This window comes from Ostrinia nubilalis, chromosome 12, assembly GCF_963855985.1.
Source record: "Ostrinia nubilalis chromosome 12, ilOstNubi1.1, whole genome shotgun sequence".
Classification (NCBI taxonomy): Eukaryota; Metazoa; Arthropoda; class Insecta; order Lepidoptera; family Crambidae; genus Ostrinia; species Ostrinia nubilalis.
In genome coordinates this window covers 45,105-333,462 of record NC_087099.1, presented here as the reverse complement: position 1 = coordinate 333,462, position 288,358 = coordinate 45,105, and the positions used below count along the sequence as shown (strand labels likewise).

The 288,358-nt window shown below is 37.8% G+C and overlaps 3 protein-coding genes and 1 long non-coding RNA gene across 4 annotated transcripts; all 4 read left to right on the top strand.

The window, feature by feature from the left end:
* Window positions 1-26,677: 26,677 nt before the first annotated feature.
* On the top strand, window positions 26,678-31,747 carry LOC135076740 (uncharacterized). The gene is made up of 3 exons (XM_063971161.1): window positions 26,678-26,733; window positions 27,038-27,223; window positions 27,771-31,747. Coding segments are annotated over exons 1-3 (543 nt in total). The 5' UTR covers window positions 26,678-26,731; the 3' UTR covers window positions 28,126-31,747.
* An 18,717-nt stretch (window positions 31,748-50,464) lies between these two features.
* LOC135076632 (collagen alpha chain CG42342) lies at window positions 50,465-263,764 on the top strand. The gene is made up of 21 exons (XM_063971055.1): window positions 50,465-51,153; window positions 251,165-251,235; window positions 251,696-251,731; window positions 252,923-252,958; window positions 253,041-253,112; window positions 253,277-253,345; window positions 254,638-254,817; window positions 254,967-255,072; window positions 255,440-255,537; window positions 256,295-256,414; window positions 256,553-256,687; window positions 257,041-257,067; window positions 257,202-257,249; window positions 257,798-257,902; window positions 258,116-258,160; window positions 258,588-258,641; window positions 262,138-262,164; window positions 262,557-262,610; window positions 263,122-263,148; window positions 263,229-263,264; window positions 263,576-263,764. Exons 1-21 carry the CDS (start codon window positions 50,775-50,777, stop codon window positions 263,762-263,764), a joined length of 1,914 nt encoding a protein of 637 aa, XP_063827125.1. The 5' UTR covers window positions 50,465-50,774.
* A 4,526-nt stretch (window positions 263,765-268,290) lies between these two features.
* LOC135076438 (uncharacterized) lies at window positions 268,291-269,199 on the top strand. Its single transcript, XR_010258257.1, has 2 exons — window positions 268,291-268,518; window positions 269,037-269,199. It is a non-coding gene; the product is annotated as an uncharacterized LOC135076438 (long non-coding RNA).
* Window positions 269,200-273,092: 3,893 nt separating this feature from the next.
* On the top strand, window positions 273,093-276,354 carry LOC135076630 (leucine-rich repeat and transmembrane domain-containing protein 2-like). Its single transcript, XM_063971054.1, has 4 exons — window positions 273,093-273,176; window positions 273,409-273,569; window positions 273,797-273,972; window positions 276,200-276,354. Exons 1-4 carry the CDS (start codon window positions 273,093-273,095, stop codon window positions 276,352-276,354), a joined length of 576 nt encoding a protein of 191 aa, XP_063827124.1.
* Window positions 276,355-288,358: the final 12,004 nt, after the last annotated feature.

Here is a 288,358-nt window from a genome sequence, read left to right as displayed (position 1 = left end):
TTCTGAATCTTAGATCTTTAGACCTCTTCATTCAGGAGGAAGCGCAAGCAGCCGCTCTAAGACTTAAAGGTCAAGGACATATTTTATAAGAAGCAAAACAAGGAGACAGGACATTCCACGTTCCTGCACAAAACCCTAATAAAAGAAATACCTCTCACCGAGGCACCCATCGACAGAATTTCCTGTGTTCAAATCTTCGACTGAAGATATAATATCCAGCTTACAGCGGAAACGCAAGATTGCTCTGGAATCAATGAACTTAGGATATACACTGATGGCTCCAAAACCCAAAAAGGTACAGGAGCTGGTGTCTTCTCGAATTACCTAAATATACTAAGAATATCTACAACACTAGATAAACACAATACAATTTTCCAAGTAGAATGCAATCAGAGCAACACAGGCGGTTGCAACCATAGACATCCGAGGTCTGAATATAAAAATAATCTCAGATAGTGCAAGCAATACAAAGCAACTTAATATACTACATTATAATACTTATATTGGAATGCCATGACGCGCTCCTAAGTCATTGCAGACGCAAATGGCGTTACCCTGCACTCCTGAAGTAGATCAAAGGGCACAGTAACTCCTTGGGCAACGACGCAGCAGATGAACTGGCCAGAAAGGGATCGTACACGACGGTATTTGGTCCGGAACAATTATAATGCCGATACCATAAGCACAGATCAAGACCTGGCTGCGCTCCAAAATAGAAAAATAACACCACACAGAATGGAAAGATTGTGAAAGATGCAGGCAAACAAAAGATGCAGTTGTGGATATATCGAAAAAGTTCTCCCGCAGCCTCATAAGACTAAACAGGGACAACATCCACAAGGTCCTAAGTGTAATAACAGGTATGTTAAACAAACACCTACACAATATAGCTGTTACAGACAGCCTACTGTGTAGAAGATGCATGGAGGCAGAAGAAAAACCGCAGCACGTGCACAAGGAGTGCACAAGCGTAGCAAATCAACAGGCTCAAATTCTCCAATCACCAGGGTCGCTGCAGAAGGCCTGTAGCGATTGGAATAGGAAGATAAACTACAAATAGCACACAATGGTCTAATCAAGAGGCTAAGTGCAATATTCGATTGCCCTGAGAAACTATATACGAAAGTCCTTATGAATGGATACTATGTATAAAGTAAATAATTATGTAAATGGCATGTGTTGCTGGACTTTATCTGCTTAGCTCGCAAGTATAACATGTCTTGTTAATTCATGTCTCCAATGATTTAAGAAGATTCCCGCTCTAGGCAGTTCGATTTTTTCAAGTTATTTATGATTTAAGAAGAGTCTGACAAGGGTGGCTAAATTTATTGCGCTGCTTCTTCTCAGCACTGGTCCATTTATGTCCCAAAATTATTGTAGGGTTCAAGTAATACTAGGACGTGTTATAGGGCTGTTTAAAAGCCTCTTTGTTGAAAACAAATGCATTTTATGAATTTACTTTTATATTATCCTTCTGTAGCCAAAAGGCAATCAATATACCTTGACATCACCATCTCTGGTCCAGGGTTTGATTCCTAAAAGGGTAATTGTAGAAAACAAACTTTTCTCTGTCTCCTGTCTAATTAGTTCATGTGAAACCATTGTTGTTTCTGGTCTTTACTACACAATTGCTTCAGCTATACTTTCTTTAAAATAGGAGATAATGTATGTGATTTAGGCCGATATCATTCATGGTATATGGTGTAATAATTAATAAAATAGTAGTTTCAGATCAGAATAAACATTTAAGGAGTAAATAATTAGAATTCAGTCTCAAATTCTAGCCTTATTCCTATACAATCGCCACTTATATCACTTTACACATAATTATTTGGATACTTAGATCGCTGTTATGTTAGTTAGATCAGTTTACACGTTTTTTTTCTCATTAAAAAATTGGTGTATATTGATATAAGTAACAATTTTTGGACGATTTACCCTAAATAACCTGAAATAATGATTCCTCATAGTGTAATTACTTATGTTTGTTTTACAACTTTTTCTAAAATTGAAGAAACAAAAAATTATCAACGGAAATGGCGGAAAACGTATCACTTTACACTTGATAGCGTGTGGTCAATTCAGTGTGGTGTAAAATGATTTATGTCCCATTACATCACTTTACACGAATGTAAAGTTGTCGTGCATGGTGATATAACTAGGTTTTTATTTAATTACGAAAAAACCACAAGCTATATTTCCCAAACCGGCACACTGCCTAATTATATCTAACATTACCTTTCACCTAAAAAATATTTCATCAAGTTATCTCTAATAGCGACGAAGCAGGATTTTTTTTAACTTCAAATGCGATTTCCCAAAAATCACCATTTTCGACTTAACTCCCTTTTCACTGGGGGTACAGATATGTCGACGCGCAATAATAATGTTGTTCAACTGCAAAATGTGAAGTGCTTTACACCCTCGCAAAGTCAATTTATTTTTATATGTTTATCATTGGGTACTTTTGACTTGGAGAAACAACACTATTATCCAAGGTAATATTTGGAGATTATTTTATGTCTAGGTAATACGAGTTACCAGAGACCATGTGTATTTTCATAACGTCTGCAAATGCTTCCGTTGAGAGTAATATCGCACCCAATTTGTATTTTTAGTTTTAAAAACTGCCGTTAAGACTTTACGGTACCTACAAATGAATAGCCCCATTGCGTTGAGAAATGTTAGTTAACTAATTTCGCGTGAAGTTTATATTTTTGTAAGAATAATAGCCATAAGCTGCTCACTGCTGACGAGTGTACATCAGCCTTAACAACATTACTCAGATATACATCAGCCGCGTCACACATTTGCGTATGATATGATCCGGCCCGGGTGCGCGAGACGCGATTAGTCGCTGTCGCTGCAGGTTCTAAACTTATGCAACAGATTATGTCTGTTTTGATAGTTAAACGGGCACAGAAGGAAAGATACGATGACGGCTGCTTGATGAATCGTATTTACAAATCAAGACGCGGTGCTTGCTTTGTTTGAACCTAAGTAAGTACTCGTATAATGATGTTTCATTGTTGTTTTGTGCTATGAATAGTCTAGGTAGGTCTAGGTGTTGAAATTATCGCTTTTCAAGTCGTCTGAATTCATGATAATAAATGGATTCATAACAACGATCTAGTGTTTTTTGTTTACGTAAATATTTGGACGAAGTTAGTGGAAAATATTTCATCATCTCTAATATTTTCCTAACTTAAAAGTTCCATTTCCCATTACGATTTTCGGGATTGAGGGACAAAAAGGAGAAGGAAGCATATAAATTATAGGGAAATAGGCGTGCACACATGTCAGCCGAGGACAACGCAATCACGAGGGTTCCATAGAGCCGCGGGCCATCGCCGGGGAGCGGGGTGCCGTGCGACCCGCGCCTTATGATTAATGCACTGGGCACCCCGAGGCCCATCAGGTCGCGAATCTACAACTAGCTATGTTTATACATTTATATTACTAAGAATCATTTAAAGGATATCATCTATATCCCGCTTCAAGCAATTCCCATTTTTATTTGAAATAAGATACGTCAAGTAATTTTACAAGCGAGCTTCAATTACCTCAAAGAAGATTGTACGCCTACTCAAAGTTAACTTCTCGTAACTGATGGAAACAAATCCGAATAAGACGAAACAATTACAGAAATCCTTTTAGATGTTTATAGTTTCCTATTACATGATTATATTATGTTTGTAATTAAATAAACGACATACAATTAATCATACCATTTCTTAAGCCTATATCTTTTAATTAATGTCTTCATTAGACTACCCAAAACATTAAAAGCTCTCGTAGATTACCGTTTCAGTTTAAATAACATTCAAGATACAAGAATAATTAACACGGTATGAAATTAATCAAAATAATAACTTCTTCCTATTGAATTGAAAAGCACAGATACTTCATCATGTATCAATTATTTGAAGATACATAGGTGATATGCAAAATAGGGGTAGTGGGAGGTGACCCATTCTATCCGCCAAGTCGTTTTGGCGCGCGGTGCGCCAAACACCCTGTATAAACGCATGCAGTGTTTACCTACTATAATATATTGTACTCTTAGAACATAGTATTAATGGATTTTTTTGTTATATTGTATGTATTATTGTACAATTGTTGGTAAACCAATAAATAAAAATAAAATAAAATAAAAATAGCAAATCTCAAATGTTGGACATATTTTATGAAAGTAGAAATGTATTTTTGTTGTGATTTGTTTTCTATATTCTTCTTCTTCTTCTTTCTTTTCAGCCAAATGACGTCCACTGCTGGACAAAGGCCTCCCCCAAGGTTTTCCACAATGAACGGTCCTGCGCTGCCCGCATCCAGGCTCTTCCCGCGACCTTTACCAGATCGTCGGTCCACCTAGTAGGAGGCCTGCCCACGCTACGTCTTCCAGCCCGTGGTCGCCACTCGAGAACTTTCCTGCCCCAACGGCCATCGTCTCTACGAGCTATGTGCCCCGCCCACTGCCACTTGATTTTAGCAATTCTGCGAGCTATGTCGGTTACTTTGGTTCTCCTGCGGATCTCCTCATTTCTGATTCGATCACGCAGGGAAACTCCGAGCATAGCCCGCTCCATCGCCCTTTGGGTGACCTTGAGCCTTCTTATGAGGCCCATAGTAAGCGACCACGTCTCAGATCCGTATACCATCACTGGCAACACGCATTGGTCAAATACTTTCGACTTAAGACACTGCGGTATTTCGGACGTGAGTATATGGCGAAGCTTCCCGAACGCTGCCCATCCGAGTTGGATTCGACGATTGACCTCTTTCTCGAAGTTGGACCTACCTAACTGGACTGTTTGTCCCAGGTATACATAATTGTCAACAACTTCGAGTGTAGAGTCTCCAACCTTCAGAGGAGTGGGTGCAACACGGACATTAGACATGATTTTTGTCTTGTCCATGTTCATTCTGAGGCCCACTTGTTGAGAGGCTCTACTGAGGCCATCGAGCATTGTGCCTAGATCCTCCAAGGTCTCAGCCATGACTACGATATCGTCCGCGAATCGAAGGTGGGTGATGTACTCGCCGTTGATATTTATGCCAAATCCGTTCCAGTCCAGAAGCTTGAAGACATCTTCCAGGGCGGTGGTAAACAGTTTTGGAGATATGACGTCTCCCTGTCTTACCCCTCGCTGCAACTGGATAGGTTTCGAGTCCCGATCCTGGAGGCGGACCGACATTGTGGCGTTTTTGTACAAACCCCTCAACACTTCGATATATCGATAGTCAATTTGGCACCTTTGGAGAGACTGTAGCACTGCCCAGGTCTCGACCGAATCGAAGGCTTTTTCATAATCCACAAACGCCAGGCAAAGTGGTTGATTATACTCCTCGGTCTTCTGTATAATCTGCCTTAGCGTATGTATGTGGTCTATGGTACTAAAGCCTTTTCGGAAACCGGCTTGTTCGGGAGGCTGGAAGTCGTCGAGCCTGCGAGCGAGACGATTCGTAATGACTCTCGAAAACAGCTTGTAGACATGGCTCAGAAGTGAGATGGGTCTATAATTCTTCAACAAGGTTTTGTCACCTTTTTTGAAGAAGAGTACCACCACACTTCTGTGCCATGTCGTAGGCGTTTTTCCTTCGAGGATGACGGAATTGAACAGCTTCTGAAGAGCCCTTAGTACCGGCGTTCCGCCGGTTGGTTTTCTATATTAGGTATTTATAATACTAGTAGGAAAATGACTGTTGTTACGAATCCGTGTCATTGTGGAAAACCTTGGAGGAGGCCTTTGTCCAGCAGTGGACGTCATTTGGCTGAAACGAACGAACAATGTTACAATTTAATAGTCTTAACTTTCTTAAAAATAATAAATACAAATTCGAATCATGTTTTATTAACTTAATATGTTATACTTTTACGTTTTTTCGTTTACCGCATCTCTCCGATTACACGCTCGTATAATGATATCTTAATACACAAATGCTTGTAATATATCTTTGATTATTTCCATATTATGGTAATATTATGATGTGAATGTCGTAACGATCGCCAAAGGTTAAGGGTCAGACCATGTCTCTGTTTGTAAACCCTAGAGCTATCTCGGAAATGGGAATTATGGCTATGTTTAGAGATAACGTGATAAAATCTGAAGCTTGATTTAAAGGTGCGCGAACTGGAAAATTTACGCAATTCGGGTAATTTTATCGTTAGAAAGGTTAGTAAGAAAATTTCGTAAATGCAAGCTGTGGATAATTGCTGTAATTAAAAGAATTGCAGTGGCTCTATTAAATATTACAAATATCATAAAGTTTGGCAGAATGCCTTTCTCAAAATTAGCTCAGGTGTTTATTTATCCTATAACCAGGTGGTGGTTCTCTTTATTTTCTAAAATCTTACAAAATATTATAGTGTACGACGTGGAACTATATTTTTTTTATTTTATTGTTAGCAAAACAAACAGTATTCTATAACACATATACGAGTAGGTTTACCAATTAAACTTCACATGTTATTTATTTTTACTTTAAATAAAGTTAAGTATTTAGACAAATCAAGCCTTGAATCAGTTCGTGTCTTTCTTCTTCTGATACTGGCATTAAACTTATGACGCTTACGACTCTGTCAGAGACTCACAATCACTATCTATGTATAAATCGAGATTCAATTATACTAAACCTTAATCTCCTAATGAGATAAAGCCCAAAACAATTCTAACAATTCCGATTAACCTCCCATTCGAAATAAATACCCCAATAAACTTCACCTTAAGGGCCGATGGCGGCGGACGTTAAATTAAAATATTGAGCCAAAGTTACTGTTAGATGAGCCATAATGAAGACATAAACCATGCCCGCACTGCCTGATATGGGATGATTAAAAATTGAATATTTTTGTTAGTCGTTCTTTATTAGCGAAACAAAGACAAATGAAATGCATTTGACTAGCTTTTGTAAGTTAAATTCGAAGATGATGATTCTGTATTGTGCTCTAACCGCGTATCGCGTTAATATCGGTTATAAATAATTAAATTAATGATGTTTCTTTATTTAAAAAATATATATAATTTATTTACCATTATTAAATGGCGTCTCATAAAAAATCCTTCATCGCCCTGAATTTCCCAGATGCTTTCTAGTATATGGACTTTTCACAAGCTACCTAACTACATATATTAAGGTGTTATTTCTATATTAAGTCGCCAGTTGTTAGACGCTAGTTTAAGTTAAAAGCCATAAAAAGTAACAACCTGTGTGCATTCGATTGGAAGTTGTAATGAGAAACTATAAATGTGCTAATGAGCGTCACTGATTATGTAAATGCAGCTTACGGCAGTAGAAACAACATAAACCACGCAATGTATGGGTTTAAGATCTGATCAGAGCTAAAGTTTTTATGAAAATTGTGTGTTATAACTTATAAACTAACTTAGCTCTGCTAATCACGAACGTATTTATTATTCTGCATATTTGTGCTAAATATTACTATCCTTTATTCGTCAATATTTATTATTTATTTTACTGACGTAGTGAGTGACATTTTAAACGACAATAGCATGAAAATACACATTAAACTTCACTTATTTAAAATTTCCACGTACTCTCCACTTTTATGGCCAAAAAAATATCGCAAGCGCAGTTTAATAGCGCATAAATAAAAACGTTCATATCCGAGGGAGGAGCGTCTTAGACTTCTTTGAAGGAATCTGATATTCATACGTATGTGAAACGGTTTACGTCCTCACTACACACAGAATCTATAGAACAGCCAGTCTGCCAGACTGACTGACTTGGTAACGTGCATTTGTGACAAGAAGTTATAACAATCAGAACCTTTATTAGTATTGGAATTCCGTTCCGTATTTGGAATATTTCAAATACCTATAGCTTGCCCTACCACCACTTCGTGTTATCAGGAAATACATTTTACAAGTTATGTATTAAGTTCGAGCTGGGGCTAAATATGCCATGCTAATCGGGACCATTAAATTAATATGACGGGAAAATGCGTTACACTTACAGTGGAAAGTAGAACTAGGACGGTTTTATTTAATTAAGTATTAATTCAAGAGCGTTAAAGACATGGAATCAGGCTTTAGTTGACTCTTGAGTTGTTTCTCGCTATGCTATGTGGATAAGGTGTAAAGGAATAATTAACACAATACGGGCTCTTTATTACGAAAATAGCTTCAGATCAAAAATATGAAAATAGATTTAAAACATTTCACATGCATTATTTATCGATATGAAAGTTTATTTACAGTACCAAATTCCTATTTTCAGACAGTGGACTTTGTGTTCAATTTGTCCTGCGACTGTACCGCGACTCGTAAACAAGTTTTATAATCTTATGGGAAGAAAACATTCGGTTTTATCTTCAGCGAGTCTTTTATACGGTTTCTTTCTTTTCTCGACACGTCTTTGGCGTGATTTGTGGAAGCGGAATCGTCTTAAATTTCTCATTTCTATTGAAAGTCATGATAACTTTTGATCGTGTTATAAATTACTTTGACAGTGAAAAAAGTTTATTTTCTTCAATCACTTATATTTTGCGAACATAAAACGACCAAAACAGATAGCTTAGGGCTACCAGTGAACGTAGTTTGCAGGCAAATACTGAAGCAAATTATTTAATTGATTCATCACATTCTTCATTTAAATAAAATGATGACAACAAATGAGTAAAGATTCCTCTTATTAGTAGTTGCACCTTGTATAGAATCAAAAGTACAACAGTAGTACTTCTCAGCAGCAGCTGCCTATGTTATCTCGAAGTGGTGGTAGAACAAGCTATGTTTGGGACGTGTATAAATTTGATTTCGAATTAAAACACTTATATTCACGTTACCAAATGACTACAGCAACGCAATGCCGGCGTCACAGGCGCTTTTTGACGGTCAGTCCCGTCGCCAATCCGCTGAGCGGTTTAACGCGCGAAATAGAGTGCAATGGGCCCGCCGATAGCGCGCGAATAAAACGGATTACAAGCTTTCAACTATTTATGCAATCCTCTGCATCGAGGAAACTGAATTGGTTTTATGGATTTTTATTATGTTAAGCTTAAGTGAAGTTGATTGGATTTTCATACATAAACTATTTAAATTGATAGCAGTTGGAAGCAAATCAAATCAGAACTTTTACTTAATCCTGTACGTGGATTACTCGCCAGACGGGCTACTGTCCTGTGTATCAGTTAACTTGACGAGCAGTCATCCGTACATAATGTATAGTTATGACACTGAGTCGTTTTAGACTTTTACGATAGGTAAAGCAGAATGCAGTTTAAACGAAGCCGGACCTAATAAAACTTCACTCGACACTACGCAGTCAGTCATGTTCCTAGGGAAATATAAATTGTTGCCATCGCAAAACTGATTCTGGGGTTCACCCATCCTTGGACTTGTAGTGAACTTTAGTGAACCTACTTTTAACACTCGTAAGTTTATACATATTTAGCTTAACTAAGTAAAATGACGTGGGGTATCAATCAAGCTATGAAACTTGGAAAAGATCATGTCATAATAGGCTAGATTTCATATATCTAGGGTGGCATTATGTATAAATGGTAGATAATACGGGAAATTTTACGAAACGACTTTAACGAGTACAATCAATACAAACCCAGAACGAGTAGTAGCTACTTATATGCCTGTTTAAAAACAGATAGTTGGCACGGAGTATTCAAAGTTTCCGAATATTTCAACTGGAGCCCGAAACTTTCAGTAATGGACTTATTTCAGAAACGCGGGCACGTACGGGGAACCAACTCACAAAGACGACGAATAAAGTATTAATGATTTGGCAGAACCCCTGGACAGTTTAAAAGTTGAAAGTGCTCCGAGCACTAATTCTAAAACTGAGGACATGTTCCGCGGTGCTCGGAGAGTATACGTTAGTGGCGCTGTTAAATTCACGAGAATGAACGCAGCGAGAGAGTACATTTTAAAAGTTGGAAGATCTAAAATGGTCCACGATATAGTTTGTTCAGAATGTATAGATATCAGATTTCTGGAAAACTTTTATAAAATTATTAGCGTCAATATATTTTTCAAAGATATTGAAGTAAACAGTTGTTATATTAGTTACGTAAATGCAAGATGCTAATAACATTGGTTGACAAATGGTATGATCAGTAATGTAGGGAGATATTGGAGAAAAAAAGATTACACATAAAACTTACCCAATTTGCTCGAATCAAAAACATACAAATTATAACATAGTAATATTATGTACGAGAATGGACGTACAGGTTTGCAAATACCTTTTGTAATGCATTTATTAGTATTTTTATAATACTATTTAAGCTTAAATCTTATAAAAAATAGGTTACATAATTCAATTACAATTCCAATTCAAACTTAATAATGAAATAATTTTTAACAGAGACAACCCAACATTTCTCGAATCAAATAGACCTCGAAACAGTGCAAAGCAACTTGGATGGGCCTCTATAATTACATTCATCAGACTCAATGACGTCACAGTTTTCGCCAACCCTTGCCAAGGTCCGGCACCCCAGCACACAGAGCATAGAGATCAGTATTCATAGAGAATTTTATCAATCCTGTTCAAAGTTCACTTACTACCTATGTTTTAATTAAAGGATTGCAAGCTGATAACAAAACTAAGTTACCTTCTACATAACTTTAAGTCCGTAGAAATGACGTTCAAAAATATAAAAAACTCAAGCGTCGTCGACAAACGTGGTGTAGGATACTGTGTGCCTACCATGAGTTTACGTTAGGTGAGCTCGCTAGCGAATACGTCAAAAAATTCTATGAAGATTTTATTTCTTGAAAGTAGCCACTAGGGGCGCTGCACAATATGTCATACATTTAAATGTCATTTTTTTACGCAGTCGCTAGCGAGCACACCTAACGTAAACTCATGGTAGGCATACTGATATACAATAGTCGTAAATCGTAATCCTCAAAAATGTATGTTTATTTTTTACTAATTAAAACTTCTTTTTAAATTCTATGCTGTCAAAAGTGTCTGAATCTGCCTTTCCTTCCTTAATTTACAAAATAGCACTTTCTTCTGAATTGTCCTGGCTTAATTCGCTAGTCCATGCACAAACTGTCCTTTGACAAAGTTCTATTAGCGTAAGGACTTTATCTTTTTGCCGTGACTTTGGCAAATTAAGCTCATTAAAGAGACCGGGCCTTATCAACTCGCTCTGCATTCTTCAACAACTTATTTCCTAGTTAGTAGACTGCAAAGGAGAAAGTTTCATTATTTCGCGGACTTGCGTTTTCTTTAAGGTCGCGTAACTACCCCTTTGGTATCGTAAATAGGGTAAATGTTGTTAACAACAATTTAAACTTTATAATTACGGATCTTGAAGAAACAGTTTCGAGCTTTCGAAGGCTAATGATGCCCGTTATCCAGTTCATCGCTTATGGTATATTTACTTTTAGTACTTGCGTATTGTTTTTCTTTGTGTATGTTCCCCTAACCTTCCACAGATTAAGTGTAATGTTTAATTAAAAGGTCTAAAATTATAATTGAACCAATGTTTAAATCGAACCAACCCCTAACAACTCAACTATTGTGTATTTATAAGCGATATAATAGAGTTGTTTCACAAAACTCCCCTCTTTTCAAAAGTTACATTAATGACCGAATCGCAATCACAGAACACAACACTAGGCACTTACATCAATGGCAATGCATTCCGAACGTTGCTAACGAACCTTTGGCACGCCGCATCTCATGCGCACAAATTACATACAATTACAGCCTCACTAGATCTCTGACCACCGCACCTGAACTGCCTCTCGTCCCCGATTACGATACTGAACGGACAAACAAGGGGAAAATGCTATCGACGCAAGAGTTCAAGTTATTTTGGGCATTTTCCATCCCCATCCACCGGTTTATACTGACTTTAGACAGCAACCGTGCACTTCACATCGCAAATCCGACTGTACCCTCAAGACGTAAAGTTGCGATTCGCTTGCAGATGAAGGGTAGAGGTTTTAAACGGAAGGCAATACAAATTGATCTCATCAGGAGTCAGGATCGCTGTTTAAGAAGCGGCCGTGCGATGGCGTCTGTAAGCGCACTATTTGTCTAAGCACCGGCTTTGACTGGTGTTCGGTAAGCTGCAGTCATGAATGAGCTATCAAGATACAAATAAGTCTATATTTATGTTGAATCAGCTGAGTATTGGGTAGTTCGAACACGTATAGAACAATTTATTAGACGGTAGCGTCTTAAACTTACTTGACCAAAAAATTGGCATATTTTACAATGTTAGGTGAAATGAACGTGTAATAAGGATTCTCAAAGGACAATGACCAAAAATGTATGGAGTGTGGTCCAAATGAACCACTAACGAGACCTATGTAGTAAAATAGTCTACTAAATACTGATTCATTATAACCAAACCGCAATCAAAAGTATGCTGTCAGTAAAAAGTTATGACTGAATGAAAAGTCATGTTTTTTACCTTTTCATCTGAAAAATGTTCTTGATATCATTCTATCCATCGCACATTTTGGATTAATCTATGCATGTTATGTCATGTCGCTTAGTGTACCGTGTTAGATTCTCGCTAAAATAAAAAAAAACTCAGAAGAAAGATAACAATATTGGAATTATGGTCGGGTGGTCGCTGCTCCGCCCCTATTGGTTGTAGGGTGATGTTATATAACCTAAAACCATCCTTGATAAATGGGCTATCTATAACAAAAATAATTTTTCAAATCGGACCAGTAGGTTCTGAGATTAGCGCGTAAACTACTACAATTTTTCGTCATAACTTTTTACTGACAGTTTATTTTTTTTTCGTCCCATACTGAAAGTTAATATCTATTTAATGGACCATAAGCCAATATAGGTCTCATTGGTGGTGGACATTTGGACCACTTTTGGTCATTGTCCTTTCTCAATATCTAGAATTGTGACAAAAATCTACTTGCGGTTAATTTATTTATATAAGCCTGAACGTTTATAAAAGCAAAACGACTTTCCTACCCGCGTCATAAGTGATGTGACATGAAAATCTCGTTTTCAAATCTCATATAGTAACAGCTCTAGAACAATGCACGTGGTATCGGACGTTAACTAACTTCTAGCTCGCAATACAGACAAAGCCGCGGGTCAAACTATGAGTTACGGCCCATAACGCGCGCCCGGTGCCAAAACGCAGCAATAACGCCGCAGAGCGATTAAACGCCACTGCGTTTGCCAAATTCATGGGTATAGGTTCCTATGGTGTATTTGGACCGTAATTTGAGTTCTGACAACCGACGGCTTTTATTTTAGATTGTAGACATCAAAGTGACTATGATATTATTACTGTGAAGTGACTTCGATTCTCTAATTTTTTAACTGTCATGATTATGCTATCGCAGATAAATACCTATCTATGAGTATACGAATTATGTTCATTCATATAGTGCCTAGTATAAAAATATCTCATTCTCACACCACTCAAAAATATCATTAAATGAAATTTTCTGTTCATAGGCGATATTGCTTGAAAAGGTGCGTTACCGATTGTGATAGAACTTCTGAATATTTATTCACATGGTTATGAAGTGTTGCAAGGCTAAGTCTGAATAAGTTTTCGCCACGCCTCAAATAATGCCCAATTACGCATGCAGCGCGCCGATTAAAACTTTTGCTTCCACAACATAATTCCATTGTGTCAGTAATCTATTGTGTTTTGTCACTCGAATTCGACAAACTCGATAACGATCGGAGTCGTGATCGAGTTCCCATCGACAGCTCGATGCGGGTGTCACCGTCTCGATTATCTCGACTCGAATAAATTTGTTTACAATCGCTCGATCGCCGATAAGCGAGTGTCTCGTTGTTGGACACAATTTGTCGATTCGACTGTTGGTTATAAATTGTCCCGTTCCAGGAATCGACGTTTGTAATTTTGTACACAATTAGTTTCAATTACTGGGCGCGTGACTATTTCCAACTGTCAATTTGGGAGTTCCATTTATTTTTGATCAATTTGAACGATAGGCAAATAGCAACGAGATATGCGTAAAAAAGCCTCATTGATTCCAGCATATAAAACATAAACATCACTGTGCTTAGGAATACCTACCTACTTACCTTATTTAAATATAAAACTTTTAGAAAAAGGACTTTTTCTGTTTGAAGTTAAGTTATTTAAAACTCCCTAAAAACTTCTAACTACTTCGCCTAGTTTATATTACCTACCTACATTCGGCTTAGTTATTTTTGTTTTGTGTCAGTTTGACAAATGTATTTCGATCTTTGTATGCCACCTCATTTGGAAACTGACATGTGATGAAATGAAAAATGTAAGTGAAAACAACGTGGAACAAAAACAACACAATTTTTCCCCAAGTTTTTCCAACATTTGATGTACACTAACACGTTTTCGTACCCACGAATACTTATTTATGGATGTTTTCATTCCATTTCTTAGACAAAACACTCTTTTAAACAGTTTTTACTTTTATTAGGAGTGTGTTTGTTTTGAAAGTGGGGTTCTTATTTCAAATACACACGTGAAGGACAAAGATCATGTATGTATAGTAGCACCAGCGTTGCCAGACGTCCCGATTTTGGCGGGACGTCCCGATTTTTAAATCAAATTTAAATGTCCCGCGCGGGACAGGCTCTGTCCCGCTTTTCGGAGAGAGAAACTCACTTCACCAGACTATTGTTTGAAACGCCATATTATTCTGAAGAATATTTTTTTTATTTCGCTTTTTGCTTTTTTTTATTCTAAAGACGAATTTAATGATAGAGTAAATCTGATTTAAAATATTATTTTTTGTTAAAATACATTTTCTATGGCTACTTTTGCTATCTTTTGTCACGTAAGTGTAATTTTAAGTCAAATAAAACGATAAATATTTGAAAACCTTTGTAAATTTTAAGACCTCAAGTTAATAAATATTTATTTTTGTAGGCACTTACCTATAACATTAATAGGTAACGCCTGATAGACCACAAAAACTATGTGGGCCGCGCTGTTCTGCACTGCTCCTACATGAATGCTGAATACAATTTATTCTATAAAGTACTGTTCTTCACTGAAACTACACGAGTGCTGATTACCCAGTTTTCATACAAAAACCTTACCTACCTTATGTGTCCATATCTCATTTACACACACAGTGTCAGCATATTCAACAAACATGAAATTGGTCTCAAGTTACCCCAAAATATCTGAAGCCGTTTGACGTCTCGAGTTAACCGAATCCCCTCAAGCTGGAAGTATCCGAGCTCCGAACACAAACGTCTCAATTTACCCCTTATGCTTTTGCGTCTGGTTAACGACGATATCAAAGATAAAGGATTTTTTCATAATATCATTTTTCAAATAAATGAATTCTCATACCAACCAGCAATGGCTTAGTCGTTTAATTCTACAGATGACGTGGGTCGTAACAGGCTCATAATAGTAATAAATAGTATGTTTCCTAGAATATCTACACTACACCCCACGCGTCATAACTGTTTTATTTTTGTAAAACATTTTACCTGTGTTTCATAAATAAAGGTTTTGTATTTGCAAAAGTTAAGAGTACCTACTGATGTTTCTTACATTTACAGCTATAGCAGCTGTTTTGTTAAAATCAATCTATTAAAATATAATGGTTGAAATGTTTAATCTTGTTACTATTTCTTCTTGCTATTATTCCTATTGGACTGGGGGGGCTTAATTTTCTATATGACTCTACATACAAATTGTTTGTGTTTCTTATGTGCCCGTCTTACAGATAAATAAAAAATTGCATTTGTAAGCCAATAATAAGTGTCATTAAAAAAAGACAAAAATTAAAAATAGGTAGGTACTAATTACCAAAAAAACTTAAAATAAATAATTAATGAATTTTTGTTTTTGTCAAAAAAAATAGTTTTGACGGGCACGTTTTTGGGGGCATTTTTGTCGATAAAAGTGACATAAAAACATCGCCTTAAATTATCGCTAGCCCTATCCCAAACACACTGTATATCTCATCAAAATTAATGTCCGTTGTAAATGGTTCTCCAGTCGATGAAGCCACCCTAAGATCTCCCATGTTTGTTGTAACGCAGATCGGAAGACAAACGTCTCAATTTCCCCACTCTGTTTGTAAGTCGTTGTGTTGTTTGACGAGGATACGGGGACCCATTGCCCCTATTATGCGATCCCATCGCGACTGCTCTTACTGAACCACGCTACAGTCTCTTTCAACGTACAAGAAAGGACATTGTCAGAAACGGCCTCAGATTCCTGGGCACAGCAGTAAAGTATCAAAATTGATTTCTTACTTTTTGAATACATTAATATTAATTAGATTGTAATGGACACTTGAGGATTAGAAAATGAAATAATAAAAGTCTTTTATATGTATTCCATAATACTATGACGACATCCGGACATTTTAGGGCGTGGCCTGCTCCATATCCTATGAAGTTCCATAATTTGTGTCGATAAAATCTATGTAAAATCGGCACAAGGCAATGCCGTACTTCATTGTTAGGAATCCACGTAATAGTGATGTTGATTGCGGTCATCATAGACAATAAGATACCGATCTTGTAAATAAAATAAATCGTCCAAATTGCTACAGTATGACTAGATTTTAATTAAAAGTTAAAAATATATTGCACGATACTACAAGAAGCTATCTAATGTGTCCAACTGGTCTAAAAGGTCATGAATAAAATAAAAAGAATTGTGATCATAATACTGATATTGACAATGACATAAATATGGGATCATCTTTAATATATCTGTAACAGTTTCAAAATCCGATGAAAAATCCAATGCCGCTTAAAGTGAGAGAAATGTCTAAAGTTCTAATAGAATTGAAAGTTTTATTCACTCAAAATGCTTATAACAATAATTGGTAATACATTTCAAATATTAAGTACCTACCTTTATAATGTATCGATAGAACCAAAATGATGTCCTCTCAGTTTGGAAAGGGAAAACCCAGGATTGGGGGAGCGCTCCAGGCAATTTTCAGAACATTTCATAGGTGGTAGTAAATAATATTTATTTTATTATTAAAATTGAATATTTTGATATTGATAAAATTGAATATACCTTTCGATTCAAATACCGAATATTTTTCAATCGATAAAAATTATCGAGAATTGTTAATAATATTCAATTAAAAGTTGTTCAATCCCTAGTCATGCATAGACTAAGACGGTAACCATGGAGATAGTTAGTTTGGTAAGTCACGTGTTAAATGTCAAGAGTGGAAAGTAAACATAGGATTCATGTTATTTATTTACGTGCAAAATGTAAGTAAGTAAATGATAAAAGTGGAACGCCGAGCTATTTCCAAAACCCGTCCAATATTATAATACAATTTGGCTGCGACAACTACAATACAGAACATCTCCCAAATCGATGTGCATACAATATTATAATACAATACTAGTAAGTAAGAGGTTATGATAACAATATTGCTATCAATAAGTTTATAGAATTGGTCCGCCAGGAATAATTGTTCTTACATAAAGATTTGTGTCATTTAGAACCTAGAAAGTATTTTTTCGGCACTGTTGATCTAACGGCGAACAATGTATGGAGAACGAACATTGTCCTTTGAGCGACGATGGCATTGCTAGAAAGCAATTGCTAATAACGCCGCAACTGAATAGCCCTGAATAGTCCCGCGGATTGGTTACCTACATGTTATGCTGAGATAATGGCTCCAGTGCCCCACCGAGCGTTACTTTGATGAGTTTCCAACCCTTCGGATTGGAACTGTTTTTCATTTGCATGTTAAGACTTGTGGGGTTACGCGAAAACAATGATGTCATTGTATTTTCGCTAAAAGACTGCACATCATTAATTCTTGGAGCGCGGTCGCCTCAGTCGCAGATGAAATATTTTATGAAAAGCATGACAATGGGAGCGATTTTCGGACACAATGTGTGATTTTTGATGCAAAAAATTTAAAATGTATGACTTAATCAACTCTAACAGTCTGCTAAATTATTTTTGAACAGTGGAAAAGGCCTACAAGGAAAACGAGACCAATGTAAAAAGTAGGAAGAAAAATTTCTTAATCAGATTTTAGGGAAAGAATGAAAATTCTTAGATGTTCATGAATTTAAAGAAGGGATCAGACCAATGCGGCAAAAAAAAGAAAAAAAATCTAGTAATTTAGTATTTGTAAGTACTATGTGAAAAGAAAAAAGAACAACATTTCCGAGTAAAAGTATAGTGAAATAGGTCCCCAGACGCCGGCGTCGAGCTCGCCGTCCGATAACTCAGCGATTCTTTCGCAGCTGACTCAATACGCGTTAATGTGCCTCTCACTCAATTTGCATTCGGGAACTCATTTACTTGCGATTCTGTTTCTCCGGCTTTTGTACTTCCATCCACTTATGCACTCCCGTGGATTGAATTCGTTGAAATGCTAAGTGAAACAGCTTTTGGTTGATTTCTTTTGAATTCAGTTGACCTCTTTACGGAAAGTAAAACGCGAATTTTCCGTATTTACTTGATAGAGAAAATACTAGACAAATAATTATTATGTATGTAAATAAGTAGGTACTATTTAAAATTTTTAAGATAAAATTAAACAGCAGAAATAGAACGAAGTTAAATTCCAATGTCAATCGAAATAGGACTAGCAAGATCCAACCCAATTCTTTCCTTTCCCAAAACAAATATAAGTAGATACTATTGTTGCTTTGTTGACACTTTAAAAAATGCACCCTCCTCACTGGGCAACGTCTGGAATCTCATACAATATGCACAGGTTTCGGGAGCTGAGTGTTATGCATCCAGAGAATTCTAATATCAACACAAGTGTGTGTTACGTGATGAAGGAAGCCGCGTCCAGTAGCGCCGACGAGTAAACTTAGGCCTTAACAAATGAACAAAGCGTATCAACATCTACCTTTTCCTGAGCCTTGTGTAGTTTTTGTCGCTCCAAAGAAATCTAACTTGTGTTTGAACATTTTTCGGGCAGAAATTCACATATCACGGCATTCCTCAACCCGACATTAGGGAGGGACGCGCCGGCCACGCAAATGTTTGCCCAAATATTACCGGCCCGGCCTCGCACATGCTAAAGGCCTGTCCCACTGAATTATTGAGATACATCCCGCTTGTTTTAACACCAGATGCTATTTAGATGTTCTCAAGTTTATTAGTTGGTCCCTAGTAATTTGTCATAGGATGTGTTGATGGGCGTTATTTAGTAAGGGACAAACCCTCTTGATAGATTTATGAGCGAGATACACATGAGAAATGGGTGGGGTGCATTAAAATTCAAACATCATGGACTTAACAGAGAAGTTAGTATCAGAACAAAAGCTTTGCTCGTTAGGAAACATCTGAAATGAAAACTGCTATGATAGCAATGAAAGAACGCCCGTCGATTTCCAATGAGTTGCACCATCAATAAAACTGTTCGAATCATCTTTTTGCGGCATTTAGTTTTAAAGTTCATAATAAATTGCGGAGCGAACCGCGTGAAGAATGGCGAGAGAGCCGCAGCCTCACATGAATGAGGGAAGCTGATAAAAGAAATTCCTCAAGAGATCAAACGGAGGGAAATAAATGGTCCAGAGCTGCGCCCCCGGCGTGCGGCAAGAAATGGTTTGCAAAATCCGATCTTCCACTATCCGCTCCGCTCCGGCTTGCCATCTTCACATGACATTTGCTATTTGCCACCTTTGCTTTATCTATCACTGTCGCATTCCCATTTCACGGATGTTTCAAAACGATGCACTTCTGATTGGTGACTTGAGTTTTTACAATACCAATTTGAAATAAAAATATTGTACATGTACAAACAGAAAATCTTTATTAAAACAAAGTTCTTTATTACTTAACAATAATACCTACTTATTATGAGAATCAGCAATGATTCGGCAATTTAGTAATTTTATTACTGTAATATTTTGACTGTTGAACGGACAAACGTGACAATCGAATTATCATAACTCATTGTAATTACTAAGAGTATTTACTGCTCGTGTCTCTTAGAATTTGTGAGAATGTAACCTTTAGTGAATTTCACGCTTGTCTTTGTTACGAATAAATTGGATTCGACTCTCGAAATTGTATGAGAAACTACGATTGCCCATTTAATTGGTAACTAAAAAGGATCAAACGATTTTATATGAAATATTTTACCTACTGCTAACAACATCTTCAGACTTGATTTCATGGGACAAAGGTCGCGTTTATCGAATCACAGTATTTATTGCATTCCAATTTTCAAAAGTCATTCTACTCGTCTAAATTAGATTTTCTTAAATAGAGACTGAATTTTCTGAACAACAAAAGCGATACCTACTTAAAAACGTATAAAATGAGATTACTTACACTTCAAAACAGTTTTCCAAGATATTTTTTTAAAAGCGTGAATAATCACTGCAGAGTGTAGATCAAAGTGAAAAGAAAATGGCTCCCCAAATGAAGCCAATTTATGGAGCTGGTATAAACAAGTGAATGGGCCGGGGGTCGTGTGGATGTATCCTGTATCTTTCAGCCGAGCGCGCGCGGACAAAGCCTGGCCGGCGCGATACGGCGCCCTCTGCCGGCGGTATCGCGATTAGTTTTGTAATAAATTTTTAGCGGACGCCTCTCTCGCTGACGGAGCCCACAGTAATTAGAGTAATGAGGTGTGTGACATGCCCGAGCTGATCTCTTAAACTTGATAAATTTCGTAAAAAGCCGCCTTGGTTTCCTAATGTACAGAACTTATTTGGGTTGACCTAAAACTTTGAGTGCACTCAGGTTATTCATTTTTGTAAGAACGCTATCAATATCTGAATATCGGTACTAAAAATAAAGTTGGTTAATAGCAGGTATCTAAGTAGCGCATAACAGCGAAAGGGCGGCAGAACCGTCACAAAGACAAAGTATTGGAAATTAAACTTGTCTCCGTGTGGAATACGCGTCGCGCCGCCCCAGCAGCCGGCCTACAAAGCTGCTGATGGTATTGCTTACCCCAGTCAGCACTCAGTAGTCTGCAGGATAGCTGCCACAACCACGGCGGGAACAGAGAGACTGAAATATCCAAACTAACGAAATTAATTAACCCCTTTTCCAATTTAATTTGGCTTTATTTTATCGCTATAATACAGAAATAATAATACTTCTATTGTCCTTTATACCGACTTGTACAACTTGTAAGTGATCAAGTCATACTGTTTTGTCAACCGACTTCAAAAAAGGAGGAGGTTCTCAATTCGACCCGTATGTTTTTAGTATTCTTATTCTTATTCTTATCTCTATCTTTTCTATTTTACAGCAAGTACAAGTAGTACAAGCACATACTTCGAAGCTAACGACAATCTAAATCAAAATGCTAATTATAATTAGTTCTAAAATTTAATGGAGAATCCAGTTTAAGGTCCATTATAATTAAGAGCCTCGTGTTTCTGTAAAAGTTACAGCTTTAGTCAGTGTAAATTATGTTTATTACAACAACGATATTGCGACGAACAATAATAGTCCTATGAGTATGTTGTGGAATAAAACATTACTTATTTGATAAAATCTCACTTTCACTGTAAGTAAACCCACGATGCAAATAGAAATATTTGTCATTTGATGTAAATAAAATGTGATGGAAGAATGATAAATATTAGTGTTTTTGTGTGAAAAGTATCAATTATTTAAATTTTCATAGTATTTATTTATTGACGTGAAGCCTAACGTGTTTTTCTACACTAATATTATAAAGAGGAAAACTTTGTTTGTTTATTTGGTTGTAATGAATAGGCTCAAAAACTACTGGACCGTTTTTAAAAATTCTTTCACCATTCGAAACCTACATTATCCACGAGTAACATAGGCTAAATTTTATTTTGAAAAAAATAGGGTTCCGTAAAATATGTAGATAATGTAGTTCACGCGCGCGAAGCCGCGGGCGGAAAGCTAGTCTTTGATATAGATGAAGGACTATGACTAATACCTATGAGTCTCTACACACAAGAACTAGTTCCAAACATCGGTATTTGTGATTTATGGTTGTTGTCTCTGGCCGCGGCGTGTCCTCGGGCTGATATCTTTATAGCCTCGATCTCAATACCATCATTGTTCCTCCCCTATTCAGATACATTAACAATAATTATAATTGTCTCAAATAGGCACTCTCTCCGAGATCGTATCTCGTCAGGATTCCTCGAATTTTCGTTTTATAGCCAACCTCTACAGATTCTTGTTTAATTGGAGAATCAGAGAGATATTTTTATATCCTAGTAGTTAATATTTAATTTTATTGCTTAGCAGTCTAGGAAATATTTTTATGTCTCATTTATTATTAAGATGTTTGTTACTACTGTGAGCTTCGATAGCCATTAAATAGAAGAATTACTGTTTTTCTTACTTTTTCGTAGCTCTTTTTAAGCAAAAAAGTTAGTAGAAGCAACCATTTGAAAACTAAATCATCACTTTTGGGACAGCTAAAATAGTATACAATCAAAAGACTGAGTTTGTGATTCAAGATGGCTCAGTCTTCCTGATCGAATTTCGTACTTTATACACATACCTACATATTTGTAGTTTCTGAAACAAACTTTAAAGTGAATAAACAAAACAAATGATCCACGTCTGTAACAAATGGGAAGACAACGGAAGTCGTGAGATAAACTGATAAGAAAGCGCCGCGAAAGTTACGCGCGACAAGACAAGTCGTCGGGGGTTGGGACCGGCGGCCGGCTGTAGGAATCTCGTAGTGGAACTATGATCGATCATTAATCATGCTGCGAGTATTTAGTAAAGTCTGTGAAAACAATTAAGTATTTCTATTCAGATTAGTCTTATTTGATTTCTGTCTAGAAATGACGATGTTAAAGTGTCATACAAATAACAATGTGAACATAATAAAATAATACCTAAGTAAGTCACAATGTAGATTTTAAAAGCAGAACTCCAGAGCGTTATTCAAATTTCATAATAATTATATTATTTTAAAGTTTATATTCAACAACACATTGCGCAAATTGTATAAATTCTAACGCACTCAATAAATTTAATTCTTAGCATAATTAATACACCTTGAAATGCTTAATCAAAGTATTTCGCTAAACGCAACAGTCCACACAATGACTAAGTAATGCTAATAACTTCGCTCCTTTGAGTGATTGTACAGACCAACTGCGATGGTAGATACTGCCTAAACATCAAAGTTAATACTGCTTGATCCAAACAGTCGATCCGTCGAACCCAGAATCACCAAGATACTGCTACTTAGACAAAAACATTTAGTAGCAAGCACTTGAAAGAAGTGCCTTAGAAAAACCACTACTGACTATTGGCCAAAGAAAATATTTTCTAATTTGCTGTAATTATTTGCAATTATTTGAATTAAGCACTTATGATGATATCTTACTAGTAGTGTATTATTGGGCATTCTGTCCCCCAGTCGTCCGCTTCGCTTCCGACCGTTCGCTGCGCTCACTCTGGTTTGACAGAATGCCCAATAATACACTACGAACGGAGTGTTGAAAACATTCGGTTGAAGCCCCGTGGTAAGTAACTTCAGAGAGACCCGTGGTAAGATTCTCTCACCGAACGTTCTGCCTAATATGATACAGACAACTCAGGACCCATGGTAAGATTCCTTTGTTGAATTTATCGCCTAACACATTCAGCTTAATACCCATGGTAAGATTATCTTACTGAATGTCCTTCCTAACACAAACGGCTGAAGACCCGAGGTAAGTATCTTCAGAGAGACCCGTGGTAAGATTCTCTCACCGAACGTTCTGCCTAATATGACACAGACAACTCAGGACCCATGGTAAGATTCCTTTGTTGAATGTATCGCCTAACACATTCAGCTTAATACCCATGGTAAGATTATCTTACTGAATGTCCTTCCTAACACAAACGGCTGAAGACCCGAGGTAAGTATCTTCAGAGAGACCCGTGGTAAGATTCTCTCACCGAACGTTCTGCCTAATATGACACAGACAACTCAGGACCCATGGTAAGATTCCTTTGTTGAATGTATCGCCTAACACATTCAGCTTAATACCCATGGTAAGATTATGTTACTGAATGTCCTTCCTAACACAAACGGCTGAAGACCCGAGGTAAGTATCTTCAGAGAGACCCGTGGTAAGATTCTCTCACCGAACGTTCTGCCTAATATGACACAGACAACTCAGGACCCATGGTAAGATTCCTTTGTTGAATGTAATCGCCTAACACATTCAGCTTAATACCCATGGTAAGATTATCTTACTGAATGTCCTTCCTAACACAAACGGCTGAAGACCGAGGTAAGTATCTTCAGAGAGACCCGTGGTAAGATTCTCTCACCGAACGTTCTGCCTAATATGACACAGACAACTCAGGACCCATGGTAAGATTCCTTTGTTGAATGTATCGCCTAACACATTCAGCTTAATACCCATGGTAAGATTATCTTACTGAATGTCCTTCCTAACACAAACGGCTGAAGACCCGAGGTAAGTATCTTCAGAGAGACCCGTGGTAAGATTCTCTCACCGAACGTCCTGCCTAATATGACACAGACAACTCAGGACCCATGGTAAGATTCCTTTGTTGAATGTATCGCCTAACACATTCAGCTTAATACCCATGGTAAGATTATCTTACTGAATGTCCTTCCTAACACAAACGGTTGAAGACCCGAGGTAAGTATCTTCAGAGACCCATGGTAAGATTCTCTTACCGTTTGTTCTGCCTAACACATTCAGCTCAAGACCCATGGTAAGATTCTCTCACTGAATGTCCTCCTACCTAACATACACAGCTGAAGAGCTATGTCAAGATTCTATCTCTGAATGTTCTTTCTTAGGTACCTGATTACTATTACCTTTTATTACCGTTTACCATTACTTACCCTTTTACCTTTACCGTTTTTAGCACAACCATACCATCACCTTTATGTAACACCATACCTTGAGATTTTTTTTTAATCAAATAAAACAACCACAACCATAATTTATTATAAATTGAAATAAATTAAGACCTTTTTTACTACGATTATTGATGATATAAATCAATTCTTCTTCTCGTCGAAGTTTCTTATCCACGATTTAATTAGTTTATTAATTAAATCATGTCACTGGGGATCTGAAAAAATAAATAAAGCTTTAAATAAATTGTGAACAGTTTAAATACAGAACCGAAACTTCTAACAATATTGCAAAGTTATTAATAAATAAAAAGGTTACCTGTTTTAACCAAGATCTATAACGACGTTTTCTGCTTATTATTGTAGATATTTAATTGTCTTGCTGAGCAGTAGGTACTCCTGAAATAAAGAGAACTTTTTTTAATCGTCAATAAAATCTGTAATAAATATTAGCAAACAATTATCTATTGATTTTAGTATTTAAAGATTTTTATTTGTGATATAAATTAAATATTTTGAGTAACACTATAATCAAAGCGAAGAAAGTTTTCTTTATAAATCAATGAAAAAATGGTTTATTATTCATAATTTAACCACGTATAGAAAAGAAAAAATTCTGCACTGACCCCAGATAGCTTGGGAACAGCAAGCGAGTGATGATCTTAAAGAGGTATCAAAAAAATGGTAATCTCTCTCACAAGTTAAACGAAAATCATGATCCGAAAGTTATCCTATAAACTTAAAAGTATATGAAATATATAATTTCACTTACATTTTAGGAAATACTGCACTGGTTTCACAGAGTTTTTAAAATGTGCACTTATACTTTTTAATTATTACGTACATGACGAACTTGCACTCGATGAAATCTAATGTCACACTGTACGTTGCATCGCGTGGATCGTGGGAATGTACGAGCTGCAATTTATAGTCCAAGAGTAAGAGTTTTATATATTTATCTGTAAACCTGTTCATTTTAAAATGGTTTTAAAGTTTTGTTAAGAATTTTTGACATTTTGCATTATTGTAGGTACATTTATGACTAACTACTATACTACTATAAGTACTTACCTCTTTCTAATATTGCAAAAATAAAATAATCTTAATCATTTATTTCATATTTAATGAAAATGTATATCAATATTTAACCAATCTGAAAATAAAATACATTTTATTCAAATGTTCAATAAAACATCGATTTAAACATCTCAGCTCCTGGTCTCACACAGCTTACTTGCAGATTCAGCATTAAATGCTTTGAATGTGTGTGCACGACATGTAACTTTAGATTTTTATTGTTTACTTCGTGTTGCATTGCAAGTTGAAACTAATAATTCTTTTTATCTTTCTATGTGACTCAATGGTGACTGATACATAATGCTTCTACCGTTAAATCTACCTTTATAAAGTAAGTCAATTTTTTTTCTAAATGCCAATGCATTGTAAAAAAGATGTTAACATTGTGAGGAAAAATAAAATCGAATAAAATCGTGAGTAAAATTAGTTGGTTTATTAGTTTTCTGTTGGAAGCAGACTCAAATCAATGTAGCTTATCACAATTTAACTCTTTACAAATAGAATGATGGAAATTCGGTACTTGGAATACTACATAATTAGTATTTGACTAGCCATTTAAGAAATTAACCTACATACTTTAGATTCTGATTTCACTTTTACTGCAACATAGTGTAACACAATCATATTTCCTTTAAACGTAACATCAAAGTATGGGTAATATTTTAATTCAAAAGGTAATACCTACTTGCTAGTGATTTTTTTTCTGTGCTTATCGAACATAAAAATACGGTCCAAATTTGTATATCATTTTATTGTTACTTTAGTTTTAATTAATTAGCTTAATTTTTGCTGACAATTTATTATTGATCACATAAATACAGAATTTCAACGCAAAAAATTAATTACTTTGTGAGATTCTTTGTGAATAGCAAGAAACAAGCTCCCGATTGTGCAAAATGTGAGTAAGTACTGTTATAAATTTATTTTATACTTAGTTTGTTCTGACAAATAATTTTCAAGTAATGTTTTCTTTACTGAGTATTTCTTTACATGTTTTCTTTACTTTAGTATTTGTGTAGAGAACCGCGATGTGTTTTGTTAAGCTAATTGGTCGCGGGTTCGAATCCCGCAACCATCAATATATCTAGCTAGCATAGTATGTATCTTTGTATTTGGTAGTGTACTTAAATGTGTCATTACCGTAATTAGACAGTGGTCATGATTATTAGGAAGATAGACTAATGATGATTAATATTTTATAGGTCGGATTCTGAGTACGCATCCAGCATTGAAGACGTGGCCCCATTAGAGGTGGTGCCACCACCGCGCTCGAGCAAGAGCAAGTCCAAAACCAGCGCGTCGACCTCAACCGCTTCTACGCCTGCGCCTAAGCCGAGGAAGCGAAAGCCTGCCGCCCATTCCGTTGCGAACGTTGAAGCCCTAACTAGGTAAATTTCCACCTTTATAATCTAACTAGCTTTTGGCTGCGGCTTCACCCGCGTAAAATTTAGTATATCACAGATCGTCATAAATTATAGCCTATATGTTATTCTGGGTTATAAACAATAATACTGTAAAGTTTCATCAAAATCTGTTCAGTGGTTTTTGCGTGAAAGAGTAACAAACATCCTCACAGCCAGACATCCACACAAACTTTGCATTAATAATATTAGTAATAGTAAGATTTTAGTAATAATATTACCAAACTCCCTCATAATTATTCTACAAGCACTTAATTTTAATATTCCCTAAAAGGTAAATTTTTAATTTACAATGAGTTTACGAGTACTTACATAAAAATCTAAGCGAATTAAAGTAAAATAGTACCTAATTGTTTAAAGTACAACAGCTGATCTTTTGACAACTTTTTTGTACAGAGCATTCTTATGTGTGTTTGTGTGTGTGCAATAAAACCTTTAAATAAATAAAACTAACAAAAAATATATTCTATTGATAAAAATAATCATTACTTAAATAAATGTCTATTGTTCACAGACCAAAGAAAACGAAGAGTTTGTTTTCAATCATTAATAAGGACGAGCGGGCAAGTGCGAAGGAGACAACTCGTAGCATCGCATCGAGCTTTACATCGCGGGTGTCTTCGGGCCAGTGTCGTCGGACTGCAGTCACCAGCGGCGAGTTCTACATAGATTTGAAAGTCTACAACACCGACGATGTTAAGAACGTTCCACCCGAGGAGCGTTACAAGAAAGCGCTTGCAGCGGTAAAACTCCAATGCGGTGAACAATCCCAGGAGTGGGAGGCTCTACAAAGGTTTATAAGTAGCGCTTACGTAATTTTTGAAGAGTGCGAACCGACTTATTACAGTAATAAAATAAACATTAAATAATTTTTACTTGTAAATAAACATACTTATTACACAGTTTTAATATTATTTTTTACATTCGAATTATTCAACATTATTTCTAGTAGGTAGGTATAGAGACTTTATTGTTTATTAACTAATTCTTGGTTCTAAAATGCCTTTCTGTACTATTTGTAACGTGTCCATAGGTTCAACCTCTTGGGTAGGACACTTGCGGAGTCGCTTGCACAAGCAAAAGAACTCCACCCAACCACACAGTGATGGTGTGGAAATCGTAGGTTCTGCATTTCGCTCTCGAATCATTTCTTACCGATTAGTTGCAAGTGAACTTGACCAAACTTCTATAGATATTTTCTTTAATTCTATTCATAACAAAATAAAATCACTTTTAGATGATGCTTTAAGAGTACATACTTGCATCAAAGTGAATTTTGAATTATTTAGCATTTTCCTGTTATTCAAAAATAATATGCAGGAAATGAAATCTTTTGTTACAAAGAATTTTATACTTTACCACAACTATGATTTTGATAGTTTATTTTCTAAACTAGTGAGTATATTGAAAAAGAAAATGGAAGAGTTTGAGGAAAGCGATAGTGGTTGGGCTTTTTTAAGTAATTCACATTTAGAAATAAATGTCAATAAGTACCAACCATTAGGTGGGTCATCTTATTTAAAATTACCTAAATTTATTCAAAATAAGAAAGCATGTATAAATATTCAAAATAAAGACCAGTGTTGCTTTTTATGGAGCGTAACAGCAGCTCTTTACCCTGCTCGAAATCATCCTGAACGAGTCTCGTCTTATCCCAATTTTAAAGATGTTCTAAATATCAATGGGATATCTTATCCCGTCACATTCTCAGATATTAGGATTTTTGAGAAAAACAATCCTAAGTTAAGTTTTATCATTTATGGTCTAAAAAATTCTAAAACCATTATTGGCCCCGTATATAAATCTGAAAATACCAAAAACAAAAAAACTATTCATTTGCTAATGTTAGAAAATGACGCGACGTCACATTATTGTCTTATCAAGGACTTGTCGCGGCTTGTCAGAAATCAAATAACAGCTCATCATGGTAAAATTTATTTCTGTGATACATGCTTAGTGTTTTTTACTACTTTTGATGAACTAGAAAATCATTTATGTAGCGGGATCGTCACTGTATTACCTGAAAAGGGGACCGTCATAAAATTTAATAATTATGACCGTAAACAAAATGTTCCATTCGTCATTTATGCAGATTTTGAGACAATTTTAGAAGTGCACAAAGACAAATCTGATACGCAAAATACAAAAACGCTGCAGCACCATATACCCTCAGCGTTTGCGTACAATATAGTCTGTACTGTAAACACTAGCTATAATCGGTATGTATCATATCTCGGTTCTGACTGTGTTTCAAAATTTATAGAATCTCTTTACCGTGATGTTCGTGAAATTCATGCAATCTTATCTAAAAATTTGCCTATGATTTTTACCGAAAAAGATGCATCCGAATTTTTGCAAGCCACTCGCTGTCATATATGTGATAACTTTTTATTTTCAGACAAAGTGCGCGATCACTGCCACATAACAGGATTATATCGTGGTGCAGCCCACAGATATTGTAATTTACAATACAAAATACCTAAGTTTATTCCTGTATTTTTCCACAACTTGGCAGGTTATGACTGTCATTTGTTCATAAAACAATTAGGTGAAATGCCTGGAAATATTAAGATTATACCTAAAACTAAAGAAAATTATGTGTCATTTACGAAATTTGTTCCGATTTCTGATCAAGAATTTATACAATTGCGCTTCGTAGATTCATTTAAATTTCTTGGCACTAGCTTAGATAAATTAGCAAAAACTATTAAAAAAGAAGAGTTTGATCATTTACGCACGCATTTTCCAATACCTACCCAATTTAATTTACTTACTCGCAAAGGTATATATCCCTACGAATACATGGATAACTGGGATCGGTTTAAAGAGCGATGTTTACCAGAAAAAAAAGAGTTTTACAGCTCCCTTACAAATGAGCATATTACTGATGAAGATTATGAACATGCTCAATCAGTTTGGTCACAATTTAACATCAAAAATCTGGGTCAATACACTAAATTGTATTTGAAAACAGACGTTCTCTTGTTAACTGATATTTTTGAAAAGTTTAGAAAAACTTGCAAATTTCATTATCAATTAGATCCTGCTTTCTATGTAACCGCTCCTAGTTTATCATTCGATGCAATGCTTTACAAAACTGGAGTCGAGTTGGAGCTCATAGATGACCTTGCCATAGTGCGTATGATTCAATCAGGCATCAGAGGAGGAGTATGCATGTGTTCGCACAGGCATGCCAACGCCAATAACAAATACATGAACGAATACGATCCCTTAAAACCAGATACCTTTGTAGTTTACATAGATTGCAATAACTTATACGGATTCAGTATGTGTCAATCTCTACCGCTGTCGAATTTTAGATTTTTAAACCAGACAGAAATTGAATGTCTTGATATTGTTAATGTTCCTGCTGATGCAGAGTATGGTTTCATTCTTGAGGTTGACTTAAGCTATCCGAAAGAGTTACATGACAGGCACAATGATTTACCATTTTGCCCTGAGAAATGCATTCCACCGGGGGGTAAGACTTTTAAGCTCGTGCCTAATCTTTACGACAAGTACTTCTACGTCATCCACTATGTTCACTTGAAAACATGTTTGAAACATGGGCTGATATTAAAAAAAATACATCGAGTCATAACGTTTCAACAAAGTCCTTACTTAAAACAATATATCGATCTAAATACGAGTTTAAGACAACAGGCTCAATCTACATTTGAACAAGACTTTTTTAAGTTGCTCAATAACAGCATTTTTGGTAAAACCTTAGAAAACAGCGAAAAAAGAGTTAATGTACATTTAGTTAACGAATGGAGTGACCACAATAATGTAACAAAAAAGAAAATAACTGCCAATAAATTAATTGCAAGCTCTAGTTTTCACAGTGCTTCAATTTTCACTGAAAATTTAGTCGCAATACAAACAAAACCTGAACGGGTGATTTTGGATAAGCCAATATACATAGGGTTTACGGTGTTAGAGTTATCTAAAAGCCACATGTATGACTTTCATTATTCAGTTTTTGAACCATCGTATAAAAACAAATTACAAATGTGTTACACGGATACGGATAGTTTCGTTTACCAAATTGAAACCGAAAACTTTTACAAAGATTTAAAAGAAACCTTCTTACATTATTTCGACACAAGCAATTTTTTCAAAGAAAATGTATATGGCTTACCGCTTCTAAATAAAAAGATTCCTGGACTTTTCAAAGACGAAATGGGAGGAAACATTATAACAGAGTTTGTTGGATTACGTTCAAAGTTGTATTGTGTAAAGACCATTAATACTACAATTAAAAAAGCAAAGGGAGTAAAGAAGAGTGTTGTTCGCGATATACAAATATCAGACTATAAAAAAACTTTGTATCACGGCAATATAGTGCGGAAAACAAATATTTTATTTAAGTCAATCAAACACAACATTTTTACTCGCAGTCTCAACAAAGTAGCGCTATCCAGTAATGATGATAAACGTTTTGTTTCGGCTGACAAGGTGTCAACAAGAGCTTGGGGGCATACATCCATTCTAAACATTTAGCTAAGCATAACATTGAACCAAGAATTAGGTAATTAAAATTAAATAATAATACTTTCCTTAGTTGTACGATTTTCTTTATTATAATAGATAACCTAAGCTAATTAAGATAATATTAAGTTTCAAATAAATGTAATTAATTAATAAGGTACCTACCTATAAATAAATGATGACAAATTATTTACTTGGGTTTTATTTCTTATACGTAAAGACATTGGTTCACATTAACTCAATAAGATCATGTTTAGACATGTTTTAAAGTGTGATATTAATCATCGCATAGAAACGGTGAGATCGTAATATGACATCGATCACACGTTAGGAATCAATTTACTACATTTATTTTGCAACGCTGAGGAAACTTTTACAGGTTTGGACATGAAGTTAATTAATAGCACGTGGCATAGCCGGTGCGTCTCATGTTACCTATTTGATATAAGCAACCAATAGATTTTATTTAGTTATCAATTCGACTTTGATGCGTTCAAACTTGTTTGGGTTAAAAGTTAAAATGGCTCAACGTAGTCACAGTCATCTTACCTCACCACAAGCCAGCTACGTTCTTTCAATCGATAGTAGAGTCCCCAAGCACGTAATTAAAATTGAAATTATGGAAGCAGTGAAAGTGTCAAACGATGAAGTGGACATTCAAAGTCGTGCAAAAACTCAATACATTGTGTACGAAAATTGTGATGATGTATATTTTAGCGCGCTGCAACTGATGTCACACATCAGTTCCAAACTGCGAGACCGCAACGAAAGACCTACCTTGTGAGTGGGAAATAATTAATTATCAATCAGGTATGTAGTATTTTAGTATTTTTAAGTGTTTTATTGTGTGGTTAACTATTTACCTAATTATTAGTTAAAGCAACTTTATTACAATTTATTCTCTTTATTCTTTACAGAAAATGACTGACGTATATGATGATTTTCCTCAATACGCTCAAGACCCGTTACAACAGTTCACTCAGCAATACAAAGATTTATTTGGGGTGGAATCGACGCAAATTGATCAAAAACGTAAAAAACGAGTTTCTCCAAAAAATAATAAGCGGATAACTCCAAAATCTTTTGTGGTGTGTAACGAACAGAAAGGCTTCAAAATGATCCAGATAAAGGTGGTGGACCTGGTCTGCGAGCGTGACCGAGCAAATTCGAACTCATCATCATCTACGTCAGATGCTGACAGCGAGTGCGTGTTACTTAGTGCCCAATACGTAGTCCATGACGCAGTGGACGAAATAATGGATATGACAGAATGTGTAATTAAGAAGATATCAAAAAAGTTAACTGGTTCTAACTTTTAATTATGTTTTTTAATATAGTTGTAAATGTAATGAAATAAATTATTATGCAAAAACGATGTTTTTACTCAGTTCCCTAGGAATACATTTTTAGGTATAAAAATAAACACAAAGTTTAATTCCATATTTCAATTATTTATTACAGTAAAGTGAATATTTATTAATTAAACACATTGTTATCTACACACCATTTCTTTAAACTTAAAACATTTCGTAACGCACAATACTTGTCATGATAAAAACAATTAAATAAAATTTTATCTTTACAATATAGTTCATTAAGACTATTCAAATTAGGAGTACCCTTACGAGTTATATCAATAACACTATTATTATTATTACACAACTCTTGCATCCATTTTACTTTTTCTTCCCCTTTGACTATAATTTTTTTATTTTTCAAAAAACCAGTCATCATTCTATGAAATTCTCTGTAGTCTATGTAGCCCTCACTCCATAAATAGCCTCTATTTCTTTCGATCCAACGAACACATTTCTTTTCTTCATCACTCAGTGCAGAAAACGGATACGGGGGCTTTATTAAAAACACATAGGTATACTCTACATTAGCTACTGCCATTTCTTTAACCAAGAATTTATTATTGCTGTCCTTAAACCCTTGCAAATCAACGATTACTGTATTATAATTATTCATGATAGTTTCTTTACAATGTTACTCAAAGGCTTATATTCGTATAAACAATCGTTTAAAATCAGGCAGTATGCAGCTGTTTTATCTGGAATTTCTTGGTCTGTCTCAATTTCGACTCTCACATCAATAGATCCTTTCAGTGTTTCGTGTTGTCGTGAACAGTCAATAACGAATAAAGGGGCAACGTCTCTAAATTCTTTTAAACTCAGCAACGGCTCTGAACGACGTCCGTGATACGACTGCTGAAATCTTGTATATTGTTCGTATAATAAAGTGAACTTGTCATCTGAGAAACTGATGTTCAACCCTTCATAGGGATAATACGACGAATTTAAAAAGACTCTTACATCACGTACATGACAATGATCAAACTCTGCCATTGACAATTGACTGTTGTGTTTGCGGTTGGTTTGTAAGGCTATTACAACAAATCGCGGTTTCTCTGTTTGGGATGCAGTTTTGATAGACCAAGTATGCTTACGTGTTTGAGGAAGTAATGGGTATTCATACAGATCCCAATTACGAAATGCTAGAGGAATAGCACGATCTTTCTCTAAATGCTTTAATAAATTTATTCTTTCTCGATCTGACACTTTGATATGTGGCACTCTCCAAATAATTTTACTAATTATAATGTCATCTACAACTTCTCCTGTATTTAATTTGATAGAATTAAGATTCGTATTGCTTCTAAGTAACACTAACTCGTGTTTACAGTTCATGATTATTTTTTCATAGTCTTCTGCGAATCCTAATATCTTGTTTAGCGGAATGGATAAGGAAAACGCCCCACCTCCAGTATTATTGGTTCCCATAGTTGACCAACCCCAAACTCGTGCATATTTTGATTCATTTTCATTTAGCGATAGATAAGATTTTATTGTTGTAGTTATACCTGCATTTTTTATTTTATCTATTTCTACTCCATTCAATTCATACCGAATATCTTGAAATAGGAACAATGCCGGATTATTAATGAAATGTACCTCAGATATTTTTGCTTTAGTTATGGTGTTATAAACATTCACTTTCCCCTCGATATACAAACTACTAAGTGAAGGCAATACGTATAGATCTTGTTGATTAATAGGAATTCTTATTTCATCATTCTTGTTGAAACTTGTCACGTACGGTTTGTATGAATGATATTCGAAACTTTCAATGCTGTTGTCGTATGATGTTTGTTGAGATATATTTAGAATATTCATTTTATCAACCCGATTAGCCTTAGAAATTCTTTATTGGTCTTGGTAAGCTTCTTTTTTAGTTGAAACGGTGTGCTTTTGCGAGATGATCTTCGAGGAATGGCTTGGGTATACGACTGAGGGGGGTTTTTATTGAAATTTATCATTTTTTCTGAAATGTAAATACAGCTGGACTTCTTCACCTCGTAAATTTATCTCTTTATTGTCAGCGTCCAACAACCGTATATTGATAGCACTTATAGAATTTTGATTAACAGGAAAATAAATTAAGTTCTTAGGTATCTCAATTATTCGATAACCAGGTGGAACATTAGGCACAAATTCATAAATAATGTGACTGGCTTTCCCGTTTACAAAGGAACCACTAACTACGTCGCATTCGATTCTCACAATGGTTGTTGATAGAATGCTAACAGGGTACTGTGAATCAGTACTTATATTAGCATGTATTGTCTCCATTCCAAAACCTAGTATTTTACCAATTGATTCACTTTTATTAAAATGAACATCTTTGGAGCAAAAAAGGTTTGTCTTCAATGTATTGTTATTGCAAGTTAGTTTTAATACAGTGTTCTTCATATTGTCTTTTAAATAATCACAAATATCCTGAAGCTCATAAGATCCTTCAGGAATTTCGATGATTTCATTTTCACCATAATGAAACTTATTGTTTCGTTTATCGATATTAGGAATAGAGTTAAAAGTTGAGAAATACAAAAGACCGCATTCATATTCTCCTCGAAGTTCCAAACTTGGTGAATAATTTGTTGTTAAAGAGGCTCCACTTCCAGTTAAAGATACAGTGAAAGACATTTTTATACTAACACATTTATTTATTTCGTTTGCTATTTAAATGCTTTTTCCAATAATTTCTTAAAAATTTTAGACACAAATGACCACAATTAGTAGTGCCATAAGCTTGATGTCTTACATAATTGTAGTTTATAGGCAAGGCATACATATATTTCATTAATTCTAACGGTGGTTTTAAATTACCAAAACTATCATAATATTCTACGTAATTGTTTTGCTTTACGAAGGCCACCCAATGCGTACCTGGATTTATGTTGCTATCCAAATTTAATATTCCACATTCTATTTTTCTAGGTTTCAAAGGTAACGTATCTCTCATGTAAACACCGCGAAAGTAAGGAATGTCATTAGCATGTTCCAAAATATCGAGGTTAGTGAGCGCACGTCTAGGTAGCCGCTTAATCAGTTTTTTGATGGGTTAAGATATAACCCTGCTCCTTTTTTATGAGGTTTAATATATAATCCTTTTCCAAGAGCCACCGCTTCCATCATTCTGTTATGTCTTTCAGATTCTTGAAGACTCTTCTGTGCAGCTTTAGAATCATTCACAGCTTTTGCTATACCTGCTGCTCCTCCAGCTAGTGAACCTAAAGCTGACAATCCCGCAAATATGGGAATAAGTGGTAAAAGTCCTCCACACTTTGGAAGAGGAATGATACGTGGCAAACGTATTCCTTTCTTTTTACTAAACAGTTTCTTTGCAACTGCATAAGCATATTTTATAACAGAGTTTTGATCCTTGGATTTCATTTTTTTCAATAGGGACTGTATTTTTTTCACACCTTTCTTAAATGATTTCATGCCACTGCCTGTTCTGATTTTTGCCTTCATAGCATTTTTTACTATCCATGATGCAATTTTTTCTCCTTTTCCAGCATCTTTCGATTTCAATCTCCTTTGAGCCATATTCAAAAGTTCCAAGTCGGCTTTGCGTCGAGCTCCAGGATCTTTATTATTGTAAGAAATATCGTGGTGCATGCAAGCGTTATCTAATTTGTTAACCCCTCGATCGCCTTTTAGAATCCGTTTTTGAAGTTTCGTACCGGGACCACAAAATTGATACCCAGGTATATGTAACTCGAACGGCAAATGATCTACCAAGCTATTGATTACACCACTGCCTTCCTTCATCGATAATCATCTAGTGTCCCAAAGAGAGATCCTGTGTTATTTATATACTTATCTAAATCACTAATTCACGTTTGTCTACCCAACTGTTCTCTTTATCACTTAGTCCTAACCATTTTACAAAAAGTTTGTTTTCTTTTTTCTTTATAACTTTTTCAATAAGGTAGATGTCTGGAAATTTAGTTTTTTGTAACTCGTATCCATAAAAAGAGCCTAGAATATTTTGGTAGTATTTGTCTTTTATTTGATACGTTTGAGGATAGGTATCATTAATTTTTACGATTTGAAATATTTCCGTAGACCAATTAGGGGTATAACCTTTATAGAAATCTCCTTTGTATTTACTTATACGAACAAAATCGTTAACTTTAAAAGTGGATCCTTGACGTACTGTCTTTGGCTTTCGGGTTTTAATGATATTAGATTTAACTAAAGCCTGATTCGCATGATTAACATCAATCGGTTTGAACTTTGTAATGCGGTGCAAAGTGTTGTTATAGCGATGCACCACGGAATCTAAATTACATTGAAACCATTGATATCGTCCGCACAGACTGAATGTTTTGTAAAGATGTGATTTTATAGTTCTTATAACTCGTTCTACTATAGAGGCTTTTTTAACAGAATATGTGGAATAATGGTTTATGTTGTAATTTTTCATTAACTTTTCAAAGGAATTATTATAAAACTCTGTACCCAGATCTGTTTGTAAATTGTTTGGCTTCCGTGTTGATTCAGATAATATACTTTGCATTGCATTTGTAACATATTGTTTAGATTTTGCTTTCAACGGTCTTACCCATACAAATTTTGATAAAGTATCAATTACTACTAGTACATATTTATATCCTTTATTATACGATGAATATTTTTGAAAATCCATAAGATCCGCTTGCCATAAATCATCTATTCCTTTAATGTTAGTATGACGGCGACAGAAATTTCTTCTTGCTGGCTTGTGGAGCTCGTTAACTATGTCTTGTTTACTCATTCTTATCAAGTTTTGAAGGTAACATAAGATCGATTTCTTTTTTTGTGTAATATAATTTACTGAAATTGACACTAGTTAATTTTTCTAAATTATTTAAATATTTTTTAATGTTGGTTTGAATTGATTTCATTTCATTTTTTAGATCTTGAACATATTTATCGACATACTCTTTATTTACAGCCTCGTCATCCTTTTCAGGAGTTGGTAGTCCTTTTAATCTCGATGATTTTAAATCAAAGTCGCCTGCATCTGACTTTACTAATGTGTTGGTAGGAATGTTATTAGAAAATTCAGATAGTCGTAAACGCTTATGAACGTGATGACCAAATTTATCTATATTCATTGCCGTCTGCTCGGCTTCTGTAGTTTAATGGTACTGTTGAATCCTCCAGATGGTAGCTTTATATATTTTATGTCTTTTATAATACCAGCTTCATGCAGTTCTTCTATTATTGCATAAATTTCATTATTAACTCCAGTGTTACCAGCTGCCCATGACCCGAGTAGTAATTTTAGCCTTTCTACTAATTCATTCGGATCATCCCAATAAACTAAATCAGTATCCTTCTTAACTTCTTTCAATATATCGATGCCTTCACCTCGCGGGAGACTTTCTACACTACTTGCGTGACTTCTAGAGAACTTAAATAAAGGTTTAATCACGTTCATATATTTAAATCCTTTATTACTGTTTATTGGTTTAAATGGATCGAAGTTACGTTTGTGTGCATTGGTATCTATAAGTACTAATTTATAATTTTGTAAATCCTCGTTTGTAATTATTTTTAAATTTGGTGCCTTTTGGTATAATAATTCTTTCAAGCCTGGAGTTTTTTTTAGGCTACGGCTTCCAATTTTCAAAATGCGTCCATCGTCATAAACACGTGTATTACCGAGCATCAATTTTCCATTAACATTTCTAACACCAAAAGGAATATTTTGCATTACTTCAGATGACACAGACCATGATAAAGAATCATTAGCAATACTTGGTGATGACTGAATAGATTTAAATGAGTTGTCATGGACATCGTGTTCATGAGTGGGTGATGTGGTGAGGGTTTTGTTAGGTGTTTTACAATCATCATTTTCTAAAATATCTTCATAATCATTTAAATTTTCCTCGTTGTCAACATCCGTTTTGTAGTAATCAAAGTCTTCATCTGAATTATTGGATGACTGGCTTTCGATATGTTTAGTTCTTTTAACTGATTGGATTGGTTCTGTTTCTTCTTCGTTGTAGCGTTTGCCATCAGGTCTACTACTTAATAGTTTAAGAGGGTTCACAATAGGTTTAAATATTGTTTCCAGTGTCATATCATTTTTCATTTTTGAATCTTTTAACATTTCTACTTTTCTTTTCACAGCTGACGCTGACTTTAAAATTTGTTCCTTAAGGTTCCGCTCCATTGTTACGAGTTCCACTCTGTTTGACTTCTCAATTCAAACTAGTTTGTTGGAACGTAAGTAACAGTTACTTATATAAGAAATAAATAGTTTAATCTACTTTAATGAATGTATCAAATTTCATTCTATAACAACCTTTGTTTCGTTCACAATCCTTATTTATGACCACATAACTGTATGGCTTACCCCACACAGTTGAACACATTTCACGGAACTGAGTCCAGGTCATGTCAGACCCTACATGCTCATCGTAAATATGCCTTAGATTAATGTTGTCTTGTTTAAATAATATGATAAGGTTAGCATTATCTCTTACTAATTGCTTAGGTATTCTTGAGTAGGTTTGATTAATATAAAAACAGTCAATGTTTTTATGTCGTCCCATAGCAAAATAATCACGTATATTGTTTTGATTTTCACATGCAACATCATCAAATACGAAAATGGATTCAGACAAAGCGTCATGTGGACTTAAAATGTCTTTATTATCACTATATTTGAAGTAAGATATGTCTGCAACTTTTTCCAATACTTTTTCCAAAAACTGGTACTTAGGTTGATACAAGGACTTTGAATAAACATATAAGTTGCGAAAACGTGGTCCATCACGGTGTAGCAACAGACTAATTACAAAATTGGTCTTTCCACAATTTGATGGGCCACAAACAATGCTGCGAATAGTATTTGGTAATAAATTACCATGACGTTTAAACTCTTTCGAGGATACTGGACAAATACATTGTAATTTAAGAGATTCTTTTTGTTTCAGAAATCTCATTACAGTTTTTGGTTTAAACTCAACCGTTCTGATTGATAGGTTTTAATGGAATGATAAAAACTTTGTTGAGTTTATAATTTTTATAGGAATTTTGGAAGATAAAACTACTTTCAACACTCCGTTCGTAGTGTATTATTGGGCATTCTGTCAAACCAGAGTGAGCGCAGCGAACGGTCGGAAGCGAAGCGGACGACTGGGGGACAGAATGCCCAATAATACACTACTCTTACTGTGGGCGACGCGACACAACGCAACTGTGAGTACCAACTAGTTTTTTTTTTATTTCGCGGATATTATGGCTATAAAGGCGTCTGAAGATTAGTTTAAATCGCCCACCAATAATTCGCTCGATTCCACCCATTTAAGGTTCGGCGACTGGAGAGCCAATTTGTCTGCAGCTGATTGCAAACGTTTGGCAAATTGATATAACGGTTTGTTGCTATCTTTCCGCCGATCCCCCAGATTGCATCCATCACGGCTGTTTATTATCTCCGATACGATTGTATTTAAGCGCTATTTAATCTTATTGCCGATTGAATTAATGGCTGCGTACAATGCGTACATTCAGAATATGGAAAGGAAACGTGGTGTTGTTGGGCAACTCCTTCGTCATTCAGAATGAATTTGAGAAATTGGGAATTTTACATTAGATTGATATCGTCAAGCCTAAAGGTTAGGCTATGTTCTGCAAGAAACATACTTAACAAATAGATGCGAACATAAAAATATTTAACTTTTGAGTTCTTCCTACGAGCTTGAAAAGTTTATTTGGATTGAATTTTAGCAGATAAATAAAATTTATTAAATTCCCTGAATAAAGCAGTGTGTAGGTCTGATTGCAAATATACAATACGTAATTATGTAAATCATCTCTAATTTTAATAACGACATCCAAAATTAAACATTCGAAACATATGCCTCCACATAGAAAATAGATTAAATTAGCCTTTCCGGAATAACAATCAGTACCTAAAGATTCTTACACAGTAGGCCCATAACAAAGTACTGTGGCGATGGTATTTCATAAAGTTTTCACCTCCACAAGATAATTAAACCACAAATATTTATAGCATATGATATGAATTGTATCCTATAATCCTAGTGGAAGCCTAAACGAAAAAAATGTCGTCTCTACGTCTTCTTTAAAGTGGTTCACAAAAGGAAAATCACACTCCAACAATAAATGCCTGGGAAACGCAAAGAGAAAATAAATCCTCTGTCCGATCGAAGCTTGAAACATCCAAAATGTTCCTGGTCTATTTGGGCTTGTTTAATCTTTCTTTATCAACCTACGTTATATCGTGAGCTATCCCAAACTTATCATTTCCGTTAATCTTTGATCGGGACGCACAAACAATTAGGCCGCAATTAAAACAAGATGCTTCTAAGGACCAACCCATATCGGGCTTTTAATGTTAGCCAAATCGTAATAGCAACTTATAATCCAATTTCAAATTTAAATAATGTTTGTTTAGAATGAAAGTAATAAAAGTAAAAATGTTAACAATAACTCTCATTGGTTTACATTAATTCTCATCTACATTGTAAATAGGGGAAGGGGGGGCATAGTGGAGTACTTAACTTCAATCGAAAAAATAAAAAGAACCAGATAAGTTACGAAGACTAGTTTTAATCGAAATGATACTACAAGTATTATATTATAGATAACTCTAAAAAAAAATTACGAATTATTAACTATTTTGGCATAAAATAAGTTTTTTTTATAGTCTATAATTTTCCGCTTTGCCCTTATCACAAGGGTAAAGTGGAATTGCACATTGGGCAAAGTGAAAAAGGCACTTATTAAGCGTTTATCAACTGTATTTGAGCATTTTGCTAATGAGGTCAATTAAATGAAATAACATAAACAACTTATTTAGTAATTAGGAACTGTTTTAGGCCATAAAAAACCTTGTCCCTTACTACTGCAAGATCATATATTTTTTGCTCCAGTTTTTTTGAAAAATACTGGACGAAACCCATCAATCTTCTTCGATGCATCACCAGATTTCAAATGACAATGAAGAGTTCCAATTAGGATACCATATTTTGTGATGCCGAACTAATCGTAGTAAGACTCGCTTCCTCCATCGCTCTTCTCATTTGATCTTCTCTCCATGAGCCTTGGTTCGTTTTACTTTTGTAATAATTATGAACCATCTGAAAAAACAAATTAAATATTTCTATGTGGGAATCATTCCACTTTGCCCCCTTGTAATATTTTCCACTTTGCCTTTTTGATAATAATTACAGTTTTCAATTGATAACTAAGAAAGTATTAAAATTTGTTTAATCTACAAAATGTCAAAGGAATCTATGATAAACAGATATTAGATTTAAATAATAAAAATACCATCACTACTCACTTTTCACAATAATATCCAGTTTCCAAAATCCTTGAATTTCGTAAGAAACTCACTCGATCTACATCGCGCAGTCATGTAGCCTGCTCGGTGGCGCTAGCCGGACTGATTTTGGTCAATGACCTTGGTCGGCCCTGTGCTTGGCTTACGTGAAGCACGAGTGCCGTTGGGTGAAAGAGTGTTGGTAAAATCAAATTTTTCGCTTTGCCCACCCCTTCCACTATGCCCCCCTCTCCCCTACTGATTATATGTTCTCAACAATAAAATCGCACAGGTACGGTTAAATTCTTGTAAATAAAAAAAGTTTTGAAACGATAAACTCTATCGACACCGGAAGTCTCCATTAGCTTCTGTATTACAGCACTAAGGGATTACGATCAGCCATTTGAGATTCTGATCACATCAGATTGTGCTCTAATTGCTCTGATTTGCACTTAGGCTATTAAAATTATGGTAATTACTTCTTTTATTGCATATTTACGTAATACAGAACCTAATTTCATTATAATTTTACTTGTAAAATAATATCAAATGAAACTGGTTACGTATAATAATTAATTAAATTAATATTGATAATCAGCTAAGCCACTAGCAGTAGGATTAATTAAATCGGGATTAAAATCATGTCTCGTTTTATTATTCCATGTAATCGTATAGATCCCAATCTTATTAATTCTTATAGAAAAGACTAAATTACTTCAGGTAACATTATGAGAACGGCATGTATTGTTAGTGTTAACTCATTAAAACTTCTATTATTATCGTTTTGCTTCATATCCATTGTGATATCCATTGTGAAATCCATGCAAAAGGAGTATTAAAAAGTTGAGGACATAAAGAACATTGCACCCATAAATCGCAGAAGCTTCAAAATTTTCTGCAAGCTTCTCGAAATTTACAAGCACTTCTCGATGGAGGTAATATTCTGCGACGACGCACTCAACCGTCTGCCTCGGTGCTATCGGGAACAAATAAATTCTATTATGCACCTAATATTTAGAGATTCTACACTCTTATGCTCTATGGAAAAGTAGTTTAAATAGAAGATAGCTTCAACCAATATTCGCAAAGAACAGGCATCCAGTTAGGGGCGTAGGTAGATTAGAAGTTATTACCGGCAGTGCTATGTGCAGAAGCGCAAAGTGGTCATAATTTGCAGTGCGAATTCAAAATAAAGTGTTCCTGGCGTGTAGGTAGGAATAGGTAGATGGTATGTGTGTCGTATCACCTTACTTGAATCCGACACCCACCCACGTGCTCTTTAAATTATAAATGCCAAACAATGCAGAGCATGGCAAATATTATGTACCACTGACAGCTCCAAAGTGGGGAAGCTTGCTCCCCACGGCTGGGAGTGCCGCTGCCGCTGAACGACTCGGATCGGTGGCGGCGATGCAGCGGCGTTACTTGCGCCTCGGTTAGTTTGACAACGGTAGTTTATAGCTGTTGGAATGCAGAGGGAAACTGGGGGAGTAATAAGGATTAGCCCATGAATGTGAATTTAATTAAAAATAACAACCATTAGGTACTGTAACATTTCTGGTTCTGAGGTTCATAAAATACTGATTGATACTCATAATCTACATGCACTGCATTAAGTACCTTAGCAGACTAATGATATGGAAGGACTTATCTCCTGAAAAGAAAAACAGAGCAAATCAAATAAATCAATTGGGTTCAATTAATTAATATCCAATATGTACATCAATACAAAGTTCAATTTTATTAAGTCTTCCAGCAATACTCTATACAATACTAATCAAAGTGGAAAAAACCGACAGAGATCTCTTTGATCTTAATATTATTTTTTTATCGGGCGTACACAAGAATGAACACGACTTGTGAGGGTTCATCTTTATAATGCTCCGAAAAGGGAAAACTTCAACGTTAACTCGCAACTGGAACAAGCTTATAACGTTAATTCTTAGATTTCCCCTGGCAACCTTCACTTGTAATCATTGCCCAAACTTTTACTTGTTCCCGGGAATTTTCTATGAACTGTTCGCGACCCGGCTCCTCAATTATTCAAAAGACTGCAGATTAAAAAAACTGAACTGTCATCGGAGGGGGTCTTGAACTACGTGTTTCATGAAGCACAAAAGTTTAGATTAAAGGACAATGTTCGTTCTCCATACATTGTTCGCCTAAGAACCAACAATTTTGACATATTACTACCCGAAAGCGAAATAATACGATTCTGTGTGTAAGAACAATGATTCCTGATGGACACTTGCCATAAAATTAATGATTAAGAATATTAAATCACAGCGATTTTATAATATGTCGTTTATGACAACATGGCGTCTAATGTATTGTGTGAATGTATGAACACCGATTCGCGAAAAATGTTTTGTATTGTCGTCACGCCGAGTCGCAGCCAAATAGTATAAAATAATAGAACAAGTTTTAGAAATACAACTCGGCATTCCACTTTTATAATATGCCCACATATTGCACGTAAATAAACAACATGAATCGTAGGTTGTTTCCACCCTTGTCATCTGACACATGAAATAAACTCCTATTGTATTATAGATATCGAAGCCGAATCGTATATAATAATAGAATGGGTTTTGGAGATCACTCGGGGTTCCACTTTTATAAAATACCTACATATTGCATAAAAATAACACGAATCATGAGTTTTCTTTTCACCATTTACATCTGACACGAGATAACAAACTCCTATCTCCATGACTACCGTCGTAGTCTATGCCAAAGACTACAATATTTTAAGCAAGAAGTTTCAAACCTTAGCGGCTACGGTAACCCCTGGGCCACATACATCGTGATAACATTCGGTCGACACTGGAACGAAGTCTTGCGATTATGCAAAAAAGCATCGTATTCTAGTGCGGCTATATCACGTTCAACCGGGGATTTAATTCGACTAAAGTCCTGACTAAAGACTGGAAGAAAATACGCCGCATTGTATGAGCACTTCGTGTTCGTTAAAGCGGCTTCAGATCTAGAGCCCACATAGTTTTCTTTCCAATAATATCCGCAAGTAGCGCTGCATGATCTTTACAACAAAAACGGCAATAGTTATTAAGGTGCCAAAATTATATGATTACTTTGGCACGGTATTATACACGTTCGAAGATTTGTCATTTTCATTCATTTCATCATCATCATCATCATTTCAGCCACAGGACGTCCACTACTGAACATAGGCCTCCCCCAATGACTTCCACATCGCACGGTTGGTAGCGGCCTGCATCCAGCGCCTTCCCGCTACCTTTATCAGGTCGTCGGTCCACCTTGTGGTGGGTTGACATTGCAGAATATGACTTTTGATAGGTTCATCATAGAATTCGGCGGGGATATCCTCACGGAGGAAGTTCGTAAAAGGGCGGAACAAGATCTTATAATAATGCAAGGCCGAAGCTGTAACGCGCGTGCTCCTACGTGTAATCCGGCGAGTATGCAATAAATAGTAATGTCTGGTAAATAGTGGTAATACGTATCGTTCGTTCGTTCGTTTCAGCCGAAAAGACGTCCACTGCTGGACAAAGGCCTCCCCCAAGGATTTCCACGAAGACCGATCCATACAGGCACCTCCCGCGACCTTCACCAGATCGTCGGTCCACCTAGTGGGAGGCCTGCCCACGCTACGTCTTTCGGCTCGTGGTTGCCACTCAAGAACTTTCCTGCCCCAGCGGCCATCAGCTCTACGAGCTATGTGCCCCGCCCTGTCTATGTCTATATGCGCTACGATTACAGGGTATCATTTTGCATAGTCGCAAGACTTCACTCCGCTGCTGTCGCATAATGTTATCGCAATGTGTGTGGCCCTTGGCCAAATCACAGAAGCCTATGCGAAGAAAGAGCACTCGAATGACAATGAAAATCAGGGTTACCATTTTATAAGATCTCCTCACTATTGAGGGTAACAAAGTAACATTAATAATCTAGCCATTAATTACATTTATTACCTATACGAGAAAGTAAAACAACATGCGGTTTTATTTTAATTTGTAAAATATTTGTAACAGTTTGTTCCAAGTTTAGTTTTACAACAGTATTGCTGTTTCAGCTGTCACTGTGAAGCTTTGGGAAAATAAATAAATACAAAAAATATTAACATAAATATTTATTTAAGTTTTTTCTGTTCATTATCATAATATGCCAATTTAAGTTACACTGTGTGACAGTCTTTGACACTAAACTAACTCTTCAGCTTAATAATACCTACCTACAGGGCGTTTTTATAGTTACTCTTGCTGATGAAACAGATTCTACTACTGAAATACAACTACTTTTCTTACAGGACCAATATCAAATTCTCAAAAAAATTCACATCCTCGTGATGGTGATAATTTCTATGGAGAGGTTCTTTTTTTATATTCGGTCTCTTGGGATAAGTTATTCCATTTGAGCAGTAGAATTAATCCTTTTTATTTGATCACATATAAAAATAACACAAGTGTGTGTGTTTAGGAAAACTTCTTCTTTGGTATGGTATCACTACGGAGTTATAATGTCGGCAACTCTGTATCACTGACTTGTAACTTTCAAACAGTATGAATAATAAGGGCACCACATTGGTTTTCTTTCTGAAAAAAGGCTTTCACTTTTAGTACTAACCCTTTAGCACTATTTCATTGAAATAAAAATACAATAAACGCACAGAAGACTGAAATTGAGTCAATTGACGTGACATTTATAATTTGTTGACATTATGACAGTTTGACAAGACTAGGGATTGAAAAAGTTTTAATTGAAAAAGTAAAATGACAATTTATTAAAACGATTCACAAGGATATAATCGATTAAAAATATTTATAAAATGTTCTGATACTTGCCTGTAGCGATTATCCAATCCTGGTTTCTACTGAAAAACTACTTCGTGGCAAGATTTTAATAAAATAATAAAATCTTTATCTTCTCTTTCACAATCTATAAAAGTTCATTTGGTCTATTATTAATGTGCTATGAATGAGGGTTTTCGCGATTGAAAAATCCGCGAGATGGCAATACGTAGACGCGAGGTCCAAATGCTGCATGATTGGTGGATATCTGTCAATGTCATGTCAAAAATAACCAATCATGCAGCATTTGGACCTCACGTCTACGTATTGCCATCTGGCGGATTTTTCAATCGCGAAAACCCTCATTGGCATAGATTATGAGAGACTGGCAACTATACTAGGTTGATATATGTTCCTCACACTTCAACTGGCATTGGATTCAACATCGGATTCTGACACTTTTACAGTTATGATACCATGAATATCAGTTTATGGTCCTAATTATTTTTATTTTATTTACGACCTTCGACCAGTTGGACACTTTAGATAGCTTCTTGTAATAGTGTCAATATCTTTTTAGCTTTTAACGCAAATCTAGTCTTCAAAGCAGTTTAATCGATTTATTTTATTTTCAAAATCGATATTTTATTGTCTATGATGGCCGCAGGAACATCACTATACATGGACTCCCAGCAATAAAGTACGGTAATGCCTCGTACAGATTTTATCGGCAAAAATTATGGAACTTGATAGGTTTTAGACCATGCCACGCACCAAAACGTCCGGAAGTTGTAATAGTATTATAGAATAAACGTTAAAAGACTTATTTATTTAATTTTTCAATGCTTAAGTGTCCATTAGAACGAAAGGGTGCTTAATGTATTAAAAAAAATAGAAAATAATTATGATGGGTTAATGTTTTTGGGCGGTTTTTTAGGCGGTTTCTGACAATGTCCTTTCAAGATAATATATGGCGTTTAAGTCATAAAAGTTATTTTCATGTGAGTAAAAACAAAAATCTTATGAAAAGTAGTTCAATTGCTATTTTGTATTTGCACTACAGCATCCAGTAAATTAATATTATACTGACAAGGCAAAGCTTTTTATAGTGATTGCTTCTATGAGGATGTTAAAATTTAACAAAATGGAGCTCCTCCAAGGGGTGATAGCTGAATCCGCGTTAATATTTCAGTATTTATTGTCGTCAAACTTTATAAAAGCCAATTAAGCGGTCGTAACAGGCGCAATGGCGTCGTAAATAACGTCGATAAAGAATGTAATGGCTGTTTAGATGCAGTGCGCATTGATAGCGAGTGCTGCGTTACATCGGTATGCGTCTGTATCGGAGTCATCTTCCAACCGTGTGCTTGCTGTGTCATAATACAAACTAACATGACTGCGTTGATCAAGTTGTACTTATTTGTATAATTTATAGATTATAGTATCATAGGCCTATGTTCAAAAGAGTTCAGCAGAGGGACATCCTATTGTTAGAATTACTATGATTTATCTATTTTTATTTATATTATGTTTAAGGATAGCACATTTTTTTTAAGTTATATGTAAAAAGAAACATTGCACTAACCTATTTCATTTCGAAGTTTTGATCATCCGATTCGCAGTATTTCTTTACATTTAACATTACTTATAACAAAAACTCCAGACATCGGATGTTAATATATTAGTAACATAGGAATAAGAATAATCTTGAATAGATTTATTGGTATCATAGTTCGACGACCGCACCACCCGCTCAAGGTTACCAATATTATGACAGTTATCACAAAAAACTTTCTTATTGCGTTTGCTCCGTCATAAAACTCCATTACAACATTTTTAACGCTTTGGTCTTAAAGACCACCATTTTGTGGGAGGGTTAATTTTATTATGAGTAGTTTATTACAAAGACCCAAATGCACCGACTGGAGTGTTTCATTTTTTGTGGCGCTTGCGGCCGCCACTCCGTTTTTAATGACTCTATTAAAGAGATTAATAGGGTCTATCGTTTAAAAAATATTCATGTTTTTTCTAAGTACAAATTTAATTAATGTCGATTGGGATCTTGGATGTTTTGTATGTAGGGTAGTATTATTTGTTAGAATTATCATAAAGGAACATTTTTTATAAGGTTATTGTATTTTGATTTACCTGCTACTGTACTGGATAATCATTCACGCTCGGTTTGGGTGCCTACCTACGTAGGCAAACAAAGTGTCACCTACGTTAAAATTGCTTAGTAAAAGAATTTAAAGGGTTTTAGTTAAAAATTAACTATATAGATAGTGGTTAGAGAAAATCACTTTGTGTTTTGAGTTTGTTTAAGTCATTGCATGCTTTAAATCATCTAATTATCTGTTCCGTTTTCCGAAGAGCACGTTAAGCCGAATAAAGGTAATTCAGTCGGCTATGGCGGCTCATAAAGTTTAACATCAGGGTCGTATCCTCAGTTGTTGAAACCAAACTACAAAAGTTACTCCGTATCTCATAGGATCTTGTGTTTTAGAAATAAAAAATAAGAGTAAGAATAAAAGTAAGAGAATAAATTCAAAGTTTGATTTATTTCAGTCATAGAAGTTACGTCTCACTATTTACATGATTAAGTAAAGGCTCAAGACTCCCTATATCAAATTCAATTTAATAATCTCATTGCCTCTACAGAGTAACAGTTCAACTTATTTAAATCATTTATATCTGCTGTTGTGAGTCACCTACTTAAATATTCTAACTAGAATTTAAACGTTAAAATTATCCCACTCACTGTCCGCGAAACACGAGTAGAACAATTTGATTATGTCTCAGTTTACACGACCCATAAACGTGACAATGTAAACACACCCAACTACCGGCAAAAGGCAGCTCCCAACGTAAACTGTCTTATGTGTTTACATAGCTATAATCCAGTGTAAATCAATTAAGCCCAAGTACCATCCAATTTGTCCCTTCAGCCATATCATCAAAGCATGTGCGTTTGTTCGTTTAGTCGAATCACTCAGTTTATCGACCGACTCATCACCGACCCGTCCCAGCTAACTGGATTCGCTACCCCCGGCCTTCCGCGCGAGTTGTCAATTCCACGAAACAGCTTTTTGCGTCCCCTCGATGCCTTCCATCAATAAGACTCATAAAGCACATTCCACCATCATACCATACCGTTTAAGACAACACTTGAATACACAAGTTTTTCTTCAAACGTTTCGAATCGCTAACCCCAATAAAGAAAGGACACGCGTGGAAGTGTATCCTTAAACGAGAATTCCCAAATGTTCCCCATATCAAAGTTAACGTTGCAGCGCGAGCCGCCGCCAGTGGCACGCTGCCTGTCGACCCGAGAGGACGCCTTTACGTCGCTCGCGCGCGAAAGCTACGAACTCCAATACGATTCCTCGACACCCTACCCCGGAATCCCCAAAACCCTCTATTATTTTTCAGTTCCTTACACCGATTTATTTGTTTGGTTGAATGTGCTTTTGGTTTTGTGTTACGAATCCGATTTTTTGACAATAAGGTTGTTAACGTGAAAAGCGTCGTACTGGACGCGCTATTGTGACGATGTACCGGTCCATTTACACTTGGACTTAATGAAAACAAAGATGTCCCTCAATATACCGTAAAGTTCGATCAAAATGATTTTGAAAATAAAGCCGCCTCAGGGCGTGAAGCCTCAAGTGCAGGAGCGAGTGAAGGAAGAAAAAAATGGGAAGAAGACATTCACCCCTTGCGAGGACAGATGTCCCGGGGACCCGTGGGCGTATTGTATAGTGCTGTGGTGTGCTTGTGCTATGAGCCTGATCTCGAGCGGCTACAGCTTGTACAAGCAGCAAGGCTTGCAAGACAGACTGTCATTGCTTGAGGAGCAGCATTTAGCCTTGAGGAGTGCAGTCTTGGAGCCGCAGCAGCCCCTGGTGGAGAGACTGCGGCGGGAGGTGCTCGCGAGACCTCCGCCTAGTTACTGGAGGCCGAGGAGGAGCATCAGAGACTACGGAGACTGCGTCTGTCCATCAGGTCAGTCGATTTATTAAACTATTTTGTGTTTTGAATTTTTGTTGTGCCACTAAAGGGAATCACCGTCAAAGTTCAAAGAGAGGGCAACAATGCAAACAATGTAAAACCTTAAAACAGTAGCTTTTGCCATGTAAACAGAGAAGTAAACAAAGGTGATTGTTTGTTTAATGACGATTATAAAATTTTTCTTGGAGCTCTACAATTATTTCAAAGTTAAATAGACTTATTATGGATATTAGATAAACGGTGCGTGGCGCAGCGTTTAATATTTTTAATAGTAGGTATAGTTTATAAAGTCAGAACCCCAGTTCACAAGGGTAGATGAAATATCAAATCCAAACAAAAAGTGTTGAATGAGCTGCCTACTTGAAAATTTACAAGATAATTTCAATTTAATGGCTGCCCGTCGAACTAACAAATTCAATTGTAATGTAAATAGTCCGTGAGCCGTATTTATTTGCTTCATTTGTGCGGCAGTCAACATTAAACCGATGGACTTTATCAATATTTGCTCGAACGAAACGTTTCGGTTTTATATTTCAGGCCATTCTTTCGCTTCCATTGTCTTTTGGTAGCTAAAGTGCTGAATTTATGTTTAATTAAATATTTATGTTCATTTAAGGTTGTAAATTCCACAATAGAATTAAGAATTTATTGAAATAAATAAAGGTTTACTTAGAACTGTCTGATATACTACTGGAATACTCGTAATATGCATTATCAAGAGAAAGTTTTATTGCAATGTTTTAGATAATCTATAACTGAAAAAAATTGTGTCCATATTGATCCTAAGTTGCCAAAAAATAAATGAAGCATTGGATCAGTGGCATTTCTTCTTGTGGCTTTAAAAAAATTAAGGATAAATAATCTATTCTTTCTACTTCATTTAAAGAACTTAGTATTTCACTGATTGACAAATTTTTATATTTTTCAATCTAGAATGACAAGTTAAACTCATAAATATTTGATGATAGCGCATCAGTATTCACGGCGTTTGACGCCATTATTGTCGAAACATTGTTTGTTGTTCTTCGGTTATTAATGGCGGGATGAAAGCACCACGGGCCGATCACAATCCGCGGCTACAATAAATTATTCTATTTGTGACAGGGAAACAAGGGTATTTGATTTTAAAATGTTTCATAAAAAATTACACGAATCCGCCTAACCCAGTATGTAGTGTTGTCCGGAAGATCACTTAGAATTCGCCGATTCTTTTCCTCATTAGGCACTATACATATACCATCTTGGTTAATGGTTCTAGTAGTGGTCGTTCCATTAGCCGTATCATCTGCATGTAGCGTCTCATAAACCACCATTGGGCAAGGCACATTGTAGTTAGAAGAACAATTTAATCTTAATAGCAATCACAGATAGCTGCCCACTCATTCTGCTAAGGAAGTACTCTGTGTCATTCTTCATAAGGAACTATTTACATTCCTGACATAAGCTCAATTAATAGAGAGATTGTCATTCCGTTATCATCGCAGTAGTATAATTGCATTGTTGTATTTGGACAATTTTAAACGGTCTCGGTTTATGATGTTGGGTTCGGGGCCCAAACACAATTCGCACTAGTCATGTTCGCGCAGTGATCGAGGTCCGCAGGCAGCCTATATCAAAACGGTCCCAGGGGACAATCTCCTCAAAAAAGCTATTAAATTTTTTCTCGCTCCACCGCAGTACGGAGTTAATCCCGACTTGAAAGCTGTCAACTAACCCCATAGATATCCTTCAATAGGGCTGGCAACACGACTGCTGCTTGAAAACCAAGGTAAAAGATTGAATGTTAAGAAATTCATTTTAAAATATAGAAAGTTGTCATCCTGGAGTTCTTTTAAGTAGGTACTCAATTACGCCTCATACTTAAAAGTATAACTAAAACTGGATAAAAGGATTATAAAGAGTGTAAAAGTATTTGTTCCTAGTCATAACTGCGGCATGAATCAACCAGCCGTGTGGTGACGGCAGAGTAGAATACATTTGTCACCAACCCCTACTCTTCCCGCGGGTGTCGTAAGAGGCGACTTAGGGACTACACATCAAACAGAGAATGGGCAGCAGCGCTCTCTGAAAAACATCAATCTTTTAAACTGCGATCTCCAACCCGCCTGCCAAGCGTGGAGATTATGGCAAAACCCTCCACTATATAGTCCAGCAGTGGACTGTAAACATAGTCCAGCAGTGGACTGTAAAGGGCTGTTGATGATGATGATGAATCAACCTGATTGCCCAAAAAATAAAAATTATATATTACGTCATCATCAGATTAATATGGCTTATGAAGATGACACTAGGGTTATTTTCTTACTCGTAGTTGTTAAATTGGAGTAAAGGAATAACTTGATTAAAGTCATCATACCTCCCTTCATTTATAAATTATTTGAGCATATTTAATGGTATCTAATTTCGACGCATCAATTATATAAATTCACAAAGAGTTCTCACGCTACAGGATACTTTTTTGTCGGTAAAATCTTGTTCTCAATAATAAATCTTTCACATGCTTTGATAACCGTTTCCTGTTGTTCCTCTTTGCATTCGTATAGTCCGCAGTGGGAACCCTAGCATTACCCCAGCTAGAAACTGATCGAAAAAATGATAAACGCGGGCTGGTGCGACCGTGTCGCAACACTACGGGTGCGAGAAGTAGATTCACTGCGTCATTTTGCAGAATGGTTGATAAACGAAGAAGAACACGAGTACGCTTCTAATGCTCATTTAATTTAATTTATGACTCGTTCCGAGCACTCTTTACACGTGAAGTATCACGCGGTATTAATTTCCGAGTTGTAATACTTAAAAATACGTCTAGTAGGTAGATGTTGTCCAAGTTCTTATAGGTATACCAATCACCAATCACCAATAAAAGTAATGAAAAAAGCTTAAAATAAATCGTTTGTTAGTCGTATACCTCGAAATCAAAAAATCCTTGTAGCTTTTCACCTATTCGCATTTCACCGTGATAGCGTTTTTTGTTGTAGCGTGTAATATCGGTAGTATATTTTGTTACTAGCATATATTTTTAACAGATTTTTACAACAGTAGCAAATCTTAATGTAGCATGTATTATCAATAGCCTATTTACAGTGAAGACAGACAGGAAAGTAAATCTACTATGAATTTTTTAGACAATTGTAATTAGCGATCAAAAATTATACTACAAGAATAAAAATCTATTCAGAAATTTTGATATCGCGGCGAAATGCGAATAGGTGAAAAGCTACGAGGATTTTTTGATTACGAGGTATACGACTAACAAACGAAATAAACTGCGTTGTTGTTACCTACATAATGGTTACTTGTGTATCATGTATTTCATGTTCAGTGCAACAAACCTGCTGCATTTCAGTTACATTATGCAGTTTATCTCTGAGGGTGACACTTTTATTTAAGGCTCAAATAATTCTCAGTAATGAGTAAAGCTCTCTTTCATCGGCTTTTAGTTCAAGCTAAGACTTTAATTCAGGTTTAAATGTAGTTTGGAGAAGTAATTAATTGAAACTTTTTTATGACGCCTCCGTGGGTGGGAGCTGGGAACTTTTTGCTTTACTATTTGATCTGCTAATAATAAGAAACATGTCTATTAATGAAAATCCTCCATATCAAAGCATCGGCGCAGCTCTTGCTTGCTCTTGCTCTTTTTACCCGAATTTATTTTTATTACATTTGTATGCATGGTTTAATTCAAACAAAAAATTGTAATTCTTGTCAAAATAAGTTTGCTCGACAGGGTACAATGTACCACATCATGTTTCTACATCACTCGTTCGCCCTATTGCCTATTATTGTTCAACCAGTGCATTAACACTATATCCATGAATTGGATGATTACACCATGAGAACGGAACATACAATCATCAAAATAAACGGTCCGAGTTTGAAAGCGATAAAAGAGACGCGTGCACATGACGCGGTCACCCTCCAATGTTTACCCGAATTAAAGAGCGCTTAACCGCTCACAATCGCCATCAGCGACCTTGCTACCATCACAATAAGAGTGGCTGGCACTGTGGGAGCGCCGACTATTGTTGAACACGGTTAACACCAACTATTGATGCGTTTCAATAGATGCACTCATTATGACGTCGTTTCGGAAATACGCTATTTATTTTTACCCTAGTTTGAGGTGTAATGCGCTATAGCGTGTTAAAAATACGGGGAAAGCGTTACAATGAAAAATTCTTTACAAGCTCCATTACACATCTGAGAGACTCACAATTCCTGAGGGCCAGATCTACTAGTATCTTGAAATAAATCCATAATCTATCCATGATTTTAACAAATTTCTCAGAAAATACTATCAGAATTATTAAATAATTCCAAGAATGATCGTCGGACCGCAGCAATGCCGCGGGGCAGGGCTAGCTGTGCGTAAGAAGCCCTAAGCAACTATTTGCAAAGTAAAATTAATGTTTGGCGAAGCTTATTCCTCCTTTATCTGAGCGGACACGATGCCTCAAACTAAGAACTTGAGGTAGGAAGGAGAATCCGAAGTATTTAAAGGGGATAATTATGTATAAAATAATAAACATTGCTATGGAGAATATTTTATCTTAAATATTTCAATGAATACTTGATGAAAAATATTTGAAGATGATGTAGGTAATTGTATATTACTTATTCTGTTCGTGCGGGACGCTAGTAAGTAAGTGTTTTAAATCAGTTTGACTGAACAGTAATACGTATGCTTAATAAATTAGGATGCATTTACGTTGATAATAAAAACTTTAAATGTAGAATCGTACAATAGAAGCAAATAAATACACCTAAATAAAAATTGGCGTCGACACCATTCAAGGTTGAAACTGATTTGTTTTAAAGTAGAAATGTTCTTAAGCTAAAGCTCGATATGTTTGGCTTTAGTGGTCTCTCCTAGCAACCCTTAATGAGGCAATTTCAATCAAAACTATGCGAAAGCCACAGGAGTGCGTAGGGCCGAAAATTCACAATCGAACGCTAAGAACGGGCCGAGGGCAATGAAACCCGGTAACGGAGGGTTACACACAATAATAGAATGAGTTATTAATAAAAAAATAAAAATAATGTCCATATTTTAAAAAACAAATTAACTAGGTACTTACTTTTTAATACAGATTAAGTTTCATAGTCAGCAACATAATCAGAATAACAATTAGGCTTTTTCTTAAATTCCTAAGCTTTATTGTAGTAACTCTGTCACTGTAATAATTACCCAAAAAAACTTCTAGATTTAAGTGGATTGCATTGTTTTAATCTCGTTTAAACACGAACACGGGATGATAGATACCTAATACTAATGAAGTCTAGTCTATTTAAAAGATAAAAACGAGCAGATTAAACATCTTTATGTTGAGTTCATATGTTGAAAACACATAGGTAAGCAATATATTATTTTTATCTTTTTCTACATTTGCAGCCTGTATACTTTTATATTTTGGTTTTGTAGTCTGTACCCGAATAGTAAGAAAGATGGACTCTAAACATACTAGTTTTAAGGTTCAGTTTACAAAGAGGGCAGATAATTCTGTAATTAAATCATTTTCAATTTTCCCCAGTTTGTTTAGGACGGAACAGGTTTGGTTTATCGTAGAAAAAACTCAGGCACGGTTATGCTGGCCATTGATATAATTATGTATGTACCTATTACTCTAGGTCTATAGGCACAGAAAAATAATGTACAGGCTTTTAGATAGAATGTACTTAATTCCTGACACGGCTTAAATGCCTAGTTCATGCTCGAACGGTCCTGCTGGAGAAAATATTGTGATATGCTTCAGAGAGCACGTACTCGCAATTTCATTAGAATTGGTTATTGTTTTTTTTTACTCTTAACATAACATGAGCACTATCAGACAAAATAATTATGATGCCTGATTGTTTACCTATTGCCTGATAAATACTAAAATACTTATACAGCGCGATCAAAAGAAATATCGACCCGAGCGCCGTAATTTCGTCCGACCTTTAACTAACTAAAACTTAAAGTTCGGGCGCTGGTTAGCCTTACATACTGAAAATTGTTACTCAAAACTAGAAACGTTGGAGCGTACGTACAAACTGTTATGGAATGTTTCACTTTGAACATGTAGGTACGAGTTTAAAACTCATTTTCTGTTTGAAAACTGGTGCGCTTAAGGAACATTCTGGCAGGGACAAAAAGCAAATTATATCTTTAAGCTTTTATAGTAAAAGGAGAAAACTTTAATGTTATTTGGTGTTTGATAGTAAGCAAGCACAAAACTGACTGACACCCACTATGTGAACTTTTGTTTTTATTTAGTTTTTTAAAAATGAGCCGGTTTAGGACCCCTACAATTTATCTTACATATGGAAAGTAAAACATTTGAATTCATTTAATGACCAGCATTGTCATCAAGCACTGGGAAATACTATTTTCATTCTTAAAGGAAAAGTCCAGATGAAATGTAAAGAAAATAACCTGTCTCTGTCTATACCTCTCGACTTCAGTTTGTTTTCCAATTTCCCAATCTCCAGCCATGTTCATCAGAGGGCTTATTAGTGGTATTTGTCTTCCCGCGAGCTTTTTAAGCTCGAGGCTAATTGAGTGTTTGCCCGCAGCCGCCTACGTTACACAAACGTTTGCCGAGGCGATCAGTTACGGAATCAATTGACTTTTTCTGGAGACGATGATCGACTTTTATTTGAACTAAGCAATTCAGGTATTAACGTTTCCTGGCATAGTGTATTGATCTCATTCTACGGTTTGTACAAGGGTTACCACTACCACCACTAAACATCTGAGTAGTTCTTTAATTTAAAATAAGAATGATAATGAGATGATCAGTTTATTCATATGGCATTCATTCAAATCTCTTATAGTTTACTAGCTTTCCGCCCGCGGCTTCGCCCGCGTGGAATTTTGTCTGTCACAGAAAAACTTTATCGCGCGCGTCCCTGTTTCAAAAACCGGGATAAAAACTATCCTATGTTCTTTCCCGGGACTCAAACTATCTCTATGCCAAATTTCATCAAAATCGGTTGCGAGGTTTAAGCGGGAAAGCGTAACAGACAGACAGACAGACAGACAGACAGACAGACAGAGTTACTTTCGCATTTATAATATTAGTTGGGATAGCGCTGTTTTGCCCCAAAAAGGTGTAATTTGTGTAATCTGAAATGCTATTCAGTGTAAAATCACCACCTTCCCTAAATTATACTTTTCTAGAAAGGTCTGTTTGGATGACAAGATCGATCATTAATCGATATTATAAATGAGATTAATCGATCATCTTTATGGGACAAAATCACTATCATCATCTCTTCAAAGTACAGTTTACCTAGTTTATTAATGTAAACATATTATCGGTAATGACACTTGCACTCTCGGTAACAGTTATAAGTTAATCTCTCTTTGATGACAGCCGCGTTGCGTAAATTACCAGGGAACGTTAAGAACATATCAGGCGGTGACAGGGCTACCACACGGGAGGATTACATTACTTAACAATGATACTATTCCCAAAATAGAATAATTGCCATATATTTGAGACATTTATCGGTGCTCTAAGAATAAAGAATTTGAATCCCATAAACGTAGTAGGTATAAAAATGTAATAAACAAACTTTAATCGACCGATTTGTCATCAGTCAAATCGTTCTCTCAGTTAATTTGACCGGAAACCGTTTAAAAAGCTATTTTCGTTTGGATCCGGATGCGTGGCAGCCCTACTTTGAGTATTCGCGCTAGAGGCGCACACGTTGACACAACAAATGAAGAACATCAATCAGCGGGCGGGATCGAAGTGGTTCCCCGAGGAGTCCTCGCTAGCTCAGGTTACGCTTCGGTGACACGTGTTTTAACAAAAAGGGGGTTCGATTCAAGAGTTAAGATATTTGGTTTATTCCTTGGTTATTAAAAAAAATACTAAGAATTTACGGTTCTTCTTTTGTTTGCCACCCTGTAAACTGTTTTTTATATAGATTCAACTCACCAATCTCATGTGACTACAAGTCATTTTCACTCACTAGTTATTACGTATCATTGTTGCCTAACTTACTTTATAATTGACACAGCAATTGTCTAAATACCACCAATGCCACCTGGCAAACCAAACTTTCTAAAGACCAATATAACTAAATTGAATCACCGTCTAAATAAAGACGCAAGTCATACTGTTGACTAATAAAGATGTCAACGGGCACTCAAGTGAGGTGTTTTTAAAACAAACACTTGGCCCGCGCTGACAGTCGGATGCTCCGGGAATGTATACGACCAAGGCTCGATACCGCGGTCACCCGAAAGGAATCAATTAACAAGGGCAGACGAAAAATGCTTACTATAAGTAGCAAGTTTAATTTAGTTTCCTAGTCCTCGTTGTGATCGTGACTTATGTCATAGAGTACCGCTCTATCTTGTTTTTACTACATGATACATTTTTATTGTAATCATCAAAATCTAATTCATTTTCAGCGTTCAAATGTAAAGAGGTTTTCAAGGTATTCATTAAGTGTAAGTGTTATCTTAGAACACTGTCGTGAAATACCGACCGATTGAGTGATCTTGGCACGTGTCACATGATCTCCAGTTTTAAGAAATCACTTGTTTTATTTTGTTTGCCGAGCTTTGCGCCAATTAATTCTTTCTATCCTTAATTAATTAACGTAACGCCAAACAATCTCACTAAACAAGAAGATTTTTCAACTTAGTCATCTCGATGGATTACCGGATGGCTTTCTCGTATAAGTTCACGAACTGGTCAGCTATCTAGTATTTAGTATGAGCATCAGGAGCAATAATATTGACCCAATCAATTCGAGAGGTGGTTGGTTAGATCACTTGGATTGCGAGACACGTGGGTTCCTCTAATTGGTTGCTTATCCCGAATATCCAGCGGAATGTGTTAATTACCAGCTTCTTCGGATGTTGTGGTCGTAATGTATTAACGAACATGTTTATTTATCGTGTTATGAGGCTGTTAACATCGCATACTTGGGACCACTGCCTTAATTAAGACAACTTTAAAGATCGTGTTTAGAATGTGTCGTTCCGATTCCGATCACTAATCGTGTCATCTAATACAATATTATTCGCTTTCTAATGAATTCAATTTTTTTTTTAATATAGTGTGATTTGTATAATATCTCCCTACCAGAAGGACATAAACATAAATTGTTGTTATCATCACAAACTAAAACATAAAAGTTCAAAATCCATTGGGAACATTATTGTGAGTTGACCTGCTGGCGGGTCGTACATTACCATCAAATTAATGATAATTACCTAAAGCTTCAATAAGTGTGAAACGCGATGATGTCGTTACCGGCTACTTATTTACATTAACACTTCGGCCGCGTTGCTTACGGTAGTCTTAACTCGAAAGTTGTTGATAATGCTCATTATTGGATGAACGTTTCTAAAAGGGTCAGTCAACAGACTTAAGTTTTCTCTTTGATTAGCATTGGATAAAAGGTTTAGAAAGAAATTAAGAAGCCTTTGTTGTTACTCTCTACTAAGTAGCCTAGGTAACTACCTACAGCTTTAATGTCATTCTTTGGGTAAATTGGACATGCTCATTAAATAGATTCAATTATTCCAGCTCAATTTTCGTTGTTCTTCTATGAAACTATTATTAACACCCCGTCGTTTTTCCGTCGGGGATTAAAAAAATCCTCAATACGCATGAAATCAAACACATAACTGTGCAATAACAATAACTGCATGAGAGATACCTATATGAAGCAATATCGCTAAATTTCATCGAAGCAATTGAGCTACAATTTTATTTCTGGCTTCGTTATTCCGCGACATAACCGTAACAGTTTGTGTCGTCCATTTGCATACACTCTGAGTGACACCTATAAAATCGACGCGACGCACCGACAAACGTTGCCAATCACTGTCCAAAAACAAAACAAAGCCGACGGTTGTTAACGATATAGCCCAAAAAGACCACCAAATTGGAGCGAAAATTAAAAGCTGCGGCCTGCGCCAGAAGTGTAGGTACTTCACCTAAAAACCGAAAGCTTTGTTTTTTCACAAAAGTTAACATTTATTGGCATTTTTATAGAATGAAATGTTATAATCCCAACACACCAAGTGTTTGCCTGGCTTTTCTGTTGTCGCTGGACGAGGGCCCACGCCTGCACGGACCCTTCCAACGGCGCTAGCTTTCATTTTTATTGCCGCTTCATAGCGAAGGGATTTGCTCCTAAGTAAACGCACTAATTGAATCATTGAGCACAAAAGATTGGATGGCTACTAATATTTGGGGTAACTCCCAATTCTGCCTCAAAAGGTCCGGTTTACTGAGCTAAATAAGAAGCTTTGAAAAATCCTATTCAATGAATTTCGGTATCGTTTTAAGGCCGGGTAGCAGAGAAAATGGCGAAAATGAGGTTTTCATTTTTCATTTTTGAGGTACTAAACAGTAAAATTAAAGGCTAAGATTTTTATTGGGCATAGTTGAGGATATTTTCTAGGGCTATTAACGGATGGAAACACGATTTGATGAAGTTGACTCGATAGAATAAATTCCCAAAGTTACCTCTATTCGTTTTCTAATTATGGTTTTATTTTTAAAATAAGCGATTTGAGATTCTAAATCTTTTACTAAACTAAAGTTCAGAAATAACTTGAGGGCTTTTAACGGATGGAATTTTTATATTGCGTCTTATTTAGTTACTATGTTAAAAAATGTGGAAAAAATCGTCCATGACGGCTTGGACAATCTCAATCAGTCGCGCGGTGGCGCTTACGGAGGACGGACGCGTGTCAGTTTTTTGGACGTGACAGTTCGCGATTTGTCAATATTTTTGACAATGATGACTTTGATGAGTCACAGTATAATAATATCAGTGTTACTGGAGAAAGCTAAAATATTTGATAATTAACAATTATCAATTTTGTCTACCTATTGAAATTTAAATCGTTCGCATCCTTTTAAACGAATACTCTACTCATGATACATAGTAAATTCCTTAAATATGAGACAAAACCAATGAGTTAAAATTACATATTAATAGTACCTACATACAATCGTCTTACACTTATTAGAAGAGCACACTGATACAAATAAATAATAAAAAATTAGGTCAGAGGGTCAAATATAGGGGCAGCTGCACGTCACTGAAAGACGATTCTGTTTACTCGGCATCTGGGCTGGAGAACATGAACCCTTGTTTACAGATGCAGATGTAAATGGAGTTATAACTGGACAAATTTTACATGAAATGTTTAACAGAAATCAGTTAAAAGACACATACATGGAATACCAATAAGGTTGCGGAGGGAAAGCTACCTATTATAAACTAGCGGCCGCCCGCGACTTCGTTCGCGTGGACCTCGTTTTACCCCCGTTAGATATCATGTTGATAGATGGCGTTTCACGGCTTCCCCCGAATGAATATTTACGAACGTCATACAGTAGTTTGTCCAGCGCTGTAGATTTTAACCAATGACGATAGGTAGAGTTCGCTTTTTAGACACGTCTTATTTATTTAATGAAATGTCTCAATTTCAATGAGGAGGCTCTGCATTTATTCCTAGAATTCCCCTAACACCGTCAAATTACCCTTTCGAATTCAAGACAGTGCAGTTTCCCATCAAAATCTGCTTCGTAATGACTATAAACAAAGCTCAAAGTCAAACTCTAGCGACCTCTGCATAAACTCCCATGAGTGCTCAGAGCGGGTGCCTGCGGCAGGTAACCGCGTGTGATGCTCATAGTGATTTTCAATACAGAGCCCCGTACATACGTTATACATAAATTATGGAAAGAAAACACCCAGACCAATACAAAAAAATATGTATGCAATTTTAGTATGATATTTTTATTTATTAATAAACAAAAAGACTGAACAAAATTGATGCGTGTACTGATTAATGTAATTAACCACATGCAAAGTTTCGTGAATTGCAACAACTATAATTTATTATCCAAGCTCTAAATAATCGCTACTAAGAGTAACTGATCATAAAATGTTTTTCCAATCGCTCAAGCTCCCGAGGACCTAACGATAGGTCGGGTGACGTAATCTTGAAAATTCCGGAAGGTCGGGTCCGGACGCCTCTTTGAACCGTGTTTACTTTGGCAGTTATATTTTATATTTATTCGATTCTAAAATATATTCCCAAAAAATCTGAAAGTTGTTTTAATTTGTATCACTTGGATATGATTTGTATTAGAAAGTGCTGTGAGTGTGACGCTTGAACGGAAGGAAGTCAACCTAACCTAACCAACTGGTATTTCTATACTGTGTAGCCGCGAGAGCTCTTTGGCGCGCTGTCTTCGGCGAAGTATTGCGCGCGCAGATTTTGACAGCGCGAAATACCTACTTTAGCAGAAATACCAAGCCTTAAGCTTGATTGATCTTACAGAGTTTTATAAATTAACGTCTAGTTTATTGGAAATACGTCAGTATCAGTGAATGCTTAGTAAGGCTTTTTGATGTTTGCTAGCATATCTTCGCGAAACTCGTGTCATTAAAATACATTAGCAAGCTATTTTATCGTTAACTCCTGATAAAATCCCTATTTCTTTCTGGCAACGTTTGAAGCATCAAAAGTGATAGGTGGGTTTCCAAAAATTACAACAATTAAGATACGTTTAAAAATGAGAGAGCATTGTTTGTATGACTCAATATGTCCACTTTGAGAAACATTTGTCATCGTTTCACTCGACAATATTGTAGGTAGTGAACTTAAAGTCCTGTTCTATCTAATAAGTTGCCTCATTAACTGACTCTACCAAAATTATTGATACTCACTTCAGTTTCCACGAGAAAACAAAATCGTATCGCATCGGATGGGGTCGGTTGATCCGCGAGTGTGTGTTTGGTCAGCACACGCGGCATTGTGAGGGGACGATGACCCCGCAGGGGCGCGGATAGCCCTTCGCATTCGATTATAAAATCGTCATCGGCACAGATTCGGGCAACCCTTTGCTATCCAACACGATTATAAAATAGTTGTTGCATTATTGCTTTTGTGAGAGAGGTGCGGCATGCGCCAGTGTAGATAGAGAGGCCTAAAAGCTTTATTACTTATTGCGGATAGAGCAACAGCAATAATATTTTAAATCGGTTTGCAAACTTGTTTGCGATACTGCTATTTATAAAGATTATTATTATTATTGTTTCTCTTATAGCATATTAGTTCCTTACTTCCAGACTCGAGTGTGTTCTTCTGACGCATCTCTACTTTGTACTACAGAAAGTATATGAGTATGAGAGAGACGATTGCAACCATAAATCTTGTGATCGAGTTTCACAAAGAATTCGACTTTTATTCTAGTCGTATTTTATTTTGTTATTACTTTGAAGGTGAATTTAATTCAGAATAAACCCGTTTAAATACATATCAAAAAGTGATATTGTGTTATTTATATGCTAAACTTTATTTCCCTTTGAAGTATAAAAATAGCTGTTTTGTAAACCGTTGTGTTTGTCCGCTTTGCGGCTCATTGCCCAACGCGCAGCTGCATTAGTGCATCTTTTCAATTTGCATAACAAAAAGTCCAATATTTGTACACAAAACAGCCAGCTCTCTCTCTTTCAAACCCTATTTGAATTCGTGCTCGCCACTTGACGTAGTGATGTGCCTGCACCGACGCTAATTTGAAACGCAGAGTATGAATGTAGCTGGGCAGGATTTAAAATGCAAACCAATTGATGGATTCAATGAAATCGGAAATGGACAACAGTTTGTGTGGCAATTTATTGCCTCTTTTCAATCAGCATCAACTCACTATCATTTACTTTACTAGAAAGGCTTATCCTTATGCACGCCACTGAGTTCGATCAATGGATGTTTCGACCAGAATATTTTTGAATATAAAATATTTGAAAGGAGGTAAATGCATTAATTAGCAAAATGGTTCATCATTTACCATTTTCCAAAATGAGTTCAAGTAGGTACCTATTACGAGTAGGTATAGTACTAATTTTATGATATTCGACTTTCAGGAGACAATGTCAGCTTTAATTTTCGCATTGTTTCACATCTCTAGTTTGCTCGCGTACCCGAAAAAAAAATAACACAGTCCAAACCTACATTTTTGTAATGGTTGAAAATACTTTGAAATCCTGAAAATACTCGAGCATAAATACTTCCAGTCCGAACGAGCGCAGCACAGCCTTGTTTGCGCAGCTTCTGCTCCGTTTTTTGTTACTCCTGAAATACTTTGAGCTGGGGTGTTGACTTTATTGTAGTCTGTTTGCAATGCGGATTAGTTTTCTTTGCGCATCGTATGTTGGTTTTAGTTTGTATTAAAAAGAGAAAATATATTGGTTAATTTGGCGATGCTTCCTTTAGAGCTATTTAATTAAACTTATGCAAATCAGTCACAATAATAATAGCATTGGACTTCTTTCGTAGATTTAAGACATTTAATATCTACAAAAGACATATGCATTAGCTACATCAACACCGTATTAGCGTTATCTGCTAAATACACAGTTAGAAATGATTGATCTCTTTTCATTTCTTGTAAATACACACATTACAAGTTTCGACTAATCAAGACAAATCATCGCGTTATTAAATTTGGCGCCTCTTCACTAACTCGAGTTTTATAGTTTAATAACGGTAATGGCATGTCTTCATTACATAGTTCGTTGTGGGTGCCAACGACTCGTAGTCGAACGACTACAGCCAGACAACTTGCTTGTGAATTCAACAAAATTATGAACTTTTGCAAAAACTCTCAAGTAGGCATATGGCTAGAAATATTTTACAAAGTTTTACATTTTAAGAATTTTTCAAACATTCATTTTGTAAACTTTTTAATGGCTCTATCATTTATGTCAATTTTAATTAGCTTCGCTATATGTATAATTTTTATTTTATTATTATAATAATTGGTGCGATTCAATGTAAATTTGTTGTTACCTATACCTATACGACTATACTATACCTATACGACTGATATTTTGTGAACATTTTGCGGGTTTGTTTGGAAAGGTTTGATCGTTCTTTTTATGCTGTAACAAGCCCTAACTGGCAGTTAGAGTGTGTGACTAAAACGGATTCGTTTCACAACTGTGGCTAATGGCCCGACTAATATCAAAACAGGGTTGATAATACACAACTAAAACATTAGGGATTTGTTTGTACACTTTTTAATAAAAAAACTTCGGTCAGTTTTACTTTGTTGTTATTTTCCATTGTGATTGTTGGCCTGATGATGCGAAAACGACCGCATTCTTGGCAACGACACCTGCTCGCAAAGTTCGTTGATAGGTTTGTAAATTAGGCGGAGGAGTTGACAAATGTACTCGAATTATGTGTTTGAATCGTGCTCTTTGAAGTGAAGAAGTGCTGAAATTCAGTGTGCTTAATTAATGTCTACACGCGCAGTCAAGCGTAGCAAAAGAAATGAAATGACAACCCTCATCTGGGTAAGATTACATAATGACACCTGAAAACGCACCAATTTTCATGAGAAAGTCTGTTGTTCAGTCATTCGGATGATACTCGAAAACCTGAATTCTTCATACGAGTACCTTCACCTACACATGTCATACCATATTGAATTAATCCGACATTCAATAGCTTTATAACAATAAAATGCCAATAAAATGTTGTGAACAGCTTGACTTTCACCAACAAGGAATAATAAAACCTCTCATTAGAAAAAACGCTGTAATTTTTATACAAACATTGCTCAAAAACCTTATGCTACAAATATGCCAAGAATGTCAGCTTACGTAAACATGGCTTTAACATAATTCCGATTGTACACGGTAACCCTACATTACGCACAGCTCCACGGTTCGTTCTTCTAACGCGCCGAACCAAACGCTATGAGTTTTAATTTTTGGTACAGTCAGGCTACAATGTTTTTACAGTAGTTTAGTACTATAAAGTAATCCATCAAGTGATCCGTCTGCTCGTTTGCCTCCTGTCACATAAAAAAAAAATCAAAATCTTTATTCAGATGAAAAGATTTTCACCGAAGCCAGTTTGCAAAATGTGTATTATGATTTTTTTTTTGCTTTTTTTGTATTATGATTTTCATAGTCCTGTGTAAAGATTCATTCAGAGCATTAAAAATTCAAGTAAGTAGGTAGGTTGCTGCGAACTATTTTTGTAGTAATCAGTAAAATGGTACTGAGGAAGTACATTATTGGGCAATCAAAAAACCCAGATATATTTATCCGAGTGTACATTGTGTATTAAGCCGCAGCACGACACCGGCGCTAATTGTTTGCGTTTCATCAAATTTACTTCGTTCACTCCGCGCGGCCGCCTTCGTGACGAATCTGTTTGTTTTTACTTCGACTTAACTCTAGTTCTCGATGACGATGAACCGTAGACACGCTATGCTTACAAAATTTTATATTTTCTTACACGTGAAAGTAACTTGAGATCTCTAGACCCCCTATTAAGGATTTTTATTCGGAGATAATTATATCGTAGGTTTAAATTTATGATCATAATTACCTTAACAGGTAGACTTACGAAACAGTTATCCACCTACAAAACCAGCCCACTGGTTACTTAAATTACTAATATTATAACTTTATCTTCAAAATTACTGCGCACAATTTCACAAGTAATTTAAATTTTATTATATTATCCATCAGTATAACAAATAAATTCGAAACCGTCATGGGATGAGTGACTTGATTTCATTGTTAAAAGCATTAGTTCTAATTCAGATAGTAATACTCACATTAAACATCATCCATTTTCATAACAACTATCTGAAATAACTTTATCTAGATTTGCGGTTTTGATTAAACCTACCATCCAAATAAATGATGTTCCGTAAGCTTACAATTAATTGAGTCCATAAACCTATTCGTAACTAGATTTAACTTAGATAGAGCTTGGGGGAGGCCTTTGTCCAGCAGTGGACGTCATTTGGCTAAAACGACGACGAACTAGATTTAAATCATAATATAACTAATATTTTGGTTAAATATTTACAATTCACATTTTTCTGTGGTTTTGACACTTTTTTCTATTTGATAGTATTTGGAGGTGCAATGGCAAAATTGATATGTAACATCACAAAAGAACGTCCACTACTGGACAAAGGCCTCCCCCAAGGATTTCCATAGGAATTCTTGCTAGACTTTATCATAATGCGGTACAACAAATAATGGATTTACTTACATCGTACTGAATGATTGACTGATTTCAAGAACGTGGCTATCTCTTGAAGTTAAAGAACCCACTATGCGTGTCTTAGTTGTGCCTAAAACCCAAAGTTGGTCGTCAAACAATGGTAATTAATTCCAGTAACGAACAATCAGAGCTGTTTATTCAACGCACTTAATTTTACGGCTCAAAACCTAATTTACGAGTGTTTGAGAACAAAACTCGGCGCTGAAAATGCATTAAATTAGCTTTCAAGAGACAGTCACACTTTAGAACACTTTAGTTTGTAAAGGTGACGATCTGAAGATCGCATAGGTTTAGATTATACAATGAAATTAAATTCTAATTCAATTTCATGCGAACAATTTAGGCTAAAACAATATTGATGTGATTATTGTTAACTTAGTTATAAAATGTAATCTAATTTTAAATTCTATACCTAGTTTATTGAACAAAAAATATTAATATGCAAAGGCTTATGTTCCTTTCCTCGAAAAAGGTTTCAGTTCATATTATTTTTAAACTAACTTTATTTGATGTTTATTATTTTTCTAAAAATGTATCAAATAAAAGTCGGATTTTGATTGAATAGACTTTTCAGAATACTCAGATAAAATATCGTTTCAAACCCCGTCTGTATATACGAATAGCCGGAATTGTGGGATTGTATTGTTGGTGCACAATACCGCAGCTTTTTGCGGCGAGCGGGATCAACGGCGGATTTCCTTGCGTCTCTTATTACTTACTTGGTATTTCGCTCAAGAACCGTCCTTTCACTTTTGTCCAGAGCATTGTCTGCTGTATCGAGTTTAGGGTGTGTCCTTAAGCGCAGCGGATAATATTTAATAGTGCAGTTACACTAATAAAGCTCATTTGTTTTTCTTTATGAATATACTTCATGGTTTACAAGCATTTTTCACAATAAAAACTAAACAGTGTCACACAGAGGTTCAGTCAATGGGCCACCACTTGCTAATGATATCTATTTGTATTTGTCTTTTGAAGTAGCGAATCCGTAAATTAGATGGGTTTCTTACCTTCTTAATAGGAATCATCATCATCATCATTTCAGCCACAGGACGTCCACTGCTGAACATAGGCCTCCCCCAATGACTTCCACATCGCACGGTTGGTAGCGGCCTGCATCCAGCGCCTTCCCGCTACCTTTATCAGGTCGTCGGTCCACCTTGTGGGTGGACGTCCCACGCTGCGTTTTCCGGTACGTGGCCTCCATTCCAGAACCTTGCTGCCCCATCGGCCGTCAGTTCTGCGTACTATGTGCCCTGCCCACTGCCACTTCAGCTTGCTGATCCGTCGGGCTATGTCAGCGACTTTAGTTCGTTTACGGATCTCCTCATTTCTGATTCGATCTCGTAAAGAAACACCGAGCATAGCCCTCTCCATAGCAATATAGTACTAGGAATAACGTTGTGTAAACTAAAACCTTGTCAACGTTATTAACGCTGGAAGTGAGGCCACGCGCTTAATACAGTAGAAACATTACTTTTGTGTACCAGATGGTGGGACGATTAAGTGCGACAGATGTCTTTTTAATTTACACTTAATTTTTTTAAAGCTATGGTATTGTCATTAACTGTGATTCAAAAATATTTAACTTTCCCCTAGGGTCGAAGTGGGGCGGGAATGCATACGTATACGAATTACTGAAGCTTAACGAGTTTTATTTTTTACAAATGTAATAACTAAACTAGCAGCTTATTAGATAGGGTTTTGTTATTTTGTCGCTGACAGTACATTAGTAGGTAAACTGACCCCCCGCCTCTCATATTGTTCATTATTCAAAAGGATCGCGAAGGCTCAGACACCACTAAAATGGGCCGTGTCAATTTTCACCCCATCTGATAGTGTCAAAATCTCACCTAATCCATAGGGTGTGTTTTAACTGTTGAAAGAAGGTCGGACACAGATAATGTTTTTTGATAAGTTTGCTGAGTGACGTTTGGGTAGCAGCGTTATTATTATTTTTAATTGCTTGCCATGATATAATGTTAATTAATATTGTATGAGCAACCTAGAGTTCTCTCCGGTACCCTTAAGCGTGCCCTAGCATAAGCTACAAGTTTCTGACTTACTTCTAAGTTACTAAACAGCTCTACTCTTTTCATGCTCATATTTGTAATTTTAACCATGCGGGACACGTCCAGCCATGTAAACTCGCCCTAAAGGGACAACAGCGTCCCATTACGACAATAAGTCGTACTAGTGACGTCTAAAATTTCATCTCGCAGCGACAGATGTTCCTCCCAATAATGTTGCTTGTCGCTGTTTGTCGCTGTTATTGCAAGTTTTTGTCGTTTCCTTTGCCGAGAATATCTAACTAGAATTAAGTCTCGTAAGCTCATATCGGGGACGGCAGTTTATTGGTAACAGCAAGATCGCCTAGAAAAAAATGCCATTCTCATAACTGAACGTTTATTAAAGAAAATACACACACAAAATAATTTCTAAAACAGCTACAGAGTAAATAGACGTATAATTTAGGACAAAATAACGTGTCGTCGACATAACGTTATAACGTAAAGGACTTTCATATATTAGGGCAAGCGAATTTTAATTCCGGCGCGAATGTTTACGCGCGCGTATCTCACGCGGACGGTTATTGCGCCCTTTGTTGGAGCCCTGAGATGCGAGATATACTGAGATAACAACGCTTGTTTCCGAACTTATGATGTTTTGCTGTGGTGCGGTTGACTGGATATGGATTTGGTATTAAAAAAGCTGCTACGAGTATCAGTCAAGCCTAAGGTCAAGCATAAATAGACAGGTTGACTCGAATTAAATCTTTAACCCTTACACGCTTATAACTAATCCAAACCATAAAATTATTTTTTCTTTAGTTATATCTATTTATTTTAGTCTAATTTAACATAAAAGTAGTACAGAAAATATAAGTGCTATGTATTTCAGTGTTTTTCAGCAGGGGACACATATGTCCCTATATGCGTTAAGGTACACATTGCTTCATATAATGGGAATAAAATACTTTTAAGCTTTTGTTGCAAAATAAATACAACCCACACTATAAATACAAATGAAATTTAATCAATAAGCATAATATTAATATTTATAATAAGAAATTTAAAATAGATAGCGTCTTATCTTACGTATTTTGATGTTTGATCCTCATCTCATCATAGACCTCTTTCTTGAAGTTAGACCTACCTACCTAACTTGACTGTTTGTTCCAAGAACAACTTTGAGTGTAGAGTCCAAACCTTCAAAGGAGTGCTGTAACACGGATATTTGACATCATTTTTTCGTCCTGTCCATTATGTCCATATTTATTTTGAATCCCATTTATTGAGAGCCTCTACTGAGGTCATAAAGCATTGATTCTAGGTCTTCCAAGGTCTCAGCCGTGACTACAATCGTTGAATCTTACTCGGGGGGATAACATCCGAGAAGCTTCGCGACATCTTCTTATCAAAAATACCGCGGTGTCTCAAGACCTTTGATAGAAAGTCTTTGACCAATGTGTGTTGGCAGTGATGGCGCACGGAACGGAGACGTGTTCCTTCACTATGGGCCACATGAGAAGGCTCAAAGTCACCCAAAGTCTGATGAGGAGATCCTCAGGAGAGACAAAGTTACAGACATAGCCCGCAGAACTGTCCAACTTTCGCGGCAGTGGGTAGGGCACATAGCTCGCGGAAGTGAGGGTAGAAAATTTCTCAAGTGGCGCGCACGGATAGGAAGACGCAGTGTGGCAGGCCTCATGTTCTTATGCTTCTCGTATACATTTATGTAACGAGCAGCACAGAAACGATCGTTGTGGAAGTCCTCAGGGGAGGCCTCTGTCCAGCAGTAGACGCCCTTTTATCCTGGAGGAAATCATCCTCATTGTCACTATCATCAGTCATCATGACTTCATGACTTCCAAAATTTCGTCTATCCTGAGCGAAGTTTCTTTTGTCGATTTGAAGACAAATGATTTACAAAAAATGTATGAATGTTATAATAAAACATCGATATAAACATACAAATTATAACGACGCAAACAATACCCCTAGTAAGAACCAAGTTTCCCTTGACGCATATAGGGACACCCGTGTCCCAATTAGATTTTTACATAATATTCCTAACTTTTACGAAGATAAATGAAAATATGCAATAAAACGATAATTATACTTACCATTGAATGTAAAATTGTAAGAAACACAGTGGCAGAAAGCCGATAAGTAATAAAAAAATAATTTTCAATTTTGACGTCTAACGAATTTTTTTTTCACATGTTGTGCCAGTATTTTTTTACACATGTAATCGAGTTTTTTATTATTTCTAGCGCATAATCATAAAAGGTAATAATAAAATTTAAGAATATTAAACTACAAATGGTTTAACTTAACCAGTATTACTGTAAATCGTGAAAACTATGTGGGGACAAATGTGTCCCATATGCGTGAAAGGGTTAATACATATCGTAAGCACCCACCTAAGTATATCACAATATTATCATTATCTGCTGTTGTATTTTAAAATTTAAATTAGAGTTGGTGGACAAATTCGGATGAAAGAAACCGTAAATTTTCTAAACAAATAACATCGGTCTAATGGAAAGAGGCCTTTAAACTTCTAACCTCACGTCACATTCAAAGCCGATTCCGATATAATAAAAAGCTCGCCTTGAAAAATGTCTGTCACAATACAAAAACGTGTCCGAAATAAACAAAAGTAGGAGTTTAAAAATAAGACTTTCAAAGAGCTCGTAAAATTTCAATATCCGTTAAGACGTCTTTAATCTCGGGCGGGGACCTAAATTTGTCTCCCCGAGGATGGCGGTTGCAATAGATGAGATGCCGGTTTAATTTTATTTACGACTCTTCCTTTGAGTGACAAAAACTGCGAACTTTCTGCTATTTTCCTTAACAGCTCCCGATGAAACTGACATTCGATTTCAACGCCAGAAGTTCTCTGATGAAATTATTCGTCTCAGGGATCGAAATGCTGCAGGAAGGATCGCCTGAGTAAGTGGTATTGCTAATGAACAGTAGAGAGTACATCAGATTATACATTTTTGCTCTAAAATCGTTCTTACTTACTTCTTCTTCTTCTTCTACGTTCTTACTACAACTACATGAGTGCTTTGCTTGATGTGCCGTCCTTTCTATTTTTTGTTTGTTTTTATTTTTATAAATCTCTTATTAAACGAGTGGAGTGGTTATTTGATAAAAATCAATGCTGAGAGAACTAGAAATGCGCCCAAATGATTTTGACATGTTCCCAGCAGGAAATGAGCCGTACATTTGATAATGACGTCACCGCCCCGACAGGTGACTGGTAACGGAAATTAACGAGGCCTTATCGTGTGCCGAATTAGCGGGAAATGAACCCGGGAACGGGGGCCGCGTAATTGGACGACTGTTGCTTTAGTTTTATTGTTATTGATCAGATCTAGGTTTGGGATTGAGATGAGTTTGGGAAGGATATCAAAACATACGTAATTTGGAAGCGTGATTAGTAATATAAGTTAAGTATACAGCCGTGTGACTCGTAAATACTTTACGTTAAAGATGTTCATCCCAGCTGCTACAAAAGTAGTAACGGAAATAGATCCTTTTGCTGGGAAATTAAACTTTACATTACAATGGATACCTATACATATAAGCACTCAATTAAGTATCCAGTTACTGTTAGTGTGTATACTTTACACTTCAGCACCAAAAGGAAATGAGACTGTTGTTGAAATTTAAACTTTGATCGATGTCAACAGAATATCTTAAGGACAACTCCAAAGTGGTAGACTTTCGAAATAGGTAGCTAAAGTAACTTTTATCCACCTAAGTTTAAAAGTGACTGTTACGTCCGTGCCAGTGGAGACTACTCGAGCGATTCGAGCGAGCTCAAGAACGAATTAAGTCGAGCGAGCACGAACGCTCGCCCAAGCAGCCGGCAGCTGCTACTGAAACTGCTTACACACGTTTTGGGCTTTACTTTGTTTATGAAAAAACTGTTATGCTTTTCCCTGTGAAAACAAGTAAAGTAAAGTAAAGTAATGTTTATTTCTCACCAACATAACAGATAATACATATTATGTAACAAACAATCAGAAAAAACAAAGTAAGAATGTTGGTGGGTTGATACCTGAACTAGGAAGATTCCTGTGTCTCAGGTTACCAACCCTCCACCCCATACAATGGTCTATGTTATAAATAGATAGATTATATTAACATTTAAGAAAATAACAATTATAATAGTATGAAAATTTTTAAGGTAGGAAAAAAACAAAATTTCGACACATTATTAAAAGTATTAAAAATATTATGCGGGTAGTATGCAAAAACTTACACATGTATGGCAGCAGCTACTTCGCCCGAGTAAAAAAGTATTGCTTGTGGTACGAGTTATGAGCTGTTGGCTTAATCTAAAATTAATGGCGGAGCTGTGTTTACAATACAATAACTATTGCAATATTGCGTGAATAAGTAGGTATTACAGAATAGAGGTGTTATTACTATAAAAATGAAACTTAATCTTAAGTACACTATTGAATTACAAGTAGGTATAAGTGAGGTTTATTCGTGCGTGTGTGTGTATGTGTGCGACTGTCTGGATGTCTACATGCTTGTCACTCTTTCTCGCAAAAACTACTGAACGGATTTCGATGAAGCTTTACAGTATTATTTTTCATAACCAAGTATAACATAGGTATAGACTACAATTTATGACGATCTGTGACAAAATAAATTTCACGCGGGTGAAGCCGCGGGCAAAAGCTAGTAAATGCCTATTTGTATAATTTTATTTTATGAATAGATATGAGTTTAATGGTCTGCAAATTATTTAATTTTAAAGATATTCTCTGTTTGGGTATAATTAAGTGCTAGCAAAATTTTTTTCATTGTAGTTTTGAGTCGTTCTTTATTTAATTGAACAATTTGATTTTGATCATTGAAATATCTATATAAGTACGGGCCCATGTAGAATAATTGACGCCTACCAAACACAGTGTTTATAGTTGGAACTGGAGTTCGAACCCGTCTTTTACCTTGAGGTAGCTGGGCTAGGTCTATATTTGGGTGGTGGCGGAGTACAGAGTTAAATATGTACAATTGTCGGACCGTTAAAAGTTGAGTCTCCGCAAAAAGTTTTTCAGTGGAATATTTTCTGGGCTTATGGGTCATAACTTTAATAACTGATCGTTGGGCTCGTTCCAACTCCAAGAGATGGCAGGGTGCGGCCCCACCCCACACCGTGACACAGTACGTCAACAGTGATTGACAAAGAGCGAGATATATATTTTTAATAAGGTTCAGATCTGCAGAATCTCGAAGATTCCTAAAAATAGGCAGAAGTTTCCGAATTCGTTTGCTCAATGCTGTAATTTGTGGACGCCAGTTTAGGTTCTTGTCTACTATTATTCCTAGGTACTTATGGTTGTCTGTTTGCAGTAGGGGAGCGCAATCACAGTCAACGTCCGAGCCACAAACGGAAGAGTGGGCCTTAATAGTGAAGTCGGTAGGTGGATTCGTAGCACCGGATATTCTAAAGCAAATATATTTTGTTTTAGGTATATTTATGGTTAATAAGTTACCGTCCAACCACTTTATCACCGTTCTAAGACCTTTTTCTGCAAACCTTTCAACCACCGGCCATGTTGCCCCTTTAAATATTAGTGCAGTGTCATCCGCAAAAGCAAGAATCTTACCATTATCAGTTTTTATGTTGCACAAGTCATTTACGTAGGCTAAGAAGAGCGTAGGTCCGAGAGTGCTTCCCTGTGGTATTCCATAGGTGATGACTGAACTAGAGCTGCAGATACCCTCCACCCTCACCACTTGACTTCTGGCTGTCAGATAGTCTCTGAGCCATTCCAGCGGTAGGCCACGTATGCCCAAGTTCTCTAGCTTCGACAATAATAGCGGTATCGAAACGGTGTCGAATGCTTTCTTTAGGTCCAAAAAGATAGCCACACATCTTTGACCAGCATCAAGGGATTGTGATACTAGTTCCGAGAGTTTGGACACTGCATCCTCAGTGCTTTTAGCTGCTCGGAAGCCATATTGGGAACTTGATAAAATGTTTTGGCTTTCTAGGAAGTTGGTTAGTCTAATGTTAAATGCTTTTTCGACGATTTTACTAATAGTGCTAAGTAATGATATAGGCCTGTAATTCGACACAGAGTCTACACCGCCACCCTTGTAGATCGGGATCACAACAGCCTTTTTTAATATATCCGGGAATGTACCTTTCGAGAAGCTCAGATTGCACAGTTGTGCAATCATGCTGCATAATATGGCATGTGAGTTCTTTAAAATTGTAGTGGATATGGTGTCTATACCAGGAGCACTATTGCTTTTTAGATTAAGAATAATTTTGTCTATTTCCCTAAAATCTGTTGGCGTCAAGCTCATAGAGTTGGCTTTCTGAGATGGTGGTATTCTATGTAGAAGTTGTGATTCACTGGTTCCGGTCCTAGATAAAATGTCGTGAGCCAATTTTTCGCCAATTGATGTGAAGAATTGGTTCACAAGGTTCAGAGACGATGTTGGGGAAGCTGTAAGATTGAGCAGAGAGGAAGCATGAGATTGAGCATTTTTTATGTTGCATAATTCCTTAACAGTCTCCCAAGTACCTTTTAAGTTTTTATGATATTTATAGAATTTTTCTTTATAATAGTTAATTTTTAAATTTTTTGCCGTCAAATTATATGTATTTCGGTATCTTATATATTGATCTTTTATGATTTCATTGCCTGGATACTTTTTAACAAGTTTGTGCATCCTGTCTCTGGTCTTAAAACATTTGATGATACTAGGAGTAATCTAAGGCTTTAGAGGACGTTTTCTTTTGGTAAAGGTAACCTTTGATGTATGTTGTGCCATGAGATCATGGAGCGTTTCAGTTAATGTTTCGGCGGCAATATTTGGGTCTTCGATAGCTAAGAAAGGTTTCCAGTCTTTATCCGAAATCGCTTTTTTCAGAGCCTCATAGGCTATTTTAGTCCTAGTTATCGGGTTAGAAGGATTGGTTGTCATTTTAGCTGAACTTGAAATACTCAGTAGTATAGGATAATGATCAGTAATATCTGTTTCAAGAACGAAGGATTGATGATCTGCAACTAGTTTGCACATAAAATGGTCTAAACAAGTGCGGCCGTGTGTCGGGATATTAATGGCTTTATTCATTCCGTGGGATCCTATTATCTCTAAATAGTCTCTAACGCTGCTACTACCAGTGTCTAAAGTGTCAATATTTATATCACCAGTGAGTATTATGTTTCGAGTTTTAGTGTTTGTTAAAAGTGTATCCAATGAATCTAGAAAAGCGCTTAAATTTTTAAAGCAATAGGGGCGATATATTCCAAAAATGGTCATATTACTTATGTTAGCTGCAAGACAGTTAGGGGGCGTCCATAAATTACGTGAGACAATTTTGGCCATTTTTCAACCCCCCCGCCCCCCTTGGTGAGATTTGGTGAGATTTTGCCTGACCCCCTCCCCCACCCCCTAATCTCACGTGATATTTAATAAAATGCCTATTTTGCATTGTCTATGCTTCGAATATATTAGATTTATATGAAAAAATCAGTAACCCAGTGTCGTGCTACGCGCAATGCAGGGTTCCGTAGCTTCCCGTCGTTTAGTAAGACAAGCAATTGCTTCAACCTAGGACCAGTTTTTTGATTCACAGTTAAAATAACTAATTGTTAAATTTTGCTACTAATGGTTAAATATTAATAAAAATGTAAACTAATAGTTAAAAAATGTACTAAAAGTCAAGTTAAACATTGTTAAAAAAACATTTTTTTCTGTTATTTAACCACTTGTCATTTGACATCTGTCAAATTTGACTATTGCTTACTTTAACTACGAATACATAATATTTTCATACTTATGTTATGTCATTTTTTAGGGTTCCGTAGTCCTGACAAGGAACCCTTATAGTTTCGATATGTATGTCTGTCTGTCCGAGGTTTCGCTTGGAAACTATTGGCACTGGGGAGCTGTAATTTTGTGAAGGTATGTATATTAATCACGCCGACAAAACGGTAAAATAAAATTTCTAGGGTAGCTCCCCTGCATGTAAAGTGGGGATGAATTTTTGAAGATGAAGGAAAACTATAACGGTTAAGATACATTACTTAGTTTAAGAGTAATAGCAGTCATTTGACTCATGTATTATACAATTTCTTAGCCAGTAAAAATTCCTTAGAAGAAAATATGAAAAGTTACTTTAGATGAAGTAATTGCTTGCTTCTGAAATATATTGTGGTAACGACAGACAACTACGGAACCCTACACTGCGCGTGGCACGACACGCACTTGGCCAATTTATTACGCAATAGCGATGCTGACGACGTTTTTTTTTTTAATTTCGAATTTTCTTAATTTCGACATTTATTCTGCATCTTTAGTGTTCACAAATGCAGATGGAGGCATTTTTAGTTTAATTTGATTAGACGGTTTGGAATAAATTGTCATTAAAATCATAAAAAAATTATTTTTTTTACTTCAATAACCCAGTTTTCTGGCAATTTTACTCTATTTCTTGCGGGAAAAATTACGTGATATTTTCCGAGACCCCCCCTCTCCCCCACGTGAGATTTAGTGAGATTTTCGTTGACCCCCTCCCCCCCCTAAAAGCCTCACGTAATTTATGGACGCCCCCTTAGCTTCATCGAGTTCTAGTTCTTGTACTGTGGCATTTATACTATTGTGGATGTACATGATAACCCCATCATTTTGATTGAAGCTTCGTTGAGTAAATGACATTGTAAATCCTTCAATCAAAGGCGGCACTGACTCTGCATTACACCAACATTCTGAGAGAATAATAATATCTACACTTATTTTTAGCCTAGTTATGTATATAAAAAAATTGTCTAAATTTTTGTTCACGCTTCTAATGTTGAATGATAGTATATTTAATTTTAGCTGATGAGAATTATATTTTTCAAGTTCAGATTCAAGAAACCTTATTAACCTCAGATTAAGAACAAAACTTATTTTGCTCTTAGCTCGTTATTAATTTGAGAAAAATATTGTATGTTGGCTAAGTAGTTATTTTTCATTCACTCTTTGCTTTAAGTGCCGAGGTGCTTTGCAAGACAGAATACATAAATAGAGAACACTGTGTATTTTATAATAGTTTATTCGTTCTTCCTTTTTGTATGATCAAAACATTTTCATCATATACCGTATCAATTGTGGGAATTAATGACTGGCGTTAGATAACACTTCAATTTGATTAATTAAAAGTATATTACAAGTGATTCATCCATCGCTTACGTCACCGCCTTTATCAGGAGGGCCGCCCTCCGCAAACAACTGTCGCGATCCGCGCTAACGCGGACCGACAGGACCTCTGTTTCGCGAATGACTGAATTCAACTTCGTAATCTGGCGTAATATTGTTATACGGAGTTTGTGAGTAAATAATATAGATCCATATTTTCATTTTGTTATGGTTTATTTTAAATCCATTATTGAAAAGTTCTGTCCTTACTTACAGCTTTAAATGCTACATGCATTTATAATTTTCAAAATATTGATTTGTCTTTCTAATTTAAGTAAATAATCAATATCAATTAAAATCCGTAACTTCTCATCTTTGGAACAGCCCCGCCGTTATCTAGTTAAGTTACGCAAGATCGTCTGAAATCAATTACTCCGAAAGTCAGGGTACACAAACGCCGTGTTATTCCACCGCGGAGGTCGCAGCAGTATAGCGCGCAAATTAAGGCCGCGCTCTATTGCGCCGCACACACGGCGCGCCAGTGCGACCAGCGAATAAATTGGCCGAAAGAATCGATGTCTGTTTCGCATTGCGGAGCCTACGCATGGCTCGGTAGAGTTGCAAACTAAAAACAAAAAACTCATCTCCTATCGAGACTTATTTGAAATGTAACATTATTTAGATTTCAATACATATTTGGTTATGATTAATCATAGATTATATTTTTTTTGTTTTGTTACAGGTACGTAATCAAAAAGCGTTATTACGAAGGACTGGTATAAATAAGTTATAGCCTGACCAGGAACATAAAAACCCTAGCCATGTTGCGGAAAACTAATGGTACTAATTTCTTTTAATGGCAACAGTAACTGAAAACTTCATTGACATGTCACCTTGCATGTCAGTCTATTGCTGTCAAAGTGTAAAGAAACTTTATTTTAAATGTGCGCAATTGGTTTTATGAATTAAATTGCTAAAATATTTTTATAGTCGTGAAAGAAAACTGGTTCACAATGTGTTAAAGTATTTGTCGAAGAGAAATACTAAGGGTTTGGACAATATTTTCATTGAATAATGTTTCCGACAAAGGTTGTCAAATTGACTGACATGTTTATCGTATAGTACAGTCAACTATGAAAATTAGCTGTGGTTTGTTTCAACTACCTATTTTAAAATTTTTTGTCACTTTCTAAGTGTTGAATTTTATGGGAATTGATTGGGAAAGAAGTACCGAGTTTCAAGCGTTCATGAGCAGACATTGCAGTTGAATATTCAAGTTTTGAATTTGATTATTGATGAATAATAAAATAAATTCTACTAGCTCGATTGATGGTTTCATTTAATTTATTTAAATCAGGTTACCTATAATAATATTTTTTCGTTAATTTATGAAAATATCAAATTAGCCCGTAATCCTGAATCCTGATACATAAAGTTAGCCTATTAATTTAACACAGGTACGACTGTACTCAGTGTTGCACTATCAAATGCAATTGACGCGCCTCTATGCCAGGGTTTTTATGTTCCTGGTCAGGCTATAGGTATGTTTTTGATTCTTGACGCAAAAAATACTAAGGTCTTGTTACTTTTTATGAGATACATATTATAAAGTTTGTCAAACTCAACAGACTGTGTGTCTCCAACTATGTTAGCATAGATTAAATAAGTTTGCACGAGATTAATTTGTGTTTATGCTAACCAACCGAACAGCTGTATTATCAACCGGGAGTTTATTTGTGTTATTAAGACAAATATAGAGCAAGCTACAAGTTTTACTTTTGCTAGTAATTGCAAAATTGGGGAGTATTTTGAAATAGCGAAGTTAGTCAAGGTGTGAGGTCGGAGCCAGCCACAAACCGCAACCGCGGTGACGCCCACTCACAGCTTATTTACTTTACCTTTTAACTGCCTAGCTTAGTGGTTCACGCTGGACTGCGACATAAGCTGCGGTCGCAGGTTCGAACACTGCCAAAGGCAGACGCTAGAGCGATGGTGACCATTTAAACTCTACATTGATCCCATTTAAAAAATGCGAATTTTCCGGATTTATAGATATTTTCCGAACAGTATTTTTTAAGCTAAAAAAATATTAATAATTTAATTTTAAGCTAATAGCATCACATAGATTTGGTCAATCTCAATCTTACGACATGGTCAATACTGGTGATAATATATTATAATTTTCCCTAAAACCTTAACAGTTGATACCCTGAAATGTCTACAAAGAAATAACATTGACGGCCCTGAAATCCAACACGCCTATCACCTCCGTCCGAGCACAATATTTCCGCCGCGAGGTGCGGACGAGTGGCTGGCGCGCGGCCAGCGCCACGCCAGGTGCCGCTGGCCACGCCGGAATATAAGCCTAAATATTAAGAAAAGTCATATTCAGAGTTCAGAAAAATAAAGAAACGCTCAAACAATTTCTGTGATAGAGTATTTATTCTGAGGTGATAGTCTAAACTATGTAAACGAAGCTTCGTAAAAGTTACCGAGTTTCAATCGAAAAGCTACAAACATTGCTTTCGTGCTGCATTGTGCTAATGCAAGATTTTTACCATGCAGTATTTTTTAACATTTGGACCATATTATTGGTTACCTACTAGCTTTCCGCCCGCGGCTTCGCCCACGTGGAATTTTGTCTGTCACAGAAAAACTTTATCGCGCGCTTCCCAGTTTCAAAAACCGGGATAAAAACTATCCCATGTTCTTTCCCGGGACTCTAACTCTATGCCAAATTTCATCAAAATCGGTTCAGTGGTTTGAACGGCGTGAAAGCGAGATAGACAGACAGCCAGCCAGACAGACAGACATGCAGAGTTACTTTCGCATTTATAATATTAGTATAGATTTTTAATTATTCTTTACTGAATTTTGTACTTTCAGTCTCCAATCATTTCGCTTGTTAAATATTTCTCAACGTTTTTGTATTAGTGCGTTTTCGGCGTGGAGCGGCAAGTGCGCGGCGCACCTGCTTTGGGCTGGCGCCGCGCCAGCTTTATCATAAAATCACGTCCCAGATCCACAGCGACATTGACGTAGCACGTTGCTAGAAACGATTTCATTTTTCAAGGAATTTGGGTGGAATATGATTCGCTCTAAATTCAAATACCTACATTAGATATTCCGAGGCGGTCCAGTTTAAATAATAGAAGTCGAGGCCTGTCCAATTCTTGCGTCTAGACGGGCGGCAGACGGCCTACGCGCGCCGCATGCGGACGGGCCATTACCGGCCGACACCGCGACCGGCCTGCTGTAATGACATGTGCTGCGGAATATGAACACTATCATTTGTAAACAATCAAGGTGGAAATAAACATACATCGAAGTATGGGGCGCATAATTAACGCTTTTGTTTATAGTAAGTAACAAGTGTGAAGCGTGATGGTTGTCTATGAAGGCTCTACATTAGGAAATATTCAGGTAGGTAAATATTTTTAGATATTATATAATTTTAAAGTTTTCTGATTATAGTTACTCGTAGGTACCAAAGATATCACGAATCGTACAGTGAAAATGCATTCGAACTTCATCGCGCGGTCTTTCTGACACTTTATATGAATAAAATATCGAATCATAGAGTCGGTTGATATTACAATAAGCCCCAGTATGATTTATTGATTAGTTAAATCCTCGTACATTTGATATTATACCTAGTGATTAACTTGTCTGCAACTGGAAATTTGTCAGAAATTAATTGTTTCAACCGATCTGAACAAATAGACGCTGTAATTTGTACTTTGAATAGGCAAATAAAGTCTTTGACTCTATGAAGTGCGTATTTATTCTGTGGTAGTGCTGTAGATGCCATTACAGTTTATTGATCAGTAGAGTTGAGTTTTTTAAAATTAATTAAGCGTTTTAATGGTTATTGAACATTAACGCCCTTTATTAAACAAAACATAATCCTATTTTATACCTAATACACTAGTAAAACACACACGAACTTTTGAATTTCTTTTGTTAGAACAAAGAATACATTATATTGGAAGAACTCCAAATTTTCGTTGTCTACTTTTTATCGAGTGAAGTGTGTTGCAGAAGTTTCCGCTGTTGTTTTTCATCAGCGCATTTCCCCCAAGAAATCCACTAGTGTAACGTTATTTATGGACAAATTTCCAAATATGAAGACGAAATTGTAGAAATATTTTTTTTGCGGTGGCAAATATTGTCGCGGCGCGCCCGGGGAATCGAACCCGCCGCGGGCGGTCGCTGCTGCGGAAGGGTGTGCAAACAGTGTTTTTTGTGAATATTTGGAGTTTATCGCGAACCATGTTATTGTGTCGCAGGAAGCCTGTCTTCAAGGATACGTAAATTTGTCCTTTACTATTGTTTAATAGTTGTTTAACCTCAATTTTTAATTTGACATTTTTCGTGGTTACGCACCTACCTCTATCTACGCGAAACTCATTTGGTTCAACATAAACATTAGTTCCCTTTCGCCAATAGGTTTAACTACTCTCAAACTCAAAAATCTTTCTGTATAAACCTATATGTGATGTTTACCTTCGTGTTTTAGTCACTACCCCGACTCAGTAATCCGCTGTTAAGATTTCGCGGCGGATCAGCGAGAGCAGCCATAAGTCATGTCGGCCGCCCGAGACGCTCCGCCAATATTATCGCAACAACGCGCGCCATAAAATAATTACGCGATCGCTAAATATTCATAAGGCGCCATCGGGAACTATTAACATTTTCATTAACTCGACTCCACGAGGAGCGCGACTCAGGCTACACAGTTTGCGGTACAATTCCCTTCTTTATTACTTTCTTTGCATCTATGACAATGTGTATTATGAATGCGAATGTAATCTATTTCTTTGCTATGATTTCACGCGTAAACCTCTGAAATCTGAAATCTGAACCCTTGAAAAGGTTTGAAATGAGAGTTTGCATGGGAAACTCATCTTTCTCAAGTAACTTGAGCTGAAACACCCTCAAATTCAAGCTATTGACTCAACTACCGGCACATACACTATTATAATTAAAACTTATCGTGCAAATGTAGGTAAATTAAATCTTATCGTGAAAGACTAAATCTTATACGAGTACCTATTAGACGAGGTAGAAAGCGACGGCATACTTAATGCAAATATGTATGTGCAGCCTGCAGATGCGGGGCTCATTAGATCCAGAATCTGAACCATCTCCCTAGGAATGTCAATCTCGCCTGTGAACTTGTAAGGCTGGGTGTACAATATTTTCATGGACTCAAACAAAAAAGTTTTGTATCCTTCATAATATGGGCTACTAATGACACATTATCACATTCATATAATTAGTGAATAGTGGAACGTATTAAGCATAAAGGTAGCGTAACGTATCTAAATCAGAAAAATAGGTATTGTTTCTCCTAGCAACTGCCTTCACATGTTTTTGGGTTTGCTTCACTTCAATAGTGGTTCTTTACCATTTCCTATGTTTCAATTAAACACCACGTCCAAGTGAGGAGTGTAGCCTCTAAACTAGATCGCCACGACATTAATATGCAGTGTCCACTCCGCCTAATTAGTGCACAACGTCACAACCTGCGCCGCGCCCCGTCGCGTTCCCACGGATCACTATGCCCGACCGCAAACTATCTATGGATAGTGCTTGTGATTGGCACAATAGCATTGCGAATGGTGGAAGATGTACATAGTATTTTACATGACTGATCGCCGTTACAAATGCCTATGTAAGTAGTGACTGTTTGATATACCTAGTTATGTATCAAACAGTCGAAAGCTACCTTTTGATTTGGGGATAACTCTTTCTGTCTCGGGCCAGACCTTTGGGCGTTCATTTTGATTCACATTTTCTATTAAGGAATTCCCCAACGTGTCCCACCAAAACAACAAATCACCTTATCTAAATATTCCAGCCCACTGCGTGCCGTCACATCGTGCTGTGATGTGATCGTCCATTGTCCGTCGCTGGCATCAGATGTTGGCTCTAAAAGCCTCTGACTCCGACTACTTTAACCGGACTCGATAGAGATCGGAACTCGATTCGATTTGAGCGATCGAACTCGATTCGATTTGAGCGATCGAACTTTGTGCTCCAAGCCAATGTATTTATGGTTGCCGTGCAAGTGCATTTTATTTTGAGTATTACTATTTGAAGGAAAGGCTAATAATTTAGGCTTATAGGCTCGTATATTTCTTTATGATATCTAGTAATTTATTTCTTAGACTTCGATATTACAATTTGACCCTACTGCGTGTAAATATGCCTTTACCTTATTTTTATTACAATAAGGTAGCAAACCATTAGAAAATTTTCTGTTGGTTCGAGAAACTAGCGAGTTTGAAAGTTATGAACATTTATGGCCTTTGCAAGAATCACGGTTCCAACCGCAAGGCTTAATAGTTGAGGGAGTCACTTTTATGAGGTGGCAACCCTGTCCCGGAGCGATTCTATCTTCCCGGTGGCTCGTATGAAATTGTATTAGATTTAATTACAAAGATCCTGCAGGATAGCGCGATTAATCTTCATTCGCGTTCGCTCGGAGATGCTGCGTTTAGTCGCGCTAATGGAACAACTTGTGTTATCGATTACATCAGTCGCGGCTCGCGAGCGGCGTGGATTTGTGGCGGTGAATATTATTTAGAAAATGATGGGCCGAAATAATATCCGATCCGTCTTATTGTCATACATTTAACTTTAGTTAGGGCTGAAGCTGATGCAATCTGGTCTGTAGTTTCCTGATGTCAGGCATTTACGAGTATAATAATGATTTTGATTAATAAGGTTAACCCGTACCTGTGATAAAAAAAAATGATTTTTTTTTAAATTTAAGTAGGTTAAGTTTTATTTTGCTTGATCTGAATGGAATCTTTAAAATTAATTTAACAAAGATATTTTTCCAGGTATATTACTCATAGTCTTCGTATGTCAAAAAGGGTTATTGAATTTAATTTGAATTATATAGTACCTAACCACAGAATCGGGACCATTGTAGATCAACCACAATAATAAGAGTAATAATATCTTAGTTAATGAACACATAATAAACGAGTAACACAATGTTCCCGAGACGACAAACCGTGTAAGTACGGCATTCACAAAAACAAAACCCGTTGGAACATCGGGATTTATTATTAGCCCAAAGATAATACAGTTGTCGTCCCGTAATGATTTACTGCTCTTCTGACAACCGGCCTCCATTTATCACGAGAGGATAAAAGGCCAAATTAAGTACCATAAGGAAAATAAAAAGTAATGGAATAAAACTTTAAGAGTACCTAACCGTCTTATTTGTAAAAAAAGTAACAAAACAGTGTTGAAACACGGTTTTAGCTATCGAAAAGCTGTCATTGCCGGCCATATTAATAATATAAAATTTCTATAATTATGTCGAACAAAGACGAAAGGCTTTAGAATGTTTTAATTTACAAAGAAAAAAATCATTCAAATTGCAAAAAACTTAAATAGCATAAAAGTGTTCAAGTTAGATTATCTGATTTCACTGTGACACATCTCTTGGCGTCGTTTTAAATTTAATATATATTTTCTAAGTAAACACAGGTTTTTATTGTGAACTTTAACAGTTGAATACTGTCATATTATATCATCAGCGTAAACAAAGTGAAATATCACGCTAAACAAAAATAAAAACACAACTAAACGGTATTCGACTAAGCCAATGAAACGATAAAAATATCTGTTCTCTGATCTTTATTAGAGACCCTCAAAATGACAAGGGTCTTTAATAAAAACAAAGGATGGATCGAAATAACAAATCACTTTTTTACATGTTATCGACTTCAAGGCAAACACAGTTTCGCTTTCGGACCCGATATGTATCTCGATATTATGGTCGTGTTTGTAATAAAAGTCGATAAAAGGATTTATCGGTAAATTTATCGAGTAATTTATGTGCTCGATTCGAGGTGGTATCTAAATTGAATAGATTCGGAATAGCGTGAAGAATCGAAAGCAGTTGGATAAATTGTATTATCCCTTCACACTTTTCTCTTTATGCTCATATTCTTATCAAATCTTTGATTTCACATCTTTTTATTCTTTTAGGATTTGATTCTTTTATAACATGTCTACTCGGCATGGCGCGCCAGATCAATCAAAGTTAGTACTAAGTTTTATTAGTTTTCATATAGGTACGTTTGTTGTTATATTAACGAGTATACAACAGACTAGGATGTGTCATAAAATATTCATTATTTATTTATTACTGCAGTGCTATCAATCATATTATAAACTTCGGGCACGCTCCAGCAATAACCCTAACTTTTAAATTGACTGTGTTTAACGACCCAACAATCGTGTTGCATCAAACACCAACCCGATTGTATGCAAACGTGTGAAGGCGACAAAAAACCAATCACAATGACGTTTTTGTTGCACCCCTGTCACAATAACGCGGGGGCTAATAAAAACACAACGCCTCCCGGAAATTCTGCAAAAAAGCGAATAAATCAATCCGTTTGCTTCGAGAGGGTTCCGACCCGTTCATAGAACGTGCATTTTTTATTTGTGTTATAATAAGATGCGAGGTTATGATAGCCGTAACTCGATTGAGGCTTTGACCGGGCAAAAGTTTGCGGTTAAGTATATTTATTATTTTTATTGCTTAATCAACGAAACCTCTTTAATTGCGTTAGCCATAAATCAAAATATTTTTTTCCATTTAGCTTGGGTTCAATTTTGAACTTTTGTAGACATGCATGGATTTTTTTATGTAAGAAATATGCCCTGTGACATGACACAATTCTTGCTTTAACAGTGCACTAACAAGATTGTGTTTCATTCTTCTAAGTCAAATCATATCAGGATAACTGCGGATCCAAAGCTTTACTCTGTATCTCCCATGTGCTATGTGTGATTTTGTACGTAGGATGTTTGCTATTAAACATAAGCAATGCTTTTATTCAGTTTTATCGTCGTCTTTAATAGCTGCACACAAAGCCATCAAGTTGCCATCGGAATTCTTATGAATGTCAATATCGGAAGGTCAGCTGACGGCAACAAAAGACAGGTGCCCAGCTATGCGCGCGGCCCCCCGCGGACGGACCACCGACGTGGTCCTATCAGGCAGAGGTAGCCAAATTACATGGATATTAGCGGATAATTCCCTCTATCTTACCTTATTTACTACACGTTTTAGTACTCAGTAGGTAAATATTAAATTACTCATTGAATTTATTCTCTGTATTTCAGGGGTTTATGAAATTATAAATTATGTAAAGATTACCTGAAACTAGATATCCTGAGAAGACTACGAGTATACTAATTATTGAATATCTAAATTAGCGAGTTATCTCCTTCTCATTTAATCAAATGTATTTATACACCGTTGTAATCTGCTGCTTAAATATTATAAATTTTACGTGATTTCTTATGTTTTGATAGTCACCCTGCAGGTAAGAATATTAATCTGTCATTCATTATAAAAATAATAGAGCAATAGTTCATGGTCACCTCGCCGACCGCTCGCTGGGCGCGTAACTGCCCTAAGACGGGGAACACTCTCATTTTTCACGTAATGGAAAGAATAAATAACGCGAATGCGGGGGTCGTGATGAAAACGTGATTTCGCAGCAATAAATAGAGCCCGAGCAAGTTGGCCCGTCGTTGGCCAAATTATTTGCTTTATTTGGGTTCTCATAATTCTATATTCTTCGCCTTTATGGAGTTATGAGCATCATTATCAAAGGATATTTATTTTCGTTGATTTGGATATCATTTTATTAATATCAGCAAGAAGAAACGCAAATAATGTTCTAATAATTATAATTATTATTTCTTTATTCATTTTTCTTTCTTATTTTTATTCTTTTCTTTTTACAATGTAATTATCAAAAAATAAAAATACATTATAAAAACAAAAATCTATAGTCAGTCATACATTAGAACATTATTTGCGTTTCTTCTTCTCAGGATCAGTCGATCCTGATATATTTTCCAACGCAACTGCTTTCCTCATAGAACACGGAAGATTGACTGACATAAATGTTAATAATAAATGCTATCCAGAGGCTAGATTTTATCCTAAAATTTGAAGCATAGCCGGCACGCAGTACCAGCACCACACAATGCGTTTCCACTCGCGCGCAGATAGCATCGCATTGTCCGATCCAATAGCGCGATAGCTTGAATGCAGCCTGCAGCGGGCCGAGTTTGAGCACGTGGAATTTTATTGAAAATCAAAATTAATAATGGACGTTTACAAAGGGTTATAGAAATTTGGTACGCTGAGACGCCTGAGACTTGTGCGATGAAATCATTGGAATCACTTAACTTTCAAGAAAATGCCCTAAAACCGGAATTCGGGAGGTAGAGTCCAGCAGACTATCATAGCTTTTAAACAAACTTTCAGGTAATTTGAAAAACAAATCACGAAAACGTTGAATATAGCAAATATAATTATGCAGATGTTAAGTTAACTACAGCAGACAAAAACGTTCCGAGCTTGTTAACTGGACTGAATTTCCTGAAATTTTCAGGCGACACACCAAATCCTGTGAATCCCCGAACAATTACAGCGTGTCCCGATCCAAATCCGCTGCTTTTGTTTTGTCTTGCCGCGGCGGCTCCCGCGCGAATTGTTTGGCACCGAACCTGCATACGGGATGAGCTATTTATATTCTAGAAGGAGAAAATATTCATATGGAAAGAATAACTAGAAGTCAAGCTGCCACTGCCGTTTGCTGGAATGAAATTGTTGAAAAGAATAAAGATAATAGAGTTGAATTTTCAAATGAAGATGTTGAAGTTATTTCCTGAGAAGATTCCCGTTTCGAGAGATTCGAGAGAATTAATGCTCTAAAGCAACCGTTAAATCAATAATATTTCTGAAATTAGGTTCTGGTATAGATAGACATCTTGTTTGGTTTGAAGTTAACTCTTCTCTAACAAAACACGAGTAACGTGTGCGCGAGACACATATCTCGACACACGTTTGTACTAATTGATCAGTGTTAATAAAAGCACAGAGCGACCTATTGTTGATCATAATGACTCTATTAGCTACATCGCTAAGCCGGCATTCCTGTTAATTGACCTCAGAAACTTTATCAGGATCATCTTACCATTATCGCCTCTATGCCGAAGGTCTTTAGGCCGGCAATCAATTAGCAATATTAGAGTGATGACATAGTTCCAGTCATAGTTCAGATGTCAGTAATTAACTCGTTCGTGTAACTATTGTGTCATCGGTTCCTAATTATTGTTCAGCTGTTTCTACAAAAATCTTATTGAAAATGAGCTTTATTACTTGCGTTGCTATGTCAAAATACGTTATACTCACTCGTAAGTAATAAATTTTCTAGATTTATTTTTATAAAATGTGCCATAAAGATTGTAGGTACCTACAAAACGAAATTCAATTAAGTGTCAATAAATCAAAGTATTGTCAAGTGTAAATGAACAATGAATAATTACCGATAGCGCCTAACGGTTTGTGGGAACTCATTCCGGTTTATAGTCCCTAAACAACAATAAGTTGTCAGTAGATTGCGGCGTTATGTTCTTGATTTCCGATATTGTGTATAATAGGTTTTAGAGTCGGAGCAGTTCGCTTTACATGCATATTTGATGAGCAGTAGGTGCAATCGGAAGATCGCTATGTATTTCAGTGAATTCAAATCTATTAACGCTTTAATTTGTTGATAAAAGTTGATAACAAACTTTCTACTATAATTAAATAGTGCTAGCGTGGGTTAGTATAGAGCAGACATTGTAAAGTCGTCGACCTGCTGGTACAACTAAGTGCAGGTATTTTTATCAATTCACAAACGTCATCATCATTTGTGGTCTTTTGTTATTTTTATTAACCTTTCTAATATTTTGTGCTTAATTTACTGACTTCAGCAAACTTCCTTATATTAATGCACTTGAATAATTGAATCCTCAATTTGGTTTTCAGGTTAAGCATCAGTTTCCTTTCCCAAATTGTTTACTAAGGAATCTGGCACAAATTCGTCAAAAACATATCTATACCACTTTACCAAAAGATGTGTTATGAAACTATACTTTTATGAGATAAACCGTCTTTAACGCCGTCCTTCCTCAGGTTACAATGCAAATGAATGCAGTGGGTCACCATGTGAAACGGGAGACGTAGTTTGTCACTTGAAATAGTCATTGTGAGTCAAAAAATATTTCAGCGAAGCATGGGCATACAAGCATTTTGAGACAGTCACAATTATGGCGCAGTGTATACTACCATAAACTCATTCACTCGGCCGGCTTAATTTCTTTAAGCAACTTTTCTCGTACTCCCTAAGTAGGTACAATTCGTGAGTTTTTCTGATGTTGTTACCATTTTCACTGGAACACTGAGTAACGGAGAGTCCCACTTCATGTAGTTTTGTTATGGTCAGACGAGCAAGTGAATAACGACACGTAACGAGTAGCCGCGCAATTGCGCAGTCGGCTCGAGCGCTCGAATAGACACAATTAGTTAATTGGTGGCCGCAGACCGCCTCGGCTATTCTCGGATGTTTTCCTTTGACGACGCATCATGCAGAGTACGGAAGCTTCATACAAGTGACTGGTGCGCACGCACACACGATTACGTTAGCTTACAAAAATAACCGCTGAATATATTGAAAACATCAATGAGTTGGTTGTATTGACTACCAAGTGTATATGAGTGCAGTGCTTATGGAAATTCACTTGTTTATTCTTACTGGGTTGAAGAGTTGTTTATTAATATCTGAAATTAGATGATTTCCCCACCAGAAAAATTGTACCTACTTACATAAACTCACTGCATTTGAAAATACAAAGAGAGCAATCATACTCAAATAATTACTTACAAATTACTTATTACTGAAATCGTACAAGCGAAGTCCTATTATAGATATCAAAGAATTTTGCCAAGTAAACCAAAATGCCTATAATAATAGAAGCCTACGCAATGCGAAAGAGTAAATGTAATTGCCCCAACCCAGTTCGGGATAAAATGGAGCTGTTAAGGTACACGTAACCTTTTCAAAAGGTTAAGTTTGTTTGTTCAAAGATATTTCAGTAGTTATGAATGTCGTGTTATACTGGTTATTAGTGTTTCGCTACACACACATTTGATGTTAGTTCCAACTACGCATTACACTTTTAGGTTTACCGGAACATAAATAGACTGATTCTACATTCGCGCATAGCCTCTTATTAAGTGCCTAGAAAGTGTCCGCACACAATACATCAATCAAGCGGGATCATCGCTGTGACAGCTCCATATTTATTTATTTTATTCCGCCGGGACGAGCCGCATAATGTCTTCGGCGACGAAACTCCCAAACCGCATAATGTCATCAACGACAGGGCTGTCAAACAACGGGCTGTAATTAAAAGTTGGATAAACAATTTCAGAGTTCTGAATTAGGTCTTGACCCGAACGTAAAAGGTCATCGGTCGTGGAACTTGGCTAGTGGATCAAGAAATTAAACTTCATAAATGACGAAGATTATTTTGAAATGTAATAGGGGTCTACTGAATAAATATATCTATAAAGAACCATGACTATGGCCAAGCTCACATTGGTAAAATCGGAATATCCCGGCTGGATTGTATAAACAACATTCTCTTACTGAACTGTCTCATTGTTCTCAAATACTACTTTTATCGCTTTTCAGCTTAAAGATATTATTATTACATATCTGCACATATCTTGCAAATCACTAGGAGCTCAGACGATTTGTTTTCAAAGTCGGTTAATATTTGGTCGCAAGATTTGTAATGCCTGTTGACGTGAACTAAAGTGATAAAAACGCGCTTGGCGGAATTGAATCCCATTTGAAATATCGCCAAAATGTAGACAGGCGGACACGTAGCCCTGAATCGGTTTATCCGCAAAGCGGTTAGAATGATAGAACGATGAGATAGATTGTGTCGCCTCCGCATGAATAATTCCGCGACGTCGCCGCGACATCAATCTTGCGTCGCGTGACGAAGCTACGAGAAAACAGTTAACACAGTCGATAGTTGCATTACTATGTTCTTTATCCAAAACCCACGAGACACTTGCAGTGCAAACCTAGTTGTCTAAGGTAGGTAGGTAGGTATTTATTTTAACTGAAGCATTCAGTCATTGCTGCTGTATGTATGAGTATGAGTAGAATGATTCGTAGTTGCAATAGACCCGATGCGTCTAACTTTTCACTAAGTCTGTGAAACCAGATCTGCCCAAAAAATAGAAAACAGGCCCATGCATAGATACCATGGGATGGGATAAAGCCCAAAAGTGTGAGTACTTAGCTACTTTCGCTGTTAAGGTTCCGTTGTAATTTCTCATTTTGTTCTGGCTGTTCAGCCGTCCCCCGGTGCACGTCGCGTGCTTCTTTCAAAAGGTTATTTTCGAGATTAGCCGCTGATGAAATATGCTCAGGATAATCTGTTACTCGTTCATTATGGCCGCGACAGCGAGGGCGATATTCGCGGGATAACGTACGATCTTGTCAAAGGCGACCTTTTGATTGATTTATGCCTTGTCCGTATGCTACCTATATGGGTAGAAAGTTACTCTGTTTAGAAAAATGTTGCCTACGCTACTTATAAGCCGAGCTAACGCTAAACGCTGGCCACCTGTTTTAATAGCAAGTTGTCAAATGATTTTGCAAATATGCTTTTCCGGTAACAGGTTTACGTAGGTACTTACTACAATTTTTCCATAAGATCAAGAACAGATTCAAGTCAAATGTAAGTATGTTAAGAAATTTTACTCTATTATAGCTGGAATTCTGGTATTGTGGATTTAAATATAAATGCTGATCACAAATTATTCAAAACTTTCACAATTTTAGCATTAGTAAAAACCTAAACTTCTAGGTAGCATTATAGTAAAATACTTTACAGATCAATAATTGTAGCTTTAAGCAACCCAGCCCTTTTGACGTGGTAAACACACCCTATCTTGCAATAAAGCAAATACTAAGCCTATTTGATTGGCTACAATCTCGGCCCTACAATATTGTGCACTAAACTCTCAAAGGCCCGCAATCAGTGCTGTAATTAACTAAGTCAACTGCAATTAAAAACCACAACACGTCTGGATCTAGATACATACAAATTACCTAGACCTAAGCGAGCTAACTGTACCGCGGGTTGCGATAGGAATGCAAATTCATTCATAAATTCATTGCAATTCATTTGAGAAAATTGATATGTGTTGCGTTTGAGTTGTCACTTTCTCTGGTTCCTGGTGTTTATTGCTTGAAAATATGAGCCTCTTAAAGGCTCTGTGTGTCTGCGAGGACACATTAATTTGCTCAATAAGTGCAGTGCAAGATAACAGAATGTGAATGGAAAATGGACTACACACACATTCCACGGTTTGATCTTAACCTCTTTTAACTCTGATAAGGGTCAAGTGGTGATTTAAACATCATCATCATCTTTTGAATGAAATTGTGATAGTACCAAAATGAAGTGTGCAAGTTTTCCACAACTTTATTTCATAAAATGAACGACACAGTTACCCAGCTACGGGTTAGCTACGCTTTAGATCTTGATGAAGGCAAGTACAGCTTTTACCGTCATTGTTGCGTTTACAGGCGCGTTTTCCGGACAGGCCAATTTCGCACTTTATCTGGTGTCTCCGCGAAGGCAGCGGCCGCGTGAATAATTCAGCAGCGCGGGAGCTGCCTCAATCTCGGGAGTGTCGCGCGCGACGGCTGACGGAGCGATGGACTGGACTCTCGTTCACGACAGGCCTTCTCAACCTGTTCACATTTAGAACCACTTCTTTCATGATTTTATTACATCTGCATTTTATCGTCACTTTTCACTCGTTTTAAATTCTGTTTTCTTGACGACACTAAGTCTGAGTTGCACCATATTTTTTTAACTTTAACAAACGTCAAAAGTCTGTCAAATTTCATACAAAAAACACCAGATATAGTTGTAATCACGAATAAAATATGGGGATGCAACTCCTCCTCCTCCGAGGGGAGCCTCAACGGATCTCTGTGTGTAAAGATATCCAAAAATCATTTATTTGAATTTTTTTAACAAATTCCAATCAATACATACCAGATAAAAACGGACCGAACGGATACGGAGTTAAAAATGTTGAGAACTCCTGCCTGCTGCAGTGATCTCATTCATTATTGTCGCTATACACTTGTACTTGCTCCTGATTGATTGGAATATGTAGTACCTCTAACCAACGTTAACGGGATTCTCTTTAAAAAATTGAAAATATGTCTTAATTAATATTATGTCTTAATCCAATACTTGTGCGGTTATTTGGATATTTTGTGAAATGCATCATTATTACTTGACTTGTAAATAATAATTTATCTTCCTTGTTCCAGGTATGTGATTCCAATCTTACACCATCTGCGTCCTACATCTTCCCAGGTATTGTTTTGATCCCACGCAGGCAGATAATAAACTTTTGGTGTTACCCACGGCACGGTTACATGACAGCCATTTAAATGAGCCGAAACAAAATACATTTATCTTCATATACTTCATTTTGAACCTTATCTCGTATTGCGTAGGCAATCGTTAGGGAATGATGTTGCTTTGTCGATAATTTGGGCACCAGTAATGCTCAATCGAACATGTTTTGTATCAGCCGTGTGACAAATCGAACATGTCACGGTCTTGTTCGACATCACGCGATAATAGACGACATGTTTGTTAAGTTTTGAGACACGATGTGTTATTTATTAGGATTTCGGTTTTAAAATCTTCAGAGAAAAGTATTAACATTTGAAGTAGCATTTTTAGAATGATTATTAGGTTGCGTGTCATTCACGACTGAGCTATAGAACTCGAGCGCAAAATTTCCCCAAATACCTACCATTTAGTATTGGCAACATACAATCACCTAACAAAGTGTCAAGTGCTAAGTATCATATTCACTTGCTCAAGAGTCAGGCAAAAACCCTTGGGTCAACTGCAAGGTTGCCCGACCCCCGGGGAGCGCACCTCGTACCTGGCGTGGGCGTCCACGGCCAGGATTCCTTCACGCGAGGAGGCGCTGCGGCGTGATGGAGCACCCCGTACAGCAAGTGGGTTTTAATTCCCGCCCGGTTATAAGTTAAGTTAATTAAAACCATCAACGAGGCTGTAAAGCATGCGCTCGCGTGATTGCAGCCATGTTTACCAGTGATTTTACACTTGCAATATAATTCTGAAGTATCTTGTAGGTGTCTGGTATTGCATCATTAAAATTAATTAGTGATATCGAATTTCTCATTCTAAGGAATTGTACTTGAATGTTTTAAATATTTTTAGAAGCAATAACCCTCGTGTTTCGAAGTTTAGTAGTTAAGTAGCGCCTCTGATATTGGAGACACCCTTGCCAATCTCTTGCCACATTGACCGAAGACAACACGTGTATAGCCGTGGCCAGCCACTAATAGGCTGATTAGATCAGTTAACATCAATCAGCTTGCCCCTATAACTTAAAAAATAATTTCTTGTAAAAGAAGCAAACTGATATGTATTGTATTGGCTACATAAGTTAGGTGGACGGAACGAAGTGATTGGAAGGATTTTTGAACGTCTAAGAAACTGTGCTGTTAGTCATTAACTGGTTAGTTCGATAAGAATATTGATAAGCTTCCAGCTGAGACAGTCAATTCTCTAATAGTTGAGTAATTACTTTCTCAGCTGCAAGTTTTGCAGCAATCACGATAAAATCTAAGTGTTTTAGATTAAAAAGATATTTGCAAAGAAGAGAATTATTAGTTATGGATGGTTCAAACATTAAAGCGTTATAGTAGCATTCCCACAAACAATGTGCAAATTTGTTATCGGTTTGTAAGGAAAGTTTTCAGATGACCTGCAATGTAGGTTACTTAAAATCGTTTATGTTCCAGCACTAAGTGATTTTTTAATCAGTTTCACAGTAAAACCAAGTAACTTGTTCTTAAAATTTAACCACAATTTTCAGAGAACCCAGTACAGACTGAGTTATACTTATCAATGGACTCGCTTACGAGGCCATACACCCGACGCAGAAGCCATCACTAGTTTACCCATTGTTCTAGCCGCAGCAACCGAACTCTTGACGTTTATTCCTTTCATATAAAGTCCAAAATGGCGCCTTTTTACCGACGTGCCGGTCGTTAACGGCTGCTTTTACGCGGACCCGCACAAAGAAGCATTAAAGTAAGCACCAACAACCTGTTGTAAAACTTTACTTCAGTGCCGCTACCGTGATGTGCATGACTCGTCCAATCCGAGCTGTAGTTTTCAAATCTAACGAGGATCCTGTTTGACATAATGGCCAGTGGATTACGATTTTACTCCATTATTATTCTAATCTTCATCCCGTTTTATCCCTTTTGTTTGTCAAATTCAAAATATGATCAAAGCCTTCTTAAGTCTTCGAGGTTCTTTAAATTACACTTAGACAGTTTTATACATTCCTGACCTTAAACTTTTGGGGGTTGGGAAAGGGACAGTAAATAGAATAAGGGCTGTTTGTGCGTCCGGGGACGTGTTCTAAAGTTACGCCAAGAGCTCAGTTGCTCCACGAATCCACACAAATACTCTTAACGTATGCTTATGAATATCGGAGATATAACTTTTCTTATTACTCATGAGAAAATCTATTTGTGATACCCTGAGCTCGATCAATTTAGTTATTATGAAATCTGTCTGAGCATTCTTAGTTAAATTCACCTGAAATAAATAATGAAATTATGTTATCTACTTATTTTCTACTTAGCTACTAATTCAATTTCCATATGAATTTAGAGTTGGATGGACCGTTTCCATTTTTAATACGCTTGTGCAGTAAATAGGTACCTAGATGAAGTATTTTAGGCATTACGATAACACGATAAAAAGTAATGTGAGAAGATAATCATCTTGATAGAGCCACAAACCGTAAGTAAATATAAAAGTATCAAAGATCTATAAAGATAACACACCAGCTCTTTACACAACATTTGAAATGAGATATTAATAATAAACTGCCATCAAAGCTCCCATTCAAGGAGCCAGTTCCGTCGAAACATTTCTTTTGACCGACAAAAATTCAACACAATTGCTAATAAAACCCGGCGTTTCTCATAAGGAATACCTCCAGTTTCCACAGCCATATAAGTCGGTTGTTCCTCATAAGCAGTATTCGTGTTACAGACGGATAGTGTTTTTATTCGAGCGAGCCTATTCCCGCTGCCCTTATACAGAGCTCTCCAAAGGTACGACTCCGGTAACATGGCCATACGTCGGGTGAGACACTCCAATTTGGAGGTCCAAAAGTGTGAAATTGTAAACTGACCACTTTGTTGAAAAGGTTCGCTTCTTGTTATCCTTTACTATGTACTTTGTAGAGACTAGAAAGTTGACTTATTTCGTAGATCCTTAATATTAGTTAATATTGAATCAATATTATGTAATAGGAGAAACATTACTTATTAAGATATTACTTTAATGTTGAGTGATGTATTTACCTAATTTTCATTTTATTCTAGCCTTACTATGATAATCGACGTATATCTTTTGTTGTTATACTCCTTAATGGATGATTATGGACAACCTATTATCTAAAATTATCATTTCGAGTAGCTCTCCTGAGTATCCTATTTTCAGCGTTAAACTTGGTGTCGCTATCCTTCAGCCTAATTGGTAAGGTTTTGTCAGCCGCCGGCGGCCGCGGCGTTGTACCTACACAGTACAGCCGCCCACGCGCGCCTACGCAGCGGTAATGGCGTTTCGTTTTTTAACAACCTTCTTGAACTTGTTCCATGTCCGTTAATTAGGACAATAACACTGTTGTGCTCTAAAAAGATTGCATTTAAAAAGTTGTTAATTTTATGCCATTAGACGTTTTGGAACTTGTTAACTTGAATAAAAACTGCCTAACATTAATAATGAACACATTTTGAAATGATAAATTAATTTATATTATTCTTGTTCGTAACATTGTAATTAAATTAAAGTAGGTGGACGATGATGTTGAGCTAAGTTTGCAAAGTGCTGAATTTCGTAGCAGTCAAAGCCTACTCGTGCAATGCAATATTTTTGAATATGTAGTATCGCTATAACCTAATCTAATAAGCTTTGTTGTAGCGAAAGGCGCACAAAAATATTATAACAAAAAAATTGAGACAAGACAAAAGAGCCTCCAGATTTGGTACATCAAAAAATATTCCGTTTCTCTTCACGCAGAAATTGTGGCACCACGTGCGTTATATCGCATTTTTAGACGTTTTCACGCAGAATGTACGAGGTACAAAACCAGTAATTTATCATATGAGTCACGTAGTGGCTTTATCGTCTACTTAAACGTAAGAACAGCAGTCATGCGCTCTCCATATATCCCGCTATACGACGCGCATTAAAAACGAATAGGGAATATGTTCTTGCTCCCGCAACACGTTTGAGTCCTTTTTAAATCTGCTTATACAGGCTGCTTCGAAACCGACATAATTCTTTAAAAACGTGACAGAAGTTTTTGATACTTGTAACTGGTATTCAGTAAGTCTCTACGTAGATAAAATTGATTACTTAATCAAAACCTCAAAACAATTGTGTATTAGGTCCGATATGATAATAATAATGCAGTATTTCAAGAATAGGTTATGTTTGACTACAAAAATGTTCTTGCATTGAGACATAATGATTCCTGGAAAAATTTAGCCACTTATTTGCTCAAAAAATACTGAGGAGCAAATCAGCCTGTATTTCAAATAGACACAGGTGACGTCCCAGAAATAGTTGATCTAATCTCATCATTATTCACTGCAGCAGATCGCTATTTCGTCGAAATAAGGTTTAAATAAAACAGCGAAATCGGGGACGCTCAGCGTGAATGTGTAAGAGAAAATACGCCGATTTTTGCCCTCACGCCATTCCGATGTTAAAATGTATCAGAGTTGAGGCAAAATAATTGAATTAAAGTACACGGGAGGAGGTGCGAACACGCGATCCCCGTACTTAAATTTCGCTTATCTACACGCGACCATAATAACTTAATACCAAAAAGGGCTCATTATTCCTATGCGCCAGGTAATTATTAGGTTGCCTAAAATAATTTAAAGCAACACCATTTTTATCGTACAATTAGCAATTCATGTCTTAGGTCGAACAGTGTGTTTTATAGCGATACTTACCTACTGATAAATTATGTCTACTCTGTAAACTGTGTTATATCGACGAAATAAAATTAACTGACCATAATCTGTCTTTGCTTTTAAAAAAGTCCCGTTTTCATAATAGAAAAAAGATTAGTAAGTCTAAATGTGCTTACGAAATGACTTGAAATTTCAAACCGTTGAAAAGCGTAATTGCGCTCTTGAAAGTTTAAACTGGCAGTGATTAGGACTTTAGACAAATAGGCCTCGCGTGCCGCGGCGGAAAGAGAAAGCTCCTGTGCTGGCCAGGATACGGCGCGTGTCAGTTACCTGTCATTTTTCATTGTTGAGCAGTTGACATGACAGAAGTGATTATTAACGTTCACATTTTAAAATTACTCACTGCCCTGTGTTTGTATGGCATATGACGTAGTTTTCATTTAATATTTAAGTTGTTATGACAGGTATTCTATGCAGTTAAATAAAAATACATTTATTTCCAATTAGAGTAGGATTTGTTGTATTAATTATGCAATTGAAGACCTCTACGCGGCCATGATAAGATAATCCGCAATCCCTAAAGGATTACGTAATTTTATAGACGTACATTATGTGAATGATTTTCATGTTGAATAGTAAAAGTAGTTTTATGAAAATACCAGAGATACATAGTTGCAATGACGAATAGACTTTATGACTTCAGCTGTCTTTAACATTATCGTCGTTTTCACATATTACTAAGTATATTGAACATTACATCTCCAAGTAACCCGGTACAACACACAATAAAATCAATATCGCGCACAAGTCTGCCGCGAGCACGCGATCCGAACTTCGTCTATAAACGCCTCAACCTCACTTCACTTTTTCCTCACAAAAGAAACTTTTGCTACAGCCGTTGCTGTTTCCTCCGTGTTGTGTACACCGGCGGCCACGGAAACATATTTAACTATACAGGGTGTTAGGTAAATGGGTATATGAGCCGACACTAGCCCATGTTAACATGGTCATATAAATGGTATGGTGAAGTCAGAAAATTGATATCTTCATTTTAATTATTTTAATTTTCATACAAATCGGATTTTATAAAATTTATTTTGTATGAAAATTAAAAAAAATAAAATGATGATATCTAATTTCTGACTTCACCATACCATTTATATGACCATGTTAACATGGGCTAGTGCCGGCTCATATACCCATTTACCTAACACCCTGTATACATAGTTGTGTTCTGTTTCCACGACATTTTACTTGATAGTATTTATTAATAATGCGCAAGAATTTATCTATTATGGTTTGTCAGATGAATTTTATTAGATATTATGTCCGGTGATTTTACTTTACCTATTTCATATTATTTTACTGTGGCGTGTGGTTTCCGTTGTTTAATCTTATGATTTTCTTATAGTTATATTAAATATTTAATACATTTATAAAAATTTAATTTGTTATTTGTGTTATATACCTACTTATACCCACTTCTACTATGACTCAGTATCAAAACGAAAAAGACTTTTTATCAAACCTACTGGATATTTTCATGAATCGTCATGCTCGTATGTGTATGAAGATTATTATTCTTGTAATGTAGACCGGTTAACCTACCGAACTTAAGTTTATATACGATTCAGAATAAGTGAACGTGCCCACACAAATGAGTATTGCCTTCGACTTCCACAGACGACTAAATTGGAAAAGGTCTATGAATGGTTTTCTTTAAAATGCTCGTTGAATAGCCAGAAAGATTTTCATAAACATATATCATGAATAAATACTTGTGAATAATTAGATTATTTCAATGTTAGACTCTAATATTCTCATTGTTTATCATAATACATTTAGGCCTCTGGTATTTAGGAACTATGCAATATTGCATTTTTATGAGCACTAACCATAAGTAAGTATTATGAATATTATAACGAGAGTGGGAAGTTTACAACTCATAAATATTAAAATTAATTCCGAGATAATTTAAAAAGTTGGAATATAATGCGATCTTTTAGATTGTATCTGGTTTGAGGCAACTCGATATACTTTTACCAGGTAATAAAGTTTTATTTGGGAGCACCAAAGATGGCTGTTGATGAGACAGTTATGGACGACACGGCTTTATGGCGGCACATAAAGTTATGGGCCGAGTTCGCTCCCCTGAGGCACTCCGGTCTTCCAGGCTTTAGTGCGAGGTTTATTTCACACTTAAATTATGGAAGTGTTAACTGTCATATAGTATGATTGCCCGCATCCGATAACTAGGTGAATAGTAGCTCTCTCTTGGATATGTTCCAAGTAAAAGGACCGTTATAATACCAAAGGCGTTAGTTTTAGTACGGGCTAAAATTCAGAATTTTAAACGTTTAGTGGGCTATAAAGACTTGGATGTAACGTTTTAAGGCCAAATTTTTAAAATTTTTTGTAAGCTGTTTTTGCTATTTGAGAGAAAAATCCAGTCAGTTGCTAAAGAAGTTTATGAAAACAAAGAAAAGTAGCAGTCAAACGTGCCGTCCGCTCGAACAGATCACCCGGGGCGACTTTTGTTGGGCTGTTGTCCGCCGCTCGATCGCCATCGATCGCAGAGGGCCGCAACTCCCTTCAGGCCGTACAAATATCACGTGTGAGGACTGCCGTGTGTGGCGACTTTGCCTCTGTTTGTTGCCGATAAATTAGCCAATGTAACAAAATAGTATTGGACAATCGGAGATTTAAGTAAATAAATAAGTTATTTTTTCTGATTTGGAATAAGTCCAATAAGGTAATTATCTAACTAATATAATAAAAACGTTAGGCGCTTAAAGCGTATTTAATACTTGTTATATTTGATTTTACTTTCACTGTTTCAGTACTTTCAAAATTATATTTCTATGTACAACCAGTGATTTTTCGTAAATAAACACATAAGTTAATCTACATTAAGTTATGTACCTTAAAATTCAGTAGAACAATAAGAACAATATTTTATATTGATTTTACGAGGTTCTTAGCGTTTGTGGTGCACGCGTTTGTCCACGCGGCCAGAGCGGCCCGCGCCAGCGTTTATTGACGATAAATTACGCGAACGCTTTTTATCTGGATACAATCGTCCGGAGCCGCGCACCGCGACCCGACCCCAGCAGCGAGACGCGCCCTTGCCAAAGGACCAGCAACTTCCCAATAGGGACGTAAAATATTGCACAGATATGGGAGGATTTCGGCAATAATTTTGTTGTATTGCCGTTTTATTGCAATTCGAAAATTGGTTAGACAATCCCACGAATGGTTTATTGCCCTGCGTATTAAGATACATTTGGCCAATAAACGCTAAAAATTTTTACAACCAATTTTCTGTAATAAAAAGTGAGGATTCGTTTACTCCTAAATACATGTTTTGGTTACCAAGGTTTACAGTGAAGCGTATGGTTTAAGTTTATTACTTGGAAGTTAGTAGTAAAGTTATTGTAGACTAGAATATACTTCTCTGATTTTAGAAATTGTACGTATACCTGTGGAGTAAGTGTAAATATTCTTAGTATGTAAATGCTAAGAGTATTACTCTTGATATGTGCCAAAATCATTACATTTGAAAATATTTATCAATATATTACGATACAAGGAGTGCCCCACGTACTAAAACGAGTTGTGCCAATGACAGTAGCCGAGCACATCGCAGCCCTACGCGGCCAGCGCTGTGGCGCGGAACTGATTTCACGGGCGCGACACATAAATTAGCCGGCCCCCGCTTATTAATCCGCCGAACCTCCCGCTGCCTTTTTGAATATTTTCATACATTTTTATGTGAAACGTCTCTATTTGCGAGCGTAGTTTGCGATGAAGTGCTCTTTGTGTCGGGGAAAATATGTGACGGGCATTGTTGGTAAATATGGGTAGTGGGTACCCTCCGTAACGTGGATATTTTAAAATAACATTGAACTCTCTCGTGGTTACAAAATGTGAAAGTTGAGTCTGCTTTTTGCTTATAAAGTGGCTAAAATTGAGTTTCAGGCGTATTATTTAGCACACTTACGCTAAAGCCTGGGCGTGATTCCACGTTTGATTAGAATTTGGGTAACCCTAAAGGCCTTTCCACTGTCTCATATAAATATTTCACTTCCTGCTCAGCCGACACAAAAGTCTAAGAATGGAATTCAACGTTAACTAGTTATGAAAGTTTGGGCTGAAGTAAAACAAAAACATCATTATTTTTAACTGTTAAGTAAAGTCATGTACCCAATAAGTGTATTACTTTAAAGCCCGTAGTTTCCTCACAACAATCTTTTCTCTTCCAATTCGGGATCATATCCCGTGAGAGATCAAACCATTCCCCTTCGCGGCGCAGACGTTACGATGAAACTTTTGCTTTCCACGAACCAAATAATTTCAACTTTATGTAAGAACAAACCTTGGCGACAATGCAGGATAATAGAAATATTTATTGTGAACCATTCTGTGATTGTATGTTGGAGTTATACGAGTAGAACTTATGAATATGAAAGTACATAAATTTTAAAAATCATCTTCTTAAAGGAACACATTGAAACAAAAGCCTTGCTTACATTACCACCCACCACTGTTTTCTGAGTAGGTATATGAAGAATGCGACTCTAAACAGCATCAGCAAATAATATTACTATCGGTTGCTTTAATGGTATCTTTTGTGTACACAGCGGACCTTATTGGCACGGGCAGCGGTTAACGGCTCAATATATCTTGCGACAAGCCGGCACGGAGACACGTTAACAAGCTCTAAGAGAATCCAATGAGCAGACTTGCTCGTATGCAGATTTTATTAGCATTCACGCGTCAACCATTTACGACTAGCGCTAAGTAGTAATTCAAGCATTAAGAGACAGTGAGCAGTAAATTATAAAAAGGAGAAGTTCTCCGTAACGCCATTAAATCAATTCCAGTTGGGAGCTTTCAAGGCCCTTAAACGAGCGACGTAAGGCATACTTTGAGACGAACCACTACTGCTGATGAAACAAATAAACCTGACACTAACGTTTATGGTGGCAGTGATGAACGTCCATCGCACAGTCTTTTATTTTGCCTTAGAAGCGGACATCCCTGTTTTATTAATTCAATCGTTAGATATTACTATTATGTATAAAATTGATGAAGGAACTAGTAGTTGTATTTGCTTAGTTTCGAAGAAATATTCGATATTGTGATTTAAAAAAAAATCAGTTTTAGAAGCATATTTTCTAAAAAAATTACATTAAGTCAGAATTTTGTAAATAAATTTACCTATCACTATAACGTCTACCTTTATGCAAAAATAAATGGTTATTGCTGCAGTAATTTAGGAATTATTTAATAATTTATGATTTTCAGAAAACATTTTTTTCTCCGTTGTCCTAGAAAATTGGCAGCTATATTTACTTTATATTGATGCATGGTATAATTATCTATAATACCTGAAAATATTACTTGCCTATCCCTTGGAAGTTCGATGATACGACTAGAAAAATTTGTCAAAAGTAATATTGACTAAGGCCATCGGTCAAAACCACTATTAACTGAAATTTGCAGTCAAAAGTGGTTTTGATCGATTATGAGTTTTGACTGCAACATATATATCGATGTTTCGAAAACGATAGGATTTCCAATAAGCCGCCACAGGGCCAACTCTATAATTATCAAACTCGACCAGACAAATTAATAATGGTAAAAGCAATGAATTTCAATAGTTATCTAACAAAGGCATTAAAACCGTATTGTTACGGACGGCATTTAAAAAACTAAAAAATATTTAGATGACAACCCTATTTACATATAAATCTTCTAAACTCATAGAAATTAAAATATCTTCGAACTTCCACGGGATAGGCAAGTAATATTTTCAGGTATTATAGATAATTATATCATCCATCAATATAAAGTAAATATAGCTGCCAATTTTCTAGGACAACGGAGAAAAAAATGTTTTCTGAAAATCATAAATTATTAAATAATTCCTAAATTACTGCAGCAATAACCATTTATTTTTGCATAAAGGTAGACGTTATAGTGATAGGTAAATGTATTTACAAAATTCTGACTTAATGTAATTTTTTTAGAAAATATGCTTCTAAAACTGTTTTTTTTATAAAATCACAAAATCGAATATTTCTTCGAAACTAAACAAATACAACTACTAGTTCCTTCATCAATTGTATACATAATAGTAATATCTAACGATTGAATTAATAAAACAGGGATGTCCGCTTCTAAGCCAAAATAAAACACTGTGCATCGCAAAGTCGTGATTGGAAAATACCAGCATTACCAGTAGCTGGGGATAGTTAAAGTCGAAACCACATAACAGTAAAAGTGGAGCCAAGTTCTTAAATCTTCTCTGAAATTTATGTGGCTGTTAACGATGACGTGGAATCCAATGTTTTTGTAATGGTTCATCCCATTAAAATATCAAAGAATCACTGGTCAATAATATTGAACCCACGAAAGGCTTATTTTTTCATCTGTAACCCCAGACTAAATACAATTTTAAATTGTTATATCGATGCCTCCTAAGTAAATAATCGTAAGCCACAAAATATCAATTTTGATTTTATAAGCTTTTTATAATTACTAAAATACGTATTATCGAACCCGCGAACAAAAATTGCAATATCATTTAAAATAAAAGATTTTTCACACGTATTCAATCGTATGTAATCCACGATCGCAACGTATACTATCGTAATGTCCTGTGCGATCGTCTACAGGGGAGAAGCGGTTTGGTTCACCGCTAGCGAGCGCATACTATTAGGTAAGTAGTAATTACAGTTTTCCTTTTGGCGTTGAAAATTGCCTTATATTTTGTTATTAGCTATTCAAAACTATAGTAATTAACACATACGATTCTTTACGTTCCTTTTTTAAGCTAACAAAGTATCGTATGTTTTACATACCATGATAAACGTTGTCAATTAAATTTATTTTTTATCGTATGTAATACATACGATTGTTAACGTGGTTTGTTTTCGTACGTTTGATATTGTATGTGCAATTTAATATTGTTTACGTTGGTAAATTGAGTATTAATTCCTATTGTAACGTTTAATTACGATTTTTTCGTCTTCGTTGTGAAGTTAAATTATATTTTATGTTTGTGTTTTTTTAATATTTTCAGATTCGCCATTGCCTGCAGGAGCTGATTTAATAGAAATCCAAGCATTTTCTAATTTGATCTCCAGTGATTTACTTAGTGATGAAGGTACTTCGATCCTACTAATATTATAAATGCGAAAGTTAGGATGTCTGGATATCAGGATGTCTGGAAATTTGTAACTCTTTCGCGCAAAAACTACCGAACAGATTTTGATGAAACTTTACAGTATTTTTGTTTATAACCCAGAATAACATAACATATAGGCTACAATTTATGACGATCTGTGACAAACTAAATTTCTTTAATTAGTGTCATTTTTATGTATTTTTATAAGTAATCAATAATAGGTAAAAAGCTTTATAACTAAAAAAAGTAAATCTGAATCACTCTCAGCATTATGATTAAAAGAATCTACAAGAAGATTGTGATAGAATTGGTGATGCACCGCTGGAATGACACCACTAGTACAAAGGCTTACCAAGTATTTTTTTTAACTTTGGTTATAGGTAGCATATTTTATGGTTAAAAAGGAAGCAAACATCAGAGTAATCTTGCTGTCGTCGTCTCGTGTTAGTTTTAGTAACAACAGTCATATATTGAGACTCATCCAAATGATATTTATAATGGAGTTTATTTGAACACAACATCACCGTTCAAGTTCTTAGTTCAATTTTTACAGCCTAAGATTGACTCAAAATCCAAAAATTTGGTATGATGCAACTCGATTACAGTATATGGTTTCCCATCTTGTTTAGCCCAATCGTACCAATGAAAACCATTCTAAAGGAGTATAAATACATTTATTTTTGGCACATCTTTCAATCAAAGCATGAAACTACAACCATGTACTGTAATCGAGTTGGATCATACCAAATTTTTGGATTTTAAGTCAACCTTAGGCTGTAAAAATTGGACCAAGAACTTGAACGCTGTTGTGCAATGGATGAAAATAAAAGAAGTCAAGGTGCTTCCTTCTGAGCCAAATAAACTCCATTATAAATATCATTTGGATGAGTCTCAATATATGACTGTTGTTACTAAAACTAACACGAGACGACGACAGCAAGATTACTCTGATGTTTGCCCCCTTTTTAACCATGTGCTACTATAACCAAAGTTAAAAAAAATACTTGGTAAGCCTTTGTACTAGTGGTGTCATTCCAGCGGTGCATCACCAATTCTATCACAATCTTCTTGTAGATTCTTCTAATCATAATGCTGAGACTGATTCAGATTAACTTTTTTTAGTTATAAAGTTTTTTACCTATTATTGATTACTTATAAAAAATTTACTGAATTATCATTAATTATAATTATTAGGTAACATGAATAATAATTATTATTCATGTTACCTAATATATAGATTCCTTATGTGCTATTTTTGAATAATATTAGAGGCTTTAATAAGATTAAATACCTACTATTTTTTAAAAGTAAGAGCAATAACGATGTAACTTTGTTAATTGATTTTATCAATTTTGCTTATTTTAAGGTTAATAAAGAAGATAAATATTCCTTTTATCACTTTATAAATAAAACTTTTTAATTTAGTCGTAATTGCTATGTTTCAAAAATAATCAATGTTTATTAGAAAACAATTTTTTTTTTATTTGATCTCGTCAGTTAATTACTTTTGATTTAATTATTTGTAATAACTTCACATTCTATGTTAATTTAAAATTATTTTAATTATATTTTCATAAGAAAGAAAGACTGTTATAACGTGATTCTTTGGTACAAATTAATAAATAAGGTATTTAAAACAGAGGTTTCATTTCAAGACTTTCATTGTGTTCAAATTGATTTTGTGAATCCTTTTGTCCAAAATAGATGAATACCCAATTGAATAATTTAGTTTTAGCATGAATTTACAATGAAAAATTAATAAATATGTAACATACCTTCGACAGTATAAATGATTATGTTCCCGTACAATGGAGTATGTGGCTCTTACTATATATTTTACCTACAGCTAGACAAAGTAAATAATTGTATAGTTATGTTACGATTTCTATGACTAATTTTATCCGCCGTAAAACACCGTAACAACAATATCTCCAAAACTACAATATATTTACAAATAACCGTTATTGTATGAGAATACACCTTATATCGACTATATGTTTTGAAAAAATCGTACCCCTAGCTCAAAAGATGGGAAAACTGCACACATAAATATCTTTAAATGGCTCTACTGTAAAGTTTGATTTTAAGACATACGATAGTTTACTTAGGAGGCATCGATATGTCTTGTCATGCTATGCTATTGCAATAGTAGGTACACATTTTGCCACGAGTGAGCTCTACGCGCGTCTATGAGGAAGCGTCGTCCAGAGCACATGCATACAAACTTCAAAAGAAAATGTGAAGATTTTTGTTAAAAAGTGGTAACCCTTTATTCTCTCGTTCTAAACATGGTTGGTGGCTACCACGTCAATAAAACCGATAGAGCCCTTCACCATCAATCGCACGCTGCAGTTACCGCCAGCGCGGCGGGCGCTCGCGTGCGGCAGCGAGAAATTAAACTACCAGCTGACTGTCCCTCATTTTCGCCAGTAGCAATGGCCTCGACAGGTGCGACTGAAAAGGTCAGAATTGAATACACTGAAGACACAAACATGGTAAATTTTGTAACATCAAAAATACCTATTTGCATTATGATTGTACTGTGATTACAGGGTGGAGTTATTATATTTTTTTGTCGGCCGTTTGGTGTAGTGGTTCGAAACGGACTACTATTCCGGAGGTAGCGGGTTCGAGTCCCGCACAGTACAAACATTTGTGTGCATGAACATATTTGTTTGTATTGGACTGGGTGTTTTCTATGTATAATAAGTATGTATTTACAAAAAAAAAAGTATTTAAGTATGTTTATATCCGTTGTCTAGTACCCATAGTACAAGCTTTGCTTAGTTTGGGACTAGAAGCGCAGTGTAAAATGTCTAAGGATATTTATTTATTATTATTTCATCATCATCATCATCATCATTTCAGCCATAGGACGTCCACTGCTGAACATAGGCCTCCCCCAATGCTTTCCATGTTGATCGATTGGTAGCGGCCTGCGTCCAGCGCTTCCCTGTTATCGCGATTATTATTTATTATTTATTTATTTCAAAGTAAGTACTCAATGTACGAGTATTATTGTTTATTGGATTTATGAATTTAATAGACATAATGAAATGAATTAATACCGGCTTGAAATTAACCGACACTTTTACACATTGGAACATGATTGACAAATCTAAAACTTAATATGGCGACATAAATGCTTGACACTTTCCGTCGACGCACAAAAAGCCTGATTGATGGCTACAGTAGTCGGAATTTGACATGTTTGTATTACATAAAACGCTTGACTACTTAATAAGCATTGCGTGACTACACTCAGGCCCCACTTGATTCATAATTCACCGAATAATTTGTTCTTTCGGAAACGTTTGGCGCCGGAATTCCGTAACTAAAGCCAAAATCTACATTGACCCGAACAACTTGGACTTCAATTAGTTTTCTCCACGCACAGTTCACGCACGATCGACCAATTAGGTTGAACAATGTTGATCCAAATGGTATTTTTACTAAGTAGGTAGGTATACGGTATACCTACTTGCCGATGATAATACAAAAAACAACCTTCTTTTGATGTTTTTTTGTGAATTCTTTGATCAATAACTGGAAGTCAATTGCTGTGCAGTTACTGTCATACTTAATAGACCATTAGTCACAGTTAGTGACGTTTGACAGCCAACTACATACGTGCAGGGTGCAACAATTGCTTTACTTAGGCGCAACCTGTCGATGCAAGCCTTGGGTTAGTAGTAGTCGGTTTCCTTGCTCGTGAGTGTGCAGCTATTTCTAAAGTATATCTCGGGCATAAATAGACGGCGCCACGCATTCGCCGCACTGACAGACAGACCAATTTCCGAGCCGTCAAACGCGGTATAAAATTGTATAATGGCTACCGGAAGGATTTTAAAAATGTAAAGGAAATAGTCAATGTAGGGGTGCACTTTCTTATTTTTATGACAAAGCATAGCGAACAATTTGTATTCAGGAATAAGTAGGTATTAGTGGAATTTTCAGAATCCGTTTAGTACGGAGCTATGTAAGTTTAATTATGTCGTACAGTGATATAACACAGAATATCCAAGAGCTTCCCGTCCGACAAAAGCAGACGAACCCCGATAAATACTGCCCCACAAATCTTACAAGTCCTCTATTCATTGGCCAACAGAGAATCGAGAACAAATGGCTTATGACAGTAACATCATCAACGGCTCTGCACGCGGCGACATATAAATACTATCGGAAAACGATTTGCGCTCCAGACGGCTACAGCCCAGAGCGAATAAAACAAAGAAAACTTTTTATAACACCCCGGTTGCCGCTATCAAAGTACCCCAAATAAACTAACCCCTATTTTGACACATATAAGGTCCAAAATATCTAGTGACGCTGTACAGTCACGGAATGAAAAGGTTCGTCAGTTTTCAAATTGATTCCTTCAACGAATCGCGAGCACATATTACCTTTTGAAACTATGTTACAGAATAATCACGAGTTAGAGAAAATAATCTTTAACTGTTCGTCAGTAAAGTTCAAAATTATTCAGTTCAAAGTTGTTTGACGATTTATCTTGTCAAGAAGATTATTATGATTGATAAACTAAAACCTTCTTGTTGGTTCAACCTGCCATTATTATTTCTATTAAACAAAAAAAACTATTGTCAATTGGTCAATGTCATCATTGCATTGCACTGATGGGATAGAAAAATAAACAAGCAAAACCTTATTCGTTAGCAAACGTCATATTTATTTAAATGTTAGCAGCACTGTTATTTGCACTGTTATGTTGGCAGGTTTGACTCTTACAGTACAAGCGAAAACCGACACTAAGGTGACGAACCTTTTCATTCCGCGACTGTACATTACTCGTACGTACTCCGTAAGGGGATGTTATTCCCTTTCAAGATAAAACTATTATATTTTCTTTTCAGGCTTAATATGTTAAGGAAATTGGTTGTGGAAATATTCGCGTGCGGTGAACCTTTTATCGTTATTTACGTATTTACAAACAATGTTTTCGTTTTGTTCCCCTGAATGGTTAAACTCGAATTGTTTTGGAATAAACGACCACTCGGTGCTGATTGTTCTGTTTTCTTCGCGGTAATGTAAGCTGAATAACTACATAATAATGAAGTGTTTGTTTCGTTATTGATTGGATAAAAATATTTCAAGTAAATTAACACTAAATACAGATTATAGTTGCGAATCACTTAAAAGGAGATAATATTTTAAATAGCACAATTTCTAGTTAACTTGTTTTTCAGTTAGGTATCCTTCAAGTGGAGGTAATATACTGAGTATTTTTGTTGTAATTTGAAAATAGTTATTTCGAGCAGCGACTCTTGCATTCATAATTATGTCTGATTAACTATTAATCTACTCACAAAAGTGATCGTATTTTTTTTTTCATATTAACCGTGTGTATTAAATAAAACCAAGTATTATATGCCATCGTAAAACTAACCGTAGGAAAGTCGCACTCAAAGCTTTTCCCTCTAAAACCACAATAATTTCCATCAATTCGTATTTTACTTGAGCGAGCACAACTACTGCAATTTAGCTAACGCTACTTTAAATGTTCCATTTTCACAAATGGAATCAGACTTTCACATTTTGCTGCAAATATACAGCTGTCGCAAATAATACTCAGGTACACACACAAAGCGCTGTAGCGACACTCACTGTCTGCTTTACGAACGGTAACTTTGTCGGAGCTGTCATTGTAGGAATAACTAAAGCAGTTTACTGGTTATTCATTTAAAATGTTCTTAGAACTCTTAGAGTTTCCAATGTAGGTAATGATTAACAGTACAAAGCAGAAGCTGTGGATCGGCTAGGACTGCACTTGCTGCGGTGGCAGCTTCGAATCGTAATCGAAGCTTTACGCTAATGTCATGAAGACTTGGTAAGATAAGTAGGTATCATAACAACAATTTATCTATACTTCCGATATTGCAATGAACACCGTGAAATATCAAAGTTACTTACTTATGTATCATTATTAATTTTGATCTCTTTGTACGATTGTGCTTGCTACCAGTTACACTTCAGTTAAGTTCTCTGACATTTAATATTCTGCGTCTGTCATAAAAAGTTGTTGTACTTGTATTTAATGAGATTCATAAGTTCTGATCAAAATTGTCTTCACGACAAACCAATATCCTTCTGGATAATATGTACTCTCATATCATAATAACATGCTGCATGAAATTATTTGCAGTCAACCGTGCACTAAGCGGGGTCCTCGTCCTCAGGTCATTATATTCAAAAGGAAAATTTACGTTTTCGTACATGACATGAACCGAATTTTAATAAAGGCGCCTTCTACTCCAGTAGATGTCGATCTACGTAGTATGATTAGTATATGAAATTGTTGTTAATCCAATTTAAATCATTATAGATTTAAACAAGTTATTTTAAGAAGCCATATGTTCCGTGTCACATTATTATTCACATGAAAGATTCAACAGTAACGCCCGGGTGTTTATATCTAAAAAACAACCCGGGTTGAAACAATGCGACAGATTATAAATTACTGTGAGTGATACCCCGAGATCGAATGAATTATTTATACAATTGTACGTCTTCTTACAATAGGAAAAAATGTGTAGACACTCGAACGCGAATGCACAATGCTCTCTAAGAAGTAAGATAGTTAAAGTTCGTATTAACTAGCGAGTGAGTGGTATCGCTTTGTATAGTATTCGTCGGAAGTAACAGAACATTAACTGCATAATATTTTTATACATATATTCAAATTCATTTATTGCATTTTGTTGTACATTAAGTGTTAAAAGTTTATTGTAATGTTTTAAACGATGTGCCTATTATAATTTGATTTAAATGAGTTATTATAAGACTAGAAAATACATCAACTAGGTATTATGCCGTAAATTTCGAAACGCCTAACCCTTTGCCGTATCATTATGCACCGCGGCAGAGTTTGAGCGCACCCTGCCTGCACCTGCACTCACCGTTTCGTTGCGCGCGAGTCGATGCGAGCTAACTATCACCTTCGAGCGCGAACAGCCGGGTGCGGGAGCCGGAATGTTAATCGAAGGTTAGAGTGGCAAACAATGTAATGTAGATGCACTTTACTTTATTGATATCACCTACATTAAGAATTTTATGATGTTTTTAAGCTCTTCAATAATATGATTTAAGAAACTTCATGTTTTTTGTTAATTAAAAAAAATGTTATAAATGCATCTCCATTCGCTCTTACTCATCTATTTATTGCTGTTCATGTTTCGTACTCTATCGAGCTATAATTAGAAAATCTTAATAAGTTTCCAAACAGTAATCGTTGACAGATAATTTACTTAAGAAAATGGTAACAAATTAAGAGAAAGTTAAAGTGATCAGGTTCCTAACACGATGTAAGTACAAGTCAAAGTGCGCTCGTCAAAATGCCTAACGACCTATAAAGACGTCGCAAATTCAGGCTAACTATTCATACGGAACCACCATGAAACTGCGGTAAACCAGTTTGGCGTTTGCACATTTTACTTTGTTTATCAAATAGAAATAATCGAGGAATTCCTCGTAATATTTATTATTTGCTTCTGGCAGGAGTCGCGGGCATATTATTGATTGATATTATTATTTTATGATATACCTTCTATGTTGTAAAATTTTTATTAATTTACTTGAAACTTTATGAGTTTCTTCATACAAAACGTGTGGTTTACGTATAAACAGCCTACTGTGTTTTATGCCTCATTGGGTTGGTGAATGCTACTTGCTTTTATAGAGCAGTTTACATGCAAATGTACAACATACGGCTCATTGAATGCTACGTGTAGTTACATTTTGTTCCTGAGAATGTCATATTTCAGCGGACGCAGGGCCAGTGAACAAAGGTAACATGTAATCATAAAACTGCCATTTGAAGTGAAGATGAACAAGTATTGAATGCAAATAATGTCCTACATCGCATCCTAACTTTATTTTTACGACATTTATTTATGATTTGAATAAAAGTTTATCTTAGCGTTGGAAAAAGGAATTCAGTCTCGCTACAAGAGAACTGTAGCAAGATTATTACTGCGCACAAAATTAATAAAATTAGTTCCAGCAGTCGATTAATAGATAAGTAACTTGCTTTCAATTCAATTATGAATGTCCTCTAGTTTACTGTTTACTATGCAACATGGATAGGGTGTTCCTCTCAGTGGTAAATAATCCTTGCTTCAGTAATAAAGGAGTCAATTTAAATGCACCTCATGTACCGCCTCTTAAAGTGCCTCGCAACTTTTAAAAGGTGGCATTCTTTTAATAAGTTACGAGATGAATCGCGATCTTCGCTTCTGAATTCATTATTATATTTTTTAAGTACGCAAGCATGTTGTTATGAAGGTCTTGGTGCTGATAAAATAATAATAATATGACTTGTCTTAAAAGAAAGTTAAAACTATTGCAATGAGGGTTATCGTTTTAGCGCTCACCAGTTAGCGCCACTGTAGAGTAAGGTCCTGTCACTTGCTAGTAGCGAAGACAGTGGCACCAACTGGTGAGCGCGAAAATGGTAGGAGGACTATCGTATTTGCACTCATCAAGATGGCGCCACTGTAGAGTAAGGTCCTGTCAATCGCCAGGGGTGCCAACTGTTAAGTATAAAAACGATAGCCCTCATTGCCATGTGAGTTTGATGGCGACTGCTAAGCAATTGCGCCCCGTCGCGGTCTTAATGACCTCAGCAACAAATCCCGACAAGTAAAGGACACATGACAAAGGAACAAAACACCCGCCGATCGGCTGTCGCGTCGCAAGCGCTCGTAAATTAGCGCGACGGAGTGACGCGACCGCGACGCTGTCCGATACCACCGCGACAGGTTTTATTTTCGTTTCGACACCGAAGTAGTAATAGTACCAAATGTTACTAGACGACGCTATTTTTATTACAGAATGAAAGTCGGTGGTTGGATAGCGATTTATTTGATGCTCTGTTGACAAGCTCAAGAGATATCGTATACCAAAGCGTGAAGACTGGGATTAATAAAATGGCATAATATTCCACTCAGTGCTACGCTATTGATGCCCTCGTTTAAAGAATAACGGGAACACATTAAAGATCTTCCAAGCTGAAAATTATAATCCTGAGACACCTTTATCCATCGTCGACCCATATTTTTTGCAGCTGTCACTAAGCCCAGCAATTAGAGAGGGATCACTAAGTGTTTTCGCAGGTTATTGGCATTCTAAATCTGTCAAGGTCTCCAAGAATAGCTCGCACACGTGGTGATGCTTTTAGACGCCCCATCGCGCGCGTCGACGTATGAAATTTCAGATTCTTTACAAATAAGAGAGAACCGTCATCGACGCGGCTTGTTTGCTGTCTCACCTTTGAATGTATGAACTCATAGGGTGATGTTATCTAACGCTTTTTAGAGATATTGTCAATAATGGTGTTTCAAGGGGTGGGCTGAGAGCGTTGTGAGTACTGTAGTGTGTTAAGGGTGTGTATTTAGGCGTAGATTTAATCGATGTTCTATTGAATTTTATGAATGCGTTTTGCGCTGCTATATGATTAGGTGTATTACATTAATAATAGCATAGATACACGTTTGAAGTTCACATTCACAAGTATAAATTGCTACTTTGTAGTGTGAATAATATACCCGTCTTATCCTTATCTGTCGTGTACTTTACAAGGGCTGGTTTAATATTGCACTTCCTCTTGTTTCCCCTTTTTATAGCCTCGACGCTATGTAACGTCACATATTTCTCGGTCTGCAAGAGGGCCTAGTCTCCATAACTGTTTAACTACGCGCATTCTTCATTCCTCATCCGCTCATTGATTGACGTTTGTTTATTTGTGTTTCTTAGTTTTTGTTGAACTTTCTAACTGGCTGTTTTGATCAGCAGCACTTGTTTATCTGGATATTTATCTCATAATGTACTAACCAATCTAGTTTTATATCCTTGATGTTCCTTCTTTTCCATATGTGAATTCTTATTACATATATATTTCAACGAACCGTCCTTCAACACAGCTATTTTCTTTGCCTACTAACGTCGCAGTCACAGTTCAGACACATTCTACTCCAGAACGAAAATCACTTTCCAAATGTCTTGTAACGTCACATTTTTCCCGATCCTCGTCGCCACAGAATCCACTTTCCATAACTGCTTTAGCTTGACGCGTTCTCGGCTCGGTTCCTCTGATTGACGTATATTTGTTTGTCCCCTCCGTCCTCGTTGCGTTCAGCCGAAACACCGGCACCATAAAATTTTAACTGTCTTTGTTACAAACTGGTTACTGCTGTGACAAAATTTTACAACATTACACGTGATTAAAGGCATTGGCTTTGTTGTGTGATCGTGCCAAAGTAATGATTTATTTGATCCGTTTTAATGATTTTCAACCTTGCAGTTGGTTGCAGTTTAAAAAAGTTTATAATCAACGTACTTGCATTTCATTTTATTTTATTTTTTATTCATCATTTTATACGTTTACTCTCCCGACACTTCGAGATTTTGTAAGTACTGAGAAGAAGCTCGGCAACATAGTCACGGTCTATTCAAGTCTGCTGGCTAAAATAAATAAATAGTAAGAAATACAAGCAGTCGAAACAAAGGAGTGAGATAGGGAATCTGAAGGCAGACAGTAATAGACTAGCTAGATACGCCGCCAGTTGCGATCCTTCGCACAATCCTCCGGAGCTAGTTACACGGCCGGCTGCCCCGCGCGGGAGCTCCTGGACCAACAGATAACGTTCGTGAGAATCAAGTCATTTGTTCAGTTTCTATGCTCGATCAAATACTTCATGTCTATCTTGCCCCAAATCACATACATACCGAATTCATTGATGTTCTGGTGCAAGTAAATCAATGTTATAACATTTCTAAGTACCTACCTATTATTCTGTATCGAATCGAAATAATATTAATGCCTGTTCCTGACTGAAAACTTTTTTTCGTCTATTGGCAAGTTATGAAAAACTCATTTTCCTGCTGCAATTTTGCGTTAAACTTCGTATCAATAGAACTCGTTGGCAAAGATTTCTCAATTGATGAATATGTATAGGAGAAAAACGGAGCTGTGAAATAACGACTTGTACAGTTACGGTACAAGGAAAGAAGTTCTCAGATCGTGCCAAATCTTTAAAGTTAAAGCTTTCTACTTTTAGCGATTTGGCACGAGGAGCAGGATACATTTTGAATAGAAAACGTTCCAAATAAAAAACAGATAACTGCTTATTTTAGGACCGACGAAGGTTCGCGGATATCTTAATAGGAAAATCCGAGTACCTGTTCGAGTCAAGAAGGGTTTTCCGTAGTAAATCGTTTGATGGCTGTTCGAGCCTGCTTACAAAGCAATTTAGTTCCGTATGTAAAAATATGACTTGGGTATGGGGCAATAACTCGGGGATTAGTCCTAAAATGTTTACCGGCTCTCCGGCCATTGTGGGGACCGTTGAGCCACTCGCCTCTAGTGCCATCACTTTGATAACGTGATTCATTTTGGGAACGTAAAGGGTGTCGAGTTTACGTTGTTATTATAAAAGCTTTAATGTGTATCTATTACATTACTGAAACACAATTTTGATCTTCGTATTTTCAATATAAATCAATAAAATTAAATATCTGTGTCAAGATAATAAAGAAAACGATTTCAAGCAAACTTCCGTTGAGCTAGGTAATTATTTTATGGAAGAAACAAAAATCCAAGTCAGGATTCCTTGATTCAACATGCAAACGTTAGTTCGCTATAAAATGGCTGATCGAATTGTGGATTTATCGTTATGTTGATACATTCTAGTATTGAACATACAAGAAGTCACCCCAAAACAAACGTTTACCCTCGCCCTAGAAGGCAAGTTCGCACGTATTTTTAGTCTAATAGCTGTTTATAAGAGCGGCGCGAAGGGCCCTGCAAGTGGCGAGCGCCGTCAGCGCTTCAGAGCCTCGTAAAATTTTATCGGCGTCCACACATCTGCCGGCGACAAGGATGCCGAGATTCGGGTTTATTGATCAAGGTTCAGCGAAAGACGTGTAATGTGACTTTTTTGGGACTATTAACGTTCGGATTTGACGCGCTCCCTCGAACGCTCGGAGCTAATAACTGTTGGAGATGCTGACTGTGGGTTTGTTTTGGCCGGTTTTTGTGGCATTTCTTTCTTGTTCAGTTTCAGCTTTTACCGCTGCTATATTTTCACATTGAAGTCTTGATTCTGATGGCTAAGTGGTGTCGAAATATCATTTACTTTTTTTAGGGATTATTCATTGTCACACGTGTTTTTATGTATGTAGGGTAGTTTTAAATCACACGACGAAAGAACTCATTTAATCAGAATTTTAATTGAAATTTAATAGCAACTACGAGTATTGCCAAAACCTCTGATATGATATTCTAAGGGAAGTGCACTTCCTCCACACTTACTGCGGGGTTTCATTTCACGCCATGCGCCGCGCGCGCACAAACAATGGGAGTAAACAAGCGCGCGCGGCGTGTGTCCGCGAAGCCGAGCGTTTGTTGTGCAAACACACGGACGCGCGACTTGCGACAGTCAATGCTCATGTATTTGTTTATTTGTTAGCGAATATACCCATGGCCTTTGTCGCACACTTTTACAAATCAAATGCACTATTCGGTGTGCAATGTCAGATTTGCAATATTGACAATACAAACAAATGATTGTCTATGAAGATAATTAAAATACATAGGTAGTAAAAACTAAACAAAGATGTCCAGTATAAATTAAGACTTATCGACTAGACTACATTAGCCACAAATATTTTTTAGCATAACTCAATGCATATTTGGTTTTCATTTAGCTTTGAGCGCTGCTTTCGCAATTTATATGCAAAAATTTCATAGTTATTGGTAACCCCTAACCCCGTTGTGCGTTGAAAACTAAACAAAAGTGTTCATTTTGCCAATATTTTTTGCTGTTACTAGCTTTTTTGTCTGCTACTTTATAACTTTAGAATTAAATACTGGAAATTCGAAGTACGTAGGTATTACATAATTTTATTTACCTTAAAGCGCAGCGCGTAAATTGATTAAATAATGCAAAGCGTCATAATTGCGTTTTTAAAAGAAACATCAGTCTAAACAAAGTTGCAATACTTAGGCTGGGTTGCACCATCTTACGTTAACTTTGCCAAACGTTAAAAATCTGTCAAACTCCATACAAAAAACACCGGTTATCGTCAAAGTTACGGTCAAAGCTAGGTGGTGCAACTCAGCCTTAGCCTCCATTAAAAATGTTATTTGTACAAAAACTGATTTACCCGACTTCCTTAGCTGTTTGAAATGAGATGCTATCTCCCCTAACGTCACAATTTCACATTTCCTCCCATCGTCACCGACCGTCCATGATTCGAGTCCCGGATACTCGATGTCACTCTCGGCTACAACATGACATGACAATGTGAAAAAAAGTCTTATGAAGTCAAAAACTTATACCAAAATAATGATAGAGAATAACGTTATCTTTGTGCTACATATACCTATACATACATAGAAGAATTTGAAGGCAACTAGTGGTAATACGGTTGGTTTGAATTTCTGAAACTTTTACAAAAGAATGTTCACATACAAGATACTTCATTATACAAAAAGAAATCGTATCTATTTCATACTTTATTTCAGCATTCTCCGACCTCCGCTGTGCCAGCACGTATCCCTTTCATTAGCGAGTCCTACATAATATCCCGCAGTAATGGTTTAATCGCCTCGCCTTTGAGCGGAATTAAAACCCTTTGACGGAGTCTTGAGAGCGAGGTCAGGCTCGCAGCACTTTGATCTCTAATGATGGAAATCTGTATCGGTTATAGCCGCTATGCATTTCACTGGCTGCGTACTTACTAACAGACCATTTTATTTATTTTGTATTCAATACAGTAAGTTATCATTGTAATTGTATATTTTGTAGTTGTGCCTTTAAATAAATAAATATCTTAGGTATTAAAAGACAAGTGCCGACTTCAAGCCCGAAAACGCCGTATGATGAGTGGAAAATGAAGGATGATTATTGGGACATCCCTGGAATAGCAACTAAATAATTTACTAACTTATTGCCCGATTAAGTTACTACGCCCGTTATAAATGTGTATAGACACAAAGTAACCCAAATATAACTATGAGAAATTACAGATTGAAACTAATATTAAAGTTCATAAACTTACTTCACCTTATCAACCATTACCCACACTGTCTCCCGGGATCAAAATCTATTTTCAATAAACTCACTAAACTGTACGCGAATCCGGCGCGTCCCGGCGGGACACATAGCAAAACCGCTACAGTCGGTGCTTCGCCCCGGCGTATTAACGCTCGTTAGGAATGATCAATTATTCAGCCTGCCAGAATTTTGTTTAGCAGGTTAAGGCAGCCCTTAAGAAACATGGGAGGGTCTATGGCTGTAGCGTTTGCTTCCTCTTTGTTGTATCCTTCAATTATCTATGCCAACGATTTTGATAAATCGACTTTATCCTTTTACTGGTACGTTAATACTAGTGTCCAGTAGCTAATTTAAAATTAATACCTAAACCATTCATAGGTTTATTGCGAAAGTACTACTACTATACTACGTAAACATCTAAACGTTTTTCTTGTGATTATAGTCTTATAGGATGTACAATATACTATTTTATTTATCTATCTAGATAAAGTGCAAAATAAGGCGGTAAAAATTGAGTCTCCACGACTCCGAGTCCCGCTGGCAGTGCCTTTAGGTCCGATCAAGGGCTTAATCGCCAAATACCTGTTTGAATTCCAATTCAAATTTCAAGAATACCTTAAGTACTTACGTTACGAATATTTGATGAGCATTGTCAAGCTCAAGATTTTAAATGTTTCAACTTAGCAATAGACACGGGTTCAAAAAGTGAAATCTTGAAACAAATAGTACTACAAGTAAATAGTTTGACGTTATTCCATACAGATACAGGTAGATTTTTCACTACACTTGAGACAATTTACTTAACATTTCCAAGACTCCAAGCATTTTTCTCACAAGGCTATCAAGAGAATACCCATTTTTAACCACCACTTAAAATTAAAGAGCAATGTGGACAAGTTGCGGTAATTGCCAACATGAAAATTAAACAGCAACGATAAAACACTTGAAGCTTAAAAATGCCTGTGAAATATCAAGATTTTTATTACATATATCCAAGAAGACGCCTTAATTAGATGCAAGAAGCATCACTTAAATGTGAAAACATGCGTCTCGTCAACTGCTTGAATAAGTAATGCAGCGTGCTACAGACAGTTGTCATGGCGTTTGACATTGGACTTTAGTGGCTGGAAATAAAGTTGGAAGCATTCGCTTCGAGCCGATGCTGACTATCCAGGCTGCGCGTAATCATGCTAATGTTCGGACTAACCACATTATCGCTGTAATGAATACGGACCTCGAGCGGAGTGTCTCCCGATCTGTTCTACTTAGTGCAAATAAACTTGGATATGATACTTGCGAATACTTAGTATTTGAAGTGACTTTTAAGATTGTAGCGCGGTTTCTAATACGGGAAACTGCAGTTTGATACTACAAAGATAACTGGAGCTTTTATATCGCCACCACCGGAAGCTGATGTAACTGTTTCAATTATAATTTTTAACAAAAAATTTAAAATACGACATTTTTGCGAACTGGCCCCTTAGTAAAATTAACCATGATTTTTATGAATCATAAAATTAACTTTGTAATGAAATCGCTAATCAATATTGACTTGGAGTAGCTCCGGCTCCTTCATTTTTTCGCGTACACCTAAACAGTAGTAAATTAGATGAGGGTTTTTAATTAAAAGGGCTCGCGTAAAGTAAATGAGATTACGCTTCTTGTCTCCCGAGCAACCTTGGCTTTAGGTATTGCCTCGTGGCACGTGGGTGGACTCACAGGTGAATATAGCACTTTGGGACATTATCGGCTGATGAAAAGGAGTGGCCCAAGAAAACAGTCAAATCTTTCTTAAGCAAGTAAATAAATAGATCTGTCTAGCTATTCTCTATTGTCTGTTTACGTCAAAGATGCTTCTAATGTCAGTAGCCGATCCTCATAGCATAGCCCTGAAAACTTCAAAATGCATATTACTAACTACTGTTTTTCTACTTTGCAGGTAAGCACATTAGCTCTACAAATTATGCAAATGACATCAAAACGTGAGTACTGCAAAAAATACTAATTCCATCATTTTCTCGAATTTGCCGATTGTGGCGACTTACCTAATAGTCATTTTCTGGTTTAGATGCTGACCCACTGATATACCTTTTAATTATTTAACTAGTCATTGGTCAACTGCCCAATAAAAACTGCGATTTTTATGATGATTTTCACTGAAAAGTTAAAATATATGACAGATAAAACCAGCAACCACAACAGAAGAAATCAAGGCCAGACTCAGTGCGACAGCGCATTGTAGCACTTACACAATGATCGTAGTGCTATACTGAAGGCTGAAGCACACGTGTAGTGACGTGGTCGCGATAGTGGCCCAGTGTATGACAGGCACCTGCGGTTTCCGGTTACATGGGGCGGCCAATTTTATTATTCGTCCGGTTTACGGCCATTAGCGTGATTGCGGCGGGACCCGCTCGTTGATTGATTGGAGCCGGGCCTCTGTGGAATACACGATATACAATATCACACAATTTTTGGTACGACATTATACGGATGGGTAATGATGTTGGAATATTCAATCTTAAATATGTATGTTGTCTGTTCGGTATGTTAGATATTTGATTGATTAATGGATGTCTGGGAGTCTGATCCACCACTTTATAAACGTGGATTTAGTCCTCTCAATTTTACGAACGACTAACTAACTTCAATTATTGCTTTGGTAGCCGCGGGTATAAATCTTGTGTTCCTCGGACGAACTAAACGTATTTATCGGCTCCGCCTGCACCGTGTAAATAACTGGGAACACATTCCCGCTAACGAACTAACGCAACTGAGCATTTGTTGTAACTGATACTAAATGGCACGCCGGTGTCCAATGTTACCATACCTACCTACATCCCTACAGCGGGTTGTGAAATATTTTAATGGAAAATGTGTCTGTATGTTGCCTAATGTATTTATGGTTAAGAACAGTATCAATGTAGAAAGGTTATCTTGGAATAATAGCCTTAAATCCATGGAGCTTAACGCGTAGTCCGGAGTATTATTACAAACTTTAAGCTGTCATTACCCTTCTGGAAGGCAACACACACAACTTAATCGTCCCCACTGAAGTTGGCAAGTCCCGCGCGCAACAATGAAGGTCCGGCCGGATTACCGCCTCAGACCCGAGTGGCCCGCAATATGTTTAGTTACACCCCCGCCCCCCTCGCACGCAAATTGTCTACGTCTTGAGCTCGTAATTGAATTTATAATGGGTTAGTTTAAGAGGTATTTAGTGTTTTCGGCTGGATGTCGACGGCCCCGCGTTATGCGGGATTATGGGGACACTTGCGTTTGCCCCGGGGCTATCCAATGCGGCTCTGGGAAATGAATTGTCGTTAATTCTGCCTGTTATAAAGGATTGGAATGGATTGTCACGTTCTGGTTTGGGGCTATATTTACTTTATAAATTGGTTTCACTCTATATTTTTTGCATCCAGTTAACTTTATTCTTCAGTTTCATTGCTAAAGGTTGTAAATACAGTAAGTAAGCGTTTTTGTTTTTAAGTTGTTACGACATATGTAGTCTTAATTGTATCTTTAATCGGGATAGTAAAAGAAATGTAATATACACACGGTGGTGCTACTCGCCAGTTCTGTTACTTGAATTTGGCTTGACACGCTACCGCGTGTCTAGATAGTAGTCAAAGTAATCGAACAAAGTACGTACTTACCCAACTAATGGAATAATTATACAAATAGCAAGAAACAATAGAGCATCTGGTGCGAGTGCTGTGCAGCTAATCGCGAGCTGTGCGCCGCAGCCGCAGTAAGATATTCATAACTGCAGTAACCGCGTTTGCGCCGTCGGCGGATTAGTTTTAAACTAGGTAACCACCACGTCGTATTCGTAATTATTTTCATTAGTCTCCATTAGTTCTTGTCTATGACTTTTCTACGTTAATATTCATAGACTTAATTCGCATAATTTGATTAGGTACATTCTTAATATTCTGATAAAACATGATTTCACTGAACACTTAATCAATTGATCGAACGAGATCTATCCGATCATTACTTCATTAGTATAAAAGTTAATAGACATTTAGGTAATAGGTGAACTTTAGGTGCTAAAAGCTCAAACCACTGTAGGTATTTCTTACTTCATGTAGGAAGTAATCTACTTTACACGAGAAGAGACAAAGAAGATTGATATAGTATATTATTCGATAAGGGAAGTGAACATCAACCTGACGTGTACCGCCGGCAACAGTCCCGGGTAACGAAGCGTGCCGCGCTCGATCATACTTAATACGGAGCCGCGTCATGTATAGTTTTCACGGGGAGCGTTGTGAGATGAAAGATGGATTAACACAATTAGCCGCTACCTAACGAGTAAGCAACGAAAATTACGTGAAGTTAGCCAGTTATTTAGTTAAAATTTGTTCTGTGCAAAGATATACTAATGTTACCAACTCTAATTAAGATAACACTAAAATGAACACTTCAAGAAACTGAAAACAGAGTTTAATAAAAATAGTTTTAAGAAGAGTGTTTTCCAAGATCTTGAGATTAAATTAGAGAGTATTTATTTATGCTCAAATAATTTAAAATATAAATGTACTAGGAAACCTTATTCAAAATCCGCAAATCATTTGCACATTAACTTGCAGACAATATTCGTATCGATATAAGTTCCCTTTTCTTTACTGCCCGCGTTTATTACTGTCTTGTAATACATTCTCCGCTGTTGTGTCTATCTTAAAAGGATAAATCTCTGGTGCTATTTCTGTCGCCGACTATTGGCGTCCGCCGGGCAGCGCTGAGTAAACCATAATACAGCTAAGCCGATAAGGCCCCCTGAACACTAGTAGACTGCCACCGCAGCGTATGAACGCTTGTTCGGAGAAGAAGGTGTGGCCCGCAGTAAGCGGAAACATACGAGTATGCTACAGTAAAGCAAACACCTAAAATCTCTTAGGTATACGTCATATAGAAATATATTTTATCAGTATTTCTACAGCGTTACAGCGCTCCCTCGAGAGGAGCACAAGAGAGCATTTCTGATAGAGTAGAGCTTTTAGAGCCAAGCTTTTGCTTAACTTTACCCACTGTCTTTGACTATTCTAGTAAATTAAACAGTATTTAAAAGATCGCTACATTAGCGTATTAAGTTTCCGTCAATCAGATTCTATTAATTATCTCTTAGGATTTGTCTGAGATAAAACTAATTTAGGAAACGCAATACAAAAGTTTCTATTAGTAGAATATCTTAAATATGAAATACAACTCTATTGAAAATTAGTTTCCCAAGGTGAAGTGTCTATAAGCTGCCTTTTGTTTTACTTGAATTTATTTTCTTTTCAGTCAGAAGCCGTTACAAATAAATTTAATTAACTCTATCTAGTAGCGATCATTAGAGCTCTCTTATAACCCAATTATAGTCTTAACGTTTCCCCCCGCTGCTGCTGAGGCCCCACTTAATTTAATTCTCCGTAACGGGATATGAAATCCTAGCGCCCAAACTACGCAGTTTGCCATACAATGCCGGCTGTACCTTGTGGGTACTGTATTTGAAGATACAACTGGAAATCCAATCTCTATATTTTCGTCCTAGTAAAAAATAAGTTTATATAATATACGTAATTAAATACTTAGCTAATATTTAGTGAGTGGAGAGTCACAGGATTTTTCCGTAAAATCAAGTTGTTCGTAACTATAAAATTTTACAGCTGTTTTATTTGATAGAAACGACATATTATTATTTGTCTGAAGACCTAAAATTGGAATCCCCTCAAATTTAATGCGGGCAAGTCTCGAATCTTCGTATTAGTTTCATACATAAGCTCGGGTTAACTCTCGCTGCTCTGAGCTCCTCTGGAAAATCTCAACTCTAGCTTAAGTTAGTTAGAATAGCTTAATCAATATCTTTTTAGATTGAAAAACGTACAGCAATTGGTTGTTGTTTTTTAATTGAATTCTTTGCAGCTTAGAATTTGGTTTTAAAATACTGTAATATCGATTTATACAAGAATTTATGAAAAACTAGTTTTTCTCGAAACTATCTAAAGTAAACTTCATCTATGGGAATCTATAGGTTCTTATAACATTATTAACTAACTATATCAGTGAGTTCATTACGTGGTATCTCCTTAAGCCGGCTTTCGCTTAACCTCCCTTTTAATATATCAATCTATTCCCTCTCTCTTACTCTCATTGAAAGCTGTATGGCCCTCTCACTGTTCCCCGGTCATCAGTAATAAACGGGTATTAGTGTATCCCACATTATTGGGCATCTTTTTTGCTGTTACTCCCTAAATTGTTTGGGGATTTGGATTGTTGTTTTATGTTCCCTGTGTTTGGTTTGTATCAAGAACAGATAACAATGATAATTGCTTATATGTATAAGGTGTATTTCTGGGTTTACTTTTAATTTCATGCAATGGATATTAAAATATCAGGTTTATTTCCTATCATTATACGATAACCTCAGCCTTCTTAAAACTGTTAAACATGAGTTATACATAAACTGCAGTCAAATAAAAATATTTTGTTTTATTTGTACCTCTTCTGTAAATAAAAATGAAATTATCATGTCACTTCTGAAAAATCAATAAAGTTCATATTTTACTTCGCTCGGCCTAATCAATCGTGTCGTTTATCCGTTTGATTTCAATTTATCATTTTAATAAAGCTTCCAGTGCTTTGTGTTTTATAATAAAAAATATATTTCTATTCCATTATTAAGGTTGACGGATGAATGAATAAAAATACTGTACTGAAAATGTGTGATCTAAATTGGTAACGTACATATATTCAGTTTGCATGTTTGAACAATATATTTATGGACGCTTTTGAGGTAGGGGTAAGACAATTAGAATCGCATTAATTTGAAAGACTGTAATTAAACTAACTGGAAAGTGCTTGCGGGCCGGAGCGCGTCCGACAGTGGGCGTGTCGGAAGCGGGTCGTCTCCGTCGCGGACGTCATTACGACTGCAGATATGCCACAATTAATAAAGCCTGCACCCCCGTCCCAGTCCTGTGACAGGAGCAAAATTTACAGCTAGACCATTACAATCTAAGCAGCTAGTTAAGTGGAAATATGAGCTTGATTACTGATGTTCGTCTATCGTGGCGTAACGAACAAGTATGAGCTGCTTATTAGTAGAAACTAGATCAAACTCAAAGCAAATGCCATTATTTTTAACTTCGACTTAGTACAGAAATAATTGCTAACAACCGATGTACAACTGCACATTAAAAGAAATTTAATACATCTCTAGTAAAACACTGTAATTAAGCACGCTGGCCGGCGCGAGGCGTGGCCGTCTTCATGCCGGAGACGTCTTCATCGCGGGATATCATTACCGCGCAGATAGCGGCTGCAATTCATTATCCCCGCACCCTGCCGCAGCCTCAAACAAACAGCTTTGTCACTCCGGGGCATTAAAAGATAGGCATTCTTAATTGAGGGTATAAAAATAACTTGTTAAAAATTGTATCTGCAATGGGAGAACCAAATGGCCTGGGAGTGCCTACCAGATGCGAACACGACCCGATTAAGATGGCTATTAGATGTAAACTGGAACAAATGGCTTCCATTGTAGGTGTCAGGTGAGGGAAGTTGAAATGAGCTTTATTTTCTATCACTTAGACCAAATATTTGCCTAATTTTTAAAATTAAGAAAATTCAGGATCTATTGTAATCTCTTATTTCCTTAAAATAACTCAGCAATAGCGTACATTATTCTTTTTATCATTCTCATTTTATTTGGTAATTCGTGCCTGAAAATGTAAAAGTAATCAAAAATATCCAATTTTATCATAATAAATCAAATTAAATTTTGCTATAAAGCGGCAATTTGTGTAAATCCCACAGGATCGAGCGCTAATAAATTAAATTAATCCTGTCCGTACATCTGTTGTCCTTACTCTGTGGCGCATTACCAGTAATAACAGCTTTCATGCGCCGCAATTACAACTCGCATTTAAATGAAAAATAAATAAGTGGGCACTTTCAACGGATGTTATTGGAACAACTACGCAGGGTTGGAAAATCGATGGGAATTTGTCGATGTTGCTAGCACCTGGTTTTAGTCTAAGGCTGGGTTACACCATCGTACTTCAAATTTGACAAACGTCAACAATCTGTCAAACTGCATACAAAACTCACCGGTTATATCGTCATAGTCACCGTTAAAGTTAGATGATGTAACTCAGCCTAAAGTGTCTATACTTAGCTATAAAGGGTTGCCTTATTGGATTATCATGACTATTTCATTCAAGGTAATTGTGAAAAATGCCTCTAATAACATGTGCACTTGATTGTTGCAATCATTTTGTAAAAAATGAATTGTTTACACATAAGTACCTACTCATACACCTGCTCGAGTATAGTATAATACTCGTAGATTAAAGTCGTTTATTGTTTATCGATAAATGATCATCATCGATAGCTCCCAACTCTGCCAAGGCACTCGTCGCGGCTGATGCGCCTGATAGCCTGTGAAGGGTTTCATTAACCTGTTATCGGGTTATTGATTGTTTAATGACAGCCTACATTGATTTATATGTGCAGAACTGCAGAACGAACCTATGTATCTTTAACTGTGGATAAATTTATAAGTTGATAAGGAATTTTGAAGTCAAACTGGTGGGATTAAGAGGTCTGTTGAAAAAGTTAACAAGTTTACTAAGTCACACTTATTTCATGATCCGCCCACGTATTTTTTAGATAAATACTACATACTGACAAGAGCTACAATATCCAACATTTCATTTACAATGTAGTTAGAGCACTGGGCATGTTCCTGAAGGAACTGGTGTCGCCGCACGTGCTCCCACGCGGTTGTGAGGTGGTGCTCGGTGGTTTATTTGGGCCGCTTGCACAACGAGCCGGCGGCTCGCAGATATTCAATAAATCACGAACGATCCCACACGCGTCTGTAAGATCCAATGGCTCAACTACGGCTGCAACTTGCAACGTTCTAGTTTATAAAAGATATTGGTTTGAAATAAATATTCAGACATGAACTCATCTAAACCATTGTAATGATTTTAGAATTTATATTGTATTTTATACGATTATTGGTTACTTTTAAATAGTTATCGCAACAATTTTAGTATTTTTATTGTATTTTAGAAGAACCCAAAAACCCATTATTAAATTAAAATACTTTATTTGATTACTTCCTAGGCATTTTGCAGACATTAGAATGATTTTAGAATTTATTGTGTATTACATCCAATTATTTCATATTTATTATTTAATTTAATTATTTTAGATTTTTATTGTATACATTTTAGTATTTTAAAAATTAAAAAACAGCTAATTATGAAATAAGTATTGCATTTGACTAGTTCCGGGGCATGCCGTCGATAAGTCGTTTTGAACCGGTCGACTTTCACTCATGGAAGGGGAAGTTACCTTATCGCTGGCATGCCGCTGGACAGTCAGTTCGATTTGAGCGTTCAAAGCAAGAGGTACTATTAAGATGACGTCATAATGTCGGAATTGTGTAAATCAGTGGTGCTGAAATACAAGTTAGAACAACCTACAAGAGTGTTTCATTTCAACTCAGAAGTGGTACGTGATCTACAGCTCATAAGGTACGTTTTTATTTATTTGGTTAAAAAGTAATTGATTTTAAAAGTTCAAGTAGAAAAACGTATGAATATTTCGTTTAATGCATGAAATAGTTATTTTTAAAACAAGGCTAGACGCGCCTTCAGTTTATCAGGCTAGATGCGCCTTAGACTATGACTAAGACTATGACTATGACCATGACTATGACCATGACTAAGACTTAGTATAACGATGCTAGACGCGCCTCCAGTTTATTAAGCTGGATGCACTTTAGACTATGACTATGACTTAGTATAACGAGGCTAGACGTGCCTCCAGTTTATCAGGCTAGATGCGCCATTGACTATGACTAAGTATGAGAGACTGGACGCGCCTCCAGTTTATTAGGCTAGATGCGCCTTAGACTATGACTATGACTATGACCATGACTATGACTGTGACTGACTTAGTATATCGAGGCTAGACGCGCCTCCAGTTTATTAGGCTAGATGCGCCTTAGACTAGATGCGCCTTTTGCTTAATATAACATGAACATAGCTTCCATATGATGTTGAGTTGATGCTGGTCAGACACAGTTTATTTCGTCGAGTACTTTATTTCACAGTTGAGTACAACGACGACTGAAGATGGAGCTCGTATACCGTCAGCTGACGATGAAATAAGCGTGCTAAGCGGAAGAAGTTGTCGTCGTCGTCCAGTAAGAAGGCGCCACCACGATCGTCTTCTATGGGGCCAAGGTTGAAGAAAAATACGCGAAGGAGCTCATCTTCTTCCAGCTCTACTGAAAGAGCAGTGCCACATGTGGTTCGTAAAATTTCTGATAGACTCTAGTGAAGAAAAGTATTTTTTTCATTGGTAGTCTTTTTTATTGCGCACACATTATTGAATATTACGCATACCTACAGTACAATGGGAATATTAGCTTATGTAGTAAATCTTTAATAGTAATAATTAAAATAATAAATTATTCGATTATAATGTATAAAGGAACGTTAAAGTAAATGTGCTAAAAAATACATTTGAAAGAAAATATTTTTACACAAGTAAAGTAAATTAATTAATGATTCGTTTATTTTAAAATTGTCATCGGTTCGGACTTTCGGTAGGTACTTTTGCCAAGTACAATATCTTGTCTATCTATAATTCCACTTCAAAAATATATTTCGAATTATTCTGACCTCTGATTACATTAGTCTGACCTAGATAGGACCTGTTTCTAGGTGAAGTAAGGTTTTTCTTCTAATTTAGTTTTCTCAAAGAACTAAATCAGTTAAAAGAACTAAATCAGTTAGCGACTTCAAATAAACACAATATTATTATTACTGTAAGAAGTCATAAAAAAAAGTCATGCAATTTGTAACTATAAAAAGAACTTAATACCTATACCAAGGTTTCATAGATAGGTTATGTTAAGTTAGGGTCACTTTTCATTTTTTGGTAGAGCAAAAGATATGAAACGTCAAGGTTCCATAAGAGCAGAAGTTTAAAGTTTTTCTTTTAGTAGTCTTACATTTTTTTATGACAATTTTGTGAGCGCTATTATAATAGCTAATGCAAATAAGAGAATTTTGTCTTTAACTTAGACATTGCAAAAGTTAATTGGCTTGGCTAAGAACTACGGACGTCTGTTAGAGGAAATTTTGAATCCTACTACTTGAAAGGATGAACAGTTTACGTAATTATTTTAATGACAGAAAAAAGAAATATGAGACTGTTTTGGTAAATGAAAATTCCTTTTAAATGTTGGTAGTGAGTGCACTTGTTGACGCAAAACCGATGCTGAAACTAAGTATAGTTTGGCGGATCATTTCAATATCAATTCCAATTGTAAAAGTTGTGGTCAATCATCAGTCATACCTCTGTGTTTAGAGCGAACATAAACAAAAATGTTGATGAGATTGACGCTGTTATAGAAGTGTTAGTGATTGATGATGCATAGCAGACTTCACTGACAATAGACGATTTGACACCATTCCCCATGAAATGACCTGTAAATTACCGTTTTTGATCGCATTGTAATTAAGAAAAGTAGTTTGATTAAATTCACAAAATAGTGACGTCACTTGCTTGTCGTGCCATACAAAATCTATGGGAGTTTGATTTAACAGTTTTTAAAAGTACGTCAATTGACTGGTGGTGTCAACACGTCTATTGGTCAAAACTTCACGTAACTGCAATTTCTCACGGTTTGGAATACTGACATTCTATAAAATTCCTGGCCAGAATATTTTCGAGAGCCACGAAGATGACGGACACAGGTGAATACCAGTTATTTCTAATTTTACAGAGGATAGTTTCTGGCTTTTAGAGTTGCCTTTCGATTTCAATTTTTTGAATAACTTGACACCTGGCGAGCTTAAGGCCGTGGGTTCGATTCCCGCCTTAGGCGGTTCTATATTATCAAGTGATAAAAAAATATATACAGGGGATGTTTAGATAAACTAATATTTTATAATGCGAATAGCTTTCCGCCGAGGGTTCGCCCGCGTGGAATTTTGTTTGTCACAGTTGTTTGTTTTGTATGTCCTTCCCCGGGACTCAATCTCTATGCCAAATTTCATCAAAATCGGTTCAGTGGTTTAAGAGTGAAAGAAAGTATACAGAGTTACTTTCGCATTTATAATATTAATATATAAATTAAACTGGGGGCCAAGTACCGGGTGTTTAAAAGAGCCTTTTTTTAATTCACAACGCCAAAGGTGAAATCGTTTTTAGTAATTTGTCGCCTAGTCCAATAACACTTAAAGCAAATGTTTTAATAGCTACTTCAATGCTTTTTGGAGCATGTTTTTTTTTTTTTTTTTATGTGATAGGAGGCAAACGAGCAATATGTCATGTAAATCGAATTGTAAAAGACCCCTCAGCTATGGATACTCTCGATAGAGCTGATATTATGACTAAGCCCGGACTTAGTTCCGACACGTTCTGGTTAGTTAGATAAGCTGTATACTCTTTTGTGAAATTATCGCGATTGTATTGCTATAAATCTGACTGAGATAGGACGTAGGTACACGTGCAGTCTTTGATGTCAGGATGAAAAATAATGTACAAATACCACCATTACCTACCACTTATCTCATTACAAAAGGGAAAAGGGTTCAGAAATCCATAGATGACTAACTTGATCCATAGCTGCTTATCAATATTATTCAGGACTCTTAAATCATATTTAGGTCAGATCTTGATGATAAAGAGAAAAGTCTTTAATGTTCTGTAGCAGTCACTTACTTTAGTCGATGAAAGACAACTTCCATGAGTTGGAGACACTAGCTGTGGTGTGTGTGCTAAAAAAAAGGTGTATTTATCTTTTAGGACTTAAAAGTTTCTACCGGTTATGCTGCCTTAAGAACCACGTTAAAAAAAAAGAGAAAAAAAAAATAGTTCCGCGAATAGTCCAAATACCAAAATTTAGTCATAGAATCTGACGACAACCCATCCAAACATCATAATTTCTTCAAATAGCAGATACAGTAAGGTTGATACCAAATTATTTTTAGTGGTCCCACTTACAGCTAGATGGCAAATATGTTGCGCTAATCGTGATGAAATTGAGCATCACAGACATTCAGAAACACATAATATAAGAACACTGTAATTGTACCAATTGGTTTCAAAAACTTGGAAAATTTGTAGAGAAGAAAATTATATTAAGGCCTTAGAAATACATAATTCTGACGAAAGTACCTTTAGTGTAATCATAAATCGTGACCATAATTCATTATTTGCCAGATTACGGTTACAAATGGATATAATTGGATATAATATTAACGTTTTGACATGTTCTTATAAACTTACTAACTTTCACATGGCAGTCATGGCAAGATACACTGTAATTAAATTGATTATGTACTAACATTTAATGGACGTGTATTTATGTGAAATAAAAATTTAGATTTAAAAAGAGAAGTTTCCAATATATTCGATATGAGAAGTTTTGAGAAAATTATAAAGTAAAACGATTAATATCTAAATTTCATGCAAATATCCGTTATTGGTTATAAAATAAGTCATTACGAATAATATAGATCAGGTGAAAATGTATAAGTACTTACCTACAAGATAACATTTGTTACTGGTTTAATATGAAGAATATAGTTTCTAAAATGCATTATTAATGTTAAAACACTTGTTAACAAGTTGTCATAGAATTGTTTATCATTCTACTATATATGCTCCACATTGTTTTGAAAAGTAATATTAATGATTTTAGAATAAATCCTTATTAGACGTGAATGCCGGGAGGCATCACGGTGTCGGATGGCCGAATGTAATGATTTTAGAATTTATATTGTATTTTATACGATTATTGGTTACTTTTAAATAGTTATCGCAACAATTTTAGTATTTTTATTGTATTTTAGAAGAACCCAAAAACCCATTATTAAATTAAAATACTTTATTTGATTACTTCCTAGGCATTTTGCAGACATTAGAATGATTTTAGAATTTATTGTGTATTACATCCAATTATTTCATATTTATTATTTAATTTAATTATTTTAGATTTTTATTGTATACATTTTAGTATTTTAAAAATTAAAAAACAGCTAATTATGAAATAAGTATTGCATTTGACTAGTTCCGGGGCATGCCGTCGATAAGTCGTTTTGAACCGGTCGACTTTCACTCATGGAAGGGGAAGTTACCTTATCGCTGGCATGCCGCTGGACAGTCAGTTCGATTTGAGCGTTCAAAGCAAGAGGTACTATTAAGATGACGTCATAATGTCGGAATTGTGTAAATCAGTGGTGCTGAAATACAAGTTAGAACAACCTACAAGAGTGTTTCATTTCACCATTGATCCATACTAACATTTTATGTCTCGGATATCTTACAATAATATTTTTATATTACGAAGACGGTTGTTACCTGGTTTACGACAAATAAATAACCTAGATGGACCTACCCTATCATTAAAAGAACTTAGAAGTCGTAGATGTAAATCTAGCGTCGCTAGACTGCGCCGGCGTCGCGGCCGGTGCAGGAGTTATCGCCTCTTGGAGTTATTAAGTCGTGCGTCTGCCGCCGCCAAGTGAATGTTTATGCACTTATGCCGTGGAACGACGCAGAGGATGATTTATGCAGGAGTTTTGCAGGCATGGTGTTTAGTATGTAGCGTGTAAAGGGACATGTTGGCTAATATGAGTTTAGTCCTTGGTTTTGAGCTGGATACCAGGAGCTCTATTAGTAACCGATTTATTAAAAGCCTTCCTGTTATGGTTTAATTCTGTTGCTGAGGATCTCAAGGTTATATTTTTTATTGTGATACCACGTTATGTACCTACACTGTATTTTTATGAAAAGCTGTATAGGAGTATGTTTCCAAAAGTTGTGTGTTCGCGCGCAAGGTTTACTCTAAAGTTTTGCCTTGCGGTTACGCGTTCAACCGTTTAAACCAAACTTTAATTAAAACCGAAATAAATCAATATGTTGGTTGTGTACATACTATGGTTTTAGGAAGTTTTACATATGTGGTTGTCACATGATATAGCGCTCCTAAAGACATAATCACGCCAACCTACGAATCATGTAAACAAACGCAATGAACCTTCGACGCCGTAAAGTTAATAGAGACGCACGGGACCCGTAATTACGGCCCCCCGGTCGTCTTACGCGTTTGGTTAGGGCCCCTAATGAATGTGTGCCAATATTGTCCTTGAGGCGGTGCGATTGATCACTGTTTATACGCTCCATTTACAATTACGAAAAATGAGCATTTTTGGCATGGGGGATAAGTCTGATTATTACCTAAATGCGAAGCGGGGGTAATTGTTTGTAAGCTACCAATAAATGTACCTACCTACTCTACCCATGCCAGTACGGTTTACTAAACAATAACTTGACAACGATAGGTGCACAACATAATAATGGGAAAGTAATTAGATATTAGGAGATTGTAGCAGTCAACACACATTAAACAGAAGTTCGTCTTGTACAAGTAGTAGTACAGTTTTCTGTCCAGAGGAGATAAGATAGCCTTTGAACTCTTTTTTTTGTATGCAGTAACTTTTAGTCGCTCTAACAAACCACCGATTTTTCCAATCAGCTGGTCGTTTCAGGAGCTCATTAACATATTCCCGCGGCGGCCCGTGAACGCGGCGACACGCGCGGTGTGCCCGGACAAGCGAGCTGCGGCCGCCCGCGCCGCCGTCTGTAATGCGATAAATAGCGGCGATTCGGCTCGGTTCATTATGACACTCATGTTTTTTTTAAACACCCGAAGTATAAACAATTTATTTTTGATCAGAAATCTTTAAAATTGCATAAACGATGTGGTCCATTTTACATTATTTAACCTGTGTTCTACGTTAACCTATACCGCCACTTCTTTGCACTTACATATTTTCTCGTAATTTGTATCCAAAACTTTTCGTAGTATGGTAGGTATCGTAGTCGTTTTATATCAAGAACCACGTTCGCACAGTTTGAGAGTTGCATTACGTTTTTTCCCTCTTAATTTAGTCGGGAGTACTCGAAGCCATTTATGCTGGTCTAGCCACGATACACTCTGTCGAACAATAAGGTTAAGTGTTAACGTTTGCTACATAAACATTATGAATACAAATGAGCCAAGTTGCCAGCATGCCCGCATGCCCTGCTCAGGCGGCGCAAACAATCGCCGAAGTGGCCGCCGTTGGTTTAGGCACTACTGCTATGTATTACACAGTAATTGAATTGTCTGACAAATATTTGGCTTCAGAAAGGCTGCTCTAACATTAAAATATACTCGTATGATAATGGGTTGAACTGATAAGAACGTTTTTATGGAGCTTTCGGTTGATTGTGAAGCAGCGAATCCACTAGCGAAGTCTGAAGTTTTACAAACATCCTAGATCCTTTGATGAAATTAACAAAGCATAAAATTGTTTAATCTGTCATTTAAGGCTACATTTATTCACTAAGTTGTTCACAAAAATAAATATCTTAACTACGTTAGAAAATTTGCTTGCATTATTGTAGTAAATAGTATGACTGACTCCCGAATAACATTGAAACATTAAATGCAGCAGAATGAAAATTTCATAAATTTGATTACTCAAAATGTAAAAAAATATGTGGTAGATACAGGAACTGCTTTTCATAAGTCTAATAAAATGGTGTAACTGTACGCCCTCTGTTGACAGCCATTATTGCTGAAGCTTCACGCCTGTCAACTCTAACCTTTTGTCGGGGGAGTTAATTAACCAAACAAACACTGGTTACCCCTCAGTGGCAGTGTCGGATTTCTTCGCCTAACTTTTTTAGCATCATAAAAAGTCCCGCCAGGGAATGCAAACGAGGAGCGCTGGGGTCGTAAAGTTTTTTGACGTGTAAATCTAAATTCATCCCTTTGACAATAAATATTAAAATTGTGTTCCTGCTACAGTCAAAATGACCCCGAATCACTACAACATCCTGAAAGAAATATACTCAGTTGACTAATTTCCTTTATGTTTCAGGTAAGGGCGTGATTCCGTTGTTGCGCGTGTTCTATTAGCAATTTAAGGTATGTACCTAATATTTTTAGTAAAACAGAATACCAGCGATCTTGTGACTAATAAATGAGCAAGTATTCCGTACATTTCCCAATATCCCGCGGAATAGCCTCACGTCAAAATACCTGCGCGGCGGCGGGTCGCGCCTTATTATTTACGGCGTGCGCCTGCTAATGCGCGCCCGCCCTTATTTATGAGCCGCTCAGCGACAACTCAATGGAAAGAACAAGTTGCGGAAATATATGCATTTGCTGGAGCTGTGGGGGTTAAGCGATGGTTCTTTGAAGAAAATTGTGTTCTTGTTGTTTAGTTGACCATCAGTTTGGCTTATGCATGTCTTTTTATGCAATGAAACTTATCAGATTTGGGGTACTTTCCGTTTTTACTAACCCTTCGATCCATTTGCATGGATTATCTCTAGCGAAAGTGCACAATGTAATTCCGTCGATGCCGCAGTATTAAAAGCCAACCACGAGATAAATGAAATAGACAAGAAAACGTTAACGACTTTACATTTATTTTATGCAAAATGTGTACCTACTGGCTATTTCAATTAACTTAATCTCTCAGCAGCATAAACATGTAACAATGAACTTAAAAGCGTTTAAGATAAAGCTTAAATATAAGTACAACTAATTTAACTAGTGGATAAACTGCTTCAGAATAGAATATAACCTGTAGCTAATAATTTTCATTAACATCAACATTAGATTTCAGTTATGTTTCGTCATGTTACAAGGTAATTTTAATGAAATAATAATATTGCTGCTTGATATAATTTATGTTGTGTAATAAAATGATTAATTTCAATTCAGGTTGTATGTTATGTAGGCTAATAAATTAAATAGCCCCAGATTTGAGTAATGTACTGCTTGAGTTATGGGCCTGAGTTGCGCCCAGCACTGCGCTAATGCGCCTCCGTCAATCTGTTATCATAATTCTTATCTAACATCACAAATTGTTTCATTAAGTAACTCGAATTTTACCGCCTTTTCACAATCACAACTAAGCTTATTTAAAACACATTACCCAGATTTTCCCAAACCGTTTAAAACAGAAATTAATTCATTAACTGAAGCTACCGTTTAAATTAGATCGGATCCAATCCGCGGATTTTTCTCAGTGATAAGGCCGGGGCCTGTAATTAGGCGGCGGCGAGCGCCATACTTCACGCGATACGGGCGAGTTATGGACCGCTATCACCTAAATGGGGTGTGCGACAAACCTGGGGAGATGGCGAGATTACTATTAATTAAAATGATAAATGCAACTAAGATAACGATAATTTATGCATCTAAATCAGTTGGCGTAAGCGAAAGAACACCGGTTCAAGCATATTTTCTTAGCTAACTCATTCTAATAGTATTTCAACAAGTTTTAGTAGTAAACGATCAGCATAGAGTTAGCTGGCTAGAATTGAAGACAGAGCTTTTAAAAAACTGCTTCACAAACTTATCAAATAATAATATCAATAAATATACCAGATCTTATCACACATACATTTACGTACCTTTGCGATACTATTAGGTCGATGTGCACATAAGTTTTTGACCTCGTATGCTGATTTTTCACAACATGCAGATTTTTCTTAATTATAGAACACAAGCTAGCGTCTAACGTTGGGCCATGTTATATCAATACAACATCGCTCCCGCCTATGTTTTGCGCGCATCAATTGAATCCGTTCAGCTCTGATCAGCGCCGCTGGACTTGCGGTGCGATATACGACTACCTACGTGTTCGATTGATTCATTGCCGCGCTCGGCGCTTCAGTGGATACAAACTACGCTGCTAGGAGTGGCTGGTGGAAGCAGCTAATGAAAAAACAGCTTTTAGCTTCAGATCAAAATGAATACAAAGCAAAAATAAACCAACTGATTTAATAATTCCTGAAAAAAGTCTACTTACCTACTTTACAGAGGGGTTTTGCTTTAACGATTTCCCTGTTCACAATAGGAAAATAATTTTATGTAAAACATATTTTAAGAACGGTACGGTGTTTATTTTACGACCCAAAAATTTTACATGCTGTTTTGTCGAATCAGGGTTCTTTAATCAAATATGGTGGGAAATGGCTACGAATATTTATATGTTTCCGACCTTATTTAATTAATCCGGAAAGGAGTATCAATTCCTTCTTCGTAAACACAAACTTGGCTACAAATTGCGAGTGTTTATTACTAAACTACTGCTCTACCTAATTAATTAGATCCCTACACTAGGGCTTGTAACTTACGCGCCTCACTATCAATTAGCTTATCGTGTGCTTGTAAAGTTTTCTTTTTATTGAAGCCGATAGCGCGAGTAAATTACTTAGGCTTGATCGTCAAGGAAACTTTACTGGACACTCAACAGCTGAAGTCTACGATGAATATTGAGTGACTCAGTGGCAGGCGAATTAAGGTCACTCAAAATGTCATTTAAACTTTTAGCGTTTTCAACTTTAATAAATCCGGATTTTGGGCGCGTCGATCTCCAACGGAATTCCTCATTTCTAAAGTGTTCAAATGCGGAAAACGAAAACAGCCAGCCGACACAGCGGCTGCTTACGATGAAAAAGAATGAATGCTGCAGAACAATAATTCAGTAGAGTCGCTTGTTACTATCAAGATCATAATAATTTTTAAGCAACAGGAAAATTACTGTATTTTTACACTTCTCTTTTATATTTTAAATATCGAAAATACAACTTGACTTTAATGTTATGTAGATAATGAGACTTATTCACAGTTTATCGTGGTGATACGTCATCGCCTAAATTAGTTATCGATGTGGCTGTTCTCCTGATCGTGTGGCTCAGATTAACGACAGCCGTGGCTCTTGACAAATTTAATGTCGGCCGTGAAAAGACACGGGAAAATTACACGCTCAACGGGAATTATGAAATTCTGCTACTTGCTCTACATTTTGCGTACAAAGCGCGAAACGCGTGTCATAGCAAAACTATAGTATTTTATTTTCACGTACCTTTGTTTTTTTGTACGTAATGTTTTGAGGATGCTTTATTCATCAATGGCAGGCATTACAGATAAAATATCATGATAGACACAGCTTACATTATGGCACAACACAGATTTTCTTTAATAAACTCAATTTTTCTGATAGGCACTACCTAATAGCCCTATATGCAGCGCACGACTATAACAGGGGACTTCATAAATAATTGAGGAATAAAGTTATCTCCCGCTTTACATTTGTTGAGCCTCTGTTTACGTCGCTAATAGTCTGGTCACAGATTAACGAGATCCGCTTCGAAAAACGGGTGGATTCGAATTAGCATAATATTATCGAGTGCATTATTTATGGCTGGGACCGCGGCTCGGGCGGCAGGGTTGTCGCTGTTAAGTCGGAAACTTTCAAATCAATTAACTTAACAATTTATGTATTATGCAATTTACCTTAGAAAATCTGAGTTAATCCTAAGATTTCCAGAATGGTGTACCTACACAGCTACTCTGTCATTGTCGACAAGATTAGACAAATATTCTTTCAATCAATCAAGTTAGTAGTAAATTTAGTAACAAAAAAGATATTTTCCAAGTGATCTTTACGAGTATATTCGGTGCGGAAATACCAACTCAAAAGATGCCTCATTTCTAATTTGTATTATGTCCGGATAGGCCGCGCCGGCCGTCGTCGCCGTCTCGAGATATTGCCGCAACCCTACTCGGGACCCTAATTCTGTCAAAATCGGTATTTATCTCGAGTGACCTCTCTCTCCTTTGAGAGATGCTCAGCAGGAGAGAAAAGGACCGGGGATGGCGGGACGTGGCGGGAGTCGGAATAAGGCTGAGAGGTCAATTGAGGTGGCTGAGTGCACTTAATGAAAAGCGCCGATTGACTTCTAATTGGAGAATTCAATTATTGTTGAGGTGAATGTAAAATTGCGGATAATCATGAATTTATAATTTGATTCATAACTGTAGAGAAATGGTTTTCCATTATTGTGTTCATGTTTTCTATTTTCTTGTCAGATTACAATAATTTTACACGTGCAGAACATAGCGGCGATCATTAGGTAACCCCAAAACGATTCCCCAATGGATGGTCCATCTATGCGTAAAAACAATGGTTTAAAATGAATTTCCAAATGACAAGTTCGTGTGGGTTCCGATAAAGCGTCCACATTAACGTAGCCGGCGCGTCGCGACGCGCACATCGGGTTTATCGGCGGCGGCTGCGCCCGAATTATATTTGGGAAGTTGTAAAAGTTTATCGCGATGATTTGTCAACGGCCGCCGCCGGTCCAGCCGCCGCCCGCTACCATGCTTTATTATATTTTGTTTTGCAACCCATTCGAATGGGAATATGTTACTTTTAATCTGTTCCATGATGGTGAATGCTAAATACCTAAAAGTCTGAAAGTGCGTTATCTTCTTTTAAACAATTAGGTAAACTGATATTGGTCTTTTGCTGTATCCAAATGTAAAGTATTACCTACATAATTTTGAAAAATATTCTGTAGGTATCATAGAAGGGTGTTATTTCTTACACACATGAAAGCGACAAAATCGGAGTCTGAACATGAACACAGGCATGCCGCAGCTTCCCCTCGCCTGACATAAAAGAACCAAACCTGGTTCAAGTTTCAATACTATACGCTAATTCTCTTTAAGAGGTACCGTACGTTGTTCTGCAGGGTCCTATAATCTTTTTTTAATTGTTTGTTAGTAAAAAGTTTTAAAATGAGACTTGAATGGTATACTTATCCTATTTGTTACTAATTTTCTGAACTCGTCGTGTAAGGTAACTTACTAGAAAAAAGCTGATCAATGTAGAACACTTCTCGCATACATACGCTTATCCTCCCTCTACATTGGATAACCACTGGTCGATACATACGTTATCATCACCTTTCTGTGATCTGAATACAAAATATTTGTTTTATTCAGAAATTCTGATTTTGTATTTTTCTATCGTAGTAGGTATATTCTGATTTATCTTCTTCTTTTCGGACAGTTCCATCAAAAAGTCGAAAGCTTCTGTAGTAGTAGCGTATTTAGATATTTTATCAACTCGCACACGGAACCCCAAAACCGAACACGTGCTCTGCCATTTACCTTGTAGTACAAAAGGCGTGTGACGAGGTGCTCTGCTTTCACGAACACAAGAGGATTAGCCTGACCCGCGGTGATCCACCGCCCGTGACGTCACGGCGGCTGTCATACCTCGCGGCTCGCCGGCCGCAGGTAATAATGACCGCGGCCAGCTGCCGGCTTAGACCCCAGAGATTTGCAACTTGATAGCCCAACTTCATTTGCTTTAAGCTCTATTGGCCCTTGCTAAAGCCCAGTACTTATGACGCATTAGTTTATTTAACTGTAGGTTTGTTATTCTATTTGTTAAAGATAGATGCTTGATATTGGTTAGACTCATATTATTGTCAGCGCTGTTGGTCAGTTTTATATTTTAATTTTGATATAGAAAAACAAGCTGACATTTCATTGCAATAAAAACAACTAGCCAGACGCCATACTAAATCTGATCGCTCCCTTTTATGTTATGTTATCTTCAGTCTGAGTCACCACTGAAAAATTACACACGTATTCCCCTCGCATGTAGTGATGTTCTTCATAATTCAGGCGCAGCGTTGCTCAGAATTCATGCTAATCGGCGACGTGATTCGAAAACCAAACATAAGTGGGGTTAACTCTGCAGCCCGCAGTTCCCATTCGTTAATAATGCATCGATTTGAGGCGATATTCCGCGGGGCTACTCTGTAATACGATTTCGATAAGGTACCATGCTCTCTCACTCACGGTAACAAGTCAGGGCTGGTGCGAATGAGACGGGTAAACCTAAATATTCCCATGAGTTGTGAAATAGGGCACTAAAGCTTGAATCTGATTATAAGGTTTTTACAGGTTTTCAACACGGCTACACATTTATTTACGTGGGTGCCACATGTTAAGATTTGAAACTTTCGCGTTCCATTACAATGAATTCATATAAAAATCTGTGACCCGTGTTTCCGTGTTTGATGATTTAATACGAAGTAGGTACGTACTTGCTGTACATACGATATTTTTATGTATTTCTGTACCATGCCAGTGTTGTAGAGTTTATTTTGTAAATGTTACAATTTTCGAAAATCAATATATATAGTCTAACAATACCAGACAGTCATAATTTAATAATTTCATAGCTTTTACTGATTCTAAATTATTTTGAATGGAATCTCATCATCAATATAATACATATTATAAAGAAGTCTAAATTTTTACACAATTTATCGAGACAGGTCATCCTTTATATCAACGGAGATGTACGATTTGAGACTCGTCACCCTATTTTGAAACTTTTTTATTCCGGGGTGTTTTACGGCAGATTCGTTGAAGAAATTAGAGTCTGGGGCGTTTTCCCGAGCACAGCTTATTCGAGGGTGCGTCTTGTCGGCGCGTCATCAATAACGCATGGTGTTGAATACTAAGGTTTTATCCGGGGACACTATTATTTATGATGTCGTTTATATCCGACGACCAGCCTTAGTCAATAGACAACCGTGTGTTTTAGGGTCGTAACACCCTACTAAAACAAGAGTGGCATTTTTAAAAGCTTTATTTTGAGCGTACTGACTGCTGATGATTATACTGCTCGTGCTCATAAAACCTAAACATAAAACGCCTTTGCACATTTTACGCAATTTACTTACCTAATTATAAAAAAACGGCCATTAAAGCAATTAAAGGTCTTAACTGCGAAAACAAAGCATCAAGCATAATCACTTACGCTCGCGAATTAATCTGCACATTCCTCAACTCAAGAGCGTCATAAAACAAATCCCGCGTGCGCTGCCGTCTCACACCTACACTCGTTAGCAGCTCTCACTGTGCCGGTTATAATTACACACCCGGTTCCGTCCGGACAGATTAGACAAAATAGTCCGGCCCGGACGCGGTGGATGGGACTCGCTCAATTTTCATTGCTTACTGGTGTTGATAATCATACTTTACCATAAAATAAAAAAGAATTCAACTAAGTTTTATATTTTTTGTACACAAATGTTAAAAGAATGTTTGATCCAAGCCAAGCAGTATATTTGATCTTATTAGAAAGCTCTAAGCTCTACCTTCTTGAAGTTGTCTAGAATTGCTAAATCCTTCTAAGTCTAGCTGACTAAAAAAAGAACATAAAAAAGTGAGAAACTAAGTAATAAATCACCAGTAAAGCAAAAAACGAATAAAGGGAAATAATTTCCCCATAATATATCTTACAGCACTAGTCCCTCATCCCCACTCCGCGTGCACTTAATTGCTGTGAAAAGCGGCACTTGATAATAAGCAGCGGCGGACAAAAGACGCGCGCGCCCGTTACGGCCGGCCAAGCCACGAGCGCCGTAATTACTCACTTATATCTCCGCTCCGCTCTGTGCCTGACAATGTAATGTTTCTTACGCTGGTCTCTGTTGCTCTGGTGCGAACAAAAACTGAAACAAATGATGTCGCAGCGTTTATCACAATCGTATCGTATCATAACACACAAGGCATTTCGATAGACAATTAGTCGATTAGTAGAGACCATTTATATTAATTTACTTTATACTGTCGTATTAATCTGATTTTTTGTTATTGTGTAGTGAGTGTCAATAAGTCAATTTTGATGAATACTTGAGCTTTTATTAGATATTTATCGTTGATGCTCCGTAATGACGTGGCTTGAGATTCAAGAAACAAACTTGCAAATCCGCTCCATCATGAGTCTTGGGCCCGAGGCGAATTGGCTTACGTCGCTTCCCATTGTGGAATGATGTCGGCACAAGGATTTAATTATTAAATTATTTACTGCATTACCCGAAGACAGCGCCCATGTCGCGACGAGACGTAAATAATTATTAAGTTGTAATTTCGCGCCGACACAATCTTAAGGAGCGATTACGAACGTTCAATGGGACTTTTATGTCGTTAAGCTTATTTGAATTTAATTTTCTTTTATGAATAAGAGGTGGAGATTAATTTTGCTGCTGCGTAGGTTGGCGTTACTTGACGTGTTTGCGTGCCACGGTGGTTTGCGTACCAGTGTGAAAAATAAATGTTGGTAATTTTGGTAATTTGTACTTTTTCTTCTTGGTACTTGTAAAAATTGAATTAAGTCTTTCTTATCAATATCTTTAAAAATAAGTTAATGAAATTTCGTAGTAACAAGTATATATCTTACTGAAAACTCCTTTTATTTTTATTCCCTGTCTTTCTAAACTTTTAAAAGTTGCAGACAAAAGTTACCTAATGATTAGAGTATTAATATGGTTTGGAATGTGATGTGACTCGATATGAAATAATTACGTACTATCATTAATTAATCTATGGGTTAGATTAATCTGATATCAACAATCTTTGTTTGCTGCCTGAGCTTGTCAGTTCCGAACTTAGAAGACTAATGGACGATTTGTTTGTCGAGTGTTTTCGGCTTTCGTCACTATAAGGCAAATCTATTTGATTTACTGCGATATAAAAAAAAGTTGCATGTAACAATTTGTATGTAACATCACAGTATCTCACTCAGCAGGGAAAATATTATTTGCTACTTAGTCCAGAAATATTGTAACAAGATAATGAACCGTATTAACACTACGTAATTATCCTTTGTCTATGAACAAATAGAGTTGTAATTGAGATAAAATCTTCATCCTCCCCTAAAAATAAACAAAATTAGCGTAGATTGGCCCAGCACACTCCCACGTTTGATCTAAGCCGGAGATATAATTGTGACAAAGTGGGCTGACACAAACAGCGCTAACTAACACTGAATGCCAATAAATTACAGTAATCTTGAGGATTATTTCGGCTGCGGGCAGAGCCGCGTGAAATTAACTAGCTAGCCCGCCATTATGCGGGTTTATGTTATATCCCGTGGAGAACAGATAGCTTGCTCGGTGGCCTAGATCAAATTAGGGGTCCTGTTCATTTCTAGTCATGTTCTAGTTGTGTTACTTACAAACAATTTAATGTCAACAGCACATGAGACTCTTTGTTGCAAAGTGATAAGTGCATAGGTAAGATGCAGCAGTGTTTGGCCTGAAGCGCTTTTGTCTGAACTTTTTTAAAATTGTATTTCTCCGTTTCATTATGCTTTTCGAACAACTCTGTGTAGCGTCACACGCTGCGCTTGCCATATCAACTTGTTGAAAGGATGCGTCTGTACGAAGTGGGTTGGCGTGACTGCGTTTGCTATACTATATCCGCCGCGACACTCTAGTCACATATTTTTATTGGTGTCAAATTAACGGTCCTATTACCGCTGTTATGACGGCGGATTTATTACGGATGACGTAGTGGCGGCTCTACACTCATAAACAGTGGTTTGGGCGATTTATGGAGCGGCTCCTTTCATTTGGTTATTTTTGACCGAGTGGAATCGGAAATTAATGTTGTGTGGCTGTGCTTTTATACGACTTGGATAATAATAATAACATCCGTTTGAGAAGAAAGGTTAAAATACTTTTATATGCAACCAGCAGAAAAGGTTTTGACTGCTGCAGAGGCGGTATAAGAGTCATTGCAATTTTCCCTCCCAAACAAATGGTTACTTTGTTAATTATTTCCTATGAACGTATAAATTTGGCCTTCAATCAAATACGTAATCCTCATCTTACCTAAACATACCCATGTAGCCTCCGGTTAAAACAACTTTAGACCCGAAGCAAAACAAAACACGGGTTTATTTTAAACATTTTCAGATTTTATTTGTCATACAGTCCTAATTAAACATGACCTTTAATCCGGCGAAACCCTTTTAATTACGTTAATTACATAAAACAGAAGGATTCCGTCACTTTTTGAAGGAGCATTCATTGCGTCACCGCAAACTAAAATGGCGGAGATTACCTGCAGATCGCTCGTAACACTGAGTTTATAAACTGTTAAATTGTTGACGATTAACATCTCATAAATAGGCCAATTTCAAACAGACATGGGCCGCTTTTAATACTTATAGCTTTAATTATTCACACTCATCACTTTTCACCCTTCGTAAGAAGTGATATTATTAGCAGGATTAAGTAGTTACTCTTTTAATTAGTTTGGACATTGACGAGGGAGGCCTGCTAAATAGGTAAAAATCACGGACCGAACTTCTTATTAAATTCAAACTGAATTCTCGCAAAACAAAATGTTAGAAAAAGGTAGATAAGCCGCGGCTCAAGACAAAAAGGTGGCGTGTTCGACATACTCCGGCGCTGCTCCGGGAAGCATACTACGACATCTATCAATTTGAATAACGGAAGCAATACGTAAAGGAACCAGCAATAAATTCGCTATCTCGCATCAAACCGGAATCGGCCCTAGACAAGCGGCGTTATCTCTACCCGTGTCTTTTCCTCTGAGCCCTCCCCTAGTGACGTCACTTTACGACCCTCCCTCCAACGCGGAATACATTTCAACGACCATTAAACTTTATGACATCAACTTTTCAGCCACCGACAATAAAATCATTTGCGTTATTTATGCATACCGCCAGCCTTCTAGCAATATCCTTTATTACCGACTAAAAAGTACTGTCTTTTATTCTTTTAGTTTTTCTGAGATCGTTACAGAATATGACCTCGGTTTTAATTGCTCCTAGGAGCGTCACATTAAGAAGCCATCTCTGTTATATAAACTATAACGGAAAATTGGATTCTACCGCAGTACAATTAAAGTCGTTATTGGAACGGCGAGCTGGTCCAGATGCACATTTTAATCTAGACGGGGTAGTTTTTGCCTGTGCAATTAGGGTCCGCGACAAAGTACGCCGGATCTCAAAGGATTAAATGTTTCTATTACACTGCTTTGTGTCAGCGAATGGTCGACCCCTTACGAACGTTTGCTTTTTCAGTGTCGTTAGGAAATTAATAATTTTAAATTGCTTTCAGAGAATGTAGGGTAAACCAGAGAGTGATTGCCCACTGGTAGTGATTGCCCGCTTTAAGAATAATATTGTCAGGTGCTGACTTTGAATCACTCTAGTTAGATTTGAATTTACTAAGTAGATTGCTCCGTGATCAATGTACAGTAGATTTAAAATTTACAATAGGAAACACTAAACAAAAACAGTTATGGCGGATTTTGTCAAGACGGGTGAAAATGTTACTCAAACAGGTAAAGACTTTAACAATTTTACTAAGGAATTGCTTGCTTAGAGATTAATTTTTTTTTCCAAGTTATTTAATATTCAACTAATGGTGTATAGTTATGATGAAATTATAAGTGTTTTCTCCATTATCAATGAAAATAACTGATAAAATTTGATTTCTAACGGTCATTTTAACGGTGGGTAATCACTGCACGTAAATCTGTATATTTTTAGTTATTGCCCACCATCATTTCAGTTATTGCCATATGTTAATGTATAGTTATTGCCCAGGGCAATTATTATTAGAGTGTTGCCACCATGCAGTAGCAGTGTTTAAGTTGCTTATTGCTAGACTTGTTTTGCAATTTAGAGGCTTAAATATTGAAATGGCTTTTAATGTTTCATTTTCAGTATGCCAAAGACTCCAAAAGTTCAATATAGCTTAGAAAATTTGCAAAAAGCGATCGAAGCTGTACAAGATGTATCCAACAATTTATCTACAAGATAAATTGCTGAAAAATATGGTTTGGCTTGAAAAAATTGATAAAAATTCAAACGCAAATACAAAAAATGAAAATCCTACGTTAAATCTACTAGTGAAAATGTTAATTGTAAGGAAATAGATACAACTTTAGGGAAGAATAACCAACAGCTAATTGAACATTCTGAGCAACCACTTGAACTGATATCAAAGAAGATATTAGTGTAAGTAATGGGCAATGACTGTACTTTTTGGAGGATTTTAAATTTATTTCAATATTTTCTAAGTTACGTAAGTTTTAACTAAAAACTGTTAATATTCTGTTTAGCAGTTTATTGAGTTATAAGAAAAAAGTCATAAATGGTCGATAATTAAAACACTTTCTTTAATTTTTCATCTCAATGTGTTTGAAATCTTTAAGTGGGCAATAGCTATACGGTTTACCCTACATCACTTTAACTTGGTTTTTCGTTGCAGGTACATTTATATAAAATATTGCATGCGAGAAGATGATGCTGTGAGTGTTTACCAGTTTATCGATTTTTGTATCTTCTTAGATCAGTTAGTTAATTGAATTGTGTTTTAAGTGTCAAATTGTCTGTATTAATCGTTTTAACAGTAACTTACATGGATTTTACATCAACTTTGGTACTCATACATAATGTAAAATGATTTGTCCTATATTCTAAAAGTTTTCAATATGTTAAAATAAATGTAAATACAAATCGGATTCACTAAATCCGTGAATTGAATCCAGGATCTTAAGTTGGAATCTGCATGAGGGTGTAAAAAATACGCGTCGAGTGTCGTATTCCGCATAATAGTGATCGGGACGCAGGGCTGTCAGATATGTATTGGTTTTAAGTGACTTTAAAAGTACAATTTACTGTATTATATACATACAATGTTTGCTAAAACGCATACTTAACTTAAATTACTTAATTTAATTTCACAATAATATTAGGTGATATTTCATCATGTAAACCAGCGGAGAAAGATACTTAAAAACAAGCCCTGCTCTCTTTTTCTCTCTCCCTCTGCGCTATTTGAATCCCTTGGTCAATGTTTTATTCACACATCTATCATCAAAACTGATCATTTTAAGCTGAACAATACTCTGTTCCATTTCTAGATCTTCAATTCTCGCAACTTTGCAATCGCACTGTGCGAAGTTGCTGACCGCACAGCACTCGGCCCGCTATTAGCCATTAGCCGTTGTCTTGCCGCAGTTCGCAAACCAATCACACTTATGAAGTCGGCCGACAGCGCTCGGCGGCCGGTCCCATGGGCACGAATTACAGCCAGGACATGTCCCGGTATACATATTTTAAAAATTAAATAAGAGTAGATATTATTAGGCTGGGTGGCAACATTAACAAACGCCAAAAACGTTACGGTTAAAGTTAGGTGGTGCTAAGTTGCACCACTAATGCTAGTGCCACTTTCTATCTTTATAACTAAGGCCCGATTCAACCAAACTTTTATCCGAGAATAACTCCTGGTATAACTAGCACATTGACAGTTTTAGTATGGGAAATTATCTCAAACTGACGATTTATTCTGAGATTAATTTATTCTTGTTTGGTCGAATCCACCCCAAGTCGAGTTAATTGTAATTTTGGCAAAACCAAATTTTTTTGTCTTTACTATTAATTACTAATGCGGCTATTTTATTTTGTTCGATCCGACTTAAAATAATATATTTAGTTGTGCTTCATGGAATAAGTGGGTAATCAAATATGGCTAACCCAATATAAGCCCATCACAAATGACATACTTGTAGTTACATGACGCATCACTATCCCCCGGGGCCCGCGTCCCGTGTCCCGGGACACTTACTGATGGCTCGCGTTACATTGATTACCTTCACGTCCCTCCACTTAGGATTCCCTACTTTGTTATGCGAGTTTGCTACCTTTAAATAAAGTTTTCGTTTTTAGGTAAACACAAAAACGTACCTTTACACCCTTTTGCAACGAAATTACTCGTATTTTTAAATACATTGCACTTTAGTTAAGTAAAATGAAAACTCAAGATTAGAGTAGCATCCGCTGAAAAGTAAATACAAGTAGGGTTCTTGAAGCCTAATTAGTTTAATTCAGACAGACAACTATGGACTCTAATGTATTCAGATTGTATGTATGATAGGTACATAGATATCCCACATGCAGCTTTCTACAAGTGGCGACCAAGGTATAATAAATACACAACCTTTCATTACTTTCTTGATTTCGTGTAGGCACTGAAAAGATTTGAATTGAATTAATAATAGATTCAACTTTTTGGTGGCCGTAATCGTCGTCGTCGTCAACTTTGGTTAGAAATTATCAACAAAACACTATGTCTAAATAATAATTTTGTAGGAAATAGCAATTACCTGTAACCCCAACACTTTCTCAGAAGCCCACACCCATAATTTCAATACAAATGCTGGCGGTAATTAAAGCGAGGCGTTTAAAGCGTCTGTCGCGGCTGGGAATGAACCGGCGACACCTCCGCTCAATAATTACCTGGCAATTAGGGCCACCAAGCCGCTGGCCTGCCATTACCCAGCGACACCCTTTCACTAAAATAGAAATAATTGATATGATAAATTGGTAAACAACACTTGATAAATTGTGTTAGTTTAACATAAACTTCAACTGACACAGGTCATAAATAACAGTAGTTAAGTAATTTTGAGTAAATTACTGACTGATGATAGATTTCGGACAGTTACCTGCATTTATCTCATCAAAATTCGGTCCAACATCGAATGGAATGTATTTATTTAAAGGCATATTTTTATTTGCAAAATAATATAATATCTCAATTAGTCTATGTATATGTCATGTTGTGGTGGTCAATCACACGTTGTATCGTTGGCTTAGTAGTCGATTTTATTGTATTATCAATCTTTAAGATGGACGAACATCAAAATTATCACGACGCATTGACATGCGTCAGATGCACAAGAATCAGAACATAGTAATTTTTAATGTTTCTTTCAACTAAGTATTCATTCACGAATCTTCGCAATAAATTGTAGCCCTACTACAATCAAAGAGTTACGAGTTTTTCCGAACGATAAGTGCTTATTTTAGACCATCGTACCTACTTAACTTAGTAATGGTACTCGTAGTAATAGTGAAAACAGCATAAATAGTCCGTAATGGCAGACGAACGCTACTTAAGTACCTGGCTTAGAAAACTCCTTCTCATATACTATGTTCTAGTCTCAGATACTCGTACTTTCAGTGTTATGAGACCCTCTTTAAAAGATTAACTTTTGTTGTATAACTAATCGTGAAAACGTTTTTCTGAGCAGGTTTACTTTTAATGGTGTACCTACCTGTTACTCGTCGATACTTATGGCAAAACGTATTTGAGGCTCGTCCATTTCGCAATTGACTTACGATTACTATAACTCCGGGGAAGTTTCTAGAAAACTTGATCAAATTCGTTTGTGTGTAAGGTACGCCCCAGTTGCGGACAAAAGGACCGGTGGAATGAGTAAGTTAGGCACAGGGAAGTTTTAATGGCGGCGTGTTGGTGCTCGCAGTTAGCGCGGCTCTTCAAACACTAGCTATTGTAGCTGTAAGGGCTGATATCCACTGAGACTGAATTAGCTATCTTAAAAATTTTCGTGAAAGAGAAACAGGACCAAGAAAATTCTTCAGAAGTTTACAGCTTTATTTTCTTTAAAACTTTTATCGCTAAACTCAGCGGTGGCTCTTTTCAATAAAAGCTGTAGAACTGTACATACTCGTACTAGCTTCCACTTCGCCATCGCCACTTGTGAAGGTTAATATGATTGGTTCAATTCCATTACGATAAAAATTGAATATTGCAATCAAATTATTGTTTGTTAAAGATGAAGAAGGAATATTTTTCTATTTAAGTAGCCATTTTGTGAGTAATAATAACGATCACGCTTATCAAAAAGAAATTTGAATTTTATATATAATATATCTTTATATATGTCACCGTAAAATTGTGAATTCCGTCAGATTATAATCTAACGTAGTTAAATTACAATCTAACCTAACCTAACCCACTGTTAGTTTACAATCTAACGCGTTATATTATAAACTGACAGAGTTCACAATTTCACGTTGACATATATAAGCTTTGGTTTTAAATACCTTACAACAACAACAGCAATAATAAAAACAGAAATTCTCTTTTGTAATATTCCCCGATTAACGCTGTATTGTTTTATACAGCAATGACGTCACGGGCGTGTTCACCGATACACGGCCACAAAGCTGTCGCCTGCGCAATTTCAAAGAGCTCGTAATAAGGGTTGTTGCTGAGGCCGCCCCGGGCGCGGTCACCTCCGAGGCTCTGTGATTGTTCTGCTACAGTAATTTGATTTTTAAATGGTCCCACATAATAACTAAGTTTCAATACCACGTTTACACAAATAGCCATAATGTTTACCACTCAAAATGTACTTAACATGATTCAAATGTTTTAATACACTTCCTGGTCTGGTATCCTTTTACACGCGTGTTTTATTATCCAGTTCATGAAGATTTTAATTTGTTAGTAAATAGCGCTCTTATTTAAGATGAATCCGAATTGGCTGCTTTGAATGAAGCTCGCGCGAGCCTCCCCGAGTCACGTTTAGCTCTGGGCCATCATTGTTTTTCAGACAAACGGGTAAAAGGAACTTTACAATCATCATTGTATTAAAAAGCGACTTTCCTTTGAGAAAGCAGATTTGACCTCGAGCCTGAGATAAAATATTGTTTTAAGTATTGGGTATTACACATAATAATTTCTGGCTCTGAAACCAGTTTTTATAACTTCGCAGCTTCGGCTTAAATCGAAATGCTTAAATTGCACAGATGGACTAGCATGTGTGGCTAGAGCGTTGCGAAACCTCGAAAATATTTAATTTCCGCCTATCGTCCTAGTATGTACTGCACTGCGCCTCTTCCAATAACATGTACTGGCCGAGCTTGATTAATAAATTACCCGACCCGGAGTCAATAAAACTGCTAAAATATCAGCTCGACCGCGGCGGGCGACGCGGCCACGGTTGCGTGCGAGCGTTTTACGCGCAATTAAGCGCGGTCCAGCGTCCGGCTACCTGCGTCCGGATCTTCCGTTTGTTTATAGCGTCCGCCCTAATACATGATCCCAGTAATTTGATACTCAATTTGAACGTTTTCATTTGTTCATGTTTGATGTTAAGATCCAAATGATTTCATAAGAATGAAGCGCTCTATCTATATTTCAGCATTGTAATTCAGTATTTTCAGTGGAAAATTCCTTTTTTGTTTATTTTAAATTCAGCTTGGTTTCAAATAGGTACAATGTTTAAAAATTACTTAGGTACTATCGTATCTATTTTCGCAGTTTCTACTACCATCTTAATTTATAAAAAAAATAAAGAAGCGATTACAGTTTATTTTCCATAAGCGAAGGCAGGCAGAATGGATGAAACACAGCGCTCATAGGTGCAGCCGACGCAATATCACATATCTGGAATAGCTGGCGTGCGCGAACGGCTGTACGGCACTTATGTAATATCGGCTGAGGGAACCAGGTGATGCCTGCGGTTTTGCTCACGTTCCTAGATCATAAGTAATTAAATACATCGTTTTCGAGATCTCGAGAGAGTTTGGGAAAATGACACCTCAAAACATTTTTCTGTTGTGTGCTCGTCTCTATTGTCAATCAGTCAAGTCGATTTCTTTAAATTAACAGTGTGCATATTTTACCCATGACTATCAATACCATAAACGCAAGGCTATTTTTCGATGTAAAGATAACCATTAGGTTAAATGTTATTAGGGCTATACAATTATAGAATCTAAATATATAAAAGGAGAAACTGACTGACTGACATATCAACGCACAGCCTAAACGGCTAAACGTAGGCACTTGAAATTTGGAAGGGACGTAGCTTAGGTACCGTAGAAATGAATTCCCGAAATTCCCACGGGAACGGGAGTTAGCGGAAAAAACATTTTTATGAAAAAATCTAAACCGCGTAAGATAGATGACGGGGGTAAAACGGGATCCATGCGTACGAAGTCGCGGGCGGCCGCTAGTTGTTTCATAAAATGCTAAATTAGATCTTGTTGTGGAACTAACTTGCATGTGCAGCTGGTTATCTAGGGGAAACAAGCACTTTGCATTCATGATATTACTTTTGCTTACGCCAAGCAATATAAAGTTATTAGATCCGCACGTCTGCACAGCACAGCGCCCACGCGAGTGCGCGCGTCTGCTCGACCTAACTGCTAGTTACGGGTGTTCCCTAATTACTTTTATGTTGATGAGAGGGTATTTTTACTCCGGAGTTTAAACGAATACGTTTGAAAGTAATGGGAACGCAGGGTTGTTGAGCTTGCATAAGCAATACAGTGAGCTTACTAGTAAGGCCAAATGCTGGACATTTACCAATAAATAGTGTTGTGCGTATTGTGTAAAATACCTACCTGTGCCAGATAATTGTTCATTAATTAGAAGACGACAGCTGTGCAGTCCAAAATAAAATTCGTAACAAGCGAAATAACACAATCATCTCGTTGTGTCTGTTTTTTACTAAAGATATATTATTAAACTTTATCCCATCAAAAACAATACTTGTCAAAAAAACCAAGTCTCGCAACTCAGTTGTTCTACGGTAAAAAGTTGTGAGATCCATGTAATACCAAGTCCAGGCCAGGAAATCTTTAACGTTTTACATAAATTATTGACTTGGCCATCGCACTAAATAATTTAATTTACACGTGTTTTCATGCGATGGCCAAGTCAATATATTTATGTAAAACGTTAAAGATTTCCTGGCCTGGACTTGGTATTACATGGATCTCACAACTTTTTACCGTAGAACAACTGAGTTGCGAGACTTGGTTTTTTTGACAAGTATTGTTTTTGATGGGATCTCATTTCTTTTTGTATTTTGTAGACAGCACTTATGTATCTAGAAAACTGGACCGAAATTGAAAAATTTTACTCGACTTGGCGGTTGCACTACCGTGCCTCCAAATCTCATTTCTTTTTGTATTTTGTAGACAGCAGTTATGTATCTAGAAAACTGGACCGAAATTGAAAAATTTTACTCGACTTGGCGGTTGCACTACCGTGCCCCCAAATATTTTAGTTTTTCCTTGATTCATACACCAAACACTACTTATATTCCAAATTTGAAGCTTCTAGGTCTGCTAGAAGTGCCTTAGAATTTTGATGATCGGTGAGTCAGTGAGTCAGTGAGTCAGTGAGTCAGTCAGTGAGTGACAAAATTAAGTAACTTTGACCCGTTATAATTCTTAAACTACTGGTTCAAATTGAATGAAATTTTAAATATACCGTGTCTTTACAATGCCTACATAGCTAATGAAAATTCAGCCTTCTAGTTTTATCCACAATGAAGTTACAGGCGGTCGAAAATGGCCTGAATTGCTTCGAGAAAAGGATGGTACGGCCGTGCCGCTTTTTTGCTCGACTTGGTGGGGGCACTGCCGTGCCCCCAGATTGTACTCGATTTGATTATAAATAAAGCTTGACAATCCTGGTAATAAAATTAGATTTTCAGCAACACACAATTAATCAATGTGATTCATTCATACAAAAAATATTACTAAGAAGAAGGAATAAAATATGTAGTGTGGCGTGAGAAATAAATGCGTTGCCACATGCTATTGCTAAAACAAATCATTAATCAAAACGTGAATTAACAAAGAACCATTTAGTTCATAACAAGTACACGCCTTTTATTGAGTGCGAATAAAATAATCGTGGGAAACGCTCCACGTTATTAACATTGATAATTATAACTCCTTTATTTCGAAATAAAATTAATAAATCTTTATTAACGTGCTTTTATAAAATCTTCTTTTCTCAATATTCATCTTAAGCAAAACAGTAGGTAGAATAAGATAAATAGGGTTTTACGTTTCTAATGTTCTGTAACTTTTAAACAATATTATTGTTTTAGAGGCTGTATTTACTATAATATTGCAACGATGGATTGGCTTTTGTATTGCAACTGTGTGACTTTGCTTCATATTTCACGACAATTCGTACATTTCGCACGTCCGTGTCACGCTGTGATGTACAAGTTCCCGCGAAATAATGATAACATCATTTATTCGCGATAGATGGAAGTGAGAGGAGATCAATTTAGGTCGTCAAAGAGATGAATTGCAACATATTTTTGGTGGTGACACTAACAATGTTAAGTTTTGATTTCATGTAGGTACACGTACGTACATATTATTATGTACCTACTTTATTTCTCGTAAATGCTAACAGATCATAAGCACAAAATATTGAAGAAACACTCCTACCTACACAAACGACAAGGCAACAGATAGGTTATTTTCATCGTGAGTGTTTTGATACAATAGCTAAGCCTTCCTAATGTGGCGCTGCAAAGTGCGGTAACGTCCACTAACGACGCTTGCGTGCGCCCGCCCTAAGCCGCGTTTGATCGCGCCCGCCCGCGCGTGCACGCACGAGGGTTGTCATTTGGAAGTGTCTCTGTGGGAGCAGGTGCGCCTAATTTTGGGAAAATGTCTTCATTGTCCTGAATTTGTAATGACTTCTGAAAAAGAATCAGTAAATTCAGAGAAAAACGTCTAAAAAGTCAAGTCCAGTACTGGGTAGTATCAACAAAAAAAAACACGAACAATTTGTTGCGGCCGCAACGGCGGCCTCCTTGGCTGCGCGCACTGGCCAGCAAGAATATTTCTTTTTCTTCGTTTTTCTTATGTCAATTATTTTTCATCTCAAATGTCACTCGATTCTCTCGAATTTCTCGAATTACATCAACGAGCCAATACAAATTTTATTGTTTCAATATGTAGAATAATAACCTACATGTTTTTTGGCCTACACGAGCCGGATACCTTTCGCCTGTTCGGGAACACATAATTGGACACGGATGCCAATACTTTCGAACTGGAGAAGAAGCGATACCCAGCGACCTCGATACACGTAATTTCTGAAGACTTCTCGTCGTGTCTTCAGAAACCCGGCCTTCGCAGCAACGAAACGCGACGGACGGGCCTCGTACACGTAACGTACCGACTATCACTCATTTTTCATACATAATCGTGTTATTTTTCTCGTATTTTTTTATAATTTCATCATGCCCGCGAAATTAAGCGAACTCGTGAGTAAGCGCGGCGTAATTAAAGCCAAACTCACACGATTCTATAACAAAGTAAAAGACGAATCTTGCATCGTCGAGTCAGATGTGAAAACAATTCAATTTCAATTCGATTCTCTAAAAGACCTTTACGAATCTTTCAATGAAATTCAATGTCAAATCGAATTCACAGACGTAGATCAGTTGGAGAAACATTTGGACGAACGCGACGCCTTCGAGGGTAAGTACGCAGAGGCACTGTCAATTGGTAAGCGTTTGTTTGCTGATAGCGCGTTCGAGGAGGCACAGTCTAGTAACGGTCATAATGGTGTTCACATACAGGGTCTTAAGCTGCCAACAATATCACTGCCGTGTTTTGATGGTAGCTACGATAAGTGGATAGAATACCGAGATACTTTTGCCTCGTTGGTGCACGACAACCACAATTTACCATTGATAACGAAGTACCATTATTTGCGAAACTCATTGCAAGGCAGCGCTGCCATTTTGCTGCAAAGTCTTGAGTTTTCGGCTCAAAACTATGCTGTAGCTTGGCAGCTCTTGAACGATCGATACCATAATAAAAGATTACTAATACATAATCACGTGAAGTCCCTTTTCTCAATTGATAATATTGCAAATGAATCGTATTGTAGTATCAGACAATTACTCGATTGTATGACGAAAAATCTCGCAGCGTTAAAATCGTTAGGCGAACCAGTTGATAGTTGGGATACAGTAATAATTTATCTAGTGTCATCGAAACTTGACTCTACCACATCGCGTCAGTGGGAAGAGCATCGGTCTAGTAACACAGTTCCTACTCTCGAACAATTTACTAATTTCTTGCGTGATAGAGCTGACTTACTCGAGACTATGTCCTCTAAACAATCGCAATCGTTAAAACCTTCTCGTAATTTTCAGCCTAAGCAAGTGCTTTCGTTAACGACAACCAAAAATAATACTAGCGATCGCCCTTACTTTAAATGCCCTGTCTGTCAAGATGCGCACCCAATATATTTTTGCAAAACGTTTTTAGATTCATCTGTTCATGAACGCGTCAAGTTTGTAGAGAAATTAAGTCTTTGCAAAAATTGCCTCAGGCCAGGACATACTGTTTCCACGTGTCGCTCACGAGGCTGCAAATATTGTAACGAAAAACATAATTCGCATCTTCACGTGGAACCAGAAACTGCGACCAATTCTCAGGCTGTAATGAAAATCGAAAACACGACCCTTGACCAAGTTTTATTGTCGACAGCCACAGTGCGTATACTTCATAATAATAAAACCGTACTGGTTAAGGCGCTCTTAGACTCAGGCAGTCAGTGCTCGCTTATCACGGAAAGCTTGTGCGAAAAGTTAGGTATTCAACCACGTCAAGTCTCAAACACGATAAAAGGCATCAGCGGTAACGCACAAGTTATTAATCGCCAATGTACAGTCACAGTTCAATCACAAGTAGCAGATTTTAGTTCCACATTATCGTGTCTTGTCATTCCTCGTATCGTGGGTTCAATACCAAGTCAACCCATCCGGGTCAATATGAACTTGCCTTCAGGTGTGGTTCTAGCAGATCCAAGCTTTACACAGCCGTCAGAGATAGACATACTCATAGGCGCGGATCTCTTCTGGACCTTAATCCAATCTAACCGAATCCCAGTCGCCCCCGGTTCTAATCTCCAATTAATTGAGACAAAATTAGGCTGGCTGGTATCCGGATCTACCTCGAATGTTAAAACGAACAACTTTACGTGCAATTATTTGACTACCACACCATCACTTACAGAACTCAATCATGTGACTCAATCATCTCGTGATAACTTAGGCAGGTGTGCTGTTGATATTCCTCTGCGCGAGGACTCGTATGACACGGCTCTAAATAATTTCAAACAACTCGAACGACGACTCGAATCGAATACACGAAACTGAATCGAACAATCGCGTACCTATATGTATCATTTCATATTTATAATCGTAAAAACACTCGTATCAAAACTCACAGGGCCTTTGCCAGTAATCAAACTTGAACACAATCTTTACATTCATTAGTTCGATTAAGTCAAGTTTAATCGTTTCTCGTATACTCGATACCATGTTAAAGAATAATTTAAAAGCTTTCATCAAAAAGCTCACGTAAAATTATTACCGTTTCTCGATGACAACCGAATTTTACTTGTCGACGGTAGACTCGAAAACTCGTATCTCGAATATAGCTAAAAACATCCGATAATTATTATACAGTCCACTCACCCGTTCACGAAGCTTTTATTTCAACACAAACATCTCACAACCACAGCATTTATTAGCTTCAATACGTAAGTTTTATTGACCAATCCGTGGCAAAAACTTAGCACGATCAATCGAATATATCTATCCACTTAGAAGCAGTCGCCGATCTTACCACGGAGTCATTCCTCATGGCCTTAAGACGTTTTATGTCGCGCCGGGGTAAAATCATCTACTCGGGTAATAGTCTTAGCTTCGTAGGAGCTAAAACGACTCCTTAAGCAGCAACATACCACTGACAGTGTCTCTGACGCTATGTCATCTGAGGGTATCGCGTTCCATTTTGCCCCAGCATACGCGCCCCAATTCGGTGGTCTGTACGAAGCCGCTGTCAAAATCCGCGAAACATCACTTGAATCGGATTGTATTCCGTTCCCATCTGACATTCGAAGAGCTAAGTACTTTGTTATCGCAAATCGAAGCATTATTAAACTCGAGACTAATATCATTCGATCATTCACAACGATTCCATCTCACACGTATCATCAGGACAATTTGGACCGACTGACCCGTTACGCACGTATTGAGGCCCTCCGTCAACACTTCTGGCGGCGTTGGCACCACGAATACCTGCGAGATCTACAACAACGCCACAAATGGACCACGAACAAAACAACGTTGGACCTAAATAAACTCGTTCTTCTGAAGGAAGAAAATCTTCCGCCACTCAAATGGAAACTGGGTCGCATCACGAAACTCTACCCAGGACCCGATGGGATCAGTCGAGTGGCCGACGTCAGAACTGCCGAAGGAATCGTTCGACGAGCTGCTTGCAAGATATGTCCACTACCAGACGACGAATAACATCACAAGAGGCATCATCTTTCCTGAATTCCATTTGAAGACTCGGCAACGTACCTAGCCTTCCCTTCAACGCGGGGGGCATGTTGCGGCCGCAACGGCGGCCTCCTTGGCTGCGCGCACTGGCCAGCAAGAATATTTCTTTTTCTTCGTTTTTCTTATGTCAATTATTTTTCATCTCAAATGTCACTCGATTCTCTCGAATTTCTCGAATTACATCAACGAGCCAATACAAATTTTATTGTTTCAATATGTAGAATAATAACCTACACAATTTTAAATGTAAGCCAATTTAGTTTTCTTCTAAATGTTATCAAAAAGACGTCACAAATTTTATTTTTAATAAAGAAAGTGATTATAAGTAATTTATTCAAGGAACATCACGCGACAATAATGCTAATGTTCAGAAAAAACATTTTACTTTTATTCTTAAACGCTCTCTCGCCCACCTTTAGGGATGATCGCAGGCAATCAGCGCTCGGAGCCCACCATTAATGGACACCTATTTCTCACTTTCATATTGCGTAATTGAGACCCAATGAGATTTTAATGATAGATAAAAAAGATAGAGCCCAATTTACAAAATTGGTTCACGGAAAATTGTACCCCAGTCAATTGCAGCACTATTATTGTCTTAAAACGTTATTGCAGCTGCTGGTAATGATATAAAATTGAACTATTTACATCGTATAAATTAGCAAAAAATAGATAAACTTTAATGTTATATTTGATTTTAAAACATAACTGGGCGCTCAGTATTCGGAGTAGGTACTATGCATAGCATTGCAGTAAAGTGTTCTTAAAATAGGATGTATCTCATTAGAGAGAGGAAATTAAGGTCACTGAGAGAGATTATGCACTCCTCCTCATGCATTAGTAAGTAGTCCACGATAATGCGAAGGAATTTAAATGATTCGATTAAAAAGTTAATGCTAGTCTTCAGATGCTATTTTCAAATATTCCATTTTAAACATAACGATATACATTACTCCCATTAACCGTTAATAAACACAAACAATAAATACCTGAAATAAAAGAAAAGCTTGAATTATTATTAGTATTAATAAAGCTTTTAAAGAACTATGTTTCTCATATCTAGGTACTGCTTAAATGAAATGAAACTTTTCCCAGTGAAAAGAAACTTATAATGCATTAAATTGGAAATATTTACATGACAAATTGAGAACCTTTAATTTTGAAGTCTGTTTAAAAGTATATCTATCAACATTATAAACTGATTTCGTCTAACTTGTACCTCTGAGGTCTTGAACTCTGGAATGAACAATTTAATAAACATCTTACTAATGAAGCAAGAAAGCTTTTAACATCGCGATGCACCTCAGTAATTACTCGAACATTCTCCGACGAACCCACAAGTTTACGATCAGAAATAGTTTCTAGAAAATACCTAAAATCCAATTTATGTCTCCTTTGAAATAAAACTTTATGGCTCATTAACGTTTCGCCAACCAACGAAGTTATAAGTAAAAATTAAGGCACACCTTTGAACACTCGTACATGACCTTCCCTAGAATTTTATACAATAGGCAATAAGTCTGCGCATTTTATGTTCTGTCTACGATATTTACTGTCCGAAGAATTCAAAGTGTTTCGTGACATAAATATAAAAAATAAATTGCGATCTTTATTGTTGTTGCGAGTCAGAGAGATTTTATCTCTTGCAAATATTTGATTTAAAATTGAAATGAATATCATTTACGTTACTTTCTACTAATTTATTTCTTGAACGGTTTTCATTTTTTAATTTGTAACGTCAAGACTTCACAAAAAAGCAAATTAGCCTCCACCGTCGCGTCGGCTGCTCTGCAATCATGGCTCTGCTTTATAGCTCTTAGAGAGGAATCTATCACAGGGATGTAGAATGCGCGGCGCCGCGGTCGTCGCCCCCGCAATGGACGTGGGTCAATCCTGCACGATCGCAATCGCAGGTGATGTAGGAGTTGCTGCACTCAATTAGATCAATCAGCTCGCTCTGTAGAGATGGGCAAAGATATTCTAGTACTATGTTTTATTGGAATTCTAAAATTTGGTCCTGCCATTTATTTATTCATTCTTAGAACTTGTAGACTCCTAACGTAAAAAAATCATAGCAGAAGCAACTTTTAATGCACCGATTAAATGGTGAACCTATTGATTAAAATCAAAATTATTTATTCAGTTTAGACCACAAGTGGCACTTATGATCTTAGTAAATTATAATTTATGAAAATGAATATTGAATGATGCGATCTATTATCCAATTGTACAAGAATTGCGACAACAATTAAGAGTCATTATTTTATCAATAGCGCAATCTCTCGTCTTTGGAAGGTCAGGATGAGCGGAGGCGGCGGACATCCAGCGCAGCGCACAATAGCTCAGTGCCAATAACTGGTGCACTCCGCATTCAACCGTGCGGGGGTGCGTGAGCGCGCAACACACACATTGTTCCTCCGTGACTCACGCCGCGCTCGATGGATACCTAGTGTTTACTGAGGAATTTCAAACGAATGAGTAAACTATTGTTGTTATTTAATAATGATGAACTAATAATTATCTGGTCTTTAAACAAATCTTCCTTAGAGTAGGCGCACACCGTTGATTTTTAGTTGGCCGATAGTTGTGCCCAATTTTAAATTGTATGAAGAATCGGCCAAATCGAATCGGCGTAGTGTGCGCACTCCCATACATGCCCATACCTAGTATTATATTATCTGTGCCCATACTGATCAACTGCCCGACTAAACTATCGGCCGACGAAAAATCAACGGTGTGCGCCTACTCTTAATATTAAATAGCGCATTTGATTTTGTACCGACCCGTCTTATTTTCTCAACAACTTAAAGGAGGTTTCTAAAATATTCCTCATCGCGTTCGCACGACCTATTTCAGCTTCAGTCGTGCGTGCCAAAACAGCTCCGAGCAAGTGCTATGGTTTTTTCACATGCTGTACAATTTCAAAAGTATAGATCAAAGCCCTTTCTAATGGAATATAGGAAATGCATGTACATACATATTATGTATTATATGCGGATATTCCAGTTTTCAACCTTAATATGGGGAATGCCCACGCACACCAATTGATACCCCTCAAAAAGAACAACTTTAAATCGTTTCCACAGAGCTTAGCGGCCTGTAATTCTCGCATCAGGCGGGTCATATTTCCGCACTATTACTTTTAATATCCGTGGGAGGGGCTCGAGTAATGAAGTGTGGAATTACACCGCCATTAGAGTGAGGATTACGAGTGAGGTGCGACGGAGCTATCGCGCCGCGACACCTGCGGCGCAAGTTGGGAGCTGACGGCCGGCTGAATGTTGAACGTGCGCCGGTGATAAGACGCGGGAAGAAAAGTCGCGACACTAATGACTTGCAAGCTTCTGCTACTACATTTGAGCAGAACGTGTTTGTGGAATCTTACTTTTGAATCATGTCGCTGGATTATGGTAGAGATTTTTCTTATTCTTTCATGTTGTTAAGGAAGATTTTTAATAAGCCTAAGCTTTTTATTCATACCTCTTTTCTAACTATAACGTAGATGCAATAGGTCAGGAAAACGCAGCGTGGGACGTCCACTCACAAGGTGGACCGACGACATTATAAAGGTAGCAGGAAAGCGCTGGACGCAGGCCGCTACCAACCGGGCAACATGGAAAGCATTGGGGGAGGCCTATGTTCAGCAGTGGACGTCCTATGGCTGAGATGATCAGGAAAACGATAGTTTAAAATAGATTAGGTTAATTCAACATAAAACTTTACAAGTTATAATGTGTCACCTACCTATTTTAAGGATTAACTAATTCAGGTACGGCATCGGTGCTCTGATACATTAGCGATGTATCTTGTGAACGTACAATGCACATTTCCAAAGTACATTTCCTTGCGCGCCTCTGCCTTGCCGGCGCATGGCTGGTGGTTCGCTTTGTTCGCGGTAATAACGCACCGCGTCTTAATCAACCTCCTCGGACCTCTTCTTTGTGACTCGTCTGTGAGAGCTAGTTGGATGGGCGAGCTCATAGTGGCAATAGTTAGCACGGAAACATACAGTTCATAATGTTACCCTTTTCTTCGTTTCTACTTTTTTTTAATACTCTACCTCACTCTCTGAAACAGCCAGGAATAGGGATAGAGCCTACTGTAACAAATTAGAACGTATTATCATGATGGGCAACTTTCATTATTTTATGAAAAAGAGAGCTTTTTTGCTAAATCAACTTTTCTGGTTTAAAAGTTAATTAATTGGGTTTTCAGGGTTAGAAGTTGACTGAACTCTATGTAGCTAAGATTTTCGACGCTTTCCAATTGTTTTCTCTCCCAATTTTTATCTGCAAATATCTTCAAGACTGTAATTCGTACAAACTTGGTATCATTTTACCATATCAAGCTCTATTTACTTCAATCTAATTGATTCTATGATGCCTGAATTTGACAGTTTTTGATTTTTTATATGAGATGTCTTCATAAAATATGCTTTTAAAGGTTTTAATTCAATAAAAAAAGATCTGTGAATCTCATTTTGATTGCGACTCTTGAAACACTCGTCGGTTTGATTCGTTCCGGCGCGCGACGTCCTCAAACGCGGGGCTCGAGCGATCCTGTGCGATACTTTTTGGGCCCTAGAGACTTTGATTGGCTGTCCAGCGGATGTCGTCTGTCGAGAGGTAATGCGTTTAGCGCAGTGCATAGGGCTGCTACTCTTTGCTAATAAAGGTTAGACCTTTATGTAGTAGGTACAGATGACAACACGTCAAGTAGTGGAATGTTATATGTCATTTTAATTTGCAACAAAAAAGTATACGCACTTAGTCTAATAAACTGTCGTCTGAATACCCCCTAAAAACGCGCTACCTTTGATACTTCTATAAAATTGACGAACTGTTTGGAATTTAATTATTATTGACACTGTTACCCACTATTTATTTTGACATTTAATTGACATTAATTCTATTTGTATTATTAATTTATTTGGACATGATGTGTATTTCTTTCTTATTAATACTGCAATTGTTTATTATTAATAAGAAAATATATTGAAAATTTGACATGTAATGAACATTATGAATAAATTTCTTATTCTTATTCTTATTCTTATTCTTATTCTTACTTTATTTTTATTTAGGAAGTAATTCGCTTTTCATTTTCAATTAATATAAATTTCGAGTAGGTAAGTGTAATTTTTAGTACCTATTAAAGTAAGACTATTTTTTGGCGTGTGTTACTTGTTACAGTTTTAGTGATAGCTAAGAACAACTCGACCGGTATGCATTAGCCCTAAGCAGAGAAGCAAGTGTGGACACAGCGCAATAATTGCGTTACGGCGCGCGGTCGCGACGCCTCGCACTCACCTGCCAGTCTCTGACACACCGACAGGCAGCTTGCTTCCAATTCCCCGTTTTGTCATGCTTGTATCTCCTATGAACAATTTTTTTTTTATTTATTCTGTGTATTTCATAGTAAACATTGTGTAGTTCATCCAAGTTTGAAGAAGAAAAAAAATTTTTTTGTAAATGAACCTATTCTTAAATGGAGTAATCTTATTGGTAACGTTCACCTCACGCGTGTTTTAGCGCCGTCAAGATATTTTCAATTAAATAACGCTGTGCTTGGCACCTCTGTTAATTGAGTATTCTTGATGTATTAAGTTACACCGGTGTGCAGCAGCCCTTTCGGGGAACGAGAGCAAATGCGGCGCGCGGTAATTGTTTTAACGCCGTCTCGGCGCTCACCTGGCTTTGTGATCTCTGACACATTCGGACACCGACACATGCTCGCTTCTGCACTGGCATAGGCACGACACGACGACGTTCATTGTAAAGGAGCAGTTGTGCAGTTACGGTGATTGCAGTGAATCTGAAAATTTGGATAAAGTTATTAACAATCAACATTGCTAGTGATAAAATTCGATAATTAATATTTTAAAGCGCTCTACCATACAATGTGGAGGTAACAAAGTATAATATAAAGATTATTTATAATAGCTTTTATTGAATCGTGCAAGCGAATGTCATAGAAATAATCTGTCAGACAGAAATCGACTCAAACGTTTCCAGAAGCTTGTATTTGAACATAAATAGGACGTTAATGGTTAGTGAGAATCAGGTGGTAATTTTATTCAGTTCTAAAGCAATTTACTGCCGTCTCCAAAGCCTGGCATATCTTATTACGCGTTATTCATATCACGGCGCGTGAGAGTGCAACATTAGCCGTCAGCGGGAGCATTCGGCGAGGATTACGCGGCCGGCCGCACGCGCGCGCGCAACTTGCTCGGTGGGATAATACAAGCAGAAGGTTGACTTCGCGCTCTGAGCAATAATTTCTCGGTAGACTAACGGCTGACTGTCTTCTTGTACATCTTCAACGGCAAGCTATAACATAGGTAAAACTTTGTCGTCTTGATATTGAAATATTTTTTAAATTAATAACGTAGAAACACACTAAGGCTGAGTTGCACCATCTTACTTTAACTTTGACAAACGTAAAATATCTGTCAAACTCCATACAAAAAACACCGGTTATTGTTATTATCACGGTTAAATTATGGTGGTGCAACTCAGCCTAAATAAGCCTGCGCAGTGCACATCCGCACTTGAAAAATCCACTGTGTTTGTTTATGGACAGACCACAATAGCCACAACGTTAAAAGGTTAAACATCTTAACGTTATAGGACTAACCTTGAATAACTAATTGAGCCATTCAGAGACTTTTTACTAAAATCAAAATTTGTAAATTCCAGTCGAAACTCCAAATTTGGTAAAACTTATAGCTCTCTTCCAAAATATTTGAACAGGCGCACAAGAAGTGCCCTTCGCAAGGAGGATAGCGGTGATTGATTTATGGCCTGATGCATTTGTATTGTTTTTGGTCCCATAACTTAAAGAACAAAATAGACTATCAAATCATATCGATCTATAAAAAAATTAAATATAAATAAAAAGTGTAAGGATCTTCCACCACTGCATATTTTCCACAATTGAAATAGGTAACTTAGTTAAACCATTGATGAGATGATCGAGAATTGGTTTTTTATCAAAATGTGTTGAGATTTTAAATTGAAAAGTGAACTTCGTTTTTCACATTCACCCAGATGCAAAACTTTATAGGTATTAGTTTTATCCACAATTCAATTCGTGCCAGGAGTGTGCCCAGTGAGAGAGGAAGACGGAGTCGGGTATAATACGCAATCGTTTCACAGAGTCGGGCGTCTGTCTCAGTCGCGGATACGCGGTCAGTCGTAAAAACTTTACGGTGCGCTGCGGTGTGATGCCCGGTTTGTCTTTTTAGAAGACGGCTGGTGGATATTAATCAACAGTTTTGAAGTTAAAGTAAAGAAACGGTCTATCTATAAGTAATAAAAATTGTTTGTCGGCCGTTTGGTGTAGTGGTTCAGAACGGACTACTATGCCGAGAGGTCCCGGGTTCGATTCCCGGCCGGGCAGAAATTGAAATGATGAATTTTAATTTCTGTGACGGGTCTGGGTGTGACTATGTATAATATTTATGTATTTAAAAAAAAGTATATAAGTAGTATATCCGTTAAGCTAGCACCCATAACACAAGCATTAAGTTGCTTACTTTGGGGCTAGCTGGCGCTGTGTAAAATTGTCCAAAGATTATTATTTTCAATAATAACTAAGAAAAAAGCCAAACGTTTCAACTGAAGTCCGACATTTAGTTATAAATAAATTAGAATTGAATGTCTTAGATTAGAAGAACACGTCATATCGTTTGCAAAGTCACCATCTTCACAAATAAAATAAAACATATAATAAAATCATAACTTGTTAGATAATTCATAATAATTAACGAGATGCTCCTGCGTCTCATGGCTAGATTCATTTAATGCATTCGCTATCTCTGATCTGCACTAATCCAGCGTGACATAATTTATCTATGATAGTGTCAACGGCGTATAACTACACAACCAGTCGTTCAAACGAGCTATTTGAAGCAGGATATCAGGCATCGATCACGCCGGCCGCGGACAGCCGCAATTGTTCCGTCATAGCTGTCAAACATTGACAGTCGCCCACTTGCTGGTGCATAGTACTGTCGCAATGATTCAACATTTTTGTAGGACTTATTGATAAAAATAAAATAAAACATCTTTACAAATTTTACACAGAGCCATCCACGCCCAAACATTCTAAAGCTATAGGGGTGAAAAGACAAAAGGTTATGCATTTTTACCATAAAAATTATATCTAAGAAATATTCTACTTACTTCGAATCGATGATGCCAATAATCATCTTACTCAATATTGTAGTCTGGGTTTGCTCTACTTTAATATAAAAGCTTCCGATATAGCTTCATAACCTTGAAGTTGATACTAATAATCATGACATTCTGAAGAAATGTAAAATAGTTGTAGCAAAAATATTTTAACCTTTTGTGCAAGTTTTATGAGATAAATGTCTCACGGAACCTGAAATTATCATGATTTATATACTTCTGGAGTGTTAATATCTTGATATTACCAAATATAGTTCATTGCAATCCAATAATATCCCCGTCCGCAGCAATCACGCCTTAACAAAATTTTAAAGAGTATGATAATTAGGGGTTAGTCCCAACGGCCCCGGTGGATCTGCCCCGTCAACGGGGTGGATGGGAAAAAGTGTTTCAACGTCCCCGGTAGTCATAGTCTTAGCGTTCAACGGGGTGGTTGGAACACATCAAGTGTCAACCACCCCGGTATATCGTTTAACGGGGCGGATGGATCAAATCAAGTTTCAACCACCCCGGTATTTCACTAATCGTGGCGGATGACACAGATCTAAAAGGTTCCACCTCGGTATTGCATACCGAAAATAAAACCTGTTAATAAAATAAAAAATAATAATATGTAAATAATAATCAGTTTTATTTAACACTGTTTAAAAACTCTTCAGCATAAAAGTAAGTTTAATTGTCACAAAATATTATGGTCATAAACCTATAGATTACGTTTAGAATCACAGATGCGCAATTGCATTAATCAGTCAATATTTATAACACACTAATAGTCTAATGTGATAAAAAGTAACTCTAAAATTGTTACAAAATATTATTATTTAAGAATCATAGATACGTATTTTTTATTTGTTTGTATTGGACTGGGTGTGTAGGGGTTAGTTTCTACGTATAATAAGTATGTATTTACAAAAAAAAGTATTTAAGTATGTTTATATCCGTTGTCTACTAGTACCCATGGTACAAGCTTTGCTTAGTTTGGGACTAGAAGCGCAGTGTGTCACAAAATATTATGGTCATAAACTTAAAGATAACTTTTAGAATCACAGATGCGAAATTAATAATAAAACTCCTGTATACATTTACACTGTTGAGATGCTGACAGATTTTCTACTTGTTTTGAAATCACTTCATAATAGGAGGCGTCGCTGAGCAGTGTGTTTAACAACTCTATGATATTCGGTTGCTTTTTTTTTATTGTTTTATTAAGCTTTTTGTGCCATGCCATGCCTCAAGCATATTAGTAGTCCGGTGTCTCTCTCCAAATACGCACCAGATTGGAATAAACTCGTCTCGTAACCACTGACTGAGCATTTGCGGAAAAGCTTGCTTTTTCCATCGTCAGGGCTCTGGGCAGCTATGTACCACCAACCGTTAAAAATTTGATTTTGTCAAGTGTGCTGTACTGCCTCATTTGCCTCAAAATCAATTTTTTAATAGTAGGTAGTCTGTAAAAAAAACGGGTCACGATCATAGCAAATGTTGTGATAGGGATATAGACATGCGATTTTTGGTTTTACAAAGGTAACACAATAGAGAATAATACAAAGTAATAAAAACCACCGGTTATAGAGGCATTTTTTGGAGAAATTTATCAAATAACCAAAAAAACACGAATTTAAAAGCCGATTTTTTTCAAAAAGTATCATTTTTAGGGTTCCGTACCTCATAAGGAAAAAACGGAACCCTTATAGGATCACTTTGTTGTCCGTCCGTCCGTCTGTCAAGACCCTTTATCTCAAGAACGCGTGAACGTATCAAGCTGAAATTCACATGAAATACTCAGGTCTATTGTCCCTTTAAGCTGTGAAAATATCAAACTTCTAAGCCAAGCTAATCAAAAGATACAGCCGATAATGTCGATATTTTCAACAAATTTTCGACACTCGCAAAGGAATCAAAACCTACAGGATACTTCCCGTAAACTCAGAATCTTGAAATTTGGCATAAAGCATTGTCATATAATGCAAATATAGGAAAAATTGCGAAAATTTCATTTTTTTAGTTATACACTACTACTTTTTTATCACCTGAAAATTTTTAACAGGTTATGTAGAAATGTGTGAAAATTATAAAGTAAAAAAAAAAATTAAATTTTTATAAAGTTAATTTTTTTATTAAATTTTCTTTAGTCCCTATTTTACGCGTCACAGCTGGGCCACTCCGCTGCTCGTTCATTCAGTAGAGTAGTCGTACGCGCTCGCACATTGATCTGTCTGTCTCGCTCACGCCTTGACCACGCTTCCAGTGTTATTATTACTAATTTAGACCATTATAATGCAACATTTCAAGTAATTTTGAGTTCTAATAAGTGTTTCATTACACTTACGTACTTCTTTACGTGGTATTCTGACTGTTAACACTAATTGTAAGTTAATAATACAATGAAATACCTACCTACTGTGAATACGTTACGAATACACACCAATGTGTCGTTACGAGGCTACTACGACTTTAAAAGAAATTTGTAATTCAAAGATCTGCCAAAACAGCGGCTTTCAGTGTTATCATCACAGAATAATAATAATGTATTACTTAGCTACCTATCTTAGGCTATTTTTATTGCAACATTTCAAGTAGGTAATTAGAATTGTAATTGAACGCAGGGCAAAGGGCGAAAACAGTAATTTAGTAATTACGTAATACGTCACGTTGTATTTCTGTGAGTTTTTAACACTAGTTAATAATAATACCTACTGTGTAACTCCAATTGAGATCGCGCGTCGTTCGTAGTTCGTGAATTTAAGATCCGCCATAACAGCTGAGTGGTGCGAACAGTTTTAGATGGTGGTTTTAGTAGGCGCTTAGGTAAAATAATAAAAATAATTCAACTTTCCCTTCATACTTACCCGGGCTTAGGATCGGCCTTAGGACCGGCAAAATTCAATGCTTTGATAAGCACCCTGCATCGTGCTGAAGTGTGGCTGTCCCGGTACAGTTGCAAAACTGCACTACACAATTTCTCCGGCCAAGAATAATAATGCACGTATCATTAACACGTATTCACGTGAGGTGAATTGGTAAGACAACGTAATAATTGCACGACACTATTGACTTGATTGATACAATGTTAACAAGACACTTCACGACCGATAAAGAGCTCGCGCGCGCGCAACTGACCGACCGCGGCCGGCGGCCGGAAGAGCGAGAGGGCGGCGCGGGCCGCGTAATATAATAATGGCCGCACAACAAACGTACACCGCCGCCTTTAGGAAGCGTCGGGCCGGCAACGTCGCATCTCTCTCCATAGTAACGGGCGGCCTTGCGTTGAGCGTAAATAGTGCTAGCGACGCGTGTGTCCAAATATTACCAATTTTGGGATGAAATTTTGAGTAGCTTTATTTAACTTTTTTTTTTGCATAAATTGGATCAGTATCAATAACTCATTACCCAGATTTTTTTTTTCCGGTGATAAAAATGTAGTGGTGTATAATATAATAAAAATATTTTAATAAAATGAAACTTACTACCTTATTTCTCACGAACGAATAAAGGTATCAAATTGAAATTTATACCAAATACCTAGATCTATTGTCCCTTTAAGAAGTAAAAAAATCAAACTTCTAAGTTAACGCGATCAAAAGATACAGCAGTTTATACCGACACCTTAGACGAATTTCCGTCACACGCTAGGGAATCAAAACCTACAAGGTACTTCCTGTGAACTCAGAATCTTGAAATTCGGCACGAAGCAACGTTATACAGTGTGAGTCACGTTAAAGTGTACATATGAAAATAGATGAAACTATACCTATTTTTATCGACAAAAAAGAGGTCAAAAATTTTTTGAGATTTTTTTTAAATTTTTTATAGAATTTTTTTTCTTCCAATTACTTATTGTAAAGAAAACGTAATAACTTTTAAACTAAGTGGTATATCCTGATAAAATAAAAACAGTAATAATGCTAAATAACAGGCGATACTTAAAAAATACATAAAATACACAAAAAGTGCCAAAAAATAATAAAAATGATACTTTTTGAAAAAAATCTGCTTTAAAATTCGTGTTTTTTTGGTTATTTGATAAATTTCTCCAAAAAATGCCCCTATAACCGGTAGTTTTTATTACTTTGTATTATTCTCTATCATATTACCTTCGTAAAACAAAAAATAGCATGACTCTATCCCTATCACAACGTTTGCAATGATCGTTTGAACTAAGCCTCTCCTGGCGCGCCATTCAACGCTTTGTTAACAACGAAACTGAAAATGACTCTAGATTTGTAATTTTGATAAAGACAAGTTAGATTTCAAATAAAAACAAAAGATTTCGAAGTAAAATAAGCATTTTAGTTAAAATTAAAATTGTCTCTACCTCTAGCGGAGAATAATGTTGTGGCAGGCCTTTGTTCAAACGATCATAGCAAATGTTGTGATAGGGATAGAGACATGCGATTTTAAGTTTTACAAAGATAATACGATAGAGAATAATACAAAGTAATAAAAACCACCTGTTATAGGGGCATTTTTTGGAGAAATTTATGAAATAACCAAAAAAACACGAATTTTATAGCAGATTTTTTTCAAAAAGTATCATTTTTTATTATTTTTTGGCACTTTTTGTGTATTTTATGTATTTTTAAGTATCGCCTGTTATTTAGCATTATTACTGTTTTTATTTTATCAGGATATACCGCTTAGTTTAAAAGTTATTACGTTTTCTTTACAATAAGTAATTGGAAGAAAAAAAATTCAATAAAAATTTAAAAAAAATCTCAAAAATTTTTTGACCTCTTTTTTGTCGATAAAAATAGGTCTACTTTCATCTATTTTCATATGTACACTTTAACGTGACTCACACTGTATAGTACAGATAAAGGAAAAATTGCGAAAATGATAAATTTGAAGTTATATAAAATTTAAAATATTATTTTTGCTTACATGACGTAAAATATTTTTTTAATAATTATAAACTTACTACCTACCCTTTTTCACATGAACGCGTAGAGATATTAAAGTTGAAATTCATATCAAACACTTCTTAAATCTAATTGCCTCTAAACTGTGAAAAATTCTAAATCAACGCAAAAATTCAAAACGCTGAGGTAGGTACCTACCTATAATGCAAATATAGGAAAAATAAATAAATAAAAAATAATCATACCGCATATTTTGAAATTCGCCACTACTCGCAACGGAATCAAGTAAGTAATTTGATTTAATACGTCATAAATTGTAAACCGCTACGTTTGTACGGCGGAACCCTCGGTGTGCGAGCCCGACTCGCACTTGGCCGGTTTTTTTATTATTTGTTGGCCTTTTTTGTGTATTTGAAGTATTTGTTTAGTATCGCCTGTTATTTAGCATTATTACTGTTTTTATTTTATCAGGATATACCGCTTAGTTTAAAAGTTATTACGTTTTCTTTACAATAAGTAATTGGAAGAAAAAAAATTCTATAAGAAACTAAACAAAAAATTCTCAAAAATTTTTTGACCTCTTTTTTGTCGATAAAAATAGGTCTAGTTTTATCTATTTTCATATGTACACTTTAACGTGACTCACACTGTATTTTGTAACAATTTTAGATTTCCTTGTTACTATTTGTTAGTGAGGAGTTTTAGAGTTACTTTTTATCACATTAGACTATTAGAGTGTTATTAATATTGACTGATTAATGCAATTGCGCATCTGTGATTCTAAAAGTAATTTTTAAGTTTATGACCATAATATTTTGTGACATTTAAACTTACTTTTTTATGCTGAAGATTTTTTAAACAATGACTGTTAAATAAAACTGATTATTATTTACATATTATTATTTTTTATTTTATTAACAGGTTTTATTTTCGGTATGCAATACCGAGGTGGAACCTTTTAGATCTGTGTCATCCGCCACGATTAGTGAAATACCGGGGTGGTTGAAACTTGATTTGATCCATCCGCCCCGTTAAACGATATACCGGGGTGGTTGACACTTGATGTGTTCCAACCACCCCGTTGAACGCTAAGACTATGACTACCGGGGACGTTGAAACACTTTTTCCCATCCACCCCGTTGACGGGGCAGATCCACCGGGGCCGTTGGGACTAACCCATAATTAGGGGATAATTAGGCAGTCAAGCCGGCGTGAATCACGCCGCGGCGCCCACCGCGCGTCAGCCGCACGCCACCATTTGCATCACAGTTCGCGCCGCGCAGCTTTGAATATCTGTCGCGCCTCGTCAAGAACGGAGCTGTCCTGCAGAGACGTGATATGTGGTCAACGTAGGCGTTTGTTATTAAAATCACACGTCAATCTTAAGGGATTCTTTTTAGCTTCACCGATTGGTTGTGTACCAGATACGATTTGCACATCTGAACCATTGAGTACAAAAATAAACTGAACTCGAGTCGTTAACTTTTGCATCTTATCTCAGCGTTCTAGAAATAACAGCAATTAAAACAATCATAAAGAATATTGTAAGCCGAAAGAACTTATGCTCGAAACTTATGCTTTATTTTATTAAGTTGACGTTGGTCGTCAATAAAACGAGCGCGAGTTTTGACACCGGCGCAGTGAAAACGACCCATAAGGGTTGGGCCACACTCGGGAGAGGCACATTTTAATCAAAGTTCAAAAGAAAGCTACGATCATTGCTCGATGTTATCCATATTACATCCATAGTACAGTGTCTTCCAGCATGAGCTTAGCTGAAAGGCAATTTAAAAACCTTAATCAAGGGCATAGTAATATTCTACGTAAAACCGAATTTGATGCTTTAGTCAGTAAATATTTTAATATTCACTAAGTACAAGTCCTGCCAGACCCAAATAAAATAAAAATGGCATTATATTTCATATTGAAGTTTCAAAACTTGTAAAACTAAAATTGTCGTATCCCAAACTAAACTAACGCATAAAGAGCCTAAATTATTCAGTTATGCTAATTTACGCACTTACCGGCGCTAATGAATACGACTGACTTCACTGGTGTCAACGCAAATGAAACAGCAAGAAGCGGTACTCGTACAGCACCTACAGTTTATGAAGTGAAAATGGAAAAGTGAAAAGCCTGCATCATAGAATGTGTTAGTACCTATGGGTAGCATTTACTTCATGAGTTTCATTTTTACATGGGTTTCAAACGATCAACCTTCTTCATTGTACTCGTATGGCACTGAGATGATTTTTTAATTGAGTTGCTTTATGCATTCTGAAAGTGCTCGTATATGCAAGCGGTGAAAACATACAATATTTTTAATGAATTTACAATGTCATAACTTTTTGATACTTTTAAAACACCCTTCTCATTATAATAAAAGGGCTGTACCTATGCAGTTAACATTGAGTATGCGCTCGAGTGCGAGTGCTAATTGCTGTTTTACGAGATGGGGCCATCGGCTCTGATTACGGAGCCGTTTGAATTGATTTATTTGCCCATTTGTTTTTATTAGCGAATGAACTCCAATTTCACGTCTAGTTTTATTGAAATGAACTGAATTTTGAGTGGGGTTGTTGCTGATTTAAATGGTAGTACGAGTATCTACATTAGTTATGTTAGGTAGGTAATATTTTTAATTCGATTACGAAACTAACAGCTTTGGCGAATCCGAATCTTACAATGTATGTTATCTTATGTTAAATAGCTATACAAACGTGTAGGTTACGAGTAACATTCGGAACATTTATAAAACGTACAATATTGAATCGGGGTAACGTTTCATTTGAAAGTTAGCCTTTGCTCCAACTTTGCTCAAACTCTACATTCGCTGTATCCGAGATTATTCATTGATATGTAATAAGACGGCAATACGGTTTCATTGCCGGAGCGGAGCCGGCGTCAAACAGAAGCGGCACTCGGGATTCATGAGGCGCGGCTGCCTGATGCTGTGCGCTACATCGCCGCAGTGGAGTGGGCACACAGAACTCTTTTAACTATAATAGTTCTGAGGAAAACACAATACTTAACCAGTCTCATATTTGGGGAATGCACCTATGTATCATGAGTAGAGCCATATTTTAAAAAGATGCCAACGATTTCAAAGTCGCCCTGTATGCGTAAAAGAATACAAGTTTAACACGTGTCAAAAATCAAAATCAAAATCAAAAAATATTTATTCAGTTTAGACCACAAGTGGCACTTATGAACGTCAAAATATTATTATAGAAAATAATAAAAAAAGAAAAGGTAGCCCTTATGGGGCACTTTACATGTCTCCTTATCTTTTGGGCCCTACCAGTGTGAATTTTACATAGACAAAATAAAAATGTTGCAAGCGTTATGCCGTTCCTCCGTAAGTATAAGATATCCTATCACCCGTAGGTATCAGTAATATCTATGTAACTGAAATTACTGTAACACGTTCCAAACCAATGCAAGGAGACGACTGAACATGTTTTTGACGCTTATAACACTTATAATAATGTAAAATGTTATCAATAAATAGAAACCTACTAAAAATTTATTTAAAAAATTAGCACATTTTACATAAAATCAAATTAAAACGTGTAACATTATTCAGAAAATAAATAAGTCAAGAATTCTCCTTTCCACAAAATACGATTACGTTCCTTCAGATTCATTGGAAAATTACACTTAAGCCATTCCTCCGATCCAAATTACGTATTCAAACACATATTCCGTGAGAATCGATTACCTTTGACAGCGCGATGTTTCCACACCTGCAGCGCGGTTCAAAGGTATTCGAATCAGCATATGGAAAAAATCCATCGGGCCCGCATTAGGCATTCTCCTTAGATGCCCGAAATCAGTAAAAGAGTGGCGTTTGCGAGTTGTTTAAAATTCAAGGATCAAGGCACAATCCTGGCGCTGCTTTTTATGGGGGTCACTCGGGTAAATAACGCGTCTTCATTTTGGGGAGGGAATCGGCACGCGGGGCACGTACGCGCCCCGGCCGGCCGCCCAGCCCAGTCGGGCCGCAGGATAAACATAACAGACACTAGGTTCTGCGGAGTCGGCGCGCGGTGCATTGTTTGCAGCGGGAATTGTAGTGTCCACGTCAAATATCAAATATGTTTAATGCAGAGACTATGCTGACCGACCTATATGTTATACCTGTCGCCATGCCGTAATCATCTACCTATCTATATGCATGTCAGCTATTTATATAAATATTTTGATTGTTTTCTTGTAGTTCTGTAATTCTTCTTCTTCCAATAAGTTATAATGAGTTTAAATCATAGGTATGATGGATGGTACGACACATACCCAAATCTCATCTGTGAACTCTTATATTCATTAGAAGCCAATATTAGCTATACAACTTTAAAGATACGTTGTGTTGTGTACAATTCTTTGGTACAAATGCAGATGTTATCTTTTCAATATGTGCATGTCATAACAGAATGTAGGTTCATGTCTACGTCCGGGTCTTCGGTCCGTCTGAATATTTAACAACAGTTAATTCCCGCACTAGCCGTGCGCTGACGTAACTCAGTTTAGAGGTCTGGCGCCGCGACTGATTCGTTTATCTAAACCGGGAGTTTGCCCGCGATTTATTGACTCGTGCGTGCGTTTACTGCACTTTATTGTTGCGCTACAACCTTAGGCGGAATCGAAATTGCTTTATTGGCAGGCTTCAAACAATATTTTTAAATAGTTTATGCGTTAACACAAAATAACCTAAGTTTACTACAGCAGCTTACTAGTTTCAAACTTATCTCCATTACATTTATAACTCAAAAAGAAAACCTCTACCACTTGCTACCTTGTGTAGTAACCCTCAAAGATATTATTATATTGCTCACCATACTCGTACTTATAAAAAAAGTATTTGTAATCTTCGAATATAGCGTTGTGTGGTTTCATTCTCACTGTCCCCACGCCAACATTACAATAATAGAATTAAATCTTTATTCATAGGAATGAAGTGAAGTAGGTCACTCGCAACGATGAGCCTCGGTAATTTTCCAATTGGAGCTCTCAGTCCCTCCTCGCCGACACAGCGTGCGGGCTCACTCGTTGGAAAAACTTTCATTCGTACGCTTTATCGACCGATTCATCGACTTCTTTCGAATCAAAACGCCCGACTTACACTCGAATTCCTTCCGGAGTATTTTCGGTACAAGTAATTCGGGTCGACAAGAAGACTAATGGATCACGTTCGTACCGATTGTATATCACCGCCGCTAACGAATTCATCGCTCAGAGTCTTTGCGACCTTTATTTCTGCGTTAATAAACAGTTGGTCGATGAGAAATCGCAATAAATAACGCTGAACGCAGTCCGAAAATATTTTAGTCGTAAAATCTGAGAACGGCTCGGGAGTGATGGATATCGCCGGTGCGTCGTGTCGGATAAACCGATGATCTTTTAGGGTTATTGCTGAGTCGCATAAATCAGCGCGCGATGTGTTCGCGATGCGCGGGAGTTGGCCGCGCGCCAGCGACTGTCGCCGCGACAAAAAGAAACGAATCCTTATCGACTTACTAATCTACTTTTACTTAGGGACTCGTTACGACTAAGAAAGCTGTGCATGTGTTTACTTTTTGTTACAAGTTGGTTGTACGTGAGCTGAGATTCCGTCTTAGTTATATTTGGAATAGCAACATACCATTTACAACAATAAAATTTCAAATATCTACAGCTTTTTGCTCGTGAATCAATTATACCTATTCGAAGAGTTATTTATGTAGAAGTAGGTAGGTAAGTATGTATTTATATAAAATTGAAGGCACATAGAAAGTTCCATTTTCGACGCAAATGAAAATCTATCATCACATGACAAATATTTTGTTGGGTGTTAAAGAGGTATTGCGAACGTTATTATCAGTGAAATGGCTGTATTGGGCGATGTGCAGTGCGTTATTGGGGCTTACTGCCGGCGCGCACAAAGCGCTTACCGCGATCGCGACGGCCGTAACGGGCGCACTGCGCCACTGCACTGCGCGCCCGCGGCAGGGCTGCCATAGCGATTAGATTAATACAGTTCTCAAAATGCATTGTAGTACCTACTGTCGACCACTGGCATAAAGTAGAGTCAATAAGAGTCAAGATGAAGAAAATCTCATAAAAAGCTTTCACGTCATATTTTTTTATTTAATTTTATTTCAAGTTTATTTTACTCTTGTTAGAGCATTTTAATAAAAGCTTGATTATAATTATAATGATTTAAAATCTGTTTATTTTCTTAACTCAACTTTACGTTTACTTTATGTTTGTATATTATTGGTGCGTTTGCTAGCCCTATGCGGGCTGGCCGCATGAAGCCATTACTCCCATCTCTCGCTACCCCGATGTCAACTTTCAAGTAATTTAATAGCAACAATACTGCGAGATCTCATTCCGCCATTCGCATTTTAAACTATGCTATTTCCGAGTCGCGTTGTCTTTGTATCGCGCTATGTTTATAGTCGTCGTTAAGCTGTTTACATGTGGTCGGAATACGTAAGTCAGAGTTCATTGAATCTAAGAATTAGTTATTTATTCCATATTATCTAAAATAGAACAGATACACGTCCAGATACATACTCGTACCTACATAGAAAACGTTATATTTATGTCCGTACAAAAGCAATAAAGTTTATGTTAAAATAAACTAATGATTTTATATACTTATAGTATTTATAATACTTTCAATATTGATTTTTCTTCGAAAACATTTAATTGAGTAATTTTTCTTTTGTTTCAGGTAAATAACATTTCGCTGTACACTTGGAACAAATCCTCAATAAGTTGTAAGTAAACAAACAGTTTAGATATCTGTCAAGTCGATCTCCATTGAATGTACCGATGTTTAACTATCTAAAGTGGACTCTATATTACATGTTTTGAAATGCAATTTGCATAAGTAGAGCGCAGGTCTGGGACCGTTAAGGTTACAGTGTAATGTTCTCAATCGCAATGTCCCCTTGGCTTGAGCTTGTCGTTGACTTCTGGTAGTTATTAACCCGCGCTCCGCTGCCCTGTGACTCCGCAATTGACTGCAATTTGATTGTCGGATACGTCGAAGGAAATCGGTAAATTGTTTGTCGCATGAATAATACATCAGAGGGATTGTGTAATAGAGCCAATAACAATAATGATTGACGTAAACGAGTATTTGAATAATTGACATCTAACTGTTTGATTTGTTGTGATTGTGAATTGTGAAAGACAGAATATCCTACACACTTCATGCTACTTGTGAATCATCGTGATTTGCAAAAGTGGCAAGTTAGTCATGTTTTAAGCGTAATCTCTCCTGTATACTCTGAGAACTTCTGTCTGTCACTGTCTTTTTCATCCAAAATATAAAACTTTATCAAAATTGGTCCAACGGGCTAGGCGTAAAAATGATGTAGAGTCGCTTTCCATTCACAAGTATAAATGTTATGGGATTTAAGTATTTGTATTATTACTAGTTTTTACATGACGGACGCTGCGAGCGCTGCATTAGCATTCAGCGCGGACGTCCGCGGGACATGCGTACTATTGCGTAGATGCTACAGATTTTCCATGACTTCACGATCTGATGAAAAAGGAGAAATTTGTTTAAGATAAGGATAATGTTTTAACTGTAATATTTTATAAGACTAGAGGTCCCTTTAACTTACATACCTAACTCAGAATACCTTTATGGAACCATTGTATATAAAAATTCATGTTTATAGTTATGAGGTCATGAAAAAATATCACCCCAAATTTAAGTTCCGTGCTCGTATAACAGGAAAGCCTTTTTACTTTATGACTATTCAGAAAATTACTCTTCTGGCTTACGGTGAATGTCTTTTTAAGTTGGCAAATTATACAATTTTAAGGCTCCAGCTCCATTACCATAATTTCATGATATTTAACGTCTTAACTGGGTATTCATTGTTATTGCGTTTTCATTTATGTTTGTAGTCGGCGAAGCGAGAAATGTTTCGACAATTTAGCATGAGGCGTCACGTTTTCACGACGTAAGCCGTCGTTATCTGCGACGGCCATTTTTCTGGCTCAGGGCGCTCGAAATATTGTCGACCGCTTAGTGCGCCCTCCGTTTGCATACATTTACATCATAATCCTTGTTTGGCGGAGTGCGGTGCTCATTGCGATGCTGTTTAGATTAGGTACTAAAAGCTTTTTTCTGATGTCCCTGTAGTTTTTTCGGTGCGTTGACTCTACACAGGAAGCTTTCTGGTTGGAATACATTACGGCTTAAAACTTAAGTGATTCTAGTCACTTTTCGTTATGCTTAATCCCAACTCCTCAAATTACAATCCCTGTCAGGACTAAATCTGAAAATGACAATTTTTTTGTAGGTTTAATGTCATGACTAAATAGTAACGTGTGTATGTATAATACATTAAATAGATAATTGGAATTACCAGTATTGTAAGATTACTATGTGAAACTTTGAGCAAACTGATATCTGATCCAAACGATAATTAAATTAGCCAGGTAATAGGTACAATAGAATCTTCATAATGATGTAATGACCAGGAATCCACCGATTCCCACTCTACTCCCCGGTCAAATAGTTGCGAGCTGCAGTCGCGACCCCACTCCGTGATTAATGCGTCATCACGCTCAGACACTCGTAATAACTGCGCAGTGATTAACGGACTTTGTTAAACAGCTCAAAAAACTTTACATATTTATCATTCGAAACGCATTTGCTAATGACTGCTACTGGATGAAACAATTAATCGTGGAACTACATCGTTTTCTTTTGCTGAAAGAGATTAACGGCATCAGTTGAATTAGATCTACCTTATTGTTTTCATTTCTAAGGTAGGTACTTACTTGTAACTTTCTGAGTTTCACAAAGTTCATGGCTTGAATCACTTTAATACAAGTAGAAGTTGAAGAACTTTGAAACAGCTGTTAAATGCACATAGGAAACCAATCAACGCCTTTTGTAAATTTCTAAAGATCGTTTAACCACTGTAATAAAGTTATTATAAACTAAATGAGATATTGCAGTGAGTGTTGTCCCGCTAGCGCAGTCAATTTACCTTCCCGGCCACAGAGTCATAAATCTAACACCACAAAACCCGAGCGTGGTGAGCGTCGAAGCCTTTCATGAGCGCGACCAGCAGTAAAACGTAAGCTATACTACTAAACGAATGCCTTGCGACTATGGGTTTATGATAATAAGGTTCAGAGCTTCAACAAAACACACTAAGTTTTGTGACGGAAGGCTTGAATATTTCTTAGTATTATTTAAACCATTCCTGTATTCGTTCGTTTCAGCCGAAAGACGTCCACTGCTGGACAATTCCTGTATACCCTGAGATAAATCTACATAGCTTACTTTCGTGTCATAGTATTCCTTGATCCTTTAGTCTTGTCAGAACAAAGGCTGTGCCTATTTCAATCAAAGCGGCACGTGCCAGACTCCACGCCATAAGCTACCATGTTATTGTACGTGAAACTACCGAATTCTCCACATCAGGAACTTGACATGTTGCTCTTGTATAAATTTGTTAGCATGGTTGTCTGCACCAAACATTTTACAGTAGATCCACCTGAGTGCGTTGGAAGACCCATAAAGGGAACCACGTTATGTCTTCAACACTTTGTCAATTAGGTATGAATTCTCGATAGGGCAGTTTATTTTTTAACATCAACACAACAGATGAAACTACATATTTAGAATTGCTTACATAAACAATCACCGACGAGCAACTTGCAAGCGCATGTGTGATGGCAAGTTAATAACTCGACAAACAGCGTGCCGCTTACTTAATCCATCACCGTCCGCGACTGCCGACTGCCGACTGCTGCCCGCTGGGCCAACTTTAACGAAATATTACGCTTGTTTGATTGTCTCGCTGCGGTAGCGCGGCTACTCAGAAACTTAGTCTAATAAAGTTTGTTTCAGAAATTGGCAGTAGTGCCTATATGTAGTTGATTACGGAGTTTTGATTACAATTGCATGTAAGATTGAGAAAATAATTAGTTTATAAATTTTGTCGTCAATCAAATGATTACGGGACTATTCCTACCTCTCGTTTCCACCGCTTCAACTCCTGTGTAGCCAGAATCTATAGTCTGACCGCCAATAAAAACCAATTCAATTATTACTATAGTCTTTTTCACCTAAGATGATCCGTATGACGTTTCGAGTTTGAAAGATTTAGAGATGTCACATAACTAAACCATAGCGATTTATCTATCGATTTTTTTCGAAGAGTTAGTAAAACCTACTTTTAGAGAAATATTTTGTATAGGTGTTATTTAACTAAAAACATGTTTTTTTAATCACAAATATTATTGTAACAATTTTTTATTGATATTCAAATTTCATGGTTCGTGTTAAAAAAAAACGATTCCTAAAAAGTACTGGTTCTGTTTCTTTAAATTAAAAACTATTAATTTATTTTCAATGCGTTTATTAAAGTCAATAATCGAAAAATATAGTTGATTTTTGTGATGTTTTTAATAACTAAGTATTCACTGCAATCGATTAATGTACCGCGGAAATAATCGATTTTATTATACAAGTAATACCCCAGCACTAAATCTATTCCGTTTCACACATTGCGTACATTTAAATAAAAAATATTTTTACATCGTGTTTAATTAAAATATAATCAATAGACTCAGATTTTACTACATATTTCAAGACAAGTAGTTAATTTTTTTTTATTATATTGCTAATAAAATACAAATATTTTTTCAAAAATATTCTGCATATGTAGTATGCGTAATATGGATAACCTTGAAGTGTCATACGGATCATCTTACGTGAAAAAGACTATAAGGTACAAATTAAACGCCTTTATAATTAAAAATACTTTATATTGATTCTGAAATCGCATTAGGTACACGTGAGTTGCGGCTCGGCGCTGTTTGCGGAGTGTCGATGCTAATGCAGCCCATGCATCACGCGCCCAAACATTTGCAGGCGCGTGCGATAGCCCGCGGTCGCGCTCCTCCGCAGCAAACACCATCACGCTCCCTCGTATTTGACACTAAAATACATGAGATAACATCAGCTATTAACTTGCTGGCCAAAAGAAGCAATGTATTTATTCTATCCTAAAAAAGTGTCAATAAGATAGACATAAAATTTAAATATAGGTCCATATTTTTAAAAATACATATAGAAGTCCATAACGAATAAAGATCACGTTGCAGATGCAGGCTGCACAGGCCAACGGATGGAAATTGTAATTGTTCTTTGTTTGACTTTTTTACTGAATCTTTTAAACTCTTCGATCACAGGAGTACACAACAACACCAATCTCTAAACATCATTGCAAATTCATACGCTTCGACGCTTCCCGCTACTCCACCCCCTGCAGAGCCAGATCAGTAGTTATAACATGATGGATTAGCACCGCATCGCGTCAGAGCCGCGTCGGAGTGTCCGCCGTCCGGGTGTTAATCTGCCGGTCGCCGGACGCGTCGAGCCAATCTGTCACGGACGGCCCGGACGGCCGCCTCGTTGGCATGCAGCGCGGGCTCGCAGCCGGTGGACCCCTTATTCAACCTTCATCAATGGCGACAATAAGGTCAATAAAACTATTGGCACTGTGTCAGTTGACTGCTCAAGGTAGTTGAAATACTGTCAAAGTAAATCAGTTAAAACATAGAATAACAGTAGCTCAGAATATAGTGGCTCATAATTACTTCTCCTTAACATAACACTCCGGTAATGCTCCTGAAATGTTGAATAGGGCTGAGGAAGACGGATCCGCTTGATCTTTAGTGATCTAAACTAAGTTTAGCCTTTTTAGCGTGAAGTAAGTAAATGCGTGTCTGTATTTTCAATGTTGGTTTAAATTCGTTGGAGACACACCCAATATGTTTATGTCTGCGCCTGCGCCGGGTTACCTACGCCATATCGAATGACAAATGATCGAAAATCAAAATATCGAATACGTTTCATCGAACGATCAAAATATCGAACGATCAAAATATCGAATGCTCAAAATATCGAACGTTCAGAATATCGAACGATCAAAATATCGAACGATCAAAATATCGAACGATCAAAATATCGAAAGTCGATATAGACGTTTTTATTTAATTCATCTACCTTGCTTGGCTCCGGTGCATGGAATTGTGTTTGGTCGTACAGTTATTTTTTGCCAGTTAATGTGTGCCTTAAGTATTTTTGTGCCTGAAAAGTTTATAAATTTGGAGAATAATGTCCGTGGGGACCTATTATAAGCCTAGCCTGTCCCAAAAAGGAAAATCAGTCCTCATTTTGGAGGACTTTGTAATGGCAATGAACAAAAATGTTGATGAAACATTCTATTGGTATTGTACACAAAAATATAAATTTAATTGTAGCAGTACGGCAATAACAACGCTTCAGCAAGGAGCCGAGGCACATTTGTTGAAAAGTTGTACGACCAAACACAACCATGCACCGGAGCCGAGCAAGGTAGATGAAATTTAATAAAAACGTCTATAATATCGACTTTCGATATTTTGATGGTTCGATATTTTGATCGTTCGATATTTTGATCGTTCGATATTCTGAACGTTCGATATTTTGAGCATTCGATATTTTGATCGTTCGATATTTTGATCGTTCGATGAAACGTATTCGATATTTTGATTTTCGATCATTTGTCATTCGATATGGCGTAGGTAACCCGTCTGCGGGGGCGGGGTGCGGGGCCAGCGATATACTCGTACTAGAATAAAATGTAGATATTTTTGGTGCAAATAAAATTCCGATTTCTATTTGGCTAGTTTCTGCACATTTCGTCCGGGAGATTGGGACACGAGCTCGAATAATCCCCATATACTCCCGCGCACGACACATTAACAGTTATTTATACCTGACTACATTAACCCAAGACCTAGGGCTAATCAACTGTGGTCGCATAGCGGCTACGGAGCCGTCTACTCGCGGCTATGCGGCCGACAACGCCGACGAATATTTGCCGAAGCTCATGAGTATAATTAGGGAGGTGGCTTAAATAGTTTGGTCGTGCTAATGAGTCTTATCTATCAAGACTTGCTTACTTCATGATTTAAGGTTCGATTACTGTTGAAAGATTTAAATTAATTTTCATGTGGCATGATTATAGGAATCTGCCTGGAATTTAGTCTTTACATAATTATGCAAAATAAATTAATATGTACATGTAAGCTCGCAGTGGGAACAAGAGGCGGGAAAGGCCCGTTAAACGTCCGGCAGTCGTCCCGCATGTTCGATGCGTGGATATGCACCGCGAAAAGCATGTAACCGCTCTGACGAAATTAATTCAATTAATCATTAGCGAATCACACGCGCCCGAGCGCACTCGGCTCATGGTATTTACGGAGCGGTGCTTTCGAAATGTGCTCGTACAGCTCATTTAGATATGGTAATTTTGAATTTGATTTTAATTACAAGAGTCTGTTGGGCTTCAAATTTAACTCTGAGTTAATATTGCTCATTACAGTTTATCCATTTATGGCGTATTGTGGTATTGTCCGTGGCAACGAACGTGACTCGATCTAAATAAGTTGGTTATTACTAATGGTAATAGTTTCTGGTTTAGTTCTAATAGGACTTATTTTGCAGGAATATCTATAGGGATTGTTAGGTGTTTTAATCAATTGTAATGTGACCTCATAAGTATAGGTCGCACGAGCCAATCTGTCAAAAATCCGCCCCCGCGGCGCCGGCTGCCTGTAATTGCAGCTGTGTAATCAATCTTAATTACAGGCAGCAAACAAACCACGCGCGCCGAAGTTCACGACGAACGTTGAGATGACGACGCCTCATCCCAAGATTTCGTTATTAGGTTATCAAAATTGTTCGTTTTCAAATATATGTTAGGAAGTTCAACAAAACAAAACGAAAAATTCAACAAAACTTTTTGTCTCTCTATTTATGAAGTTTATACAAAACATTATTAATGTGGTAATAGTAATTCAGATGGTCTATATTGATGAAAAACTAAGTCGTGTATTAAACTACTTCAGGAAAATTTGGTCTGGCAATAAATATTGAAAAAAAAATCTTCATTCAATTAGTACCAAGACCACAGAGTACCTCGCGCTCGCGTTGTGCCATTATGCCACCGCGCGTCGTGTGCGGGAGCCATCAAAACAATATCCTTGTGAGATTTCATAACCGCGTTACCACACGTACTGCTTGGAGCGACTGCGAGGATACACCACTGACAGTGTTTCAATAGGGCTGCCGACTCTCGTACCGTATCTTACACTCTTTTTGGAATTACTTAAATAGACAAATGAAATCCAAAACAGACCATTTGTAAATAATGTAGACGTTGTTCGGAGACCATTAGGTGTGGTCAGTGATTAAAGTGGAAACTTCAACTTTATGGGCCTAATTGCAGATAAATCTTTATTTTAAATGCCTATAACTGCGTTCAATAGATAATTTTGTTTAATTTAAAACTTTTAGTTTTAAAATATCAACTCACGTTGCAAAGTTATTTATAATGATAATCACTGTAAATTATGGTAATAAGACTTTTTTTATTCAACTGATACAATCAACCTTATCTTAAACCACTGCTAAACATAGGCATTTTACAAGATTTTCTTAACCATTTCCCACGCTCCTTTAACAAATCTTCGCATTCATTATAAGATAGGTTTTATTTTATTAATAAAACATTTTTCATATAATAATACCAAGAGTCATTTGCGTCCCTAGGTGTATTCCCTATAGACTGTTAATAAAGCCGACAATATTTGACCGTCATTACATTTAACAGTTCGCGAGCTATTGGGATGCCTTCGGTTACCTTTCCCCAACGAATTACTGCTGATTGGTTGAGTTCTGTTATCCGAGCTGTAACTTAGGAATTCTGTTTTGCTAGGATTATTACCCCGTTAATTTAACATTGAATTAGGTAACTAATTAATCTGGCACAAATTAATTTCCTCAATTTGGTAATGTGAAATACCTAGAATTTCTCTTTAGCGTAATGTAAAGTGAACTTGATTCAAGATTCAGCTTAGCTTCTAACGAAAACAATTTTAATATGATTATATTTTTACTTTGTCCAGCAGTGGATGTCTTTCGGCTGAAACGAACGATATTTATTATTTAGTCGCGAGTTAATGAATTTTATATTAGGATCATAGTGTCTATTTAGTTCTTATCTGACCAAAAAGTAATCGAATCGGCACTCGTCTGTAATTTACTGCGCCATCGTTTACATTATCGTAACCGATTCGATTAATCACAGAAACTATGAGTAAATGAACATATCTATTTTAGATTCCCATTACAATATCTCAGTTTCCTTATTTGGTATTGTACTTATTTATAGTCTCGTCAGGCTCTTCAATAAGTCCCGCGGTCCGCTGCGCGATCAGTAATAGCAGCAGTTATCGCGGTGTTACACCGCCGGCTAAGTAGCTGCGGTTACAAACGTAATGCCAGTTTTTCTGAGCAGATGGCAATAAGGTTCAATCACACTACAAGCTAAAATTAACCGCAGGTTAAAATTGTCTAGGTTAGGTACTTAGATCGTCATCGTCAATCCCTAGTCCCCTCTCTCCACAATAAGACTTCTTATTCTTCTAGGCATCATCACCATTCCTCTGAATGGTGATGATACCTGCTCATCACCGTTCATGCTCCATAATCTAATTGACTAATTATGTAAACCTTCTAAGCTCGAAGATTAATTAGCCTTACCACCTACTCAATTAATTTTATAATTATTATCACTACTCTATCTCTCAACGACTTCATTTACTTTATTCTTATACCGATTGTCATTTGCTATCATGGCTCCTGGCACCAAAGAAGTCCACCACGAGTGAGGTGAGCCCCTTAAAGCTTGGCAGCTCCGTCCAACATGGCGTGTAATCGGATGATTAGCATCGGGCAAATGTGCGGGTAAAAAAAGTTAAATAATGAATAATAATTGACGTATAATGTATCATATTATTAAATCCGCTTAAGTAGGTACTTTCGTTTAAAAACGTAGTTCACACGGTATTTTAAGGTATACGGAGCTGTATTGTACATTTTTTAATCTCTTACGTCTTCTTTAGCTCTTCGACCACATCTGTCTTCTTCTTCATTCGTCTAACATATTTCTATGCATTTATTAATATACTATTAGTCACAATCTATGTAGACCTGCAATCCTCGGCATACTACGTTGTTGTGTAGTGCAGTTTTATTGGCATGGACATTTAGTTTACAATTACCACATTGAATGCTGGTTATTCTTGTATCGAAAGATATGAGAGCTATATCGGTCAGAGACAAAACAAAGCGTGCACAACAGAGAGTAGATCAGCCGAGCGGAGACGCATTCCCGCCGTGTGCAGTTCTGGTATGTAGACGCCAGGTGACACCAGGTAATGGGACTCACTCATTATAAAACAACTACATAATACTTATTAGACCAGATGTATGCACAAAATATCAGCTAAACTGAAGCCAGTAATAATCAGTGTCTTGTACAGCTATTTAACCTCCATCACATTCGTAAAAAAGTAACGTCATCTTTGATCTTTTAAATAACTGTAACTAATGCAGCATTTTTCATTTGTCGTTCACGCTCAGTTAGTTCCTTTGTTGTCACACCTAACCATATTCTGAAAGTACGAATGAAATTAATCTGTACTTTCGAGTGCATGTTTTAGTGGTATAAATCATCTTAAGACCATTATTCATAAGCTCTACATTGCCCGATGTTTATAACTCTATTCGCTTAACAGATACAATTATTGTAAAAGTGGCGTTTCAGTCCGATCGATATTTACGAGACACTATTCAGCTTGATATCTCCATCAAGCCTCAGCAGATTAATAGCCCCGACCCAACTGGATCCAGCGGAACGTCTAGCTTGATGGGCTGTAATATTATTTAATTTGACGGCGGACCGCACTTGACGAATTAAACCGCCAGTAATAACACGCTGCCGTAATTTATACCCGTAATGAATTACGATACGTCATACGCCCATGACGCCGCGGCCCGCGACACAACCTGCCGCCCGCGATAGTGCGACGTGCCCGGAACGCTAACTCGGTCTTTTATTACCGGCCATTCGCGTCAAATTACAGATCGATGTTCTATGCAAATAGCGGATACTTTATTCATAACCTCCGATGATCACTGTGCTCCGTTTCGATTCCCCCGGATTAAATAAAATATAAGAGGAAGACGCGTGGGAGGCACACACGCGCGCATACAAATTGACGCATTAAGACGCGCGCACCGCGATTACGATCTTAATAGCTTCCCCAAATGAAGCTATATCGAAATTGAAAAGCATCTAAAAAACGTTTAGTTCAGTTCATTACTAATGAGACGGGAATAGTCTTGTGTAAGCTTTGCTGTATGAAACATTAATTAGTGGCAACATTGTCGTTGATCGCGAGCGCTTAAATTATTTTATTATTCTCGGGAAAGCGTCGCGATGCGTCGTAAAATTATATTATCGCTGAAGTTAGTCGACCGAGAGTTTGAGTGCTTTCGAGAGATCAAATAGCCGCGGGCGAAACCAATATCCGAGGTGTAAGTGTACAGCGGGCTAATTTAATTTAGAGCAGGGAGGCGTAATTTTTTTACCCCTCCAATCTTTAATTGCGTCGTTTTGAAATTTGATCCTTGAATTGTAATCAGGGAATCGTTTCATTTTTACTGGAAAATCTAATGAAATTTAACGAAGTAGGACTGAAAAAAAATCATTCAGTCTTTCGCACTGTCCTCTAGAATTTTTTTTTAAATTAATTATAACAATGATAATATGTTTTATTTTATGTTAAGTGAAAATAAAAAGTTCACTTAAATCATTCGATGTCATCTGCAGGAGATATTTTGACATGATCAGGCGTAAAATGGATTTTAGATATCCCAATTGGATCGGTTCTCTAGATCAAACGACAGCATTTGGAATAGTATCAGTAGCGCATCTCTAATTGGAAAGCATCAGGAGCGGCTAGTGGCTGGTCGGCAGTGGTCGTAGTCTGCTGCTGCGGGGGGCGGGAGGGGATAATTGAAAAAGTTGGCGCGATGAGGGTCGCCGGTGGACGCGCCTTTATTAACTTTTGCTCTAATGGATTGTCAATTCGTGGAGTGTTTTAGATACGCACACACTTGTTATAACAATTTAAGCCTAGGCGCTGACCACCAACTTTTAGTCGGCCGATGGTTAGGCCCGATTTTACCGAACACCCATTACACGTCCATTCCATACTGATAACAGCCCGACCCAACTATCGGCCAACTAAAAATTGGTGAACTGCGGCTAGGCTTACTCTTAGCAAATTTTTACTTTGGACTCCTATTATATTTAGTTTCTGGGCGCAAACTATTATCTTTAATTACCTATGTCAAATTGAGAATTGCATAAATTTTTATTCATCGATAATAATTCTTAATTACTCTGTTTTTCTCATCGTATAGTTTTACTTTGCATTTCTCTAGAACACACAAAATATAAGTAGGTAATTACAGTATTTTATTTTCATTTGAGAAAAGATAATTTAATTTGTTTTTATTTTCAAGAATTCCATGAAGATGAAACGTCAAAGGACGAAATGTACGTCTCAGTTGTAATGAACGTCTAAAATAATGAAGTAACAAAGAGTAATGAAGAAAACTAAGAACCTTTTGATATTAGAAATGAAACAGACAACAGAACTCCTCAGTTATAATCCCAACGTCGGGAACTTAATTTGAGAGGGGAACAAAACTGAATAATCTACTCCGCCATTAGAGAATCCCGACCCCTTGTTGCAAGAAGATTATTTCTGACGCTTGGATTGTTTTTATACAAAGGCTTAACCGCAAAAGCGGTGCATTTATTTAAACTTAGTTTAAGTAAAACGAGTAAATACAGAGGCTAGAAAGGGGTTATGTTTATTTTATACATGAATCACGGTTACCTGTCTTTATCGTTACGACACATACAAGACAATTTTTTAAAACAATTAATTCCAAGCCTAATTTAATGCTTACAAACTTACTTTTACAAAACGCTTGTCTCACGCAATGAGTGGGGTAATCGCCCTCTCCCGTACCCAGTGTCCGTCGTCCGGAGATGTCCGAGACTAATGTCCGCACTCTCGCGACACTCTGCACTCTAATGAGTAAATTGTCGGCAAAGGAATTTAATATACTGGCCCCTGGGAGCGGAATATTGCCGAGGATTTGTCTTCTGCTTGCGGTTGAAAAAGTGCGGAGACTCTTTTTAATTTCGGTCTTCAGGGGAAAGTGCGATGAATGGGCGCTCCAGATGGGAGAAAATAACGTGGGTCTACTACATACTTAATACAAAATAGGGCAGCGAATGTGTGAGCAAATTATTTCACATCATGATATCGCTATCTGTTTTATACTATTGATAGGATTTTTTCTTTAATGCTAAATAAATGTTCTTGGACATTTCTACTACTCTGGGTTCGGCACTCGCAACGAAAAGAATGATAGGTAACTAACATTTAATTGACAGTATTGACACAAGGCTATTCATAATTCACCGATTGTCTTCTATCGTCTATCTAACATTGTAACGTCTTAATGACTGGCTGAAACAATTCCAGTGGCTTCCGACGCAACTGAGTTGCAGCGGCGGCGGCAGTCAATCACTCGCCGACCCGTCTGCAGATGCGCACAGCTCACGCGTGCAACTAGGCCAGTGACTGCAAGCCACGAGTGCTAGCGGCCACACAGTGGTGTCGCCTCAGATCATAGAACTATGATCTGAGGGTGTCGCGAACGGATGAGTAAGAAGTGCTTCGCACACCTCAGAATTTTGTGAAAACAAGTTAAACTTCGTTGCTCGTAGCATTGTGTTGGTTTTCATTTGAATAGTAGGTATACGGTCTTTTTACATTGTAGTTCCTAGTAACTTTAACAATTTATTCAACCATCTTAAGAAAAACAAACTTCTTAGCTACAATGAACGAGAATCAGAGAATCTTCTTAACAAAACAAACTAGTTCTCCGCCAACTCAGAGCTCTAAACAAAGTCAATTACGTCAAGACAATTATACGCGAGTCTGTCTAGACGGCAATAAAGCAAAAACTATAAAAAGCAAACCACTAAAGCTGTCCCCTTTCATAAACTTTCATAACAACTGGATTGTCGAGTCAATCCGTCTTTAAATCTCATTTGGTGCGCGCTCTACAGGGTGTTAGGTAAATGGGTATATGAGCCGACACTAGCCCATGTTAACATGGGCATATAAATGGTATGGTGAAGTCAGAAATTTGATATCATCATTTTATTTTTTTAAATTTTCATACAAAATAAATTTTATAAAATCCGATTTGTATGAAAATTAAAACAATTAAAATAAAGATATCAATTTTCTGACTTCACCATATCATTTATATGCCCATGTTAACATGGGCTAGTGTCGGCTTATATACCCATTTACCTAACACCCTGTATAGTGTTCCCGTGGACTCGAAGCGCGTTTATTTCGAGCGGCTGTCAGCGGGCGCGGGCGCTCGATTACTCGCGCGGCTCGATTGAACGCCACTCGGCGAGCTGTCGCTACTCTGTTCGACTCGATTAAAACCACGAAATCGTTATATTTTTGAAGCGCAATACCACTGTTTCTTTTGTTATTTACAGTTCAGCAAGTAACACTTTGTATGTATTAGATTCTTTCAGGAAACTAAAACCAACAAAGAAAAATACGTGTAACTATTAAGAGTTAAACCGAGCGTTGTAACCGCCGGAAATAAAACTTAAAGATCTCTCTCGGAATCCAATCGCAAAAGTTGAGAGTTCCTTTCTAAGGGTTGCTACTTGCAACAAAGTGCTGAGTCCAATCATATTTCATGCAGCAGCGACGCGTTTATTGTTCCCGCTACAATGCGGCGCCGTAAAAGAGGAGCATTCTCTTCATCCGACGTTAAATGCCGACCATTGAACGTCTGAGTGTAGTTATCGTGGATCGTCCTTACCCGTTAAACTCTGATTTAACTGTTGATAAAATGAAAGGAATAAAGAGATCAGATACTTTATCTGATCTATTTTGGTGCACGAAAAAAAATTTAACATGATGTACAATGAAGAAAAGTTTTGTTTAACGACGATGACCAAGTGGACCAAATGAGCACGCGCCCGCTCGTCGCAGTGCCCGGGCGGAGGCTGTGTAGCGGCCAGCAGCTGCGGTCAGCGGCAATTATAAAAAATCTCGAAACACCGACGAGAGATAAATTGAGTCTCGAGCCGCAGACGTTTTTGCTCGGCCTAACTGCTCCCTGAAATTTCGAGCTTTAAAAGCGCTAACTACCACTTTAATTTTATTTCTGCGATTACGCAAGAGGAACAGTAAATTGTTTTTGTTCACGTGAGAGTATTCGGAACCTTTTAATTTCCGTATGAATTTTAATGTAGGTAAATTCAATCATCCTCATTTATAATGTCTATGAAATCCATAATGACTTACGCTCCGTGTAAAAAGTGTCCAAAATTATTGTTTTGGCCCCAAAACATTTCCTTCTGTTGTTTCCATCTGTTACTTCTTTATTTATGTCCCTAAAATGCCTTAAAACTTCTTATCTACACTAATATTATAAAGAGGAAAACTTTGTTTGTTTGTTTGGTTGTAATGAATAGGCTCAAAAACTACTGGACCGTTTTTAAAAATTCTTTCACCATTCGAAAGCTATATTATCCACGAGTAACATAGGCTAAATTTTATTTTGGAAAAAAATAGGCGGGTCCAGTATAGGCTATATTATGTCCACGCGGGCGAAGCCGCGGGCGGAAAGCTAGTTAAAAATAAGTTGAAGCAATGTTACTTAGTATTTTTCATCGTAATTGATACTACGCCCAGTGCCTGCTGACGGCCACCATTCTTCAGCCTTAACGAAGCTAATCTCGGGGCCACACTGACGCGCCAGTTGCCACCCTGTAGATACATTAATGAGCTCCTCCTTTTTAAGCCAAGTGCGTTTGATTTAGTGGAGTGCGAGGGCTGTCCTCGGGCACGTTCTAAATCCGGGCCGTCACTCGGAGGGATCCCGCGGAGTGATCGCAGCCAGGCAGCCGGCAGAGGAATGATAATTGGACGCGGCACCAATTTGTCATTCACATCACATGTGTCGTAGAGCACCGCTAATAGTTTAAAGTTATTGTGAGAAAATCGATTGTAGTCATTACCTTTCCCTTCTCTACTATTATGCCTAAATAAAATAATTCTTAACACACAATTTTAGTTTTGTCAATGTGTATCTGTTAACCTCATAACCTTAATCTAAACATTAGTATTTTTTTTAAGTAAAATAAAAAACAAAGAACCCTTTTGCTAAAACAATAGAGTAGTACTGCAGTTAGATTTTATAGCGCAATTCCCGCTGTCAGCGTGCGGTCGCAAAGTGCCTGCGCGCGGGCGCAGCTCTGGGCCAAAAGTGCTGAGCCAATTCGGGATTTGCTATTTTTTGCGCCCCAAATATGTACCGAGGATACTGGCCTCGCGCCAAAGCGCTCCTTGCAGGACAATAAGTTATCAAAGCAATTTTAAATGTTATCTTCGCCGAGTAAAGCTTAATTTTCACTGCGCTCTATCAACTAGATTTATCGCTGGATTTGTTTATAGAAGGCATTAATATCGCGCGCTCGTTGATCTGATATTTATGATTGCAGCCGAAGTGTGTAAGTAACATGACGTTTATTAATTCCGCTTATCGCGTCGTGTGTTATCTTAACCCAGAATGGCAGCTGGTCGCGTCATGGCTCTATATCCAGAGATAACATCGAGACGACTATATCAAACAACAGATTTGCAGAGTTAATTGATTAGTTAGGGTGAAAAAGCGCCGTATAGGTAAAGTAAAAAGTAAAGTATAGACTTTGATTATTAGATATTATATGGAACCTTTATCTTTCCATCAATACATCGACGAGTCATACTGCTAGATGTACAGTGACGAGCTTTATTTATGCCTGACGTATGTATTCAGCTCGTACGTTGGTGTCAAAAATCTCATGATATAGGTACAGCAGACTAGATTATAAGTTTGAAAAACGTATCACCCTGCATCATACAGTTTTGCTGTAGTTTTCAAAACCATGAAGTTCGGATCTTAAAACATGAAATTTAATTCCAACCCGTAGAGTTTATTTAATTCATCTGTTCGTTCAAACGCGGCTAATAAGACTGTTTATTCGATCCCGGGTCATAACAAATCGTGTTTGTGTCGACTTGTAACGGAGTTGACACTTAATTGCGAACAAACAGAACGATAATTTCGTTATTTCAATCTACGTGAAAAACAATCACGAATCTTTATGGGGGAGCAGAGATAATTGGCACGATGTTTAAATTTAAAATGCCTAGGTTTCACGTAATACAATAAATAATACGTGTAGTTTAGAATATAATAATATATTTCGAACCAATTCATTAAAGGGCTCCAGAGGAGTCACTATTTCGACGTATTCTATGGGAATATGTAATAGTGCAACCTGACAAATCCATGGCTGGGGCTGGGGTCGCTGGCGGTCTCGTGACATCACGCATTAGGCGGCATTACAGCTGATTAACAGCTGCACATAAGCTGGATTACAGCTGCAGCAGCAAATCACAAAGGGAATGTCAAAACAATGACCGGATAGGTGCGGTGTGTACGTAACAATCGGCGATCGTTTTGTTTGGCTCCACGTCTGTACGGGTGAAGCATTGCTCAATCTGTGGACATAGCTTTACTCTTTTACAAACACATTTTTAGTAACGTACAAAAGATACTGAAAAAAATGGCGTTTATTTCAATTTTATCCGAGTTCCGAGTATTCATTATTCAATTGTATACCAACATGATGCAATAAAGATTTATGACTATCACTATCCTCAAATGTGATGTAATTAGTTTTGGCTTGTCAGAACTCAAACTTAAGTCGTCGAAAATATCTCCGTACTACGAGTAAACTTATTGTAGAGGTTCATTAGAGGAACATTATTTCTGATGAACACACTAGGCGGTACGAAGTTTGCCGGTTAGCTAGTTAGGAGGTATAGATAAATAGTTAAGTTCGCATAAATATTGATTAATTAAAATCAAAACCCTACACACTTTTGGACCGATTGAGAATCCTGTTTACTGATTGTCAGTAAAAAAATTACAATTTGTTATTCCATCTCGAAAATTAAAGCAATAGGTTGGAATATTTTTGTCGCTTACATTTCCTTTCAATCAATCCTCGTTTGAAACGCAAATTCGTGCGCATTGCGCTTTGTTCGTTAATTCCGCGGCCGCGAAGCCTGGACGGGACATCCTGGTACTGGTGATACAGTTTTAAAAGAATTTGTGACTGGCGTAGAATATTATGTCTCAACATGAATAAATTGGTGATAGTCCTCTTTCACTCAAATAGAAAAAGGAACCAAATTCAGTCAACAATTCAATTAAATGTTTGTTTTTTACATAATTTATGCACGAATTTACTTAATGAAACTATTTATTAGGTGTCCAATTTGACAGCTATCTTATCCTTAATCCCGGCCCTAAATAGCAATATTAACAATGACGCTTCGTTAGGGGCGCTGCAGTGACTTATACTCGAGAGATTAAACTGTAATGCGCGCGGAGCCCGGCCTCCTGCACTTGATATTCTGTTTGTGAATCCGACGTATCGCGTAAGTAAGGGGACTAGAATGCAATTTTCCAAGCTTCTGTGGTAGGTAGAAGTGAACAGTTATCCCATTTTGTGCAACTGATTCAAAAATTACTTTGGTTTTCAAATATCGTTCATTTAAAACACGAATCTCTCATTTCAGTTGTTTTTGTCGTGCATCATGAAGTGCCATAGTAAATGTGATTTGGGTGGTGGTGAAACAATGAAATTAACTCAAAATTTGATTGCCTCATTTTACCAATGCAGGGTGTATATTATTTGTTAACAACTGTTTCGGTTGTGTCAGACTTAAAAGTTTATTATTTGGTTTTTTCCTGACTTTTTTCCAGCATCGAACTTAGCATTCAAGGCATTGACCTGTTGCCTGGCTGTTTTGCACCAGCTCTGGCCGAGGGGCGCGAGCTTTGTTTGGAACAGTTTAAGAAAATGTAAATGTATGCTAATCGCGGGCGCTGCGGGGACGCGCGGCGCGGGCACGCGGTGCGTCTGCGGCCGAGCCATCATGAAGTCGCTCGCAGAATTCGGCCAATCCTATATTTTCAAAAGTCAAGGATTCTACTCATGGTACAATCGTATAATACAAAACAAAATAAAGTGATTGTGGATTGTCATAAGTAGAGCAGGCACTATGTTATTCGTTAAGAAATCCGTAGTTTAATGTTAGTTATCAGTATCTTACTGTGGACATATCTTTTATACTGTAACATGTGTTATCAAACGTTAACAGCTTCAGCAGACATTTTTATGAGCGAAGATAGAATGAGCGCACTAAAACCAATATTTATAAACCCGTATCAAGTCTTCGCAAGATTAGATTCGGAATGGAAACTCGGAAAAAGATAGAAAGATTTACCCGACAGTCGGGAGGTATGAGCTAAATCGTATTTCGGGGAGGATTTACAAACGTTTCTATAGGTACAGACAACTTGGCTTGTATGTGTGTATTATATTACATTCACTATGATTAACATTTATTAATTCTGTAGGTGTATGTCATAAAGGTATCAGGAAGGCAGCGGCCTGCGATGTGGAAATCATTGGGAGGCCTATGTTCAGCAGTGGACGTCCTGTGGCTGAAATGATGATGATGATGATTTTTATTATTTTCTATAGCAATTCATTACTATCTTATATTATAGCTCAATAGGCAAAAGTAATAAAAAAGTAACAATTACTTACCAAATCCAATCCAGACTTTTACGAGTATTTACGAGTACATTGACCGTTCCAAAAATTGCGTCGGTCGCGGTGACATTTCCTTCCGTCTGCTCGTTTGCCTCCTATCACATAAAAAAAAAACGTCACTTATTGAAAGTAACAAATGAAGGTAAAAGTCAGAGTCGCTAAAGAAACCTCGCTCGTCGTCGGTCGTTGCGGTAAACGTCACGTCGCGGCATTCAAAACCCGTTGACGAAATTGCACGTAATCGCGGCCGCAAGAGGGAGTGGCTGGGGCGACCACTGAACACATTATTTCTGGACAAATGGGACAACCTCACATGAAGAACAAAGCAAGGTTTCATTTTGGCAAGGTTTAAGTTTATAGGTTTCTTTGGCCAAGAGTTTTTTAGCCAGTCCACTCGCGATATAGTCCAGTCAATGAATGCCTTAACGACGGTGTAGAGAGAAATCCGTGGAACACAATTTCTGACCTCGGGACTTTATTTAGCCTAGTTAGGTGGTGAACATAGCAAAAGTCCCCGCACTTAGCCCTTGAGCCGGCGGGGAGAGGGGGGGTTTAAAGGTACCACTTTTCGGTTTTTCGCTTAATCCTCGGAAACTATGCGTCCTAGTGACATGACTACTATGAACCAAAAAAAGGTTATTCAATTTGCTACAGGTGAGACCGTCAAGTTTTTCTATATCTTGTATAGTTTTTGCGGCATCTGCTCTAGAAGGTCTGTAAAATTGGAAATTTTATTGTTGTCTTACATGTTCCTTTCAGGAGAAAATCGACTAAATCAACATTGAGCAAACACTATAGACATGCGGGAGCATGTTAAGCCTAGTTCCATGGAGGGGACTGCACCGTGCGTATATTTAGACGAACCAATTAGAGTCACTTTTGACTCCTCATCATTCAAAAACTACTGTGCATTAACACTTCAAATTTGGCTCATGTATTGAGACTTGCAAGATATACATCAGCTTCAAATTTCATAAATATACCTCAAACGGTTATTTAGGTATTGACGTTCAAAAATCGATATTTAGAGCACTAAAATCTATCTATCACATGTGAAATGTTAAAATTTACTGGTTTTTTATTTGTTCCTTTGTATTTACATAACTACCTTTCTGGATGCCAAATTTGAACCTTCGAGGTCATCTGGAAGTGGTTAGAATTTGGTCTATAGGTCAGACATGTAGATTTTTGGACGTCAATATCTAAAGAACCGTTTGAGGCATATTTATAAAATTTAAAACTGATGTATATCTTGCAAGTCTCAACACATGAGCCAAGTTTGAAGTGTTAATGCACAGTAGTTTTTGAGTGATGAGGAGCCAAAAGTGGCTCAAAGTGATTCGTCTAAATATACGCACGGTGTAGTCCCCTCGCAGGAACTAGGCTTAACATGCTCCCGCATGTCTAGAATGATTGCTCAATGTTGATTTAGTCGATTTTCTCCTGATGGGAACATGTAAGACAAAAATAAAATTTCCAATATTACAGACCTTCTAGAGCAGATGCCGCGAAAACTATACAATTTATAGAAAAACTTGTCTATCTCACCTATAGCAAATTGAATATGCTTTTTTTGGTTCAAAGTAGTCATGTCACTAGGACGCATAGTTTCCGAGAATTAAGCGAAAAACTGAAAAGTGGCACCTTTAAACCCCCCTCTCCCCGCCGGCTCAAGGGCTAAGGGCGGGGACTTTTGCTATGTTCACCTCCTAACTAGTCTAAATAAAGTCCTGAAGTCAGAAATTGTGTTCTACAGTTTTCCATCTATAATTCTTTATTGACTGGACTAATATCTTTTTTCACGTAATACAAAATTGATTCGGATCTTAACATACGAGTATGAAGGGAAATTAAAATTAATCATAATGAAACTGCAATAACTTTTGTTACTTAAGAAAATCTAAGTCCGACACATATTCAACGGACGGTCACCATAGCGTGGGGGGTAATATTAAGATTCCTCACCACCCATCCCCGGAACGCAATTTTTGCGAATACTTTATGCTAATGTTTACCGATACCGTATTAAGCCCCTTTCATTATGTGCGCCGCCGAGATAAATTTGAATTGAATTTCGCTGAAAACAATCTGTTTGGACAAATTGAGAAGTTCGAGGGCGCGCATTTGCATAAAATAATACGGAACCGACGGCACACTCAACTCGATTGCTGGTGAAGTTGGCACTCACAACTGATGATACGCATATCATGGAGAACTCAATCACGGGCATACATATAATATACTCGTATTTTAACGTACCACTAATTGAAAGCCAGACCAAAACCAAGTGTGCCTGTCCTATGTGTTCGAAAGATTTGGTTTAAAAGCCTGGCCGAGTAGAAAAGAGTTAACAACCATATTAATAAGATGGTTGCGAAACTACGCTCGTGGTGTGTCCAGTTCAAACTATAAACCACCAACCAACTCGTACATTGCTATAGTTAATTGCTGTCAATCAATGTTGTTCTCTGCAAATCGCAGTCTTAATAGGTACTTATTTATATTTTAAGTTTGAATCCAATCAAGAATTCACATAAATAAAAAAGATCAATGTGTAGACTTCGCAACCTAGTTGCAATGTAGCTTTCCCAATTCCAGAGCAGCGTCCACAAATCCTTATCAAAACAGTAGTATTTAGCGTGCAGAGCTATTAGTTATAATGAAACCGGGAGCACTTCCTCATCCCGGGAGTAAATCCGGCGCCGGGGCCGTTTATGCGCGCGCTATGCTAATGCGGGCCGTTCGTGGATCAAACGGCGCAAGATTGCGCGCGGTGGCTTGCGGCTGCAGGGACCACTAGTCTTAGGATTAACTTTTCAATTATCATATTCAAACAGTATCAAAATGATTTGGAAGAAAAAACATGCAGTTCTTTGAAAAAAAAAACCTTCGGAAACAGGATTCTGCAATCTTCGTCAAGCGGTCCACTGGGTAAGCAGTTGTTTCTTGTTTACATCTGGTTTTACAACGCAAGACTGCATGCGAAATATTCATTACACGAGCTCGTCCCCGACACAATCAACGTAATGAAAAACTCTTCCCGGATATTTATGGAGGAGGAAAACATGCGGCCGCGCTCGCGTACCTACCTCTCGATAGGGTTGTCATATTATTGTTAGACAGATAACGACTTCTACATAATACACTTATTCCGTTCTCTACAAAATACAATACTACAATAGCAGTAGTTGACCAAATTATTTTTTTATTGTGAAAATATTAAATAGCTTTAACTGATTATTTCTGGAATGATGTGCCTGACAATAGTCACATGTCTTATCAGCAACCCTGTCCCCCAGCCCTAAGTCCTAATATTACGCGCTGTCGTCGTCATTGTTTGCCGTGATCGTAACACAATACGCGTCATATCACGCTTCCATATGATACGACGATCTCCGGTCTCTTTCGTGAAGATTATGATATAACTTATTACAGGCCTTAGTTGTTTTGGTATAAGCCACATTGGATGTTATGTGAAAATTACAGACAACATATTCAATTAATGAACTTGTTGAAGTGGTATTTTTTTGTTTTGGACACTTGACTACAATACATTAATTGGAAGAAAAACAAATGACAGAATACAACGAGTATCACATTTCTTACGAATAATTTTGTATGATTGTCAGAATTAATTTTGTAAGTTACAACACTGCTAGCATAACACAGCGCTAGTTTATAACAAAGTTTCATATAGCGTCCCTGAGTGGCAGTAAGCTGAAACTTGTATCGGAACCCCAATTTCCCAATTGCCGCGCAGCGAATATCCGCCGCGATACTGCAGGCAGTTGGTGCTTCCGCGCCTTCGCTGCGCCCGGCCCGCTGCGGCGTGCTCGAGTGAGGTGACTTGTTGAATCTTGGGCTCTATGGCTGTTTTCATGATCTCTGAAGCTAGACGTCACATAAAAGGCTTAATTGACCGTCCCACATCCGGTAAACTTTGTTAAAACTTGATGCAACCGATCATCAACTGTATAAGTTTATAGAAGAGAAGCTTTTTTATTACATATTTGGAAACTCGAAGCATTAATAATAAAGCGATTTGTAAAATGTAATTGTACACTTCGCGTAAAACTCACTTTGTGCGATAACGAGTCGCTCGCAATATGACTAGCGCAAGTTTGTTGCGGAATTTTTGAAATTACCTCGAGGTGTTCAGCTCGTTACCTTCCTCTGACCGCGCATTTTCGAAAATCGACCTTATATCTTTATGGCACAGTTGTTTACGGCTCGGAGCGCGGATGCGAGCAATGCAAACAAAACGTAAGGAACGTTGCTAATAGAGAACGCGCTGTTATTTGAAAAGTTTTCAAAAGTTCGGCGATCAGCCGCCGCCGCCCGCGCTTGTTACGGCGCCATTAGTAGGTCAAATTGACTTTGGAAATTACCTCTTGGCTGTGAAGTGGTTACAGAATCTTAAGTTGCTCCAAGTTTACTGCCATTAAACGGAGCAATCAATAATTTCATTCAATATTACACTTAACCGCATTTAACAACAAAACATGACTTTTAAGTGTTATCTTAACCAAATTAGAAAATAATACTCAAACTTTTTACATTTTGGTAATATGATGCACTCAAAACTCTCTTTTAGTAACCATATCTTCATAATCACAAAGATTAGATTCCAACGGAACTATTGGCAGCGTTGACCACAAACACAGCTAATAAAGTCCCAACTCCCAAGACGTGATTCAAACTTTTCCCGCAAACTTCCACTTCAGCTATTGAAAAATATTAATTTGAAAGCAAACTTGTCCTTGGACTTTATCAAATCCGTCTGTATCTAATTAAATTTCAAAAACTCTGCTTATTAATAACACTGAGTGAGTTTGCATCTGGAGAAAAGTATTAGCATTTTGCTGGTTTCGTTGGTTGTACTTAACACAGGATTACTTTTAGTTTCTGTATGAAACTCATTTATACAGCAGCTTACTACGAAGATATAAATAGGTGCATAATAACATAACCGACTGAAAAACGTCTAAGCGATAAATGAACAAAATCCATAATCAATTTACCTACATGTTATGAAGATTAATAATACATAATGATAATTATTAATTATTGTTATCTGTACTTAAGCTTTTGGAGGACAACATAATTCTGTAGTACGTCTCATGATGATACTTTGATAAAGCTTTATTGACATTATTATTCAAATTAGTGGGTATGATTTAAGTCAAGTTAAAAATACTACTTATTACCACCTACAAGAGCTAAGTAAAAAGCAATAAAATATTTTTTAAATGGTCTGTAAACTATAGTTGTTCGAAACGAACACGAAGTATTGTACATAACAGTTTACAGCACTAAACTTAGAACTTCATAGACTATTGTTAAGTTCAGGCAATTTCCTGCTCGCTCGCTCCAGGGCGTTAATGGCCGCGGAAGACACGCATTCCAAGTTTTCACAGAATGGACTTCTTAATGAACAAGTTGGAAAAAGTGCCCTAAACGCGCGCGCCCCCGCGGAATATTAAGCAGGCGCGAGGGAAGCGATCCCACCATGCAACACTCGCACGGGGCCTTACTTCTGATCTGTGATGAACATTTATTTTGAATTAATTATACAAAGCACTTTATTTTAAATATTTTTGTAACTTCTTACTATTAGCTTTAAAAGGCCTGTAACTGAGTTAAAAGATGTCATTAAAATAATACTAAACGAATGTAGGGATAATGTCAGTTTTTGTTGAATATGTAATAGTTGTTATTATTAATTTTGTTTAATAACAAAATAACAGTCGAACTTGTCATCTATACTTATAATAAATCTGTAGAGAGGTCAATTCTGTACATGAAATATATTTTCAAAATAACTATCAGGGGGTGATTAGTGATCGATACTGATGCCAAAAATGCAATCAGTAAAATTTTTGTCTGTCTGTCTGTCTGTCTGTCTGTCTGTCTGTCTGTCTGTCTGTATGTTCCTTATAGAAACAAAAACTACTCGACGGATTTTAACGAAACTTGGTACAATTATTCTTCATACTCCTGGGCAGGTTATAGGATACTTAGGAATTCCCACGGGAATGGGAATTAGCGGGAAAATCCTTTTGTATGAAAAATCTAAACCGCTTAAGTTAGACGCTTGAAATTTAGCATGCAGGTACCTTAGTAAACTAAAAGCTTAGTTACAACAGGATATTGCAAAATTCCCACGGCAACGGGAGTTAGCGGGAAAAAACATTTGTATGAAAAAATCTAAACCACGTAAGATAGCCGCTTGAAATTTGGCATGCAGGTACCTTAGTAAACTTAAAGCTTAGTTACAACAGGATATTGCAAAATTCCCACGGGAACGGGAGTAAGCGGGAAAAAACATTTGTATGAAAAAATCTAAACCGCGTAATATAGACGCTTGAAATTTGGCATGTAGGTACCTTAGTAAACTTAAAGCTTAGTTACAACAGGATATTGTAAAATTTTCACGGAAACGGGAGTTAGCGGGAAAAAAATTGTATGAAAAATCTAAACCGCGTAAGATAGATGAAGGGGGTAAAACGGGATCCACGCGTACGAAGTCGCGGGCGGCCGCTAGTAAGTTAATAAAAAGTGTGCCAGTCAATATGAGTAAAGTGCCAAGATCACTTGCAGATTGTGCGGGTTCAATCGCGGAGAGACGAGGGAGGCTCGTAGCACGTAGCTCGTAGCGCCGTAGCAGTGTCAGCTGCTACGACGTGTCCGACGACACTTTCATGTTGTTTGGGTGGCAGTTGTTTGAAACTTAACCACGATTTCGATCTTTACGTAAAGTTGCGAGTTAACAACAACCAACGTAGTCAACTAACTTGAGTTCAACTGTCGAATTTTCGTAGCAGTGCTTTTAACTCGTAGTATGAATACTTAGAGTAAATCTCAGTACTAGTAACTTTTCCAGTTACTAGCAGCTGATGAAATATAGTTTGAAAATATATTTTTATACACTGCTTCTATAAAGTTTTAATAGATAATTAGATATTGGTATATTACTACTACAGTAGATAAAGTAGTAAAAATGGCTAATTTATTTCCAAGAATAACATTAATAAATAAAAAAAAGAGAAATGTCTGTTTGTTTCAATTAAGGCCCTAAAATATATTCAAAGATCTATATCACTGTTTTAAATCAACCATTAGACGGTAAAAAGCGAGCAAACTCAATTATCCCGCAGCGTGTGCGAATCAAAACAAAAGTGGAGTCGTCTTCCGCCGCTTTACATAAGAGCGCAGTGCAAATAGAAAATTGCTTGAAGTCCTAAACTGAGTTACCGTCCCCTAGAGAGCCCCCCTCCCTGCCCTCGCTGATTGCAAATAAATAGATCCACACACCCTCGCGAGTAATTTCTTTAGGCGGTGTTTTCCGCGTTTTAGAGACATAAGATGCGACATGCTAAAGCTTCTTTGTGAATTTTTACTCCACTTTTTGTGCAAGAATTTATCCAAAGCATTCTGGTAAGCAGCAGCTAAGAAAATCTCACAAAATGTTTTTGCAATGTGATGATTTAAAATACCTGTTCTAACTAATAGCTTTTTAACTTCTAACCAAACTATAAGTGTTCCCATGTATCAATGTAACTGTAGTAATTTATATGAGATTGTTTTTCTTTAATCTGAAACTTTGGAGATTTAAAAACTTCAACATTCAAATCTGTTTAAACGCAAAAACTTTAATCCGGGTTCACGTTCACAGCGAGCCCATAAAGTGAACGCAACAACGTCAACGAACTACAACGTATCAAAGTTCTCAATGACTTTTGTTTAATGAAACTTGAAGTGTGGGTCCCGCAGGCGCAACAAAGCGGCATAACTCGCTGCGAATAGTAAGCGAGTAGTACGACTTACGAGTACATATCGCGAATGAAGTCGCGTCCTCCACTCGCTGCGATGCAAACGAATTTTGACAAAATCTAATATTTCCTGAAATATTTTATGTCAACCCTACACCTGCGGTCGGAAACTTAGTTATTTAGTCAATGAGTACCTAATCATCCTTGCAAAAAACAATTTAAGTGTAATAATATTAATAACCTTCAAGCGATCTGATGTTGTGGGCATTTAGCACTGGGTTTCATTAGGGCTTCTTAAATAGCTATCATTTGATGCTCTATTTAATTGAACAACTATTATAAGGAGAGAACAAAATTAAGTTGCTTTATGGTATAAGTTTATCATCAATTAATGTTGTTGAGGACATTAGTAACCAAGTGGATCATTGTTATCTTTAAATTATAAGTAATTCATCATTCAATAGTAACAAACTTATTTCAGTTAAATAAGTCCGTCATATTTCCAGCGCATTTAACTAACCGACGCACGGAGGCGCATTGTGTCTAGAAAAACCTCATAAACTGGAACGGGCACTAACTCTAGTCTGTACCCACTCAGACAAACTACTGCAGGCCCCACTTGAGTACGCAGGGCTGTCGCTATTCAACATGATGCGATTGAAAAGCCGACTGAAAAAATTACACGAAGGACGCAGTAAACCGGTTCAGGCACCACAGACACCGTCGACGCTGCAGCCGAGTCGCGTCAAAGCAAACGCGTTTATGTCTAGGGCTGTCAGCCACAGTCTTGCTTTCTGTAAATACGGGTACTTGTTTTGAACTGTAACAGTATGGAGAGAAATAAACAGATTTAAGTAGGTAATATGATTACAACAAAAAGTCGTCGTGTTTCATTAATATTAATCTATTAATCATACAGTGTGTCCGGGCATGTAGTGATCAAACTTTAAGGGCGTAATCTATGGACAATTTTATCGATGAAAATACTTCAAATTTGGGGCCTGACCCATTTCTCGAAAAATTACATCGATTTAAGTTTTTAATTTTTAGTTTACACCTCTTCTTTAAAAAACAAGTGAAAGCGTGGGTTCTTCTTCTTCTCAGTCGGTACACTCTTGTCAGAGTGGTCGTGGTCATCATCTTGAATCACGATTCAGAGTGATGTTCCTCGTAATTAGGGTTTCTGCTCGAGCTTTCTCGAACTCGAGAAAACTCGAGAAATTTGGCTTCATTCGAGACGAGAAAAAAATTACCGGAGCTCGAGAATTCTCGAGTTTCGATTTTGAAGCTTTAATATTCTTGAAAGCCTATTTTCTTAGACAAAAGTAAGTTTTTAATTATTTAATAGGTTAATGTTGCTTTTAGACTGGCCTGGCCTAGTCTTTCCTTTTTTAACTGATTTGATCTGTAAGTACCTAATGTTTTCAATCGAAACTAAGTAATAATGTTCACCAACGTCGTCGTTTCAGCCAAATGACGTCCACTGCTGGACAAAGGCCTCCCCCAAGGTTTTCCACAATGAACGGTCCTGCGCTGCCCGCATCCAGGCTCTTCCCGCGACCTTAACCAGATCGTCGGTCCACCTAGTAGGAGGCCTGCCCACGCTCACCAACGAGTATGCTGTATTTATTATGTAACTATGTTTAACTCTGACTGATTTATAGACTGAAAAATTTGTTAACTGTCTGTTAGGTTAGGTACTCGTACCTCCTCGTAAAGTTTATTCAAGTCGTTATCTTTAAGAAATTAAAAAAATATATAAAAGTTTTTTTTGTTTATAAAAAAAACTATTTATCGTAATTTTGCTATTTGGACTTGTGTTCTTTGGAAAACACGTGATTCAATTGTAGTGATTGCAGCTTCAGATTTTTATTGATATTTATCCTTAAAGTACACGCGACTTTATGACTTTTGTTATGATTCATCATCATCATCATCATGTCAGCCATAGGACGTCCACTGCTGAACATAGGCCTTCCCTAATGCTTTCCACATTGATCGATTGGTAGCGGCCTGCATCCAGCGCTTCCCCGCCACCTTCACGATGTCGTTTATTATGATTGCTAGTTAATATTAATTATGAAAGAAGATTTAATTTTTTATTTCTTTCCTTACCAAAATAAGTGGTACTAAATTCTAATATTGTTTGTTGTGCAATAAAAGTGGGTATATTAGATTAAAAAACCTATGTTTTTATTAAATTTCAACCGATTTCAACAGTTTTCATTAAAAGACTCGAGACCCGAGAAAACTCGAGACTTTGGCCTCGAGAATTCTCGAAACTCGAGAAAAAAAATAGGTCGAGAAATCAGAAACCCTACTCGTAATACGGCGCCATTCCTCGCGGACTGCAGCTTTCCGGGTACTTTCGCTAACCGAGCACTTAGTTGCGGCCTTGATCTGGTCCGTCCATCTCATTGGTGATCTACCACGTGGTCTGGTGCCCTCAACTTTTCCCTGCACTACGAGACGCTCTATGGAGTCATTACTGCGCCGAGATACATGGCCGAAGAAGTTTAAAATGCGTGACTGTACTGTGGTTGATAGGCGCTGTCTGATGCCGAGTTCTTTTAATATGGAGTCATTGGAAAGCGTGGGTAGCTTAACATTAATAGTCAAATATTTTATATCATGCGATAGCCAATAAAATTATCTATTAGTAGAAGAAGAAAGCAGACACAAGTTTTATACATTTTATGGGAGTGAGAATGGATTGAATTAGAAAAATACATTACTTTTTTCACTTCTTTTTCAGTTATTTTCCAACACGAGAAAAACCAGGTCGTTAAGGTATGTTTTATTTGCATTGCATTTTTAGTATTTGAGCTATTCTACAAAACGAATGTAAATTTATTAGTCTACGTCTATTAGTTCGACGTAATTGTTGAACAAAGATACCCCTTCCCAGCGGTTTCCATAGCGCACGCAACATGCGAAAATGCACTGCCTGAAAGAATCACACAACCTATTCCGATTACTATGGAAACCGCTGGGAAGGGGTATCTTTGTTCAACAATTACGTCAAAACTAATAGACGTAGACTAATAAATTTACATTCGTTTTGTAGAATAGCTCAAATACTAAAAATGCAATGCAAATAAAACATACCTTAACGACCTGAACGGATTATCCACTGACAACCCTACCTTCGAGCACCTTGAAAAGTAAACAAGTCGGGCGAAATTGATCTCTATTTCGTTTCTCTACGGTCTGTTGACGCGACAGCATCGGATCGATGCGGCCAGGGCTGCCTCTACACATCGAAAGGCGTGAAGTGTAGGATTCTTTGCACACGTTTGCGATACTAACGTTTTATTTCCGTTAGCAGGAATGGAAGAGGATTTTTCCCACTGCATCATTTTTATTGTGGTCTGAAAAAAGTTCATTCAAGTCAGTTCTTTCGTTACGTTTGTTGTACGAGTTCTGAAAATATCTTTATCTCTTAAAAAATCAGGTTCATGGCATTCAGTTGTGTAACGATTATTTTATATTTCCATTTCTTGCTTTAGTTTTTTCTCGTGCCTTTACTCTCCTTTTTGGAAAATTGGTGTTACGACCAAAAGCTAATCAATAGCTAGTCTAAAGAAGATGCGCCGCAACTTCGCAACTAGCGCACTACCCGCATCGTGCAAGTGGCAAAAACTCGTCTGCTAGCAATAAGACAACTACTTAGATTGTAAACACACGATATCTTACACGAACTTTCACGCTGTGGTTAAAATATACATGTAGTAATATTTTAATTAAATGAATTTAATTTAAAATCAATATATATTGGAGCGGGTCTTAGGCTATCCTTTAAAATACTAAAGGGGAAAAAAATAATTTAAGAAACCATTCCAATCTCATGATATTATTATAAGCGTCAATCGATTACGATTAGTGAAGGAGAATACTTTAATACTTGGTAAATCTTACTTTAGCCTTCTTTAATAAATTGGTTCCACTTTCAAAGCGAAATAAGGAACATGCTTAGATATAAATTACAATGCCTTATAGGCAATGACGCATATCGATTCGCTTAGCGTTTGTCTTCAAAGTCGCGGCGTGTATTTTGTTGGAAGCGCGCGTTTTTGTGGTGCGCAGGCGCGGCCGCTGGAGCCTGTTGTCCTCCAATCTGTCAACACCGTAACCTATTCGCTTTTTGTCTCGCTGGCAAGAGCCGCTCCCGCCATTTATGAAACAGTTTGTTAGTAGCTCAGAAAACGTGAAGAGCGGATTTCGTAAGCTCTGATTTTGTGAAAGTAATTTTTTGTTAGAATAGAGTTTTTTATTTATTTTTATATTAATTTATGAAACGTCAAAAAAAATTTTCTTTTTTGAAACTAAATTCGATTGTCGAAAGTTTTAAACGAAGCAACAGCTGCCGCAGCTTCTTCAAGGCACTCCATTATCTAGATGCATTTCAAAAATTCCAAAAGCTTATTACAGTGTACGCGCAATTTACTGGTCTTGAAACTGCGGGCAATTTTCAATCGCAGCAATCACTGGATAACTTCATTATAACTTGTAGAACATAATTTAAAAACAAATTCCCCGTGTAATTGAGTTGTAACAGTTTAGCGCATTATCAGTTTAGCTGAAGTAACGAAAATGATTTGTTTGATTTCGACTCTCCGTTTTTCTCCTTCACTTGGTGTGGGTATCTTTTAAGATATTTAGTAGGGTTTAAATAGTATTGTAGTTACAAATGAAGCGGTCGGTCGTTGTCCCGAGTAGTAGGCATGTAGTAGCAGTACCTACAAGACAAATAACATATTAAAAGTTGAGCATTTGCACCTTATGTATTTGCAGACAAATCCGAACTAAATGAGTGGTAAGGGCACACCCGCGAGATTACTTCCCCAACCCACGACACAATCATCGGATACTTCTGCCGGGTCTGCCGGGTGTGCGCGGGCCGCTTATTGCGTCTCCAGGCTCGGCGCGAAATATTTCGGATTTACGACCGCTGAAGCTCGCAATCGAGTCGAGGAGAGCCCTCGAATCATTCTTGAGTATCGCTTAACTTATATTGTGTTTTAGGATTATCGAGTCATTTTAATAAAACAGACAAAATTTAACTGCGTTGTTTTGTCTAAATCTGTCTTTGGTTGATTCGATGTTAAATATTCTCTGACTTTTAATTTCAAACAAGCACAATGGTGGAAATTATGTATTGACTGCCCTTTCTTCAAAAAGCTCGATTACTTTTAACCATTTACGATATTGCTTGCTCATATTAAAGCAATAAGAAATGAGTGATTATAAGAAAGCAAAATGTGTTGGCTAAACCCTATACATTAACCTAACAGAGTCTAACAAATATCCAAATGCCAGACTCACGCAACGGCAGTAAGTACTTGGGCGAAGTTGCCGCAGCACGCGGCACGCAAGCACAACTTAACCAGTGAGCGGGGTAGAAGTCGACTCCAGTTTCTCAAGTTAGTTTCGCTACTGCTTACATCGAAAAAGTGAAAATGCAGAACTAAATAAAAAGAGGCTTTCATGATAATGTTTTTCTCCCACCAAATATTTATGCTTGAACCACAACCACGAAAAAATTAAATAAGACTTTTCTCAGAATAGATGGTAGTGACTTAAGTATCGTGAAAACGTCATACTTGACGAAACTCATATTTATTTACTGTCGCGGTCGCGCTGCGCACACATCCTCACATAAGGAATGTCCCTTTTATCGGAAAACCTGACATACTTTATGTGAGTATTTGCTTGAAAGATAACCCAACCTCTCTTGAAAGTCCCGAATAAACATGAGAAATGGCCTATCCGTCCGGCCGGATGACCCGGGCCCGCGGAGTCGGCACACATGTCACGCTAGTTGCGCACCTGGCCGATGAGGCCAGGCAGCTAATGATCCAACGTGATTAGATCAGAAGCTAACGCCCATTTTATTGTTTCTTATGACAGATGAACTTTTCAATAATACATGATATTTTAATAATTCTTCTAGCATGTAACAGCCTTGGTAAAAGACCACTAATTGAAACTCCTTTTGGTTATCAATTTATTAGCTAAAAGATCATTTATCATTTAGGTAATGATCATGATCACGTATAATTACTTACTTTTCTTAGGGCACTGACATACACAAAGTGAACATCGAAGCTTTTTTAATACGCTTTAAAATTACAGTAGGTACCTACTCGTATTTGAATTGATAAACACAAGATGAAAATTGTATATTCATTTCCCTTCGTTATTTGTAATAGGAAATTAAAAGAAAACATCGCCCAATTGTAGCAGCTGTTTGCTGTGCCAATATTGGAATTGCAGAATTGCTAAGATCGCTTGTGTAACCGGCGAGGAGTCAACCGGCGTGAGCCAAGTGTCTCTGAGTGCACGCGGCAAACAATGTCCCATCTCGTATTCATTCCACAAATACGTCTTAAAATCGTCTCGATATTATCTGGATATACTAGGATAGTCAGGTTAGGTATGGTAATTTTATCACTTTGACTACCTTATTTTTATCCTTGCTTGTGCCTGTTGTGGCGACACCACATGACATACGTCCGCATCATACCGGCAGCACCGCCGCACTGGACGATGAAAGCTGCTTTGCCCTAGACTACTACTAAACTTTTTATTTTAATATGTCGGTAATCTGTTTTTATTTATTTATTGAAGTACCCTTGTTTTTGTGTAATATTTATGTTGTGTGAAACAAACCTATACTAACTTCTTGCTGTCCTTATCTATCTTGCTTATTAATTAATATTCGTGTACCGTCTTTTAAGTGTTATTTCCATGTCGTATGAAACAGATGTATTTGTAAGTTCAGGCTATCTCATTCTAAATTCAGTATCAATAATTTGTGTACCCTCCATCTTATTTATATTTGTGTAGTGTGAAATAGACATACTGTTCTCCTTCTGTCTCGCTCTGACCGTTTATTATAATGTTTGTAGATAATCGTTTTATTGTCTCACCCTAAAATGTTTGTAGATGTTATCTGTGAAATAGGTATATGTTTTGTCCTTGTCTAATATTGTAAATATTTTCCTATATAAGACCGTCCGTTTTCAAAATAAATGTTCATTGTAATTTGGAGTCAGCCTTTAATTGACCACACATAGCCCCTCTCAACAGTGGTGACCCCTACCGAACACATCATACATCAAAATGAACACAAACCCTGAGGGACGGCTGCCACAAGATCCTGCACCTGCTGTACCACCTACTGTCATCTCGGTGCTGCAAGAAAAACCAGAGCTGTCTGGAGTTTCGGTTGGCCTCAGAATCCCGCCAATTTGGAGAGACAAACTCAGAGGATGGTTCGCGCACTTCGAAGCCATAATGAAATCACAGAAGAAAGGCGATCAAGCAATGTACGAACTAGTACTAGGCCAGCTGGAGCGACAAGACGTCGACGAAATATACGACATTTTGCTACGTCCGCCAGAGGAAAACAAATACAACGCCATCAAACAACGCTTACTGCAAGTTTATGAAGATTCCGAGCAAAAAAACGTGCAACGTGTCATCGCCGGTATGGAGCTCGGCGATTTGAAACCATCGCAGCTGCTACGAAGAATGCAAAACCTCGCCGGTGATCACCTGTCTGCAGTCACGCTTCGTGCAATGTGGCTCAATCAACTGCCAGCCTATGTGAGTTCGATCATTGCTATCAGCGAAAACACCAGCCTCAGTGAAATTGCATTAATGGCCGATAAAATGATGGACCTACACACACAGCGAGAGATATCAGCCATTAATCATCGTGAACATCTACCCCCTGCTGCGCAACAACAAGAAGTTTTCGCCATAGACCGTCCACACTCATCATCTTCAAGATACAACGCATTAGAAGACAAAATCGACAAGCTGACAGAAGCCATTACGCAACTAGTGACGCACAATAACCAACGAGGACGTTCGCCCTATCGAAACTGGAGACAGAATCGGCAAGCATCTCGATCGAATAGCCGCAACCGAAGCCAGACGCCCAGCAACTCGCCGTACTGCTACTATCATCGCAAGTTTGGCCACAACGCAAGAAAATGTGCAGACAATTGTACATTCATGAAGAAAAATGTGCCGGAAAACTAGCATTAGCGTTGGCAGAGACGGGCACCAGCGCTAGAGTTCAATCACACCGTCTTTTCGTTACCGACAAGAAAACAAAACTGATGTTTTTGATCGACACCGGTGCGAACATCTCCGTCATTCCCAAAAGAAGTAGCCAGCAAATGAAGCCTACAACGTTCAATTTGTATGCAGCTAACAACACTATAATACCTACCTACGGTGAGAAGACGCTCGAGTTGGACCTTGGCCTACGTCGTCCATTCAGATGGAAATTCATCATAGCCGCCGTCAGCAAACCGATAATTGGAGCTGATTTCTTAGAATATCACAAGATACTCGTAGATATTGCGGGTAGAAGCCTCAGAGATGAAGTCACAAACTTATCAGTGAAGACAAAGATTTCAAACTACCCTACACCAACAATTCGAAGCATCGACAGCAGTCAGAAATATCACGATATATTAGCTGAATTTCCTGAAATAACTCGGATATCAACAATGAAAGAAACACCGAAACACTGCGTCGAGCATTATATAGAAACAACCGGACCACCATTATACTGCAAAGCAAGACCCATTCCGCCTCATCGCTACGCAGCTGTGAAGAAAGAATTTGAGATCATGGTGGAACAGGGCCTATGCCGATCGAGCAAAAGCCCGTGGGCAAGTGCACTGCACGTAGTGCCCAAGAAGAACGGTGACATCAGGGTATGCGGCGATTATAGAAGACTTAACGCTGCCACTAAACCTGACCGCTACCCTGTGCCACGTCTTAAAGACTTCACCTATCAACTCAACGGAAAGAAGATATTCTCCACCATAGACCTCAACAGAGCCTACCAGCAACTGCCAGTATTCAGCGCTCACATCGAGAAGACAGCAATAATTACTCCCTTCGGACTGTTTGAGTTCCCGAGAATGTGCCCAGGTTTGAAGAACGCCGGACAAACCTTTCAACGGTTCATAAATGAAGTGCTACAAGGGCTCGATTACGTTTTCCCATTCATTGATGACGTCTTGATCAGTTCTGAAACTGAAGAAGCCCACATTCTCCACCTGCGCACCGTGTTGAGTAAGCTGAACGAATACGGAATCACTATCAATCCATCGAAATGTACACTGGGCCAGGAAGAAGTCAAGTTTCTGGGCTACATGGTGTCACAGCACGGCATTAAACCACCTGATGAGAAAGTGAGTGCAATCAGTGCATTCCCTCGCCCTAATACTATCGAAGAACTGAGAAGATTCCTCGGCACTGTCAACTTCTACAGAGACGCCATACCACAAGCCGCATCTATACAAGCTCCACTGAACGCGTACCTACATAATAGCAAGAAAAACGATAAAACAAAGATTGTATGGACTGATGAAGCTACACAAGCATTCGAAGCGTGTAAAGTTAGCCTTCAAAACGCAGCTTTACTCGCGCATCCCGCATACGACGCACCGATAGCACTTATGTGTGACGCATCTAACACCTGCGCCGGAGCTGTGCTACAACAATACCAGCATGACAAGTGGCAACCACTGGGCTACTTTTCAAAGAAATTCTCCGATACGCAACAACGATACTCGACGTACGACCGAGAACTACTGTCAATTTACATGGCAGTAAAACATTTTCGCAAAATGTTTGAAGGCAGGCAGCTCACTATATTCACCGACCACAAGCCAATCACTTACGCCCTGCTGAAGAAAACATCTGACACTGAAACTCCACGTCGTACCCGCCAGCTACTATTTATCAGTGAGTTCACAAGTGATATTCGTCACATAAGTGGGAAAGAGAACATTGTTGCCGACTCGCTCTCTCGCATAGAAGACATAACATGCCCGAGTACTATTGACTACGATCAACTTGCATTGGCACAAGAAAAAGACAGCAACTTAACAACACTTATGAAGCAAGACAATTTACACTTCAAGAAAATTGCGATGTCTAATAGTGCAAGTATCTACTGTGAGACATCTACTGCAAACGTAAGGCCGTATCTACCTCAAGACTTTCGACGTATAGCATACAACGCAATACACAACTTAAGTCATCCTGGCATTCGCACAACCCGAAAAATGCTCACTGAAAGATACTTTTGGCCATCGATGAACGCCGACATCAGCAACTGGACCAAAGCGTGCATACCATGTCAAAAGGCCAAGATAAACCGACATACCAGCAGCAACTATACCTCATTTCCACCAACTGAGAGATTTCAACACCTACACGTCGATATCGTCGGGCCACTACCGCCTTCACAGCATGGCCATAGATATCTACTCACAATGATAGACCGCACAACCCGTTGGCCAGAAGCCGTACCTCTGCACGAGATAACCGCCGAGACAGTAGCCAGACACGTCTACGAAGGATGGATCTCACGATTTGGGTGTCCCTCTACACTGACGAGTGACCAAGGACGCCAGTTCGAGAGCCAACTTTTCACATCACTCACAAAACTACTTGGCATAGAGAAGACAAGAACTACCGCATATCATCCGCAGTCCAATGGAATTGTAGAACGGTGGCACCGAACTCTCAAGACCGCCCTTACTGCGAGCCTAAACAGCCGTAACACCAAATGGCTTGACGCTTTACCTACCGTTCTGCTGGGACTACGAGCTGCAACAAGACAAGACACCGGAGTAAGCGCCGCACAACTGACCTACGGAACTAACATAAGATTACCGGGAGATTTCTTCAATAACACCCCGATGACGTCACTACAAAATATGGACTACACCTACGTGGAACGATTACGTCACACTATCAACGAATTCAAAGCCGCTGAACCAGTAAGACACAACACTAAAACTTTCGTGCACAAAGATCTTCAATCCTGCGAAAGTGTATTTCTGCGCATCGACTCCGGCCGAAGATCACTGCAAGCGCCGTATGAAGGCCCGTATCCTGTGCTACGTCGAGATGACAAAGTATTTCGCATAAAACTACCCGACCGCGAAGTCAACGTCTCGATCGATCGACTAAAGCCTGCTTACACACTCAACGAAGACATTAACGATCACAACATCACTACCGACATCACTACGAAGACGCCCGCGACCACTACAACCACGACGAGAACACGATCCGGAAGAATAGTGAAACCAGTTGTACGCTTCGCTTGAGGGGGAGCTATGTGGCGACACCACATGACATACGTCCGCATCATACCGGCAGCACCGCCGCACTGGACGATGAAAGCTGCTTTGCCCTAGACTACTACTAAACTTTTTATTTTAATATGTCGGTAATCTGTTTTTATTTATTTATTGAAGTACCCTTGTTTTTGTGTAATATTTATGTTGTGTGAAACAAACCTATACTAACTTCTTGCTGTCCTTATCTATCTTGCTTATTAATTAATATTCGTGTACCGTCTTTTAAGTGTTATTTCCATGTCGTATGAAACAGATGTATTTGTAAGTTCAGGCTATCTCATTCTAAATTCAGTATCAATAATTTGTGTACCCTCCATCTTATTTATATTTGTGTAGTGTGAAATAGACATACTGTTCTCCTTCTGTCTCGCTCTGACCGTTTATTATAATGTTTGTAGATAATCGTTTTATTGTCTCACCCTAAAATGTTTGTAGATGTTATCTGTGAAATAGGTATATGTTTTGTCCTTGTCTAATATTGTAAATATTTTCCTATATAAGACCGTCCGTTTTCAAAATAAATGTTCATTGTAATTTGGAGTCAGCCTTTAATTGACCACACATAGCCCCTCTCAACACTGTGATTTCAATTTGTCTTCAAGTTTTCAAGATGACAAACGTTTGCCTTAAATCTTTTGCACTGTCCCTCGCGTCTATAAAGGAGACAGCCTAAGTGGGTGCCCTAAACCGCGCGACGTGACCACACGCTCGGGCTGGAAGACCTTAACCTAGTAGATACGAAATTCCAGATAAGCCTCACGTCATTCTCGAGTTAGTATTCAGCCCTCGCGCTCAGTTTCTTATTTCTTATATTTGCTTCATTTATAAGAGGTTTCGGCTTACTTATCTGTTAAATAACATACCAATTACCAACTATGTTCCTAGTTTTTCTTTATCGTGTATCTGTCATGTGACCTGAGAGATACAATAATCTAATACGTAAATAAGTAATAAATACTAATAATAAGGCTGTGCAATGTTCAGTCTTAGGTTTTATTATTTATTCATACCTAATTTCTTAATAGATTTAATATTATTATGCATGCTTACCTTAATCCGATACTACTTATGAATCTTTTGTTCCGGGAGGGTTAAACTGCGATAAGCTTAGGGAAGCTTGTGTTGAATGTCCATGTTTCGCCCTACCCAGTTTCAGTTCGGAACTCAATTACTCGAGATTGTTGACAAGTATGTCTCCCTCGAACAAACGATTTAGCTAGGTAGTCACCTAACCCAATATTTGAATTTACATTATCTTTATCTTAAAAAGATCCAGGTTACTATCTGGATGGTAATGTAATAGATACATTGCGTATGTTGTTGTAGTACCGTTTCGGTATTCAAATCGGAATCTATGAATTTATTTAGTAGCTCCACAACGATATTCAAAGTACCTGTCACAGTGTGTTTCCAAACGAGTTCATTTAGCAGGCGCCGGCCCGTGCGCCGGACCCCTGTAATCCGGCTGCTGACCCGGTTCGCGATATTAAATCAAAACTCAAATAACATCGTGCGTAAATCTGGGACTCGGCCGATATAGTGTAGGAAAGAGGGTGCAAATAAATCAGTGTCCGGGAATAGTTTAAGTTCTCTATATTTGTCTAACTTGTATTTACGGTGGTTTTGCTTTCTAAAATATTATTATCATCATAGGACGTCCACTGCTGAACATAGGCATCCCCCAATGATTTCCATAATGGCCGGTTGGTGGTGGCCTGCATCCAGCGCCTTCCTGCTACCTTTATGAGGTCGTCGGTCCACCTTGTGTAGGTACCACCCAAAATATTATATCCCACCAAAAACATTTTTATATAAAATGTTGCCAAGACAAACCGTATGGCTGTGAAAAAGTTATCAGATCGCATGAGGAGCCAAGCTTACAAATATACTAATTCGTTCCATCGCGAGTTCGAAAGTGATAAATCGTTGCAATGCTTGTTAGACCACACGAACTGACCATGGTTGATCTGCCGCAACGAACACTACGAAAGTACAATGTGAATGATTAGAAGATTCGGTAGAGTTCATTACGGCAGTCGACTAGACTAGAACAAAGAATAATATATTATAGGCACTACGTCAGCTAGATAACTTTATAACCCAATATATTCTTTAATTGACAGTGTTTATGTGATATCTAATGTGACATTTTCCATAGAAAGGTTACATTAAGTAGACTAATGGCCTTTTTGATTATATCGATTTAGTTGAATGTATTACTTTAAGCAGTACCTACTAAGATTAGAGCTGACATCAATGATACGTATATTTATTGTTCGTATCTTAATCTGTTAGATATAAAGTGGGTACCTACTCAAGATACAAATCGATCGGAATGTTTCTCGATATCAAGTCTTATTGATGGATCAGCTCAAGTGAAGTCGTATTTTTATCTTAAATTTCATTCTGGTCGGCTTTAGACGATTTATCTTTTATTTCTGTGCTAATACGAACGTCAAGGATAAACCATAAAGCTAGAGTTAAAGAAAGCACACTTGTGAACTATATAGATACAGCCTTGTAACATTGAGTGGGTGCGGAAAGAGCTTACTTCACACGCGCGGAAGGGTATAATTTTATTAGCTCTCCGGAGCACGTGTAGTTTGTCTAGACGCGACTCACGCGGCCGCTCGCTCCCAGGGTGCAGTTTACCGCGCAGCCTAGGGCCTGCTGACGCGATAGACGTTATAGCAGGCTGAACACAGCCAAACCACATCTTCAGAACTCTATTATTTGTGTGAATTAAATACAGTAGAATCTCGATTATCCGGACTTCGATTATCCGGATATCCGATTATCCGGACTCATTCTTCATGGTTTCTAATTACCGATTTAGGGTCTGGACCCATAAAAACGGATGGCGCCGCCACCGTAACACGGTACGGACGTCGTCTTAGTTCATTGTTAAAAGTAATGGATTCATCCAATGGTCTAAAATTTAGATTTATAGACTTTAAATGATCTATTGCATAACTTTTCTATTGTAAAAGGTTAATTATTGTTTAATTTTACTTTGAAATCGATTATCCGGATTTTCGATTATCCGGAACACCCCTGGTTTTAATTGATCCGGATAATCGGGATTCTACTTTAGTGTTATGATTTTTTAAATTAAGTAGTGATTATATTATTTTTCAAAAAGTTCCACGTTATATAAAGTATAAGTATAAGTGTATAGGTAACTTTAATCACTATTAAAATATGTCAATTAATATCCCACTTATACGAGTAGTGCTACACATTATTAAAATCAGCGTCAAGTGCTGTGAATGCTGTTTGAATTGTGTCTCAAGAACGGCTATAAACATGTAATACTCACTCAACTAATGAAGCTACGAATGTTCAATAGAGTCTCAGACTTGCTGCTTTAGCTGAGCTCGGGCCAGTCCCAGCCAGCACATTAGCCAGCATCGGCGGCCGCGGCGCAAACCTGACGCAGCAACGACGCGGCGCTAGCAGCCTTCTGATTGGAATCGATTCTGTTGATTCTGGCGGAGCTGAGGGTTATTACGTATTGATTAAACAAGCCATGGGCCACAAACCTTACCTACCTACCTAATAGCAGCTTTTCACCCGCAAGAAAAAATACAGATTTTACACAGAGCTGGTAAAATAACGTCATGTGTATAGGGATTTCATCCGCTGAAGACTATTGAACTTTGCGTTCATAACAATGTCATTGAAACTCAAGTCTGTTTTTAGTTCCAAAACAAACATAGATCTGCATGTAGATGGATTCGCGCGAAGTCCGCAGATGTCCGATATTATTGTAATGTTTCCGCGAAGCGCCGCGAACGACCGCGTGGGCGGGCGGGGGCGCCGCCCTGGCCCTGTGTACAGGCTGAGTCCTTGCTAACCAGAAAACATAGAAAGAGGTTCTATGTTCTGTGTTGCTAACCCATTCATCTATCTTGATAGCGATAGAATAGGTAAATGTTAAACTTTGGTATTTTTAGTTACCTAACAGATTACGAGTAAGTATGACAGTAGTCAATTAAAATTAACATTGAAAAATGTTTTCTTATAGTAAAGGAAAGTGCCTTCGGTTTCGTTTACTTTATACTTATAATTGTCAAGTAACTACACTATCAACATCATCAAGATTTTATTTTATCGTTTTATAAAATCTCGGTTTGCGATAGCAGCATGCATTGTGATACATCATGTAGACTATTTTGTGTAGTGTCTCCGGTCATACAGCGACACGACAGGGCCGTGGTCGGTGCGCGAGTGACTCCGCCGGGCCCCGCGGTTGTGGGCCTGATTCACGACTCCGATTCCATTCACGTCCGTCACATCTGCGGGTCTGACCAACACAATAATGCGAGAGAATCTTCAATGTGTATGTGCATGTTATAGAGTTGAGCAGTCTTTTTTTATGATAAAAAAGTGTCGGGATCGAAATAAAAGTCATAAAAGTTAAACACTCCATAAATTCACAAAAATTTATTGATGATACTAATAAATCTGCGTTAACAAATTATTGCTAAACCTTAATGACGAGCATATTATACCTTTTAAGTTACCGAATGTTAAAATTATTTTCATTTTCCCCAAAAGATATATCGATCTGTAACGTAAAATATATTTGTATTCAAGCCCTTTTACGAAGGCTTGTACAAGCCCTGTTGACTTATGCTAAGGGTTCGCCGGTGACTGCGGCGAGTCCCGGCCTATTTATAGTTCAGGACGCCAATAATTTTGGCGAAACGGCAGCTTTATGTATTCATCGCGCTAGTGAAATGCGTTATCAGTCCGACGGGCGTCGGTCACTTTCGTCGCAACTCCCCGCGACCGCCCTAACGCCGCCCTGGCACGGCAGCGAACTTAATAAGAACGACATGACTCATCCACTACTCCTTATCTCGCACAAAACTCGCGAAACTTCAAAATAAACTTCGTATCGGCTTCAACACACGCGCGTAAACAATTTAACTTCCACTCGCAATTTACGGGAATCCTTTAATAACTGTTTAGTTTGGGCTTTATGGTGCAAATATTATTATGTTATTAATAGGTCGGAGAGCCTGAAGTTGTAAGGCAATAGTTATAGCTAATGCACACCGACTAGGCAAATAAACGTTTTTTTTACTTGATCTTGCATAGTTCGCTTATGAAGGTTAGGGTTGCTTGCGGCTACGGTCAATATTGATTCTCCATGGTGTCTACTTACCCTTATATCGACACTTTACTCAATAAGTGCCTATTTCGACAAACAGAAAATGCATTATAGGTAATAATGGAACATTTAAACGGACGTCCCTGAAGCAGGTTCTGCTTTTAACTACTTAATGACATACATAACCTAATCACGAAGTCGGTTGTGCGTGTTACTGCGGCAGTTTGGAGTACTACGCGTGTTTTCTGAAAATTGTTATTTATGGAAATGGGATACCAAATAAACATATAAATGTGGGTAAATACGGCCACCCGCGCGCGATAGCGGCCACCGCGAGATAATATGCAAATGAAGATGCAGACGCGACAAAGTGATCATTTATCGATGCGAGCGTGGGCGCGCACTACACACTACACGCGGGCGCTTGTGCGATAACGCCGACTGATACTTTTAAAAGGAATATATCATTATCATTGTTTTATCAACCATCTACAAATATTCAAATGCCACTCTTCACGAGAATATATACATTTCTGGCGTTAGGATGCCAAAAAGTTTATATTATGTTTTGATTGAAAATGAAAAAGCCAATACGTGAGTCAATTGAAAAAGTTCTAACACACATCACCAAGTAAAAGCAGTTACGGATTGCGAACCACTTTCTATAATGAGAAAAGTTTATATACCTACCTACCTTAAAAAACGAAAAGTAAGTTCGTGTATTTTTGCATATAAAGCTGTGAGTGCCAGGCAACGGGTACATGATCAATCATACTAGGACTCATTTTGTCTGTGGGGAAGGTTAGGCGATTTTTTATTTTAATTTGATCAATCTGGTTTAAATTAATGGATTAAGTTAGAAAACTTTACGTAAAGTGTTATTCAATACCTACGGAACATGTCATAATTATGTCAGTTTGTGAACTAAACATTCCCATCGTGACCATAGTCCATGTCACTATAACGCCGGACATACGGCCACCGCTCCCAGCTTCAATTTCACAATGGGGTCATCCACACCGGCCACGGCCTACAGCTGCGGCCTCTGACCTTTGCTTCAGATTTCATTGCCGCACGCACTCGCCGCATCAATGAAACACAAGAACAAAGCAATAATGACGGGACGTAACATATAGTGGACAGTTCAAGAGACATCGTCGTAAATGTATTTGATTACGCTGACAAATGACGATAATGGATTTCAATATATTGTCGTTTAAAGTTCAAGTTTCATTGTTAACCAGGCATGTAGTAAAGGAGTAAAATCTATCTATACATTCTTTGTGATTGCGTCTGACTGACAAAGTTATTCAGGAATGTTAAAACATTTTTTTTAATTTGTGAAAAACATAGTGTCATTTTCTTCATTGAAATTGTATTGCTCGTGATTATGAGGAATTATGATACCTATTTATAAAACTTTCTTTTGTTGTAGGTAAACAGCGCTCAATCACAGTACATTTGACTGGCACGTAAGGTTTGGACAAATGAAATATGTATTATTTAATTTTTAATTATATTATAGAGGCGTAGGTAGTTGTATCTCAGAAAATTGCACCAAACCCATGCAAGTGGAGTCGCAAACTAGACTAGTCGCTGTTACTTGAGTATATGGATCGGTACTGCCAGATACAGGCAGAGTTATCAAATAACAGGCCAAGTTGTGCGGCGCAGTTGCGAAGTTCGGCAGACGGCGGGAGTTCGTCGCGCACAATCCGGACTGAGGCGAGCGCGGACACGTGACCCACGAGGAACCAAAGTTGGCTTGTTTTGATTACAGTATTGACTCGATATCGCATATCATACTAGCTTGCAATGAACGTAGCTGCTACAGTTCAAACGATGGGCAATTTGAGAGCGCTATATGTAATGTAACGTTTCAATCACTAAACAGGCCTAATTAATTTGCTGCTCACTTTGTATGTCCACAAGATGTAAGTGAAGATATATCCTGCTAATGCTTTGCACATGAGCGCTGTAATTCGCAGGCGACACGCGTCGCGCCGCTCCGGGGCGTGACGGGCCGGGATTAGGCCGGCCGGGCTTACGGCTGACGCTTGAAGAGCGCCAGGAAGCAAAAGTTGCGAGCCACGGAATTAGTTGCGTAATAAACTGTTACATCATCCGCGTGCGACCCGTGATGTTTGAAGCAACCTAATATCGCTAAGGAATTTCTTTATTTTTATTAATTTTAGTACCAGCTCAAGTGATTACACAGTCCGCCCTGCCCAATCAGTGCTGACCGACGACTAACTCTCCTAAATATCATACCTGCTAGGTGCTAGGTAGAGCTAAAGCAGGAAGAGTTAGGTAAGAGCTTATTTTCAAAACTGCAACCTGAACATAAATTTTATTAATACTAAAGCAGCAGTAATATTTCACTTGAAAGCTGAAGGCTGGTATATTGCAAAAGGTCCATAATTACATCTGCGTCGAAAGATTGATATTCCACATTCAGCCATTACCGATATTAATGTCTCCGCGACAGATGACAACCAGGCGCCATTACCGCCCTGTAGCATGCTAAATTATTGAAATATGCCATAAATAAATTAGTTATTAACAAAGATATCACTCGCAGCGAGTGTCCTAAAACGACAAACAAGCGAGTGAAGTATTTATGCGGCGAGCGCTGCGAATAATTATAATAAACACTCCGGATAATGAATCGCTGCGGACGAACTTACATCAAATGCAAAAATTATTGTCGCTTCCAACCATTCAATAAAATATAAACGCAGACTTTACGACTCATACATATTTAGCTCCCTGTCATAACCTATGAATATCATAATACGCAGGAATATTTTACATCGATATTATCTCCCTGGGAAAAATATGTTTATCATAAGGATCAACTTCTCCGCCCAAATACAAAATGTTTAACTAAGCGTGACGTGCTTGACAAATACAGTATTCAACTAAGTACCTTCTTCGAGTAAACCTTCAGGTAATTTCTGTAATGAATTATATTATTTGATCTTAGGTAACTTTCAAGTGATCACAGCCTGTCATATTTTAAAATTAATTTCTGTATAGAGATTACATTAATTTTATTAGTCTTCCGATACCTCAAAAGCTTATTCCCAAAATTAATTACTAACAATTTGAACATCAGTAAACAAAACGCCGGCGGCTGGCACTCCTCGCCACGCGCCGATCACCCAAACGGTGATAAGGCTGATTTATTTTTAGCTACAAGCTGCGCGCGCGGCTCTCCCCGCGCTAATCGCTGACGTATTGCCGGAAACAGCTGATTTACCGGGCTTATGCCCGCTTCCGACACTCGCCTGTTTGTCATCCGCCCGCCCTGCCGCCCGCCCCCTCCAATGACCGAGAAATGTGTCAAATTTTATTTAAAACTGACAAGTTATTTCGTATTAGACTACCCGCTACATTATTTTCCCCTGCAGATTCGTTCGCACGGCCTGTTTCAGGAAGATTTTTTTATAGATCTAAAGATAAATGCGGTTGATATAATTCATCAATTATTATTAATTTAAAAAAATGGATGCTTAGTTAGTAACTGTAGTACAAACAGTATGTAGGTACAAGTATTTTGAGTTTTCAATTTAGTGCAGACGAGCGTTGGGTTAGTCGCGCAAGCAATTAGACGCACGAGCTCTCCATGACGACGGCTGCGGCGAGACGTGTCGTCGTGATGTATCGCACTTTCACTTATAGACTCAGACCTAATTAGAAACAACTATTACATAACTTCCTAGACTTTACGACGAAATACGATTAACATTAATACATGATAAATTTTTAGCTCGTTGCAAATTTTGCAGTCTCTCCTCGAGCTATAAATATTTTCAAGACTATAAAACAACAAAAAAAAACCTCTAAACTGCTTCTACATTACTGTGTACTATTAAAATAATCGTCGCTTGCATCTTTTCTCACGGCGTCTCAGTCTCAGGATTACATATTAAAATGAGGTTTAAGGCAATTTGCGGCATTGTGTCCGTGTAGGCTGTCCGTCAGCGTTGTCCGGCGCATCAGATACGGGCGCGAGCGGCGGGTGGCCGCCCGTCTGCGCGCCCTCGCCGCGGGACAAGGTATCAGCTGATACATTCTACGAAATGTGAGATAACACAATACTATCATCATCGCGCAGTGTTTATGATTCACCTTTCTAGTGTTTACTCCCAAGGTGAGTGGTGACGGTCTGGACTGACATTAGCTTTGTTTTATTTTTGTAGACATGAGAAAAGTAATGAAAATATACGTATACCAAGCTGTATCGTTATTTTTTATTATCTTGTGAATAATAATTATGTATATAATATGTAAATTGTCGTAATATAACATCTCAAAGAGAAATAAAAACATACTGAAATAAAAAAAACATTAAACAGCTATTTTTATCTATTTTAGAATGCAATTTAGTATCAAATCAAATCATTTATTCAGTACTTAGGCCCTTTCCAGGGCAATTATACTATTGTAAGTTGACCTACTTATCACATTTAGACAAATAGGTCGATTTATCACAAAATCGGATCATGAGACCCGTCCTAAGACGTAATGTTTTTAGATTCTGAGATTTCCCCACATGGAAATAATCTAAAACGGTCATCATCAATCTCTTGGGTGAGACGGCACGCGGGGCGCAGGAGATCTAAAAGTGGGATGGAATGGGCCAGTCCAATCCTTTAGATTAAACTGTATCGCTAGCAGATAACACAAAATATGCTATCTGGGCAAACCCGTAAAGCTTTTGAGAAGAAATTACGAGTAGTACTTTGGAGGAACCATTTTCGTGACGTCATAAGACAAAAATAATGAACTCATAAAAAAAGTATAATAGCACGAGTAAAATGGTTTCGCGCCAACCCTGCCTATACCCAAGACACACACTTGGGCCGATCCGAATAAATGATACAGAGGACAGTGCGTCGGCTTCCGCTATCTGGAGCGGCCCTCCGTTATCCCGCGGCTCGAGACCAGTATCGCCCATCGCCCATCTGTTCCGTGGCATTTCGATTGGATTATAGTGAAGTATTTGCTATGGGTTTCTCTTTGTTTTTCCGATCCACTCTTATGTAGTTTGACCGAAATTGAAGGTTATCCTTTCCAGCCATTGACTTCCTATATCTATTTTTATGGCTTATTCTGGCGTAATGCCTCGATCAGATCTGTTCTGAATTAACGACGACTTTTTCTTATACTAGTTTTTATTTGGCAATATTTGTTTTCCATTAGTATTTTGTTTTTTATGAAAGCAATTTTCTTCGAGCCCATAAAAATAACGCTATTTTGAAAATAGAAAAACTCGATTAAATTGTACGGTATCTCTATTTCACCGCCGAGCCCAAATAAATACTATGTTATTTGTCAAAAGAGGCGGAAGTTGTTTTCAATAACAAGAATCTTCTTTGTTGAAGTATCCTATTATTGCGCACCGGCCAAACAAGGTCACAGTTTCCGCGCCATTGAACGTTAAATGAAAACGATAAAGGAGTGAGGAGGAAAAGTAAATACATGCCGCCCCTCGCCGCCGCAGCAGAAGCCACCGGGAGCGGACAATACGAGGCCGCGCAGATGCGGCGCAATCACTTTATATGGAGCCCCTGATACGGGCACGACTCACGAGGCACTTGCGCTGGAACGATTATGTGGTAGTTTCTCTGATTGCTAGCTTACAACGCCAATAGATGTAGTAAATATTATGTTTGGGCCGACTGGGGGCTCCAACTGGTAAGAAATATATTTTTTTTCTGCTATTGATATCTAATCTAATGATTGATTGTAATAGTCAATTAAGAAAGAAGCAAGTTGTCAAACCATATGACTTTAAAGCTAGAACATATAAATGGCTGGGAAGCAAGCAACCCTAAGCGCGGAGACGCGGCGGGAGTCTTCTGCCTCAGTTGGCGGCTGATTTGTGGCGGCCGCGCGGCTGCCCGGCGCGCTGTTCATTTGCTGGTATTTATTTGTGGCGATAAATATCTTTCTTTAAGCTAACTGACCTACTTAAAAGGCAAAAATCTAGATAGAGAAAGTAATAAGCCGCAAGACTGTCGCTCTACGGAAAGTCATTGGAAGCTCGTTGACATTGCCGTGTTAAGTATGTCTCGTGATCAGCGCCGTGATTGACTTTTGCTACACGCATGCATGTCTTCTTCACACACTGTGAATTTGTTGTTAAAGCACAGAATAGTAATAAGAATAGCGGCAACAGAAATACATCGTCTGTGACAAATGAAATACAGGCAGCGAAGTCTTAGGCTGAGTTGCACCACCCTATTTTAACCGTAACAATGACAATAACCGGTGCTTTTTGTATGGACTTGGACAGATTTTTGACGTTTGTCAAAGTTAAAATAAGGTAATGCAACTCAGCATTTTGTCAAGTAAAAATTGGTTTCTATATTATTAATGTCTACAGCTCGCACCTTTTAACATCACAGCAGCTCCGTTCCGGGCAGCAAAGTTATATGGCGAGTGTGCATTTTGAAGTGGGCCAGCGAAGTCCTACTACGCGCGAACTATTGTTTGCCTCCCGCGCGCGCCAAGTGCACCACTCATGAACTTCGGAATCTAGGAGAATAAATCATTTCAAGAGTTTTATTCTTTACACAAAACGTAAGCTGTAGAATTACACGAGAGTTATTATGTTTTTGTTGACTAGGACTATAGGTACTACTTTTATCATAAACAACCTTCTTTCTTAAGTATAAAATATTCCGACACCCCGAATTTGTTCGCGAGGTTTGATGGCCGATGGCTGTAATATTGTTCGGCAAGTTCGCGAGCTTTAACGCCTCTGCCGCGTTACTTGATTTGTACGTAAACAACTTTTTTAATCAACACCGCCAACGACTACTTACAGGGTTATACCTGATTTATTGTGGTAATCTTATAAACTGTCGTAAACAAAACTAGGCACTACCTATTGCTATATAATTACTATACTAATTTTAATAAAGATTTTTAGTAACCCTATATTTACAAGCTTGCTGACGCGGCTTGCGTGCAGCTCATAGAGTTTGAAGGGGTGAATAAGTTAAATCTTGGTTGATATCAAACCTTAACATTTGCATAAACTAGGTTAATTGGTGTTTGCAAATTTCGATATATCGTCATGTTATGTCGAGAGGGAATCGATCCGTGTAAATCCGTGCGTCGCCGGGAGCTTCCGGCTGATGTATGCGGCGCTCGCGGTGCATTCAAATCAGATCTCCGTCGCAAGAAGTTTCACCCGGAGGGGTAATGTTAATCTTGACTCATGTCGTCAATTTTTATCCTTCGTTAACACGGAGAGGTGTAGGATATGGGACGAGGACATGAATGATGTGTCTTTCTATTCTGTGGTCTTAGGCGGGATCAGAGGCGCGACTGATGGCGGACTAACGTCTGGCGGCCAACAATCGACTAGGAATAGTAAGATGACTTTGACTGCTGATTTATAAGTAGATAAGGTGTGCAAATTTCAAATTAGAAGGTATCATCAGCAATATTTTCGTTACAACTACTAATGAGATCCACAATTCAAAACAATTACAAAATGATACTGCAAATTGAAAATGTTTGATAATTCAATGTACCTAAGTGCCAGGCTGTGGTATATTTAGCTCAACCACGAAACCACTCTCTATTATTATATGCCGATTGTTCGCAATACACTGTACGTGAAACCAGCAATCAGCAGTTCTCGCTCGCATGACCCACCCGAGAATTGAGATTCAATTTCTGCGAAGCAATAACCGCGGTCCCACAACCCGCCCTGTCATCTCGAGACACCTAGCCCTCAATCCTGCCGGTGACACGTGTCTCCAATAGTCTCTCCTGTTCGCACCACCCCACTTGTGGTACGTGTGAATGCGAGGCAAGGTTATTGTCGAGTGCAGAATTTGGAGGCTGGTTAGCGATTTGATTCGCGACCACACGCCGCTGTTGTGATGCTAATGTCGTGTGCGGCTGAAGTCGACGGCACGCTCGGGCTGCTTCCGAATACTTCTCTTTGAGAAATATGCGAAAAAGACAAGAGATATAAAATAATATAAAAAATAACAGTTCAAGTATATTGTTCCGAATTTTACGGCGCAAAATAAAGCTTAATTCTTATTTTAAAAAATAGGGGCATTGTTCAACAATATTAATTGTCCGGAGATATATTTCAGTGAAGATCAAAGGTTTAAACTTATATCTCGTACAAAGTAAGATCATTCCTAGAACTGCATTTGTTGGAATGTTTACGGGTGTTAATGGTCATAACTCTCCCTCCCACGGAAACAGATAAAATGTGCCGACTTTGTGTGGAGAGCTATAAAGATTATGAATCATCTTCGAAGGAAATACGCCATTTCAAAAACCATTTCATAAGTTTAAACGGTGGTTTTCAAAATACAACTGCAATTCAACATGTAGGTACATTAGTGCGTGCTATCGTACCTAGATAGAAATAGGGTTTGAAAACATAGAAAGGCGACAATAGCCGTCTTATCTAACACAAATATTTATATCTAGCTTTCCTGGAGAGTTGAGTTGGTAAGTCGTTACAAAAAATTTATAGTAATCTCTTTTGTTCCGTCCGTTGATCGCTCTGCTCCGCTCCGCTCCACACTGTCCCACTCCGCTCCTCTCCGCTCCGCGTGCCCTGCGTCACGCCGTCATGCGGGCCATTAGACGCCGCCACTTCACAAATACGTCTTCTATCTCTCTTGTTGATTTTCAGCACATTTTGTGAGCAGTTTTCAGTTCGCTTTGCTTGCGCTCCTAGTTACGAAAGAAAAATACTGAAACTCATATCGTTCAAAGCATGCGTGGCCTAACAAAGAAGAATGGTATTATGTATGATATAGGTCATTTAGATTAATATTCCTTTTTCATTATCTGTTCGCCAAAGTTCAAAGTTCGAGGGTCTCGCAAATTATATTGTTCCTTTCGAAAGGGTGTGTTTACGTGTCTATACCTTTAAATTACTACGTTCCCGATGATTAATCTATCTTTTGTTTGTTTGTTCCAGGTACTGAGCAGAGTGATTCAACAGGTATTCATTGTGCGCGCTAATGCGGCGATGGACGGATCGCGGCGGGTCAGCCGTCGCCGCGTGACAAACGACGCGGGCGTCGCGCCGCGGGTCACCTGCTCTCACTCGCGTAAAAATGACAAATTTGATAAATTTGCGCCACGCTAAAAGTTCACTAACTGGAAACAAAATGTGTAACGATGACGATCCGTCTCCCTGGCACACGGAGACCACGCTGCGTATTGAACAATATAGGTCGGTCAAAACAGGACAATATTTGTATTCAATTCGAAGGTATACAATAAGAAATACTTTGGTTCGTTCGGCACTGCATTATTGAACTAATATGCTTATCGTCATGTAACTACATCTACTTATTAATTAGTAGGATTTCGCAATAAGTATTAATTGTTAGTTATCATCATGTTAAAAAATCTAAACCGCGTAAGATAGATGAAGTGGGTAAAACGGGATCCACGCGTACGAAGTCGCGGGCGGCCGCTAGTCTTTAATACAACCCTTTGAAGTATTAGAATGTCAATTACTTACACACTATCTCACCTCTCCGCAGCAGTATTACAGAGAAATACTATTACTCTCTCATTTTCATGTAGCTACGTCCACTACAAGGTATAATCTTTCCCCTTTATCTGTAAATGTTATTCATTTCCAATCTATGCGTTTTAATTGCCATCCCATTGTGGTCGGGTGTAATAAAATTAGCATTCTGTACGGTAAACGCGATAGTATCGGGGCATTCTCGCGTCGCACAGTGGTCGGCTTTGTATGGGAGAGCGGAAATAATTACATTTTTCAGTGTTGTCATGTTTCTTTTCATAATATTGCTTTAAAATGATAAAAAAATGTTATATAGTGCAATGTCTATGTTTTAATACATAACAGAAATTACTAACAAATAATGTCACTTTTTTATCAGGTCTAAAACTTCTTGGTTTAGAACTAAACATTTTTTGCTGATTTTACTTCTAAATTTATTGATCAATGGATCAGACGAAGCCAGAAGAATGTTCTCTCTCATCCCCGTCTCGTCATATCCAATCACTTAACCTCATTAGATAAATGAATCGTATGTCAAGGGTAGCAGATATTAGCAGCTAATTTATAATAGGCTAGTTACTAGAAGGACTAAGGAATCTTTTGATACATACATCTCCACTAGGATCGACAAGGCAAAAAAGTTATGGTCCAAGAAAAGCAATAATTTCGAATATAAAAGAGTGTCTTTTATATAGGTCAAGTAGGACATGACGACAGCAGTTATTTGCAAAATATAGTTTAAATGTAAATACATAATGCTTCCTAAAAGACAATTAAAAAGAAATATTGTTGATATCATCAATGTCTTAAGAAATACATTCGTAGACATCCGAGCGTAGAAACTACGCTTAAATAAATATTTCGTTTGATCAACTTATGACGCATAATTTTCCTTTAAAATAACGTTTAATTGATATTTTTTTTTGTGATTATTATCCCATAACTATTCTACAATAAGGCTACTATGCTAATTTTAATGAATTAGAACCTTCCAATTTTGGACTTTTTTCCGCTTGCCGACTACTGTGCGTCGTATCGGCGAGTAGCGGAGAGCGGAGTGAGCGGACCGAGCGCACGAGCGATGCCCGATAGAGCTAATGAAGCGCGCGCGGGTCGATGCGAGCGATCAGGTCGCACGATGTGTTGCTGTGCACTTCACTGGTAGAGGGTAGGACAACTTTAGCCGCTCGATTGGACTTACACGTAAATTTGCTTTAGCTTGCAAATCCTTTGAGCAATATCGATTTATTTAATCTTGCATTGGCTTGACGTGAAAAATCACCATCGAAAGAAAAATAGGATTTTGATATAAATGAAAGGAAAAAATGACAGCGCATTATAAAATAGTTATTAATTAAGCTTCACACAATGTTAAACATAAGTTCACCTACAATCAAAGCATTCGTGCTACTCCATGCAACACCCGGCGGCGACTTCACAGCCTCTCGTGTGTTATTTCTGGCCAGCGCAAGGCAAACATGGAGGATAAGTGATGCATTGTGCAGGAAGACGGTGCGAGCTATCATCAGCGCGCCGAGCACCCGCGGCTGTCATTATGTCCGCGCGGCCCTCGCCGAGATGTCCAGTAATGATGGATAACAGGAGGCTATAAAGAAAATATACAATAGGAAAACACTATGACGGTGGTATTTTTAAAATTTACGATACTAATTCAATCTCAAACATGTTACTTAAACATGCATAATAATATCTAACCTTAATGCATGGGCACAGTTGACTTATACTTTTGTAAGTAGGTATAGGTAGATATAATTACAAAAAGTAGTAGCGATAGTGATTAAGCTTGTACTTATAGCTGTGCTTATAGTAAGACTTTTGCGGAACATAAATTCGGCCTGCAACCTTCAGTCTTAATTTCATAGTTTGAACAGATGAAATCGTAGCATTAATAACTATTTTAAAGTTTACAAGGATTAGGTTCAAGTATAATTAACTATAGCAGAACCCTCCTCAGGGGACCTAATGACAAAGGCGCAACGATTAAGGAGGCCGTCTGCGGCGCCGCTGACTTGCGCTCTAGAATAACATTATGAAAGCAAAGTTAGCCAAAGGGCCCGGAACTTTGTCATTGTGGGTCCCAGTTTTACCGTCAACAATTAATTTTGTGGCAGTCGCGGTCGCCAAACAACCGCCCACGACCGCCGAGATCGACCGAAAAGGCCTCGAAACTTCAAAATAACCTAAGATCCGAACTCGGGAAAGGGTCACAGCAAACCTACATCAACGGAAACTTTCCCTAACATGTGGTCTAGCCTGATACTGATGCCCACATCAGTTCTCATCGCCGAAGATCCCTCATTACTACAATAGCCGTAAAGTTTAAATCTCATTGGAATACCAAACTGTACACAGTCTTTATTTCGCTTCGCTCTAAGTCTGGCAAAATTTGCAAAGTTACGTTTAGAACGAGCAGATGGAGCGGAACATTCCAAGTTTTATTACGTCGAATGCATTTAGATTCGAGTTAAATTGAGCATTTATTATAAGTCTTAAAATATGCTAAATATTTCCCGCTACGCCGTCTCGGGGGAGCGGGGAGCGCGGCGCGGCGGCGCCTCCTCCGGGGATGATCGCGCTACATAATTCACGGAGAAAAATTGGAAGGTCCGAGCCGGTATTAGCCGCGAACCTTGCTTTTTTCATCTCCGAGCTGCTGTCACAATGCAAACGTTCGCGAGGCTTACCGCGAGCATTCAATCCGAGGGCTTGTCCGCTAATCCGGAGGTACTTTAAAATCTCTGTCTACCTGCAATAGCGCCTTTTCGCTTCAAACAAATCCCTACTTCTTTACTAATATTTTAAAGGCGAAAGTAACTCTGTCTGTTACGCTTTCACGCCTAAAGGTATAGATATTATTTGAGTCCCGGAAAAGGACATAGGATAGTTTTTATCCCGGTTTTTGAACAGGGACGCGCGAGGCAAAGCTTTTCTCTCACAGACAAAATTTCACGCAGGCTAAGCCGCGAGCAAAAGCTAGTACAAAATATCTAATCATAAATGTTATGTAAATATCACATCACTTTTTCAAAAATAAATAGGTAAGCTACCCATTTGTGGAGTTTAAGAGTACATAAATTATTATTAATATTCTTAAGGTTATTTTTCTTATAATTTGAGTACAATATGAACTTGTCATTGATGTTATTTCCCACCCAAACAGTTATACAATATCTTTGCTATACTTATTAAGCTGGAAATCATAAAAAAATTACATCTATCGACATCGAGTGAAACGGGAGATTAATTACTGCCAGAGGTTTTAGCGTTCCGCAAAACTATTAACGCCACCGTTAACTAATGTAAGCTGACACTGAACTCTATGCTGACCCGCGGCTGAACCTTTAAAGCGTCCCCCCGCGCCCCGGGGGGAGCGTTCGCTTTCGACAAGGCTTTCGCCGGCTCACCTGTAACATAATAACTGAATAACCACGTGAGCCTAACAACCAGCACCCACAATAAACGTAAACTGCTTTATTTTTATTTTATATATTTAGGATAACAAACAAGACAGACACAAATACAAGCAAAGGTGTTTACATACATATGCCTCAGAACGGTGCCATCTTAATTACAGGCTGCCACGGCATGCAATACATCTTTATTATAAAAAAAAGTAAAAAAACTAAAACCCAACTACGTCAAAAAACGATGCTGAAAAAGTATAAAACAAGATTTTCAGAATACTGAACTGAACAAAGTTGCTAATGTAGTTGCATAGTAATTTTCATGTTTGGAAAGGCGTAGTCACACGTTACATATACCTACCTACCGTAGCACTTTGACAACGTGTGACTACGCCTTTCCAAACATGAAAATTACTATGCAACTACATTAGCAACTTTGTTCAGTTCAGTATTCTGAAAATCTTGTTTTATACTTTTTCAGCATCGTTTTTTGACGTAGTTAGGTTTTAGTTTTTTTACTTTTTACTTTTATTTGTACTCTTTTGGTGTTAAAGTGTATTTGTGGCGCATAATATTAACAAAAGTTAAATTGATGAACTAATAAGTAGTAAGGAAGCTACGAACGAAAAAATGTGAATTATATGCAATCAGCCCATGAATACAGGTAAAGTCACAAGCAAATGCTAGTAATATATATATGTTACGGCTAAAGATAGATGTGAACATAAACTTAAGATTAGCCGGCTAAAGTTAAGTTTATCTTCGACGAGGTGTTAATGTTAGTTTCTTCTATCTTTAGCCGGCTAAACTTAAGTGTAACCGCAGGCCCTTGGCTAAAAATGTAGAAGTAAATGGAAAAGCAAACAATGTAATAATGTTTACTATTTTGACACGAAAACTTACTTTTATGTGCCTATGTAGGTATTCAAAATTACAATTATTACAATAACAAAATATACTTAAAACAATATCTACCTAATCATTAAAATAAAATAATAATAAGGAACCATTTGGTCATTACAGAATCTTCTGAAAAATTACAAAATAAAACAAAATAAAAGTGCGCGCGTGTTGTCTCCCCACCGCCCCCTCAAGCCCTCCGCCGGCCTGGCGCGCCCATCGAATACAATTTTAGCCGTTTCGTTTTGGCTAATGTGCACATTAGCCGGCTAAAGATGGAATATCACGACGCAAACTAACATGTTATCGAACTTTAGCTGCTTCTCGAAGATAAACTTAAGTTTAGCCGGCTAATCTTAAGTTTATGTTCACAACTATCTTTAGCCGTAACATATATATTCAAAATGTAGAAGTAAAGCGCTTTCAAATGATACCAAACACGTCATATTTATCTTAACTTTATTTTTTTACTCTGTATGTTTTGTCCGCTAGAGGACGCCACATTAGATTTTGTGAAATCCCATATAGCCTATAACCAGCGGACAATTAAGACGCTTCTAATGATAGGTCAGTTGTCGAATTCTGATAAGTAGTTTAGAAGTTACGAGGGAACACATGAACATACATACATACATAGCCTGTCAAAATCATAACCCTCCTTTTGCTTTGCCGTAGTCGGGTAAAAAATATGTATGAAATGCGGAAAGCCAGTTACTTATAAAATAAAATTGTACCTGAGGTGGTTGAAATACTTACTTACACTCATAATATCATTAAATTTAGTCTTCCAATTTAGCTGCTCGGTCAAAGTTACACGATTAGTCAACTTAGGCCGCCTAAACTTCGCACTAATCCGCTCCCTGTACGCTAGGTTACCTATTTTAACTAATACACACTAATAGAGACGGCTTTAACTAGAGTGATTAGAGATTTACTTCATTTTATATCTCATATTCAGATTTCGAAGATTAACTCCAGTATGTTTCAAGTTATTTCAGAGCCATAACTTAGAGAACTAAATAAGTAATCTGCGTAGAATAATATAACCTTATTCTGCAGTAGAAGCACGAATATTATTAAAGTGTATTTTCAAATCTTCCATAAGTGAGCTCGGAACAAAGCAACAAAAGTTAAACAAGCGCAAAAGTTTCTTCCACGATGCCACTTGGTCGGATTTTAATGCACTTTCTTTGTTTGCGAATGTTTGCTGCGTTGAGGATTGTTGCAGTTAATTATGAGTGACGAAGCTTGCGCCGAGAGGACAGGAGGGGCGAGGGTGATGTTGCAACGTCTTGCGGATTGTTAGTGAATTCACTCCTTTTTGTTCATTGTAGGGAAATGTTGCAATCAATTTGGTTGTCTATAATTTTTATTCGACCTCGTAAATAAGTAGTTATTGCAGATAAGTATAAGTTTTAAAATAGCTATACTTTTCAATGCCTGTGTTTTACTTGGTAACTCTCGATTCTTCAAGATTCGTACTATTTATTCCATGGACCGGCTAGCCTTTGAGAAAACAGCATAATTTGGGAGTACTCAATTTTGTTTTCACAGCAGATAGATTTATCAAACCATGATTGCCATCTCTAAATAGTAAGTACCTAACAAAAATGACAAGATTGTTTTGAGAATCAACCATAACTCGAAGTCTTTTACATACTCTACAAAAAGTATCAAGTTTATACTCTACAAATATTTTTCTACTTTTTACTGGACTTTTTTGTAGTCGGTTAAGTTTATACCATGTAAATAAACACGACCTTGCAATACTAATGACAAACACAATCTTCAGGCGCATCTCTCGTCTTGGATTAAAAACAGTCCCGTGAGTGTAAAAAGCTTAGCTGGAGTGTCCTCGCGGCCGCTCGAGTGTCGAGTGTCGCGCGTCTGACGAGACACCGGCACTCCGCGCCTCCGCGACACTCCGCGCCTCAGGGCCGCCACTTGTTTGCTATAATTAACCCGGGTTTGCGAGCTGGCGTTACTGAATCTAATAATGATAAAGCAAACACTACTAACAAGTTTTCTTCAAATTATACATATCCGATTCAATGTGAGAGAATTGCAAGTCGGAGGTAATGTGCCGAGATGAAACTAAATAATAGCATGTTGCCACTTTTAGGGACGTTCAGGCTAATAAGTGTTAAATAACAAACTTTTAATTCATAAATAACACATTATTCCCACAAAATTAGCTTACAAACTTATCTATAGGGCCAAAAAAAACTTCCTGAACGTTTCCCGCTATCGCATATAACTTAAAGACGAGAAAAAAGTCTAGTAATGCATGGCTGAGTGTCGTATGGCGTCTGTGCACTGTTGGTTGATTAAGCGTTTCGTTTTACGTAAATTTTTCAAAGAAAACAAATCTCCATAATTTATCTAGTTACACTGTAGTAAGGTTGGAACGCTGCAGAGCGGCGGTGGTAGAGCTGGTAGGATGCTATCGTGGGAATCGTATTGTGCGCGAGTGGGAGCCAAAAAACCAATACAACAATAGAACGCTATCCCGCCACGCAGGAAACTATTCGTCTCCGCCTTCCGTCTTGAATTATAGCCCGAGGTGACAACCCTCATTTAGTCCTATCGCGATTAACACGTACTGCACACGCATACACGCACATGTGCACGCTCACACGCGAATAAGGGCGCGCTAACAGCGAATACCAAGTTACTACTCATTGATAAATTCTTAGACCACGCCTTAATCATAGGTTAGGCATCGTCATTAAATAGCGTCTGTTGAAAATAACCGTCTCAATAAACATTTTACAACAAAATGACGTGCATTAAGGTTAAGGGGTTTCCGTGGAAAGTGTAAAAAACGTAAATTACTTTTAATTTGATTCAGAGGAAATTTGGGGGCTCTTATCGTAATTGTGTTAGATTTAACGACATTATTATACATTCGTAATGAGTTTTAATAGTGTCGGTGTTGTAGAAGAAGATGGGGCGAGATGGGCTTAATTATGCGGCAATCAGGCGCGCGCGTGTAGCGAAGAGTTCACAATGTCTTTAATACAGAGATTGGTAGGAAACAAACGCAGATGACAAAATAAATATACCGCAAAGATGATTATATGCACTAGGTGCCTCATTAAACTTCACAAGTATCATTCAAATATTTAAACATAAAACAAGTGTTAATATTTTATGTTGTGGCCAGGCAATTTACATTACGAGTAAGAATGTTACAGTAATGATCCACATTATAAAATAACTAGGGATCCGCCCCGGCTTTGCACGCGTGCTAGTTGTACAGGTAAACCTTCCTCTTGAATCACTCTTATTTTAATAAAAAGCCGCTTCAAAATCCGTTGCGTAGTTTTAAAGACACATACGAGTACATAGGGATAGAAAGTGACTTTATTTTATGGTATAAACTACATGTTATAAAATTTATACTATGTAGTATATGTTCCTCTTTGAAAGTTTTGCTCGACTAGGTTTCTTATGAACTACAGTAAATCTTTTTTGTTCTGTTTGTAATTCTCCTTTACCTCTCCCTCTCGACCCCATATCAAGCCCCATGACAATATCTCAAACTTCGCACATAAGAAAACTCTTGGGCTATAAGCAATAATAACTCGGAAAGAGATACGGCCTCTCAGGACAACCCTACGGCCGCGTGTTCGGAATATTAACGAAACTGAGTTCGCGACAAACAACAGTTTAGCAACAATAATAGCCCAAGTTGGGCCATTAGCATGTTTTATTCGCAAGTCCGCAGACGGCAGGTTTATCTCCGGGTCCGGCACGGCTGCACGAGCCCACGCTCTTCTTTCCAGCTGTAACTCTTAAAAATAAGTCATAAGTTTAAAGTTAGGGGAGAGTACCTACCTATTTTACCTATACCTTAGACACGCTTGATACTTACATATTTCCGATTTATGTAACTTTATGCGTCTCACCTTTAGATGACAGATTTTTAAGCCGTGGATCCACTGCTTTCGTCGGAACGAAATGTTTTGACATGCGATTTGTTAGCTAACATATTTTAAATTCAAAAGTGCATTATGCCAACGAGGTACATAGCAGCGCGACAAACACTCATAATCTCGATTCAACTAAACACAATATTTTCATTACGCCCCCAAGGAGGGCTCTCCAAAAAATACAAGATTACTTTCTGAAGTTTGAAGCGAAATGACGCTTAAACAAGGCTAACTCAATTTGCGCGCAATTCCTCTTTCGGAGGGCTCCGTGAGCCATATTTTTGCCCCTCGGTGGATTAACTCGATTATCAAAATTCAGCGAGGGTGGTAATGGCCCAATAATGTGGTGGTGATTTGTGGGCGCACACCTGCCGCGCGCCCCGACGCCACTCGCGCGTCGGCGTGCGAGCACACTTCAAGTGACGGATGTAGCTGTGAACATAAACAGCAAATCCAACATGAACAGCAAAAAACAAACAATTAGTGTGTAATTTAAACGTACAATATATTAATTAAAAGGTTTATTTTAAGACCATCAAGATCTGCTCGTGTAAGTACAGTGTTATGTTAGTAACATTTAATTCAAAATGTATTTTAGTTAGTAAATGAGTATAATTAGAATGACTGCTTCGAATCAATGTCAAAATTCTGCTTCGTGACCCAGTGCTTAAAGATAGGACACGATGGGTTGGCTTTGATAATATTAGGTACTCCTTTTTCAGTCCCAGTTAATTAACTAAAACTGAATGCTTTCAAATTATGGACATAAACCATCATCAAAGCTTTCGATTGTATTCAAATTATGGACATAAGACCTCCACTAAAAATTCTAAAATAAGATCAAAGGCAATATTATGAGCCTCTCAAAATACAGTTTGAAGTTGGAATACATAATTAATGGTGAAAATATCAGATGAAATAAAACAGACGGCCAGAAGTTACATTTCTTGTCTAATATCTACGCAAAATTCGACGAGGGAAACGGAATAACTAATGAGCGCTATAAATGAATTCGTAAATTAGGAATTTTGAAAAATGTGCTCAGATGCCGACGCGGCGGCCAATTAACACCGAGCGTCCGCGAGTGACGTCACGCCGGCGAGGTGTATGTGTTAGGAATGTTCGATATTTAATTAAAGTAGCTTTTTAGGGATCCCCGATGGTCCCCTCCCTTTGCCCTCCGCTATTTGGGATGCAATTAAATTTTATGGGAACCTATCGAAAGTTAAGAATTAAACCAGAAGAAAACGCTGTCTCATCGTAGACGTTAATGTTTCTAGTTTGAAAATGTTAGCTGAATTATGGCGTCGTGTACAAGTAGGTAATCTTGGCCTTTATTTAAATAGAGTATTAAGAATCGTGTACCGTAAAAAAAATATTGGTAAAGCTTTTCGTTCAAACCTAATAAAATTAAATTCGTCTTCTTGTAAAGAAGTAAAAATATTTTGTAATAACATGGTTACTGAAATAGATTTGAAGAATATTTAAGCAGTAATTTCGTATATCCAGTGTTAGTACTAGCCGAGTGTTTTGCCCGCGCGCTGGGTGCCGCCCGCCCGGCACGCCCCGGCTCGGCGCGCTTGTCGTCGCCGCGGGCTTTTTGCCGCTTGATGAAGGTCTACAAGGCGGGTCCTTGCCATTTTTGCTGGCCAGGCTGCGAGTGACGCCGGGTATCTACCCGCCGTACTTATACGCGTTATTGTACAGTTTTTGCAACATTCAAACCGTAAGGCTTCACGCGGCATATTATATTTTAATAATTGACAATACATTTTTAACTGTTATTGTAAAAAAATTCGACTGTTAGTCCAAAATAAATAAATAGTCAAATAATTCATATTTAAAACAAGCTACGGCGTAGCGTTTTACTGCTACGCTCGTAGCAGGCGTAGTCTTACCGTGGCGTAGTCATCTGCTGTAAGAAGTATGAAAACGTTTGGTGATATTATGAAATCTTAGGCATCTAACTTTAACCGTAACTATTACGATAACCGATGATTTTTGTGTGGAGTTTGTTAAAGTTAAAATAAGATTGTGCTTACAAACTACTGAATTTCTTCTTATTTTCGTCGTAATTTGTGGTCGTTGGTAAGGCACACGTTTTGCAAAAGACCATCAAGAGCGCACAAAAATAAGCAGCTTTGTGATTTGAATGACGAGGCGGCGCTCCCGGCCAGCTCGCGCCCGGTGATAACAACTGTTTACAGACGTAATTGAATGTGAAATGAATTGAGCTCAGATCAAAGCTGCCGCCTCGAGCTCCCAAACCGCTCGTACGATGTTTTAATTTATTTCAAAAGACGCGGCCCGCAGCTTCAAAACGACTCTCGCCTCCAAACGCTTTAGCGCGCCCTGCGAGTGTTTTTCTCTAAATTTTCCTTAATATAAACGTCATCTCTCTCCGGATAACCTTAGTAGTCATATTTCACCGGAAAAATAACAATAGGGATAATAAAGTAGGGTCGTAATCCACCGGCACAAAGGCACGAGGACGTTACTAAGCTTGCGAGCCTTCAAGTCGGTTATGTGTGCCACATTTTTGCTAATATCAATATTATGTTATTTATAAATCTTGAAGTCTTTGTTGCTAACCGTATCTGGAAAATTTCCTATTAAAAATTTAATAAGATCAAAGCGGTGGATGTTATCTGAAACTACTGATTTGATACAGATTTTTTTTTCTTTAATAGAAAACTGCCCTGTAGGCAAAAAAGTCACCAACTACTACAGGACAGTATAGAGACTCTTATGTTCGTTGAAACATACGCGCTAGGGCCCCTAGTAGAGGACAGCGGAGGCTAATGTCGTTAGCATGTGACAGTGACAGCAGCGTCAGTCGCGGGCGGGCGGCGACTGTCGGCCGACACGCGACCTACCTATAAAAACATTATCTCGAGCGCTTCCCAATGACGCATATAAACGATTTAGATTCGAGCTTTTCGACTACTACAAGTACTCGACAAATATTCGCTAATTGTGATTTTTATGTTCTTTTAGTAACGTAAATCAATAACGTATAATATCAATATTTACGATACTGACATTTTAGCACCTTTCATAGCAATTAAATAAAAAATAAAAATTCTACCGCGCATCTCAAGTTTCTACATGCCTAGGATTAAAAATACCCATAACCAGTCCCTTATCCCTTATAATGCATGAATTTAAATATAAAACAATGAACAGGTGCCTGAACAAAAATAAAAATGCCTTAATCGTAAAACAATGTTCCATAGCATAGGAAAGCCGGCTTATGGCGCAACTACCCTGAGTAGGAGCCGTGTCCGTTTGGTTTGCTCCCCGCGCCCCCGCCCGCGTGACACTCAATTTGTCCGCAAATCAAATCAAATTTAGTGGACACCCTCCTGGGCGCCTTGCGTCTTGCGGTGGGCGCCCAATTGTGGTCGTTGCTTTGGAGACCCAGTTAAACCCAACCCAACATGGAACAATTTAACGACATGGGAATCGACAGGTTTTCTAATGAGCTTTAAGAAAATTTACATTAACTGACAATTTGCAAGGGTGCATTTTTATCAGATCTAACTACACGAGATTGTCAGATCTAAGTATGCTATTATAGATATTTTACGTCGTCTATAGACAACAAGAAACGGATTCTTGGAAGCTGTTTTTTTTTTGCAAAATAATATATTTGAACAATCGAATGGTTTTATAAATTATATTGTATGTATTGATGTTAGTATTATGTCTAGATCAACACTTCTCTTCAATTGGATGACAGACAAGAAGCTAATCTGTTTAGGCGACGCGGTGTTCCATTTAATTCGCTGGCCTGTGCCATTTAATTTTGTGCCGTAATTAAACGTTGATTTGAGAGTCGTCGTTATTAGGCCGACGAGCGCTCACGAGCCCTCCATGTGATCGTCCACTCCTGCATTTGAATTTAGACCTTGGGTAAGGGACGAGGTAGTCGCTCCCGTCAGCCCCCGACACATCGACAGTCACTTGTGCGACGCGTGTCATTAGATTTATCAAGTTCCGCCTGGTCACGACTCATCTCTGCTTACGTCACAACGAGCTTGTACCACATTAATGTCAACTGAATTAGAGACCCACGTCAATACGTCATAAACGCGGCAATTGATGTCGTAATTAATTTGATGGAGCGTGCCGCGTACCCAAGTTATAATTGGGGATTAATAGCGCTTATTTTTTGTAGATAATCTACACTGTCCACGTTAATCAATTGCATATTGTGTCAACATGTTTTATTTTAATCTATACTTCTGTACTAATATTATAAATGCTAAATTAACTCTGTCTGTCTGTCTCTCTTGCTTTCACGCCTAAGCCACTAAACCGATTTCGATTAAATTTGGCATAGAGATTCCTAGTTTGAGTCCCGGGAAAGGACATAGAATAGTTTTTATTCCGGTTTTTGAAACAGGGACGCGCGCGAGAAAGTTTTTCTGTGACAGACAAAATTCCACGCGGGCCAAGCCACGGGCGGAAAGCTAGTAATAAATATAAATAAAATAAAAATTATTTAATTTCTGACAAAAACATTAATATGACTGGCTGGTGACCGAATTATACTAATGATGAAGAAAAGAAACTTGTAGGCACGTGTAGGGTAGATATTAATATGGTTTTATTTTAATTTAAGCAAGTACCTCCCTATCTATATTTCCCAGCCTGTGTACATATTTAGAAGTTAATTTGATAGCAGCGCCAATTTGCCTAGAATGCCCTTGTACGAGTATGCTGGCGAGAGCGGCGCGACACTCGCCGCCTGACCGCGCCGCCAGATGGCACAAGCTGTCAGCCGTGAATACATAGTAGCATATACCTATATTATGTATATTATGTGATAGTACTGTGATGCCGTTTGTCTATAGAGCAGACCGTATGCGTTTACGAAATAGAAATAAGCAACTATTACAGTTAATAGACCCGTTAGAAAAATTCATTAGCATCAATAATTTCAAAAATGGTGGGGTTACATAGATAATATTTTGTTAAAAGATTTCCAATTTGAAGGAACTGGCGTTCATAAACAATAATTAAATTTAAATAATATTAGAGTTAGACAGTTAAAGGTAAGATAGCCAGTTCTTCCGTGGTTGAGGATTCCGGGTGAAGCTCGCTTCCACCTTCCGCCTGATCGTCACTTACCATCTGGTGAGATACAGGCCAAGAGCTTCCTCGTTGTGGATAAAAAAATATTTTCTAATCATCTTGATCGATAAATAATGCAATAGCAATCAGTGTATTTCCGCAATGGTTCTGCTGACGTACCTACGTCGTTATGTATGTGTTATAATAAGACGGTCTCGGTGATGTATAGTGACCGTGGGTATTTTTGTGACGTCACGTGCCTCTCACACCTTCGTCAGTAGCGCAATACGTTTGTTTCTGTTCATTTATCTGGTTTATTCAGAAACGCCCAATCGTGAGTAGTACGGGGAAGTCCGCATGACCTTGTTGTAACATAAACATGTGACCTTTTGACTTATTGCGCTACAACGTTTTGTGCTGTTTATCAATATTTTTATGTTTTATTATTAAACTCGCAGCGGAACGTTCAAAGTGCAAGTCCAGACAGATTTAATTTCAAGGTTAGGTACCGACTGTGTACATAACGTAACAATTTAATTAATGCGATATTTAAATTTGTTTATTTATGACAACCTCAGATCATAGAAGGGAATAGATGTGAAACGGGGGCGTGGCGCGTGTCTCCGCGATATGCCCAGAAACGAACATCGCCCGCGACGCCAGGTTAGTCGCGATTCAGTCGTACTGAGGAAATGTTCTCCGATATTGTTGGATAATGCGTCGTAACGTGCAATAACATAAGTGAAACGAAGAACTACAGGAACAATGAAGTCATTTACCACATGTAAGTATTGCAAATCCATTGGTATTTTGCTTATAAATAAAAAAAACTAAACATTTTTACGAACGAATTCAGTGCCGTGACATTTACTGCGATATCGAAATTAGTGGTGATAAAAATTCAAACACGTTGTACATTGACGATTTAGTTAGCAACCACTTTATGTCATGCGTAACTACTGCGCAATGTATTTTATTTCTTCCGATATCCACTGACGCGTGAAAATACACAGTACGGCCGCATGTGCCGGTCGTAACATAGTGCAGGGCTCGTGTTCTAATACGGTTTCCTATTATCGATAAATAGAAGTAAATTATTATTTTCTAATTTTGAATGAAAAAATCATGAGTTGCTTGCGATTTTTAAGTTTTTACAAAAACAATAACAATAGTAGAAGGGATTAGTAACTGTCAACTATGTAATTACTATAAGAGCTAGTTGAAAGCCTAATATAGGCATTATTTTTGATAAACATAGGCGGTACGAATATCGCCATAATTAAAAAGTTAATGCGCGATAGTAGTTAATAATAATTACAGTGATCCTGTTATTATTATTAAAGTAAATAATAATATATTACCAATATTGTAAATACTGGTAAAAATCGCAAGTACCTACTTAACCCATGACTTTTCATACAAACTTTGTCAGTCTATAACTTCTATACTCCATCGATAACGACATTGAGCTTTGGTTGGGGTAAATTAATATAAGGTAACTTCATTTAGTCCCAATAATTGATTCTGAGTTTTTCGTCCATACAAAATGGAACTGACTCCTTTATGCAAACATCGTTAAAGAACATAATAATAACGTATAATAATAAAAAGGTTTTCATACAAGCATTTTTTAAACTAATTTCGAGCCTTGCCCCCAGGATTTAAAGTATCGATATCTTATCGACTCCATTTTATCTTTCTTCTCTCTAATTGCTTTTTTCAAAGTGTGCGTCACGTCACGCGGCCATTGATTGGCCATAAGGCACGCCTTCTGGCCAATCACAGCACTTTTAAGCCGGTTGCACATGTTGTCGTAGACTCTCAGTCGCTTTGTTTTTACACAGTTGAATGTGTGTGTGGGAGCTGTGGTGGGGGAAATGTGGGGACACTGGTTCTCGTTGTAGTTACGCGCGACTTCATATCTATTCTCTTTCTATGATCTGAGATGACAACCAACAAGACACAAGTACAAGCAAAGGGGTTATTTTATTAATTATTATGCTTACATGGATGAGTTACTATTTATTATTTCACAGATTACTGGTAACTGGTAACCTATTTGTTTGATGATCATAATAATATGAAATGACTGCCCCCGCGTTAAATTCAGATCGTCACAGTCCATAGCTTATGTGTTATTCTGGTGAATACTGTAAGATTTAATCAAAATTCGTTAGTTTTTGCATGAAAGAGGAGGAAGAGAATTAGTAATGATAGGTAATTGTACATATACATACATGTCATTGCACGAGTAATTACTGGTGTAAACATTACTTATTGAGTACCTACCTACCTACCCAACACATACCTACCTAACTACTTATTCGTATTCCCCTATGGGTTCTTATTATTTAGTTAAATTAAACATAACACACTAATGAGTGGTGTCTAAATAATGCCAAAGAAGAATCCCTTACGTTAAGTAGTCTACATAAGTACAACTTGGTTACATTTGTATCAGTCAGTAAGAAGGATGGCTAGTAATTTGCAGTAGCGGTGTCTGAGGCGTTGATGCGGGCACCGTCGCGTGCGCGCCGGCCGTTTGTCGCGCGGTCACTGGGTCACGCCGCCCTCGCGCCGCCCGGTAGGCTAGGGCGGGATACTTGCACTTTACTAATCACAAATCACGATTCGCATCTTGTTATTACATTAATACATACAGCACAGTATTACAAAGCCTATATAAAAGAAATGTTTACCAGTCATCATCAATGTCTTCAAACTTTTCTTACATAATAATATAACCAAATCAAATCAAATATATTTATTTATAAAACATAGGTACAAAGGGTGATAATTATAATTACAGTGAGCTCTAAGCTTAACCTATTCAGGTACCTACATGAATTATTTTGTGACTTCCGTCAGAATACATAATCAAATTTAAAATTATTATTAATTGTCAATTGAAATTAAATTATAGTAGTAAAAAATAAATAAATTAAACTCTGATTTTTAATTCGACGGAATTTTGACATTTCAGAAGTGTGGCCAACATTGAAACATTCCAAAGTTATAATTATAACCAAATTCACTTGATATAATGTTTCTTTATTTGATTTTCAGGTCCGCCTGGGCCTCCTGGGAAGAGAGGAAAAAAGGGCAAGAAAGGCGACCCTGGAGAGCCTGGACCATCGGTAAGATTCTGTCAATGCTCTTGTACACAAAAACTCCGATGTTTATGCTTTCTATTTTTTTTTTCATACATAACAAGGCTTAACCGCAATCGCATATGCCTGAGGGCACAAAGGAATCAGGACGAGATATTATAGCATAATAATATTAGTTATCTAGGTATATTATTATAATTTACCTGTCTTTAGTGGAAGTATATTATCACTTTTTATTAGGCCCGATTCGGCCAAACTTTTATCCGAGAATAACTCCTGGTATCTGGCACATTGACAGTTTGAGTATGGGAAATATGTCAAAATGACAAGTTTATTCTGAGATTAATATTTACCTACTCTTGTTTGGTCGAATCCACCCTTAATCACAAAGAAAGCAGGCAAGCAAGGAAATATTTAAAGTGTTGTCATTGTCATAGCCTCATATTTTTATTTCGCCATCGCTTTATTATGTTCATTTCGTTCGCAGGGATTAACAGGAGCGCCTGGAAAAAATGGATTCCCGGTACTTACTTATTATTTTATTATTATTTATACTTTATTACGATTTCTTTTTTCCTTTTATTTGATTTGTAAATATTTTCATTTTAAAGAGCAAGTTTTCTTTCGTTTTCATCATTTTTGCAGTTTTCTTTTGCACTTCCGCAAGACACCTCACTGAACTTCCTGTACTTTATTCCTTTTAAAGAAGACAAAAAAGTATGCAACCTGCTTACTTCACGGTTAATACAATTATGATGGTGTAGGTTACTGGACAATTTTATGTAACTGAAACTCTTCCTATGTCATAGTCATAGTCATAGTCATATATGTTTATTGCATCATGTTGGTACATTTGGATGTCTGGAAATTCGATTAGAATTGTAGCTTACTTGTAGAGCTACAGCTCTAGTGCCATCTAATAGCGCTAGAGTGGCGCCAGAGTCGCGTTGTGTAACGGTGTGACGTTTCAGGGCAGCAAAGGCGAGAAAGGCGAGCGCGGCTTCATGGTAAGAGGCGTCCGTAGAGCCCTCGCCTCGCCTGCCACTAACCTCCGGGACTCTAGCTATAACTCCATTCTGAAAAAGATATCATACAGTTATTTTTACCCGACTGCGCCAGAAGGAGGGTTATTTATTGTTCCGTTGTATACCTAGTAGGTTTGGATATTATAACATAAATATTTTCCTCAAAAGCTTATCAACATAAACAAAGCTCCAGGTTTTATGTGCTGATGTTGTTAATTGTTTTATTAACATATGCTTAAAAATTAGTATCTACTTTGAGAATTAAATGTTATTATTTATTGTTTAGGATTGAGCAAGAGTCCCGGGATCAAATTAACAGCAAACCCTGCGTTTGGCGTAGTTAGTTTGGGTGGATTGAATCTTATGACCTTTGTGTGATTTGTGTACATCCACATAATAGTGATCACACTTATTTTTGACCTTACTTTAACTCTGTGTTCTGACTAAAAGCATGTTCTCACAAAGTCTGTTGTCTTAACTCGTTATCTGTCCTCTTTTTCCTGCACGATAACTTACTAATATTACCGTCTATATCATGTAACCAAGTGCTGTGTAAACACTTTCCAATAAAACTAAATATAATTTGTTTTAACAATAAAATTCATGAGTAGTAAATTAAATAATGGAAAATATATTAAATCAAAGTTATTACGATTAACAATTGACTAAATTAATATTTAAATTTCCAGGGACCAATAGGGTTGGATGGACCAAAAGGTGACCCGGTAGGTATTCTGATTTATTTTTACAAAGAATAAACAGTGAATGCGAATATAAAGTAATTGACCGACTGCGCGTGCGTTACAGGGCCGGCCCGGGGACAAGGGCCAGAAGGGCGAGCACGGCAGCCCGGGCTTCGACGTCTTCTCCGCCGTCAAGGTACACTCATCTGCTATAATTTAAAGTCGTACAGAAACTGTTTAATTGTAATTCATTAATATACAATACTAGTCCTACGTTACCCCTCTAAGATCTAAATTAATCCATCATTTGAAACGAAAAATGAATAATTTCTGATTCAGTTAAATAAATGCTAATTGCAGGGTGTGAAAAGATCGGTGGACAACTTTAAAATTAGTCCGTACACGACCGCGGAGATCATAGCAGTGAAGGTACTCGCACGACACTGGAGGCTCTCAAACTTACGACTCTAGAACTCCTATAGAATTATTGAAAATTTTATTTCATTTAAGTATTTCAACCATATGAAAGTCTGTGAGACTGTCTAAATATTATAGGAAACTAAAATCAGTAACTAGTAGAAGCCATGAAAATTTCAGATTGCATTTGTTAATTCTATCAGTATAAGTTCTACGAGTAGTACTTAGTTCGTAACCATTATGTCGTTATTACTGTAAATTCAAATGTTCAATTTTATTATGTCAGGGATACGAGTATTGTATTTCTATGGAAGTTCTATTTTCTTGCGAGTTGACTCCTCCTTTTCGTAGTTAGACATCGATGTTAAGCACGCGCTTAATATTATGTTCGTTGCGAGAGGTATCGGTTATACAAGTTGTTGGTTAAGTTTGCTTGTAGGAAAATATTTATTTATGTTGCGCTTTTTAGTGAACGGTACCAAAGGGATATCATTAAATATTTTTAATTTCAATTAGGTATTATTTAAAATTGTGTAAATATTTGAAGTATCTTGCACGTTATTGAAATGGTATTAAAGGAATTAGAAGTTTAAGAGCACACTAGATACTTATTTACAAAAGCATTATTAAAAAAAGCATTTTAATGCCATTTGAATAAAGCAAGAGTCTTTGCGAGACGCTACCCGTGACGCCTTGGCTTGTAATCATCTGACTTGTTTGAGGTCGATTTCATATGGACCAATAGTCAATTGAAATTGTAATGCTGCGTGCAATGCGAAGCTACTTAGGGACATTTGTAAACCAAGTAGTGAACTGAGCTTAATCCCAGTTTAGCGTCAGTGGGTCTCGGCCAAGTCGGAGCGGGTGCATGGGCATGCACTGTGTTGTCGTGGTATTGACGTAGTTGCGTATGTAGGGCCTGCAGGCGGCCGGCCACAACATCTCTGCGCACACCATCATCCAGCTCAAGGTAAGCCGTGTGGGCTCGCGGACGCTGTGCATGCTCGCTTTTATTTATTATTCACATTAAACCGCAGGAAGCTTAATGTTTTTCACGTGTCTCTACTATTTTTTTCTATACCTATGCGTAATTTTGATACCCCACTTATCTTACCTATCATATTTGTTAACCTTGAAAGTACATACATATTATTTACTCACTTTTCTAATCCATATTATAGTTACTACATAATTAACTTTTCTGTTTTAAACTACTTAACGCCCAAGAGAATACTAGTATGTTAAACTAACACCTAACATTTACTTAACAGAAAATATTCTAAGACCGTGCTTAACGTTATTAGGGAGAACCTGGTGAACCGGGTCCACCCGGACCGGCTGGACCCCAGGGCCCGGAGGGGTTGCCAGGGCATGATGGTCGCGCGGGCCCTGCTGGGCCATCCGGCCCCCCTGGCGTACCTGGCCCGCCGGGGCCAGTGGGGCCCATTGGATTAAGTGGACCAATTGGACCTTCAGGACATAAGGTAACGGGCTTGGTTGTTTGATTCCAATCTCATCTAGAGTAAAAAATGTATATCCAAAATATTTTACCCATTTTAAATACAAATTAGAAACTTTTCAAGACAGTTAAAACGTTATAATTGATTTATGGAATTGAAATGGTTGTTTCCAGGGTGACAAAGGCGACAAGGGTGAGCGGGGCTTCACGACGACACTGAAGGGCGACGCGTTCCCGACCGGCATCATCGAGGGCCCGCCCGGCCCGCCCGGCCCGCCCGGTAACCACCACACTCGCTGCTCGCATGCTCCTTGATGTCGCCCTGGCCTCGCTACCAGCAGGCACTGCTTCACATGCAGAAGTTTTTAGGCTAACACCTTGATGGCCAGGGCATTTTTAGAAGTTGGATTAGTTAACATCACAAGGCTACTGCAGGCACAACTAATTAATTCCCTATTAAAAGATGGAAAACGTAGTTAGAAAGTTATGTTGCCTTTAACGAAATGCTTTCACTTGTTGTTACATTAGTATTTTCTTCTTTGAGGAGAAGTAGATCATAGGACTGAACGAATAGACCAAATATTGAAATAGATCTGATGCTGAGGTAGTTTAGGTATTAACAAGTGGACTCGTGGATATGGTTGAAGGAACGGAAGGCGCACGCGGCGAGCGAGGGGAGGCCGGGGCCGCGGGCCCGCCCGGGCCGCCCGGCGACAAGGGCGCCCGCGGCAAGCGCGGCAAGAGGGTACCATCGCACGCGCATCCCGCAGGCTGCACGAGTGGCGCTGTCCACGCTCTACAAAGCTGATTCACGTTACCAAAATCTCGCGACTTCTGAGTCGCGATCGTCTCGATATCACAGCATCGGATCGCAGATTCCTGAATCCGATTAAAATTAACGTGAATCTGTTTTATCTACCTGATTCTTCTCTATTATACTTCTGGAATCGTGATGTTAGTCCTTGAGAGTTCTTCAGGATTTCATGTCCTTGTTTCTTCGGCACTCCAACCGACCTCATAACTGCTTTCTGCCGCATGTGACTGCACGCGCACGCCCTGCACGGTTAAACGCCAGCGACTTTGTTCGCTTGTAGATTCGGTGATGGTACAAATGACTGCTTCGGTTCGTATCGGCTCAGGCCGTGTGTGTCTGGTTTAGTAAAACTTCGCCTTGTGTAGTGGACTCCTCGCGCTTCACTAATTAGAGCACCAAGTAAGTTAAAGAACACGCTTTGATTTAAAAAATACGATTAGTGCACCTTATTAATTTCAACAGCTGATAAGTTTTTTTTTGCCACATAAATATACAATAATATATGTACTGTAATAATTTAGTTATAATAAGTAATTTTTACATCAAACCAGCGTAAATATACCCAAGTAATAATTTAAGTACTGACTTTTCATGGTAGTATAATGTGATAAATAATTTCAAGTAGGAGATACCTCTTCATGTAAACCATTTACATTATTCGCACTCCTTTTATACAAAGTAATATCAGTATTATAATAAAATATATCATCATATTTTAGGCAAAACTGGTGAAATGGGACCACGTGGGCCTCCCGGCATCGATGGCTCTCCTGGAACAGCAGGCGTGCAAGGACCTCCAGGAAAACCGGTGCGTTAAGATACTATACTTTACCGAAAATTATTATTGTTAGAAATCTATGTTTCTATTTTTTCCAAACAAAATAAAATAAATAAATAAATAGTAGGTTCTTGTAATAATTATTACTATGTATTTTATACATAACAGGGTGAGATGGGTCCAAAAGGATCGAAGGGCGAGTACGGAGACATGGGATCTCCGGGTATGCTGGGCGCGCCGGGTCTACCCGGCCCTCCCGGTTACCCGGGTCTGAAAGGCGAGAAGGGCGATAAGGGTGACTCGGTGAGTCAATGATAGCCAATCTTTTTTTTGCTTTTGGGTTCATTTATACACTTCATAATATTAAATTACTATATTAATGAAATGATTTTTTAGAAATGTCTAATACATACTGTAATATTCATGAACGATTCATCTTTAGTTACATAAAAACTGTATACATATTATTCATAGATATTCATACATTTTTTTCATAAATAAAAACTGTATTGTAATTTACAACTGCTCGGGCTAATGGTTCACGTTCCCAGGCCACTATTGTGTTTATTACAAGTTCACATGCAGACAGTAGAGCACACGTAACTTGCCGCGGGTTTGTTTCTGTTTCCGGTGGCGGTGCGCGGCGTGCCGACCAGAAGTACAGAAAGCTGAGGAGGAGACAGGTATCTACCGACTCTATTTTGTCCACATCTACTTAAAAAAGTTTTTTTATATATAATTGAAGAATTTTCGTAGACTTTTCATACTTAAAGACCTTTTTTACGTCACGAACTGTTAATCTTTATGCCCACTGTTGAATTTGCAGGGAGACGGCACTGGATACGAGCTGTACGGGCATGAAATGGTAGGTTGAAATTATTTAATAACTTTTCGTAGTGTTTAGGGTTCCTTACCGTGGTGGTGGGATCACTTTGTTGTCCATCTGTCTCTTAAGAAGATCTTTTTTCTCATGAACGCGTATCAAGCTGAATTTCATATCAAATACTCAGGTCTAAACTTAAATACCTACAAGTTTATACGGAATCCTCGATGCGCGAGTCTAATTCGAACTTAGGCGGTTTTTTTTACAATTAAATAACCACCAAATAGTAGCATAATTACATTGCCGCTTTATTCGTAGTTTACTTCATCATTTCAGCCCTAGGACGTCCACTGCTAAACATAGGCCTCCCTCAATGCTTTCCATGATGATCGATTGGTAGCGGCCTGCGTCCAGCGCTTCCCTTATTACTTTACTTATTTTATTGCTAATACTTTCTATGAAAGATATTTCAGGTGCTGAATGGATGCAGCTCAATCACAAATGGCACCCATTTGCCTCATGAATTATTATTTCTGAATGTGCCTTCACATCGAATGAAAGATCTTAGTAACATAGTATTTTACCCACAGATGATGGGTCCGCCGGGGGCGCCGGGCCCCGCGGGCGCGCCGGGCGTGGCGGGCCCGCCGGGCATCAAGGGCGACAAGGGCGAGCCGGGCGCCCGGGGCAAGGCGGTGAGGCGCTATCTAATATTTTAAGCACATACAATTAAAAAACATCTAAAAATGCAACCATAAAAACATCTCAATAAAATATTAAATCAGCACCACAACTACAATACATACATAAGAAAGATAAATTAATAAATTATACACATAATGATATCTCCCGATGCACTTTCACTTCAAAAGGTTTTACAATAAAGGAAAGCTCTCTCCATGTTTCAGGGAGAAAGAGGAGAAAAAGGCGATGCAGGGCCCATGGGATTACCGGTACGTCGACATAATAATCTACTTATTTGAAATAAAAGTATATTATTTTTCGATATATTATTTTATATTTAATAATGTTGTTATAAAATTGTAATGTTGTAATTGAAATAAGTTGTAATTATACAGATCTCTAATATTATTATTTAAATTATAATACTTATTAGATTTAATCTCATGTTGCAATACCCTAGCAGGGTCCATGTTTTGGGTCTATGTCTATATGTAAGAACTTTTATATACCAACATTGGAGCAATAAAGAATTTGAATTTGAATTTGAATTTGAAAAGTTTCTTTTTGGTTTGTGAAAAGAAAAATAGGAAAGAGGAAATCGTGTAACAAATGCTCGACTAATACGTAATTTATTTCTGAAACGTTAGAACGAAACAAGGATTTGTATGAATATATAAATAAATACACACTTTACAGGGTCCAGTCGGATTACCGGGAGAAGACGGGCGGCCGGGAGACATCGGACCTAGAGTAAGTATGTTCAGTAATCGAACTCACTCAATGCAATAAGTTACTTTTATTATTGTGAAGCCACATTTAGTCATTGATAACATTTTACTAATTTACTAACACGGTTGAGAGTAAAATTTACACCACTTATAATATTGTGGCATGGTCACGTCATCGACACAGCGCAGCCGCAAGAAAGCAGTCTGTCAATAATTTAAAAAATTGGCCAAGTGCGTGTCGTACCACGCGCAGTGTATGGTTCCGTAGTTGTCCGTCGTTACCACAATACATTTCAGAAGCAAGCAATTACTTCATCTAAAGTCACTTTTCATATTTTCTTCTAAGGATTTTTTACTGGTTAAGAAATTTTATAATACATGAGTCAAATGACTATTAATAAAGTAACTGATGCATCTTAACAGTTATAGTTTTCTTTAAAATTTCATGAAAAGCAGTGTTATTACGAATTTTTCGAGATTTTTCAAGCTAACAGTTTAGTTTTTAGAGGGGGGGGACGCTCTACTCGAACAAAAATTGGCACTTCAAATTTTAATAATTTGCAAACAGATCCCTAAATGGAAAAATTGTCTTAGAAACCCCTAAGCCATTTTAAAAGACCTATCCAACGATACCCCACATTACATTACATAAAGTGGGGCTTTACATGTGGGGGAGCTACCCTAAAGAAAAAATGTTTTCAAAATTTTATTTTACCGTTTTGTCGGCGTGATTAATATACATATCACTACAAAATTACAGCTCCCTAGTGCCAATAGTTTCCAAGCAAAACCTCGGACAGACAGACAGACAGACATTCCTTGTCAGGACTACGGAACCCTAAAAATCTGAACGTGAGATGCTTCTGGCGGCTGCGCGTGGCGAGCGTGGCAAGTGTGACGACGCACGCGTGTGACACTAACCGGTGTGGGTGCAGGAGAACCGCTGGCCGCCCGACTTCGCCTTCACGTAGCGCCGCGCGCCGCCCCGCCTAGGCGCCTAGGCCGCCCGGCCCCGGCGACCCAGCACTCGACTGTTCTGTAAATTGTAGCATTTGTAATCGCCGCCGCTCGCCCCGCGGCCGCCACACGTTACCGACCCTAGACATAAGTGTTGAACGATTGTAAAATATTATTTTTCGCTACCATTTACGGTAAGGTAAGTATTTAACGATGATAGGACTCGTTCCTCCGGTCTGTGCGTAAGGAAGCAGTCCAGGAATTATTGTTATGTTGAGTTTCGAATGACTAGTCTATGACGCACGATAAGGGTGATTGTTTTGATTGTGTTATTACTATAATTAATTGTTAAATTTACCTATCAAAACCTCAATTGGCTACGTTGAAACAAAAGTAATCTCTAATTTATCAATCGAATATGCAATCGAAATGCATGTCTCTCAATAAACATTATGTACTTGATCTCTCTAAATTTTCCTACTAAACTGCCTATACGGGTAGTGCCGTGTTCATATTATATCTGCGGCACAGTTGTAAATTATACTAATAAAATAAGGTATGTACGTAATAATAAGTAAATCTGTATTATATTAACCTAATAATAAGTAATCAAAGTATCAACGATCAGAGCAACTATTTTTAAAAACATATTATTTGTATATTTGGCAAAGGAATCTTAAACAAATAGACCGGTGCCAATTACTGTAAGTAAAACCTAAACCTCAGTAAGTTTGTATGTATTATCGAGTAAGTTTATTATCAAAGACACTATGTAAGTAAGTATGTGATATGCGTAGTATCGTTAGCTTGTAAAGTTCTGTCGTTTACCTTAAAATGTTAATTCGAGTCTCATCATATCTCTACATTGTACTCGTTCTATCTATTATTAAGGTATGTTTGCCTAAATTCTTTGATATTGTATCTGTATGGCCGTTTATAAAATAGTTATTACTATTTAATTACATTATTATAATTATCTATTTTATCGTATCTGTAAACTAAGTATTTAGGATCTTTACGAGATACTTACTAAAAGCTCGTGCAGATAGTGTAATAGGTAATGATAATGGTGAAAAATGCTAATAATTTTCGCCTAAACTTGAATTACATGTCTGCACTAGCTTTACTTTATTATCTTAAAAGCGAAATGAACCGCGATGCACCGATCAACTCTTAGATATACCTACCGCAATTGACTTTCCCGTTATATGCCCCACTCGTTATTTGTCAAAATGTTAGTAAAGAATTGATAAATCAGGTACTTTCCCAAAAATGTACCGACACTATGAGTATTACAGCACTTATTACGTTGGTAGTGTAGTTCGCAAGCTGTCGGTCGGTGCGCGCGCGTCTTCGCGAGCACCCGGGTGTTCCGTCCCGAGGGCGCGGGCCGCGGGCGCCGCCCTCCCCTCTCCTTACACTTATCGAACTCTTTGTGTCATTGTATGTATCGTATTATACTATAACAATATTTATATACTTACCCCCTACTTATTACTCGACCTAATGCTTACGGTGAGCACACCGATGGCGATGCTAGCTATCAGTAAAGGCATGGACTCTATATTAAAAATTATGGTAATAAAAGTTTACGCGTATGTTTAAATGGTCTCTACATTAATTAATATCGCCATCGGAAATTACCTACTCCATTTTAAGCGACTACTTTAAACACGAATGTACAAAACACAATTTATTCTTAGCGTAAGTCGTATTAAGGCACTAACTGTGCTTTTAATGGTGGAAAAGCTCTGTCGATAAAGAATTGTTATGTATAATTTACATTCCCTTCATGAGTAATTTCAAGATATCAAACATAACTTGTCCACATCGATCCTGTTTTAGTGTTCGTTGTTCCTAACGTTGCTCTACCACTATCTCACCAAGCAACAGCTTCATTTAAGATCGTGATTCAGTGTGCCGCTGAATGTTCCGACGGCCTACCACTAGTTGTAAGGATCTATTATCTTCTGATACTCATCTTCACCTATATCCCTTCCCCTCTCTGTGTCCTACTCTACGTATAAGTGTATTGTTAAGGTTTAGTTTTTTTATGAGAATCGAAAGTTGTCATTTGTACCATACGTCACGAGAGCATAAAATATTGTTGTTTACAAATTATTTTGAAGGAAAATAAACATTTGCATGCTGTGCATTTTGATGTTTCTTTTCCTAACTTCCTTTTACGTATCTCGCACGCTGCGAAGGACTCTACTGTCTGACACGGAGACCTCCGGCTCGCTGCATGCCCGCGGGGCCAGGCCTGGAAGACACTGTTGCCCGCTCTACCTACGTCTTACCTAATAGCACCTTGTTTTGTGCAAGAGTATCGATTGCATGCAATTTCCAATACGCCCAAGGCTACCAAATTATTAAATTAAATTTTAACTTATTACAATACAAGACTTGACTCTATATTGGATTTTAACAAACTGAAAAGTCTGTACGTATTTCATATTACGTATATTGTATGGCTCCCCCGAAAGATTGTTTAAATTTGAGCAGTCCCCTGGTAGCGCTGGGGCGCCTGCGCGAGCGAGCTGACGTGTGCGTTGTTGCAGGGCCCGCCCGGACTCGACGGCATGAAGGTGAGTGCGCCCGCGCCGCGCCCATCGCGCGTACTCTAACATTCATTAATTATACCTACGACCATTTCAAAATTCACCTTTTCTTCACCATCAGTGCTTTTCACTTTCACACTTAAAGTAAATAACATTAGGCTCATCGCTTAGCAGAGTCCTGTTTCAAGTGTCAAGCGAAGTCAATGATAAATGTATACATAATCCCTTTTCAGCGATTCTTTGGTTTTTTTTTATGATTCGCCCTCTCATCATTATTGGTATTTGAAACGGACGAAAGCCATAAAAGTTAACCTTAATACATAGTCACTATGAATCATTACCGTTACTAACCCTCTTGTTTGATGAGCACGTCGATCGACGTAGTGACCATTGATAACAGCAAGTTGTTGGTACCGCAGGGCGCGCAAGGTGAGCCAGGCTCCAAGGGCGAGCGCGGCGACCCCGGACTGCCCGTATGTGTCGCCGATAGCTTGCGGCCGCCGCGGCGCCGCTTGACCGCCCCTGACGCCCCAGCAGTACTTCAAGCGGCTCCTGGAACAAAGGAAGCTGCCGGAGCTTGAAGGGTTTCATTCACGCGACGATTTATACACCGTACGCATCGTGACATACAGAAACTGATACACTGTATGTGTCAATCAATGGTGTCAAACACACCGAACTACGAATGCACAAGAATTTTATTATGATGTTATAAATACTTCCCATTCATGAAGGACTTGTTATGCAGAAAAACACGTTTATTGAAACGAACTGGACAATACCATAAATACCTAAGATATAATCCCAAAAATCATGTATACCAATACCAATTTGAGTGGCTGGAAGAGCAGCTAGCTGATGGTAGAGTCGGCTACACGAGGGCCTGGTCAGCGGCGGGGTCAGGCGGCGCCGCGGCGCGCCCTCATCCGCTATGTAGCACTAATGTACTAAACACCCCACTAATGCGCTTCCCACGGCTTTCAGGGGACTGACGGGATTCCCGGACAAGAGGTTAGTTAATGTCTTCGAAACTCGTCGGTCTAATCTGAAATTCGTTAGTGGCGTACTGACATGTTATTTTCGCTCGGTAGGGTCCAAAGGGTGACAAGGGCTATAAAGGAGAACCTGTAAGTTGTGGCAAAATTCAACTCGTGACTGTATAATATAGCTTGAATCTGCATCCGCTCAATCCGCTGTAACTTTCTGCCATTAATTTCGTTCTGCATGTATTTACTAACAATTACATTAATTATTAAATTTATTTACCTACAACATAAAATAACCAAACCTATGAATTATTTAAAAAATATCAGATATTGGCAAATAATAAAATCACTAAAATGATAATTTTAAATTAAAACAATACAACAAATGAAATCTTTTTCATAAACTTTTTAGACAGAGTTGTGTTTGAATGTATACATTTTGGTGTGGCCAGGGTCCCGTGGGCAAGCGCGGGCGCAAGGGCGACAAGGGCGACAAGGGCGAGCAGGGCGTGCCGGGGCTGGACGCGCCCTGCCCGCTGGGGCCCGACGGCCTGCCGCTGCCCGGCTGCGGCTGGCGGCCCACCAAGGTGAGCGTCCTTTGGCTCACAACTGAGCTTTCGTTTTTGTACATTTTGTATTAAAAAGTTGTGGTGTTTTGATTAACATAACTTACATGGGTAACCGATTCTGCATGCGATGATTTAATAACATGTAGTAATATTAACAAAGTAATTGATAAAATGAATCGATGTAGATCGCACTAAATATTTATAAGAAGTATGTGGAGTGGGGTCGTGTTGTGATGCGGGCGTTGGGGCGGCAGGAGTCGGTGCCGGCGGTGCCGCGCGAGGACGCGGGCGCGGCGTCGGACGAGGACGAGGCCGAGCCCGACGACGCCGACGCCGACGCCGACTACGACGCGCGCGACGACGAGCTCGACCCGCCGCGCGACTACGACGACTACACCGACAACGCGCACCTCTCGCACCACCACGACTGAGCTGCTTCTCTCTCCCTTGCCCGCCGTCGCCTGCCAGGGCTGCGAGGAGAGCGCAATGTCAAATACGATCAGACTGAGCGTCCATTTAGTTTATTCCGCGTACATTGTGCCTCCTTCTGCCCGTCCTCTAATACTACTTTCTTACTCTCTCCCTTTTGGTTTATGTTTCTAATAGGTTAAGACTAACTGGGTATCACCTACCTGTTGCGCTATTGTATCCTTTAATTTTCCTATTTTCTACACTATTGTGGTGGTGGTCATAAGAAGTTGAACTGGCAGTAGGTAAGTTTTAATAACTAAACACCTAAAATAAATAATGAGTCCTAGTAATATTGATAGTACCTGTGTATGTATTTAAATTAAAACGATATGACTGAAACCAACAACTTAGGTAGTTAAATTTCTCCCAAATACCTAATATGGGAAGGCAATCACAAGAGACCTGACTGAAAAAATATATAACTTCTTAATTGTCAGTAAGGCACTTCAACGTTCGGCATAATCGTTTTCAGGAGGCCCTGATGCAGTGGGTGCGCCGGCGGCTCGACGTCGACAACGACCTGCCCGTGTGACGCGCCGCGCGGCCCCGCCCGCCTAGCGTGGTCTCGCTGCCCGGCCCGGCCCGCCTAGCGTCGTCTCGCTGCCCGGCATGGCCCGCCTAGCGTGGTCTCGCTGCCCGGCCCGGCCCGCCTAGCGTCGTCTCGCTGCCCGGCCCGGCCCGCCTAGCGTGGTCTCGCTGCCCGGCCCGGCCCGCCTAGCGTCGTCTCGCTGCCCGGCCCGGCCCGCCTAGCGTGGTCTCGCTGCCCGGGCCGGCCCGCGCCGCGACTCGAGGACGCGATACGGTGCGCGGCGCGTGGGCTTCGTGCGTCTCTACACTTGCTGTGCCATACCGTCCCTGCACGGATCAGGCCGGGTCGCACCCGACTAACACGCGACACTCATGGATTGTACAAATATTGTAGGTCTGTACCATGTTATTCAGTGATGCTGAGTACTAAGGCCGTGAGCGAATCGAGGTGGCAAATTAGCTGTTTATATCCCTGCATAAGTTATCTATTAGGTTGAAATAAATCTTAACTATTTTTGTATTGTAAACGTCTTTAATGCGGAATTGTTGATAAATGTATTACTTACTAGGTTTACCTACTTCCTTAAAGGTTACCTATGCTGTTAATATATTTTTTTTATTATAACTGGCATTTAGTGTTATTGTGATGTGAAATAGATTTTGAAATAACTTCATGAGAGCGTGAAAAATGGTTCTTCCGATGACAAATAACACAGTAACTACACATTAGCACTTTAATTATACAGCTTATTATAAAAAGTGCCACAGCTGAAGTAAAAAAACTAACAAATGTTCATAATAATTATTAATTTATTGTAATTAATAACGTTTGTAAGTAGGTACCTACGCCTCGCTAATTAAAACCACAAAGAATGAGTAATATTGATAACGTCGAGAACATTGTTTACGTTTTGTTTAGTGATAATAAGCACAATAAGTATTATTGTGGATGCAGAATTTGATATTTCAGTTATTTTAATACCAATAATTCTCTTTTTAATATAATTCTGATGTGCATTATTTACAAACGTTCCTAATTAATTTACCAACTACTTATAAGTAGTATGAGAACGAGTACCTACTAGGACAAATTTAATTGATTTGATTGATTGAATTTTTAAATTTTAACTTTTTACAAAAAAATATGAGTCATAAATTATAAAATACAATCCTTAGGTAAAACAGAAGAAGCAGTTTAGAATATTATTATCTATTGAATACAAGGGGGTGCACTTTTTCGTCCTTGAATTGCTCTGATTTACAATTAGAAAAATAAATGAGTAAGTCACTATTTATTTGTAAAACATAAATATTCATAGAGCAATGTTGACCCAGCAGGAGTATTACAGAAAGAAATACCGGTTGGTTTAGTCTGTAAGTAGTCGCGCCAATAGACACTAACAAATAATGTCCGACGTAGAGCTTTGACGCCGAATTATCCAGTATCTACTTAGTGATTTATATAATTATCTACATCTTTGATTGCAAAGTACCTAATGTTCAAATTAATGTAGTACTGAGATAGTTATATTTCGGCTCGAGTCGATTTTTAAATAGGTAAGTAGTATATGTTACATCTACTATACTTTATTTACAAAGATGCCAGTTTCTATAGGCGCGGAATAGTGATTGTTAAATCTAACCAAATCTAACTAAACCTAACACCTAACTGAAAAAAAGGTCATCCAGGTAAAAAAAAATGCGCATTTGGCTTTATGTCGCTTTTCAGTGGCATTAGATAATTTATAATTACATAAAATTAAATAACGCAATTACTATAATTGTACTTTTTAGTTACCTACTTTCACTTTTTTGGAGTATTTTTTTTTTATTTTGTACAGTTACTGTCCACGGTGAAATGTGGGTGAAATCTGACCATAGTGTAAGAATGAGGCTTTTGTAAATACTTTTGTATTTTACCCCTCTTACTAATAAAAAGTTACACAAACACACAGTTTTAGTACAATTATATTCTATGTACTAAAGTGCTACTGAAAAAAAAAATCCGGCCAGGTGCGAGTCCGACTCGTGCACGAAAGGTTGCATACGACAATTTTGTTGTTGTACCCCCCTTTAATATACATTTATTTTATTTTAATTTAATTCGTAGACAAACAGTGGATTTATAGTAATAGGCTCCCGTTTTCACCCAAATTACGGAACCTTAAAGAGTACCTACCTACCTAAAATGTCACATAAAAACAAGTGCATTAAATTGTTATGAATGTTAACTTTTATTAGTAGGGAGGGTACCTATGTAGGTACATAGTTAGATTTACCTAATCTCAGAGAATAAAAAGGCACGTACGCATTGTAATAACAAGACTTTGTATTATAGTTAGCTGTAAGTAGTTATACTGATAGAATAATTTTGTCTTACTGTGACTACGTGCCTTTTAACTTTAAGCTCTCTTGTAACATTCGCAACTTTACATTATTATCTAGGTAAAAATCTAATGTTATTAAGTATAGATTACTATTTGGTACTTCATCTGTAAATAAATTGCCTATGTTGTTTATTTTTTATTGTTTTTATTAAATCTTCAGAACCTATCCATCGCTTCATTTGTGAGTGTTTTTTGTCCCTTGTCTGCAAGTTCTTCCTCATATTATTTTAATAATTACCGAATTAGGTACACGATGTACCTAGCACAGCAATCGCACAAACAACTCTAAAGCCTTGATCACACGTACCGAGTAATCGGGCGAGACAGTGCTCTCGGCCGAGTACTCGGTGCGTATGAACATAGCGCCGAGTGATCGGCCGAGCAAACCGACGAGACAGTAGCTCGACTCCCTTTCAACCATACTCTCTAATCTGTGCTTTCAACTTACACCAACTTACACTAGGCCGAGTATATCCACCCTCCCGCTGCCCCGCACTGTCTCGCTCGCTCGCTCAGCAGGTCTGAACATGTACTGTCTCGCTACTCGGCCAAATAATTGACGTCACGTCCACAGATTAGATGAGAAAAAGAAAAGTCTCAATAGAACTGAACTGACTGTGCTAATTTCAGAACAGTACGTGTGAACAGCTACTCGTTTACATCACTGTCTCGACCGAGTAAACATTTTACTGTCTCACCCGTTTACTCGGTACGTGTGATCAAGGCTTAAAGCCTAGATCACACGTACCGAGCAAACGGGCGAGACAGTGCTCTCGGACGAGTACTCGGTGTGTATAAACATTATGCCGAGTGCTCGGCCGAGCGCTCGAGTATGTGACTCGCTCACACAGCTGTCTCGACCGAGTAAACATTTTACTGTCTCGCCCATGTCTCGCCCGTTTACTCCTATTACGTGCTCTGTGGTTTACTCGGTACGTGTGATCAAGGCTAAACAGTGCAAAGGCGCGGGGGCGGCGCGGCGGTGGCGTCGTGTGCAGGAGCGCTCTATTTGAAAGAAAGACTATTTACCTACTTTACTTTTTTCTACATCTCGTCATTGTCTCGCCTTGAATTAGTAGGTCATAATTTTCAATTGTTAGTTCCAGGTTTAAAAAAAAAGGCAATCATCTATATCAAATTTTTGTGTCCGTTCATAAAACAAGCACTTTCCTACGTAACTTAAATTAATTTATTCCATTTTTCAATCTCAGAATACAGAACAAACCAGAAACCGTCAACGGGCGTAAATGTGTATTCATATAAAGTACTCCAAATCGCACTACTTTGACTTTAGAGCAATCAGTCAATGGCCGGCGCGCGCATTGTTTACATATCCGTCAGATTGACACTTTATAATTAAATTATGCCGTCTTGTGCCGTTCCAACATGTAAGAATGCTACTGGAATTACGAAGAAAGTGCATGGGATCATGTTTTATCCGTAAGTAGCACATTTCCAATTCATTTTAATTAAATAATAATTTTCAAAAAAAATCACGGTTGTATTTTGTAAGTGTTGCCACAGGTCAACGGAATATTTTACCCTACTTTTTTATATTGAATTACATTTGTCTACTTATAAAAAATTCACGCGTTAATTTTGTTAGCGTTACCACAGAATAATGGAATATTTTCCCCATCCTTTTTGTTTTAATTAGTTTTTAGTGTAATTTCATCCATGACATGACAACCTGATTAATTAAATTATAAGTGCCACTTGTGGTCTAAACTGAATAAATATTTTTGATTTTGATTTGATTTCAATATATTGAATTAATTTATAATATTACTCCCTAATAATGAGGAGATAATAAATTACTATCGTGAATTTCATACTTTCCCATTTATTCGAAAGTAAGGCATTGGTATCAACAGATCAGCAGCAGCAATATTTGTATATTTAATAATAATTTTAAGTAATTAATTATTGCTTACATACTTACTCTGATTTTTTTTCAGGATACACAGCCAGAGTTGCCTCGCAATCAAATTTAAGTATTGGTGATGTTTTTGATTTGGATTCTGTTTTTGACTCCAAGAAAAGTTAAACTAAAAGCACTACTGCGCCGTAAACAAATGTTTTGTTGTCGATATGTTTACATAATAAAGAACCTTAAGTTTCTTTTTTGTTTTACTTGGCATTCTAAAATTTATATTCGACTTTTGTAATTGACTTTTAAATAACATATTATACCTACATAAAATATAGTACATATATTACACTATTTAATAGAAATAAATAATCATCTTACACTTAGTTACTTCGGAGTAAAAATTAAATTCATAGGTAGGTAGGGACTATCTATGCCTATGGCCAGTCATGTCGTCTCGTTCTATCGCAAAGAATCACCATTTGATAAGAGCGAGAGCAAAAACGGAAATGGATAGTTAACACTGGCCGTGTGTACTTATTTCACTTACTTATTTTTACTTGTTTAACATCTCTTTAAAAAATTACATAATTTTACCCCAAAAATGGGGGTGTCACACGGCGCTAGTAACACTAAAGGGGGTAGAGGGGCGCGGGAGGGGAAGTATTTTGGACACAAGTTGCCGCGTAGAAATGTTATCGAACACTCCTTCTGGTTTGTTCCGTATTCTGAGTTTTCAATGAATATAAGTCCAAAATACTAACCAAAAATGTCAATGTGTACCTATCATTTAGTACCAAATAAATATTTTTTTCTTTCTATCTTTCTTTTAAAAAAGATCTCAAAGAAACTGTCGTTTATATTTATTTTCAATGAAAAAGCCAAATTATAAGCTGTGATTATAAGCGTTAATTTGATTTCTGATTAAAACTATGAAAAGCTATCTTTGTTTCATTTAGTATGTATTGCATTTTTTTTATTTTTTGATCATAAAATGGCAAGCAAAGCCGGGTGAAGAACTAGTATAAAAACAGTGATTGATACATAGTCAATTTTATGAAAAAAATCGTAGCCTGTACTGAACAATGGGAAATGACTTCCCACTTGGATAAAATTTTGCATGCCGTTATGAATAAAGGGACATTATAAAACCCCCCTTTCCCCCCCATTTTTCCAAGTTTTTGATTACAAATTTGTACGCACACGTTTGTATTTATCTCACAATTTTTTTCCATTAGATTAAGGGTTAAAATTGGGCCCAACAATAGGCCAATTAAAAATCGGTTGCCTGCGCATAGGCTCAAAGTGCTTGTGCACCCAGCCGTAAAACTTCATATTAAAAAAAAAGTTGACAGTGTTGACAGCTTGACTCATTGACTGACACTGACAGTTCACACAAAAGTTTTGCAGTGTGGGTTGGTGTTGTCGTGCGTGTATGTGCTAATCAAAGTTAAGGAAAATACTCGCATAAATTATTCCAAATCGTTTACGTGGTGTGGACTGCTGTGACAAAATAATAGGCACCTAAGAATAAAGTGATCATTAACTAGCGCAATAGTGTTCCATGATTTTTTTAGATCTTTTACATTATTAAACTATGAGTTCAAAGTAAACAACTTTCAAGTTTTTGATTTTATGGTGATTCATCACCATTCTACACAAACAATCTTCTTAGTGTCTAATAGTGCGATTAATGCGGAACGATTGATGGTGCGCACTAGTGTATGTATCCTAAGTGTAGAGACCTGATGAAGTGGTAATGGCTGTGGATGTGCTCGGGATAGCGTTATGGGGGCTTTTGTTTATTTCAACGGCGGCCTACAACGCGCGGGTGGCCCCCGACCGCCCGCAATGCTCCCCCGATGTCGGCGAGCGCTGTGTCATGAAGACTGATGGCGGTATCGACGAGTATCACTATGTTGTCAATGGTATGTTATTATCCATCAAATCGTCAGAATTTTTGTGTGAAATATTCTTCGTTCGTTTCAGCCAAATGACGTCTACTGCAGGAGGCCTATGTTCAGCAGTAGACGTCTTATGGCAAATAGTTCAGCAGTAGACGTCTTATGGGACGGGATGTCCACTCTGAAAGTGGACCGATAACCTCATAAAGGTAGCAAAAGGCTGCTATGAACCGGTCTATATGAAAGTCATTGGAGGAAGCCTATGTTCAGCAGTAGACGTCTTATGGAAAATAGTAATACCTGCCTATGCAACTAGCCAGGCTAAGTCCAAGCACTTTTTTTAATTATTTGTTATTATAATTATCCACTTTTAAGAATTGTTTTATTAAATTTGAATTAAATATGAACAGGCAATTATACAACAGAGTCTGGTATTTTTTTAAACATTATCTGACATATTTATTGATAGAGCAAGGAAATTGAGGCGAACACATACTTACACTGATGTAATATCTTAATACAGAGCACAAACAACACATTTATTATTTATTTAACACATGCATCAACTATACCATTTCTCTTTAAATTTCTGCAAGCAAGACAGAAAGCACTGGTCATGTCAGTAGTTGTCAGCCCGACTACGTAAGATGCCAGCTCAGATAGTGTACACAACTACTGCTAGTCAGTGGACATCAACACAAGCAAAGTCAATCAAATCGAGTGTGAGTCTTGATGCTACAGAAATCGACAATGTAAGGTTGTCAAAACAGTGAATTTATTTATTTATTTTGGTTTATTCAGAAAACCATAGTTCTTTATAATAATTATTATAATTTATTTATCATTCACTAACGCCTGCCTCAGGATTGCGTCACATGGTCAGCTTCACCGAGGGCGGGTTCTACATCATGAAGTGCGAGGCGGCGGCGCTCGGCGACCGCGCGCTGCCCGCCTTCACGCGCCCCAAGCGCTTCCAGAACGTCACGCTCGCGGGCTGCGCGCCGCCGCCCGGCTCCTACGCCGCCGCGCTCGCCGCGCTCAACGTCACGCGGCCGGCGCGCCTCATCCTCGCCGGCCTGCCGCGGCCCGCGCGCCTCGCCGCCGCCGCCTTCGCCGGCCTGCCGCAGCTGCGCGCGCTCGAGCTCAGCGCGGGCCGCGGGCCCGGCGCGCTCGAGCTGGCCCGCGACGCGCTGGGCCCGCTGGCGCTGCGCTCGCTCGCGCTCGTGGGCGTGCGCCCGCCCGCGCTGCCGCCGCGCCTCGACAACCTGCGCCTGCGCTACACCGGCATCGACGCGCTGCCGCCCGAGGCGCGCGACGTCGTCACGCTCGAGGTGGGCCCGGCGAATCACGGCGGCGGTCGGTCCACCGATTTCGGTGATCGATATCAGTCGAAATTCCTTTATTTGCATGGATTATTAAAAATAGCTCTTACAAATCGTCAAATATTAAAATAATAATTAACTTTTTAAAAAAATAAAACCGACTTCAAATGCGTGAACACAAAAAAAAACTAAAAATTAAAAATATTCCGTATAAAAAAGTTAATCCCCAATTTTCCACCCATGGGGGTGAAATATTTTCTTCAAATTCGCATGAAACCACCCTTTTGATAATACCTATTCAACAAAAAAATAATCGTTCAAATTGATTTATAATCGGCGGAGATATTGCGTATAAAAAAGTTCATCCCCAATTTTCCACGCTTGGGGGTTATTTTTTCTATTATTAAATTTAAATGGGACCACCCTTGAGGTATTACCTATACGCCGAAAAAAGATTTGTTCAAATCGGTTCATAATTGGCGGAGTTATCGCGTAACAAACATAGAAAAAAAAAAACATACGGGTCGAATTGAGAACCTCCTCCTTTTTTGAAGTCGGTTGAAAATAAAAGACATGCTAAAAAAAACTGAAATTTTGGTCTTACGGAGCCTTCGCGTGTTTTATAATCTTTTTCCCTACCAGCGCTTCGAGACCGACATTCGGCGACTGTCGTCGAATCGCTTTTATCACAGGCGGAGGATCAAAATGAAAATGATTGGATGTATCACCTGGCAGGTGGTGGAGGAGGCGGTGCGCGGGCTGGGCGGGCCGGCGCCGCGGCTGGAGGTGCTGACGCTGCGCGCGCCGGTGCGGGCGCCGCCCGAGGCCCCGCGGCTGCGGCGCGCGGCGCTGGCGCGCTGGCAGGAGGCGGCGCCGGGCCCGTGGCGCGCCTGCCCGCGCCTGGAGCAGCTGTCGCTCATGGAGGCGGCGGCGCGCGCGCTGCCCGCCGGCTTCGTGGCCGCCTGCCCGCGCCTGGAGGATCTCGAGCTGCAGATGATGCAGGTCCGCCCCTTTTCCTTCCTTATGCCTTGATCACACGTATCGAGTAAACCAGTGAGACAGTGCTCTCGGCCAAGTACTCGGTGTTTGTTTTGTACAATTCGGTTGGTATCGTATGGAGACAGTAGCACTGTCTCGCCCGTTTACTCTTTACGTGTGATCAAGGCTTTACGCACCCCGGACGCGTTTCCGACGTTTATTTTGTAATACTAATTGTGTTTCCTTGTTTTTCCAGGCCGATGCGATCCCGGAAGGATTTCTGCTCAACGCGACCGCTCTCAAGAAGTTCAAAGCGGCGTTCTGGCCGCTCAAGGAGCTGCCGGTCGACCTCTTCGACTACTCGCCGAACCTGGAGGAGATAGATCTCTCGAGTAACGGACTGGAATCGTTACCTAGGTATTTTTTGTTTTCGTACCCCACGATAACTCAACCGAGATAAGAGTTCCCCAAATGTAGAAATGCTTTTAAAAAGTCTACTTACAAAAATAAAATAATCTTTATAAAGGTGCAAGTTCGTAGCCGATTGCACGCAGCAGCAGCAGACGACGTGTCGCCGCTTGCACCTTAAGTTTCTTTTTCGAGTTTTTTACGCAAGAGTGCAATAAATACGTTTGTGTTTGCAGCGGGCTGTTCTCGCGGCTGGCGGGGTCGCTGCGGGTGCTGTCGCTGGCGCGCAACCGGCTGCACGCGGCGGCCGCGCTGCAGGTGGCGCCGCTGGCCGGGCTGCGCCGGCTGTACCTGGCCGACAACCCGCTCGGCGACCTCTGTCCCGCCGCCAGCGCCTCCATCCTCGCGCGCAGTGAGTGTCCCCGAGCCCCCGGCCCCTGACCCACCACCACCCTACCTGCAAATAAAACAATAGAAAAATTAGGTTATTAGTAGAAATAGAAAATAAATAGTAAATTCATTTCGGCCAAAACGAAACATGTAAAAATAGATAAAATATAAAAACAATAGAGTAAACAAAAATTTGAAATAAAACTTACAGAAAATTAGCAGTAAAATAAGTACAAAACTAAAAACGCAAATGAAGAAAATCTTTTCAAAGTAAAAATATTAACGGAAACTAAACAAAGAAATAAAAATCAAAACAACTAACTTTAACCTTTAAAAACAACAGCAAACAATTGAATAATAACTATTAAAAAAGGCTCTGGTGACCATGCTAGAGGTAAATAGAAAAAAAAAAAAAAAAAAAAAAAAAACCCACCACCACCCATGGTTCTTCCTGCCTCACGGCGTACGAACCGAATCTCGGGAGAGCGCGCGGGTACTTGCTCTGGGCTCTTTTCCCCGGGCGCTTTGCTCGACTCCCTACAAATTTCTCTGATCCATGTCCCTTCTCATAGTCGATTCTCCCCCTTCTGGGGCTTGACACCACAAATACGGTACTTCGCGTCGGGCTGCTATCGTTGATAAATGTCATCACTTCTTCTCGTAACTTCGCCTGATTGTGTGCCAGGAGTGCGCGAACTCGCGCAGCGCGATCCAGTTACTGCGACTACTCGTGAGGTCCTGGTGATAAACAGGTCCTTGCTCGGCTCTCCGTATCGCATCCAGCATCTTCTGTCGAGCTTCGTCATAGAGGTTACATTCCCAAAGTGCGTGATCGCGGCTCTCTTCGACTTCCTCGCCGCATGGGCATAGTGCATAGGCGCTGCCTGAAGCACCCGTGCCCAGTTAACAATTGGGAAACCACGTAATCAGGTTTAACCCAGCCGAGTGGGAGCCTCACCGCCACGATGGGAAAGAACTGGTACAGCTCACGAGAGACTTCCAGGTCGGCGGGCAACACGCCGGCAAGCACAGGTAACGCTGCCGTGCTGCACGACCTGTAAGCCTTCGTGAGTAAAATGAGCGCTGGTCGCTGTCCGGCGCAGTCCTGTCGTCCCCTCCCGGTTGGCCCCCCTGGGGGTGGACCACAGGAATTCGAAATCCTGTTGTCCTCCCTGGCCAGGGGAGACAACAGGACTGAATTTTTAATCAACGAGTTGAGGACTGTCGTCTCCCCCTGTAGGCCTAGGGGCTAGGATGCGCGCCGCGATGAGCGGTTATCATGCCATTTTATCGATTTCGCCCATACATTTTGACGTCGCGTCGATAAGTTATCACGGCGCGCATCTCAGGCCTACCGGCGAGCATTATTTTAAAGCCATAATATTTTTGTAACATACCTATAAGAAATACTGAAGCACCTGTGGGTACTTCGTACGTGTGTGTAGCCTAAGTGTTGGTGTAGGGCAGGGAAACCAAGTGATCGACACAAGATTCTAGTTCCAACTCATTTATTCATAATACCTAACTAAACATTACAGTTCTCTGTCACGTGTCTGTGCGTGTGTCAATTTAGACATTGAACTTTACGATGTAATTTATTACAAACTAGCAGCCGCCCGCGACTTCGTACGCGTGAATCCCGTTTTTCCCGTAATTCCCGTTCCCGTGGGAATTTCGGGAATTCCTTTCTTAGTGCACCTCTACGGTACCTAAGCTACGTCCCTTCCAAATTTCAAGTGCCTACGTTTAGCCGTTTAGGCTGTGCGTTGATCTGTCAGTCAGTCAGTTTCTCCTTTTATATATTTAGATGTTAGGCCGGGTTCCCACTATGCCGGACCGGCAGATGTCCCGGTCCGGTAAAATCGCCGGAAGGCCTAGCGGCGGTACAAATTGTATGAAGCTGTTCACATTATCCCGGATCCGGCTTTTTCGCCGAGCCCGGCATTTTTACCGAGCGTTTTGTCGCTACAAAATGCCGGCAAAATCACCGGACCGGAGTAATGTGAACGAGTTGCGGCCCACCCCGCCGCGCCTGTGCTTCCCGCCCCGCCCGTGCTCCCCGCACTTCATTCGGCTCGGATTTTGGATCCGGTGATCCGGTGTAATGTGAACACCCTTGTCCGGTTTACGGCAGAAATGCCGGTCCGGCATAGTGGGAACCCGGCCTTATTGACACGGTTACCACACACCCGACTGAATAGCAAATTGTGAAAGTGTGTACTGAACTACTGACCGGCTTGCTTGCGCAGGCGCGTCGTACCTGGCGCCGCTGCGCGCGCTGGAGGAGCTGGTGCTGAGCCGCGCGGGGCTGGCGCGCGTGTGCGCCGACTGGACGCACCACATGCCCGCGCTGCGCCGCCTCGACCTCTCGCACAACCGCATCGCCGAGCTGCAGGTACAATAGCGCATCTGTATGGTGTGTACTGCGGCAGGCGCGTCGTACCTGGCGCCGCTGCAGGAGCTGGTGCTGAGCCGCGCGGGGCTGGCGCGCGTGTGCGCCGACTGGACGCACCACATGCCCGCGCTGCGCCGCCTCGACCTCTCGCACAACCGCATCGCCGAGCTGCAGGTACAATAGCGCATCTGTATGGTGTGTACTGCGGCAGGCGCGTCGTACCTGGCGCCGCTGCAGGAGCTGGTGCTGAGCCGCGCGGGGCTGGCGCGCGTGTGCGCCGACTGGACGCACCACATGCCCGCGCTGCGCCGCCTCGACCTCTCGCACAACCGCATCGCCGAGCTGCAGGTACCACATCGTCATCATCATTCCAACCACAGGACGTCCACTGCTGAACATTAGAGATGGGTTATACTAGGTAAATTTGATACTAGGTGCACCTATTCCTAGTATTTATTAATACTCGATCCAAATACCTATTCCACCTAGTACGTAGTAATTTAGCATACTTGACGCGACTAGTGCGGACTAATCCACGCAATATGAGTTTAAAATACAATTTGAAATTGAATAATAATTCCTCCCTTCATACTTCAACAGGCTTAGGACTGGCAACTTAAAAGTTGGCGTATTTAAAAGATATGAATTTCATAAAAATATTTACATATTTTTTTCTTTTTTACGTGAATTTACATGAATATGGTTTGACTACGTTTGTGTGCGTTTGCTTCGTCGCGCTCAAATTTGTTTGATCAGACAGAGACGGAGTGAATCTCTACGTTCGCACATAAGCTTAGCGAGAAATACTCGGTGCGCGTAATACACGACTACGGATTACGCAATAATAACCTCTATTACTTTGATAGTAGGGTCGGAAATCGTGTAATTTATAAAATACTAGGTGAATCAAGTATTTAAAAAATTAGAATAGGTGCCGCCTAGTACTGTCAAATACCTAGTGTGTGGATCTGTTCTAGTAAATACGTCTCATCTCTACTGAACATAGGCCTCCGCCAATGACTTCCACATCGCACGGTTGGTAGCGGCCTTCATCCGGCGCCTTCCCGCTACCTTTATCAGGTCGTCGAGCAAACGTTCCACGCTTTCAATTCATTGTGATAAGACCGCCTGTATTGTACTGTCCCTTGTATTTCTTTTTGTTTTTGTTTATACGATAAAGTGTTCTTCACGCAGAACTAATAATGAAATACATTCTTGAGTTTGAGAATTTCTTGTAATTTAGACAATAATATTACATTGAAATTGGAGTTAACGTGCCGGCCGGCACGTCAAGCCGGTTCGTGGGCTGATAGGCGAGAGGGGGATACAGTGAATGGAAGAGTGAACGCGCGCGCGGACCGAATGAGATTGAACGATAGTGATGTGTACTTGTCTGTCATAGACAAGTGTATTTATTATTATTATAATCTTATAATTAACGCAACTTTTACTTTAAAAAAATAATTTATTCGAACCAAACTAAAAAAAACAATTATTGCAAAAATAATCGAAAATAAATCGGAGGTAAATCGGGCAGAGCTTCTGGCTTGGTGTTTCTTCTCCGGCGGCTGATGGGCAAATGGACGAGAGACGGTCGCTCCCGCCTTTATATAGAGGTCGTGACGCGCAGCGCCGACAGCAGCGCCGCCAGGGGTCTCTTCAGTTCCAATAATAATATTTCGATTCTCCGTGGCACTCGTCGATTGCGATATACGAGCTTATGATTCCACGGCGGCTTCCTGTTGCAGTTCGCGGACCTGAAGATCCAGCGCACGGTGGCCAACGCCGAGGTGGAGCTCAGCTACAACCCGCTGCACATCGTGCGCTGCTCGCGCGAGGACTACGAGCTGGCGCGCGACGAGCCCGTCCCGCAGCAGGTGATATGATGTATCATGCAAAGATGATAGTTGACAGTACTAAAGCCCGGTCCGTGAGCATGTAGAATTTGGTCCAATGACCCCAAGCTACCCATCCTTATTTCTCGCGTGTAATTATATTGCTGTCGCGACTGTGCGACGGGCGCCCGTAGTGAGTGTGCGAGCGCGACAGCAACATAATTATGCGCGAGCGATAAGGATGGGTAGCTTCTTTAGGCAAAATTCTACATGCTCACGGACCAGGCTTTAGTACTAGTTCATGAGCTATGATGCTAATGAGGGCTATCATTTTAGCGCTCACCAGTTAGCGCCACTGTAGAGTAAGGTCCTGTCATTTGCTAGTAGCGAAGACAGTGGCGCCAACTTGTGAGCGCTAAAGTGGTAGGAAGACTATCGCATTTGCACTCATCAAGATGGCGCCACTGTAGAGTGAGGTCCTGTCAATCGCCAGGGGTGCCAACTGTTAAGTATAAAAACGATAGCTCTCATTGCACCCCCATGATCACGGCAGGGGCCTTGAAAAAAAACCTCAGACACGCCAACGCGAACCGTTCCCTGAATCTTCGCTCGTTTCGCAGTCGGCGAAGATCATAATGGACTCGCGGCTCGAGTGCACGTGCCGCGAGTACTGGCTGGCGCTGGCGCTGCGCGAGGGCCGCCTGCCGGGCTTCGAGCCGCGCTGCGCCGCCGCCGCCGACCCGGCCGGCCGCGCGCTGCTGCACCGCCCGCTGCGCGCCGTGCCGCCCGCCGCGCTCGTGTGCGCGCTGCCCGCCGCCGACTGCGCGCGCAACTGTTCCTGTATCCTGCAGCCGGCGCTGGGCGGGCTGCGCGTGGAGTGCCGCGGGCCCGAGCTGCCGGCCGAGCTGTCCGCCGCCGCGCCCGTGCGCCGCCTGCGCGCCGCCGGCCTGCGCCGCCTGCCGCCGCGCCTGCCGCCCGGCCTCGAGGTCAGTGACCCGCGCCCGTGCGCCGCCTGCCGCCCGGCCTCGAGGTCAGTGACCCGCGCCCGTGCGCCGCCTGCGCGCCGCCGGCCTGCGCCGCCTGCCGCCGCGCCTGCCGCCCGGCCTCGAGGTCAGTGACCCGCGCCCGTGCGCCGCCTGCCGCCGCGCCTGCCGCCCGGCCTCGAGGTCAGTGACCCGCGCCCGTGCGCCGCCTGCCGCCGCGCCTGCCGCCCGGCCTCGAGGTCAGTGACCCGCGCCCGTGCGCCGCCTGCCGCCGCGCCTGCCGCCCGGCCTCGAGGTCAGTGACCCGCGCCCGTGCGCCGCCTGCCGCCGCGCCTGCCGCCCGGCCTCGAGGTCAGTGACCCGCGCCCGTGCGCCGCCTGCCGCCCGGCCTCGAGGTCAGTGACCCGCGCCCGTGCGCCGCCTGCCGCCGCGCCTGCCGCCCGGCCTCGAGGTCAGTGACCCGCGCCCGTGCGCCGCCTGCCGCCGCGCCTGCCGCCCGGCCTCGAGGTCAGTGACCCGCGCCCGTGCGCCGCCTGCCGCCGCGCCTGCCGCCCGGCCTCGAGGTCAGTGACCCGCGCCCGTGCGCCGCCTGCCGCCGCGCCTGCCGCCCGGCCTCGAGGTCAGTGACCCGCGCCCGTGCGCCGCCTGCCGCCGCGCCTGCCGCCCGGCCTCGAGGTCGGTCACCCCCCACCCCCGCGCCTCGTGTCGGTCGCTCCCGAAGGCGTATACCTTTCTTCTTCTTCTTTTTTTGATGATGTTGGCGATACACGTCGAGGTCGACTTGATTTGTGCCATTTTCAAGTGTTTATGTGATACGAGTTACAAAATGAGATCAAGTAATGATATAATGAAGGATGATATAGTCTGGTCCGTAAGCACGTAGAATTTTGTCCAATGCCCCCCAGCTACCCATCCTTATCGCTCGCGCGTAATTATATTGCTGTCGCGACTGTGCGACTGGCACCCGCAGTGAGTGTGCGAGCGCAATAGCAACATAATTACACGCGAGCGATAAAGATGGGTAGCTAGGGGTCATTGGACAAAATTCTACGTGCTCACGGACCAGACTATAGATGATACCCCTTCCCACCCTTTGAGTCTCAGTAAAGTTGTGGTGCTTCACTGAGACCTCCTATGGACAATTTGAGAGAACCAGAAGAATCACGATGCACTGTTTTGCTCCACTCGCCCACACTCGTGCACGTTCACGAACACTTAATGGTTAATAACCCACCATTACACATTAATAGTCGCCTTAACACGAATTTAAGGAAATAAAACAAAACCGCTAACATGACGCTTCAGATTCCCGCCAAGAAGTCCGGCGTATACCTTTCTCTTCTTGCGTCTCCGTCAGCAGGGGTGCGCCGTGACAACAGAGGGCCCCCGCTGAAAATCAGTTTCGAGACGAGCCCTGGCGGTCTTGATGTACGCTGAGCGGGTGCTTTTTTGTCAGAGGGGCACAAACAGTTGTCCACTTGTATATTTCTCTCTGTTTGTATCTGTCTTGCCTGCTTGTATATTAGGGTGGTCCTTATTCCTACGAAAAAAATTTTTTTTCTTATATTTTGTGGGGCACCACGTAATTTGAATATATACCATATGAAAGTCTTTCATTATTTTTTTTTTAATTTTTAAAAGACATTTAGGGGTCGCTACCAAGGTTTGAATTTTAAGTAAAAACAAAATCTGTATTTGTTAGATTCATTTATTTTTAAAGCCAAAGCCAAATAAAAATATTACAAAATTATTGTTGTTGCTATGAACTAAGATATTATGTACAATGTACATATTTGAATCAATTATTTTTAAGATATAAGAGTTTACTTGTTAGTATCTCGACGCGTCGGTACCATGGTCGGTATAGAAGAGGGGTTGAGGGGAGAAGGGGACAAGAAGCGATTGTCTATTCTATCTATGCGATGTTCATTTGCACGTAAAATGTGATATAAACACTTAAATAAAACATTTATGAAACCATGATTTAAGATTTTCAAAGCTTTTGTAAATATTTTGACAGCTGGTAGCGACCTCTAAATCTTAACTAAAAAAAAAACAAAAAAAGCTAATTTCATATTTAGAGGTATATAATCTGTAATGTGGGGACCGGGAGTTGACAATGAAAGAGTCTATACTGTGCGATGCTAGTATATTTGAGTGGGTCAGTTTACGCAGCAACGTCAAATATATAGGTTTGGCGCGTACACATACTACACCTCCCCCCTTTTTAAAAGAAAAAAAATTGGTTTACAATATTTTTTCAAATATTAAATTTAGTTACAACAGTTCAAAACAAAACATCAAAATACATTAAAATCCGAGAAAAACTCTATTTCAAATGATCATAATTTTCATTACAAATCATAATTGTAAAAAGTAATTGAACATAAAAAAAAACCAAAAGTTTACAGACCACAAAATATTTTTTTGTTTTTACATTCATATTTTTAGAGAAAAAGAAATACATAAATGAGTTGACTAATTTAGAAAATTCCACATAAACTGATATTTAAATAGGATAATTTTTTGACTATCAAACATAACAATCTACACAGACAGAAAAACAGATTTTTAAAGATGTTACAGTATAAATTAAATATTTAGATGTTGTAAAATAATTTCATTACTTCCAAATTATTACGAAACAGACAATATTTAAATTTTAAAGAAAGTAATTGTTAGATATACAAAACTATAAATTCCAATTCAAATAGTAATTACAAGGTTTCTGTTTCAATAGTAAATGGCAATGCCAGATTTTGTATGGAAGGTGGCGTCTTTTTTTTTTCGCGCGGCCATCGACCAAACTTTGTTTTTTGATTACAAAATAGTGTAATAAACCAAACTTACTATGACATGTATACCTCTAAACTCAGTCTGAACTGAGTTACGAGCGTTAGAAGTTTGATGATTTTACATACTAGATTTGCTTTTTGCGCGCAAGTTTTGTAAGAAATTGCAACAAAATATTGCGCTATTTTTTTATTGCGCTGATTCTACTCCACACTGATGTCTGGAGCCTTTAATGGATGGTATTGTTTGTTTACACATAGGTACAATGTCACTATTTTGTTACAATTTCTTACAAAACTTGCGCGCAAAAAGCAAATCTAGTATGTAAATCATCAAACTTCTAATGCTCGTAACTCAGTTCAGACTGAGTTTAGAGGTATACATGTCATAGTAAGTTTGGTTTATTACACTATTTTGTATCTAAAAAACATGGTTTGTTCGATGGCCGCGCGAAAAAAAAAAGACGCCAATTTCCGGCATTGTCTTTTAGTCACCTACATACCATGAAAATATCGCCACAAAAATTATACATCGCAAAGTTTTCTTACTTACGATCTACAGAATTTAAAATATATTAAGTACTTAAAGTGTTACATATTACAGTAGTTGGGTCAAATTAATTATTTACTTTTTCCTAATTTATAAAAAACACATTACACATAATATTGCATTTTCAGTTGTGCCAGTTTTTACCTTGATATGATAATGATAGATTCTAAAGATTAAAATTTACTACTTTAATTCAGTCTTTCTAAACTCAATATCGTCAATATCGTTTTTTACAATTGACAAAACAGTATAGTGGGAACCTAAAGAAATATTTTGATGTTGAACTCAATAACATTATCATTTAATCAATTACATAAACACCATTCTCAAATTTTATCAATACTACAAATAATGTTAAAACATATTATTATAATTTCAGTTTCATGACTTCAAAATTTTATCCAAACAAAATTGAAACTAAAATATTCATAAATATACCATTTACTTTCCATATTATTATTTAACAATGATAATATTTCTCAATAATATAACCTTGCCTGTGAGGTTTTGCTAACAATCTTAACTTTTTTCTAAACACCTATCTAGATAAACATAATCTTTCTTACATTCTCCTATATTTATTACCTCTTGGGCATAATAATATCTCTCTTACTTGGCATATTCACTTATTTAGGTAGGTACTATTTTTATTTATTTATTTATATACCTCTTATTGGGTATATGGACACATATTATTTATTTAGGCTGGCCAGCTCTATTTTTTATTCATAACACTTTTTTATTTATTTTATTTTAGGTACAGTCTGTTTATTTTATAGTCGACTTTTTATAAGACATTTTAGTCTTTGTTGCTATGCATAGACTTATTAAGGGTCATGTTTTAAGATCACTCGATCTCCAACTATTTTCACGGAGAGAAACTCGTCTACACCATGATCAAATGAAGGATCTGATTCCCTTGACTGTACCTTTGACCTCCAACAGCTTACACAGAGAAATCTCGTTTACACCATGATCAAACTGAAGGATTCGACGTCGTTTTGTACCTCCTTTTTTTTGCCATAATTACCTTTACAACATATTTATTTCTCTTTCATAAACATTCAATTCCAAACAATAAAATCAAACGTTTGAATTCTTTAGCATAAATGATTTTGTTTACTTGTGGTTGATCATTCCACTAGTGTTACAAAATATCTCTACTAAAGTATTCCCTATTTTTAAAATAATACTTTCCATTCTACAATCAAAACAATCTATCAATCACATAACATAATCCTTAACATCCATTTATTTCACATTTCTTTTTCACATCGTTCATTCGAATGTAACTAATGCACTCTATTGTTACAAAAGCTTTTTAATACATTCGTACTTTCAATCTACCAAAACTATTCAAAATCTGATTTCTAATATCTCTCTCGTAATACAAAAAATAAATCCATCTATCTCATCAAAAGTTTTCAAAGTAAATCTTTCTGTAGTATTAGGAACCCACTATAAAACAAAACTTGATAACTATCAAACAAAATCATTCTACGTAATATTTAGCTTGTTCCAAATATGTTAACGTTTAAGATTTCATTAAACAACTAATTCTAAAGAACTGATAAAATGATGTCAGGCAAACAAGTTATTATGTTACAATATCTGTTGTTCATTGCTTTCCCACTAAGGTATAGCTTCATATTACTTTCTGATGAACGTCACTAACCAAAAATGCTGATGCGGTTACACGTGCAGTCTTGTAAGTAGGTAATGCAATTATTGCGCAATACGACTATCTGAAGTTGTGAACTATGTGAATATACAATTAATTATAAAAATCGAAAAATACTTTATAACATACATTGCAATATTTAATTTACTACTTAAAATGTGTTACAAGATAAAAGTCTCAAAACATTATTTTGTGTGAAATATTAACACTGTCAATCAAATTAATAAGAAAGTTACTATTAAAGTTTCTGAATATAAGTCAAAATAAGTATTCAAGTTATGGAATAGGTACTTTTTATTATTACAAATAAGTTTTCTTTAATAAAAATTCATGTATTATTCGAAATAATTATGCTGTTTTTTTTTTTATACTTTAACAATAGTACTGGCTCGTAATCATAAATTATGTTAATAATTTAAATGTCCTATTATGTATTTAAAAGAAAGTGATACAGTAAATGAAAAATATGTAATACCTATACTGTAGCTACGAATTTAATCAAAATGAAAATTTAATTTAATTTTAAGGGTATTATCTAATCCTGATGATAATTATGTATGAAACAAAATTAAATAATATCTCGAAAAATTTGAAATTAACAAATAAAAGTATAAAGTGTTAAAGAATTTACAGGCATTGGTCTAGCTTTAATTGTCGTGATTTAAGTACTCTTTATTTATTAGTAAAAACCAAATACTGTCAAAGTCAAAATTATAAAATAATCTATTTTTGGAAATAAAACGTTAGAGACGTCTTAATAGTTAAATTAAAAAAAAAATCGGATCGAGTTAAAATGTTGAACAATGATAATCATAATAATTATTTACTTTGATTTTTAGATAAATCATTATAAACTGAACAAAGTTAATAAACGCTGTATTTAGAGTAAATTACATATTACATTTTTTTTTTTTAAATAGTCATTCGTTAAAATATCAAGTAGTTTAGCTATATCAAATCGATACAATTTATTAAATTAAAAATGTATAATTTCATTCAAATAGAATATTTAAAGTTGTGAAATGAAAAGTTGACTGGTAGACATTGCTCAATGCACTATAAATATTCTTGTAAATTACAACTAAATCTCTGCTATCGTAATAAGTCATAGAGTTATTTGAATTTACTAAAAAAAATAAGTATGTACGTTTTTGCACATTTATTACAAAGATAAGAAATAAAATTGAAGAATTAAAACTGTTTGAAATTTCAATTGAAAATATAATGTTTAACTTTAAATGTATCGTCTTGAAAAATACAAATAATGCTATGCATATAAAAATATTTTTATCAGTTATTTGGCACAAAAATAATGAAATTTAAAACCAACTAACGAAACAGTACAAGACTACGAAGGAATTCGCTGACGAATGTGAACCGCAAATAGCTCGTCGACACTTACTTAGATACTTTGATAAAATTAATTTCCAATAGTTGAAATTACGATTTGAAAAATGCTTAACCTTGATTAATGCATAAAATTATTTGCCATTAATAAATGAAAACAGAGAATTATGTAGTAAAATATTCACAAGACAGCATATTTTAAAATTTAAAATTTAATTGATTTTTATAGATTCTACATAAATATTATTGTTACTACTAAAAATTATAATGACAACGAATATTTAAAAAAATATGTAAAATGAATAATTTCAAATACCAATTTATTCTAGTGAACGGAATTTACGTCTTTCACTCTACGAGGGATATTTATTAATTGAAAGGCTTTGTTAAATGTAAAATGTAAAATTATATTGCTTCAAATAAAATAAATTACATTTCGTTTTGGTAGAAAATTCAAGACAAAAGAGAAAAGTGACAGTCGATGAAAAAAACGCAAAAAAGTAAAAAGTATTTTCTAACCGGCCAGGCGCGCGACCAATGAGTTGGGTATGCAACCTCAAAATTGTATTCATTACTTATAGGTCATCAAAACGGACCTGAACATTTCCGCCCGCTAAAGGACATAACTCCAGAATGTCCTTTACCTACTTTGTTAAACAAAACAAGAACCAAACAATAATCAAACCCATACTATACAGTTCAAAGTTAAAGTAAACTATGTACACGATAAGCTTAACAAAAATAAACTTCCTTGCCTTCAGCGGGCATAATAGTAATAAATACTACTAAATAGTTAACGTAGCACATACTCTTAACTAAAACATACTTACTCATTGTGATTAAAAAATAATAATAATAAGTTTACTTCAACTATACAAACAAAGAGAAGTGCTACCACAAAATATTAATCATAAGAATCAAGTAATTTTAACATGCACATCACATTTACATTTCAACTTAAAATTACAATAATTAATTATTCCGCTAATGGAAACACACAAATTTTGGACACAGGTCTTTTGATCAAATAATTTTGTAACCACTCGGGTGATTTGATCAGGGCCAGGATGTTTCTGCTCGACTCTACCCAACAACCACCTGCCAGGAGGCATGCCATCTTCTTTGATCAAAACCACGTCACCCAGTTTATTTAGTTACCTTCGGCATCTTCTACCCTAATATACATTACAGCTGCATAAGTTGTTTTTGACGCATTCGAAAAACCATTGAATTGAACTTGTTTATCAGAAGTTTTTGTGTGTAACCAGCGCGGGATTCTCACATTCTTCAATGCATTCAAAATATCACGGTAAGTACACCATTTGCTTAATAATTCGCTTGGCAGCTATTCATCCCAGACGATACCAGCCAGCCATAGTTGTTGAATCATTGCTTTTGCTATAATGATGCTTGGAGCCAGCCAGCCTAGCGGATCAAATAATCTACTTATATCAGACAAAACTCTTCTTTTTGTTACAGGTTCTATTAGAGCAGCAAGATCAACCGAGTACTGAAAGGAATCAGTACGTGGATCCCAGGTAAGTCCCAAGATTTTTGTTATATTTGCATCCATTTCTATCTTGATACCTTCATCTTTATCTCTCACATCTTCCTTTATTTTATGTAGTAATTCCATACTATTACTTATCCATTTTTGTAACTGAAAGCCACCCTTCGCTAATGTAGCTTTTATTTCGCTGTAAATTGAATAACCGTCATCTACATTTTCAGTTCCTGTCATGAGGTCATCCATATAGAAATCATTCAAAATGATTTCCTTTATCCTTGGAGATTCCTGAGCTTCATCGTACGCTACTTGCTGCAACGCGCGAACTGCTAAAAATGGCGCGCAAGCGGTTCCAAATGTAACCGTTAGGAGTTCGTGCTCTTCGATTTCCTTTTCAGGATTATCTCTCCACAGTATACGTTGAAAAGACGTATCTTCTCTGTCTACGAGCACCTGTCGATACATCTTTACAATGTCGGCTACTATGCAGATAAGATGTTTTCTCCAACGCATAACGATGTGTCGAAGATCCGCTTGCAAGGTAGGCCCTACCATCAAGTTATCATTCAAAGATATTCCATTACTACCTTTGCAGGATGCATCGAATACGACACGAACCTTTGTCGTTGCTCTGTCTTCGCGGATTACAGCATGATGGGGTAAGTATAAACCCTTTTTATTAACTTCCTGCTTCGTCACTTTTACCATGTGGTTCAATTCTGTATATTCATGTATCACTTGACTATAATCGGTTTTCAATTTTATGTTCTTTAACAGTTTAGCTTCCAAACCCTTAAATCTCTTTTCAGCTATTTGTTTAGATCCACCTTCTGCACAGCTTCGAATATCATCCTTGAACGGCAGTCTGACTACATAACGACCACTTTTATCACGTCGTGTGGTGGCTACGAATAACTGTTCGCATTTTACCTCTTCTTCAGTCAACATCTTTTTGGCCACACAAGGTTCTCCTTCAAGCTCCCAGAATTTCTTCAACATGTCATCATTCTCCATACTTACATGCATAACTGTAGTGTTAGTAAATGAATCGGTCCTAGATAGGGAATCTGCTTCAACGACTCCAGACAGTATCCAGCCAAAAGTCGTTTCTTGTGCTAACACCCGGCTAGATGCACTGCGTTCAATACCTGCTCGAACCACTTGGCTGTATACTTCAGCACCTAGCAGAACGTCAATTTTATTTGGCTTATAATATTCCGGATCAGCAAGGTCTCCTATTGTTAACCCTAACAAATCTACAGGGCATGCTTCTACGGATGGAAGAAGAGATGTTATTGCCTTTAAAACGTAAACGTTA

Excerpts from the sequence above, each read along its gene's own strand:
- LOC135076740 (XM_063971161.1), top strand. Across the intron at positions 27,224-27,770 it reads AACGTTGAAGCCCTAACTAG|ACCAAAGAAAACGAAGAGTT; the intron begins GTAAATTTCCAC and ends TATTGTTCACAG.
- LOC135076632 (XM_063971055.1), top strand. The coding sequence starts at position 50,775 with ATGATTTTGAAAATAAAGCCGCCTCAGGGCGTGAAGCCTCAAGTGCAG. Across the intron at positions 262,165-262,556 it reads CCGGACTCGACGGCATGAAG|GGCGCGCAAGGTGAGCCAGG; the intron begins GTGAGTGCGCCC and ends TTGGTACCGCAG. Across the intron at positions 263,149-263,228 it reads ACGGGATTCCCGGACAAGAG|GGTCCAAAGGGTGACAAGGG; the intron begins GTTAGTTAATGT and ends TTCGCTCGGTAG.
- LOC135076630 (XM_063971054.1), top strand. The coding sequence starts at position 273,093 with ATGGAGGCGGCGGCGCGCGCGCTGCCCGCCGGCTTCGTGGCCGCCTGC. Across the intron at positions 273,177-273,408 it reads TCGAGCTGCAGATGATGCAG|GCCGATGCGATCCCGGAAGG; the intron begins GTCCGCCCCTTT and ends TTGTTTTTCCAG. Across the intron at positions 273,570-273,796 it reads GGACTGGAATCGTTACCTAG|CGGGCTGTTCTCGCGGCTGG; the intron begins GTATTTTTTGTT and ends TTGTGTTTGCAG.